A 288,358-nucleotide genomic window follows, 5' to 3' on the forward strand; every position below is an offset into this window, starting at 1 on the left:
GACACAGATCACGTTCCGTCAGAGAAACAAACACAACTAGGAAACTGCTTCACCTGGTGACTGTCTTGGACTGAAGCGCCGACATCCACATCACCTTCCACAAAGGGATCTTTGGAGAAGGACTGCAAAACACACACACACACACACATAGTTTTCAAATTCAAATAAGCTTGAAAAAATATATAGTTATATATATATTCTAATTCTGCAAAAGACCAGTGGAAATACCCTTGCCTCCATCAGAGGAGGACCACTCATCTAAACTTTCAATCAGTCAAGTTACTGATCCAGTTTGACTGTAAGAGTCCTGTTTTATTTCCTAACAATGATGTCGAAACATGACTACAACTTGATTGCTCTTCATGAAGCCTGCGATGAAGACATGATTGAGGAGATTGAAGTGGACCAGGCTAAGACTATTGAGGACAAGGCCATGGATAGAAGAAGAAGAAGAAGATAGGGTAAATTGAGACCACACACTGATAAAAAAATAAAAAACCTTGCGGGTCAGAGAGAGGAAGGCAAGAGGAGATATGATCCAGATGAGGCGTTAGCGCTTTCCTTCTGGATTAGAGTGATACTTGAGTATCTGCTCATTTCCCTCGAGGGTTTAAAATCTGCCTTCTCTTCTCTTCCTAATTCCCCTGTAACCACCTTCTCTCCACCTGAACGAGGGTAGGTTTCTTCAGGTCGCTTCTTGACTGGGGCTCCTGTGCATTGCATTTACCAGTATGTGTGTTCCCTGTACCTCGAAAAGGGAACGTCTCAGGTCACTTATGTAGGGAACGAGACACTGCATCCCCGGTTACATAAGTAGCCTGAGACTTTATTTCTGTACTTCCAGACAAACTAAAGTAGAAACTTTGTCTTTGCAACTGGATGAAATACAATAATTGTTACAATAAATGTTTTCTTTATAGTTCTTTTTTTTTACATTTATATATAGCTTATATTAATTTTATTAAAAAAAAAACAAACAAAAAAAAAAAACATAGGAATTGCCAGAGCAAAGATGAAAATAAGACGTATGCAGATTAAACCTCCATTGAGGTATCCTGTGTATTTTAATTCCTGTATGTTTTAATAATGGGTCTTTGTTGGTTTATTGATATGCAATGCGATATTTTAGTCTATATTTCTCATAAACATGCAAACACAGAATAAATTACCTTTGACGGTCGTCGTGGCACAGGAGGCTTGAACTTCTGCAGCTTCTGTCAAAATAAATCAGTCAAAATACAAAACACGTCAACCACAAACAGCAATGTTCGACCTGCTCTCACCGGTGTGCAGTCCACATCTTCTGCTTTCTTCTCTCCCCACGCCACCAGATCCTCATGTTTGGACGAGGACGGTAAATCATCCTAGTATGAGAATTAAATGAGTTTAAATGTTGCTTGTCTGATTATTAAACTGATTATTGAAGTACAGTCGCTCTAAACAAACCTTATAGTCTGGAGAGAGTTTAGCTGAAGCTTCAGCAGATTTCACCTGAAGATGTAAATGAACATCATCATCAGTAATAAATGAAGCTATAATACATTACAGCGGGCTTGACAATATAATAAATCATTATCCCATCAGCCAATAATTATACAGTTCAGGTCTCTTGTGTGTAATGTTATTAACAATCATTTATCTGGAAGCATTGCTAAAAGTGTTCAATGAAAATATAAACTGCTTCTTATTATAATGATTTAAAAATTGTGTCCATAATTGGGAAATTAGCTGCCTTTTGTCTTAGGGTTAAACAAACATATTGATATAGATGTTTAAAGTTATGCATTTATCAGATGCTTTTATCCAAAGTGACTTATTACAGTATGTGTATTCCCTGGGAATCGAACCCACAACCTTTTGCACTGCTAACGCAACGCTTTACCTAGTAAAATAGGCCTTTGCAGGATCAATTCTGTAATTAAATTTAATTAATATTTATAAAATATTATATATTGTTTATATTGCAATGTATAAATTACAAATTTCTACATTATATATTTATAAATTATTATAAATTATTAAACTATTACATAATACTTATGTTATTCATTTGTAATTTAGTTAAAAATCAAACTTTTTTCGTTCATTATATAATTTTAAAAGTATTTAAATTATTTTATTATTTGAAAAGTGTATATATATATATATATATATATATATATATATATATATATATATATATATATATATATATTAAACTATTAACTAAAAACTATTATAACTATTAACTAAAAACAAAACTACTATACAATATTATTATGTTTTTATTTTTTTATAAAAAAATATATTTATGTAAAATATAAAAAGATGTTTAAATAGAATTAAAATACAAACTTTTATTGGCTGTAACGGTAAGGTTTTACCTTCGATCCTCTGCGGTGTGTGATAATCTTGGGTCTTGACTTCTTCTGTTGAGAGAGAGAGAGATAAACATCTGAAACACTGAAACAATCACTGAAACAACCAGGATTCAGGAATAAAGCGCTTCATACAGGTTTGTGCTCGGCAGCTCCGTTCTGATCTTCTTCTTCTGGAGTGAAGAACTCGTCTTTGCCATCAATGGGCTTCAACACAATACAGAAAGAATGAATATGATCTGGAATCAAACACTGAAGCTGATCCTCTTTTATTATCTGAGATGAGATGAGATGAGATTCACCTTTGAGCCTCGATTCAGTGAGCTTGTGTTCGTCTCGGAGATCTTCAGTTCATCTCCAGTTATATCCTGAATCAGAGATACTGAGATTCAGCTCTGTCATTTCTTCACATCACACTCTTATGAAGCTTATCTTCGGGGAAACGTGACTTTGTGTCGCACAGTTCAGAACTTTAACTTTCTCACAGTTTATTTCTAGACATTCTAAATTTATTTAAAGTCACATTTCTGAATTAATTTTATTGCAAATCTGAGTTTATTTCTCACAATTCTGACTTTTCACTTTCAATTCTGAGGAAAAATTTCTGAGATGTGAGAAATGTTTAATTTGTAAGATTTAAAGTTGCTGTTTTCTTTCTTTCTTTCTTTCTTTCTTTCTTTCTTTCTTTCTTTCTTTCTTTCCTTTTGTCTTTCCTTCTTTCTGTCTGTCTTTCTTTCTTTCTTTCTTTCTTTCTTTCCTGCTGTCTGTCTTTCTTTCTTTCCTTTTGTCTTTCCTTCTTTCTGTCTGTCTTTCTTTCTTTCTTTCTTTCTTTCTTTCTTTCTTTCTTTCTTTCCTGCTGTCTGTCTTTCTTTCTTTCCTTTTGTCTTTCCTTCTTTCTCTCTTTCCTTTTGTCTTTCTTTCTTTCTTTCTGTCTGTCTTTCTCTCTTTCTTTCTTTCTTTCTTTCTTGCCTTATGTCTTTCCTTCTTTTCTTCTGTCTTTCTTTCTTTCTTTCTTTCTCATTCTTTCTTTCTTTCTTTCTTACTTCTGTCTTTCCTTCTTTCCATATGTCTTTATCTTTCTTTCTTTCTTTCTTTCTGTCTTTTTCTTTCCTTCTGTCTGTCTATCTTTCTTTCTTTATTTTCTTCTCTTTCTTTCTTGCCTTCTGTCTTTCCTTCTTTCCTCTTTCTTTCTTTCTTTCTTTCTTTCTTTCTTTCTTTCTTTCTTTCTTGCCTTATGTCTTTCCTTCTTTTCTTCTGTCTTTCTTTCTTTCTTTCTTTCTCATTCTTTCTCTTTCTTTCTTTCTTACTTCTGTCTTTCATTCTTTCTTTCTTTCTTTCTTTCTTTCTGTCTTTTTCTTTTTTCTTTCTTTCTTTCTTTCTTTCTTTCTTTTCTTCTCTTTCTTTCTTTCCTTGTCTTTCCTTCTGTCTTGCCTTATGTCTTTCCTTTTTTTCTTCTGTCTTTCTTTCTTTCTTTCCTTTTTTCATTCTTTCTTTATATCCGTCTATCCTTCTTTCTTTCTCTCTCTCTTTCCTGGGCCGAGGTAAGCTTCTAGAAGTGTATATCTTATGATTGTGAGGTATTTATAGTCAGATATAAACGCTGTGAGTTAAAGGGTCACAGTTGTTCTGAAGCAGTATATGTTTCTGGAGACTGTGGTGTGTTTCAGTGTCAGAGGAATTGTTGTTAAACAGCTGAAGTCCTGATGGAAATCCCCAGTCCATGTTTAGTTCTGAGCCAGATGGACTTTACCTTCGAGCTCCTCCTGATCAGCAGCGAGTGTCTCAGTTTCCTTCCCAGAGTCTGAAGATCAACAGAGACACAATCACAGATGAAGAAGAACAAACACGTCAAACTCTCTCAGAGTTCAGACTCACGCTGTACCTGCTTCCCGTTCCTCTTCACCGTCCCATCAGCTCCTCCATCAGACGCGTCTGGAATCTGCCGGAGTGATTGTGAGGATTGTGAGAGAGATCTTAATAACGTGAGAGATGCTTGCTCATGTCTTCAGGACAATGCTGTGTGTTTGATAATGTTATTTCTGTTATTTTTGTTATTTGTATGGAGGATGAGAACTCCAAAAACAATACATTAAATATGCAACTAAATAAATGTGTGTATAAATAACCATAATCTTGTTTAAATACATATATAAATAAACGTGACTAAATTAGCCAAATAAATTAAATAAACTGATGGGCAAATGGAAATGATTAAGGAAATGCTCTTTTGGTTTAATTCCTCATTTATTTCTGAATGTAGTTTCTCATTTATTTTTCCTCTGCACAACATGCTAATGAGATTGTGTCAACCCCGGACTTGATCGTGTCATAGCTGGGGGCGTGTCTTTCCCTTTGACAGGAAATGCATTTAAATCCAGGTTAACCTATGTAAAGTCACTTTTTCGGGGCAGAGCAAGATACCGTATTGCCTGTGCACTATCTGTGGCTTTACAGACGACTCAACGGACATTTTTTGCAGGTCTCGTCCTCCATAGTTTTGGGTCTCCATGGGGGAAGTGTTTAGTATTATTTATATACTATTATAGTTTTTATAAAATATTTTATATATTACATTTTATTTTTATATTTTCAGTTTTTAACCACCAGTTTTCAAATTTACATTATGTAAACTATTAAATCAATTAACTGATCACTTATTTATTAGTAGTACTATTGTTAGTATTTAATTTTTTTTATTATTACTCAAATTATTTTTTATTTTATTTTATTTATTTTTATTTTCTATTTGTATTTTTTTTATTTTATTTTATTGCAGTTATTAACTAAAACCTTTTTTTTTTCATTACTTGACTTAAAATAAACATTAACTGAAACAAAATAGATTATTAAAATGTGTACTTAACCAGGTAAAACTAAATAAACAAAAATTAAAACTCAATAAAACTATAGAATAATACAACTACAATTATTTAGACTAATACAAATAATTGCAAATAAATGCAAACAAATAATTAAAATACCAACAGTTGAACTACAATTAAAAATAAAACAGAAAATTAACAAATAAAAAAATAATTCAAAAATAATCTAATATTTATCTAAAATATACATAATACCAAAATAAAAACCATTGAAGTTCTGGTTTGTGTTCATTTCCAGAATGTAAACAGCTTGAAGTCTGATAAGTCTTGACTTCACGTTGTTTGTAAGCAGCATGTTGCTCTGAATAAGCTCTTCATCTACTGTTTTAACTGTTTTCTCTTCTGTGTTCAGACAGAGCCGTGACTCACCTTCACAGAGTCTCTCCGAAGCCTGATCTTCCCCGTCTGAAACACAGAAAGTGTGAGTGTTTGTGCACCGTCCGCTCTACATGTGTGAGATCAGCAGAACTTACAGGTTTCTGCTCTGAAGAGTGTTCAGGCCAGTCCTCCACACACCTTTCCTGAAAATCATGTTTGAAGAATGTGTTACCATGTGAAGAAATATGAATCCGCATCAGGGTGTTTCTGATACTACAGGAATTCTGTTTACCTTTTTTTTTTTTTTTACTTTTTTTTCCCCTACATAAAAGTCAAATTAAAAAGCATCCTGGAGACTTTTCATCATGCTTGCAGAAATGCCTCTTATTTACAGAAAGTATGAAAAATGTCTAAAAAAAAATATAGGGTGATGATATTCCACAAACATTTTTCACATATATATATATAAGCCACGCAGCTGGAGAAAGACAGGGCCTGACTGGAAACACACACCTGACCGATGAGAAGAACGTCCTCAAACACCTGCAGATCTCTCTCGGTCTCAGCCGACGTCATCTGATCATAACAACACATAACTGAGCTAACATTTCACACACATTACATACACATTATACACACATAGATATAGACTTCGATATCAACACACATACAGCACGTGAAGCATCCCAGATTACATTTACTCTAGATTCAAATGTGCAAAAAAACTATTTTCAGTGATGTAAATAAATAGAAGACACGTGATTTCATCGAGGATTGTTAAAAGTGGGTATTTCATGTCAGAAATGTTTGACCAGTGAATTTCCATGATTTGATGTGATTACTAAACAAAGGTGTTTTTTTTTCGAAAGGCTGCTTTACCAACACCGATGTCTGATTTGACTATTTAACCAAACTAACCAAAAGCACACCGCATGAGTTTTAAAAGCAGACCAGATGATTGAATAACATCAGGAAAACAATCATCGGAATAATGTGCAATGACCGACTGTGCACAATAAGACCAGAAAAGTGTTAATACTCAAATCATATTATAAATAAATACATGTGTGTGTATATTAAATCTGATTTAATAAATATATATGTTTTACTTGCCCTTCATGTCCCCTGTATTTCTGTACTACAGCTTTAAGTTTATACCATGTATAGCAATATCAAATACTAAAATCAACCAGAAAATGTTAAAGAAAGACAAAAAATGTACATAGTTTTTTTTTTTTTTTTTTGTAGAATGAAAAAATGAATGACAGAATGAACGCATCTTGATCCGATCTGAACTCCAGCAGAAGAATGAGTCGTGGCACAGAAGTGAATATTATCATCAGATAGCATCAGCTAGAGTTAACTCTCTCTCACCGAAGGACGGTCCAGGAAATGACAGGCCTGAAAGGGAAACTGAAGGAGCCTACAGTACCTGAGAGAGAGCAGGAGGCTGGGGGGGGATCTTCGGGGCTTTACTGCGAGGGGCAGCTTTGGGCGGGAGCCTCCTGAACATCTACAACACCAGAGGTCACAGTTAGTTTAGCCGAAACGATCTGAGGAGCACACATTTCCTTACTACAAAATATAATTAAAACTATAATAGCTAAATACATATACAACTACTTCCAAATATTAATACAATTATAGGGTCATTTAAGGATAATGTGGCAATTTTCTCCAGCCAATAGCAAAAAGGTCCAAATTTACCTGAATTCACATTTACTTAAATAACACTTACAATGATATGAGTATAAATTATAATTTAGTTTATTTTCTGGAGAATATATATGTTCAAATCCATCAAATACAGACTAAAATCGTGTGGTCCTCATAAGAAAGATGTTCTCACCAGGTCTCCGTTTGAGACGTTTGTGAACGGTGTTGTCTCTTGAACGCCTCCACTGAGCAAAGCATCATGGGACATGCCACTGTCTTGTTTTGCATCTTGACGGGTGAACAGCTGATGATACTGGCTCTTGTGTTTGGACGGAGCTTGATTCTGAGGGTCAAACAGAGGATCATACGTCTCGACGTCGGAGACTTTGGTTCCTGAGGTGGACGTCCTGAAAACATCTTCAGACGCTGGGCTTCTGTTAGAAACGAACGGAGAGGTGGAGAGCCAAGGAGTCTGGAAGAAACCGTTCGTTTCAGAGGATGTTTCTTGGAAAGCGTTGACGGGACCGGATGGTGAAGCTGGGGAGGGCGTGGCTTGGGATTTCTTCTGTCTGGATAGGATGAATTCCAGGAGAGGATCCCTCTGATTGGACGAAGAGCAGGATTCTGTGTTCTGATTGGCTGAGATGCTGTGTGTCACATCAGGGTCTGCTTTCTCTTTAAAAGGCTGGAAAATGTCTGTGTCTTCAGCCCAAATGTCTGATGTAGATGTGGTCTGGAACCCATTGGGTGTGCTGTCACTATAAAAATCAGCTGGAGGAAACAAAACCCAGTCTGGAGCTGGGAAGGGGTCGTCTAGAAACTCAGGCATCTGATGAATGCCGTTACTTCTGGTTAAACTCTTTACGTCTGGCCACACATGGTTTTCTCTGATTGTGTTACTAGCATCTCGATGATCTCCATTCACTGGACTCTGAGAATCAGAGAATCAAAGTATTTTACCGTATGCAAGAAAACAGATCCATCTAAAATCTTGAAAAATGAAAATATGATGATTTACTGCTCAAGAAACATCTCTGATTTCTGATGTTGAACACATATAAATAGGCTCTACGCTGTATATGTTAGTGTCTCTGTGTGTGTGTGTGTGTGTGTGTGTGTGTGATTGAATATTATGCATATTCAACTTAAGAAGTAAAAATGTTTATTTTAGCTGTGTGTGAAATGAACTGGCCGGACTTTGATTTTCACGAAGAGAGAAGTTAATTATTAAATTAATAATAATAAATAAAATAAAATAAAAAACACAATCCAGATCAGAATCTCACCTCCATAATCAGACCTGAGACACCAAACAGCGAATCACCATCCTGTGAAAAACACAGCACAATTTATAATATCCAGAACATTAACAAATAAAAAGGTACAGTTACTGAGACAGATTATATTGCACTTCAGCTATTTGCATCTTTGAAAAAAAAAATTAATTGTTAATGTGAATAACATTCATAATAAAATCAAATAAATAATAATAATAAACAAATAAAATATTGCAAATATCAATGCAATCAATCAGCTGGGGAAGTGTGGTAATATCTATATAAGTTGAATAGTTTGTACTCTATTCAGCTGGTAGTGTTGTTGTGTCTCTCCTCTGGTGTTTATCCTTTAATCACGAAGAGTTGCAAAAGCAGTTATATTTCAGCAATGTTAGCATGACGACGCACAGAAAGGCACAACACGTGACGTCAGTGATGACGTACACAAGCCTTCTGTACTTGTGTACTAGTCACCATAGATAACGTGGAGATACATTAAACTATAATAGCCTATACATTAGGCCTGCATTGAAGACAATCGAGCAAATTAAACGAATGAGATGAATTTCACTCAGATTTATTAAGCAACATCAGCGCTCATGAGACGTTTCCCACGCCGTCAGCATCTGCAACAGTTTCAGATAGCGAGCTTCTGTGTGTGTTTGTAAACTCGACGTCCGCTGTAGAAATATTGATTTTTGTAAAGAAACGCGCGCGGTTATGTTTTAAGCTCGATATTTAATTAATTCTGCCTGTTTGAAGCATGTAATAAAACAAACTTACCATGTATGCTGTGAGGTTTCCAGAGAGTCTTTCTGGAAACTTGTGGAAGAAGTGAACCTCTCGCCAAACTTGTTATAAGAAGACGAGCACGCGCAGCAGGTGAGTTTGCGTCTAGCTCGCGCCTCCTTCAGCTTTCACCTGAGTGAAACTATGTTGACCTACCTGTCCTGTCTCAGGTATGTCATATGTCACAGCCCTGTCAACCTACAGACTCAGATGAACCCGGGCAGAACAGAAACACGAGCGGACCGGATGAAGCAGTTCAGTTCTTACAATAATAATAACACGCGACGCGACGCGATGCGCTCGCGAGCTTCAGAACCACTGCGAACACTTCAGGATCGCGCGGGGATTTAAGTCACCAGCATACAAATGAAGTATAATTAAGAATAGGCCTACTCTTCTTCTTTATTATCAGAATCGTTATCCGGAAATCTGAGATCTCAGATTCAGGAATAAACACGTTGCCAACCCAGATCATCTTCTGAGGCTTTCTAAATGCATTCTTGAGCCACACATCTGAAAGTTATCCAATGTCATCTGATCTCAGCATTCATTCACTTGTAATCCAGATCTGGTTATGGTTAAAAACTGGTGTCTAGTTCGCATTGATATTCACCTGTCTTTTAACCTACATACTTCAGACACTTTCTCTGTGTAATCAGAAGAGGGCAGTTAACAAACACTTTCTACTGGAAAATCAACTCTTAGATCAATGCTGATGATGTTATCATGGCCGTTTAGCTGGAAGATCAGCTAAATAAATCAACAACAACAACATGTATTGATTTGCAGATATTTTAATGTTGAACACAACTCATTCTCATTCTACCTTGTTAACGATTTCACTTATAAAGTAACCAAGATTGGTTTCCACAACCAGAAAGGAATCATGCAGTTCATTTATTTTTGTCTCAGTTTAATGTGAATCAAGTATTTCTTAAAGTGCATGTTTGTCAGGTTTACACTAAATTGCATGGACAAAGGGAGAAAGAAATACATCTCAGTATAAGCGAAAGACATTAAACCTACGTTATACTACAGGGTTATTATGATAGTAATATTATAAGATATTTAAACCATGCCGTGTTTGAATGATTGCTCATGCTTCGTGTGTGTTTCTCTGCTGCTGGAAGATCTGTCCATCAGGCTGGACTCTCCACGTTACGCTGGACCCAGACATCTGCTGATCTGAGAGGATCTGGTTCATCTGGAGAGCAGATTTCAGCTGGGATTAGTGAGCCAGATCAATCCACAGACAGTAAAGGTGCATCTCACCTGCTTCTTTATGGCCTCCATCACCGCAGATTCATTCAGAGATCCAGAAGATGTCACTGCAAACCTCACAGTCTGTGTTTTCATCCGTTTTGCTTACAGAAACACAAACATGCACATATTTAAAAGAGAAAAAAATGCAAGGACAGCATCTGACTCCGTTATATAATTTGTGTTATCACATCTTAAAGGACTGAAGCAGAAATGAAACTCACTGCAGAAGAAAGGTAAGGTATGTGAGCATCCATAGTCCCCAATCAATCCAGTCTCATTGACAAACCCGCACTTTTCATTGCCACTGGCATTATCCGGCTGTCCGTCGGCCCATTTCACAGACAGCCAGATCACTTTGCTCTGGTCCGACCACAGCCACAGGTTCTTGGACAAGCCGATCCAGGCCTCATACTTATAGTAGACGTATTTAAGCTGAAGTTTCAGGGCGTTGTTATCGCTGGAGTCACTGATGAAGGCCAGGTCTTTGTACTTGCTGCTGCAGTATCGCTGAGCATCACTCCAGCTCAGACTGTTATGGTTAAAAATAAATTTCTCTGCAATGCTATTTCCTGTAAAGATTTGTGTTTTAGTCAGAATTGGGGAAAAAAATGCAGTTTGAATGCAATGCAACTCATTTTATAGAAAAGTATCCGCCAAATGCATGAATGCAAAGATGTTTACAAATGCAAATCTTACCTTGGTAGCAAAAAAAAGGTTTTTGTTCGTCACAAGAAGCAACATGCCATTCCCCGGAGTTTCTGATCAGGCCACACATCCTCTGAGTCCTGGAGCTGGTGTCTTCCCCGGACGCCCAGTTACTGTATGCTAGGGTTTGATCCTGGTAAGACCAGCGCCAATCAAACAGACCATCATACAGCCCCATCCAGGCCTTGTTTTGGAAATTCCCGGCGGCTGCGACCTCCTGTATCTTATATCTGTCCTCATCGCTCTGAATCGTGGCCAGGTCCACGTGATACTGCTTGCAGTACGATTGGGCTTCGGTCCAAGTCTTCGCTTCTTGGATGAGAATGAAGTAGCACGAGGTCTTTGAGAAAAGGCCTATCGACAGCACAGCGTTCACATAAACAGCGGAAGAAAAACACAAGAATCACTTCTAGTTTCATTTTGTTTCCATCCTGTCACATTTCTGATGTGTTTTTATATGTACATATAAAATATACATGTGAAGCAAACTCACCCAGTAAAAAAAGTAAGTGAAATGTTTTCGGGATCATCTCTATTGCTCACAGCTTTGTTCACTGAAATACATAAAAATATAATCATTGAAAAATAGTAGTTTTTTTTTTTTTGGTTGGTTGGTTGGAATAGAAAAAAAATAAACATATTAATATGTCCTTTAATATGACTCAAAAGTGTAAAATGATGAAAACTTTCAGTGCACTAAAATGAAAAGTCTCAAATTAAACTCTTATGAAAAAAGACATCAGGAATGCAATTGAATGACAAGAACTGAATGTTAAGAACACACATTATAAGATTATATTGTAAAGATGACTTTTTGCAATCATGTCAGTTTTCAATCATAGGTTACATGAAAACAAACAAAAACGTTAAGTGACAAACGAGCAAGAGAGACACATACAACACGATCTCCATCACAGCAGATCATCAGAACAGTTTTTATTCTTCAGATCCGCTGTGTTCCTGATATAAATGTTGGTTACCTTTGCTGGAAATCTGGTCCGGAGCAGTAGTTCAGTGTGGAGACAGAGAGACTGATTTCCATTCTGACTTTACTGCGACATGAGGGTCTTTATTTAAATGGCAGAGCATGAAAATCACCAGTAACTGAACTCTGCCATAGGAAAATCCAGCATTTTTACATACTTATGAAAATTGCATTTTCCTGCTGTTTTCTTAACAAACATCACTCATAACAGAATGAAATCCTATCGCAGAGGCACGATAATTTCTGGGACCTTGTCACAAATCCATTGTTTTTGACATTTTTTATTATCTTGGCTACAAAAAAAAAAAAAAAAAAAAACGCTTGTTTGAAACCGTGTTACTAGCACTTACTGTGTTTATTTGCCTTGGAAAAAAAAAAGTGGTATGAATGACTATAGTGTGATTAATTGCATCCAAAATTAAAGTTTTTCTTTATATGATATGTGTGTGTGCTGTGTATATTTATTGTGTTTATTTATAAATACACATATATAAAGAGTATATTTAGAAAATATTTATATTCATGTAATATATATGTATATATATTTAATACATAAACATAACATACATACACACACACACACACATAAAAATAAAATTGCAAGTGATAAATTGTTTGACCGCACTACTATTTTTCCCTTAATAACTGCTAGTAAATTTCACAAATATTACAAAGAAGTAGCAAGTAACACAGTTAATTAAATGTTGTGTCAAGCGCACATGTAAACATACGAATAAGCATGGGCATAAACACATAAAACATAAAAAAGGTATCTGAACATACAACCTATACATCTACAACATGTAATCTATTTAAACAAACCTATATAAACCTACATAGCTAACCTTAACGTGATACATACATACTGAGCATAAAACTTGAGATTTACAGTGGACAAATAGTGCTGAGGTACAGAATATACAGAGTACAACAGAGACATTCAGGACAAAAACTTGTACAGTTCAGTAAAATCCACCACTGTCCTGTTTTGTGCAAATAAATTATTCAACATTCCATCACTTTGATAAGAAAAACTTATTTTCCTGGTTAATATTGACAGGACTTCTTTTAAGAAACAACTTTATTCCCAGGTCGTTTGTTGTTGTTGTTATTATTATTATTTGTATTTTTCAATTTCTGTTTTGTTCCTCATGAAATTCTTGACCTTTGCAATTACTGTGTAATTTTTAAATGATGTCACTACAGGGACAGCAAACATAATAGCTAATAATTGGTCAAATACAAATGTATTATGCATATTTAATGTCACCATCTGAATGATTTACTGGTTATTTTCATGCTCTGCGATGCTATTTGAATAAAGAGCAAAAGTCCAAATGGAAATCAGGCTCTTTGTGTCCGTACTGAAACATTTTGCATCTTGAGAACAACACAAAGATTTGCATGAAGGGTGATAAGGCACTTCATCTGTGGAAAGGACATGAACCTTGGTAAGGAAGGAAGGTCAAATGTGGTTCAATAAAATATATTAACAATAAAACAACAGTAAATATATAAAGTTACATAGACATCATTGTAAGGGTTGCAATTGTATCACAAACAAACTGTTCAAGGGAAATGATTCATCAGTGAGTTAAGATCTGCACACAACAATCCACATCACATGACCTCAAGAATGCAATAGTAATGATATTACATCCATCAAGATCACACTTTTACACTTCACCTTGACAGCTCCTCTCAAATGATCGAAGTCTGAGGGCACTGTAAGAATCAGGGATATTCTTTTATTCACTACTGGTAAAATGGCATTTATAAAACCAAACAGATATTTAATTGAAGTTCTAAATTACAAATCGTTTGTCCAAATGTCTTGATTTGAAATTAAGCAAGTGAAAATATACTTCTTACACTATCTGTAAGCAGAATACCAGCATCAATTTCTACCATTGCTACCATCATATACCTCTCATTCGGATATACTCACCTGCATCACTTCCCCGTCTGCTTATATACCTATTTTAACAAATTCACTATCAACTAACCTTCTGTTCCCCAGTCTGTGTGTTAAAGAAGATCAGACCTAAACCCACAAAGATGACAGCGGCTGAGGACAGGCTGTGGGCATTGCGGCAGAGTGGTCGGATGTTGGAGGGGTATGTGGAGGAATTCCTCGAGCTTCCCAACTGGGTGAGCTGGCATGACTCTGCTCTGTTGGGGCTGGATGATGAGACTTTCCGCTGCGATCTCCCAGCGTGTTATTTTTCCATGATCGAGCTGATTGATCTCGCCTTGATTTAAATGATTATGATTTCGAAGTCTCCTCATCCAGCCCCCTCAGAAGCACGCTGTGTCTCCCTAACTCACCCCTCGCTGGGAACCCCCACATACCTCACCAATGACCTGCTGAACACTTGCCGAAACCAGGGAGTCACCGAAGTGTCCAAAGTTCCTCCATGTCATGTCAACCCTCAGTGGCTCACCCAAGTCTGCCCCCGTCCATGGATAACTCCAGTTTGTCAGCCATTTATATGGCAAGCCAAATTTACATTAACGTGGCAAGCCTTCCAGTACCAAAGTGCCCTCCAGTGCAAGCACCCCATAAGTGCATCCCTGTTCCTGGTGGGCCCAGGGCAGGCTCCAGTTCCCCAGTTAGGAAATGAGAGGGTGGATGATGAACTGCCTCTCCTCCTCCCTCCAACGCCTCGGCTGGTCCCATCAAGTCCTCCTTCATCTCCTGTTCCCGTGTTATGCCCAGAAGAAGCTCCTGAATCTCCTGAGTCTCCGCTGGTTTCGCCCAGCAGTAAAGATCTTCATGAACTCTAGACAGTAATGGTGGCAATCTGAATAAAAATCCGGCATCCTAGTTTTCCTCATCTACTTTGTACTTTGTGATCAACAAACAAGGTCTGCACGATAAATTGCATGCGATTGTCATGCTCTATATTACATTCATTACAAGAATCATGTTCAATTATGAATGTGAAATTGCATAGCTTGTCAATGTTTTTATTAATACCATTTATGCTATTGTTAATACAGCACATAAAACTAGTTAACTAAATTAATATAGCATGGCAAAGACGAATTCACTTTTGGAAATTGAATTTAAGGGAAATATCATTTTGGAATTTGTGTGGTCTAATGTGATGTTGTTTGTGTTCTTGTTCATGATGAAATGTTGTTTCTTTGCTGTAATTAATTTTTAACATTAACAAGATAACACATTATATTAATTTTGGATGCAATGACCGATGAATGTATTTTTAGTCAAGTCAAGTCAAGTCACCTTTATTTATATAGCGCTTTAAACAAAATACATTGGGTCAAAGCAACTGAACAACATTCATTAGGAAAACAGCGTGGCAATAATGCAGAATGACAGCTAAAGGGAGTTCATCATTGAATTCAGTGATGTCATCTCTGTTCAGTTTAAATAGTGTCTGTGTATTTATTTGCAATCAAGTCAATGATATCGCTGTAGATGAAGTGACCCCAACTAAGCAAGCCAGAGGCGACAGCGGCAAGGAACCGAGACTCCATCGGTGACAGAATGGAGAAAAAAACCTTGGGAGAAACCAGGCTCAGTTGGGGGGCCAGTTCTCCTCTGACCAGACGAAACCAGTAGTTCAATTCCAGGCTGCAGCAAAGTCAGATTGTGCAGAAGAATCATCTGTTTCCTGTGGTCTTGTCCTGGTGCTCCTCTGAGACAAGGTCTTTACAGGGGATCTGTATCTGGGCTCTAGTTGTCCTGGTCTCCGCTGTCTTTCAGGGCAGTAGAGGTCCTTTCTAGGTGCTGATCCACCATCTGGTCTGGATACGTACTGGATCCGGGTGACTGCAGTGACCCTCTGATCTGGATACAGACTGGATCTGGTGGCTACGGTGACCTCGGAACAAGAGAGAAACAGACAAATATTAGCGTAGATGCCATTCTTCTAATGATGTAGCAAGTACATCAGGTGTTATGTGAAGTGTTTCCGGTTCCGGTTTACCTAATTAAGCGAGCCTAAAAATCCTTTAACGGATTTGGATATTATAAACATATTAGTATGTTTTAGTCCAGTGCCTGTATATAAGATTAGTATTGACCAAGTTCAAAGGCTGTCATATGTGAATCAACTTGCTATGTTGTGTATTTTCATCAGTTTCAATATGAAAAATAACTTTCATATGGATCCGATGGACTTATTGCATTTTGAGAAAAAAAAAAATAATAATAATAATACAACTTTATAATAAAACTTTGAAAATCAAAACTGGATTAAATTTTTTTATGTTATTGTAACTTATTGCTACGTGACAGTTTGACAACCAAACTCTTCATTCAAATATATATATGTGTGTGTGTGTGTGTGTGTGGTGTGTGTGTCTGAGTGTGTGAGTCTGAGTGTGTGTTGTTGTTGTTGTTTTTGCCAAAATTACTTGTCTGGCATCATTTTTAAGGAATTAAAAACTGTAAGAGAACTTAGAACCAATAAACTCCACAAAGTCTAATAAAACATGGAAAACATTTCACTCTCACATTCACCAGATGGAGCTATAAAGCAAGGGATGGATGGATTATGAGCCAGACAAGTCATCATCATCATCATCATTATTATTATTATTATTATTAAATTAACAGATATTCTATTCATAAAATAGTGATATATTTACTGACAAAAGAGTTTATAAAGTTTTTCCAGAATTTGCTAGTAAATTTCAGGAAACATTGCATTAAATATTCAATTCTGAAGTAAAAATCATGTTCTTGTTAAATATGCTACAACAACCTTTGCTTTTTTATAACTTCAATTATTATTATTTATTTTTTTTTTAATTGTCATTGCTGTTCAGTATTTCGCTGCAGGCAAACACTTAGGCTACACATGCAAACTTGTTTCCTCCTGAATATTCTAGTCTGGCTACTCTAACCTGTGTCATACCTCCACTGATGACACATCTGGAATTTATGAAAGAATCTATTGTAACCAGTTTTGTTGTTGTTCTTCTTCTAAATATAGTCTTGAATTAGACATACTTAACTTCCTGGAGTGTGTAACCATGTTTCTCCAAAACAGTGAGGTTGCATATTTTAAAACATCCATGGTCAGATTTCAGATAAAAATCAGACAAAAAAGTTGAATTTGGAACATATAAAATAAAATGTAAGTCTTTTGAGCAAAGCAGTTTTAGGCAATGCATGCCTCGCATGTGAATTTAGATCATACTGTAAATGCTGAGTTATACACTTATTTTTTCAAGCATACATCTAGCCTTTTCTTTTAATGTAGAGAAACATGATTGTGCACCTTTAATTATTACAAAGACCAGATATCAGAGATGAGTTTATTTCCATGTGAGCGCAGAGAGTGTTTACTGTAACTCTCCGAGATAACTGGATGTCACTCGTCCAGTCACATTTTTCAGCTCCCAGTTAGAAAGACATGTTGACAGCTTTGTAAAGCCATCATTCAACCTCATTCATATTTTTGCACATATGGGTATGTTCTTGTAGTGAAACAGAAACTTAATGCAGTGCGAATTTACCAACAGCCATAAAAATTATATTAAAAAAAATAATATCCAGCATGACCACCACAGATGAATGTTTAATTATCATAAAGATGATCAGAGGTGAAGAAAAGATCATTATTCACCCTTATGTTGCTCCAAATTTCTGTGAAACAAACTTAAGTTTTTGTCAAGAAATTTTGCATAGGTGCTATTTTTCACTCCAAACTATGCAAAAACCTGGTGACACTTGTGTCCACGCGCAGTATTCAAAACAATCAAGATAAAAACATGAGAAGATCAACCAATCAGAGCATTTTTGTGCTTGAGTGTACTTTGTTGTTTATGATGGAAGAATTCAGTCAGCAAGCGCACTATGAACATAAAAACTCAGGTGTCTCAGCGATGACTCATCTGAACGCCTCTGACTGGACATTGCATTCATAAACTCAACAGACTCGTGTGTGATTGGATATAATGCAAAACACTGTAAAAAATGCAGAAAAAGAATCATGGTGCAACACTGAGCAGATCTAAATTTATTGCTACAGTCAACACTTTTCTTTTTAATTTCATCTTATTCGCGACTGCTGTAATGGATTTAGTTTAACTGTATGGCAGACTTTTTGTCCACTTGTGTTGCCATAGTTTCTAAAAGGGAGACTAATAGCATGGAAATTACATCATTGATAGGCGACAATGAACCGGGGAGAGCCATTATTTAAAATGGGAATTTCTCTGGATTTACAAATAATTGGGAACTTTTCAGATAACATAAGTACACAACTGCATGGAATATATAACACAGTGCAATTTTATTTGTATTTATATTTATTTTAACTTTCATATTGTGCCTTTAATGTTCTCTGTGAATATCATCATTCAAAGCATTTTTTGTCTTCAATAATTCGGCTAGACTTTAGCTGGATGCTTTTGTCCAAATTAGGGACTGCTTGGGGCATCCTGAGTTCTATTTCTTCTGTGATGCATATTTGGATTTTCTGCACGAGGCTGCCCTCAGGTGTCCAGAATGAATGAAACAGGCTTCATATGTGTATGTAGCACTAAATAATGGCCAATCCATAAAAATAACACTTTTCTCTAAATAAATTTGAAGTAGACATATAATAAACAATGTTTTTATACAGTATAAATAAGTGTACACAAGTTTTAACAAAAGTGTACTGTTTTTACTCCTTTACGTTAAGTAGCATTCTGTTCGGTGTTTCTATCTCTAAGTATGATGGCGTTTTCGACCCTTCCATCTCTATGGATTATTTCTGTATTGGATGTTATTAAACTACATTAATTCAACCATTGTACCTTCCTTGAGACAGCCATGACAGGTCTAAAGTAAAAATGAATAATTTTGTTTTAATGCAACAAAAAATCTTTCATTTGCAAGCATAAAAAAACACATGCACACATAAACATGTTTATCCTATCATTTTATTGAAAGCCCACTTGACAGTTTTGCTTGTTAAACGAACCAGTATTTCTTTTAAAGCTGACATTTCATCCAGAAACTCAACGCAGAGACTGATGTGTAAGAATAGGTTTACCTTTGTTTAATAGCTAAATTGCATCTCTATTTATTATGTATTTATTTTTTTGGACAGCTAATACTTCTAATAAATTCTACTCTTCTGCTGTTACGCTTCAAAAAAATAATACATAATACATAATTTTACAATTTCAAAATATCATGAATTATTTTGCTGTAAACAGAAAGGTGAATTTCTTCTGTGAGGTGAAAAAACATTTAACCCAGTGATCACCATGAATTCCAGGTAAGCTGAAATCAGTATTCTTTAGGAGGTAAAATAAATGATAAGTAAATACAAATGTAGTTAAAAATAGGTGTGTAACAATTTCCGGTGCCATCTGATGGACGGAATGCAGTGTGAAACCTTCTGTAACCGATCCATCATGCAGTGTGTGAACACAGCAGCGACTGAATGCTGGCCAAGATAGTCATTCTGTAGATGTTACCCTTTAACTTCTACCAGCTTACATTGAGTACCATTATGGATTTTACTTTATTATTATTATTGTTACTAGCTGAACATTTTTTTTCAAATAGATATCACATTTGTTTGGGGTTTTTTGTTTGCTTTGTTTTGTTTTTCCTGTAGAATTTACTTCACCAAATATTTTTTTTAGGGCACTATGTGAATGAAGTTTATTGAAAAATGCTTTACTCCAGAATAAAACAACTTGACTGAATTCATCTCAGTCTGTATTCATCTATTCAACATTCATCATTTTTTTTTAAATAAAAGTAGAGAAACATAATTGTGCAGCTTTAAAGAACAAAGGTCAGATATCAAAGATGAGTTTGTTTCCTTATAAGCACAGAGCGTGTTTACTGTATCTCACAGAGATAGTTTGAGGTCACTCATCCAGTTGCATTTTTCAGCTTCCATCTACAAAGAAATCATGCAACTGCTGTGTTTTGGTTATACAACTTTTTTACTTCAGCAGTCCAGAAAATCAGAAAGTCATAGATTAACAAACAGATTTGTTATATACAAAACATATAACTTCACATTAAAAAAAAAAAAAAGTACACTCATGGTAATTAAAGGTTTTTATTTATTTATTTTTCTGTAAACAGACTGTAGAGTGTACACAGAGCGAACACATTTAGTCCAGTGATCACCATGAGTGTTCAGTTAGTTGAAATTCATGTGCTTTCTCCGAAGCTGGATGAAATGAGGAGAAACGCTGAAGCTGAAGAAGTCAAAAAGTTGTTATGAAAAAACTTTTCCTGACTGGGAAATAACTGAATCTAACAGAGTGAGCAAAGAAAGCAGAAGCCTGCTGCTTACAATTACTGTCTACACAGATGTTCCTACAAAACTTTAGATTTCACTTCATACTTTTCTAACATAGGTATAATATACTTATACTTTCATAACGGCTTATATTTTTCATTAAAACTGACATTTAACAACAACAACAAAAAATAATAATAAAAAAGGCAGAGTTGTGATTTGTCATATTTAATTTCATTATACCCAGAGTGAAGATAATCAGACTATTATGTGGAAATATTGCCTAAATCACATGCATTTTAAAAATGAAAATGAAAAGAGGGTTGCAGCCTATTTAAATATAAAAATATATAATAGTCATGGTTTTAGCAAATATCCACTTACCAAAATCATGACAACATATATTTTTGCTATAAAAATAATTTCTAACATAGTATGACCACTTAAACTGTGCTGGGAAGTGGCATGCATTATAAATGGCATCCCCATTTGCAGGAGAAAGACAATCTTGGGCATATAGATATGGTGACCCAGAAAGAAGGGGACGATATAAGAGGGAAACAAAAAAATACAATTTTAAGGAAATGTATCCCTTCAAATGTGTCAAAGTCTTCAACCCCATCACCCCTTGTCACATTAATATGTAAATAAGAAAATTATGATAAATGTTACAATTGTTAACATTAAATTGCTATGAAAGACACATGAGCAGCAGGCAGATGTTTTTTTTTATAACAAGTTTTGTGTAAAATCCTTTTTAAACCAATATAATTTTATCTGTTACAGGGTTGAAAAAAAAAAAGGTATTTAATGAAGTGGGGAAATATGATTTTTGGAGGTTTGATATAATGTTGTAGGGTAGCCTATTTTAGAAAATTAATCATATGTAGTTAAAAAAAAAAAAAAAAAAAAAAAAAAAATATATATATATATATATATATATATATATATATATATATATATATATATATATACAGGTTGAAATGTCATTGAATCCCAGGAATGACCCAATTACATTTCCTGAACTATTTTATTATTATTATTATTATTATTATTATTATTATTATTATTTCAGTTATAAATATGTTTAAATGAAAATGAAAAGAGGCTCTGGTGTTTGAGACTTTATTTAATAACTGGTGTTATTAACCTTATTGTAAATATACTGTGCATACAGTGAGGATAACTGGAAAGGATGACGAAGTACTTACAAAGTAAGTCCCAACTTTACGTTCTTTTATTGAGTATTTTATGTGTGCATGTGAAAATCCACAGTTTCTGAAGCACAGAGGGAATATTATATAAAAGTTTTCCTCTTCAGGTGATGAATGTTCATTGTCTTATAATGAAGAAAAGACTAATTGTTGAATTACTACTAGTTAGTACTGTAGCCACTTACTGTCTGGTTTCACAGATTTAACAAAATTAGACAAATAAACCAGCCTGCATATTATTTTTAATCACGTGACAGACTGAACTGGTTTTACTGGAAAAACAGAGCAGGAAAGAGGTTTCTATGATAGTTGTGACATTTCAGATATGAGTCAAAAACTCTGCTGTGAGAACTCACAACAACATGGTCTCAGATGGGGTAAGTAGCCTAAGCTATTAATGCATGCCCTCTCACAAACAAAATTTTCAATAAATAGTTCAGGAACACATTTTAAAACAGGCTAAATATACTTTCATTTATGTGAAAATATTTTTCTTTCTTTCTTTCTTTCTTTCTTTCTTTCTTTCTTTCTTTCTATGGCTTATGCAAGCTAGTTGAGTAGAAGTTGAATTGATATTTATGTGGATTTTTATTTTTTTTTAATTTTATTTATTATTTGTAAATTGTGAATTTAAATAAAAATATCACTATACAGGCTGCAAAACTAGCTTTACTAGTAGATAAATATTTTTTCAGAATTTTGCGAAAATAAAAAATAAAGACACAAGACATTGTGAGAAGTGTGTTTTATATATTTATTTATTTATTTATTTTTTTTTAGGTTTGGAACAACATAAGTGAAAGTAAATGAAATCATGATTTGCATTTAAGGATAGACTAACATTTTAACCCCAGCAACAATGGATTTATCCAGAAACCGCTGTCAGCGCAGCAGCAGCATGAGCGACGGTCCTAAAACACAGTGAGAGAATGTTCTAATGGATTATTTGAATAATAATACAAAAAATGGTTGTATTAAAGGGGTAGTTCACTTTCAAATTAAATTTTGATATGTTTTAGCTTACCTCAAGGGCATCCAAGATGTAGGTGTCTTTTTCTCTGCAGTATTTTCCATTTTGATATTTTTAGGTCAAACTGTTCTTGTCTGTGAGTCATATAATGCAGGTCTATGGTCACCACCTCAAAGAGCATGCACAGAGAAAACTAAATTAAACAATTCCCCATCGTAAGTACACATTGATGATCTAAGACACGAAACGAGCGGTTTGTGTGAGAAAATGAACAGTATTTATATTATTTTTACCTCTTATACGCAACCACGTCCAACTGATCTGAGGGCGCGCGCGTTTCCTAGTGTTTGACGTGTGCGCGTGTTCTTGCTTAGTCTGCGCAATCGGCAGAAAGCACAGGAAGTGATCTCTCATGCGTGTACGTCACTCATTGTTGACACAGAGATTTCGGAAGTGTTACATTTCACTGTGAAGATCTGCACACATTTAGACATGAAGGAAATCGCAATGGAAGAGGATTTCGATATATCAACAGACAACGTTGAATTTTTTTCACAACCATATTTCTTTGAACCAGAATACACAGATCAAGAACTCAGGAGCGATGGAGGAAGCATCCGTTGCAGCAGCACGTCTTCAAGCCTCAGAGAGACAGAGATCTCTTCAAAATTATTGGTGTTTTAGTAGCAAGTGTTGTGAGATGCCAACCGAAGTGGAGAGCATATGTTGTCACGAATAGAACATAGCAATGCCACAACTACAAGACGTCGACGAGGACATTGACAGTATGGCATCACATACCTGCCAGACTGAAGATCATGAGTTTTCACCGCTGTTGAGCCGCAGCATTTAGTGTTTAGTTTGCCAAGGCCAAATGTCCCAATGGCACGTTGTCTATTGAGTGAGTAATGTGTTGTATTTTTATTAGTATCGCAACGATATGGCTTGCGCAGTCTAAGCCAGAACACACGCACACGTCACACACCAGGAAGCACGCGTGACCTCAGATCACTTGGACGTTTTCTCACACAAACCTCTCGTTTCCTATCTTAGGCCACCAATGTGTACTTATGATTAGGGATGCACCGGTAGACCGGCCATAAATGGTAGCCGGACGTTTTTTGCTTAAAATATGCGATCTGCAATCGGCCGGTTTTTGGTCTTTTTTCAGCCAATTTTTCAGAAAGTGCGCCCATGTGCACATACCACACTGTAATCGTTTGCTATGTCATTAGTGTAGAAGTATTTTGAAATCTGTGTGCAGGACACGGGAAGCCTTTTAGCGCTGGAAGAGCAGAGCTACAAGTCTGAAGCACAGATAGCAGGAAGTGATCAGCCGTTGGTGTACTGGCGCACAAATAAGAGCCCCTTTACTTCGCGCACTAAAGCTGCGCGTCACGAGCATATACAGTACCAGTCCGCGCACTGAACATGAGTACACCATGAAGAGATGTTCAGATCAACTTCTCACGTGTTGGATGAGAAACGAAACGGACTAAACTGTGACAAAACTGATTTATTTTTTTGTATTAGACCTTTGTTTTTATTTAAAACCAAATTCAAAAACTAAAATACTGAATGCTAATTAAGAAACATCTTATTGAATGTGTATTGATTGTGTTGTTTGGACTATAGAACTATGCAGTTATTGCCTTTAATTTCACATGGTTACAGTTAATCTTTTAATTTAAGGCCAGTTCTATGTAGTTTCAACCCAATTCAAAAACAAAAGCTGAATGCTGATGTCTGTACCATCTATGTTTGTATTGAATATACGCTATTCACTGTGCAGTTACTGCTGTTGATTTCAGATGGTTACGGTTATTGTTTTCAATAGCCAAAAGCCAGTTTGGGCTATTAAATACCAAATACACATCTTGTTTATGCATACTTTCCTTCTTTCTTGTTTGTTGCTTAAAGATAAAAAATAATAATAATAATAATAATAAAAATTGGAAATCGGTATCGGAATCGGCCTGTTTGCTTGTAAAAAAAAAAAAAAAAATCGGTATTGGAATCGGCCATGAAATATCATGATCGTGCATTCCTACTTATGATGGGGAATTGTTTAATTTGGACTTCTCTGTGCATGCTCTTTGAGGTGGTGACCATAGACCTGCATTATATGAGTGACATACAAGAACAGTTTGACCTAAAAATATCAAAATGGAATCTACTGTGGAAAAAAAAGACACCTACGTCTTGAAAGCCCTTGAGGTAAGATAAAACATACCAACATTTCATTTGAAAGTGAACTATCCCTTTAAGGCTGGTCTGGCTGGAGGTATATGTTGAACTTGGACATACTGATTATATTCGTGAGGACTTTTTGGATTAAAACAATGTTTCTAGTAATTGGAATTCAATGTTTTTGCTCAAAATTAATGTAATGTTTACATTTTAAATCATTACAAAATGGTTGTTGGGTATTTAGAGTTAATTTCTTTTTCACAAACACTTTTTGACTCTATTTTAAATTTACAGAAAGCCTAAGCTGCCACAACGCAGATTTTCTCTGCTTCAGAGAGGTTCTCCAAAGCGATTTCGTCTACACACAGAGAGGAAAGTTCTTGATGAAAATGGAAAAGTCAGAAAATGGACTTATAGGAAAAGAGATCCCAGCAAACCAAACAAAATCATTCTGTTGGTGGGAGAGACCGGCGTTGGCAAGACCACCGTCATCAACACTATGATCAACTACTTACTGAATGTGAAGTTTGAGGATCAAATATGGTATGAAATCACAGAAGAAGCACCCAGAGATCAATCAGAATCACAAACCTCAGAAATCACTGTGTATGAGGTCTTTCCTGTTAAGAGTACCATGTCTCTCACCATCATTGATACTCCAGGCTACGGAGACACTAGAGGACTGGACAAAGATCTGGAGGTTGCTGAGAATTTAGCCACTCTGTTTCAGAGTAATGATGGAGTTCATGAAGTTGATGCCATCTGTTTCGTGACTCAAGCATCCAAGAATCGTCTCTCAGACAGACAGCATTACATCATTAGTTCAATTCTGTCTTTGTTCGGAAAAGACATTGTGGACAATATTGTGTTTTTAATCACACACTCTGATGGTTTGCCACCAAAAAATGCCATCAGCGCCATTAAAAAAGCTAAAATCCCCTGCAGAAAAGATAAAAATGGTGATCCTGTTTATTTCTCATTCAACAACCGGCAGGCTGAAGAGCGTCACACCAATGAACGTCACGTTCGTGCTCAAAGAGATGCCTGGGAAGACAGTGTAGACGGCATGAAGGATTTCCTTCAGACTCTGAATGAAATGAACAGGAGAAGTTTAGAGCAGACATCAGACGTCCTTACCGAGCGCATTAGATTTGAAGCATCCATCAGCAACTTACAGCTACGAGTTCAAGAGAAAGAGCAGAAAAAGGCTGAAAAAATTCAGATTCAGGAGGCAGTGATGGATAACAAGACAAAGGTTGAGCAAAGTATAAACTTTAGTTTTAAAGTAAACAAGACAGAAAAAATGAAGGTTCCGATTGAGAGCAAGTCATGGAAGCACAGGAAGGCTACGACCTGCACTGTCTGTGAGGAAAACTGTCATGAGTTTGACTGCTGGTGGAGTTCAAATCCCAGTAAATGTGAAGTCATGAAAAACGGGTTCTGCACCGTGTGCTCAGGGAAGTGTCACCACAGCAAACACGTCAAGGAAAATAAGAAATACGTCATCAGAAACTCCAGCATGCAGTTTGAATTTGATTCCATAAAAAAGGAATATGAAACATCCAAAGAACAAACCAAAACATATTTACTACTAATGCAACACCTTGAGAAAGATCTCAAAGAGATTGAAACCCATAAGTCAGTTCTTTTGTGCGAAGCTTACAAGACCATCAAGCATCTGTCTCAGATCGCATTAAAACCAGACTCTGCCTTCACTCTTCAGCATCTGGACTTCTTCATCCCCAGAGCGAGGGAGGCTGGGAAAGAAAACTGGGCCCGAGAGCTGGAGGAGATGAGGAGAAAAGCTGAAGCTGAAGAAGTGAATAAAGATGCTCTGAGTTATCTTAAAGCTGGTTTGACAAAACTTTTTCTGACTGCAAAATGATTGATTCCAGACCTTCTATAAACTAAAGTTGCTTTTTAGTCTCTAGGTTACACAAACCATTTGTTGATGGTTAACTAAAAAAATTACAATTGTATAATAAATGTAAAAATGTCTACTATGAAACTGCACCATAAAATTTTGAAACCTGATATGTTGTACTATTACCTAAATGAGTATTATGTTTAATGTTGTTGGATACTGTTACACACCTATGACAATAAAATAAAATATTAGTAATTTTCCTGTTTATGCTCTCAAACTGCAAACTGACATGAACAACTACAGAAATACGACAGACTGTGAGGATGCTTAACGAAGTAACAGAGGAACCCAAGGCATGATCCTGTTTTCAGGTAGCAGCAGTATAATCAATGTAATTACTTTAAACTAATTAAATGACACAGACAGACTACAGTTTTGCCAAATGCCTTACTGATTAATCATTCAAATGAGTTGCTTAAATGAAAAGATAAGATAAGAGCAAAACATCAATCGAATCTGTAAAATGTCTACCTTTTTTGGATACAGACATAATAACAATAAAACTTTGTGCATTTATAAAATAAAGAGAACAAACAAGGTGTGCTGTCTGCAGCCTTTGTCTGCGCTGAACTTCATTTAGACACACGTCATTAAAATGAACTGTAACTCCGTGAATACTCAACGGAGAGACATGAGCGATATCTATAGATACCTTGACATGTCTACTTTTAAACTGCTGAAAACAAATATTCTGTGATCAAGTAATCTATATGAAAACAATGCGATGTCTGTTTTTCACATTTCCTTTCATTATCTTCTAATGTGACCCACGCCCCCGTGCTGAACGCTAATGTTTCTAATGTTTCACTGAAGCGCGGCTAGAATACGCCACACAACAGAAGACAACGCAGAGAGACTGTTCAAGTTTTTATTTTACTGTTTGCTTCACAATGAGAAGAATAAGACATAATTCAACCAAAAAGATGTGTTGTGTATTACCTCAGGATTTGAGATTTGGATTTCCTCAGAAAAAAAGAATGAAGCACTTTATTCAACAGAGATCATAAACATGAGTCTCTTTTTATTTATTTATATACTTGTACTAGTTTTCACGTAACATGTAAACATTAGACTTTTCCCAAAGACTTTTTCCAAACTATAATTCCTGACTAAATGTATAATCAAGTGAAACATTATGAAGTTTCAATAACAATATACAATACTATATCATTCAAAAGCTTGATGTAAATAATATAAATATAACAAACAAATGTTAATGTAACAAATGTAACAAACAATGCTGTTCTCTCAATTTATCCCCCCCAAAAACCTGAAAAAAAAAATATTCTCAGCTCTTTTCAATATTATTAATAATAATACTAATAATAATCTTTTTATATATATATATATATATATATATATATATATATATATATATATATATATATATATATATATAAAATCAGATTGTTAAAAGGATTTCTGAAGGATTGTGTGACTGGAGTAATGATGCAAAAAAAAAAAAAAAAAAAAAAAAAAAATCAGTTTGAAAGTCAGCTTTGATTGTTCCTAATAAACTGTTTAACTGCACTCGCAAGTGGATATTAAATTGTGTTGTGGGATAATTAAATATATTCTAAATAAACTACAAACCTAAAATTATATAGATTTATTTGGTTCTCACATTCTTTCTTGTAACTCCTCCCTCTCAGTGACACAGCTGACTGAGAGGCTCATTATGCAGCTCATTATGCAGGCCTTTGTCTTCTCAGGTGTAAATCACAATGATATTCATGATAGTTGACGCCTACTCGCATATGACTTTTACCAACAAAAAAAAAAGTGTCTTGGGAAATTTAAATCAATATATTGCTTTCTGTAAGTGAGTAAATCATCTTACTTTCTGTAAGATGATTTTCACAATTTAGAAAGAAAAATTCTAGGCTCCAAGTTCCAGTTCTCAAAAGTCCCAGGAACAATTGTTCTGTATGCATTTTATTGCCTTATGCAAGTGATTTAACATTTTTAGTTTTTCACTAACCATGCATTTTTTTTTTTTTTTCTAAAAAATGCTCACATATTATTATAGCCCAGTATGTGCTGATAACAGTGAGATTAGACTTTACCCATTTTGATATTCATAAGAAACTGAAAAAAAGCACGAATGTCAGGGCATGACAAAATTCTCTAGGCCCCAAAATACCCTTAGACTCCAGAGGGTTAATTCTGGGGCCACACCCTTCCCTCAGTGAATCCTGTGGTTGTTGAAGTGCAGAAAGACAATTATTTAAACATTTTATTTTTCTTGTATGGTGCTGTTTGTTCATTGAGTTATAATGAAGAAAAGCTTAATCACTAAAGGCAACTGAGTACTAACTTTATTATTTCAAAGATAAGCTAGATAAGCATCCCACTCATATTCCTTGTAATCATGTGACAGACTAAACTGGTATTACTTGAAAAAAAAAACACAACACAGAGTAGGAAAGATGTTTCTATTATTATTCTCTTCCTTGAGATGTTTCACAGATATCTTCCGTGAGAACTCCGCGATGATATGGTCTTGAATGGTACTGTATAATTAACATAGCTACATTCTCACTCAGAAACGTAAATACACAAATTAAAGGGTTCTTATGATTATTTTGTGTATTTTGTGTAATAGAATATAAAAAAAAAACACATTATTGTTCAAAAACTGTACATTATTGTAGGTCCTCTATGCCCCGCCTCTCTCAAACGAGTAGTTTTAGATAAAGTCCCTCCTTCTGACAAGCACAGTCTGCTCTGATTGGCCAAATTGCCTATCCATGTTTCTATACCCATTTTGTGCATTCACAATGTTTAAAAATGAAACCCCAGGGCATTGTGATAGGCCAAATCCCCAAGCACTTGTTGAAAAATGTAACTCCCCTTACCAAAATCGTGAGCTTCATCTTTCAGAATAAATCTTCATCTTTTAAAATAAAGTCCTTAGTTTTACCATCAGTTCAAGCCCGAATGGTGAACAGAGTGGCATGACAGACAGAGTGATGAAGCTCGTATGTGTTTACAGAACACACGGAGAGTTAAGACAGCTGACTCCACTGTGACCGTCTCTCTCGCTTTCACTCTCTTTCGCTTTCATTCTCTCTCTCTCTCTCTCTCTCTCTCTCACACACACGACTCGCAAAAATCTGCATTTGAAAAGTCAATAGCAAAAATATTTAACTAATAACAAAACATTTAAAGAAGCTGATTCAGAAGCACCAGACTTTTGTGGAAAAGTCAGAATAACCTGCTCTCCTTGGTTCATGAAACAGTCGTCCATAAAATGCATTCCTGTTCTGTCGTAAGTAATCTTAAAGACTCCTATATGCATCTGCATTTGGAAACCCAAATAAAGAGTGTTTTGATTTCTCCTAGATACACACACATCTCATGAATGCTTCAACACTAACTGTGTTACTGAAACCACACCTTCTTTCTTGGCATGAACATTTTTGCGGCATTACTCATATATTTCCACATAGTGACGTAGACATATGGGGGCGTGTTTAAACAAGGTGTTTACATCACAGTGGTAAGTTTCACTGAAGGAAATATATGTTTTTCTTAATGAAAACTAAGATCTCTACCTTGTCAGGTTTGAGCCTGTTTCTGTTCTCATCAAGGGTGTTTGCAACAGGACTAAAAAGTCTCTCACCGTCCACAGAGCTGCAGGGGGCATCAACTTTATAATACCTCCAGAACGCAGACATACTTGCACTCTTTGCTTCAAGCTGCTTCCGTGTTCTACTTTGCTGGCATTTAACCAATAGTGTTTCTGCAACAAAGTGATGTATTGCCACACGCGTTGCTGTTTCTGTGTGTCAGAAGGGTCCAACTCTGTGCCACTGCATAACTACTGAGGTGTTAAAAATATATATATATTTATATGAGTCCTGATCGGGAAGTTATGTCAGATTCCGATCGAGTCTGAAACCATGTGATCGGATCTGGACATCCCTATTTGAAACTTTACAGATCTTCATTGTGCACCAAGAACTGGTAACAATTTTGAAATTGCATCATATGACCCCTTTAATAAATAAAACTCTAAAAAAGTTCATTTCCACTACAGAGTCTACTAAGTTATTTATTACATATTACATTATACATAAAAGGTGATTCTGCTCGACAGACAAAATCAGCAACAATATATATATGATTTTTTGTTTTTTTGACTCATTGAAGAACCCAGAACTCACTTGTAACACAGATTAAATCTTGCTACTAAATTAATCCTAAACATTTAGGCAATGTGTAAACAATTACACACACACACACACACACACAATGTCTACGAGGAAAGAAGATTTATGCACAAAACAAAACAAAATTATAAATGCAACACTTTTGTTTTCCCTATGAAGGTAAAATAATGGCAATTAGATTTGCATATGCAGGGTAGGAGTTTAAAAAAAAGCTCAGAGAAATGGAGCTAATTGGTTAACAGATGTTCGGGAGCACGGACAATTCCTCCAATTCCTCCAAATCACTGTTTTAATCAAGCATTTGGTGATTGGTTGCCAAATGCTAATTAGATTTAATCTTTTATAGTAGTTGAAATCAATATTTATTATTGCAGTGCATGTATTTGTGTGTACCTTTTGCATGGGACCCAAAACCCAGGATTGGTGCAAACTAACCTGAAACTTACCTGGCTAGCCAGCTAATCTAGCTTCATGGTACAGGCCCCAGGACCGACGTTCACCACCCCTGATCTACTGCATCACCTTTAAAGTGATTTGAATATTCACCTGAAGCCATTTACATCAGTCAAATTGGTGACCCAACACATCACTAAACTGATTAAACATTTAAAAATAAACTTCTTTACATTCTGTGACTTTGTTAAAGATTGTTGAGCATGAGGAAATGTCAAACAACCAGTTAATGTTGCATCTGTGTAATTTGACACTTTTGTTTGCTTATTTAGTTCTTAACGCCAATCCAGCATCTACGGCTATATTCATGACAAGTCTTCAGACACACTTCCATGAACATTTATTTTATTTATTTTATTTGTTCTGCACGGATATCACATGGATACAGTACAAGGAGGGGAACGAAACCCAATTGGGTTTATAGAGAGTTCCACTCCACTTGCATGAATAAACAGAAAAAGGCACAGAATGTCAGATTTCAGAATGTCAGATTTCAGAATGTCCCATTAACTGCATGTCTATTGTCAGAAACCGAAGCACCTGTTATAAACCCTCGCTGACTCAGACTGCAGTGGCTGTTGTCTCACAACAAGAAGGTCCCTGGTTCATCCCCCAGCAAGGACAGGAGGCCTTTCTGTGTGGAGTTTGCATGTTCAGTCTGAGAGCTACAGCCCTGCAGAGTTTTGCTTCAACCCTAATCAAACACACCTGAACAAGCTCATCAATGTCTGAAGGGTAATTAGATAGCTACAGGCAAGTAAAAAAAATCTCCTGCCAACATTCGCTGAAATAAAATGTGTAGAAATAATTTTCACTCAGAAATTGGTTGTACATCTTATAATTAACTATAAAATAGGACACTGAATTTAATTTATCTAAAAAAAAAAGAAAGAAAAAAACACACAACAAGTACACCTTTTTTGCATAGGCAAAAAAGGCCTAGTCAAATGAACTGCACAACCAAGCTCATAGGAGACAAGAAAAATGCTGAAAGATCTAAGGATCCTCAGATGCAGCCTGTGTGTGTTTTGCTTAAGTGAAAAACAATACATTTGTGTTGTGTTTTACTGTCTTTCTTTCAGTTTCGTTTATTTATTTATTCTGCAAAATACACTTTACTGTTTAGCTCTAACCCTAATCAAACACACCTATGCCAACTAGTGTCTTCAAGATCATCAGCTGAAATCACAGCTGGGTGAGTTTAATCAAAGCTGGAAATAAGAGTGATATCACCGTCTGCAGGCTAGTTCAGAGATCTCGGGGGAAGAGTGATCTTCGTCAATGAATACTTTAGCACATCAAAATATATTTTCAGCAGAGGTCAAAGTATTTTTTTTTTCTTTTTTTTAATGTTAATTCATATTACTTTTATATTTGTAAATGTAATATGTAGTCCATTTTAGATTGTTAAATTAGCTGTATTAACCTGAATTAGATGTTTTCTATTTTGTATTTAATAAATCCATTGATTTAAAATCCCTTTTGCATACTGTACATTTTTTGACAATACAGACATTAGTGATGTGTTGACTACATCAGTTTCAGATGTATAATACATGTTGGTGTTTTTTTCCCCCCAAAATCTTAAATTATAGTAACTGAAACATATTCATAGTGAAACAGATTTATTGTTTTTGACTAATAGTACAGGCCCTGTGCTGGCAGCCCGCGGGGGGCCTTTGGCTAGCCCTAAATTGCCCTGTAAAGGGCCACCACAGGCTTGTTTGCAAGGTAAGATAGTGGGTCAAATTATATAACAATTACGGATTGTTAACAAGATGAAATAATTAACTGACAACATCTGGAAAGGCATATTTAAGATCAGTAAGCAGAAGCAGTTAATAAAACTTGCTTAATAGTTGGTAAATATAAATAGTGCTCTCATTTTAATCTAATGGCAACAGAAAATCTGTAGGGTATTATTTATTTATTTAGTTTTTAAATATATTTGTCAATCAAAACAGAAGGCTAAATTAAGTGCTGTGAAGGTCAAGAAAAAGTTGTTGGTTAATCAGTTGAAAAGAGGACCTCTAAAAGTTTGTTTTTTCATGGTCAAAGTAAGGGATGAAGTAGTGGAATAGTTAAGAATTTTGGAAGGGTTTTATTGTTTTTACTGAAACTCATCTTGTTTGCAGGTTTAGATGGAATATCGACACTAACTTCACTGTTAAATTATTATGATAACTGCTAAAGATGGAGCATGAGCAGAGAGTGCTAGCCTTAAAGCCAATGTGAGTTAATTACAGTCTAAAACCTCCAACAAAACTGAGTAACTATATTAATATTTTATATAAGTATTTATAATAATATCTGTTATTAATTCTGGAGTGATTTTTCAGGTTGAAGTTTGATGACATGAAACTAGTAATTTTTAAGAGATTTCTAGGACACCAATGGTTTTTAGTAATTGACATTGCTAATGGACTTCTATCAATGCTACTAACTGTTTTGGGGGTTTAACAATGTAAGCGCTATTTCACCAGAAGATTTTGATTGAAGACCTTATTGGCGTATTAGCTGTTGTGAGATGCTAGGACACATCATTTCCAGATAGGCAATGTCCGACACTAGTGATTCTGATGGCAAATACACTTACATGGTCAGGTATGTCAGGAAATCTGTGGACTTCATTGGATTAACATAGTACCATCAATGACAACGTCATTTGAGACTGACATAATTTTTTGGCCAAAATAAACAGTTTATCCTTAAGAGGTTTGAGCCTTATCATAGTGGGAAGAGTTTGCATCAACAGCATGGGCAAATGAAACTTCAGAGAACTTCAGAGAGAGACGGATCTTCAAACTCAAGATGGTTCTTCTGGAAGAACAGAACAGGCTACGGAGACACTTCATGGATAGAGGCGTCCTCAGCTACAAAAGAGTTATCAGTCATTTTATATTGCTGACATGAGACAAGCTGTATTATTATTGAATTCTATATATCTTCAGAGCAGAGAGACATGACTGGAAAAATACCAAGACACTAACTGTTTTGAATTTTGTGCTTTCATTTTTAACATACAGGGGTGTTTTTAAGTCATTTATTTCTCATAGATATATAATTGTCATGCTCAAAAGTCTGGTCAAGTCATGTGATCAGTATTCAATGATTTATCCATGGCTAGGATAAAAAAATTAAATCTTCTGCTCTTCACTGGATTTTTCTCTCAGTCAGCTTCTTCTCTGATAGAAGACTGTTAATACAGTTTTTGGTACAAGACGGGGTTGATGGGGTTAATTTTCTGGCATGAAGGCGTGATCTAACAATGGTAAGCAGACATGTGTAAGCAAGTGAGATTTGTGGCAGATTAATGTACAGGTAGGTGAAGTTTGAAAATTGAAAAGCCCAAGATGCCTGGCACAGATGCAGTCATAGGCTGTTTCCTCACATGTTCATGCTCTTCTAAGTAAACAATTTGGGAACATTTCCATATCCAGTTTTTGGAACATTTTTTAAGCAAATGATTTAAACAAAACATGCTGTGAATAAGAAAAAACAAATGGTTTTCTTAGAAGTGAACACCAGTAGTACAAATGCAAATTGCATAGAGTGGCAAAGATGCTATAGGAGCTAATGTGAATATTCACATTTTAAAGATAGCTTTGCATCTTCTAGAGACAGATCCTCTCATCATGTCGGAAGAGATGGTGTAGGTGTGCTTTCAGGGAGATTTGACAGGTGTCCTTCATGCATAAAAGAACAAAAGGCAAATGTTTATTGAAATTGAGAAGTCTATAGGATGGGATAGAAAAGACACATTTAAAAAGAGCAAGGGAAACACAAAAGATGAAACAACGTAATATCCCATATAAAGGTTGGGAAAACATATAAACCACTTCTGTGGCGCCATTATTATTATACAATTTTTTTTTTTTTTTTTTTTTTTGGAACTTTATTTTTGTGTGTGTAAACAAATATATTTTCCAGCTCCAGAAAGAGAGAAAAGTGGGTGGAGAACTAATCATGTGACTCTGACGTTACTTGAACTACTATATTTCTACCAGAAGCAACATTATTCACACCTCCAACTCCTCAAAAAAAAAAAAAAAAAAACAGACCGAATCACAAATCGCCTGAAATGAACATGAGAGTTTTCTACAAGAGTCTGTTGTTTTTACTGGGTGAGTAACACATACAATTGTTATCATATTTTAGTGACCTACCGTCCGTTTTCAGCTTCTTCTTTCAGAAACATTTAAGAAAAACAGAAGAATCTATTGTTTATAATTTACATTATCTAAACACCCTTAAAGAAAATAATTTTACTGGAGAAGCTAAATTATATAAGACGCATACATGAATTTAGAGATTATACTCAAATTTACCTAAATAGAAATATTTGTAAAGAATAAATCAAACAAAGTATAGGTTTATGCTAATAAAACAAAAAACAAACAAACAAAAATTTGAATTGCTAAATACTGAGCACCATTCTGTGATTGTCATTTCAAGGGTTTTTCTCAGTTCAGACGAAGACAGAAATAGAAGGTGAGATTTTGTGAGATTTTTCTTTTTTTGTGTGAGTATACATAATTGTAATAAACAGTTGTAATTGTACATAAGGTTCTCTCTTGAATGTATTACAGTGAATGTAGCAGCATGGGGAAAAGCCGATCAGTCGACAACATATGAAAACTGTGATGCTCAAAGAGCACTGGATGGGATAAACTACACTTTTACTCATACAGAAGAAAAGAGTAACCCGTGGTGGAAGCTGGACCTGACGAAGACGTACAGTGTGAACAGAGTGACCATCACTAACAGACTCGACTGCTGTAGTTACAGGATAGATGGGGCAGAGATTCGGGTTGGAAACGAATCTTCAGATCTTAACAGGAACCCAATGTGAGTGTTTCTGATATACAGTAGTCTGTGTGTGCCTCATATACTGACTATTTGCAGGTGTTTTGACTTCTGTATGTTACCAGTGGTGTTTGCAGTCCAGTGAGTAAGTCAGTGAAGGATTTGTCTTATTGATTCTAACTGGTCGCTCTCATCTTTTTTTCATTTAGATGACTCATACAACTCATTTGTTCCTGAATCAGACTAGGCTTGTGTGTTTATTCCTTAACAGAAAGAGATCATAAATATAATAATAGCAGTAAAAATAATAAAAAATAGTGTAAAACATCTGTTACATAAGCTGGGGGAAGTATCCAGTTGTAAAATATGCATTGTATTGTAAAAGAAAGAGTTATTTATATTAAACACATTTAGGGATATGAGAATAAAATACAAGTGAAAAGTTATACTTCTAATGAGGAACAATCACATGAAGTCACTCTTTCTTCTTCATCTTTCTCCAGATGTGCTGTAGTTTCTACTATTCCAGCAGGAGCTACCTACAGCTACTCGTGTGGTGGGATGGAGGGACGTTACGTTATTGTGGATATTCCTGGAACTTCAAAGATTCTTACTCTCTGTGAAGTGGGAGTCTATGCAATTGGTGCGGTTGGTGCATTGAAGAACTAAATTTTAATATTAGAAACAGTTTTAGTTAGATGCCAGATAATTATATTAGCCCATATTGTAAGATATTATTCTGGATAATAATTTTTTTTAAATAGATAATGGTTTTCCCATGATTCTGAAAACAAAATATTAGACAACCATCTCTTCCTCTGGATCACCGGCAGCGCAAAATTAGCTTTAAATATTCTAATCCAAAATGTGATTCACTGTCATTTAAAAGGTTTATGACAGCAGAATTGTCATTTAGGAATAAGATCACATGTATTTTAATCAAGATCGCAATCTTTTAAAGATTAACCATACATACATAAGAGCCTATAGCTTATGTATAGTTTTAGCCTATCATAGACTATTTGCACCAGAGCTCAAAGTTAACTCGGCCTTGACTGATAATGTTCTTTGATAAGGTTCTTTGTTCTCTTTCTGTAAAATGAAATAGCTATTATTCGTAACTTATAACGTTTTTTTTTTATTATTATTATTAAATTCATATTAAATGCAAAGACAGTCATATTAAAAATATTTTATGACGTGACACCCACATCTGGTACTTAACTAACAAATATTTGAGAATCAATATATTTCATTATATAGATTACACGGCTGGAAATATTTTGAATAAAATAAACTAAATAAAAAATAAATGAATAAAACCAATTAGCCTACATCAGTTTAAGTGCTGCGGATATTGTAGACTTGATGCATGTTATGTTTCTATTGTTTGCATTTAGCATTTGCCTTTCCCTTTTATGCATTTTCACCCTTGTGTGTACTTTTAGGTCCATTTTCCGAAGAAGACTCTTGTGAAGATGAAACTTAAGTTTGAGTCTGTCTGAACCTCCAGCTCCAGTCACCGGTGAGAGAGGGAAACATACAGAAATCTGAAATCAAATCACATTGATTCCAGTTTTAAAAGATCTGCTCATTTCCGCTTCAGTCTGTTTTGGTGGAAGAGGGATTTCTGACGTGAAGAAAGAGATGATGATGGTGATGGGGGAACCTAAATTCTCTTCAGATCAGCTTTGATGTTCTTAATTTAAATGCTGGAATTTTCTCAATTCCTCAATGTTGATCACAATAAAGCTGTATGTAATGATTGAAACGACTGATTTCTGATCCAATTTCCAGTTTATACGTGGCAAACTAAACACAACGTGCAAAACAAAAACTCATGATCTTCAGTCAGGCAGGTGTGTGATGCCATACTGTCAATGTCCTCGTCTTGTAGTTGTGGCATTGCTATGTTCTATTCGTGACAACATATGCTCTCCACTACGGTTGGCATCTCACAACACTTGCTACTAAAACACCACCAATTTTGAAGAGATCTCTGTCTCTCTGAGGCTTGAAGACGTGCTGCTGCAGCGGATGCTTCCTCCATCGCTCCTGAGTACTTGATCTGTGTATTCTGGTTCAAATAAATATGGTTGTGAAAAAATTCAATGTTGTCTGTTGATATATCGAGATTCTCTTTGATTGTGAATTCCTGTATGTCTAAATATGTTTAGATCTTCACAGTGAAATGCAACACTTTCGAAATCTGTATAAACAATGAGTGACGAACACGCATGAGAGATCACTTCCTGTGCTTTCTGTCGCTTGCGCAAACTAAGCCAGAACACGCGCACACGTCAAACACTAGGAAGCGCGCGCGCCCTCAGATCACTTGGACGTGGTTGCGTATAAGAGGTAAAAATAATATAAATACTGTTCGTTTTCTCACACAAACCGCTCGTTTCGTGTCTTAGACCATCAATGTGTACTTATGATGGGGAATTGTTTAATTTGGACTTCTCTGTGCATGCTCTTTGAGGTGGTGACCATAGACCTGCATTATATGACTGACAGACAAGAATGGTTTGACGTAAAAATGTATGCACTATGTTTGCAATCAGTGTATCGCTTAATTTTGTCCTGTTTTTATTTTTCACATTCTCATGGACTGCAGAAAGATCACATTTGCCCTCATCATGCAAAGGCAGGATGTTAAGCTTGGTTCATATCTTTCTCCCATACATAAGTTCATGATGACACACCTGTAGTAGCATGAATAGTTGCCCGGTACACCTGAAGCCACTCTGTGACAGCTCTGTTCCATGGTTGTGAGTGCAGAATTGCTGTCTGGATGCAGAGCGCAGTCTCGTGGGTGCCCCCCGGCCTGCGAGGGGCGATGGGGGTATGTGGTGAGTGGGGTTAATATTTCATTTTGACCCAACTTTAGTCATCTTCTCCATATTTATTCTATATTGATTAAATTCTTCTCTGAACTCTTCTCAAAGATTATTCTCAGTGTAGTGATACTGGTGCTCAGGTGCCTGGTGAGGTTGAGGATCAGTGTTTTGATATTGCCCACCTTTGTGATGATGACGTCCAGCCATCATGGAGAATGCTTAATTTGTCAGAGAAATTAGCTGTAAGTCTAAAAAAAAGAAAAGAAAAAAAAAACCTTTTCTGTAAATCTAATTATTTGTGAATGTATTAAATCTGAGATCATAAATGGATGAAACATACTTCTATTAAATATGTGTTTGCTGTGTTAACATATTGTTGGGTCATCCATTCATTGTTTGTAATTGTATAATTCATTATTTGTATTTAATTTTCTTCTTATTTTTTTCTTCTTATTTACTTTTCCAGATAATTGATTATTGTATTTAATTTTATCTATTTTTTTTTTTTCTAAAATGAGTATGCCAGACCTGGTATGCTTGTTGTATGTCATTGAACTTGTACATGACAAATAAAATCTTGCATCTTGAATTCATAGATATTTAAAATTAGGATAAAATAATAATTTGACACTGTAGATATCAAATGCTTCAGTGCAAAATAAATCATATAAATAATTACTGTGTTTAATTGCTATGGTGTGAAATTCTAGAGAAGAGATTTACAGCCACTCAAATCACTTGGGACAAGAGCAAATTCTTTACAAATATTTTAGTTTTAAAAACATCACCAATTAATATATATTTTTTATAATTCAAAGTTATTTTTGTTTGTTTTAGTTTTTGCTGCGATACAGTATTGATGCCACTCATAACATGCCACTCATAGTATAAGTAGCCTTAACTGCACATGTGAAAAGAAACAAAAAATAAATAAGTAGCACGCATATTGTTGAAAAGTTTCAGAAAGAGTCACCATACTGTATGTAGTGCTGCAAATGGGGAAAGTATAAAGCAAAACTTTTTTTTGTTTTTGTCAGTGTACCATTGAAGAAAAACTCCAGTAAATCCTGCGATATACAGTTATTCATTTTAAAACTAAATTATTTTAAATTTACAATATATTACTGGTTAGTATAGTAATATAGTAGATATTCTCTCTGGCTCTCAACGAAGGCGGTCGCATTTTCTCTCCCTCTCCTCTACTTTGCTCCTCTTGCCTCGTATACTCTGAGAGACTCTTTCACTGCTCTCCAACTAAAAATCATGGATTTGATAACTGGTCTCTCAAAGCAATTGACACCATCTTTTGGGTTCAGGGGAACCTGACTACCCTGTCGGAACGTTCGCAGGTGACTACATGATGGACACGTGTTGACTCTGTCTGGGACCTGAACAAGGCTATCTCCATGGCAACTTGCTCTGACGCTATCACAATCTGCGGACAATCTGCTGAGGCACCTAGATTGAATCGCAACTCTCCAGGCCTACAAATACACAAACTCTAATACACACAAAGATACAGATATGCATTCATCCCCAACCTCCCCCCATCCCTCGCCTTCGACGCTTTGTACCGCTAGTCTGTCAAGCTGTCAAGCTGCTTGGAGAGCAGACGTCAAGATGCATACAGCTTACTAGAGCTGGGTGATACTGAAGGGGCGTTCGTGGAGTTCCTGCAGTAGAATATATCAAGTTTGATCCTCGTGTTGTGGGTGTACTCGGTGGTTAGAGGGTGGTAAAGATGAATGTGTTTGCTCTTTCTTTCCTCATTGTAGTTTTTTGTACCCGTTATATCTTTTTGGGTTAATTCAATTGGTAAATAAAACACCATATTTACGTAAAACCAGTTTCTTCAACCCAAAGTGTTTTTTTCTTTTTTTTAATTTTTTTTTTTTTATTATTGTTCCCAACCTTCTATGGACTCTTCACTTGAGGTTCGTAACAATTTGGGGGCTCGTGCGGGATCTGGTTTTCCAAACACTTTGGGTTGCATGGAACAAAGTTGTAAGTAGTTGTCGTTGGTGTTGCAATAGTTTTGTGATGGGGTTTCACTGTCCAGTCTTTCCAGAGAAGAACCTTTCCCCAGCTAGTTAGAAGTGTCTAGCTAGGTTGTCCTGCAGTCTTTCCATTGGGCACTTGGCTGTTATTTTTCCTTTATTATATTCAGGATGAATCCTGTGTGGGGTAGAGATCCCTGTCGGGAGGAGGTTTTTGGGGCTCTGGCCACAGAAGTTTGCCTTTAAAGTTGCCTCGAGCCTGGCAAGTCCCAGAAGACAGATTAGGCTAAATTTTGGGTAGGCAGGTCCTGTGGGTGGGTTATTCTTTTGTGAAAGCTGGTTTACTCTTTTACTAAATAAAAACACACTTGAACCGGAATTTGAATGTTATCACTTAAATGATTGTATTTACTTGAATTTTGAATTTTTTTGCAAAGGAGCTTGTGGGAAAGACAGTCTCGGTTTATTGTGGTAATTGGTATACTCTGATAAAAAGAGATTTGATTAAGTGTTACTGGATTAAATTGTTGTGGAAATGACTGTGTTAGGAGAATTATAAGCCTTTTGTAAACTTTGAACAGTAGTTTGTTTTGGGTTTTCTTTTTCTTTTTTTCTGGTGCCCATAATTGCCTCAAAAACCAACACATTTCAGAATTTCCTTTTATTTTACTCAACATTTTATACTGCTCACATAATTACATACTCATTACCAATATGGCCACAACTCCTCCTTCACATTTGTCTGTGGAAATTGAGCCCCCCACCCAGACATAGCAGCTCCAGTTTGGCCACCTGTGCAACCAAGACCAGTTCCTCCACCTCATGTTCCCACTTATCACTTCACGCCCACTCAGTTCCTCATCCCAGGTCTCATGTGCATTTTGCCCCTGCCCCTCCACATGGCACCACTTCATTCCAGCCAGATCCTATGAAACTCTGCACCTTCACTGAAACTTCACCACCTTCCTCAGTGTCACAGCAGTGCCTGCCAGGCCACCTTGCCACTCCTGAAAAGGAAATTAATCAGCTTACTGCTCATGTACAAATGAACTGGGATTATTTGTTTGATTGCTTGAAGCAACATGATCAAGCAGTGAACAATCTTTCCCAAGAAGTCACAAAACATTGTATGATACTTTACTTGTAACTCTGACTGCAATAATATAATCTAATCACCAGCAATTGTTGAACACGATAGCTGCACATAAACAGGATGAAGAAGGGAGCACAGATCAATTAATTAAAGCTATTAATGGTGACAAAAGAACTCCAGAAAAGTGTAGGTACAGTAATTTCAGAAGTTCGTTTTATGGTGGAACAAGTTCAGCTGGAACTGCAGAAGGACACACAAAAAAAAACAACTCCTGAAAGGACTGTGAACAGCTTTCCAAAGAGATTAATCATTGTAGCACTCAGTTGTATGCCCTAAGCCAAGATTCCAAATATCTGCAACTGGAAATTAGTAATCATTTCAAACCACCTGATAAAATAGTGTCAGACCAACCAAGACATGCCCCATTACCATCTCACCACACCGTACCATCTTCATCTCCACCTTCACTGGCTGCACCCATATCGCACCATATACCTGCTGTCAAAAGTGATCATTTGAAGTTAACTTTTCCAATGTTCGGAAGGCCCTCAGATGACTCTGACCCAACGTTATACTTAACACGCTGTCAGTTAAGTAATCAATAACACAGCATAAATATTGCTGACTTACCTCTATCCACTGACGGTTAATCAGCATTCGGTTTGCTCTGTCTGCCATACTATCACAATTTCCCATCTAATGAAGAGATCCATACCGGGGATTTTTTCAGATCTGCCACAATTTGCCGGCCCTATTATCACTACTACCCCGCCTAACACGACTGCCGAGCTCCAAGCGTTATCACGACAGCTGCTCTTCTTGATCAGCCACACGTTGGCCAATAGACCATGCAAGGCCCCGAGCTCGCCTCGTTAGACACCACCATTGTCCCACTCAAGACCCAGCTCTCCTCAAGCACTGGATCGCAGCAGCAGGCATTCAACAAGCCCGAGTCGCACCCCAGATCTCACTGCAGCAAAGCCTCATTCGCTTCCTAACATGGCTCAGCCTTCCACCGCGGCTTTTCCAGCCACATCACAGTTTGAGGCCACCTCCACTAGCGAAGCAGACTGTGGGTTGCAAATCAATACATTGTCAGGTGAATATGCTAAATGCAGGTTTCACGGTAATATTTCGTTAAACAACATCATGAGGTAATTCTGTTTGATGACGATGCCATTTTTAACCACGAAGCCAAGGCATTTTTTTCCAGAGTCGTCATCCACACTGTATTGTCTTACATTTGCCTTACTGTACATGTTTAAACCTCACCGAGCATGCACGCAAAGTAAATATCTTTAGAATCTGCGTGAAAGTTGAATAGCAAATAACTGCAAATTAACATTACTGCTATAAACATATCTATCGATACAATGTTTTACAAGACTAAACATGTTTCATTGTTTTCAAAGCCTCTGTTTCCACAGTCCATACTACAATGTGAAAACAGCATTCCTATTTATCCACTCTGGAGAGCGTGTAAAAAGGCTAAATGGCCAAAATGAGAGGAAGATATGCTTTTCCAACAAGAACATATTAATGTGGCAAGGCTTGAGGAATCGTCAAATCAGCCAACCAATTGCTAAGCCGGCAACACAGTAGGCTACCCAGGCATTTTTAGCTTGTCCCGTCAAATGTTACTAACCTTTCTATGTTCCCACAGCCAACAAATACAGCAGCCGAAGCAAACACGAAGCTGCTTCTACTTCTAACAATTTCCCGTAGATACCAGTATTTCCATCCTGTTACTCCTAATCCCCTTTTTACTTTTCAGCGTCCTCCAGCTCCCGTAGCAGACATTAGCATAAGGCTGCCTCTGCTAGCAGTGCAGGCTGCATAGGTTCTTCAAGACATCACATACCCCTTTTCTTATAACTCCCGCCACTACCACAGCCTGCAGCCCCACAGTCTAACCCCAGTTCGAAGCTGCCTCCGATGCCCGCCATTCACCCTCTCTTTCCCCCTCTTTCTTACACTTCCGGAGCCGTCTCAAGCATGGGCATCCCTCTGCAAGCGTTGAGCATGTCTCCGCAGGCGTCTCAAGCAGCTATTTTTCCTCCTCCTCTCATGCTCCTCTTTACTTCTCTATGTTCTGTCACACCCTAACCATCCTTTCGAACACCACCCACTGTAGCCAGCAACATCAGGGCACAGATTTTGACAGAAGGCAGAGGGCTCCAAGACCTATTAGCGATCAGACCGATTAGATACCAAAGAAGCTCACCGAACCCTCATCAGCCAACCCCTTTAATGAGTAAACCCCAGTAGCCGCTCTTGCAGGAGCATTTTCTGTCCTTCCCTACTGCCACAACAGTTCTCAATACTGCAGAAGCCTCTATTAAAAAAAAAAAAAAAAAAAAAACGCTTTACACTATTCTCCAATCAGTTTCACGTAGTCACGAACCACTATTCATTGACGAATCAGCAGCCCCAAAAGGCCTCTCCAAGCAGCAGATCCATACTCTTGGAAGATGGTCTTCAGAAGCATACCAAAGCTATTTCAAAACTAACCAGTTCCACATAAAGAAAGCCCACCAAACCCTCATCGGCCACCAAAATATATATATAAAAAATCCTTTAGATCTGCGAGACATACCCATCCGTTACTGCAAGCATTAAGTTCCCGCCGAACACCGGCGAGAGCTTTGCAACGAAACAACCATAACTTTCCCCTCTGATGGTCGGAGAGACTAACCCATCTGGTGTCGCAAGTATTAAACTCCCACCTGATGTTGGCGAGAGCCTCCCGGCTAGAAAACCTTACCTTTTCTATTCTGTGGTCAATGAGGCTTTCCTCTTCGATGCCAGGAGCTCAAGCTCCCATCAGATGTTGATGAGAGCTTCCTGGCTAGATAACCTTACCTTTTTAATTCTGCGGCCAGCAAAGCTTACTCGTTCATTGCCAGGAGCTCGAGTTCACTTCAGACGTAAGTGAGAGCCGCCCAGTTACTCAACATTGCTGTTATGTCTTACGCCCGGAAATGTTTACCCATTCATTGCATGGAGTTGGAGCTCCCATCGGATTTAGGTGGGAGCCTCTTGGCGAGACAACCTTATCTTTTCCATCTTTCGAATGCCAGCGAGGCTTACCCGTTCCATATTCCAGTGATTGGTGGGAAGTTGCTCAATCTTCCATTAGTACCTGGAGCGAGTTTGAATCTGATTTACTCTCAGCAAACCCCAAGTCTGAAACATTCCCTTCCAATGCCTCTAGGAAATTAGTTTCCATACCTCAACAGTTAGTTGTTCTCATTAATATTGGAGCCTGGAAGGAAAGGCTATTGTCGATATAGGAGCAAGTTATTCCCTCCTTCATGAGAGCCTGTGGAAGGAGCTAAATCCCCATGACCACTTCCATCCCTGGTCCCTTGGTCCTCTTTTTATGGCCAATGGTGAGGCCGAAGTACCTTTAGGATGGACAAATACCCAGATCATACTTCATGACCAAGTCTTCACTGTACGAGTTGTAATTCTCACCTTCAAAGCCCTGGCTTATTCTGTAGTCTTAGGCTTTGACTTCCATCTTTTCCACAGGCCAGGTCAAGCTAGTGTTCAAGTTGTAAGACCTTCACAGCCAAAAAGAAGACAATGGAACGAAAATTGAAATATGATCCTTTTGTTGTTCAGTTCTATTCCTCCACCAAAATGTCCAATAGTATCGCCCGATATAATGGACGATTAAACCCTGATAGCTGCTGCAGTATAAAATGCCTACCTATCATCAGAAAGAAAACAGCAGTTAATGCACCTTATCACATCAAATCCCAAGGTTTGTACTCACCAGCATGGAAGGACTACTGTTCTTCAGCACTGTCTTTACACCACTCATCCTGTTCCCATTAAACAACGGGCCTATCGCTAGACACCTGAAAAACAAGCTGTTGTGAAAGAACAGTTAAAGGAAATGTTGGAAAGGGGCACAATGGAACCTTCACGTTCTGCCTGGGCCTCACCTGTTGTGTTGGTTCACAAAAAAGATGGAAGCTTGAGATTTTGCGTAGGTTACCAAAAAGTTAATGCCATCACAGAGAGAGATGCCTATCCATTGCCATCACATCACTAAAATCTTGGAGTCCCCCTCAGGTGCTGCAATATTTTCCACCATAGATTTAAATAGTGGCTACTGGCAGGATTTCTACGGACCCAGAGAGCAAGTCTAGAACTGACTTCTTCACTTCCTCAGGCCTGCATGAATTTAATGTTATGCCTTTTGGGTTAAAAATGGTCCAGCCACATTCCAGAGGCTAATGGGACTGTCCTGGGAAAGTTACGAGGAAAGATCTGCTTTTTATATATTAACGTGTGAGTGGACACCTCAGTGTCAACAAGCTTTCAAGCAGTTAAAAGCATGTCTGACCTCACTTCCCATCCTGGGCCATCCTGATCTTAAATTCCCATTTGTGAAATACACAGATGCCAGCGATACTGGACTGGGAACAGTCTTAACTCAGCGAAAAGAACCAGGCCAGGAAGAGGTTATTGCTTACACTAGTCGAGCTTTAAACAAAGCTGAACCCATTATTCCACTACTGAAAAGGAATGCCTTGGCGTGGTTTGGGCTTTAGAAAGGTGGCAACACTATCTCAAACCAAAATGATTCACCTTTGTCACAGACCATTCAGCACTGCAGTGGGTGTTGAATTCTACCAGGCCAATTAGCCGTTTGGGCTTTTTGTCTGCAAAAGTTTGACTTTGTGGTTGAATACTGAAAGGGAAAACTCAATGAAGAACCAGATGCTTTACCACGAATTCACTCCATTCCTGGATGCCATGTAAACTCCTCTCAAAAGGAGGAACCTGGACTTCCAGTTTCAGCAATATACATCTGGGAAGAACAACATAAAGATCCAGAAATTTCCAAGCTTATTCAGTCTCTAGAAGAAAAAGATTATTCTGTGCAAGACCAATATAAAATCCTCGAAAAACAAACTGTATCAACGAACTCATCTCGCAAATGGACAAGTTCACTATAGAATCTATGTTCTTGTTACCCTTATCCCAAACATTCTACAACATCACCATGCACATCCGTTAAGCGGTCACCTAGGAATTTTCAAAACTCACCTTCTGGACATCCATGTCGATATCTGTGAAACAATATGTGAAAAGGTTCATGAAATGTCAAACCTTAAAAAATGAGAATCACAAACATGCTGGGAAAATGCAACAGACCACCACCACTCCTTCAAACGAGATGTTGGTAGTGGATATCATGGGTCCACTGCCTTGTAGCTCTCACAGATATGAATACCTACTAGTGTTTGTAGATTGTTATTCTCGATGGGTTGAATTATTCCCCTTGCGTAAAACTACTACTCATTCTGTCTCACCGAGGTACGCAGTTCATCTCAGCTGTCTTTCAAGACTTCTATGCTAAATCGAAAGTAACACAGAAAATGACCATCCCCAGACAAACCTAACAGAATGGGTAAACCAAACATTAAAACCAATGAGTTCAGTGTATGTGGGGGACAATCACAAAAAGTGGGACAAATACTTAGCTGAGCTACAGTTTGCCACCAACCCAGCAATACAAGAAACCATTGGCATGAGCCTCACTTGAGCCTCACTTAGGAAGAAAAATACAGGGGCCAATGGATAAATTGCTGCATGGACAGAATCTGTCTCCTACTGCTCCATCAAATGCTGTCACAGAACATCTATCCAATTTGCAAGCCAGAGCCAAAGAATGCAGGAAGAAAGCCTCAATAAGACAGCTCCGTACACTCTAAAAAACGCTGGGTTGTTTTTTCAACCCAACTGCTGGGTTGAGGCCGTTGGATAGGACTTTGGGATGTTTTAACCCAAGTTTGGGTTGAAAATAAGTCTCTTTTTAACCCAGCGAGGCTGGGTTGAGGACGCGGACGTGAAGGAGAGCACGCACGTCACGTCAAAATCGTACGTCTCCAGTGCGAGCAGCCGCCATTTTCTCAGCGTGATAGAAGCGAGAAGCGAGTGAAAGACTATGGTAAGTAAATATTCAAAATGTAAAGTTATCTTTTATTGTTTACCCGGTTGTATGAAAGGCGGAAACAAAGGAGCTTAACGTTATATATATATATATATATATATATATATATATATATATATATATATATATATATATATATATATATATATAAAAACGGACGCGGTTTTCGCCTCAGACACGGAGGTCTTAACTGCCTCATGTAATGTTACTGAACGGAGGATGTACTTTTAATATAACGTCTGTGAATGTATTTTGTCATATTTACATAAGATTTTACATTATCTGTTCTCTTTGAGGCGTTAACAGACGGTTATGGTCACGGTTACGCTCATGTGAATTTGTCTTTTTTTTCGCGGTTAAACTGAATGTATGTTTGTCTCCTAAAGGAAACGGCATTGTGTAGTAAAGACTAGCATAATTATTTTGAGGCTGTTGAAGTGTTAACTGTTAAAAGTATGTTTTACATGTAATATTTCAGACTTGTCGAGCTTGTGTCTTCATTGTCCTCGCGCTGAGAGTTAAAGACACAGAAGCTGTTTGTGTGAGGAGTCACAGACCTGTGTGAGGATGAGGAGGATGTGTTCTTCTGAAGAGAGGGACAGACAGTTTAAGGAGAGTAAACTTCAGAATAACATCAAGTTATCTTTATTTTTACTAAGACTAAAATAATGTTGTTGTTTTTTTTTAGATGTTGAAATCCAGAGACAAGATAACTTCATTCTTTTGAGACTGATGTAAGTTAAGTTATTATTACTTTTTTTTTTTTTTTTAGAAAATTAATGTTTCTGTTGTGTCCTGCCTGTTAACTTCACATTTTGATGCAAAAACAGTGTGATTATATATATATATATATATATATATATATATATATATATATATATATATATATATATATATATATATATATACATACAGACAGATATATTTATATGTATGTATATGTATGTATATGTTAATATTTTATTGAAACCATTGATGTCCCTCTTTGCAGAACTCAAACTAACTGGAGTTAAGGACACACAAGTCTGCTTGTGTGTGGAGGAGGTTTTCTCAGCTTCTTCTGAAAAGAGGGAAAGATCGTTTAAGGCAAGTAAACTTCATAATTTCATGTTATCAGTTGTTGTTGTGTTTTACTAAGAGTAAAATAATGTTTGTTTTTTGTTTTTGTAGATGTTAAAAGCAAGAGACATGGGAGAACATCATTCCTTTGAGATTTTATGTAAGTTATTTTTAGAAAATAAATGTTTCTGTTGTCTCCTGCCAGTTTACTTCACATTTTGATGCAACAACAGTGTGATTACGTGCTCATTTCATTAAAACCATTGATGTCTGTGTTTTTTATTGCAGAAATCAAACCAACTTTGGAGTTGTCTGATTTGGAGAGTCATTATTCTTGGTCTTAACTCTTAGAGGTAAAGTTCACACAAAAAATCGTTTACTTGCCCTCAAGTCATTCCAAACCTATAAGACTTTTGTCTGTCTTTACAACATAAATTAATATATTTTTAGTTTTCTCATAATATGTGTTAATCCATTTATAGTTTAGATAATCAGTATTTTCAAGCTTCATAAATATAGAGTTATTGTAGAAGTAAATTCTGATATTTATATATGAATACATCTTAAATTATATGATAGCAAACATGTATGTTCAAAATAAAATACTGGTCTCCCAGACCAGCAATGGAGGACACAAAAAGAGAATATTAAATATATTCATATGTTTTCCAAAAATGAGCAGAGTTTGTATGAGTCTGGAAAAACATTGTGAGAGTAAATTATGAACATTTTAATTATTTGGTGAACTAACAGCCCTCCATGTACATGAATATTGTGAGGTATGTGAATGTCATGTCTGTTTTAAAGAAGCTTTCTGAAAGCAATATTTATTCAAACAATATCGCCTGTCCTCACACTAGTGCTGCCATTATAGCCTCCTGGAGCGCTGTGGTGGACTGAGACATTAAACAACCTCACAAGTGTTGAAACTTTAAAACAGATTATTTACCTATCCTTACGGATGTGAATACACCTCTACCTGAAAATGGATAGTTTAATTAAATGTTTAATTTTTTCATATGTGTTTCTCTTAGGCCACTGATGAAGAACAGGCGGTGACTGGGATGAATCCTGGTCAGAGAGGATAATCTTCTTTCCCCTAAACTGATGCAGTGGTGGTTTTAAAGGAGGACGCTGCCCTGGATGATGTAGAAGATGTCACATGCTGTGCTGATGGGGTTTCTTCATGATTACATCAGTTATGCTAAAGAGATCATGAAAATTGACCGTGATGCATGATCTGTATTCATGGACTATGAAACAAACTGTAAGTGTATAATTTGTTAAAAAAAAAAAAAAAGTTAAATGCTTTTTCTGTGTTGTTTAGTAGAAGAGTTTACACTCTGTCATTCATACACCTGCTCACATTCTTTCACTCTCACACACACACACACACACACACACACACACACACACACACACATGCGTCTGTTAAATGTTATAATATCAAAGTTAATGTGATTTATTTGTGTACTGTCATGCCAGAATAGTTGGAAAAAAACCTAACTAATTGTAAATTTATTGTATGTGTTTTCGTATATTTTTATACAATATATACAATTGAACAAAGTCCAATTTGATCTTAAGTTATATTCATCAAATGTTCAATGCTTTATGAACTCTGTAGCTGTTAATGCCATCCTTTTCTGCATTTCTTCTAACATGTTACTTTTTGATGTTTCTCTTGTTTTTAATAAATATTTTCCTTTTGGTAATTATTATTTGTGTGTAAAAGTGATATTTAAAATGAACAACATTTGTAGGTTTAATGCCTAGCTCAATTTGGGTTAATTTGAACGTAGAAATGCATTGTTTCCCCATATGGCTGCACTCTGCGAGTTTATTTTCTGCCAGCAGGAGGCGCTAAGAGAGGTAGGTTTCTCCGGTAACGGCTGCAGAGCGGTGCTGAGCTCACAAACGCTGCCTTATCAAGCACATGCAAAATGATATCGAACATTTTCTAAATACAGTAGTTTTCCTTCTGAAATACAGTGATAAAAAACACCCGCTCTGGTTTTTGAAACCCTTCAATATAGTCATTTTAAACCATAAAAAAGGCAACCCAGCAGGCTGGGTTAAATATGATAACCCAACTGGTTGGGTTAAAACAACCCAGCGCTGGGTTCGTCCCTTTTTGACCCAGCGCTGGGTTGTCAAAATAACCCAAATTGGGTTGTTTTCAACCCAGCAGTTTTTAGAGTGTAGCTACAACAAATTCAATGGATAAATTGCTGAATGGACAAAATCTGTCTCCTACTTCTCCATCAAATGCTGTCACAGAACATCTATCCAATTTGCAAGCCAGAGTCAAAGAATGCAGGAAGAAAGCCTCAATAATACAGCTCCGTATCTACAACAAATTCCGCAGAGATGCCTCCTATAAAGAGAAAGATTGTTTATGGATGAGAAATTTTCCACAGTGCACTTCACCATTTTAGTGCTAAACTTGCCAAAAAAAATTGAAATTACCCTATTGAATATTCACACAACTAGGATCACTAAATTATCATGTGGCATTAGAAACCACTTATGAGGATGTACGTACAGTTCATGTGTGCAACCTGAAGCCATGCTTTCCCACTACTGAGGAATTAGTCCACCTGGAAAGGAAACCTTCCAAGAGCCCTCTGACAAAGATGAGGAGTTTCTTGGTTTCTAACAGGAGCATTCTTCTTAATAACCTAAGGTTGTGTTCTCTAGAGGGGGAGAGTGTGGTGGAACAAGAAAGCCAAAACATGATGTATCCTGTTGATCTACTCCGCAAAGGAATGGGAACGGCAGTGTAATTTAACAGGAAGTGCGGTAATTTGCATTTGAGGAGTAGTAGGAAAGGGAAAAAAATGGGAGAGAGAGTGATTTTGGGAAGGAAGGAGGATGACTGTGATTGCACATATCTGTGGTATAAGACGCAGGGTTATCAGAGAGTGCACATTTTTGTATGGTGCTGGGCGATCGATTTAGTGTTGTGAAGACCGATCTCTCCAAACTAAAGATAACAGTACAGAGTGTGTTCAGATTTGGGAACTAAAGTGAGTGTTGCCCAAATACCTTCCTTCGTAGCCTCCAATTTGTCTTTCAAAGCTGAGTAGTGGCTCGTCTGTATGGCTGACTAGCTGGCTTTGTCTGCACACACACACAACACTTGCTATCACCACTTTCACCACACACCTGGGGTCACTTAATCTACAGCGATATCATTGACTTGATTGCAAATAAATGCACAGACATTATTTAAACTGAACAGAGATGACATCACTGAATTAAATGATGAACTGCCTTCAACTATCATTTTACATTATTGACACATTGTTTTCCTAATGAATGTTGTTCAGTTGCTTTGACGCAATGTATTTTGTACAAAGCGCTATAAAAAATAAAGGTGACTTGACTTGACATGACACCTTCGGTGTCCTTTGGTGTGTGAGTGTATATATATATATATATATATATATACACATATACACTCACACACACACAATATATATATATATATATATATATATATATATATATATATATATATATATATATATATATATAATATTGTTAAATCAAATTGTTCAATTTCATAGTTCATATATAGTTCATGGATGGTGTTAGTCTGTACAAAACACCTAAACTTCAGGTTATTTTTGATTCTTGTTCAAAGCCTCAGGTTTTTTTTTTTTTTTTTTCTGTTAAAAGCAAACCTCTGCTACATGATTACAATGTCACGTTTCATGTTGCTCCCCACCCATTGGACATAGAAAGAGTTGAAAAATTCTATGAATGCAAATAACTTAATGATTGACGTTTTATGTCAAGAAAATGACAAAAATTATCTCGAGGCCTTTGCCTTTCTAAAACAACCTCTTAACATGCAAAGATTGCCAATGGACTCAGATTATTTTTGTTTCAATTTCACAGCACGTTAAAACATTACACTTCTACTTGAAATAGACATACTGTGTATCATCAGAAAGATTAAAAACAATAGCTTCGATATTTGACCCCTGTTATAATAACCTGTATTGACTAGAATTTATTTTCTTTTTTTTTTTCAGTAATGCAAAATTAAATTAAAACAATAAAGTATGATAATTTGAACAGAAAAACAACACATTCATATCAAGTCACATAACTTCACTGAACCAAAGGATTTTGAACAATTCAGTTGCTTTCAGCCCACATTTTAAAAATGTTTCCAGAGAATCTCAGTGCTGCTCTTCTGTTGCAGCTCATTCAATCAGACTTAAAACAGCATTGATTTTTAATAAAATATGAAATGACCAAAAAAAATGAAATAATGTAAAGTAATAACATACAGTAGCAAGACATGTTAAAACATTCAGGAAAATTAAAATGAAAAATAGAAACAATCAACCTGTGATACTGTTTCAAAATGAATGTGTCATGGTTTAAATATTTGTATTTAAAATATAAATCTTTGTAATTGTAATGTTTGGTTCATAGATGGTGTTACTGACAAGCCGGTAAAAAACCTACACTTAAACTTAAACAGGTTATTCTTGATTCTTGTTCAAAGCCTCAGGTTATTTTCTGTTTAACTTTGAAATCCAGGATGAGACTTCTACACACAATCCACCCCAACCCTACCTGTTTCAGCTGCATATATGCCCATTGAAAATGAATGCACTTTAGTACAATGCAAATACATTAACGGACTAGAGATTTGATGACTAGTTGCCTATAAGTATTGTTATGGTGCAAAAAGTCAAACTTCAGAGGCATGTCATCAATAACCTTTAATGGAATGTAAATGTAAATCCAAGCTTAGCTGCAGGAATCATTAACATTAAAGAACATTACAAATATTTAAAATAAATCCATAGCTTTCACCTTGGATGCTCTCATGCTAAAGTTCAGTACTGTGCATTAGTATTTTCTCCCCAAAAAAGGGTTTTAAGCCAGTTATTTATATCTTTTGCTGTAGTGTGTCAGTAGGAAATATCAGTTTGCCATTAATAATAATCTAGTGTGTTTTTGAATGCACAAGCAGTCCAACAACGGCAAAATCAATGTTTGGAAATGTAAACTGATATTTCATACCGACACACTACAGCAAAATATATAAATATATGGCCAAACACCATTCTTTCAGTTAAAATACTAACGTGCCCAAGACTTTTGCTCAGTAGTGTATGTATAAAGTACATATGATTAAATTAAATATATTTAAATAAGTGTAATTAAAGTAGGTGTTCGTTCATATGTGTTAAGGGCTAGATTTACGATGTGATGAGCGGTGATAAGCGAAAACTTTACAGTAGATGAGAAAGCGGGAATACACAGCGGGAAGCCTGCCCTATTTGCAACAATTAAAAAAATGGGTCAGTTTTGTGTTATGTTTCTTTTCATTTCTTTATCAAGTTAATTTAGAAATGTTTCGAGTATTTAAAAAAAATGATGATTAACGTTAAACAGCCAAGCCGACAGCGAGTAGCCTAAAACACATTTAATTAATTAAGCCTCTCAAATTAACGCTAATACTTTACTTGGCTACAATAAAATCCATATATAAAACACTTCAAGCATATCACACAGAAAGTTAGTTTAATAAATGTTTATTTATTAAACCACAGTGAGTAAAATAAAATAAAATAAAAAATTTATATACTGAGGCAGGCTCGCAACAGCGCTCGCAAATGAAATGAGAAATAGCCTACAATCTAAAAATTAAGTTAATTAAAAACAAACTTGCAGGTTATCTTACCTCAAAAATGCACCACAGAACATGTCCATTCTTTTTTCCATTAGTTTCTAACAGTTCAACGAAAATAAAGTCCAGTCAAATGAAAAGTTCGAACAGTCTCTTACAGAGCATCGTGGAGAAAAAGAATAGCCTCCAGATTGGAAGGTTTTAACCCAGTCCTCCTCTCTTCTATCACTCTTCCCGCTGCGCTGAAGACATGTTCGCTGCTGCTGCTGACGGGACACTAAACACAGAGCGAGTCTTGACAGTTGCGGTAGCAGGGTCTCGTGCTGTTTACATTTACTTTACTTTAGAGGCCTATAATAGCTACTACTACAATAAGTGGATATAAGTGAAGTATAGTCGTGGGTCGCGCTGACAGAAAAGTGTGCGTGTGCGCGTGAAATTTTCATGTCAGTATGTCAGTTTAATTATAACGGGTTGAATTATCAGATTATGAAAGTTATGAGGTTATGAAATGTCTTTCTATGTTTGTTTTTCTATCGTCGACGTCAACTTCTCATTTTTTTTATTTAATGTCTAAAAATATAAATAGAAGGATAACCCAAAAAAGGCCAGAGGCCCGGCCTGCATGTGAGCTATAACGTGAAAATTGGTCCGAAGTCCGGCCCTAGGGGTATACATAAGTCGGGGCCCGTCGGGCTCGGGCTGAAATGTAGGGCTTTACCTTTTAGGTCTATTGTGGCTCAGGTCTTGGTTTATTTTATTAAATATTTGTTTTCCTAAAATGGTGCATGGTTTTAATTGATGTAATATTGTGAAAGTCTACACTCTCATCAACACAATATACATTCATTATCAATCTACTGTTGTCAGACTCATTGTTTTGTGTGTTTTGCTTCTCATGTGACTTCCTGTTTCCATATTTGGTCCTTTTCTGTCCTTGTTTAGTTAATTGTTTATTCTGCTTACCTGTGTTTGTAATTATCCCTTTGTATTTAGTTTCTTCCTGTTCTGTTGTCTATTTGTCCAGTCTACTCGTTACGTTGATGTGTTTCCAGTTTTGATGTACCCTGTTACATAAATTAAAGACTGTTTTCGTATATACCCATCCAAGACACTAGGCTGCATCCCTTTCCCTGTGTTTTTGTTAATGTTTTTGGTCGTCTTTCATTCTCCCTTTTGTTCTCCAAATGTTATTAAAATTAAATTACATTTATGAATTTAGCAATCCAAAGCAACTTACAGGAATCGAACCCCCAACCCTGTCGCAATGCTCTACCACTTGAGCTCCAGACACACTATGAGGACCACCCTGTTGTCAAGGTTGAGGACCTTACGTTATGAGGACCACCCTGCTGTCAAGTGCACTAGGAATTAAGAAGTCAAGTTTGCCAGCCAGCCGTGGCTCACTCCAACCCACCAGCCGCACCATAGACAAGCCTGCTGGCTGCTTCTGAGTCAAGCCTGCCAACCCCAAAGCTCCAATGCAGTGTTGGTTCCAGCCCCAGAGCTAGCTCCAGTGATGGCTACTGTTCCCAATTATAGCCCACAAAGGGGTCCTGATCCCCGGTTGAGTCCTAATTTCATCTTGTTTTGGGGGAAAAAGTACATTAAATTGTCAGTCCCAAAATAAAAGGTTCCATCTAGACTTCAACTGGTCATAGATGCACAAGCAAACATTTGGTATGTCTGATGTTACCATTGACGTGGAGGCATTTATTGGGATTGTACAAAGACATGTACTGCCATCAAGATGACGTCTTTCACAGGAAGTCCATAGTTATTAGATCAAGACAAGGCCAAGTCGCATTCTGCATGTGCTACAGCACATTTGCTATTGAAAATATTGCCCATCATGAAAGGGAGAAGCTGGCAATGGTTACTATGGACTGTTGAGCAGCTGAAGTCTTGTATGAAGTGTGACTGGGCTAACATTTTGCTTGCAATACTTATAACAAAAAAATCATCCTTAATGCCCAGATGATTAAAATGTGCATTTAATAGGAAAGGTGATTTGAGACCATGGTAAACATGCCTCTGTCCCAACGTTTTTGAAGTGAGTTATAGCCATCACTATCAAAATTAATTTGTATTTACAAAATAAAATGAAGTGAAAACATTGGACATTTCATTTGTCTCCACTTGTTGAGTTTCACATTATACAATGAGTTGCATTTTATTGTCAGAGCAGCAATGTGAAGATCTCAGGAAACATTTTAAAAATGTAAAATGACAGGACAGACACCTAAAAGCCGTCCAGGTGTAACTTAAAATGACATTCTTTTTTTTTTCTTCTTCTTCTTCTTTCAGGTTTTGGATGTTTGAGGGTGTGTCTTTTCAAAAGTATATAAGATGGGTTTTTCCATGTAAAAACAACTTCACAAGATTCAGAGTGAGGAAATAAGAGGTATGAGTTAACTGTGTGTATTTTATTTTTTATTTTATTTTTTTGTTACACTTTATTACGATAGTCCACTTTAGACATTCTACTTACTATAAGTAACTTTGTAACTACATGTCAACTTTGTAACTACATGTCAACGACATATCAACTAAATCTCAGAAATTTGCAACTGCATGTCTACTAACTCTCAGAGTAGACTGTTAGGGTAGGTTTAGGCTTAGTATAAGTTGACAACAAGTTGACAAAGAAAGTGTTAGAAATATTAAGCAGACAGTCTACTGATACTCTACTAACTGCCAGTTGACATGTAGTTGCAAAGTTACTTACTGCTAGTAGAATGTCTAAAGTGGACTATATGAAGATATGTGCTTTTAGTGTTTCTACAGAAAAATAATAATAACAGTACAAAGTTGCAAAAAAAAAAAAAAAAAACTTTAAATGATTAAATTATTAAATTAAATGGTGACATGTTCTTAAAGCTAAAATATTGTAATTTTTGTAAAGAATTTGATCTGATTTTTCTCTTCTCTAGAAGTTCACCATAGCACTTAACCACAGTTATTAATTATATGATTTATTTTGCAGTGTAGCATTTGATATTTACAGTCTCAAATTATTATTTTATCCTAATTTTAAATACCTATGAATAAATGACAGAACAATATGTTAATAATAATAAAATAATAATAATAATAGTATCTGTAAAACTAGTTATTTGTGAATGTGTTAAATCTTCTATTAAATATGTATTTGCTGCGTTAACTTATCTATATATGTACATGTACTTACAGCTAACTTCTCAGACAAATTAAGCATTATTCCCCATGATGGCTAACCATCAAAATTACAAGGCTGGGCAATTTCACTACACTGAGCATCAACCTCGCCAGGCACCTGGGCAACGGTATCACAACAATGAGCATCAACCTCGCCGGGTACCTGGGCAACAATATCACAACACTGAGACTCAACCTCGCCACGCACCTGGGCAACGGTATCACAATACTGATCCTCAACCTCGCCATGCACCTGGGCAACGGTATCACAACACTGATCCTCGACCTCGCCGTGCACCTGGGCAACGGTATCACAACACTGATCCTCAACCTCGCCAGGCACCTGGGCACCAGTATTACTACACTGAGAATAATCTCGGAGAAGAGCTCGCAGAAGAGCTCGGAAAAGAACTTGTAAACCAGCTGGGAGAAGAGCTCAGTGAAGAATATAATGAATATACCAGCAACAACAGCGAGGAAGAGGACAGCAACGATTATTATGATGAAGATTACTAAAGTTGGGTCAAAATGAAATCTTAACGGTTGCACTGATCACCACAAACCCCTGAGCTAAGCAAAGTGTATCTAACAAACTACTATTCAAACAGCTGAGGCATTGTTCTCCTCAAGGTGAAGATCAACATACACCTCACAATGAAGGACAATCAAATGGAACACATCAAATAAATCACTGTAGATTGGGATGCAACTGCTTGAATTTCATGTAATCTTGATATGAAATCAAATAAAATGTAACAAAATCAAAGTTTCATATGATATTTCAGATTCTGTATATATATATTATTAACTAATAACTTATAAGAGACTTATAACTGAATTAATAACACATTACTAAAACGTTAACTTATTACTTATTAATCATTTATGAAAGTATTGTCATGTTTTGTAAATTATTACTTCATCATTAACTATTGATTTATAAATAACTTATAACAGAATGTTATTATAAAGTGTTACCCCATCTTCTAATTCACATAAAACATCATTCAAATCCCAAAAGTTATTTTAAAAGTATAAAGACCTCCAACTACATTACAGTATGTGAACGTCTCAGGTTACGAATGTAACCATTGTTCCCTAAGGATGGAATGAGACACTGCATCCTCTAGGGGTCGCTATGGAGAGCACCTTGACGTGACCAGAGTCTGAATTATTCATTGAAAAAAACACCAACGAGTTGGCCGGTTGAAGCCTCTGACATCACTACCAGTGTGACTGTTAACAGGCACCAGGAGAACACATCATTCACTTCTTCGTCTGAAGCTTGCACTCGAAGCATGGCAGGGAGCTAGAGCTAGTCTCCTTCCCTACTCTGGGAACCATGGTTACATTCGTAACCTGAGACATTCCCTTTCAAGGGAACTTCAAACTCCGTCCTCTAGGGGTTGCTATGGGGAACAGTATACCCATGCCGCCATGCTGAGGGGAGTCCAGGCCAGAATCATGGCAGGACAAAGTACCGACTCTACCATTTCCGTGGTAGTTGCCCCAAGGACGTTTAGACGGCTGTCTGTGACAGTACCCCTTACGGCCAAAGGCCTAAGCTACATACCCAACTCAATTGTTATGGCCTCTGCCCAGGTGAGAGTTGAAGGCTTGGAATCAAGAAAGATTCCTTTAAAGGGATATGGCTAAGAACCTAGGATTTTATACTAAGTCTTGCCTGTCACACAGGGGCTACCGCTCGCTTTTGCATAAGCTTGCTGAAGGAGCTGTCTCAACAGATCTCTAGTAGCAACACCCTGTTTAGAAAAGTATCTGAGGATACATAGGTGGAGTGGCGCCCCAGACGGATGGGGCTTTTACCAACTCAAGAAAGGGTACGAAGCAACTGCACGAAGCCCTCACCATATAGGATTTTAGAAAGAATGCAAAATGCTAGTGTGCAAACTTACTCCAGTGTGGATTTCAGAAAGTGTGCAAAGACTTCACATGCACACTTACCATAGCATTTCAAATACTGTTCTAAGGAGGGGCTCTCGTGGCACTCTGATAGAGAAGCTCATAGATGGAATGGAGCATCTCAAAACAGTTTGTTTGAGAGTCATCGACTCGATCTTTGGAAATAATGCTGAAGGGCTCTGGGGGAAAAAAACAGAGAACTCAGTCTCATATGAAGACTCCGAATTCAGAGAAGCGCACTCATAGGCGATACTTCTTGGAAAAGGGGAGTGCTGTTAAACTACCATGAGAATAGCCCAAATAAACCCTCATGTTGAGGGAAGCGATGCTTGAAGTCTATAAACAAATTCACACTGGCTGAATGGAGCCCAAGGAACCAAGGTCTAATCATCTCAAGAATTGGAACGTGGCGGAGCGCGTAACCCTTACCGGATAGGATTCATAAAGTGTGCAGAGTCTTGCGTGCACACTTACCACTTACATGGGTTTTAGAACATGCGCAAAATGTTCACGTGCACATTAACCATGCGCAGAGGCACTGAACCGCATGGGAGAGGCAAGCTCAATATTTACAAACCTCTGCCGAGGGGAACATCACCCAAGGCAGCATATACAATAAGACTTCTGTAACTGCCACCTCCACTTCCCGCTGGATGCAACAGCAAAACTAAGTGGCCAGGAGACCCCTTAGGGTGAACTGGCCAGACATCCATAAAATTCCCTGCAGTGCAGTGCCAGGCCAGATGATCAAGGAGGCTCCCGCAGATCTCAACTGCCTAATACCGGAACATGAAGCTGGATGGCTGGTGCTGACAGGTGTTTAGTAAACACCTTAACTGAGCACTGCAAAGGAAACTCAGTGTTTATTAGTAAAAACATAACCACCAGAAATTTTATACACATAAGTATATACAGAAAGGGTTATCATACTCACCCACCCTCCTGCGCAACCAGCCAAAAACATTATAGCTCCAGCATAGGAGACTGTTATGTGAGGGGTTTCCACCTAACCTCGATCAGGTGGAGAGCTGGTGGTTACAGGGGAATTAGGAAGGGGAAGATAAAATCAAAAGTTAAAAATACCTAAAAGGAAGGTGCTTACCTCCTTGTGACCCACAATTCCTCTTATGCCTGCCCACAGGAGGAGCGTGAGTCGCGACACTATCCTTCTGTGTCCATCTTTGATCCTCAGATTAAGACAGACTAGGACCCCTATGTTGTTCGGGCTCAGATCTGGAACTTCGTGGAACGAAGGATCTGAAAGCAGTGGAGCATGCCTTCCTGAACTTCTCAGTCATTGTCTCAACAGAAATACCGAGAAGTTCAGAAGGTGAAACCTGAGCATCAAGAAGACAGCCTTTTCTTTCTTCCCGATGTCTTTCAGGTTCATTCACAGATGTCTTTCCGCTACCACCATGGTTGCCATATTCCTGTATATTGTAGATTATGTATAGGCCAAAGGGTTTTTCAGGGAAGTTGGACAATAATTAAGACTCTATGTTTAATAGGAATAAGGGATGATTTATGAAACATCTGTAGTGTATTTATAGTTAATGATGACACATTCACAAATTCAGTTTGTAGTAAACAGAACATGAACACGAGTAGAGCAGCTGATGATACTGAACTGCAGTGTGCCGGTTAGAGCGGTTCTCGTTCTCGAGTCAAGAACTGGTTGCATTAGTTTTCTTATCAAACTTGTCTTTAACAAATGTGTACATCAAAAAAAAAAAAAAAGAAAAAAAAAACAGTACATCAAATTTTTACATTTTATGTATGTACATTGGATGAATGTCTTGTAACTTAACAAAATTTTTTATAAAAATAGAGAGTTTGAAGAACTCAACTGGTAAAAAGACATGTTAACACTCTGAAAGACAATGGTATCAATTACAGCAATGCTGGTTAGCCTCTCTCTCACCCTCGACCTTGTTTTCATTGTGAAAGATGCTAAAAAGATACATGAATTTAATCAGCAGAGAAGAGCTAGGAGACTAAATCAACAGTCAAATCTAGGGGTGTAACGATTCACTCATATTAATAATGCATTTATTACAAACCCTGACGATGCTATGCATCGGTCTTGAAACATGATTATTGAATCATGGAGACTTAGAAAAGTGCTTGGGCCTCACATTTCTCCTTCACGTACTCCACGGTTTACCCTCTGTGACTGTCACCTGATTTGTGATCTCTCCTTAGGACTCTTGGCCAGTAATGCTAAAGTGAAGTAGTTTTACTTCTCTGTAGTTTTTCAGCCGCTCTCAAAAATGTACAGGTGCATCTCAATAAATTAGAATGTCATGAAAAAGTTCAGTTATTTCAGTATTTCGACTCAAATTGTGAAATTCATGTTTTAAATTCAATGCACACAGTCTGAAGTAGTTCAGGTCTTTGGTTATTTTAATTGTGATACGTTTGGCTCTCATTTAACAAATACTCTCAACAAATTAGAATAGGATGACATGCCAATCAGCTAATCAACCCCTGAAAAAGGTTTCCTGAGCCTTCAAAATGGTCTCTCAGTTTGGTTCACTAGGCTACACAATCATGGGGAAGACTGCTGATCTGACAGTTCTCCAGAAGACAATCATTGACACCCTTCACAAAAAGGGAAGCCACAAACATTCATTGCCAAATAAGCTGTTGTTCACAGAGTGCTGTATCCAAGCATGTTAACAGAAAGTTGAGTTGAAGGAAAAGTGTGGAAGAAAAAGATGCACAACCAACAGAGAGAACCACAGCCTTATGAGGATTGTCAAGCAAAATCAAGACAAGAATTTGAGTGAACTTCACAAGGAATGGACTGAGGCTGGGGTAAGACATCAAGAGCACCACACACAAACGTGTCAAAGAGATTTGCTGAACCACAGACAACGTCAGAGGCGTCTTACCTGGGCTACGAAGAAGAAGAACTGGACTGTTGCCCAATGATCCAAAGTCCTCTTTCAGATGAGTCCAAGTTTACCAAATATAATTTGGAAACCAAGGTCATAGAGTCTGAAAGAAGGTTGAAGAAGCTAATAGCCAAAGTTTATTGAAGTCCAGTTTCCACAGCCTGACTACAGTCAAACTACTCTGTTCACCATTGATGTGTGCACTGGTCAATGTTTATATGTAAATAAAAGCCTAAATCCAATCTGTTCCTCAAAAATCATCAAGTCTCTTCAAAATCTGGACTTAACTGTTTGATTCATATAGAGTTGTTTTACAATGTTTTTCATGATATTTCTAAAGCATCAACGTAGTAGTTATTTTTCAAATTATTTAAATTTACATTTTACTCATTTTGTACTGATACTTGCCTCACAGCTGAGGACGCAGACTTAATAAGTATGATCAATGATTTAATAAGTATGATCAATGCAACTTACAATTATATGATTTCTCAAAAAAATTTGCTATCCCTGTGACTAGCACTGCATGACAGTTACTCTATCATCTTTGTGATCTGAATGTTAAAGACACATTTGCTGAGTTTCAGAGTTTGTCTAATAAAATGAATGACATATATATGACTTAAAGATAGCGAAGACATTCTTTTAAAAACAGAGACCAAAAGATAGGTAGATCACACAGAACATGAATTTCAATTTGTTTGTATTGTGATATTTTTGTGAACATTAGACTAGACATATTAGATAGTTGTGCAGCTAAAATATTTACATTCATGTGTTACTGATGCAAGGCACATTATTAAAAAAATAAAAATAAAATAAAAAAAAACAGACAGAGAAAGAAACAATAGAAAAGGAAAAAAATCGATGTGTTTTAAGTAAAGCTTTCAAAAGCGAGAATATTAAGCTTTAGGATACGGATGTATATTACTCAAATATAAAGCACTAATATAAAACAGCACAGACAACAACTATTCATCTGTGCAGGGGATGGTGTTGTTCAATCATGTTATTCAACAGGTGCAATACACCACCGTGGTGCTTCAGGGTAAGCATTCATGTCCAATAATTCAACAGTATTATTTTATGTACTTCAAACTTATACATAAATTATACACAAGCACTGTTGCTTTGAAATCTATTTGCAGAAGGTTAAATACAGCTGGCTATTTAAGCTATTTATGCTCTCTGTTGTGTATAAATGGCTGAACACAGTGTCTACTCCAGATGCAAGTGCTAATGCTGTCTACACTGGATGTGGTGCGGCATGACACGACAAATCCCAGACAGTAAAGTGCTGCCACGTTCTATTTATGACATGCTGACACAAAGTTCAAATGATTTTTAATAGTTGCTTTGTTTCGTCAAGTGTAAGACACACTTTAGCTGTTGCAGCACAACAACTGTCATGTCCAGTGTAGGCAAGGTGTTATACATTTTTGATTCGGTTATGCAAGCATAAAACTCAATGTTGAGCAAACGCCACATTGTTTATGTAGTCATTATCATTTAAAACTAAATCAATTAATTGCATAAAAAATAAAAAAAAAATAAAAATGTAACGTTATATAAAAGGCTAAAAGCATTGCACGCATAGCCCCATGAACTAATCTAAGCCATTAATTTCATGTTGAGTAGCTGAAACATTTAATAAACATTAATTGTCAAAACTCAACTTTAAATCTCTTCGTCTTCAAGATTAACACTTAAAATCCATTCTCAGAGCTTTTGTTCTACTAGGATAGAAGGGCAAGAGTAGTATGCTACCTACCATCTGTTATGTCTGAAAATTCTGTAACGGCCGCAGTGATTTCGACCAATCAGAGTCTTTTTATGGAGGGCCGAGAGTGCCACTTAAAAATAAAATGGAGAATCAATTGATTGATTTAATAATTCAAACATAAATAAAACGGTTTGAGTAAACAGATATCCTTAAGTTGTTAACTCAAACGGTTTGAGGAAACCGATTGCCTTAAACCGTTTAAATTGAAAAAACTAACAGTTATGAGTAATCTGAACTTAATTCAGTTGAGTTCACTGAAAGCAGATATACATTGCAATTAAGTGATTAAGTGATTAACTGAGTGATAATTGAGCTTTAGTGATGAACACCTGCTGTTAACAAACAGAATTAATGAAGAAAAGAGAGAAAGGAACTACAGCTGACTTCAGACACAGCCTCACTCAAACCTGACAAGTTATGTTAACTCAAACCGTTTGAGGAAACCGATTGCCTTAAACCGTTTAAGTTGAAAAAACTAACAGTTATTGAGTAATCTGAACTTAATTCAGGTGAGTTCACTGAAAGAAGATGTACATTGTAATTAAGTAATTAAGTGATTAACTAAGTGATAATTGTGAATTAGTGTTAAAATTAATTAGAATTAATTATCAATCAGCACTTAGTTAATCACTTAATTACTTGAATGCAAATTTTTAAAACTTACATGGCTTAAATCAAGGCAATCTGTTTACTCAAACAGTTTGAGTTAAGTTAACTTGTCGGGTTTTACAGTGTATATAAATAAACCACTTTTTAAATGTACAAATTAATAGACATAGTTAAAGATGTTTATTTAATTTGAGCTTTTAATTATAGTTTAATAAAACAATCAATTTAAAAAAATAATAATGTATAAATAGAGAAATTTAAAACTTTATTTAATTCATCTTTCAAACCATGGATTAATGAAAAATAAAATAAAAATGTGCATTCATAATTTTCATAAAATTCATAAAAAGCACACTTTAAAAATGCATTTGCCAATTGCTTTTATTTGTCATTTTGCCCAATTCTTTTCTTTATCCATTTGTCAGTCGAGTAAAAAACGCCATTGGACAGTACACATGTGGGAGCAACTTTCACCTCGATTTGAAGAGCCAACCCCTATGTAACATGCACTGTCATTGGACAGTGAGAAGAGTTTTACATCATTACGACACACAATGTAAGGAGAAACTGAACATGTTTGGAGAGGAATTGTGGATGATTTGTTAGCATTAGCTGATTTCTGCTAGATAAAATTATCTTCATAGTTATCAGGGGCTGGCATAAAATGTGTCCATTATGTACCCCAGGACTGTCATTTGTCTGCATTTATCATGAAGTTTATTGATAAAGTCAGTTTGTTTTGTTTTCTTTAGAGACCGTCTGCAAATTTACCTAAAAGTACAAAACAAAGTTCAATAATTAATTCAAATCAATGTTTGCACTGCAGGGCTATAGTAAAAACAATGTAAATTAGGGATGGGCGAATAAATCCTGAATTATCGATAATCAAATAAAAATATCGATACTAAGGTGTTATTATTTACCAGTGAATTTAAACATCATTTCCAAGCATTAGCCTATACTGTATATAAAACAGCTTGTGAGTAGTCATGATTCACATAATGTTATTTACTTCAGAGAAATCAACAATCGGCCAAAGTTGAGTTAAGTGAGTTGGAGTCCATAACGTTTGGTGTTGGGGGCATACAACTTGCTACACCACTGCTTGTGTTGGAAATACTGTATGCCCTACACCCTAAACCTACCCAATAGTGTTAACAAATGCAAAACTCATATAAAAACACATTTGTTGATGCAACCGTGCTATTTGAACTACTTTATATGGAGATTTGAACTGCTTTGTCGAGCCGTAAATACACAGGATATGAATTGGAGCTCCTCACCTCTAAAGTACGTCTCTGTACTCTGTGAGCAACCAAACAAACCTACCATCTATGAAAAACCATAGATATAAAGCTGGATATGTGTGATGCAAACATTCAAAAGCATCAGTTTTCAAATCTAAAATCAAATTTTCAAATCATATTAAAATTGTTTTGAAGTCGTAACTTAATATCCTTCAAATAATTGTGTGAAAATTACAGTTTATTATTCCAAAATCTGTAAATTTGTGTGCAAAGGATTAAAAGGTGTTAGAGTTTTATTGCCTCTACTGTTCACTTCATTTGGAAACTGCAGTAATATGTACTTATTGGTAAATATTTTGCATCTCGCTAAAAAGTGCCCCAGGTACGTTTTTGTCATCAGACTAAGTACAAAAAGAAAAAAAAAAAAAAAAACAGCACACAATGTTACTGAATGCTAATTACAGGCAAATATCAACATTAGGCTTTTGCACAGTGTACATGATGATAGAGATGGAAGGGATGAGAGACAATGTGTCACATGATGTACATTTAAATGAGTTGTCCTCCATAAAATGTACAAATCTCAAGCACATCATCCAAAGAAGATACAGATGCCTTCAACAATGAAGCAATTCAAGTTCCAGTGGATCTTGCTGGGTAAAGTACATTTTGCATACACACATTGCTTTTGTGGATTTGATAGTCATCACATCTAGAAGACACAAAACCCAATCTTAAACTTACCCGATAGTGTTAACAAATGCAAAACTGATATAAAATACATTTGGTGATGCAACCGTTCTATTTGAACTTCCATATATGCAGATTTTTACTGCTTTGTCAAAACATAGTTACACGAGTTTTAAACTGGAGCTCCTCGTCTGTAAAGTACGTCTCTGTACTCTGTGGTATACTGAACAAACCTACCGTCTATGAAAACCCATAGATATGAAGCTGGACATGTGTGATGCTAACGTTCAAAAGCATCCGTTTTCAAATCTCCCTTAATATTAATATTGTTTTGAAGTCATAACAAAATATTCTTCAAGTAATTGTGTGAAAATTACACTTTATTAATCTAAACTCTGTAAATTTATTTATGTAAAATGAATGAAAGGTGTCTGAGTTCTACTGCCTCTAGTGTTCTTTTATTATATATATATATATATATATATATATATATATATATATATATATATATATATATATATATATATATATATATATAATACCATTCAGAAGTCTGAGGTTAGTAAGATACTCTTGAAATATTATTTTATATTTAACAAGCCTGCATGTAGTTGATAGTGTAATTAATAAGACATAAAACCAAGAGTGCAATTAACAATTTTAAAGAAAATCTTAATAAACAAAACTGGAAGGAAGTTTATGTTGAAGATGTAGATGAAGCCTATGATAAATTTATATCTAAATTAATAACATCTTATGACAAAAACTGTCCCTTAGTAAAGAAAATGGGGAAACAGAAATTTGCTGAAAAACCGTGGTTAACAAAGGGAATCCAAAAATCATGCAGACGGGAAAATACATTATATAAGCTTTTTATAAAAAAAAAAAAAGAACAAAAGAAGCTGAGCAAGCATATCAGGTATATAAAAACAAATTGACTAATATCATTAGAAACATTAAGAGAGAGTATTATAATAGATCATTGAATAATAATAGGAATAACATAACAAAAACATGGAAAATATTAAATGAAATAGTAAGACATAATGTTGAAAGGACAAGTTGCCCAACCTACTTTATGACAAAGAATAATATAATTATAAGTAATAAGGAACAAATTGCTAATGAATTTAATTATTTTTTGTCAATGTTGGTGCCAGTCTGGCAGGGGAGATTGAAGAAACTTAAAGTAACAGTATAACGGAAAGAGAGAAGGGTAATGTAAATCAGAAATCAATGTTTATAAGAGCAACAAATGGACATAATTGATATTGTTAAATCATTTAAAAATAAGAAGTCAACTGACTGGAACGATATGCATGTCTAGGGTCAAACATATTATTGAGTGTGTTGAGAAACCCATGGTACATATATGCAACTTGTCCCCACAAAAAGGTTTATTTCCTAAAAAAATTAAAATTGCTAAAGTTATACCCACATATAAAACTGGAGATATAAATACTTTTTCAAATCATAGGCCTGTTTCTTTGCTTTCACAGTTTTCAAAAATATTGGAAAAGTTATTTTATACAAGACTAAATGGTTTTGTTTTAAAATACAATATTTTAAGCAATCAACAATATGGGTTTAGAATTAACAGAACAACCTCACATGCATTGATATAATTTGTGGAGAAAATATCTAATGCAACAGAAAATAAAAAATATAAAGTAGGGGTATTTTTAGATCTTAAAAAAGCATTTGACACTGTTAACCATGATATCCTACTAGAGAAACTGAAAAAATATGGTGTAAGAGGAGTAGCTCATTCTTGGATAAGTAGTTATTTAGAAAAAAGGTATCAATATGTCCAAATAGATAATTGCAAGTCACAATTGTTGTAGGTGACATGTGGGGTTCCCCAAGGCTCTGTGCTGGGCCCATTGCTTTTTCTGTTATACATCAACAACAATGTGAGGTTTCTAAAGTATTAAAACTGATATTATTTGCTGATGATACAAACTTGTTTTGTTCTGGTGACAATCTGAAACTGGAATTCTGGATACAATGGAAAAAGAAATGGTCCTGCTAAAAATGGTTTGATTTGAATAAACTAACATTAAATATAAGTAATATAAACAAATAAACAAAATGTATTGTGTTTGGTAATCATTTATCGATCCAACAAACTCCCTATTCATTGACCTAAAGTTCCTAAAGTTTAAATAATTAGTAGAACTAAAAACATTACAAATTATGTACAAAGCAAGTAATCATCAATTGCCAGAAAGTATCCAAGGGTTGAGAAAGAGAATGTCAACATGACTTAAGGGGAACTTGTATGTTTTAAAAGACCAATGCAAAATACCATTGCATTTCAGTTAAGGGTGTAATTCTATGGAATAGCTGTCAAGATTATGCATTGCTTGGCAAAAAATAATGTTATTGTAGTCCAGATGTACTAGTTTGTCAACAGTATATTGATGTTTTTTTTGTTTGTTTTTTTATTAAAAGATGAGATGTTTTAAAAAGGGTAGGCATTATAAGCAAGAGCTTCAGCCTACACCTGTTCAGACTGATGTAAATATGTTGTTGTACATTAGCTCAATTGTGTTGAACCTAAGTTGTCTGTCTGAAATAAACTAAACTAAACTAAAACTAAACTAACTAATCAAAAATACAGTGAAAAATATATTTTAAAATAGCTGGTTTTATGTGAATACATTATAAAATGTAATTCATGGCTGTGATCATTACTCCAGTCTTCAGTCACGTGATCCTTCAGAAATTATCCTAAAATGATGATTATCTTAGATTAGATTATTTAATGCATGGTTTTTCTCTGTTTTTTTTTAACATCTACTTTATTTATCAAAGTTCATGTTAAACAGGAGCTCTTTTCTGTATGTAAATGACTTGTCGGTCTTTGTGTCTTTGGTTTGATATGGATTCCATGGAAACATCCTCATCTGATTATATTAAAAAAAAAAAACTTAAAAAAATGTTTAAAGGATATAGCAAGAGTAGGAACAACAAAATCATTATAGTGAGAGTATTAATAAGGGCCAAGAACCCCCCAGGACATCAAACACATATTTACATTACATTTACATGTAATCATTCAGCTGATGCTTTTATCCAAAGCGACTTACAAATGAGGACAATAGAAGAAATCAAAAACAACAAAAGAGCAAGAATGCATGTAGTGGGAGGAATATTTATTTGAACCCCTGCTGATTTTGTAAGTTTGTCTACTTAAAAAGAACCAAAGGGTCTGCAATATTTATGGTAGGTTTATTTTCACGTATAGAGACAGAATACAAACCAAAAATAAATAAAAACATCATATAAAGGTTAGAAATTGATTTGCATTTCATTGAGTGAAATAATTATTTGATCCCAAAGCAAATGGGGATGACTTAGTACTTGGTGCAGAAAATCTTGTTGGCAAGCACAGAGGTAAGACGTTTTTTTGTAGTTGGTCAACAAGTTTGGTATTTTGTTCCACTCCTCTTTGCAGATCTTCTCTAAATCTTTAGGGTTTCTTGGCTGTCGTTTGGAAACTGGAAGTTTGAGCTCCCTCCACAGATTTTCTATAGGATTGAGGTCTGGAGACAGCTAAGACACTCCATGACATTAATTTGCTTCTTCTCGAGCTTCTTCACTCTTTGGTTGCCTTGAGGGTATGTTTTGGGTCATTGTCATGCTGACAATGAAAAGACCCATCCATGACCCAACCTGTAGGAGCCAGAATTCTTGCTTGTAAGGAAACAAATACTTATTTCACTCACTAAAAAGCGTGAATGTGAATTTCTGTATTTATTGGTTGATATTCTGTGTCTTTCCGTTATAATAAACTTATCATAAAAATTACAGACCCTTCATTTCTTTGCAAGTGGGCACACTTAAGAAAAAATAAATAAAAAAATAAAAAAATAAATTATATATATATATATATATATATATATATATATATATATATATATATATATATATATATATATATATATATACACTAGAGGCAGTAAAATCAGACATCGTTCATGCCTTTTACATACATTTACATAGTTTAGATTAGTAAAGTGTAATTTTCGCACAATAACTTGAAGAATATTGTGTTATGACTTCAAATCAATATTAATATTAAGGGAGATTTGAAAACTGATGCTTACATGTCCAGCTTCATATCTATGGGTTTTCATAGACGGTAGGTTTGTTCAGTAGACCACAGAGTACAGAGACAAACTTTAGAGACGAGGAGCTCCAGTTTAAAACTCGTGTAACTATGTTTCGACAAAGCAGTAAAAATCTGCATATATGGAAGTTCAAATAGAACGGTTGCATCACCAAATGTGTTTTATATTAGTTTCACATTTGTTAACACTATCGGATAGGTTTAAGATTGGGTTTGGTGTCTTCTAGATGTGATGACTATCAAATCCACAAAAGCAATATATTCTGTCAGGTCACAGACTCTGAACCTCAGATGGTTGTGACACAGGAAATACTGAAATTAAGATTTTAAATATTCTAAACCTAAAAAAACTTATCAAAGCCTGTCTGACATTCTCTTAGAAAAATTAACCATGGTTTTACTACAGATAAAACCACAAATCCATGGTTACTATAGTTAAACTATGGTAACCACAAATTAACCATTGTTTTGCTAAATTAACCATAGTTTAACCATGGTATTTGTAGTAAATCTGTAGTTATACAAATGGTAGTCAACATGCCAGAAAAACATGTGTTACTACAGTTTTACTATAATAAAACCATGGTTATTTTTCATAAGGGTTGATGTACTCAACAGAGGTGGAATGTGGCAAGGGGGTCCTTTAGAGTGAAAGCTGCCCCTGAAAGTGGGGACACAGCAATGAAACCTTATGAAACACTGAAAAACTACTTTTCTTTGATATATTTTGATAAACACAATCACTTTTTCATCATTTTAAATATATGTAATGTAGTGTAGTTTTATATGTAGTGAAAAGCCAATAATTGTCATAGATTTTGTTTTGTGCCATGTCTTAAGAATCAGTGTGTTGTCACCTCTTCCCAATCTCTCTTCCTCCCCACCTCCACCCCATCTTACAGGTGCTTTTTAATAAATTAGAATGTCATGGAAATGTTAATTTATTTGAGTAATTCAACTCAAATTGTGAAACTCATGTATTAAACAAATTTAATGCACACAGTCTGAAGTAGTTTAAGTCTTTGGTTCTTTTAATTGTGATGATTTTGGCTCACATTTAACAAAATCCCACCAATTCATCTCAGCAAATTAGAATACATCATAAGACCAATAAAACATTTTAAGTGAATTGTTGGCCTTCTGGAAAGTATGTTAATTTACTGTACATGTGCTCAATACTTGGTAGGGGCTCCTTTTGCTTTAATTTCTTCCTAAATTCAGCATGGCATGGAGGAGATCAGTTTGTGGCACTGCTGAGGTGGTCTGGAAGCCCAGATTTCTTTGACAGTGGCCTTCAGCTCATCTGCATTGTTTGGTCTCTTGTTTCTCATTTTCCTCTTGACAATAGCCGATAGATTATCTCTGGGGTTCAGATCTGGTGAGTTTGTTGGCCAGTCAAGCACACCAACACCATGGTCATTTAACCAACTTTTGGTGCTTTTGTCAGTGTGGGCAGGTGCCAAATCCTGCTGGAAAATGAAATCAGCATCTTCAAAAAGCTGGTCAGCAGAAGGAAGCATGAAGTGCTCCAGAATGTATTGGTAGAAGCACGTGTATGTGGATTTGAGTTGTGGAGGAGAATTTGTGGTTAGTTTAAAAAAAATAATAATAATAATAATAATAACCAAAACGTGAGCAAGTATAGGATATAGTTTTGGACAGAAATGGACATTTCCGGGTTTTCCAAGACGCAGGTTTTCAGTGTTGGGCAAGCTACTTGGAGCTAAGCTACCAGTTACTCTACAGTAAATGAAGCTTCACTACACTGAAGCTACCACCCTGTGAAATGTAGCAAGCTAAGCTACATCAACAGTAGCTTGCTATATCCAAGCTACTTTTAAAATTAAATTTTTATGTTGAACACATTATATTACAAGTCAATGCTATCTCAGTGCTCAAATCTGTCAGTCAAACAGATAGGCAGGTGTAATTGTTTAGTTTAATAGCTTTTTGTGTTCCTTATCAATTTGGCAACAAAAAAACAATCAAAATACATACCATACCATTAACAATGTGCGCACAAGAAAGTGTATGCACTTGTTGCATGGGCAAGCTTAATATAGTGTAGGCCTTTGCAGAACAAAATGCAAGACCTCCAAACAGTACAAAAAAATGGCCAGGCTGGACCCTGATCATTTTTACAAGCAGCATCTGAAAACATATTTTTTCTGTTATCTCGGTCAGTGTCATGTACTTGTCGAGGTACGGCCACGGCGACTCACTCCTCAGGATAAACTGTTCTCCGACATTATCCTTTGCCATCATTTCATCAAATAATTTTTTGCGTGACTGGCCAAGGAGTGGTACCATCCGGAGCAGAAGGTGGCGGTAATGCATCATAAAGATGGTTGGTTGCTATCCACCGTAAACACGAACAAGATGAAGTAGCGCTGTCACGTCACTACTGATCCAGGATCAGCGATCTTAGCAGTTTTATCGCTCTTTGTCAGACATGTGGTTTTGTTGTGTGGGACGTCACCGCGGCACCATTTTTAAGGTATCGCTATTGACTGAAACAACCACGATTAAAAGAATAAAAGTAAATAATAGAATAAATAACTAATATAACTACTTAGATAACTATCTAGATAATAAGTAAATATAACCCGCAAACCTGGAGAAGCAAAAGAAGATTGAGAAAAGGCTGTACCGAGATAAATTCAATAAAGATGACAGGGACCGTTATATGGAGAAATTGTCATCCATTCATAACATAGATCCATATGAGCTGACTGCATTAAGTTGGAGTGCTGCCCCCTCATTGCGCCCTTCATCCTCATACTTAGACATTGTAAATTATATTGTTTATGGTATAGTGTTGTCAAAAGACCCGGTACTTCGGTACCAAGTCGGTACTAAAAAATGTAAATGTGATGGTACCAGGTTTCTTTAAGTACCGGTAGTACCGAGGTCCCGTTCAAACCCGGTTCAGCGCTATGATTTCCGCGAAGCAGAAAACGAGGACGGAACCTCAAAATCCAGTCATGAAAATGAAACTTACATTTTAATATGGACAGTCATGGAATTTGTCAAAGTTAGCATTAATTAATCAAATCAAATCTCCATATGGACCAGTATCTGTAAATGTTAAGCCGCAAAAGTTGTTTGAAATATGAATCCGTGTTCTGCGCGTCTCCGTGTGAATGAATGGCAGAGACGTGCGGGTTTGTTTACTACATAGACTGGAGCGCATGACGCTTGCATTAATTTCAGCATCTGAGCTTCGTGACCCGTTCTGTCATGAGACTACATATGCAGCCTATCACACAACAAGAACGTACCATTTTACCACATTTAAGACCAACACAATCCTCCCAATTGAACACACTAGCATTGATACCTTACAAATGGCGGCTATACCCATAATGCATTTTGTGTTCCACGAGTGTGACGTCACCTGACAATGAGCGATTTGTCGATTTGAGTTTGAGCTTCAGAAATGCTTGCAAAAATGTAGCTTGTGTGGAAGCTACCGCACTACTTGGTAAAAAAAGAGCTTCGCTACTGAAAAGCTATTTGATTCAGAAAGCAGCGAAGCTACGACCAAGCTACTTAGAAATGTAGTTAAACTGGTAGCTTCGCTACTTGTAGCGACGCTACTGCCCAACACTGCCAGTTTTCCCTTGATTTCCAGTTCATGAGGACAGTTTCTTGGCAGTAATTAGCACTAAAAGATGTAATTGACTGAATTCTGAGTTTCCCGAATTTTTCAATTAGGGTGTGATGCCAAATGGTGTGACCAAATGTGCCTGGATTATTTTGTGTGCAATGTGAACAGGTTTCTGAAGTAAATCCCATTTTAACTTGAGTTTCATTTCGAACAGTCAGCTCACTGTAGATTTTTAATGTGTCAGCAGTTTCCCCTGACACAAATCACTTGTCTCCACAGGGGTTTTGTGGATTGAGGTTATGACGAATGGACAAGAAGGTAAGAATTCTTTAGTTCATTGACACATTTGTTCTGTTTTGTCTGCTTGAACTGGTATACTTGGAAAATTTTGCCCTTCTGTAAAATTCTGTTGCAGTTTGAGGTCTAATTTTCTTTTCTAAATTTATTTATTTACTGGCAATTTTGCTCCAGAAAAACTGATATTTCAGAATAACTCCATTCATTCATTTATTCAAATCTCATAAAGTGCATTGTGCATCCATTTTCTTTATTTTTGTGACCTTGTCATGGTTCTTCTGGTGAAACAACAGACTTGATGCATTCTACCCTAGATTATTTAATAGTCCTGTGCAAAATCTAACACTTAATGACAATAAAAAGATGGTAATTCTTACTGGCCTTTATCTTTGAACCATTTTCCAGAGAACGCAGCACTATGGGCCAAAACTACTCAGTCGTCGGTTTATTCATCAGGTAGACCGGAATTGGCTCTTGATGGAGAGTTAAGCACCTTTTCCCACACTAACACTGAGACCGACCCATGGTGGAGAGTGGATCTACTAAAGGTGTACAGAGTGAACCGGGTCATGATCACTAATAGACCAGATTTTGGTGAGAGGATTGATGGAGCGGTGATTCGTATCGGGAACTTTCTTGACATTTACAGCAACGCCATGTAAGAGGATTTCTTTGAGAGTCTTGGTTAATATGCAGATGAACAGAAGTTTATAACAGATCATCTTTCTGTCTGTAGATGTGCTGTAATTTCTACTCTTAAGGACGGTGCTACAGACACTTTCTCGTGTGGTGGGATGGTGGGACGTTATATGATTGTTCATATTCCTGGAGATGAAAAGATTCTTAGTCTTAGTGAAGTTGGCGTTTATGGGTATTTGGCAGGTAATTCATTGTTGAAGAGCACTTTTGAACAGCGAAACGGTGAAACTTTGCAACTTTTTTTTTTTCTTTTACATAAATTTAATTAGGAAATCTGGCAGTGGATGGAGCCACTACACAGTCATCAACATTTGCCGGCTGGTTTGCTGAAAAGGCCATTGACAGTAATCGAGGTCTCCAGCAGACTACGTCATGCTCATCAACACTTGCTGAGACTAACCCGTGGTGGAGGCTGGATCTGCGTGATGTCTACAAAATTAGTGAAGTGGTCATCACTAACAGAAAAGACTGCTGCGCAGAACAAATAAATGGAGCAGAGATTCGCATCGGGCACTCTTTGGAGAACAACGGCAACAAAAATCCCATGTGAGAGCATTAAATTTGAATGAACAGATTAAATCAGATACCACAGTATTTTATATATTCTCTCTCTCTCTCTAGATGTGCTGTTATTCCAGCTATTCCAGCAGGTGAGTCCTACAACTACTCATGCGGTGGAATGGAGGGACGTTACGTGAACCTAATCATTCCTGGAGACGTGAAGACCCTCACTCTGTGTGAGGTGGAGGTCTATGGAGGTTTGACAATGTCACATGTTTTTGTCAACAAAACAGTGAGGAGCATTAATATATTTTTAATGAGCAAGCAATCTCTACTAATTCATATTATATGTATATCTGTTTAGTTCTTGTTTTTTTAACAAGATCATTTGTAAAGATGCAGTTTAACTCCAGAATTGATTTAGCTGACCCTACGGCGAGAGAAAATGTTCTTAAACAGGTAAGAGAAAGACAAATATTGAACTGACATGATTGCTGTTATTAATTAGCCGCATCTGGTTTCTCTCTTTTGAAAAACAGACCTCATAGCCCTGAAGTTGAGATGCACTTGAAATTCAATGAAAACCTTAAATGGCTTTATGCACTTTTTAGGTTTGTTGTGCATTTGGGGATGTACATGAAACCTTCGTCCCGACTTTTCAACAAAAATCAATGTTATTTCATAAAATTCACCACATAATTATTAATAAGTTGATATTGCCCCAGAACTACTTCTTGAGGAATATAATGACTGAAACATGAAGGTTTGAGTGTGTTGTTACATTGTTATTTTCAGTTGGGATCTGCTCTGGCTGATAGAGGATTGACAAACGTGACTCTACGTTGGTCTCAGACCCCTAAACAGGTGATCCAGAAGGTGAACGCTGGTAAAAGTGAGTCTGTTCTCAAAACTCTACAATAAGGCATGAAATAAGCTGCATAAAATGATTATATATTTGTTATGAGATGTAATCAGCAAATATTTTATTTACAGGTCACTGTGGCAGTGGAAAATAACATACTGGAAATCTAAACTTTCTTTATTTCATTAAATGTACTTTTGTTAAAGATTCTAAATGCATTGCCTGAAATTTCTCTATAAGTATGTTTAACAATTAAAATATTATTTAATTCATTTCTGCTCAGTTTCCTGTTGGTGATCATTCACATATTTAAGAATGATAATGCATCTTGTGTAATTGTGTACTGTAAACAAATAGAGATGGATAGTAATAAATATAATTCAAATAATTATAGATATAATGTAGAGCTAGTACAATTTACAAGCTAGCATTTAAAACTATATTCTTCTCCATTGAACTCTTAGTCTAAATCTACTAAAATAAATATCAGATTGATATTACAGGGAATAATGAAGATTTACATCTTGACTTAGTATAGCTTAGCTAATCAGAATTACTGACTCCCAGTTGTGACATAGATACATTGTGCTCTTGATATATTTTATCAGCTTGCTTTTGTTTTATTTATTATTGTTGTATTTTTTATTGTATTTCTTTGCCAATTTTATTTCCTGTCTTGTAGTAGCATAACAAAAACAGCTAAGAAAACTGGTAATGTTCCAGTTAGTAAAAATAAATAAAATTGAATTGTAACCATTGTTGTGTTTTGCGAGGTGTTTTTGAAGTCTGTGTGTGACTTAAGCATGGTTAATTTCAAGATATTGCTTCAAATGAGGAAAGGAATGGACGTATGGCGTATGGACATATAGTGTCCCATACTCTGAATTATGCCTTGCTTAAGGGTCTCTATAGTCGTGGTATTGAAGGTGGAAGAGAGTGCTGGTCATTCACTTCACCCACCTACAGTGGTACCAATACTTTTGGTTACAAGTCCATTAGGCCATGACTGCTTCTATTTATTACTTCTCTTCCCTTGTAACCAAATACCTGTGAGGTTCAGACTAAACATTTTATAAAAATTAAACATACATTTATGAAGTCAGTTTATGTGATGTTACCTCAAATTTTTCAGTTATATTTACAATTCAACATTCAGGATGACTTTGGGAAATGAGTGAATTACTCAGGCTTAAACTTTTGTCTGGCATTAAGCTTAAGCCCTGTCTGTGAAACAACAACTTGGATTTTAGAGTGTGGTTAAAGCTGAATACAAAGGAAAAATGAAAATAATGAGTAAAAAACAGCAATTCTATAGATGTAACCTACATTATTCTAAATGAAGCTTGAATGGAAATGTGAAACCAATTCAGTCAAAATTATGGATGAGGTTTATTTAGCGCAGTCTTATGATTTGAAATGATCTGTCGCAGTCTTTTGAGTGGAACTGTCTCATAATTTAGACCACAGTAGGCTCGTAAGAAAAAAAGGTGGATAGGAAAATAAGTGTGTAAGGTGTAATGTGCAAATAAGAAGTTTTCAGACATAAACACATTTGTTTTGCTTAAATTAGGTTTATGGATAAATCATTAAATTAATACTAATCGTTATTTTTTTTTAATGTTTTTGAGAACTTGAGAATGTACTGACAGTTTGGTGGCTTCTGCTGGTAATATGAGAAATCATTCTTGAAATCCTCTCGGGTTACTTGACTGTAACCCTGTTCCCTGAAAAAGTGGGAACGAGATGCTGCGCTCAATAGCGCTAATGGGAGAACTTTCTTTGTTCGGCCGGTTGTGAAGCATGTGTGGCCATAAGAAAAAAACATCTTTAGAGTCAGAAGCCTGGCAGGCGCTGATTCTAATGGTTCGAAAGGGGTGCCAGCCAGCCCCTCGAGCACTACGGCTAAATCCCCTGAAGGGGCCGTAGCTCTAGTGGGTGCCTCAACCTCTGAGCCCCATGAATGAAGCGGGCGACTAGAGGGTGTTTCACTAACTCCACGTGGTCTTATGCTGGTACCCTCATTACCTGGAAGGCAGTTTTAATTGATGTAACCCATTCCTTAATGCTTATTTCACCTGATTTTGCAGGGCAGCCACTGAATTCTAGAGGTTTTCTGTCTCGTGGTAAATATAGGACAGATGGAGTTGTTTGGTGCTCAATGGCTGTTCTTGCTAGTGACAAGGCTTCCCTTTGTTCAGACCCGGCATTCTCGAGTGGTCCTGCCTGTTTGGCAAACCTTATACAATATGACCACTGCTTTCTAGTCATGTACTCTTTTGGAAGGCCAAACAAAGGATCACTTCAACAAAACATAGCGACTACACAGCATGGCAACTGCGGCAACAGAGAGAATAAATGTTACGCCTTCTTTCTTTGCTTGAACATTTGGGCAGTTTTATGGAAATCTTCCCACGTAGTGATGTAGAGATGTGGGGGCGTGTTAGAAGGAGCTATTTTAGGGGGAGGGGGGGTGGTTGACCCTTAACTTTTATAAAGAATATGTCTTTGGATTTGAAACTTTAGGCTTTGCAACTTTACAAATCTTCTTTATGCAGAGCTTGTAACACTACAAAGAAAAAGGAAAAAACAGAAATTGCCTCATATGACCACTTTAAAAAAGTTTAGTCAAATAATTTTAGAGTAAACTGCCCAACTGTTGACGCTACTTATATTTATATATAATTTTATACTTAAATGAATTGTAATTGTTAATAATATATTTTTTATAATGGCAAAGCTTAGAATTTAAAACATTCCTCAGAGATTTTGTTCCAGAGCGACTGACATGATAGCATCACTCAGTTGCTGCAGATTTGTCGGCTGCATATCCATGATTGGAATCTCCCATTCCACCACATCCCAAAGTTGCTCTATTGGATTGAGATCTGGTGACTGTGGAGGCAATTTGAGTAAAGTGAACTCATTGTTATGTTCAAGAAACCAGTCTGAGATGATTTGAGCTTTGGGACATGGTGCATTATCCTGCTGGAAGTAGCCATCAGAAGATGAGCACAATGTAGTCATAAAGGGATGGACATTGTTAACAGCAATACTCAGGTAGGCTGTGGCATTTAACGAGACAACAAAAGGAGATGTGAACAATAGACAAGATACTGTGAGTACAATGTTAAACACACAAGCTACAGAGATTCACTATAGCACAACTACAGCATGACACACAGGACAAAGTTTTGAAGCGTCTAGCTTCTTGAGTGGTATCTTCTCTCTACTTTTAAGCCCCGGGGGCACCGATCAGATTAGAGGGCTGGTCAGTCATGTCTCAAGATCATAACTAAGGGAGTGGCGTGGGACAATATGATGTGTCTATGAAAGTGTCTGTACATTCACTTTATTCATGCATTTTTGATTTTTAGATATGTTGGTCAAAGCCTCATTATTATTGATTATGTTGAAGCATTGTATGTAGAAGATTTTTATTGATCAATATGTGAATTAATCAAGAATAATCAATGTGAATATAGCCATTTATGTATCAAGTTATTCTAAAATTATAATAATGTATTTGCCTGTGTGTGTAGAGGCCTGTATGTGCAGAAATACATTTTATGCTGCAATTGCACATCCTGTTTTGACATTAGACACACACACACATATATATATTATTTATTTATTTATTTATTTATTTATATATGAATGATGGGGTCTCTTCCTATGTAATTGGAGACCTCTTGTCCATTTCCTGAAAGCAGATTCTCTGCAGAGTGTCTCCGCTCTATTGTCTCTGATAATAAAGTCTACCTTCTGGCATTAAAACCTCAAGTTCCCTATCAAAAGCTACTCTCGATGCTGCGCTCAATAGCGCTAATGGGAGAACATTCTTTGTTCAGCAGGTTGTAAAGTATGTGTGTCAAACACGCCAAGAATTGGCTTAAATAACCTCGGCAGGTGACGTCACTGATAACGTGCACCTGCAGGTTATAAATAGACGAGAAACGTAAACATCCTCAGGTTACCCCTTTGTCTGAAGACACGTCCGGACACGTCAACAGCGCGGCATTGAGGTGCAGCATCTCGTTCCCACTTTTTCAGGGAACAGGGTTACAGTCAAGTAACCCGAGACGTTCCCTATCAAAAGCTACTCTCGATGCTGTGCTCAATAGCGCTAATGGGAACGAGAATACCAACACCGCCGCACTGTAAGTGTCTGGACCCCCAAGTTTGTGTTGTGTGTGCACACAAACATCGAAGAGGTCTCAGACGTGACTCTGGGATGTGGACTCAAGGGCATGCGAGCCCAGAGTAGCATCATCATCCAAACTATAGAATCTGACAAATGTGTGCGGAAAGGACCTACCTGCCACATTACACACTTGCTGCAAGGGCGCACCTCTTGCTCAAGCCATTGAAGATGCAACCCAACTGGTTGAATGGGCACTGTGATGAGTGGGGCGGGGCCGAGAGACAAGGGAACAGGAGCGAGGCCGGTGGTGTGATTGGGAAATGAGCGACACCTTCTCAACCCACCAGTCTCCAGTCCCACGGAGGAGAGGGAGGGATATAAAACCGGAGCGACGACAGTGACGGACGAGATTCAAGATTCAAGATTCAAGATTTTTATTCGTCACATTTAAAATTATATAGCAGTGGTTTTCAACCTGTGGTCCGCAGTGGTATTGCAGGTGGGCCGGCAATTATTTTCTGTTCATTTCCAGTCCATTCTAGGGCTGTGCGATTAAAAGAAATCGTCATAAATTCACGTTTTGAGCGTGCGTTATTTCTAAATTGCTTTATGGCATGATTTTCCACTGCCCTGACCTCCCGTAGTATGCTATCCAGACTGGGCATATGCTTAACACCATGTCTGTTCTAGAGGCGTTACAACTGTTTGATAAAGCTCCAATTGGAAATATGTTTCAAATTAATCCTGAATGCATTTATGACTGTAAAAGCATATCGGTGTGTCACAATCGCAAAATTGATCAAAGAAATCGCAATAGTTTTTTTTTTTTTCTTTTCTAAGTTATTAACCCAACAATAGCAGGGGTCAGTTAATTTTTTTGAAGTGGGCCGCGCAGTGGGCCGCAACCGAAGTGGTTGTGTGGGCCGTGAGCTGAAAAAGGTTAGGAACCACTGATATATAGCATATATAACCAGCAGTGAAATGTGAGTCAGGTCCGCTCCATGGACAGTGCAATTATTAAAGAAAAAAACACAGATGAAAATATACATAAATATAGCTATGTAAGAATGAAATAATAGTAGACAATAAAAATATAAGAATAAAATATAAAAAGATGTATATTGTAGAATTAAATATAGAACGCAAAATAATGTGCATAAATGTAAACTGTAGTCTTAAATATTAAGATGTACAGGGATGTACAATGTGCATATATGCATTTTACTGTAGTCTTAAATATTAAGATACACAGGAATGTACAAGAAGCAAATGTGCAAACAGGGTGACACTGTCAGTGTGTCTATGTGAGGTAGTGAATAAAGTAAAAAAAATAATAAAGTGAACATTAAGTGGAGGCCTGAGGATGTTATGAGGCTGGTTTAGAGTTTAGAAGCCTGATGGCCTGGGGGAAGAAACTCCTCCTGAGTCTCTCGGTTTTTGCCATCAGGCTACGGTAGCGCGTACCAGATGGCAGCAAAGTGAAAATATGGTTACTGGGGTGGATGTCCTTAATGATTTTAGCAGCTCTACTTCTGCAGCATTTGAGGTAGATGTCCTGCAGAGAGGGGAGAGCAGACCCTGAAATGCGCTCAGCTAAGCGCACAACTCTCTGCAGGGCTTTGCAGTCTTGACTGGAGCTGTTCCCATACCACACTGAGATGTAATGAGTCAACACACTTTCTATAGCCCCAGAATAGATAGTTCTCAGGATTGCTGGTGAGACCCTGAATTTCCTCAGCTGTCACAGATGGTACACTTTGCCTGGCTTTATTAGCTTGTGTTTGAATGTGAGTAGTCCAAGTCAGGTCCTCGGAGATGTTTACACCAAGGTACTTGAAGCTGCTCACCTCTCCACAGGGGTCCCGCTGATCATGTGTGTAGAGAGAGTAGAGCATGGGACTCAGGACACAGGCCTGCGGGGCTCCTACGTTCAGGGTGATGGATCTGGAGGTGTACTGGCCTAGTTTCCTAGTTGAGAGAGGACCAGGCCTGGGTTTTAGTTGTGTTTGGTTTTTATTTGTGCGCGACAGTTGTCTGCGAGGGGCTGTTGCGCTGTTTTGTGTTTATTTTTGTAATTAAAGTTTCTATTTGATTGGCCACCGGTTCCCGCCTCCTTCTTCCTGTGATCATGGAACTTTAATTTGTTACAGTGGTGCTGAAACCCGGGAGAAGGAGGGACGCGCTGCTGAAGATCCCTCTCCGCTGTGGTGAATCCGCGGTGCCATCGAGTGTGCCGCCACGGACGCTCGAGGCGGTGGGCTGGAGTGAGTTGCCGGGGACAGGTGAGCTCACTGCCGGCCGCCCGTGATGTGGAGGGGCGGCTGCTGTCCGTGAGGGAGTGGAGGAGTCGGCGCCGACTCCCGTCTCTCGTCTCTGTCACTCCTCCTTCCATCTTCTTTTCTCTCTCGTCTGTTCTACCCCCAGGTTCCCGCAAGTCCCCGTGAGTGGTACCCCCCGGAGGGGAGTAGAGTGCAGTCTCGGGAGTACCCCCCGGCCTGCGAGGGTAGATGGGGGTATGTGACGAGTGGGGCGGGGCTGAGAGACGTGGGAACAGGAGCGAGGCCAGTGGAGTGATTGGGAAATGAGCGACATCTGCTCGACCCACCGGTCTCAAGTCCCACGGAGGAGATGGAGGGATGTAAAACCTGAGTGACGACACTGACGGATGAGAGAGGACCAGGCCTGGGTTTTAGTTGTGTTTGGTTTTTATTTTATGCGCAACAGTCGTTCACGAGGGGCTGTTGCACTGTTTTGTGTTTCTATTTGATTGTCCGCCAGTTCCTGGCTCCTTCTTCTTCTCTGGCGATGTTTGACCACGCGCCTCGTAGGCTAGGGCAATAACAACCCTCACCCAATGAGAAACTGTTTGCCTGGTGGCAGGCGCACCCCTGACTGCAGCCTACACGGCATATGAAAAGCTGCTCTGACTTACGCCACTGGCTAGTGCGGTGGAAGTAAACCTGAAGAGCACATACTGGACACAGTAAGTGAAGTCTTTTCTGCTCCGGTGTTGAAAATGGCAGAGGACAGAAGTCTTTGGAAATGAGTAGGATGGACCTCCAATCTATAGAACCTGACAAATGTGTGCAGAGAGGACCAACCTGCCGGCAGCAGCCCCTTCCAGAAATTAAAAGTGTCCAACTGGTCCATTTCCCTTCGAGGTACCGGGTCATCCAGACCGATGTTGAAAATGTCTTTTAGGGTCGCATCATTGTATCCCATACCATCCGCCAGGGTCCAGAACACATGTGCCATAGCACCCACCTCATTCCCCTCTTGGCGGAGGGTGGTTAATTTTATGTATCTTGCCCTTCGCTCCACCATACTGGCTGGGGAGCGGGTATGAAGTCCCACACTGCTGGATCTCGACATGATGGAGTCCTGTTGCGATCAGAACCCAGAGAAACACAGGAGACGAGAGATCCAAATGCAGTGTGGTATTTAATGGGTAATCCAAGTCAGAATCCAACAAGCAGGGGTCAAAACTATAAATCCATCCAATCAATAGACAAACAGGGGAGGAACAGGAACTGGAACAGGAAACTCGGAAGACGAGGAAACTGGGTGACGGAATGAAAGGACTCCATGAAAACAAACAGGAAAAGACTGGTTAATATAGGCAGTGTAATGACTATCAAGTGAAGACAAATGAGTGCAATTAACAGGAGTGCAATTACTATGATGAAGGGACAGGATTAGGGATGGGCGAATAAATCCTGAATTATCGATAATCAAATAAAAATATTGATACTAATGTGTTATTATTTACCAGTGAATTTAAATGTAATTTCCAAGCATTAGCCTATACTGTAAATAAAACAGCTTGTGAGTAGTCATGATTCACATAATGTTATTTACTTCAGAGAAATCAACAATGGGCCAAAGTTGAGTTAAGTGAGTTGGAGTCCATAACGTTTGGTGTTGGGGGCATACAACTTGCTACACCACTGCTTGTGTTGGAAATGCTGTATGCCCTACACCTGTATAAACCTACCCAATAGTGTTAACAAATGCAAAACTCATATAAAAACACATTTGTTGATGCAACCGTGCTATTTGAACTACTTTATATGGAGATTTGAACTGCTTTGTCGAGCCGTAAATACACAGGATATGAATTGGAGCTCCTCACCTCTAAAGTACGTCTCTGTACTCTGTGAGCTACCAAACAAACCTACCATCTATGAAAAACCATAGATATAAAGCTGGATATGTGTGATGCAAACATTCAAAAGCATCAGTTTTCAAATCTAAAATCAAATTTTCAAATCATATTAAAATTGTTTTGAAGTCGTAACATAATATCCTTTCTAGTAATTGTGTGAAAATTACAGTTTATTAATCGAAAAACCTTTAATTTGTGTGCAAAGGAATAAAAGGTGTTAGAGTTTTATTGCCTCTAGTGTTCACTTCCTTTGGAAAATGCAATAATATGTACTTATATATTTTACATCTCGCTAAAAAGTGCCCCAGGTACGTTTTTGCCATCAGACCAAGTACAAAAAAAAAAAAAAAAAAACCGGCACACAATGTTACTGCATGCTAATTACAGGCAAATATCAGCATTAGGCTTTTGCACAGTGTACATGATGATATAGATGGAAGGGAGGAGAGACAATGTGTCACATGATGTACATTTAAATGAGTTGTCCTCCATAAAATGTACACATCTCAAGCACATCATCCAAAGAAGATACAGACAATACAGACAACAATGAAGCAATTTAAGTTCCAGTGGATCTTGCTGGGTAAAGTACATTTTGCATACACACATTGCTTTTGTGGATTGATACTCATCACATCTAGAAGACACCAAACCCAATCTTAAACCTATCCGATATTGTTAACAAATGCGAAACTGACACAAAACACATTCACATATATATATATATATATATATATATATATATATATATATATATATATATATATATATATATATATATATATATATGTATTATACCATTCAGAAGTCTGAGGTTAGTAAGAAATTTCATACTCTTAAAATATTATTTTTCTTTTTTAACAAGCCTGCATGTAATTGATCAAAAATACAATGAAAAATATATTTTAAAATAGCTGTTTTTATGTGAATACATTATAAAATGTAATTCATGGCTGTGATCATTACTCCAGTCTTCAGTCCCGTGATCCTTCAGATATGATCCTAAAATTATGATTATCTTACATTAGATTATTTAATGCATGATTTAATGTGTGATGAATAAAAGTATCAAGTTGTTAAAAATATTAATCTTTAGAACAGTAAGAGGTTGTGTAGGTCAGGAATGTTCCTGTCTCTGGCATAGTTTGTGTCTGTGTATTTTTACATCTACTTTATTTATCTAAGTTCATGTTAAACAGGTGATCTTTTCTGTATGTAAATGGCTTCTCTGTCTTTGTGTCTTTGGTCTGATATGGATTCCACAGAAATATTTCCTCATCTGATCATAAAAAAATTAATAAAAAATTAAAAAAAAAAAGGATATAAGAACAGTAGGAACAACAAAATCACTAAAATGAAAGTATTAATAAGGGCCAAGAACCCCCCAGGACATCAAACACATATTTACATTACATTTACATGTAATCATTCAGCAGATGCTTTTATCCAAAGCGACTTACAAATGAGGACAATAGAAGAAATCAAAAACAACAAAAGAGCAAGAATGCATGCAGTGGGGGAAATATTTATTTGATCCCATGCTGATTTTGTAAGTTTGTCCACTTAAAAAGAAACGAAGGGTCTGTAATATTTATGGTAGGTTTATTTTCATGTATAGAGACAGAATACAAACCAAAAATAAATAAAAACATTATATAAAGGTTAGAAATTGATTTGCAATTACACAATTACACAATGCAACACAATACAATTACACAATGCGATTTTTGCTGTCGTACGAGTTCGCATGCAATTTTTTTTCAATCCTGTGGAAATCGCGTATGCTCATATGGTCGCGGCTCGTATCATTTGCGATGAATTACGAGCCAAGCATAGTGGCTACGAGCACTTCCTGACCTCCCGATCATTTTTAAACATGTCTAAAAAGTTATCGGTTTGAATTTGTGACATTGGTGCGGTTGAACGAACCGATTTGTTGATTTATCTGAAGTTGACCAATCACGAATTAGGAAAACCACAGAAGAAGAAAGACGAAGACGGCAGCGCCACGGTGAATGTGGACTATTGACCAGGAGGAAAAACTCGCTGAACTCTGACAGGAACAGCGAGTGCCGTATGATGTTTCTAGCAACGTGTACCATGCTTTTTAGTTCACTCTCTCTCTCTCTCTCTCTTTAACACACACACACACATATGTAGTTTACGGGGACTCTCCATAGACGTAACGGTGTTCTATACTGTATATCCCCATACACTACCTCTATCCATCACGGAAAATGCATGTTAAAAATTTCTATTAAATACCGTATAGTATTTTTTAAAGCCATTTGGTTTACGAGGGCACAGGAATTCTCCTCACAAACCATGTTTACATTGTAATACCTATTTCAGATATTTATAAACAAACACACACAGACGGTGACCAAACGTCCCGTTTTCCTATTGCTGAAAAATAACCTGTACGTGTAGGAAACAGTCACGGCTCGTATCAGAATGATCACCTGTATGACATCAAAGTACCGCGAGAGCGATTCGAATGCATTGGATATGTGTGCTCTCTTATCGCTCTCGTGGTACTTTAATGTCATACAGTGATCCATCTGTGTGTCGAACGCGTTTATCAACTTCGTGCAATTGCTTCTGAGATTTGCGGGTTGTAAAATCAAGTCGTATATCATCTCGTCCGTACGATTTTCAGATAAACTCACTCGTGCCGTGTGCATGGACATACGATCTTCCGACCATCCGAATTCACACCGTGTACGCCCGCCTTAAGTATTTGATCCTCAACCACATGGGGATGACTTAGTACTTGGTGCAGAAAATCTTGTTGGCAAGCACAGAGGTAAGACGTTTTTTTGTAGTTGGTCAACAAGTTTGCACGCATCTCAGGAGGGATTTTGATCCACTCCTCTTTGCAGATCTTTTCTAAATCGTTAGGGTTTCTTGGCTGTCGTTTGGAAACTGGAAGTTTGAGCTCCCTCCACAGATTTTCTATAGGATTGAGGTCTGGAGACAGCTAAGACACTCCATGACATTAATTTGCTTCTTTTCGAGCTTCTTCACTCTTTGGTTGCCTTGACGGTATGTTTTGGGTCATTGTCATGCTGACAATGAAAAGACCCATCCATGACCCAACCTGTAGGAGCCAGAATTCTTGCTTGTAAGGAAACAAATACTTATTTCACTCACTAAAAAGCGTGAATGTGAATTTCTGTATTTTTTGGTTGACATTCTGTGTCTCTCCGTTATAATAAACGTACCATAAAATTACAAGTGGGCAAACTTAACAAAACAAATATAATATATAAAATAATATATATATATATATATAGGCAGTGAAACTCAGACACTTTCATTCCTTTTACATATATTTACAGAGTTTAGATTAGTAATGTGTAATTTTCGCACAATTACTTGAAGAATATTTTATGACTTCAAAAAAATATAAATTTTAAGGGAGATTTGAAAACGGATGCTTTTGAACGTTAGCATCACACATGTCCAGCCTTATATCTATGGGTTTTCATAGACGGTAGGTTTGTTCAGTAGACCACAGAGTACAGAGATGTACTTGAGAGACGAGGAGCTCCAGTTTAAAACTTGTGTAACTATGTTTCGACAAAGCAGTAAAAATCTGCATATATGGAAGTTCAAATAGAACAGTTGCTTCACCAAATGTGTTTTATATCAGTTTCGCATTTGTTAACTGTAATGATAAAATCTCCATACTCATCGGGAAGAAGGAGGCGGGAACCGGCGCACAATCAAAAATGAAACTTTAATAATCACAAATAAACACAAAACAGCGAACCAGCCCCTCACGGACGACTGGTGCGCATAAATAAAAACTAAAACATAAAATATGGCCCAGGCCTGGTCCTCTCTCGTCCTTCACGGTCGTTGCTCCAGTTTTATATCCTTCCATCTCCTACGTGGGACTCGAGAACGGTGGTGGGTCGCAGGTGTAGCTCATCTCCAATCACTACACCTGGCCTCTCTCCTTGTTCCCACGTCTCTCGGCCCCGCCCCACTCGTCACATTAACACTATCGGGTAAGTTTAAGATTGGGTTTGGTGTCTTCTAGATGTGATGACTATCAATCCACAAAATCAATATATGCTGTCAGGTCACAGACTTTCAACCTCAGATGGTGTTGACACAATGGTTGTGACACAGGAAATACTGACATTAAGATTTTAAATATTCTAAACCTAAAAAAACTTATCAGACCCTGTCTGACATTCTCTTAGAAAAATTAACCATGGTTTTATTACAGATAAAACCAAAAATCCATGGTTACTATAGTTAGACCATGGTAACCACAAATTAACCATGGTTTTGCTAAATTAACCATAGTTTAACAATGGTATTTGTAGTAAAATTGTAGTTATACAAATGGTAGTCAACATGCCAAAAAAGCATGCGTTACTATAATAAAACCATGGTTATTTTTCATAAGGGTTGATGTACTCAACAGAGGTGGAATGTGGCAAGGGAGTCCTTTAGAGTGAAAGCTGCCCCTGATATTCACCAATTTTTTTTTATTTTTTTTTATTTATATTTTTTTCAATGAACGTCTTGACAGTGTTGACAAAAAGTGGGGACACAGTTATGAAACCTTATGAAACACCAACAAAAACTTTGCTTTTATATATTTTGATAAAAACAAGCACTTTTTCACCATTTAAAAACTTTTTGTGTAGTGTAGTTTTAGATGTAGTGAAAAGACAATAATTGTCATAGATTTGATTTAAACTGAATTAGATCATTAATCCCCTATAGTATTTACATTTTTAAACCTTTTATTGCTGGATATGTTTTGAATAAATTAGAATGTCGTGGAAATGTAAATTTATTTCAGTCATTCAACTCAATTTGTGAAACTCGTGTATTAAATAAATTTAGTGCACACAGTCTGAAGTAGTTTAAGTCTTTGGTTCTTTTAATTGTGATGATTTTGGCTCATGTTTAACAAAAACCCACCAATTCATCTCAGCAAATTAGAATACATCATAAGACCAATAAAACATTTTAAGTGAATTGTTGGCCTTCTGGAAAGTATGTTCATTTACTGTACATGTTAATTACTGCCTCAATTCAACGTGGCATGGAGGTGATCCGTTTGTGGCACTGCTGAGGTGCTCTGGAAGATCAGGTTTCTTTGACAGTGGCCTTCAGCTCATCTGCATTGTTTGGTCTCTTGTTTCTCATCTTCTTCTTGACAATAGCCCATAGATTCTCTCTGGGGTTCAGGTCTGGTGAGTTTGATGGCCAGTCAAGCACACCAACACCATGGTCATTTAACCAACTTTTGGTGCTTTTGTCAGTGTGGGCAGGTGCCAAATCCTGCTGGAAAATGAAATCAGCATCTTCAAAAAGCTGGTCAACTTTCAACTTGATTTCCAGTTCATGAGGACAGTTTTCTTGGCAGTAATTAGCACTAAAAGATGTAATTGACTGAATTCTGAGTTTCCCGAAATTTTCAGTTAGGGTGCGATGCCAAAAGGTGTGACCAAATGTGCCTGGATTATTTTGTGTGCAAAGTGAACAGGTTTCTGAAGTAAATCCCATTTTAACTTGAGTTTCATTTCGAACAGTCAGCTCACTGTAGATTTTTAATGTGTCAGCAGTTTGCCCTGACACAAATCACTCGTCTCCACAGGGGTTTTGTGGATTGAGGTTATGACGAACGGACAAGAAGGTAAGAATTCTTTAGTTTATTAACACATTTGTTCTGTTTCGTATGCTTGAACTTGCACATTGAAAATTTAGCTGTAAAATTCTGTTGCATTTTTATTTATTTTTTTGCTTTCATTGTTTAATTTGTTTAGTTATGTATTTACTAACAAATATTTTGATCCTGAAAAACTGATATTTCAGAATAACTACATTCATTCATTCATTCATTCAAACCTCATAAGGTGCATTGTGCATCCATTTTTTTTTCTTTTTCTGACCTTGTCATGGTTCTTCTGGTGAAACAACAGACTTGAAGCATCCTACCCTAGATGATTTAATAGTCTCTTTCACTCAAATGTTCATTACAATAGAAAAGAGATGTCTGATGATTACATGTGGGTGAAGGACTGTGGTGAAATCCAGTTCATGCAACTTAAAAAAATAAATAAATAAATGATGCTCACTGTTGGATCATTCTTCATTGTAAATATCTGGCATTTGATTACGACCCTTAATGTTCTGTCCCAGTGGTTGACATGTTGCTGATGATAAGTAATGAAGATGAAATTGGTATTCTGTGCAAAATCTAACATTTAATGACCATAAAAAGATGGTGATTCTTATCGGCCTTTATCTTTGAAACATTTTCCAGAGAACGCAGCACTATGGGGCAAAACTACTCAGTCATCAGTTTATTCATTAAGTAGACCTGAACTGGCTCTTGATGGACTGTTAAGCACCTTTTCCCACACTAAAACTGAGACCGACCCATGGTGGAGAGTGGATCTACTGAAGGTGTACAGAGTGAACCGGGTCATGATCACTAATAGACCGAGCTATGGTTTCAGGATTAACGGAGCGGTGATTCGTATCGGGAACTTCCTTGACATTTACAGCAACGCCATGTGAGGATATTTATTTGAGAGTCTTGGTTAATATGCAGATGAACAGAAGTTTATAACAGATCACCTTTCTGTCTGTAGATGTGCTGTAATTTCTACTCTTAAGAACGGTGCTACAGACACTTTCTCGTGTGGTGGGATGGTGGGACGTTATATGATTGTTCATATTCCTGGAAATGAAAAGATTCTTAGTCTTAGTGAAGTTGGCGTTTATGGGTATTTGGAAGGTAATTCATTGTTGAAGAGCACTTTTCAACAGTGAAATGGTGAAACTTTGCAACTTTTTTTTTTCTTTTACATTAATTTAATTAGGAAATCTGGCAGTGGATGGAGCCACTACACAGTCATCAACATTTACCGGCTGGTTTGCTGAAAAGGCCATTGACAGTAATCGAGGTCTCCAGCAGACTACGTCATGCTCATCAACACTTGCTGAGACTAACCCGTGGTGGAGGCTGGATCTGCGTGATGTCTACAAAATTAGTGAAGTGGTCATCACTAACAGAAAAGACTGCTGCGCAGAACAAATAAATGGAGCGGAGATTCGCATCGGGAACTCTTTGGAGAACAACGGCAACAAAAATCCCATGTGAGAGCATTAAGTTTGAATGAACAGATTAAATCAGATACCACAGTATTTTATATATTCTCTGTCTCTCTCTAGATGTGCTGTTATTCCAGCTATTCCAGCAGGTGAGTCCTACAACTACTCATGCGGTGGGATGGAGGGACGTTACGTGAACCTAATCATTCCTGGAGACGTGAAGACCCTCACTCTGTGTGAGGTGGAGGTCTATGGAGGTTTGACAATGTCACATGTTTTTGTCAACAAAATAGTGAGGAGCATTAATATGTTTTTAATGAGCAAGCAACCTCTACTAATTCATATTATATGTATATTTGTTTAGTTTTAACAAGATCATTTGTAAAGATGCAGTTTAACTCCAGAGTTGATTTAGCTGACCCTACGGCGAGAGAAAATGTTCTTAAACAGGTAAGAGAAAGACAAACATTCAACTGACATGATTTCTGTTATTAATTAGCCGCATCTGGTTTCTCTCTTGTGAAAAACAGACCTCATAGCCCTGAAGTTGAGATGCACTTGAAATTCAATGAAAACCTTAAATGGCTTTATGCACGTTTTAGGTTTGTTGTGCATTTGGGGATGTACATGAAACCTTCGTCCCGACTTTTCAGTGAACAAAAATCAATGTTATTTCATAAAATTCACCACATAATTATTAATAAGTCGATATTGCCCCAGAACTACTTCTTGAGGAATATAATGACTGAAACATGAAGGTTTGAGTGTGTTGTTACATTGTTATTTTCAGTTGGGATCTGCTCTGGCTGATAGAGGATTGACAAACGTGACTCTACGTTGGTCTCAGACCCCTAAACAGGTGATCCAGAAGGTGAACGCTGGTAAAAGTGAGTCTGTTCTCAAAACTCTACAATAAGGCATGAAATAAGCTGCATAAAATGATTATATATTTGTTATGAGATGTAATCAGCAAATATTTTATTTACAGGTCACTGTGGCAGTGGAAAATAACATACTGGAAATCAAAACTTTCTTTATTTCGCTAAATGTACTTTTTTTTTAAGATTCTAAATGCATTTCTTGAATTTCTTTATGAGTATGTATGCTTAACAATTAAAATATTATTTATTTCATTTCTGCTTAGTTTCCTGTTGGTGATCATTCACATATTTAAGAATTATAATGTATCTTGTGTAACTGTGTATTGTAAACAAATAGAGATGGATAGTAATAAATGTATTTCAAATAATTATATATATAATGTAGAGCTAGTACAATTTACAAGCTAGCATTTAAAACACTATTCTTCTCCATTGAACTCTTAGCCTAAATCTACTAAAATAAATATCAGATTGATATTACAGGGAATAATGAAGATCTACATCTTGACTTAGTATAGCTTAGCTAATCAGAATTACTGACTCCCAGTTGTGACATAGATACATTGTGCTCTTGATATATTTTATCAGCTTGCTTTTGTTTTATTTATTATTGTTGTATTTTTTATTGTATTTCTTTGCCAATTTTATTTCCTGTCTTGTAGTAGCACAACAAAAAATAGCAAAGAAAACTGGTAATGTTCCAGTTAGTAAAAATAAATAAAATTGAATTGTAACCATTGTTGTTTTTTGCAAGGTGTTTTTGAAGTCTGTGTGTGACTTAAGCATGGTTAATTTCAAGATATTGCTTCAAATGAGGAAAGGAAAGGACGTATGGCTAAGTATAGTGTCCCATACTCTGAATAATGCCTTGCTTAAGGGTCTCTATAGTCGTGGTATTGAAGGTGGAAGAGAGTGCTGGTCATTCACTTCACCCACCTACAGTGGTACCAATACTTTTGGTTACAAGTCCATTAGGCCATGACTGCTTCTATTTATTACTTCTCTTCCCTTGCAACCAAATACCTGTGAGGTTCAGACTAAACATTTTATAAAAATTAAACATACATTTATGAAGTCAGTTTATGTGATGTTACCTCAAATTTTTCAGTTATATTTACAATTCAACATTCAGGATGACTTTGGGAAATGAGTGAATTACTCAGGCTTAAACTTTTGTCTGGCATTAAGCTTAAGCCCTGTCTGTGAAACAACAACTTGGATTTTAGAGTGTGGTTAAAGCTGAATACAAAGGAAAAATGAAAATAATGAGTAAAAAACAGCAATTCTATAGACGTAACCTACGTTATACTAAATAAAGCATGAATGAAAATGTGCAACCAATTCAGTCAAAATTATGGATGAGGTTTATTTAGCGCAGTCTTATGATTTGAAATGATCTGTCGCAGTCTTTTGAGTGGAACTGTCTCATAATTTAGACCACAGTAGGCTCGTAAGAAAAAAAGGTGGATAGGAAAATAAGTGTGTAAGGTGTAATGGGCATATAAGAAGTTTTCAGACATAAACACATTTGTTTTGCTTAAATTAGGTTTATGGATAAATCATTAATCATTAAAATAATACTAATCTTTTTTTTTTTTTTTTTTTTTTTTGAGAACTTGAGAATGTTCTGACAGTGTGGTGGCTTCTGCAGGTAATATGAGAAATCATTCTTGAAATCGTCTCGGGTTACTTGACTGAAACCCTGTTCCCTGAAAAAGTGGGAACGAGATGCTGCGCTCAATAGTGCTAATGGGAGAACATTCTTTGTTCGGCCGGTTGTGAAGCATGTGTGTCAAACACATGTTTGTGGCACCCATGGCATATGAAAAGCTCCTCTGACTTATGCCACTGGCTAGTGCGGTGGACGTAAGTCTGAAGAGCACGTACTGGATACAGTAAGGAACATTCGGAAGATAATTAGGGTGAGGATGCAAAATAGCTTTGACTCGCCTAGGGGCAAAATCAAAACATGGCAAGCCAAACTAGCAGGCATGTAAGTTCTGAGAGTACTAGGGCATGTGCCTGAGGACAATCTCTCTTGCAGGAACTCCAGTACTGAAACAATTTGGCAGTGAGCTGGGTCTGCATGGTGTGTCATGCACAAGCCCTCAAAAACACTCCATATGAGGGCATACGTTCTTCTAGTGGAAGGAATCCTAGCACTTAGAATAGTCTCTATTACTGTGGCTGGAAGGCCAGCATCTCTAGTTGGTCCCCCTCAGGGGTCAGACGTGAAGGTTCCAGAGCTCAGGCCGGGGATGAAGAACTGTCCCCAATGCCTGAGAGAAGATCTCTCCTGACTGGAATCGCTCATGGCGAGCCAACGAGGAGGGATATTAGATCTGAGAACCAAACTCCGGTCGGCCAATGGGGCGCTATCAGTAAGAGGCGAGACCCCTGTCGACGGACCTTGGCCAGGACTCCCGGGAGCAGAGCAATTGGAGGAAAGGTGTAAAGACGCAGTCTGGGCCACGCATGGGCCATAGCGTCCAGACCCAGGGGAGCTGGATGCGTCAGAGAGATGTAGAGGAGACATTGTGCCATCTCCTGTGAAGCACAGAGGTCCACTTCTGCTACTTGAAATCTTTCCCAGATTTGACTGACTACATAGGGGTGGAGTTTCCATTTCCCATGTTTCACAGCTTGTCTGGACAGCAAGTCTGCTCCCACATTCATATGCCCAGGAATGTAAATCGCCCTGAGGGACAGGAACTTGTCCTGTGCCCAAAGCAGAACCTGGTGCGCTAACTCGTTCGAGCGGCGCAACTGCAGTCCACCCTGGCGATTCATGTAAGAGACTACAGATGTGTTGTCCACCCGCATTAGGACATGGTAGCCTCTCAGATGCTGGAGGAAGTATTTCAGGGCCAGAAATACAGTCTACAGGACCCAAAGTCAGAAACCTGGGTCTGAACCACATAGATAGGGTACGAAGCCCCTGGCGCATAACCCTTATTTGCCACTGGGGATTGGCCCTTGGATGAAATCCCCTGGCTCTGAGCCACAACTGAAACGATATCATGTGCAGGAGGCCAAAAGGTATCACCGTGGATGCAGCTGCCATGAGACCTAAAACCTTCTGAAAGTGATGAACAGTGACTTTCTAGCGTAGCTTGATGTTCTTTAGGGTGTTTAGAATGGATTTTGAAGCATGCAGGAGACAGCTGTGCCTGCATTGTGATCAAATCCCATACCACACCCAAATACGTTGTCCTCTGAGCCGGAGAGAGAACGCTTTTCTTGGTGTTGAGTCTCAACCCCAGAGATTTGAGATGAGCTAGGACAACATACTGATGTCGAAGCGCAAGCTCTTGAGACTGGGTCAGATTCAGCCAGTCATTTATATACATTTTAAATGTGGATGCCCTGGAGTCGTAGAGGAGCCAGAGCTGCATCCATGAATTCCATGTAAGTGCGGGATAACAAAGCTAGGCCAAATGGAAGAACCTGACACTGGTAAGCTTCACCCCCGAAAGCGAACCTCAGGAACCTCCTGAGTTGTGGCAATATTTCAAAATGAAAATGCACGTCCATTAGATCTATGATTGGATGCAGCCCCCGTCTTTCTTGGGAATCAAGAAATACCGACTGTAATAGCCTGACTCTCTGTCTGGCAGGGGAACACATTCTATGGCCCCTTCGACCAGCAGATTCTGTGGTTCCTGTGTCAACATATATGCACGTGGCGGTTTCACAGAGGTGGAGACCACACTGCAGAAATGCAGAAGACGATGTGCAAACTGAATCCTGTTGTCTTTCACTACAGTTCTTTCGACTCAAGGGGAGATATTTGGCAGTAGCTTCCATGCTGCCAGCTTCTCCAAAAGGTGCACTAATTGTGACACTTTGTTTGTTTGGGGGGGTTAAGATGTCTGGTGTCCTGAAACATGCCAGGAAGCAACAGAGCATGTATCATTTCACTGGAGGCCACTGCCCCCCAAAACACCGGTGGTGGCGGAGGTTGTTCAGTGATCCCCCAAGGGTGCCAGGGAGGAGCCCTACACTTCTGATGGAATTTTCCAGGGCCCTCCCTGATGGGACAAACCCTTTGTCCTGGGCACAGCTTAAGGCCCTTGCTTTGGTCGTGATGACCGTAATTAAGTCCAGCTCCATCTGCGGCTACCAAGTGTTACAAGGGGGGCGCACAACCTGCCACACTCTCTCTTTGAACCTCCTACCCCAGAGGAGCTTGATCGGGTCGGGACTGTTTATTTTTTTTATTTTTTGACAGCCCCGACATTTGAGCACAGTGAGTGAGAAACATATTTAAAGTCTCCTCCTAGCACTCAAGATTTTTTTGAATCAGCCTGATACACCTGCAGAACCTATGGTGTGCAGGGCAGCACTAGTCTGACCCACAGCATGAAATGTGTTCCATCCAAGTGTAGATGCTGCTACAGTACGTGACTTGGCAGGGAACAATTGCTGTCTTTTCGTATATATTTTTATTTTTATGTTTTTTATTCTTCATCATCATCATCATCATCATTTTCATCATCATTTATTTATATTTTTATTGAAATGATGTTGCTCCAATAGGGGAGAGATAGCAGCTAGCGTCTCTCACCTATGAAATCATAATGTACAAAATCTAATTTTAAGGCTTTAATCTGGTCGCTGCATGGGTCACCACCTAGTAACTCCTCATGTGTTTATAATCGCGAGAGGAGCGCTAGTAGAGAGCACTCTCAATGTCCATTTCAACAGAAGCTAGAGCTACAGCAGCCTCTGCCCAATCCGAAGAAGTGCCTGTGCACACTTTGGAGGTGGGTGCGAGAACCATCCGATATTCTAGATCAGAGCGCGATCTTAATGAGCGGGAAGCAGCTCGTTCCTCGTGAGAGCAATGAGCCTAGCTCGGATAGGAAGTGAACCGCGGTGTTTACAACTGCCACTCTAGAATGTGAAAGCAGCCTTTTTTTTTCAGACAATAAACATGCGATTTCTCTTCAGAGATCGGCCATGGAGAGCGAGGCACGCACCTCTTATAGACCCTTTTACAGTTGGTAAACAATGTGACGTATTTGTGTGGGCGGGGCTTAGCTGAAGGCAGAAAGATTCCCCTCAACACTTGAACAAATGGTAGCTAGCGAGTTTTCTTAGCTTACACAATCACTCATTGGATGGACGATCTGACAGGATTACCTCCGATTGAGTGGCCTGACATCTATACTTACCTGATAGAGAAACCGAGCGTGTATAGTAAAGAGAAAATGAGGGCGTATAAATCCTTAGATTAAATAAGTGACATTACAGTAAAATTATTATTAAGATGTAATTAGTTTCTAGAAATAAAAATTCTGAAGACTGCAAATTAATTATAAACTTTCTGTATTTATTCTTTCTTACCATGTTCTTAAATTCCGGTCACAATTAATCACAACAATGTATATAAAATGTTCTCCGTCGATTCTGGCAACCATCAACACAACAAGACGACATTTTAAGCTCCTTGATTAGACGACCCTGTGTTGGTTTGTATTAGCCGCCTCCAGTTTTCCGTTTGTTTTGCCTCCAGTTAGTGCCGTGACGTACCTCTGACGTCCGCGCAAAAGGGGTCTATACAATCAGCAAGAATAGTTAGAGCTTTCTTTTTCCTTTTTTTTAAACTCTCAACATACTTCCTTTTAAGCTAATACTTTCATCAGCATGGCACACACAATGCGGTCTCTGAAGACAAAGAAACCTGAGGATGTTTACGTTTCACGTCTACTTATAACCTGCAGGTGCATGTAATCAGTGACGTCACCTGTCGAGGTTATTTAAGCCAATTCTTGGCGTGTTTGACACACATATTTCACAACCTGCTGAACAAAGAATGTTCTCCCATTAGCGCTATTGAGCGCAGCATCGAGAGTAGCTTTTGATAGGGAACTTGAGGTTTTAATGCCAGAAGGTAGGCTTTATTATCGGAGACAATAGAGCGGAGACACTCTCCAGAGAATATGCTTTCAGGAAATGGACAAGAGGTCTCCAATTACGTAGGAAGAGACCCCATCATTCATATATATATATATATATATATATATATATATATATATATATATATATATATAATGTCAAAACAGGATGTGCAATTGCAGCATAAAATGTATTTCTGCACATTCCATTCTAATACAGGCCACTACACACACAGGCAAATACATTATTATAATTTTAGAATAACTTGATACATAAATGGCTATATTCACATTGATTATTCTTGATTAATTCACAGCTTGATCAATAAAAATCTGCTTCAACATAATCAATAATAATGAGGCTTTGACCAACATATCTAAAAATCAAAAATGCATGAATAAAATGAATGTACAGACACCTGCATGACTCTAGGTGGCACTATAATACAGTATGAGTTGATATGTCCTTGCTTTGTATTTATGTCTCTTTAGTTCTTTCCCCGAGTCTCTCTTGTTTTTACTTTTACTTTCATAGACGCGTCATATTGTCCCACGCCACTCACTTAGTTATGATCTCGAGACATCACTGACCAGCCCTCTAATCTGATCAGTGACCGTGACCCCGTGGCTTAAAAGTAGAGAGAAGATACCACTCAAGAAGCTAGACGCTTCAAAACTTTGTCCTGTGTGTCATGCTGTCGTTGTGCTATAGTGAATCTCTGTAGCTTGTGTGTTTAACATTGTACGCACAGTATTTTGACTATTGTTCACATCTCCTTTCGTTGTCTTGTTAAATGCCACAGCCTACCTGAGTATTGCTGTTAACAATGTCCATCCCTTTATGACTACATTGTGCTCATCTTCTGATGGCTACTTCCAGCAGGATAATGCACCATGTCCCAAAGCTCAAATCATCTCAGACTGGTTTCTTGAACATAACAATGAGTTCACTTTACTCAAATCGCCTCCACAATCACGAGATCTCAATCCAATAGAGCAACTTTGGGATGTGGTGGAATGGGAGATTCCCATCATGGATATGCAGCCGACAAATCTGCAGCAAATGAGTGATGCTATCATGCAATCTGGAACAAAATCTCTGAGGAATGTTTTAAATACTAAGCTTTGCCATTATAAAAATATATTATAAACAATTACAATTCATTTAAGTATAAAATTATATATAAATATAAGTAGCGTCAAAAGTTGGGCAGTTTACTCTAAAATTATTTGACTGTAAACTTCTTTAAAGTGGTCATATGAGGCAATTTCTGTTTTTTTCCTTTTCTTTGTAGTGTTACAAGCTCTTGTTGCATAAAGAATATTTATAAAGTTGCAAAGCCTAAAGTCTCAAATCCAAAGACATATTACACGCCCCCACATCTCTACATCACTACGTGGGAAGATTTCCATAAAACTGCTCAAATGTTCAAGCAAAGAAAGAAGGTGCAACATTTATTCTCTCTGTTGCCGCAGTTGCCATGCTGTGTAGTCGCTATGTTTTGTTGAAGTGATCCTTTGTTTGGCCTTCCAAAAGAGTTCCATAAAGTTCCTGATAGATCTGATGGCCGGCTACTTCCAGGAAGCTGTGAGCGAGCGTAATCATGAAAAGACAGCAGTCACTACCCTGTTTGGACTGTTTGAGTGGTCGCGAAAGACTTTCAGACTGTGCAACGTGCCAGCCACCTTCCAGCACCTTATGGGGTAGTCCTCAGGAATTTGGCCTTTGAAGTTCTCTTGATATATATGGATGATATTGTGTTTCCAGAAACTTTAAGAGCCACTGTAAAAGACTAGAACTTGTGTTTGACCGACTGAAACACCATGGCCTAAAGCTGAAACCAACCAAATGCTTTCTCTTCAGGTCTGAGGTGAAATTCTTGGATCATGTGATTTCCTCTGAAGGAATCAAAGTCGACAGTGAAAAGGTTAGTGCCTTGGATGCTTGGCCTGTCCTTACAGTTTTTTACAATCACTTTGTTACTATTTTCAGAACTTTGATGTCATTTTTCACAACTCTAGACACAAAACTCACAACCAATGATCAAAATGCACATTTTTCAAAACTCTAACCCTTTTCTCAATTGCTTGGATACAATACACATAAAACTTAGATCATTTGTTCATTCAACAAAAATCACCTGTTCAATATGACACAACTTAACATCAAAGTGCTACTATTTCAAAAGGAAATTCACACATTACATTTCAATGAGTGTCTATACATTTCTTTACAATGATCTAACTATCAATTGATACAACTGCTCAAAATGATAAGTAACTGTTGCATTACTCTTAATGCAGAGTTGTATGGAAACAGACAAACAATCTTCCATGTTTACTGTAAATCATGAACGTTTCAAGATAAAGAGATTCATTGTCACCAAATAGCGCGGAGCATGAACCAATTAGACTACAATATAATGGATATAGCCTAATATTTTATCATAATGCTTCATCAGACACTGTGACTATGGCCCCAAATACTGTACCACCTTTTCAGACCATTTACAGTATTGACAGTACTGCACTGTATAGATGCAGGCCCTTGTAATTGCTTGTCCAATTCTGCCAACTCGTTACTGATGACTGAGTGCGCATTGTGGAATGAGTAAATAGTGAAGAGTTGATTGGGATCCAATTGCAAGAGTATAGTGATACGTAACATGGAGCCAGCAGGTGATCCAGGTCACAATGGAGTTCAAGCAGTGGTGGGAGGAAGACAAGGAAGACGTGTTGGTCAAAGCAATGGCAGAGGACAGGCACCACTTCTGAGAGGTGGCCGTGGGCCTCGTTTGAGAGGTGTGGGGGAACGTGGTAGAGGACAAGGCCACGGACCAAGACAGCGGCAGCAACAGCCTGCAGTGACATCACAGCAGACCAGTGTCAGGCCTGGATTCACCATGCCCGAAGGTTTTTTCCAAGATGTTTGGTTAATGAAAACATCCATTGTGATGTAGATTAGAACCTGTGGCCAAATCCACAACACAGAGTTGATGACAATGTAGAAATACAGTAATCACTCCTGTTTTGTTTCTTACAGTACAAGCAAGCAAGTTGAGGAACACTGCATTTGATGTTTTACAGTACTGTCTTTTCTTTTCTATTTCATAGCTACATAATTACAATATTTTTGCTTTGATTCAAATAAACCTATGGTGTGATTGTACTGTAGTGTTTTGCATCAATATATCACAAACTTTGTTCAATGATTCCACTGTCTGTAGTATTCTCTTTACCACTGCAGTACTTTTACAGAGATATATTTACTGTACATGTAGTACCATAATGAAACCTGTATCACCTATTTTGTTCTACAATATTTAATGATTGTACGAACAATGAATCTTTGAAACTATCGGTTGCTTGTGTGTGGGTGATCTATAGTTATGTTTCATTGGTATTTCACTGTAAATTTGTGTTTTGAACCAATGATTGTGCAATTTCTTTAAAGATGTGAATGTGCAAGGCAATGTTTTGAACATTAGACAGCCTGTGTTACAAGTGATAACCGTTTTGCGTTTTGTGTCTAGAGTTTTGAAAAATGACATCAAGGTTCTGAAAATAGTAGCAAAGTGATTGTAAAAAAACTGTAAGAGTGTGAAGGAAGTGAGACAATTGATTGGATTCATGAGTTATTACCGACAGTTCGTTCCAAAGTTCACTCAAATAGCAAAACCATTGCATGTGGTATTGGGCAAAAAAGACAAAAGGAAAGCCTCTGAATTGTTCAAGTGGAGTAGCGAATGCCAGACTACATTTGATAGATTTAAACAATGCCTGATGTCCTTGCTTACCCTGAATTTGGCCTTCCATTTTTTTTTTCACAAAGGATGGGAGTCACCATGGCCTTGGTATTGAGCCAAAAGCAAGGGGGAGCAGAGCGTCTCATCACGTTTGCTAGCCGAGGCCTGAGAGCGTCAGAGAGAAATTACAAATATATTAAGTAGGCTGAAACAGAAAAATTCAAAGAGTACAATTGCAAAGGATGTCTTTCCAAGAATCAGAGCTCCAATGACATGCAGCAATGTCACCACTTCTTTAGAGGTTCTGGCAATGGACTGTACTCAACTGGAGATGTGTTCAGGAGGATACGAAAACGTGCTGGTTTTGACTGACTTGTTCACACAATTTACAGTTGCTGTCCCAACCAAGATTCAAACAGCAAATACCACCGCAAAAGCCCTTATCAAGCATTGGTTCCTCTACTATGGTTGTCCAGATTGTCTGCTCTCAGGTCAGGCAAGATGTTTCGAATCACATATGGTCAAGGACCTCTGTAGACTGTACAGTGTCAGGAAGAACCGTACAAGTCCCTACCATCCTCAAGGAAACTCTCAATGCGAGAGGTTCAACTTTACAACGCATGATAGGCTGAGAACATTGACACATGGGAAGAAGAAAGACTGGAAAACTCACTTGCCAGAGCTAGTGTTGGCATACAAAAATCACGTTCACTCATCCACTGGCTATTCTCCTTTTTATTTGATGTTCAGGAGGGATGCTCACCTCCCATTAGCTGCCCTGGGTGTAATGGATTTGGAAGAGAGTGATGCAGACAACTTGGATGATTGGGTGAAGAGTCACCACAGCCAACTAAAAATTGTCATTGAGGTGCAAATGCAGTAAATCAAGAGATGTCAAAGAGACAAAAGAGGGTGCATGACCACAAGTCTGCTGGAGTGCCTGTGAGGCCTGGTGACCATGTGTTGTTATGCAATCACAAACATAGGGGCAGAAATAAGATTGAAGACAAGTAGGAACACACACCCTAGATTGTAGTAAAGCAAAAACATTGAGGCATACCTGTATTCACTGTCAAACCTGAATAGGGGTTCCATCCAGAGAAGTACATAGAGATCAGCTTCGTCACTGCACATTCCTCTGTCATCATCTACTACACCACTGAATAACACTAATAAAGGAGATAATTAAATCTGATTAAGTGTTAAAGTATATCTCAAGAGTTTTACTGTTGAACTGTAGAAGGGGCATCTCACTTGAGGTACTGGGGTGGTGGGAATGTGAATTGGTATTGTTATGTTGCCTCACATATACACTTCAACCTGTCACTGAATTAATACAAGTATTTTCAAACTTAACTGTAGCCACACTATCTGGTCCCCTCAGTATATTATATGACACAAAGCACTGAGGTGGGGGACTAAGATCCTGTCCTCATTATGTCCTCCGAGGTAACATTAATTCCCCTACTAAGTGGACCCTACATACAGGCCACAGAAACATTCGTTCCAGGAAGCTGACATGACAACTTATTCAAAGTATCAGACAAATGTAAATTTGACAAATATTTTACATATTATTTTTGCTTTATTATCATGTCAGAGGAAATATAAAAAATAGTCAATAGACAAGAATACTGTCTGTAGATAAATTTATTTGAGCTGATGTCCTGTCTTGTGTTTATCATGGATTTGAGATAACCAGATCTACAAAGAGTTTCCTAAAACAAGCATATATCATGTCAGTAAATTATACAATCTAAGGAATATATATATAATAGTGTTAAGAGCACACTATATTTTGATTATTAAAATACAGAAGTAAAACTGACTTTTAAAACAATCAGCAGATTCTCTCAGAATTTACTAAATAATGTAATCAAATATCAAAGGGCAAATAGTAAATCAGAAAAATAATGAAGTATCAGAACTGTGAATGCAAGTAAACAAAAACATTCATGTGTTCTTCACTCTTTTTTTATGCAGATGAAGTTGAGTTTGTGAGTCTCAGGAAGGCTGATCCAGCGGTGATCTCCTCCAGACTGAACTGCTCCTTTTCTCTTCTCAAGTTTGCAGTTTTCCGGTTTCGTTCCGTTCCCCGGAGCCCAGTTCTGATAGCACACGATCTCTCCACTCACCCAGAGCCACATGTTCATGATGCAGTAGTTGTGTAAACCCAACCACACCTCCGCAGTAGACGCACGTTTAACCACGTTCATCACACGACGCTGCATCTCTTCTGAATGAACCGAGACCAGATCCACATGATTCTGTCTGCAGTATCTCAGAGCTTCAGACCACGTCACACTCTCTCGGATCACAATCAGTTTATCTGGAAACCAAACCAAGCACAAGCAGAAACTAGAGAGAGACTGATCAAAAACAACATGCAGAACAAACACTGGGGATGAATTTGTCATGTCAGACATGTAGAGTGAACTTTAAGAGATCTGGAGGTGATGATGGAGTGTGTGTGTTTAGTGAAGATCTACTCACCTTCATAACACACGAAAGAAAATGGTGTGCTGCAAGGGACGTCATGCCATTGTCCCTGAGCGTTCAGTTCAACAGCTGTACAGTTTTCACCACCTCCATTGTTATCAGGTTGACCAGACTTCCAGTCTCTGAATGAAGAGTCACTCTGATCTGACCACTGCCATGAGTCTCTGAACAGACCGACCCACACATATAATCCAGATGAGTTATTATCACTGATGAACTGCTGAACCTGTTGATTCTCGTTCTGGTTCCTCACACTGATCAGATCAGTGTGATTCTGTCTGCAGTAACTCTGAGCATCTCTCCAATTCATTGTCTGATTGATAAAGACGAGTCCTGTGTTTGCTTTAAGAAAAACAGATGAGAAAATGTTAATGAATCAGTTTGTTAATTATTTGTATGTTGCTTTATGGTTTGGATGTGAACAGGAGCAGCGGGGGAGACTTGTACTGTTTCTACAGAAGATAATATATTTAATATTCACAGTATATTCAAGATATACAATGGTCTGCATTATTGGGAGTAACGCCGCTCTGACAACCACTAAACACAAGACGGCGTCAGCGATAATGGCGTTCTCCAATTGGAAGTACCGGGAATTAAAGGCAAGAATGTTTCTGTAAAATGCACGGTATGACCAGGAAAAAAGATTTTATCCACATCTGCCTCAAGCAACTCAAATCTTATGAACCACCTCACATCAACACATGCTAACATGTTACTGTAATGAATATTTAATGCTTTGTACACACCAGATGCGACTTGCTCAAATAAATCTAGTTTTAAAAGTATTTCATGCGAGAATGTAGTTGTTTTGAACTCAAATATGCAGTTTATTTATAAAGACAGCGTCTATTTAAGAATGTGTTTTGCTTTTTTTCGGAAGTTGTCTATTCGCATCTTTGCATTGACTTAACATTAAAATCACTCGCGACAAACGCTCTATTTGCGTCTGGTGTGAACGCACCATTATGAGTTGGATAGTGTTCTGTTTATTGTGCAGTATAGGCCTTATATACAGTTACAGAGATTTGCACTAATGGCCAGGTTTCCCTTTGTTTCTTTTTACCCAAGTTTAAATTTGTCTTAATTTTGCAGTTGATTTTATTTTCAATATTTATTTTTTATATGTTTTATTTCTATGCATATCATATGGCAGGCTGCAATCTATTGAGTTCAAATAATACACAATTTTCTAAAATACTTAGTGTTTTTATTCTTCAATCTGTTAATATAAACATCTTATATATTAAAGATGTTATAAAGTGAAAGTGACGTGACATTCAGCCAAGTATGGTGACCCATACTGCATTTAACCCATCCGAATGCACACACACCCGGAGCACTGGGCAGCCATTTATGCTGCGGCGCCCGGGGAGCAGTTGGGGGTTCGGTGCCTTGCTCAAGGGCACCTAAGTCATGGTATTGAAGGTGGAGAGAGAACTGTACATGCACACCCCCCACCCACAATTCCTGCCGGCCCGGGACTCGAACTCACAACCTTTTGATTGGGAGTCCAACCCTCTAACCATTAGGCCACGACTTCCTATATGACATAATAGCATTATGGAACATAAAAAATAGCGTGTGGTGTATCTATAAAAGGACTCACTGTTGTTGCAGAGGAAAGGTTGGGTTGTGCTACATGCCCAATCATGCCATTGTCCGTTTAACATCACAGCACAATAACTGCTGCCGTCTGGTTGTCCAGTAGCCCAGTTCAGATAGAGCACAGGTTCACCTGAAGACCAGTGCCATTCATCACGACTCGCCCTCTTCAGCCCAATCAAGACAAACTTAACACTTCTGTAATTCACACTCTTCTTCAGTTCGTTCGTGTCGTTCATGTTGTCAGCGGTGGCCAGATCTGTGTATTTCTCTCTGCAGTATCTCTGAGCTTCAGTCCAGGTCTTTCTCTCATTTATAAAGTGATACTGACGCTGAACACATTCAGATACGGAGCAGAGAGCTGTGAAAGAGAGACGCTGCTTTAATGCTTTTCATAACAGGATCAAACCTAATGAAACTAGAAATCATGAATAAAACCACAAACACACTCACCAATGAGAAGAAGAATGAAATACAGAGTCTGTTCCATTTCTGAGGAAGAACGAATAAGAAAGTAAAACATGATGTAAAAATGTACGAATCAGCTTGCATTTTTTCAGATAATATTTACGTTGCAAAGTGTAATTCTAGTTAAAGAATGAACTTATGAGTTATTCTTACTTTAGAGGTGGTGTGTTTCTGTCCTGAGTCTGATGGTTGGAACTATGTGATTATCTGAACTGCTCTCAACATTCATTCAACAGGCCACATCATTTGTTTATTACTCTAAAACGAAAGTTTTAAAAAATGTCTTCCTTGTTTATGCATGCCCACGTTTTTCTATGCATTAGTCATTTTTGCTGTCATTTGTTGAACCCGTTTTAACATTAGTTAAAATAGGAGGAAATTTTGTGAACTTTTATTTAAATACAGAAACATAAAATCATTGAAAATGTGAAATTCTAAATTCTGAAATATGCAATTTAATGAGTTTAAATGGATAGTTCAACCAAAAAAGAGAATGATGTCATCTTCTGTGCCCTCTTGTGTCGCTCCAAGCTTGTATGACTTCGTTTATTCTGCAGAACACAAAGGCAACATTCTGAAGAATGTTTCAGGTTCACTTTACTTCCATAGTTTTTCTTGTCCATACTATGGAAGTCAGCGAAGGTTTGAGAGTGTGTTGTTGTGCCATTAGCCAGTCAGTGGTGAAATGAAGTGAAATGATTCAAAGAGATAATTGATCTCGATAATAAAGAGTAAAAGATGCATAACTGACGTTACAAAGATACGTACTGTAGTACGGTGCCTTCATTTGGGTATTTCCTGATTTGTGAATTTTTTTTTTTACATGTTACTTCCTCTATATTTGTGTATTTATCCACATATCTCACTGTTGACCATCACTGATGCATTAATTATCTGGCCAAAGAGTAGGAAACATCCTGTGCTGATATTCCCCTCATTTGCTTTTTCATGCCAGTCAGTCAGTATCAGTAAAACACTTTGTACAATATTCACACCACTAATGTATGTATGATCACATTCCTTCAATAAAAATGATGCTAAATCCATTAATTACCTGTCCAAGCACCGAAGAGATGTGACGTTCATTGTGAAGCTGGGGTTAGCTGTTACATACTGTCACAAGTGACACGATTCTACCAATACACACCACACAAGGGAGAAAAACATATATTTGGGTGATAAAATGATAACGAAGACAATGGTTTCTACTGCTGTTGTTCTAATGTTATCATATAATAGAAACAACTTGAACCATCAGTGTATGATTCAAACTCACTTCGACATGAGAAAAAAGTACATATGAAAATAAGACTCAAATAATGGTGTCATTTTGATCCCTTTAATTATGTTTTTCCAGTTGTTCAGTTTTACACAGAGAAATTAGCCACACAATTAATTCTGATTGCATTCTGTTACTCATGACATTTTATTATTATTGTTATTAATTACATTATTTCCTTTTGTAGTGCTAACGCTAAAAAAGTTACACAAGAACTAGCACACTGAAGTCTAACCCATGAGGACACTGAGACGCAAATCTACTTCACAGAATGTTTCATTGAGGAGAGTTAAAAAAAGGAAAAAAAAAAACAATGTACACACATTTACATTCACACCATCCCAACACACGCCACATCCTGGTCCATTCATTTCCCCATAACAAAAAAAAAAAGAAAAGAAAAATGTATTTGTAATATTTGTATTTTTGGTAAAGGTTTCCAATATTTCAACAATGATCTCAACATAAACTTTCCATTGAAAAGAAATAAGAAAAACACCATGTTTCCCACTTACACAACCCATTAAAACCAACGCTCTGTCATGAACAACTTCACAAAAAAATAAATAATAAATTCCAATAAATGTGATTTGAGAATCTCTACGAACACTGGGCGAACTCTCCAATTAACACTGATTAGTCTATTCTGAATTACCGTGGTTTTCAGGGCAGTGTTTTGCTAAAAGTGATTGTTACAATGCATTTACAGTTGTGAGGTTTTGGTCTATGTCGTTATTGGCAAGTATTAGCAATCGTGTAAAAAAAAAAAAAAAAACATGCAGTGATTGCGGTATTCTTTTGTGCACTTCATATAGATTATTCTATATGTTTAACATTTAAACACTGCAGCTATGCTAACCTGCTAGCCTCAATGACTTGCCAATTGGAAGAGCTCTTGGAACTAATGTGTTAATAACATGGCTAAACCCTGTTGGCAGTGAAGGGGCTGGTTAATCAGCAAAGTCAATCTGACACGGATGCATTCTTCTGAACAAACTCACATGTGTTCTCTTATTGTGATTTAAAGTTAAAGCACTTCTCTCACGCTCAGGCATGTCCACACGTACTGTTTTACTCTGTGTACAAGTCACTATGGTTCAGCATTAGATCACACCATGGCTTTATGTACACTTCAAACCAGAGCCAAAGCTCTCAAGTTACGTTAAATCAAGGAACGGCCCATTCAGAACGACAAACATCACCATGAGTCCACCTCAACGTTTCCAACCAAAACTTATTAGCGGACTAATAGGATACAGCAAAGTACTGTGGCCGTACCATGGTACAGTGATTGCATGGTAAGACTAAAGGTCTTCTACTACAGTCCTAGGTGGTTACCATATTTATACTGAAGCCTAACATGCTATTGTACTTCAAAGTGCTTCAAAAACTACCATGGTACATGTCCACAAATCTAAGATACACATCCAAAAACTCACAACGCACTATCATGCCAATTCGTCAGTATTTTATGTTTTGGTTAATTGGTGGCTAATTTATGTGAATTTGTACAATCTGCCTACTTTAGAGGCAGTTAAGAGGTGGACTTGTATGCTTACTTCTATTTGGTAAATTGTATATGTATGCATTAATCATATTGTACAGATTCATATGAAATCAACTGTATAACCTTCTTGATTTGTGCTTCTGATCTTACTATAAGTGATTCATCAATGCATGTTAGTCTTCATAGTCTTTCATCAAACTCGCTCAAACAACTTTCCTTTTCGTCTTCCGGCCTCGATTTCTTTTATTCCCAATCACCATCATATAGATCCCTTTTCACCAATTTTAATCTTCGTCCAATGTTTATGTCCGGTTTCTATGAAAATACATCACATTGCAGGTAGAAATGTGCACCTCAATGTCAATGACTCCAAAACAACGATTCCTGTGACTTTCTGATTGTTCTTTCCTATTTAAGACCATACTCTCTAACCGAAATAAAAATGAACGTAAAACAAAAGAAGAAGAAGAAAAACTATAGACTGATGTGGTCAAGAAAATTCTACCATGCATTTCAGAACAAGCAATGACCCCAATGGCCCCAAAGACAACAACAACAAAAAAATATATATATAATTACAGTATTTTTCTTTTTCGCTTTTATGTGTATAGATTTTCGTTAAGGGTAAATGGAAGACATGAGGTGGCTGTCATCTACAGAGACGAGTATTTCGGCCTAAAACTATCTCCACCGTCTCCGACAATACTGCACCCCTCTCACAGCAGCAGGATTGTGTAACAGAAAAAGATAATACAGAATACCAAAAAATCATGGAAAGACACACATTTGAGCTTATATACTCTTTTCTCTATTATTTTGTTTAGAAATTCAACATGTAATTAAGAGAAACATTTTTTTTTTTTCAGTGACACTCGTCGTTATTAATATTAATAATCAACAATATTCATATTAGAAGTATAACTATTGGTTAACACTACATTTGGGTCTCACTAAAGGCCCTGCCCATGTCACAGAGTTAAAGGGCTCTATCTTCTGTCTAATGGGTCGGAGAAGGAAGGGAGAGAGTCGTCATCATCCGTCCGTCCGTCGTCATTCACGAAACTCACGTTCCTCCACCCAGAGAACCGAAGCTCTTCATCTGTCCATCTCTCTCCCCCGCTCCGGCGCTCCTCAGCACGACACCTCCATGGTTTGGGACGGGCTCGGGGGGAGCTGTCCGCCCTGTTCGCTCTGGGACAGCGTGCGGGATCGGGAGCGCGAGCCCTCCATGGAGTAGGTGGAGGAGAGGGAGGTGGTGCGCGAGCGCGAGAGACGCGTCATGCAGGACGACGCCACTGAAAGAGAAGAAGAGACGTCAGAGAACAAACAGAAGAAGAAGCCGAAGAACAAGCAATAAACAAACAAATAAATAGGCCTAAATTAAAAAAAAAAAAAAAATTAAATGTGAGACGCAAACTGAGAATTCCATCAAAAAGCCAAAATTCCAAAATGTAAATTCCAAATCTTTTTGTTTTTTAAAACGTAACAGTTTAAATACAAATATGACACTTCTGTCAGCATTTTTTTTTTTTTTTTTTTACAAAATGTTACCACTTGCTCTGGTTAAAAATACACCAAACATTTGGACTTTTCAGGCGTGCCAGATGTGGGCCGGATCTGGGCCAGCACTATGTTGCTGTTCTGGGAATGGGTTAAAGATTTTGTTCACTGATAATGAGAAGCTAAACATTAAACTGTGTTATTACTACACTTCAAAAGTTTGGGGTCGGCAAGATGTTTGTTGAAGAAGACTCTTCTGCTCACCAAGGCTGCATTTATTTGATCAGAAATATAGTGAAATATGATAATTTCAAAACCCTGCTTGTTGTTTGAATATACTGTAAAAGTGATGCTGAGCTGTATTTTCATCATCATTCCTCCAGTCTTCAGTGTCACACGATCTTCAGAAATCATTCTGATATGTAGTTATCAGTGCTGAAATGAGTTTGTTACTTTTGTATAAACCATCAGTCGTTATTTTAGGATTCTTTGATGAAACTTCGAAACAACAGCATTGATTTGAAACAGAAATCTTCCGTAACATAATATCTTCACTTTTGATAAATTCAATGCATCCTTATTCTGAATAAACATACTAACTTCTTTCAAAATAAATCTTACTGACCCCAAACTTTTAAAAGATAGCAAGCAGGGGTTGGTTTACATTAAAACCTAAATTTTGTGATATTTCTCAGGTCACTTACTGTATCCCATGCCTTGAATGAAGTATTTAAAGGCTTCTGTCAGTTTGCTGGGCTGTGGAGACACACATTTGATTTGGACTCCAAACAGATTTCATCTGAATGAATGAACTGTGATGAGAAATAAAGGTGTGACTCACCTGAGTCAGCTGTGGCATCCCGCCAGCATCAGCCATCTGAATTAAACAATAGAGAAATCATTTATAAATTCACTCGCTTTTCTGGGACAAACTGCTCTTATTTTCTAAAAATATAATCATTTCAAGATTAATAAATTAACAAGTTATTCAAATTAAATGACCTATTAAATGCTCTTCTTAATGAAATCTAATCAAAGTACATGTCAGTCATGAAACAGGTGAAGTTTGAACCTTGAGAAATGAGGTGGTAGTTGGATCTAGTTTGCTGTTGCACTCCACCTGTTGGACAGAAACAGACGAGCAGTGAGATGAATCGAGGATCTCTGTGGAGAAGCCTTGTCCTCTTTAAGACTGACTGACATAAAGACTTACCGCAGCTTCTTCATATGGAGCCTGATCCCCGACCACCAGCATCACAGGACATCTGAAAGACACAGACACGTGAGGAGACGCCGAAACAGAGGCGTCTGAAAGAGACAACGGCTTTATTTGTCATCATTCCTACTTGAACGTGTTATTCCTCTCGATGCTCAGATCTCTGCGACTGTAAGACAGAAGGAAAAACATTAAAGACTGATTATAAAGTGTGCTTCTTTCATTGTGTGTGAATATGCTTTCTGACATAATGCATCACATCTTAACTGCGTGGAGTTGATTGTTATGGATGGATCACTGTTTAATGCAAATGAAACAGTCAGAAGCATGCAGTGATGTGTGTGTTAAACTGCTAAATCACTGTTTCCCTGGTGCATGTGTGTGATTTACCCCAGGTAGCTCTTCCAGAAGAGTTCGATGTTGATGAGGTTGGGCGCTTTTGAGATTCTCTCTCTGTGAGTCTGAAGGAGCTCTGTGTTTGCCGACAGCTCTTCCTGAAAGCATATACACACACACACACACAACGAATCAGTATTTAAGCTTTTACACACCATCTTCTTTATAATGGATGACATTATTACAGCGTTCTCTGGGATACTTGATCCTGATTGGTCTTACTTCTTCAGTTGATTAATCACAGTACGTTAAGACAATTGTTTTGTTTACAAGTTTTCTAAAAGGTTATGTTTACATATGCAAATCAGTCTAATTATATATGCACTACTTTGCATACACACTGAATTTAGTCTGGTTCAATTGACTTATTTCCTGTTGTGGACAATGACATAAAAACATAAAAGTAAAGATTATTTTTTATTAATATCTGTCTATCAACTAGTCTGAAAGAATATATGTTATGGAAGTACCCAAAATGTCAAAACGGAGCATGAGAAAACAATGTTTGACAGAATGTTTTTTGGCCTGTGGTGTCTTGTCTTATTTAGCCGCATTATAAGCATGATAATATACAGTCAGTCATTGATTATCAGAAACTCAATCTACATCAGGTTGATCAGAAGCCCTCTGATACATATTTATGTCTAACAGAGACAAACACACACTCGGTCTAATCTAATGTCTGTGTTGTAGAATCACACACACACACCTGGCTGAAGAGGTGAGTCAGGATTTGGTCTGGGAGGGAAGACGTCAGATTGGAGAGCTGCAGAAGAAACACAAGCTGTTGAAGTCATTTTGGGGAACATATCGCCTGTGATTATTCATCAGACTGACTTCATGTTCATCTGACAGACCTTGTGTGCGGCCCAGTCCATCCAGCCTCGTGCGTTTGTGTCCACGTTGATCAGAACGAGTCCTTCCACGGCGTCAGGGTTACTCAGCTGTGAGCGAGAGAGAAGGGCGGATGTAATTCAGTGTTCAGTGAATATTTAAAGAATTTGAATGAGTCACAGGCATTTTTCTGTTCAAAACACAGGCAAAATTATGCATCCTTAATTTTTGGTCAAAATAAGGCAGCAATGCAGGTTCCCTTCTTGAATAAGGTGAAATTCTAATGCAATGTGATAAGCATAATTAAATTATAATTTTGTTCAATTTTAGAGTTTTTCAGTACTCTTTCAGTCAGTCAAGTTCAACATTACATCAGCAGTGACTGACGAATTGTTCATCTGAGCAAAAATCAAACTGCGGTCATGCTGCTTTTCAGCACTTTAATTAAAATAGCAAATTCTAAAAGATACGGCATTTTTTAAAGATGGCCTTGCACCCGTGTGTTTCTGGATGTAGTTGCTTTATAGCTTTGTCTGATGGTCATGATTACTGCATCTCATGACTGGGCTTTGAGCACGCTGGTGTGGTGTTCATGGATGACACATGTCCTCACTGCAGGGACATGATTATCGCGATGTTGTGGTCGAGACTCCTCTTAAACAAATGAGGGGGAGTCCCATTTGCTATGCACTGACCTAGTACCTCTGCCTCAAAGCAGTAGTAGACTACTTTGATATATGGTCAGGGCGACAGGACTTCCCCAACAAGTGCACCTCTGTGGGCCCTGCACTTCTCCAGCACATCACAGCCAGTAGTGTTCCACAATGAGGCTGCTGAGACCCAAAAGTGGGGCCTAGCATCTCATTCGAAGCACTGGCGGATGACAGGATGCCCATCACTGCATCGGGGTATGAGCTAGGCGGGGTAATCCACGTCTCCCATCCAAGGCCTGTAAGTTGTCATCTGCTCTAACAGCTAAGGTTTACAGAGCTACTGGACAGGCCGCCTCCACCCTGCACACCATGGCCCTCCTGTGAGTCTACCAGGCCAAGGCATTAAAGCAGCTGCACATGGGTATTTCTGAATCAAGTGTTATGCAGGAGCTGCATACTGCGATGGACCTTGTATTACAGGCAACGAATGCCACTGAACAGTCCCTTGTTCAAACAATGTCCACATTGTTGGTCAAGGAACACCACCTATGGCTTAACCTGGCGACGAGTATTGCTTCGGATCCCACCAGTCGATATGAAGGTGGGGTTTTACGGCCCTTATTTTATTGTATCCAAGAAAAGTGGTGAGTTAAGACCAATCCTGGAGCTGCACGCTCTGAACCAGGCCCTTCACAAGCTTCCGTTCAGGATTTTAACACAGGAACACATTTTTCAATGCATTCATCCCCACGATTGGTTTGCAGCGATCGATCTGAAGGACACATGCCACTTTGTGGTCAAGGGGTGAGCATATCAGTACAAGATCCTCCCCTTCGGGCCGTCCCTGTCACCTTCTGTCTTCACCAAAGTCATGGAGGCAGCCCTCATTACATTGGGGGAAAGAGGCATTCGCATTTTCCACTACCTTGATGACCAGCTCACGTTGACTCAGTCTCGAAGGCAGATGTGCGAACACAGGGACATGGTGCTAAGTCACCTTAGTCTTCTGGGTGTTTCGGGTCAACTGGGACAAGAGCAAACTCCCTCATGTACAGAGGATCTCTTTTCTTGGTATGAAGATGGATCAATCTGACAGCACGCCTCTCAGTCGAGCATGCCCAGTTGATGCTGAACTGCCTGGACTCATTCTAGGTTTTTTTTTTTTTTTACCTTTGTTCCCTGAAGGAGGGAATGGAGACATTAAGACAGCAGTGACTGAATAATTGGAATCTCACCAGAAAGCCTAATCACCTTTGAGTGTTAACATAATGAGCCAATGAATGTTTGCGTCGCACACACCGCCCGCACCTTTTGTATTTGTACTGTATATAGACTATACCATAAAACAGAATAATTACCATATTCAGAAGAGGTGGAATTTATATGGTACTCCAGGAGTCCTTTTTTTTGGGGGGGGGGGGGGGGGGGTTATATCTGTTAATCAATAATGACATGTAAATATAACACATGCATGAATTAGATGTGTAACTCACAGTGAACTTGGACAGTATGTAAGCGCCGGCTCCAACTCCAACACCGATAACTGTGCGGAAACTAAACAAAAAGAAAATAATCAGTCATAATGAACTGAAACATATGAAGATCAGAGCTGTTGTCAAGTATATGTGTTGTTTGCAGGGGTCTGTTTCCTAAAACAAGTTTAGCAAATAAGCCAGGCTTTTTTCAGTTAGTCTTACTTATTTGTAATGACATCAACTGACAGTACGTCAGACTAACTGAAATAAAGATTTGAAGATTGAAACATGCAGTAATTTATTTTAACTCACTTAAAATACTGAAGGACAGTGGGAAGCATCTCAGAGACCTGATCCATAGATGCATACTGATATCTATCAAAAAAAAAAAGAAAAAAAGAAGCATTTTAGGACCGTTAACACGACCAACACAATACACAGCAGTCTGTGTACATGTGGAAGCATAAAAATATGTTTTTGAGTCATGATCTTCATCAAACATGGACATGATAAAACCACGAACACCTTCTGAAGATGCTTCGAAGGTGTCAAATGCTATTTGATGCATCCATTTTTTCACACTTTTTTTTATAACACCCACACAAAGTCTTTTTTTATAACACGCACACATGCACACATGCACATATACATATATACACATATACAGTATTGTTCAAAATAATAGCAGTACAATGTGACTAACCAGAATAATCAAGGTTTTTAGTATATTTTTTATTGCTACGTGGCAAACAAGTTACCAGTAGGTTCAGTAGATTGTCAGAAAACAAACAAGACCCAGCATTCATGATATGCACGCTCTTAAGGCTGTGCAATTGGGCAATTAGTTGAAAGGGGTGTGTTCAAAAAAATAGCAGTGTCTACCTTTGACTGTACAAACTCAAAACTATTTTGTACAAAAAAATTTTTTTCTGGGATTTAGCAATCCTGTGAATCACTAAACTAATATTTAGTTGTATGACCACAGTTTTTTAAAACTGCTTGACATCTGTGTGGCATGGAGTCAACCAACTTGTGGCACCTCTCAGCTGTTATTCCACTCCATGATTCTTTAACAACATTCCACAATTCATGCACATTTCTTGGATTTGCTTCAGAAACAGCATTTTTGATATCACCCCACAAGTTCTCAATTGGATTAAGGTCTGGAGATTGGGCTGGCCACTCCATAACATTAATTTTGTTGGTTTGGAACCAAGACTTTGCCCGTTTACTAGTGTGTTTTGGGTCATTGTCTTGTTGAAACAACCATTTCAAGGGCATGTCCTCTTCAGCATAGGGCAACATGACCTCTTCAAGTATTTTAACATATGCAAACTGATCCATGATCCCTGGTATGCGATAAATAGGCCCAACACCATAGTAGGAGAAACATGCCCATATCATGATGCTTGCACCTCCATGCTTCACTGTCTTCACTGTGTACTGTGGCTTGAATTCAGAGTTTGGGGGTCGTCTCACAAACTGCCTGTGGCCCTTGGACCCAAAAAGAACAATTTTACTCTCATCAGTCCACAAAATGTTCCTCCATTTCTCTTTAGGCCAGTTGATGTGTTCTTTGGCAAATTGTAACCTCTTCTTCACATGCCTTTTTTTTAACAGAGGGACTTTGCGGGGGATTCTTGAAAATAGATTAGCTTCACACAGACGTCTTCTAACTGTAACAGTACTTACAGGTAACTCCAGACTGTCTTTGATCATCCTGGAGGTGATCATTGGCTGAGCCTTTGCCATTCTGGTTATTCTTCTATCCATTTTGATGGTTGTCTTCCGTTTTCTTCCATGTCTCTCTGGTTTTGCTCTCCATTTTAAGGCATTGGAGATCATTTTAGCTGAACAGCCTATCATTTTTTGCACCTCTTTATAGGTTTTCCCCTCTCTAATCAACTTTTTAATCAAAGTACGCTGTTCTTCTGAACAATGTCTTGAACGACCCATTTTCCTCAGCTTTCAAATGCATGTTCAACAAGTGTTGGCTTCATCCTTAAATAGGGGCCACCTGATTCACACCTGTCTTCACAAAATTGATGACCTCAGTGATTGAATGCCACACTGCTATTTTTTTGAACACACCCCTTTCAACTAATTCAACTAATTGCCCAATTGCACAGCCTGAAGAGCGTGCATATCATGAATGCTGGGTCTCATTTGTTTTCTGAGAATCTACTGAACCTACTGGTAACTTGTTTGCCACGTAGCAATAAAAAAATATACGAAAAACCTTGATTATTCTGGTTAGTCACATTGTACTGCTATTATTTTGAACAATACTGTATATATATATATATATATATATATATATATATATATATATATATATATATATATATATATATATATATATATATTAAATATTATCCTGCACATACCCGGCAGGATAAATGGCTGCGCCGTCCTCTTGTCCTGGAGCGTCCACGTGGACCACAGTGAAGTTCTTCACGATCTCCTGCATCTCCTCAAACTTAAACAGTGTGGAGAAGCAGCTCTTACCTGAAAGAGACAACCAAATTTCATTTAAATGTGGCTTGCTAACCACCATGGGGAGTCGTGACATAATGGATAGAGAGTCGGACTTGTGGCCTGAACGTTTAAGGTCCGTAAGTCACTGTAGGTGGGGAGAGAGAATATCAAGCGCTTGAGGTGACTGAGGTGAGACCCTTGAGCAAGGCACAGAACCCCCAACTGGTCACTGGGTGCAGCAGCTTTGGCTGCCCACTGCTCCGGGTGTTCATGGTGTGTGTGCGCGCATGTGTGTGTTCACTACTAACTGCTCTGTGTGTGTGTGTGCAACCTTAAAATATTGCTTATTACTTATAAAGCCCTGAATGGTTTAGCACCTCAGTATTTGAATGAGCTCCTTTTACATTATAATCCTCTACGTCCGCTACGTTCTCAAAACTCAGGCAATTTGATAATACCTAGAATATCAAAATCAACTGCGGGCGGCAGGTCCTTTTCCTATTTGGCGCCTAAACTCTGGAATAACCTACCTAACATTGTTCGGGAGGCAGACACTGTCACGGTAGGAAATCCAGTGTTTCCTCCGTGTCATGTTTTGTGGTTGTTTTTGTACTTACGTTGTCTCCATGTGCTCGTTTAGTTGATTGTGGTCACCTGGGTGTTGATTGTCTCGCTCCAGCTGATCCTCATCACCCCTCAGCTACATATACTCACCTCGCTCTCTGTCTGTTGTCAGATCCTCACTCATGTTGCAGTCTCCCTGTTGGATTACCGTCTCCCGTGTTAGTGTTCTGGATTGTGTTCGTGTTGTCGTCTTCGTGTGAGTGTTCCGGTCACTTCCTGGTTTCATCCATTGACCGTCCACACCGTCACCACCGACTTCACCATCCAGCACTTCTCACGCCACTGTAGACCTTCCGTCATCATTGCCCACATCCTGGACTGTGCCTTCATCTTTCAGTTTCGCTGTATTTTCTACCATCAATAAACTACCATTCTAATTACCTGCAATTGCTTCCTCCTCTCTTACGAGCCGTCACAGTAGGATCTGACCATCATGGAAGCAGCAGGCAATCGCTCCCCATCTCATCTAGAGGACATTCTGCAGAGAGTCGGCGATCGTATGGAGCGCCAAGACAAGGCGATAGATGAGATGAGTCGAGCCTTCCAAGCAATGGTGACGAAGGTGTCCGAGCTCGCTCTCCAGGCTCAACAGCAACAACAACCGCCACCCGCTGCGCCTCCCACGCCACCCACACCGCCGATCGTCTCCGGAGGGATTTCCCAGCCCGAACCACGCCTCCCCATTCCTGAGAAATATGCGGGTGAGCCATACTTTTGTCGATCATTTCTGTCACATTGTTCTCTACACTTCGCCTTACAGCCCCGCACGTTCACCACCGAGGAGATGAAGGTGGCTTTCGTCTTGTCCCTACTGACGGGGAGGGCTGCCCTCTGGGGAACGGCGGTGTGGGAGAACCAGGACAGCTGCTGTGCATCGTTCCACACCCTTTCGGTGGAGATGAGACGAGTCTTCGACCGCTCCGTCGCCGGGAGGGAGGCGGCTAGACTTCTCACGGATCTACGCCAGGAAGAGAGGTCCGTATCCGACTATGCCATCGAGTTCCGCACCCTGGCGGCGGAGTGTAAGTGGAACGAAGAGGCGCAGTGGGATCACTTCCTGCATGGGTTGGCTGACCGCATCCAACAGGAGATCCGCGCCGCTGAACTCCCCACTTCTCTCAATGGTCTTATTGACTTCACCATCAGGATAGACAACCGACTCGACCAAGCCGACAGACGGAGGGGGAGAGTTGTTCTCGCGACCAGACCGGAGGCTCAGCGTCAGCGCTCAGAAGTTGCGGTCAGCCCACCTGGAGATTCTGAACCCATGCAGGTGGGGCGAGCTCGGCTCTCCCGGGAGGAGAGGATCAGGCGGAGATCCCTGGGACTGTGTTTATACTGTGGCAGCCAAGAACATCACATCCAGCGCTGTCCGGTAAAAGACCAAGCCCGATAGTAAAACCGAGGCTACTATCGGGTGGGATCTCTGCCAAGAAGACCTCATCTACATCGACACTCCTTCCGGTGAGTCTACGGTGGTCTACCCACGCACTTAATCTTCACGCTTTGGTGGATTCTGGGGCCGAGGGCAGTTTCATGGACTGCAAATTTGCCAGGAAGCTCAACATTCCTCTCACCTCCCTCAAACACCCCATTGCCCCTTTTGCACTCAACGGACACAAACTGCCGATCATCACACAGACCACTCTACCGGTTTCGCTCATCACAGCTGGCAACCATACGGAAGAGATGTCATTCTTCATCACGGACTCACCTCTATCCCCCATTGTTCTCGGTCACACCTGGCTCCAGAAACACAACCCAAGGATCGATTGGCTTCTCGGATCTGTGGTTAGCTGGAGCGAGGAATGTCATTTGTCTTGTCTTTTGTCTGCTGGCGTTAATGTTTCTGAGTCTGTGTTTCAGGGGGAGGCAGTGGATTTGGCTAACGTGCCCGCGGAGTACCACGACCTGAGGGAGGTGTTCAGTAAGTCTCGGGCTGATTCTCTTCCTCCTCATCGTCCCTATGACTGTGCGATAGAGTTATTGCCAGGTACTTCTCCGCCTAAGGGCAAGTTATATTCCTTGTCTATTCCAGTTCTCTAGAAACGGGGTTCATCCGCCCTTCTTCTTCTCCAGCGGGGGCGGGGTTCTTTTTTGTGGAAAAGAAGGACGGATCCTTGCGACCTTGCATTGACTACTGAGGGTTGAACAAAATAACGGTAAAGAATACCTATCCTTTACCGCTTATGTCTTCAGCTTTTGAGAGGTTGCAGGGAGCGTCTGTTTTCACTAAATTGGACTTACGTAATGCTTATCATTTGGTCCGCATCAGGGAGGGGGATGAGTGGAAGACTGCTTTTAACACCCCTAGAGGCCATTTTGAGTATTGCGTCATGCCCTTCGGGCTAACCAACTCGCCGGCAGTCTTTCAAGCACTCGTTAATGACGTGTTACGAGACATGGTCGATCTATTTATATATGTTTACCTGGATGACATATTGATTTTTTCTTCGTCTCTCCAGGAACACGTGCAACACGTACGACGAGTGCTTCTGCGGTTGCTAGAGAATGGGTTGTTTGTCAAGGCGGAGAAATGCGTTTTTCATGCACAGTCTGTTTCTTTTCTAGGACACATCATTTCGACTGAGGGTGTTCGCATGGACCCTGATAAGGTTAAGGCTGTGGCAGATTGGCCATCCCCAGAGTCTCGCAAGGCCCTGCAGAGATTTCTGGGGTTCGCCAATTTTTACCGGCGTTTCATTCGCAATTTCAGCCAACTAGCCGCGCCTCTGACCACTTTGACCTCCCCTAGATTGACGTTCAGGTGGTCAGACGCAGCCGAGGCTGCGTTTACCAAACTGAAGAGCTGCTTTGTTTCGGCTCCCATTCTCATCACCCCTGATCGCTCACGTCAATTCATAGTGGAGGTCGACGCGTCAGAGGTGGGGGTAGGAGCAGTGTTGTCCCAGCGCGCATCCTCAGACGAAAAGGTTCATCCTTGTGCGTATTATTCTCACCGTTTATCCCCTGCGGAGGTTAATTATGACATTGGTAATCGAGAGTTGTTGGCAGTCAAACTTGCACTGGAAGAATGGTGTCACTGGCTTGAAGGGTCGGGTGTACCCTTCATTGTATGGACGGACCATAAGAATCTCGAATACATTAGAACCGCCAAAAGACTTAACTCCAGGCAGGCTCGGTGGGCATTATTTTTCGGTCGTTTCGATTTTACACTTTCTTACCGGCCGGGTTCCAAAAACATCAAACCCGATGCTTTATCCCGTCTTTTTGAGCGTTCCGATCGTACTGCTACTCCCGAGCCCATTTAACCGGGGACCATCATTATCTCCGCGCTCAGATGGGAGGTCGAATCGAAGGTTTTGACTGCCTTAGAAGGGGTAACGCCCCCGGCTCGTTGCCCACCGAACCGATTGTTTGTGCCGGAGGGGTTACGGTCAGACGTTCTCCAGTGGGGTCATTGTTCCAGTGTTGCTTGTCACCCAGGGGTTAGTAGAACTAGGTTTCTAGTCATGCAACGATTTTGGTGGCCTGGTATGGCTCGTGACGTCCACGACTTCGTCTTGGCTTGTTCGGTTTGCGCTATTGGGAAGACTTCCAATCGACCTCCAGAGGGGTTACTCTTACCGCTGTCTGTCCCTTCGAGACCCTGGTCCCACATCTCGCTAGATTTCATTACCGCCCTCCCGCCCTCTAAGGGCAATACGATGATTTTAACCGTAGTGGACCGGTTCTCGAAGACGACTCATTTCATTCCCTTGCCCAAATTGCCATCAGCCAAGGAAACAGCGGTAGCTGTCATTGACCACGTCTTCCGTATACATGGCCTTCCGACAGACGTGGTTTCTGACAGGGGTCCCCAATTTGTGTCCAGATTTTGGCGAGAATTCTGTAAATTGTTAGGAGCGACTGTTAGTCTTTCGTCCGGGTTCCATCCCCAGAGCAATGGTCAAACCGAGCGAGCCAATCAGGATGTCGAAAGGGTTTTGCGATGTTTGGCTTCCAATAATCCTTCGTCCGGGTGTCAGCAACTCTCAATTTTGGAGTACGCACACAATTCTTTGCCAGTGTCATCTACGGGCATGTCTCCATTTAAGTGTAGTTTAGGGTACCAACCACCTAATTTTGTCAGTACGGAATCCGAGGTTTCGGTCCCCTCCGCACACGCACTAGTCCAGAGGTGTCACCGCACCTGGACCAGAGCTCGCAGAGCTCTGCTCCAGGCTAGGTCGCGCACCAAGGCTAAGGCCGATCGCCACCGGTCGAAGCCTCCCCGTTACGTCGTCGGTCAAAGAGTGTGGCTTTCTACCCAGAATATTCCTATGCGTTCCGTTTCTAACAAACTTGCTCCCAAATTTATTGGCCCGTTTTCTATTACCAAAATTATTAATCCGGTAACCGTGCGTCTTAGCCTTCCTCCGGCGTACAGGAGGATTCATCCCGTGTTCCATGTGTCCAAAATTAAATCGGTGATTTCTTCCCGTCTTAATCCGCCTGCCCCGGTTCCCCCCCCGCCTCGTCTCGTTAATGGGGAAACCACCTATTCGGTTAATCGTATTCTGGACTCTAGACGGAGGGGACGCGGATTTCAGTACTTGGTGGATTGGGAGGGTTACGGTCCGGAGGAGAGAAGCTGGGTTCCTGCTCGGGACATATTGGATCACCACCTTATAGATGATTACAATCTACAGGTAAAGCAGGCTGGGAACGTCAGGTGACGTCCTAGGGGAGAGGGTACTGTCACGGTAGGAAATCCAGTGTTTCCTCCGTGTCATGTTTTGTGGTTGTTTTTGTACTTACGTTGTCTCCATGTGCTCGTTTAGTTGATTGTGGTCACCTGGGTGTTGATTGTCTCGCTCCAGCTGATCCTCATCACCCCTCAGCTACATATACTCACCTCGCTCTCTGTCTGTTTTCAGATCCTCACTCATGTTGCAGTCTCCCTGTTGGATTACCGTCTCCCGTGTTAGTGTTCTGGATTGTGTTCGTGTTGTCGTCTTCGTGTGAGTGTTCCGGTCACTTCCTGGTTTCATCCATTGAGCGTCCACACCGTCACCACCGACTTCACCATCCAGCACTTCTCACGCCACTGTAGACCTTCCGTCATCATTGCCCACATCCTGGACTGTGCCTTCATCTTTCAGTTTCGCTGTATTTTCTACCATCAATAAACTACCATTCTAATTACCTGCAATTGCTTCCTCCTCTCTTACGAGCCGTCACAGACACACTCTTGCAGTTTAAATCTAGATTAAAGACCCATCTCTTTAACCTGGCATACACATAACATACTAATATGCTTTTAATATCCAAATCCGTTAAAGGATTTTTAGGCTGCATTAATTAGGTAAACCGGAACCGGGAACACTTCCCGTAACACCGTACTTTCTACATCATTAGAAGAATGGCATCTACGCTAATATTAGTCTGTTTCTCTCTTGTTCCGAGGTCACCGTAGCCACCAGATCCAGTCTGTGTCCAGATCAGAGGGGTCACTGCAGTCACCCGGATCCAGTACGTATCCAGACCAGATGGTGGATTGTCACCTAGAAAGGACCTCTACATCCCTGAAAGACAGCGGAGACCAGGACAACTAGAGCCCAGATACAGATCCCCTGTAAAGACCTTGTCTCAGAGGAGCACCAGGACAAGACCACAGGAAACAGATGATTCTTCTGCACAATCTGACTTTGCTGCAGTCTGGAATTGAACTACTGGTTTCGTCTGGCCAGAGGAGAACTGGCCCCCCAACTGAGCCTGGTTTCTCCCAAGGTTTTTTTCTCCATTCTGTCACCGATGGAGTTTCGGTTCCTTGCCGCTGTCGCCTCTGGCTTGCTTAGTTGGGGTCACTTCATCTACAGCGATATCATTGACTTGATTGGAAATAAATGCACAGACACTATTTAAACTGAACAGAGATGACATCACTGAATTCAATGATGAACTGCCTTTAACTGTCATTCTGCATTATTGACACACTGTTTTCCTAATGAATGTTGTTCAGTGCTTTGACGCAATGTATTTTGTTTAAAGCGCTATATAAATAAAGGTGATTGATTGATTGATCGATTGATTGAATGGGTTAAATGCAGAGCACCAATTCTAAGTATGGGACACCACACATCACATCCTTTCCTTTTCTCCTTTGAATTTGAGAAGTTATGACAAGCAATAAGAACTACTTTTTTAATTTAGGCAATTGTTAAGCTAGGATACAAGAAAACATAAAAAAAATAAAAATAAATCTCACACACACACACACACACGCACACCCACACACACATAAACACACATCACTGCTTCAAATCATTCTTTTGAGTCAATTCTTTGCAATTCATATTTTGAACTGATCACAAACTGGTCTGAATCCAATTTTCAAACTGAACCACACTACATCAATGTAAGCCGTTCTCCATTCACATTGTGTCCTGATTCTCTGCTTATTAAATTATTTTGGAGATTTCAGTGTAGACGAAGGCTTCTATTAATCATGATGTTGCACAACTTGCATCTGATGATTTTAAAAATAAAGAAACCTCTAGCTAATAAAACAGTTGGCGTCTCATGGATTTATTTTGGTACTCGTGCACTTTGACTGGTTAAACACACTCATCAAGTGTGAACCAAAATGGACTGAGTGTGAAGAGCTCATCTTGTTTAGTGTGATGTGCACAACTGCTTTTAAACCACCTATATTATTATTAGATTAGAACATTTATATTGCAAGAAAGGCGTTAGTGGGGCGTTAGTGGGACATTTCCAAGAAACAGATCGTATTTTCACACCTGCCTCATTTAATGCAATCAACCCAATAAATAGCCCAGCGAGCATCTCAGACGTGACTTTCTGAACAGCTGAGACGCTACGAGACTTTTACAGAATCTCAAGAACAGCAGTGAAAGGTAAAATGTTCTGTTTTCTTTGTAATTGTGGTTTGTAACTTATAAAGCAGTTTACTTATTTGTTTTTTCATTTAATAATAATCCTAGTGTTAAAATTAAGACGGTGTGTGAACTTGAGTGGAACTGACTTCATACATCCATTGAAAATCACCAAAAAACAACGGATTCAAAGACACTGAGACTTAAAACATGAGGAAGAAACATGAAGATCCTGCAACAACTGAGAATCAATCTAATGAGTCACATTCAGATTTAGTCCAAATTAGCTTTGGGGCAACTGTATGTAATTAAATGAAATTATGCTAAATTGAAAATGTATTCATTTATATATCAATTCCATGAAAATTAATGTGTTGCTTTTATTTGTTTTACACACATGCTTATGCACTTGCTCTTTCAAGTATTTAAAGTTTAACACAGTGGATGGCATTAAAAAGTTATTTCATGGAAAGAAAATACTCACAGTACTTCAAACTTATAACAGTCAAAGACAAGAATATGAAAGCAAAATATGCTGAGCTGTTAGTGCCTGGGATCACTCAAGTTTTATTTTACAACCAACTGGTCAGTCAGTCTTTCAGATTGCCTAAATAGTCCACAATTGTGAAAAATTGTACTTTATACAGTAACGCCTCTAACACAACTCACTTTCAGTTTTTGGTGTTAGTCTTACTAATTATTTGCTTACTCTTCCTGCTCTTTTCTCCTGTTTGTCTCAGGATGAGATCTGCAGTTCCTTTCTCACTCCTCTTCTTTCTGGCTCTCAGCGCTGGAGCGAATCACCAGAACAATGACCGATATGCTGAATTCAAGAAAAAACACATTCTCCCGGCTGATTTTCAAACAGATAGTGAAGCTGCTTGGTGGAACCACCTAGTGAACAATTGTCTCTGTGGTAGAACTGAAGTGCAGTCCTTTATCAAGGACACTGAAGAAAAGATTAAAAAAATCTGTGATGGCGCTGGTAAAAAAACAAAGGATAACTATGTCAAAAGTACAAAGCTTTTCCAAGTGTACAAAATTGAAAGCAAAAATGAAACATCAGACATGTCTTGGAAGTGCATCATTGAAAAATGTCATACAGCCAAATATTATGTAATTGTTCAATGTGAGGACAAACTACCTGTGCACTATCATGATCAACACGCTGAAAACAAACATAAAGACATTTGCTATTTTACAACGATTTAATTTCATAATGGTGTTTGTGAAAGACTAAATGATGACTGAAATGTTGTTTTAACCATTCATTGAATGTTATGTTTAAATGATATCATTCCAAAAAGCTTTTTTTCTTAAAAAAAAAAAAAAAAAACGGCAAATTTATAGCTCGAATAAAATGTAAGTCATTTCAAATAAAATATGCAAAATTCAAAAATGCATCTCCTTTTGTGAAATCCACTGCCTCAAAGTTTTCACAGAAAAACAGAAACTTTTGGAAACATGAAGACATTTATATACGATTACGACAATATATGGTTTTTCAAGTCATCTCCAGCAGGTGATAAATAAACTATATGAATAATACAGTGCTGATTGACATGGCATTTATCACAGTATAGAAACGATTCTGCCTTATTATGTGATAAATAGTGTTTGCAGGATATAAACAAATCATTTTTATTTTTTATCATCCAGCAGATATAGATTTCTAAGCCAAAGAAAAATTTAAGTTAAGAAGACTTGAACAGTAAGCTTGTTAATGTCGTTTACAGAAGTCCCTTCTGTTCACCAAGTACAGCAAAACAGTAGCATTTAGAATTGTTTTACTAGCCCATTTAAAATAGTTTTCTGTTTGAATATATTTCAAAATGTAATTTATTGAACATCCTGGATCTTTTTTTTTTTTTTTTGCTAATCTTTATTCATTTTTTTTTTACCTGTGTGCAATGCAGACGTGTGTATGGTCAGACATTCTTCACTTCTATTGCCTTCTACAACTGCTTGATGTTTGCCATTCTTTTATTTATTGTTTTATTTACACCAGAATTAAAAAAAATAAAAATAAAAACACTATTCCGCTTACTAATAACTGGTCTGTGATGAGATCAGACTGTAGCTGTAATATATTCTACATTTACATAAAAAGGATACATTGTTTTTTAAAATGTTTTGATGTCAAGTGTTGATGAACAAGTGTTCCTGTGCTCATCTAGGCTGGGTTTATTAAATTAAAAATACAATAAAAAAAAAAAAATTGTGAAATATTATTACTATTAAAAATAAATAAAAAATGTGTGAATCTCTGTTAAAATATAATGTATTTCTGTGATGCACAGCTGTATTTTCAGCATCATTCCTCCAGTCTTCAGTGTCACATGATCTTCAGAAATCAGAATAATATGATGATTTGCTATTTAAATAATGTTGCTTAATATTAATCTAACATTAATGTTTGGTACAGAAGTTTGGTAAGATTTGTTTAAAATAAGAAATTAATACTTCTACTCTTGCAAGGACGCAATAAACTGACAAGTGACATTAATGATAAAGTGACATTTCCAATGATATTGAAAATATTTATATTCTTTATTTCTTAACATCACTTATTTTTATTCAAATAAGTTAGGCATTGTTGAACAAAGGGAACATTATATTTAGGGCATCAAAAATAATAATCAGTTCCAAAAGTCATCTATTTTTATCAACTTTCTATAAGTTTCCCTGAAATCTTTGTTTGATGGTTTGAAGAAATGACTGCCATTTATTGCTGTTTTCATTTAGGATGTTTGTGCGAGTGTTATTAAGAGAACAACACATTTTTTTGCGTGTGTGTGTATGTGTGACTCACTGTCCATCCCCACATCATGGAAGGTCAGTATGGCAGGTCTGCGTGTGTTTCCAGCGCCGTGGACCGTCACATGCAGCACACCGTGAGGCGTCTCCACACTGTATTCCTGCACAAACACAGAAACAGGTCAGAGTTCAGCACAATCACACTCATGCATGCACAGCTCCAGATGATGATGATCTAAAGTATGAATCATGTCTGTCTCACCTGGCCGTGATCCAGAAGTATTCGGGCCGCCATCTCTGCGTCCTGCATCAGAACAATCACAATCTCAATATCAGAACATCTCTGTTTACTACAGGGACAACACAACACCTCAAGCTGAGCTCAGAGAAACAGTTTGTAGTTTACTGAACCCTCAATGATTGTGCTCGTTGACAAAACCAGCAGCAATGTGTTATTAAACATCTCCAGAGGTCCTTAGAGTTTAATGACTTTTTATTTCATTTTTATTTTTATTTTTTAGCACTTCACATTTAAACTTAATGAAAATGCAATATGTTAAATAAAGTGTGTAAAAATGTGTCTTTTATTCAAGAAATATATATATATATATATATATATATATATATATATATATATATATATATATATATATATATATATATATTATGAATTAAAACTAACAAAAAGGAAAGTAAATGATAAATTATATAATAAAAATATATAATATAAGTATAAAATCAATCATGTAAATGCAGGCTGTCTGGTTGCCAAATAACGTTGAAATTTATATATATGTATATATTTGAGTATGTTGAAGTTCTATGAATGTGCAGCCGGTGGCAGCACACATCGGTTAATGACAGATACATTCATGGGGTGTGTGTGTTTATTTGTTTATGCTACATTGTGAGGACAAAATGTTCCCCCAAGGGTAGTAAAACCTGACATTTGTGACACCGTGGGACAAACAAATTATTAAAAATAGTAAAAGATGTTTATCTGAAAGTGTAACGATGCAAACAGGTTCTCTGTAAGGGGTAGGGTTAGGGTTTGGGATGGGGGATAGAAAATATCATTTGGTCATTATAAAAGTAATAGAAGTCTATGAAATGTTCCAACAGTTCACAGAAACAAGTGAAACAAACGTGTGTGTGTGTGTGTGTGTGTGTGTGTGTGTGTGTGTGTGTGTGTGTGTGTGTGAGTGTGTGTATGTGTGAGAGAGAGAGTATGTGTGTGTGTCAGTGTGTGTGTGTGTGTGTGTATCTGTGCTTGTGTGTGTGTGTGTGTGTGTGTGTGTGTGTGTGTGGTGACCTTCACAGTGTCTGATTGACCCGGCAGTAAAGGCTTCTCCTCTGTGATGGAGATCTCCTGCATTTCAGTCGTCATGATGATCTGAAACAGAAGAACACATCGTAAACATCCGAACAATGAGACTCCGTCGGGCTTTACTCTTCTTAATCAGACATTTACAGCAGGAACAAACTGACAAAGAGAGAGAGAGAGAGAGAGAAAGAGAGAGAGATGACTTTAATAAAGTCTTCTGCAGAAAAAAAACACTAACAAAACTATGTTCTGACAACATTTGTTTAAGTGAGTGTCAAGTGTGAAAACAATTAATAGACTCAATCCTTAATGAATCGTTAAAGATTCGTTTCACAGTGTGTTGTGAGTATGAATCATCCTAATGACTCACTGAATCACTTGGAGCTTCTTCAACAAACCACATGAAATCAACAACTAAAGCAAACTGTAGATTATTAGCTATATTTCATTGCGATACGTCTCAACCACACGTCAACCGTGACATTTAGTTTTTAATTAAACTTAATCTGGACGAGAAGAAACACAGAGAGAGCGTCTGAACAAACATGTAAAGAGAGTAACCCTAAAACACAAGAGAACTGTGATTATACTGTATCTTAATACAATTAATAAAACAAATACACCATAAACTTCTTTACAGTCTTTGTACACGAACTGATTAGAGAGAAATTAATTACTCTCCAAAAATATAAGAGGAAAAAAAAAATCAAAACACACTTTTTTCTTATATCTATCTATTATTTGATTCAATGTAACCCTAAAGTATAAAAGCCGCACCAATGCAGTGATTTGTTCTTCTACACAAATTTTAAACCTGATATTGTAGACTCATATAAACCTGGATATCGCACTGCATGCAGGTGATTTATGGCAATTTAATAATACGGAGGTTTTTTAGTGAGTTATTACTTTGAATTAATCGAGTGACTCACTGAATCATTTGGAACGACTCCTTTGAACCACATGAAGTAATAACGCAAACTCAAGACTTGTGGCTAATGTAAAGCTGAACATCTGTTCCTCACAGAAACATACAAATACTCCTGAACGAGGCTCGCCAGCGACAAACACAACACATTCACCGAGCGTGAGAAGTGTGACGGACTGAAGGTGTCCGAGGAGGACGATCCATTAGACCATGAGAAGACATGTGTTACAGTGATTTTACCACAGTAACAGGGTTAAAGCTGCAAAGTGATGTTTCTAGTGTCACTAAATGTGACTGCAAAAACAGTGACCCGAAAATGACTTTACAACTACTACATATATGGTTTAAAATATGTTTTATTATGACAATAAAACATTTTTAAAAATAACACAAAGAATATGCAAAGAAAGTGTACTTAATTCTTGCAGACTGCTTTCATGATTGTTTCTTCATACTTAAGGACACTTTTAAAAGAATACAAATTAAAAGCTTTACATTGAAGCACACGTTAAAACAATTTTAAACTACTTGCAGACAATATAATGTGAATGAGATAAAAAGTTACTTAAGTTTTTGCGACAAATTAATTATTATTATAATTTATTTTTTTATTTTAAAGTCAATTTTAAATTGTACTTTAGACTCTACTTGCAGACAATAAAATAAAAATGTTACTTATATTGACTTGGTTTTTCATATTGTTTTTTAAAACACTTAAGTACACTTTTAAATAATTTGCATTCAGTCAAAATAAAAGTTAAACTTTAAAGTACATTTGAAATTGTCCACTGAGAAAAAAGATCTACTAATGATCTTGCAGTCATTGTAGTATTAACCAAATAGATTACGTAAGTGTGCTTAAATAACATTTATTACTGTATTTAAACACACTTTTAAATAATTAAAAATCAAAGGTTTTAAATAAAAGTATATTTTAAATATCATATATATTTAAAACTATTTACAGGTGATAAAATGTTTCTTAAGTGAACTTAGACTTTTTTCATGACTATGTTTCTTAAGTACAATTTAAAATAAAGGAAATATCTTACATTATGTTAAATCATTATGTTTTAATCTTTCATCATGCATTGACAAAATATTAACTGTATTTTCAAATGTATTAACTTTATCACCTAATAATTTTTTTTTTTAAAGATTTTTAAAAGTTTTTAAAATGACATTTAAACTACAACAGGTTTATTAATTATATCCAAAAAAAAAACAAAAAAACATTTCATTTAGTTAGCAATAAGTCTATATTTTAAAGTATATTACTTTTTCTGATATAGTAGAAAATATAGTAGTAAATATAGTTGAGTCCGTGTTTTCAGGCAGTATTTATTGATCAGCTCTGGGCCGCTGCCGCAGATGAATGACGTGTCATAAACGAGTCGAGAGGTCATCAGTCATGTGAGCCGTTAACATCCAGCTCTCTTCATCTCCTCGTCATCCTCTCGTCTGCGTCTCTCGTTGCTCTCAGAACGAGTCTCTCAGACGTCAGAGCACACAATAACAGCTAAACCGACGAGGAACAACCACAGAACAACAAACACAGAGGATGAAAGGGAAATAAATGACAGGAAATGTGTGAGAAAAAAAAAAAAGCGTAGGAGGAGTGAGATGAATCTCACAGAAACCTGTCCAGAACATGTCTAGGTCACGTCTAGAGACAAAACCAAAAGGAAAAACATAATACAATTATAATAAGTTTAAAATATAAATATATTTGAAGTATTTAAATGAGCTTAATAAAATGTTTTGATCAAAGAAAATTAAGTCTATTTTAGGAGGGTTTGGAAAAGGGTGTGCTTCTTTAAAGCAAGGCATGATTATTAAAACATTAAACAATAGCGTTAATAAAACATTATTAAACAAAAAAATAAGCAGCATATGAATCTCATAAAAAAATCAATGTCACCTTTACTGACAAAATAAAAATATTTGAAAATAATAAAATTGATCATTTATCAATGAAATTGTAAACATTTAAATTAATAAAAAATATTTTGCTTCAAGAAAATGGATTGTATTTTTAGCAAAGTTTGCACATCGTTAAAGCATGTCAAGAAATGATTTCAACAGTATTAAAGAAAAATAGACAGTGCTAGAGGATTGAGATGAATCTCAAAAAAACCATATTGAGAACATATTTAAATTAATCAAATAAAATATCTGCTTTAAATACTTTTTTTTAAGTCTGTTATTGCACTGAGAATATTGGAGAGAGAGAAGAAGAAAAAAAGCCAGAAATAAGGTATTCAGATAAACAATAATTCAGCTATAATTTGGATGCATAATGGTTTAGTTAATCTTTTTTTTATATATATTAAATATTGTATATTTTATTATTTTAAATAAATTTTCATATATTTATGCTAAATATAAATTTCCTACTTTTGTATAGTTTTCTTGTTGTTGTTTTTGTTGTTGGAGGTTTGTTTTTTATGTTTTATTTTTTTATATAATTCCCCCTTGAGGCCGTTAAAATGAACTCCATAAACATACACACTGTTGAAAATCCAAGCCACAAGGTCTCATGACTCCAATCAGCAGAGATGAAAACAGCACAAACACAGCGCAGTTTGTGTCTGAAGAGACGGATGGAGTTGATTCAGAGCGAGAACGAGAAGTGAAAGCAGGCCACGAGTCTATCGACGGACTCTAATGGATGAATGATGTGAGTCAACGGATCGATACCAGCCTCCAGACGCTCAGATATGACACACAGTCTATTCTGACTCCAGAGCAAACCAGACATGCTAAGACAAGATGATATTAATATTACATGCAATATGCTAATATAATGTGTAATTGAATATGTAGATATATCCCTACATATCAAAGTGCATGAAGAACAGGCATGAATCTGCACAAACAGCAGTGAACAGTGAGTTCATTTACTCTGCGTTGAGCAACACATCTGAATCTGACAAAGATTTCTCTGTTACAGACCCCTATGAGACCCAAGTGACGTGACTGAGTTAAACCATATTAAACAACACTGATGAGGAAAACTGTGCCAGGAACAAACATAAATAAGCCTCTCAATCCACACTAGATCCGCTGTTTAGACAGAAATGTTGCGTAATCACACTAAACATGACTCTGCAGCATTCACAGATGTTATAGTTGTGAATATGAGTTGAATGAAAATCAATGTTTATTTGTGCATGCAATCTGTGTAAACCAACCTTGTTATGACTGAAACTGATCAAATGTTTGGTCTTTTTTTATAATATATACTTTTATTCAGCAAGGATGCATTACATTCATCAAAAGTGACGGTAAAGACATTCATAATGTTACAAAAATATTTCCCTTTCAAATAAATGTTGTTCTTTTGAACCTTTTATTCATCATTCGTCTATACAAATCACATCAACCCCTAACTTTGGAAAGGTTGTATAACTCACTGCATCAAAGCTAGAGTTTAGAAAAGTGCTAAACATTTTCGAAACACTTTGTCATGTTTGAGGAATAACACAGAGAGAGAGAAAGAAAGGTAGATGCAGAGATGCTAGCGGATACACAATCACTGGCCTGTCTCTGTCTCAATGCCTGCTGGTGCCAGTCTTCAGAAACAGCTCCGCTGGCAAACACACTGCTGTTTTCATGTCTTCCTCTCTGTTTTGGTGCCAGCACATCCCTCCTTCACTCCTGCACAACAATAAATGCAGGAATGCCAGAGGAAAGCACGACGCTCCTGAGACCTGCGCCGGTTCCTTCCCAGAGGAAAGTGTTATCGCTCTTTCATCGCTCATGAGCAGAAGAAAACATATCTGCCAACAGAGTCCGAACACCCAGCACAAATCAAAGAGAAAAGAAGTTGATTTTTCTGAACCTATTGGCAGATATTTCTGCTTGATTTAATTACAATCTCATTCCAGTTTCTCAGAAAACAAGATGTTTTATCTGGGATCGTTTTGAATCTTGTGTATGAAAGCCAATTTCTGCCGTATACTAATATCATGTTTTGATAAATCATAATTATGGGATATAAAAAGTCATAATTATGAGATAAATGGGCAAAAATTTGACATGCTAAATCATAACAGAGATAAAAATGTTTTATGCCTATTTAGGCTTTTTATCTCATAATTATGGCATTTTATTTAATAACAAATTTTTGTCATAAAATGGCATACATTCACATTTTTATGAGACAATGGGAGTTATTGTCAATTTAGATTGTTTTTTTTATCTTTTTATCTCATAAAATTTTTGTAATTATGACATTTTATCTCATAATGACTTGATTGACATATTTCTGAATTGTTTACATAATAATGACTTGTGTAATAATTGACTGTCATAGTTTTGTGCACATTATTTATTTCTTTATTGTGCAGTTTAGATCTTCAGATACTTGAAAACAAGACAGAAATACTGAGGATGGAAATGACTCTTTAGTGAGAAGGTTTGATGAAATCATTGCAGTAATATACCAATACTAACTGTGCTGCTTGACTAACAAACACTAACAAGTCAACAGATGACATCCAGTGCAGTAAACAGAGCTAAAGAAGATGCCGTGCCGTGACTACACTGATGAGGTGATGAGTTGTGAGGTTTCTGTGGGTCCAGATGAGACGAGCTGACTGATACCGAGCATTTCAATCAAAGCTGAGGACAGGAGGCTGGAAGAGTCGACCCAAACAACTGAGGATGCTGTGTGCTTCTGTGTGTCCAGAACTAATATTTACAGGATTACACTGATATCAGCAGAGTGTGTATCATTTTACACTGATTACATGCATAATCACAGAGAGAAATGAGAATTACCAGAGCTTACTATCAGCTCACACAATTTCACCCTTGATTTTACAAAAGCTCAAATGTTTTTTTTTCTTTCAAAGAATTTAAAGCTTTTATTATTATTATTATTATTATTATTATTATTATTATTATTATTATTATTATTATTATTATTATTATTATTCTGTTTATCCAGTTTGCACCGTAAAAGTGTTCATGCACAATAAATCATTCTTTTATATCGAACTATCTATCATTTTTGTACTGAGAAGCAAAATAACAGGATATTAAGCAAAGAAAAGAAAAATTAATTAATGCTTAAAAAAAAAAAAACTAAGATCTGCCAATGGGGTCTGGAAAATAAACACACTTCAAAGGGTTAAACAAGCTTACTTGAATCAGAAACTTCCTCTGGAAACTCCTTCTCAACTAAATACATGTTGATTGAAGAATGTTTCCATATTTTACTGAAAAACACTACAATACTGCGGAAGTAGTACCAAAGGTCTCTCTCTAGAAATCTGCAGGTGGAGTTTCAGTCTGGTTGTAGGGCACAACATGTTTAGAGCTGTATTTTTAGGCGTTGTGATAAAGGACACTGGGATATGTTGTGACCGCAGTATTCTCGGCCCAGCAGTTGTATATCAGTGTGGATTACTTTCCTCCAGATGTCAGGCCACACGACTGCAGAGCACCAACACAACCCTCAAGCAATGTTTGGAAAATATACAGAAACATTACGACAGAGATTGACAATCACATCTCCATGTTATCGTACTGTCAATCGAGAAATCATTTCATTGAATATCATATGTAAAGAGAGGTCAAATCTAGAGTTTAACGTGGTGTACAGCCAATCAATAAACCAATCAACCAATCAATCAATCGAAATAGTGCATGTTTGTGTGGGTTTACTCTGCTTTAGGGAAGAAATGCTGAAAAAAATAGTTAATAGTATAGTACCTCCTCAAAGGTAAAGTTAAAGTTAAATAAAATAATACAAATTATATATATATATTTAAAAGAGTAAACATTGTTATATAATACATTTTTATGTTAATTATTATTATTAGTATCATTTTTAAATAGGCTTGAACTTAAACAATTGCAATGCACACACACATATTGCAATTGTTTATGGTTGATGTGCCTAACTGGATGGTGAATTTGTGATGAAACGATGGGTTTGCTGGAATCACAAGCAGTTCTGTCTTGGCAAGGTTGAGTTGAAGGTGATGGTCCATCATCCAGGAAGAAATGTCTGTTAGACAAGCTGAGATGTGTGCATATCTTAAAATAATGTCCAATAATGATAGGGATTTGATGCCGGAGGTGGGGAAATATGTTTTTCAGGAAGTTTAATGTGTCATTAATGCTGTGGGATGTTCAGAAAAGTAATATTTTTTAAGGTAGACAAGCTCAAAACAAAGAAGTATGCTCATACTATAACTCTGAATGAGTTATCAAGAGATAGTCTCCAGACTGTAAACACATTTTCATCATCTCTCTGCTGCTGAGACTCAATAATTGAAAGTGGTTCCACTGCTGTCACTTTAAAAACCTGCTCGTTTTAGTGATGCACTGCCAAAAGATGAAAAGCTCAAATGTTCAAACCAGCGCTGACTAAACTGAACCTCTGCAAGAGCCGTGAGACACTGACACACAGCACAGCTCCACCAGATGAGTTTAAACCCTCATCACCTACACCAGCATCAGTGTGAAACGCTCTGATCTCAAGAAAAACATTATTTACTTCAGATACTATAACTTATGAATTTGAAGAATCGAGCACACACAACGGAGCACCTGTGTTGACTGTTATACTTAATGGCTCACTAACACACACACACACACACACACACACTGGTAACAAAAACACATCCTGAAATGAGAAAGTATTAATAACACGTAATCTCCTCCCATCAGCTGCAACTCGCAGTGTGTGTGTGTGTGTGTGTGTGTGAGTGTGTGTGTGTGTTTATCCGTTTGCTCTTGACTTCAAAGTTTGGATGACAAAGAAGAGAGAATGAGCCGCAGGAGCCTCCATGGAGATGAGGAAAGATGCCAGAGCGCTCAGTGTTGTGTTGCTGCTCCTTCACTCGTGTGTTTCCCACAGAGATGAGCAGCCACACCTCTGATGGATTCACTACAGCAACTATCTATCTATCTATCTATCTATCTATGGAACAGGTTGTGTTATTATTGACGCAATGCACCTAAAAGCTGTCGAAGACAACAGAAGAGCACATTGTCTCACATGCACACAGTAGACGTGCGTAGCATACAACAGTTACAGTGACTCGGGGAGATGTCTGTGCAGATCACACACACTGCAGGTCACACACACTCCCGACAGGTCACACACACTCCCGACTGGGTCAGAGGTGTGCTTGAATCCCCAGTCAGAAAGGCAAGGAAAACAATAACAAACTCTACAGAGCCTCTAGAGACATTAGTGGTGGGAGAAAAGCTCGATGCATCGAGATTCGTTATCTAACGATCCAGAATCGATTCTCAAAAATTCAGAATCGATTCTGTGTTCAATTCAAATGCGAGCGCTGTCAAGACTCACTTGACCAAACAAAAAAGACGGTGATGGACTACCGTTCATATGCTGGTGAATTAGCTTCGTTTAAGATAAAATGGACAAACTACGACCTGCACCATCTCATTTAAAATCGGATGTGTGGCAACATTTTGGATTTTCTGAAGACACAGAAGATAAAAGCCATACTGTGTGCAAAGTCTGTAGCGCCAAATTCAAATATTTCGGCAACACGACTAACATGAAGAAACATATTACGCGGTTCCACTTCCACTCTTCCAATCACGAACACTCCCGGTTACATTCAAAGGACCCTGGATCAAGTAGCAAAGCTTCCACCGAATTCTGAAAAGGCAAAACGAATTACCCGATCAGTGGCGGGTTTTATTGCCAAAGATCTGCGCCCGTACTCCGTTGTGGAAAACCAAGGATTTCGCACGATGTTACAGGTACTTGAGCCACGATACACTTTGCCCTCACGTCGTTATTTTAGTGAGACGCCTGTCCCCGCACTCTACAGTGAGTGTAAAGATCACATCTTAGAATCCCTAATTTTCCCTGTCACACAAATTGAGAACTGTTTATTCTTAATGATTGTTCATTGCAATTGTATGTCTTACCATTCATTCAGAGTTTGTTAATCCTGAAAATAACTTTGTTAATAAATTAAAAGTATTGAAAAAGAAATATTTATTATATTAATATTTTTAAACACTTTACAATAATTATATGGCTTGAGTTGAGGTTTATCATACAGATTAAAAGTGTGAATCCCATCTCTTTCGTTTAGTTTGTGTTTTTCGAATAATGATCAAACAATACCCAACGATTTTCTAATATTATTTTTGCTTGGAATGCCCATTCCTACTTTCTTTCTTTCTTTCTTTCTTTCTTTCTTTCTTTCTATCCATCCATTCCTTTGTATCAAGCGTGTCTTTTTCTCCAGCAGTATGAAGAAATCTCACTCTTGGTGAATCTCAGCAGACTGAATTTCATCAAATGACTTGCTGATTCATTACGGCTCAGCATGTCCTTGTGATTTTTCAGCAAAGCACAAAGACTCAAATTAAACTTTCGAGGTGATTAAGCGTCCGGGCACAGCTGAAGCGCATCATTAAAGAGCCACATCACTGAAAGACAAGATGTTCTCTTCCCTAAACCGGAACGACCTTCACGCTGGAGGCTCGTCACCATTTGGACACGACACAGAAACACTCCAGATCTTATGATGCAGATATAATCTATGAGCACCGCCTTGAGGATGTGACATCACTGAAACGCCTCCAACTCCTTCGCTTATGTAAACCCTTCAGTTTACCCACAATTCTCCACTGCTTCAGTGTTTCATAACGTAAGTCCACAAGACGCAAGACAAAACAAGAAAGTCTTTTCAGGCAAATGCTGCATCAAAATGATTTATGTAATTGCTTTCATTGCAAAACACATAAGAACAACTCTATAGCCAAAAGCAACATGTGGGCGGAGCCAAATCACCATAAAACTGTCGTTATTAAGTCAGTAATTGAAGACTGGTTACAACAAGCCATGACAACTAATTTACATAATATATCTCATATAGGGCTGGGTTATTTATAAATATGCATTTACATACACACACGCATAATTTACACAGACTGACATTTAATCTTTTTATTGATATGCACAGTGCTTGAAGTGCTGGTGTGTGTACCACCCCATTCTGAGCATTGGATATGAGCCGAAACTTTCTAAATTTATATATTTTTATGTTCCTTAAGTTTATATCAGAGATGCTAGGGATGGTGGGAAAGCTAGCTTGCTATTGCTAGCCTTCCGAAATCAGCTACCATACATTTATCAAACGTATAGACACCAGTCACAAGACAAGGACGGATCACACAACCAGTCTAATTAGGAAAATTAAAAGAACATTACAATGACTGTGATATTTACAATGATTGTCAATTGTACGTCAACAACAATATTTCAAATATATCATGACTATCCTGTAATAAACAGTCCAAATCTCAAATACCAAAACATTTAATCCCACTCAAGATACTGCTCTTACAAATCCACCTACAGGCCAGTATTTCTCCTCTTCCTTCAGATGCATGAGCTAAAGAGGGCAGAGCGAGGTGAGTGAGTGAATGAATGGGAGAGAAACCCACAGAGAGCAAAACTATCTGGAGCTGAAGGGTTGGAGGATGCGTGGGAACAGAGAGAGCGTTGTAACTCCAGGAGCTGATCCACAAACACTCTTCATCTGTCTGATTCACCCAAACTCTTCTCCTCACTCTCACTGCAGTGATACCTTTGAATAGTACACCTTCGGGGTTTCGCTGTTACACTCTTACACACATATTCAATGTTTGTGTGCATACCACACGATGGATGGAGGGATGGATGGATGGAGGGATGGGTGGATGGAGGGATGGATGGACGGAGGGATGGATGGATGGATGGATGGAGGGATGGATGGACGGAGGGATGGATGAATGGAGGGATGGAGGAATGGATGGATGGATGGATGGATGGATGGATGGATGGATGGATGGAGGGATGGATGGATGGATGGAGGAATGGATGGATGGAGGAATAGATGGATTGAGGGATGGATGAATGGAGGGATGGAGGGATGGATGGGATAGATAGATAGATAGATAGATAGATAGATAGATAGATAGATAGATAGATAGATAGATAGATAGATAGATAGATAGATAGATAGATAGATAGATAGATAGATAGATAGATATAATCTAAAAGTCTGTCTGGACCAATCAAATTAGAGCACTACAAAACAACTAAACTGTTGTGAGTCAGGCCCGGTTCTACAGGGGTGCTAAATTCCCTCAAATGAATTCAATAGCACCCTCAGTTAAAGCCGTAATAATGACATTTCATTGGAAATTTAGCAAACTATCCTGTGCGTTATGGTTTGCACTCTGGGCATCAGTTTCTATTTCAACATGTTTGTGCAGAGTTAAAGGGGGGGTGAAATGCTGGTTTTCACTCAATCACCTGTTAATCTTGAGTACCTATAGAGTAGAACTGCATCCTTCATAACTCCAAAAAGTATTTAGTTTTATTATATTCATAAGAGAAAGATAGTCTGTACCGATTTTTCCCGGAAAAACACGACCGGCTGGAGGCATGACATGTGGGCGGAGCTAAAGAATCACGAGCGGAAACTGAACGAGAGCAGCAGCAGCAACGACTCGCTCCGAGCGGGGCTCGAACCCGGGTCTCCGGCATGGGAGGTGGACACACTAACAAGAAGGCAGAGATATTTGAAGCAGTTTTACTCACCGCCTGCGGTTCCAACACTCGATCGTGACCCTTTTTCGTTGGGATTGCATTATCCTTAAGAAATAAACGATACGCAAATCCGTCGTCAAACTGGGCCTTGTTTGTAAAACAAGCATCTTCGAAATGCAGGGAACAAACACAAACACTTGCACAACTTCGTTGATGCTCTATAAAAATAAACTCCATCCACTGGTCCCTTAATGCTGTTTTTTTTTTTTTTTTTGGTAATCTGTGCAGGGTTGTCTTGCCCTGGCAACCAAAAACACACTTCTTTTGTGACATTTGGCGACGCTCTCGCTCTGATCAGTGAAGTCTGTTGTGCTCTCAGTGCTCTGCTATACGGGAGCACGCGCTCTTCCGGCAGAAGTGCCTCAGGACCCATATAAGGAAATTCCGCTCCATCTAACGTCACACAGAGCCATACTCGAAAAAAACTTTCCGAAACTTGTGACAAACCGGAAGGAGTACAAAAATAGGGAACAAAAATACTCCTTCAAAAGTACAACTTAATTTTTTAAACTTTGTCCATGTTTAGCATGGGAATCCAACACTTTAACAGTGTAAAAAACTCAGTATGCATGAAATAGCATTTCAACCCAAATCCCCCCCCCCCCAAAAAAAAAAAAAAAATTATATACAGTCTTGTTCAAAATAATAGCAGTACAATGTGACTAACCAGAATAATCAAGGTTTTTAGTATATTTTTTATTGCTACGTGGCAAACAAGTTACCAGTAGGTTCAGTAGATTCTCAGAAAACAAATGATACCCAGCATTCATGATATGCACGCTCTTAAGTCTGTGCAATTGGGCAATTAGTTGAATTAGTTGAAAGGGGTGTGTTCAAAAAAATAGCAGTGTGGCATTCAATCACTGAGGTCATCAATTTTGTGAAGAAACAGGTGTGAATCAGGTGGCCCCTATTTAAGGATGAAGCCAACACTTGTTGAACATGCATTTGAAAGCTGAGGAAAATGGGTCGTTCAAGACATTGTTCAGAAGAACAGCGTACTTTGATTAAAAAGTTGATTAGAGAGGGGAAAACCTATAAAGAGGTGCAAAAAATGATAGGCTGTTCAGCTAAAATGATCTCCAATGCCTTAAAATGGAGAGCAAAACCAGAGAGACGTGGAAGAAAACGGAAGACAACCATCAAAATGGATAGAAGAATAACCAGAATGGCAAAGGCTCAGCCAATGATCACCTCCAGGATGATCAAAGACAGTCTGGAGTTACCTGTAAGTACTGTGACAGTTAGAAGACGTCTGTGTGAAGCTAATCTATTTTCAAGAATCCCCCGCAAAGTCCCTCTGTTAAAAAAAAGGCATGTGCAAAAGAGGTTACAAATTTGCCAAAGAACACATCAACTGGCCTAAAGAGAAATGGAGGAACATTTTGTGGACTGATGAGAGTAAACTTGTTCTTTTTGGGTCCAAGGGCCACAGGCAGTTTGTGAGATGACCCCCAAACTCTGAATTCAAGCCACAGTACACAGTGAAGACAGTGAAGCATGGAGGTGCAAGCATCATGATATGGGCATGTTTCTCCTACTATGGTGTTGGGCCTATTTATCGCATACCAGGGATCATGGATCAGTTTGCATATGTTAAAATACTTGAAGAGGTCATGTTGCCCTATGCTGAAGAGGACATGCCCTTGAAATGGTTGTTTCAACAAGACAATGACCCAAAACACACTAGTAAACGGGCAAAGTCTCGGTTCCAAACCAACAAAATTAATGTTATGGAGTGGCCAGCCCAATCTCCAGACCTTAATCCAATTGAGAACTTGTGGGGTGATATCAAAAATGCTGTTTCTGAAGCAAAACCAAGAAATGTGAATGAATTGTGGAATGTTGTTAAAGAATCATGGAGTGGAATAACAGCTGAGAGGTGCCACAAGTTGGTTGACTCCATGCCACACAGATGTCAAGCAGTTTTAAAAAACTGTGGTCATACAACTAAATATTAGTTTAGTGATTCACAGGATTGCTAAATCCCAGAAAAAAAAATGTTTGTACAAAATAGTTTTGAGTTTGTACAGTCAAAGGTAGACACTGCTATTTTTTTGAACACACCCCTTTCAACTAATTGCCCAATTGCACAGCCTTAAGAGCGTGCATATCATGAATGCTGGGTCTCATTTGTTTTCTGAGAATCTACTGAACCTACTGGTAACTTGTTTGCCACGTAGCAATAAAAAATATACTAAAAACCTTGATTATTCTGGTTAGTCACATTGTACTGCTATTATTTTGAACAAGACTGTATATATATATATATATATATATATATATATATATATATATATATATATATATATATATATATATTTTTTTTTTTTTTTTTTTTTTTTTTTTTTTCTTTTTTTTTGCAAAACTTCTATTCTTCTTTCAAGTATTTGTGGCCCTGTTTTGGCTCCATTCACCTCACTTTGACATTGACACACATCTTCCAGTCACGGCGTGTAAGTGAGCAGAGCTCTGCAGAAGCCCACGGCTGGAGACAGCGCTTTGCATTTAACATTCAACTTCACATCAACCAAATGCAACACGTACATATGTCTCCTGCGCAAGATCTGCAAAATCCACGAACAAAGACCATCATCATTCAAACCTCTAGTATTCTGGAATCTGGCTGGTGTTAACGTTTGCGCGCTCACATCCAATAAATCCACCAAAAAACTCTTGGAGAAATGTGCATTCATGACTCATATCAAGCTGGATTTAATGCTGCTTTATGTTTACAGGTTTCCAGCCGCTGGAACACATTAGGCTCACGTCTCGAGTGTTGTTTAAAACGGATACTTACTACTGCTATGGTCTAAGAATATCTACGTTTTATTTCATTGTGCAAAACAAACTGCAGTTATAGGCAATACAATGCTGCATGCATTAAAAACAGTAATGCGACACATAGGCAAGTGTAACTTATTATTGCATGCATATAGGCTGTTATAACGCCTTGCACTTACCTCTTATGCAAAATAACTATGATGTCGGCGTGCCCAATTTCCCTAAATTGCAGAAATGAGCAAAAGTCGCCAATCCTTTGTCCGTGAAATAGTCTATCAATGTGTTTGTTACAGTCTTGATCCTGGGACGCTCCCAGTGCTCTTGAGCTCGCACTTTCTGTCCAGCAGTGTTTGTTATTTTCTTTCCCTCTTTTCCTCTCTGTCTGTATTACCCCGCTGTTGTCCTTTCTGGAGCCACAGAAAAAAATCGTACAAAATATGGAGCCATCAATCAAATAAGTCGACTTGAGTTATAGATGGGGGAGCGCAACATTAACCATGGTGCTCCAATCGCTCGTGCTGAGGTGTTTTCAGATCAGCTGTGTGGCGCATGTGTTAAGTTATCTATTACTGCCAGAAATCCATCAATATATCGATAAACAGACGCTAAAAGTCGACGAAATCCCGCTCTTATAACATCGACTCCCCCTGTTTTCAGCAATGGTTCGCTCCCGTTGTTGAATCGCCCGGTGGAACAAAACGCGTTCGCATTCCAAGCCTCTGGTTACAGCTGCGCCACAGTCTTGAGCAAGAGCTCCGTGTGATTCGACCGAGTCAGAAGACAATAATACACTAATCTCTCGTTTCTCGCAGAAATACACAGGATATGTAAAATGGGGTCGACGAGTGATTTGTAGAAACGAGTGGAGAAGTGGAGGCTCCTCATCACGAGCTCGCCTCAGGCACCAGATCCTGATGGAGACTGTATTCATACAGGATAATTAAAACCTCTGTACAAGGACACTTCATCACAACCGTTACTCTGACAGATAACTAAATAAATCACCATGTGGTAGCCTATTTCTATTAAGAAAAAAACTGAAAACATCAGTATGTCTAGCAGGCTTTTAACAAGTATTATCAGTAGATTTCTATCAAACATATTCTATGGGTGTAAAAGTATCTCAAAACATTGCAGTTTCACAAGTGCTTAATTCAAACATAGAGACCGAATATAGAGTTTGACAAACTGAAACTGTAATTCTGGCAGAGATGTTGTTTATTAAAGATCTGCACCAAGAAATAAACTGAGTTGTGTTACTAGCCTCCGTTTGACAATGGCTGGATCAATGAGAACAGTTATAAACTCGATTTGTGTGATGAAATCACATATTGCGTTAATCTACACTGAACCTAGTGTTTTACAGATACCAGGTGTAATAACAAAGCAGATTTCATCACTCACTCACTAAATTTATATTTCTTCTCAGATTGCACAGAATCTTAATGTAGTCAAATCATGGTAAATCTGTAGCCCAGGCAAAGTCTCCCAAAAGCACTAAGCCACGTGTAAAGCTCAGTTCAGTGGGTTCAGTCAGCCCAGGAGCATGTTGGGAAATATTCAGGGTCTCTCAGCCCCCTTAACACAACTATATGGGACGTTCAGATCTCTGTTGCACAACGTGAAGCTTTACAGAAGATAACAGTTAGCTGACCACAGGATTTCTGCTGAAAAACAACATCTGCCAGCCACCATGTGTCTTTTCTCCACGACTTACAAGAGTCTGTGGACCCGTGCTAAACCTGATAACAGAAACCAGCTGTTCTTCAACACACTTGAACATATCAATGAGATTAACTCGACGTTAATGGCTGCTGGTGCACATTTCGAGTCGACATGAAGCCCTTTTTATTTCAATAATGTGACGTCTGCGCTCTGCTGGAGCAGTGGTGATCGACAGATGAGCTCTTTTGTAGGAGTGAAAAGAATCAAAAGAGTCTGAAATAATGCAGGAATGAAGTGAGACGGGTTTATGAAAGCACAGCTGAAGCTCTGACGTGAACATTAATCAGCAAACGTGAAGATCAGCTTTAATGATCTCAGCTTTAGAAGGATGATCACCATCCTTTTGAAATCAGTGGAGCTTTTAAAGGCAGTGTTTGACACCTTGAAATAGATGATTCAACTAAAAACACATTTCAGGGACCAGTTTTTATCCTTTGGGTCCTTTTATCCTTTATTATTTTGTCCTTATCAGCTGCTTTTATGATGTTTAACAGCTAATTACCCTCCTCCATCCCCAGCTCCACCTCTCGCTCAGGATACGACTGTCTGTTTCTCCTCTGAATCAGACTTGATTTCATGCCGACCTCGTTCTTTTTTGGGACTCGTTTTAAATCTTATAAGCTGCTTTTTGCCTCATGTTAACAAGTCTGGAGTTAATGAGACAGAAAGTGGCTTTGTGATGTAGTGTATGACACAATCCTGCAGATTGTTTACAGTGTGCCACTATTTCAGTCACACACAGCGTCTGCTGAATTAAGTGCCCTATAGAAAGCCGAAAACAATGTGACCCGTCGCCAAAGACCACAGCGAACCCCGGCTAAAATTACACACAACAAACGCAGGAGCGCACAAATGCAAACACACACCGCAGGAGCTGGAAAACACTTCTCAGTTTCAAGGCTTTGTGTTTGAGGCCCAGCGGTCAGACGTTTGGCTCGAGCTTTATTTTGATTCTGGTAAGGATTTCTCTCTGTGAGGTGATGTTTCCAGAGCACGGGGGTATTTTAGGTCACGGGCCGTGCTGGAAAAGCTGATTTAGACTAAATGTGCTGGATAAATGATCGTTAAAGGGAAAGTAATGTAAGTGAGTGATGGCAGAATTGTGTTGTTAGTGGTCACATCTTTTTGGCACAAGTACAGCAATCTTACTTGCAACAAGTATCTCTGACTGCACAGTTGCATTCACATTCAGTAAAGCTCTCTGTCATGTACATTAGCAGCAAGTGTGTGTGTGTGTGTGTGTGTGTGTGTGTGTGTGTGTGTGTGTGTGTGTGTGTGTGTGTGTGTGAGCAGCTCCAGAGCTCTGGAAAAGGCAAGCCTGGTTTCCTGCTCCTCTCTCTCGTCTGATTGGCTGAGGGTGATTTCTCAGGAGGTGACATCATCACACTAGTGGCTGACCTACATTAGTGTGACATCAGACTCTCTCACACACACACACACACACAGTTAGTCAGCAGCGTTTGCTCATTAAAGCGTAGCAGAATCTCCTGAAACAGGACAGATTGTCTTCAGACTTCAGCCCTGCCGTCTCTAATCACATGAGATTGAAAAAATCTCTCCAGATGCTCACACACACACACACACACACACATCAGCAGACAAAGCACTACATGATCAGCTTCAGCAGCACAGAAAATGACAGAGAAATCAAAAAATATCTATTTAATAACCAGCTATTACTGCTGAATAACCAGAGGATGTATGTGATCTTATGTGGGATTTACAATACACACAACAGAACAACTTCTGAAATGTGCTTGTTTTATCTTTTAAAGGAGCACTTCTATCAATGTAAACTGACTTTTAGTAATATAAGCTGGTCAAAACACTTCAATTACATGAACTATAGTTTGATCGTTCACTCGAGGATGCCACTTCAAGTATTTTTAATCGTCTTCTGTTATCAGAGTAATCAGAATGATTTCAGATCGACTGTTGAACATCATTAATCACATCCATAGTCTTCACTGATGTGTATGCGGGTTCTTTCCCTCCAAACTGATGTCACTTCCTGCGAGATGATGTCATACAGCAATGTAAATATTCTGAATGTACGTTGGTCAGTGTATAGTCATTCATAGTTTCAACACTGTGATGAAACTGCAGTGAAGTGAAGGTTATGGATGGAGTCTGTGGAGGACAGGTGCAGCACAGATCAGATTCATCTCACACTCTTTTCTTCCTCTTCCTCTCGTTCTCAGATCCAGTTTCTGTTTCTCACATCTTCTGTTCTCTCTCACAAAACACACTCGTGATTTACACACATTTACACCCTTCAGATGAAACACAGCTCCTATCTGTGTCTCTGGGAGTCTCATATTTAAATAAGAAGAATTAAAATAAGCTAGCAATAGTAAAATATATACATTCAAATAAATATCCGTAGTGCAAGCAGAGTAGATCAATAATATTAACTAATTAAACAACAGCAATACAAAATTATATTTTAATTTATAATTGTATATGTTAAAAATAAAACAATATAGCAATTATAAAATATTGAATAAAACAAATGATCAACAGTGCAAATAAAGTAAACCAGTAAAAGCAGAAAATGTAAATAGTGTAAACCAGGAATATTTCCAGAAATACAATAACAATATGGCAAAATTATATTTCAATAAAATGTACTACATTTAATTTAATTTAATTGAGCAAATGGAGTAACACCATAATAGTAACAAAGTTCAATAAAATGTGAACGGAGTAAACTATTAGTTGAAGAAGTAAGAACACAAATACAACAAAATAAATATAGATAGTGTAGACAGAGTAAAACCATTAATATTGACAAAAATAACAGTAATACAACATGATATCTCAATAAAATATACATTTAATTTAATTTAGAGCAAAGTAGAGTAAACCGCTTGTATTAATAATAAATCATTGATAAAATAACACTGATGATGAGTAAAATATCAAGAATCCAAACATTTCAATCAAATATAAAACAGTATTATATTCAAATCTAAATGAACAAAGATGCAGATAACAGCAAAACTGCTAAATATTATTGATTTTTTTATAATTAATGAGAAATTTAATTTAAAATAGAAAGAAGAGTTATGAGAGAGATGTAAGGAGATGTATATGTCTCATAGTGTGAGGTGTAAACACTAGTGTGCTGCAGTCAGCAGTTTTCCTAGTGCACTATTTGTGTCTTGTTCTCTAAAGCGTCTCACGTCGCTCTCGGCTCGCTTTGTTCGCTCTCATTTCCATTCTAACAAGTCACCCTTAGACCAACAGCAGCACAACGCAGCCTGCAGAGGGTCAAACACACACTGATACACACAATACACACTGAGAAGTCACGCTTCCACTGAACACACACACAAAACTCACACACTCGGTCAGGAACAAACACAGTCTCTTCTCAAAGAAACACACAGGTATTTCAACACACACACACACACACACACACACACACACACTGTAGACGAGCCAGATTCACCACAGCAAACTCATAAGTCAGCTTGTGGCCCAAACATGCTGAAGGATCTCCCATGATGCACCAGTGTTTGAGCATCTTTCACCAGGCTGTGTGTGTGTTCCTGTCGTCTTTCTGGTTTACTGAGTCCATTATGTCTGTTTGCCTGTCATCGTGAAGAGTCATGTCACATCACACATGTACGAGTGTGTGTGTGTGTGTGTTTGCCTGACCTCGAGATGGAGTGTGATTGCAGAAAGTTGTGTAACTCTCCGTATGGAGAAGTGTGCGGTTGTGTATCTGACCTATGCTCATTTCAGCGAGTGAATGTGCAGGTGTGTGTGTGTGTGTGTGTGTTGACCAGTTGCAGTTATTTAGGATGGATGGATGAAAAGGTACACAGAAAGACATATAGATGGTGAATGTTAATAGGTTTCCCCACAGCAGAAAAGAAAATGGAGTGATGGATGTCAAAGTAAAAATGACAGGATCATAAAACAAAGAAGAAGATGATGGAGGAAGGAGAAAGAGCAGAGCTGAAGAAACAGAGAGGCTGATGAGAGAGAGAGAGATGACAGATCGCCTGAATGCATGAGTGTGTGTGTGTGTGTGTGTGTTCACTGCACTGGAATGATTGTGAGCAGTGAGGCATTAGACGTGCAGCACTGTCACACACACACACACACTTCATTAATGAATATTGGTGTGCGGCTGGCGTGCTGTTCTGCCATCTGTGGCATGCTTGTGCAGTAATCGTTGTCTTCATCTTCACTTCATCGGTCCTCGTTCACTCGCTGTGTTTGAAACCGAGCAGATGTGTGTCACAAATTCAATTCATTTGATTGTTCCTGCATCTGTCCGCCTCCAAAGCTCCAGAATAATGGCACCGAGTCATTTCATTTGTATGAAATAATCCCCCTTTAATTAAATTGAACAGAGTTTATTTCATACGAGTCTGTTTCACGTTGCTCAGGTTCCTGAGATCTGTCTGATAGACCGAAGGTCACAGAAGAACATGCAATCATTCTGTCCTCGGTTAAAAAAACTTCTGATGAAATAAAGTAAAACCAGGAGACAAATCAACTAATGAAACAGAACAATGTATACAGCAGGGCTGAGCGATATGGCTACAAATATCACAAAAGGCTATTTTATTTCCTATTATATAATACTGATATTTATCGCGATGTTAGTTTCTGAATCCTGTCATAATTTCTTCAAGTTAAACCAGGCTTTATATTAACAGGTTGTCATCCAAGTCTTCCAGTTTCAGAGTTTATTCAACAGTAGTTTTTATTTTTTAATTCCCCTCAAAGGAAACTGCGTAAAACTGGTGAAGCATCTCTGGAGATGAAGTGCATGTCCTCATATCGAGACACAGAAACCTCAACCTCTAAATCATTCAATTACACTCCCAGGGCCTAAACAGAAAATGTTTTGAGCAGTTTAGGTTGTGTTTTAACAAGTCCTCTAATTTTGCAGCAACAGACAGATCGAGAGACGAATGCAGAAGATGAATCTGAAAGGCCAAAAAAATTATACATCACACATCATCAATAAACATTCAACAGCATGCAACATTCAGAGAGTTCTCAAGAAAATAAAAATAAAAAAAGAAAAGATGAGACTCGTTGGAGAAGCTAAACTGAAACACTTCCAAACATTTGCTACAGGCCTAAAAATAATGAGATTTCATTGTGGATGACAGCAACACAAATTTACAGCAGATATCTCTATTGAAATATAACAACCCTAAAAACATCAGTGACAGACAGCGGTGATACAAGCACCATTCAGAAACTGATTGAATGCAGTGCAGCGACTGTTGAACGACTCCAATTAATCAGGGTTTCTGTTAATTAGTTTATTGAAGTGAAGGAAATCGTTTTGCAGAAAGGCATTTGATGAGACCGTCTCAACTTGTAAGGATGCAAGCATAATTAAACACTTCACGGCTACTCTTTGGAAAATAAAAAGCATTGAAGTAGTTCATCATCATATAGCAGTTGTTCCAGATTCTTACAGTAAGAGCCAACGTGTCATGAACATTTGTAGTTTTATTGAAACTTATAACACAGACCAAACAGAAGACAAACAAAACAAATAGAAACAAAATGGCTACAAACACACGTAGTATTTACCAGAAGCAAACTCAGCTCTTAGTGTCACTGCACACAGATACAAACACACGGGTAAAATCACGTTAACTGTACAATCCAAACTTATTCTCACACACTCAGTGCCCACATACAGAATATAAAACAGTTCAATCAAACAAACAGTATTTCTGTGAGGTTAAATAACAGAACGGGGCCACACTGCCACCCACTGGTCAGGATGAGTAACTTTACATTTATTCCCAAAACAAGTCCTAGAAGAGCATTGCTGTGGCTGAACCAGCGCACAAATAAGAACAATTGGGTTCAGTTTGTTAGGGTTTGGGGACTTTAGTCTGCCAAGAGCTTTGGGAAACAATCTGAGACTCTTATGAGAGTCTAGTATGTGTAGGAGTAGACGGCGACAACAAGCGTTTAAGATCAGAAATCTGCACAGAAGGGTCTCACAACCAGAAGAATCATGGAAAGCATTGGTGAAGACAGACGTATTTGAGCGCGTCTGTGCAATTTCAATCTGCACAGGCCGGTTTAAAGAGTGAATGACCTCAAGAACATAGCAGAACGTTCCCGAATTCCATCCACCATTATCGCCACCGTAAGTCATGCAACGGACTAAGACTTTAAAAACACCAGAGAAGAACAACCTGAACCTGCCAGAAGTGGGAAAGGAATGGCTTGACAATCCAATGTGTTTATATTGGCAGCGTATGGTTGGTGCAAACCAATTAGCAAGGTTGAACGTACAAGTTAGTGTCTCTTTAAGAGCTCTAATGTCCAAATTTGATGCATTCTGATTGGCTCATCAACGTGTCAATCACTAAACCACACGGTAAACCTACATTAGTCGTTCAGGATGGTAATTATCATTGACAAATACTGAGCTAGCCTTAGGGGTTGAAAAGTTATGAAACTGGTTACTTATTTTTGCTTTAACCTTCATCTAAGCACAACCTATAACTGATAGTTTGGTCAAATCCGATAGCCGTGTAGCACGTGGTTCATCCTCCAAATTTCCAAACACAATCGAGCTGTTGGGTTGCCAATCTTTAAAACGGCTTGTCAGCAAACTTGTTCAATGTCACACCAATGAAGGAGATTTATTTCAATGCGATCTAAAGTATTTTCTCAATCCAAAGCATTCAACCGTTTTAAATTCAAGAAATACACAATCTCATGGAAAGCTGGCTCGAGTCAGGGGTTTACACGGCTTCTCTAAAAAGTGTCATTTTCATGATCCACAGAGTCTTAGTTATTGCTCTGGACTTCTAAAATAAAACTAAGTGTGCGTTGAAGGTCAGAGGATCTACTCTACATCTCACGGTGAGCATGCATGCGTGTCTGTGTCTGCAGTGTTTAAGAATGGTCTCCGTTGGCGCTGTCCCCATCGTCCTCTCCTTCCTCCTGCTCACCTTCCTCTTCTTCATCATCATCATCCTCCCTTCCTCGACTCTTGATCTGCACAAACCAGAAGTGACGGGTGAATACGAGCGAGTGGATGCATGATTTCTGACTGTGTTGTATGTCTTTCACTCACCTCCTCTTCCTCCAGCAGGTCTCCATCGTCCTCATAGTCGTTCATTTCTGAGTTCTCGCGCTCTTTCTTGCTGCTGGAGTGCTGTGGTGACACTTCATCTGGTTTAGAGCTCTTCACCTCTGTGCAGAAATGTGAGGAGAGACTGATTAGAAATGACTAGTTTTACTGGTTTTGTGCGGTTGTAGGGTCTGTGTGGCATGTACCTGATTTCTTGCTGTGGTCTCTCTCCATGCGCTCCAGGCTCTCCAGCAGATAGTCCACTTTGTGTTTAATCTGAGTCAGCTCCTTCTTAATGGTCTGTAGATCATCAACTCTCACTGCACACAAACAGGAATATAATCTGTGCTTGCTAAACATCTCAGACATTGAGGTGCTTATTAGTCCAGATGTACACTACAGTTCAAAAGTTTGCTGTTAAGATAGTGTCATTTGTGAAAGAAGTCTCTTTCACAAAAACGAAGATGTATGAAATGGAGAAAAACTGCTCCTCACTGGTGCGGGACGTGCGCTGGCTGCTCTTAGAGGAGAAGCTGCTCTTGGTCCTGCGGCTGCCACCGCTCACGCTCACTCGCGCTCGTTTGGAGGGAATCACCGGCCGTGAGAGCGGAGGAGGAGGAGGAGGGGGGACGCGAGACGGGTACGAGTACATCCTGAAAACACACGCTCAGATTAAACCACACCATCCTGGAATCGTGCAATCCCAGTTCAGACAGACATTAAAAGCCTTTAATGAATAATGATAGAAAAAGCTCTTTGCACAGCGTTTGATCAGTGATCTCACCTGTCATAGTAATCTCTCTGAAAGTCATAGTCCAGATCAAATGAAGGACTGTTGGAGGAGAAAGCAATTAAAGAATGAACAGGGGGAAAAATACTTACACACTTTTTTTTTACATATATGTACATTGAATACAAACCTGTACATATCTCCTGCAGAGCGCTTAGTAGTGTTTGGCCGATGGGGTTTTGGCTCCCCAGCCAGATTTATATCTGAAAAAGCAGAAAGATTGAACACACATGAAGAAAAAAGAACGTCACTTAGTATTCACGGAATTGGATGAAAGCATCTTGAAAATGAATAATAAAAAAATGGTGCTGATGCACAAGCCTGTATCTTAAGTCATCCTAAAACTAACAGAATATTTCTTAGAGGACCAATCACCCTCGAGCAACTGAAGGTTAACAATCCCTACAAATAATGCTGTATTTACCAGTTTGGGGCACAAGATTGCAATACGACTGGATTTTCTTTGAGCTTCAACTTTTGAATTCAGACCATGTCCAATTAAAGATATTCAGCAGAAATGTCCTGATCTCAATTTCCCTCTCCACTATCCATATCAGGATAAATAACTTTTTTGTTCTTTTTTTCATTTTGCATAAAATAAATGACTGAGATTTAAGATCATGACTTTTTTGCACTGTGCGTATGTTTATTACGTAATATAATAATTGCATAAATGAAAGCATAAACGGTCATAAAAATTGTGACGTTACAAAAACAAATCTTGATTTAAGCAAAAAGTAATTCCTTATTCTTTAGAATTTTGGTGGAAACAAATTCTTGACAGGTTATGTGAGATTAACCAAGACCATCACATATACAAAAACAGTTCTCTCATTACCATGAAATGGAAGAAAGTATAAAAGTCTCGCCTTCTTAATAAAATGGCCAATCACCCATTGGGTAAGTCACTTCAACTGCCATTATAATCTTACTACAGAAACAGACCTATGCTTGGGATTACGAATGCACAAATTCGGTGCCAATTTGAAATACGCCATTTAAATATTCAGTCTGGTCAGCAGATTTTAGTATTTCCCCATCCAAGTAGAACGAGTTGGTGTTGCATGTTTGGAAGCATTGCAAGTATGGACGCCAAGTGTGTTGACTTTTAAACAAATCGAAACAACCTTGGAAAACGAAGGTAAGAAATGAATCTACATAGACCTGCATCAACGAGATCTTCGCAGTGGAGATCACACTACTTACCGAGCACCTGTCCGACGATCATCCGCCCATCTTCACCAGCGACTGCGGCTCTGGCGTTCCTCTCGTTGGCGTACTGGACGAAGGCGAAGCCTTTGTGCACAGAGCAACCCACGATCTTCCCGTACTTACTGAAGATGGCCTCCACATCAGCCTTGGTCACCAGCATGGTGTTGAGGTTCCCGATGAAGACCCGGGAGTTCAGCGAACGCGGATCGGTCTTGTTGGTGACGTTGCTGGCCATCAGGCTGCTGGTGGTTGGGGAATGTCTGGGTGAAAAGAGAGGAATAGAGGGGTGCAGAAGATCGACAGAGACAGGAAGAACAAATGAGAAATTAGCGCCGATTACTAGATCACTGGCCTCCATAACTACGTTTCCATCCAAAGTTGCTAATTGAACCTAAAATGGAGCATCACGTGAACCATTTGCAAATTAAGCAGTTTCCTTTCCATATGTTCAAGAGATCAGAGATCTTCACTTCACGGTAAACTGCTCAAATATATCCATAATAAAAATGGACGCTGGTGCACATGCAACTGATGGAATGTAATTATCGTCGCCATGTAATGTGCGGGAATGCAAAGGTTTGAAACAGTTTTAGGATGTAAATACACCAAATTATTTTGATGACAGACTTTGCACAGCCATTTCAGAATCACTATACATTTTAGATGGTGTGTAATGTGATTGGTCCACTGGTAATTACGGTTATCCAATCCTGTGATTGGTTTTAATTGTGCATCAAGGGATTTGTCTGGTAAATGCATTTCTTTTGGAGGCCATGCGCACAACTTCTAATAGTGTATTTTAAGATTTTGCATGCATGTGACGTTAAGCAATATCTGAATTTGCATAAAAAAATACATGGATGGAAACAGCTAGTGAGACCAGATTCATTCTTGAAATCTAAAATCAACGTATTTGCAACCCGTTTTTCTTTCAAAATAGCATTTACTGATGAATTACTTGCAATAAGACTAATATGAAAGTAAATGGGGTCATTTTTGGTTTCACGTGGACTTTCTCGGTTTAAAAAGGGAACCACATGAAGTTTACAGCCCTGATCAATACTTAAACATTTCCAATTGCTCCACTACTATGAACATTACCAAGAACAATGCTTGTGAAGAGCAAACATGAAGATATACAGTTTCTAACAATCAAACTAAAATAGTTAACATTAATTTCATAAGTTATATCAACTCATATGTTTAAAGTAAGAGCCACAGCAGTCATATGAAGCTTCCCTGTGCTATAATGTGCATCGCTACACATTTAAAATCAAGAGATTCCCTCTATGAACTAGACAGGTGTGTATGTGGTAGTCTTGGGCAGTTTGTTGGTCAAATGCCCCACAGGGGACGGCGTTCGTATCTGTATAAACCAATACTGAGCGGGTAATGTGGGAATGTATGACCTGCTGAGACATCACACATGCAAACTAAAATGTGAAAGTGAAACTAAACGCCTGCTGCATTTAAGATTAAATAAAGAGGCCTTATAGTATTGGTTTATGGGTTTGACAGAGTCAAATGGGAAGAAATGCACTGAACGGTGAACTTACTGAGGGAAATGTATGTTTGTGTGTGTGTGGATCACGGTCTGTGCTTACTACACGTTTAAAAGGTAAACTGGTATGTTTGAGCTGGTGTTTTGGGGCACTTTTGGGACACTTAGCAACCTGACCTCCACATGACGTGCACATTGAGATATTTAAGTGTTCTGAGGGGGATGTTGGGGGTTGAATAGTCAGAACTCACTCCATTCTGTCTGTATTTCAGGTCGAGTCGTCTGTCTGCCTGATTCTGTTGGAGAGAAGAGGGTTGTTATTGGACACCGTTGAGCTGCTGCTCAGCAGTGCATTGTGGGTGAAGGTCGTACTGCGTGGGTGGGTGATGTAACCCACCGCACCAATCTCAACACTTTCCCAAGGACAAACAAGCAGTCTAGTGTTTGGATGCTGCCACCCAGTGGTTGGTGCACATTAAATCCACACAAATAACCCAAGTGAAAAAAAGAGCAGCCATGTCACTGTAATGTTAGATAAACCCGCTCAATGTCACATGATCCCTATATTTCCTTTCAAAGAGTCAAAAAGAGTGATGTTTCCCAGTCACGTGAGACAAGCATATCCTGCGCTAATGGAAAAGAAAAAAAAATTCACAATGCCACCAACAGATTAAAAAGGTCTATCAAACGATGCCGTCGGCAAAGCTTAAGATGCACCATTAAGTCTGCATCATAGCTGAACAAAAAGATGAATATCTGTAGGAAATTATCACTTTATAGGGATCAAAGAGGGTGAAACGGTCACTGTGGACCAATTACAGAGTGAGTCAGAGGTGAAATTAAAATCTCCCCAGGCACTATTATAGACAGCAGAACAATAAACATGCATTTAAGGAAAATTAGGCCCTGTATGTATCTATAACGTCATAAATATAACAATAGCAGCTACCTTTGCTTCAAATTATAACAACTTATAACTACATCAATATTTCAGCTGTACAGAATTATTCTATAAATCAAGACCAAATTATGATGCAGTTAGCATTGTTTTCACCACTGCCAGTAGAATGTGGGTGGTCTAGAACACAATAATGCCATTTAATGGGAAAACATAAGTTTTAATATGAAATTTAGATGTTTATTCTTGCTAACAACAAATTTCACATGGCAAGATGAAGATTTGTTTGCACTCATCCAGAAGGACAGAAAAGGGGTTTAAATGACAAAGTAAAAAAAGAAAAGAAAAAATAGTGGTAGTCAACATTTAAAGTGGATCAAATAAAGTTAAACATTTTGGTTTTCTGGTTTTAGGAGAACTTATAAAAGGTTTTGATCCATTTTAAATGATGACTAGTGTAGTAGATCTAAAATTATTATTGCCTTTTATATTACAATACCATTAATTCCCAAAATAATGCTAGAACTCAGTGTTTAGCAAAATGTGAGGTCTCTGTGAATGTTACGCATCTGAAGCGTGTGGTTTAGTGTTCTGCTGACCCGTTTGCTCAAACTTCTTTAGACAATTAACGTGTTTCTAATTGTAAAGCAAATCAAATCCACAAGACGACTAATAAAGTTGATCTGTTACTCTACAGCAGTTTTAAAGGTGACAGAAGTAGGTGGTAAAGGCTACACAGCAAATGGGAGGCTAATCTGAATAACACACTTTTCAGGAAGATTGGAGCGGAAGTGGAGAACAAAAGAAAACCCAACTTACGGATTGATGTGGCTCAAAAATGCTGCCTCAAAAACAAAAAAAGCAAAATGAATGAAATCAGAAATTAACATCTTTAGCTCCCTAAAGCAGGGAAAGTTTTTTTTTTGTTGTTTTTTTGTTAACAATCGAGATCTTTAGGGTTGGAAGACCTGAAATCTCCATGATAGGACTAATGTTTCTAAAGACAGATTTGGTGTAAAATATGGACTTGGGAATAGGAGTGTGACTAAAGAGCTGAATGTGTGTGTTGAATGCAAAGGTATTAATATCAGCAATGTGGGGTTCAGTCTCGACCAGGGTTTCCCAAAGTGTGGCCGGCGTATTTTGAGACAAATCAAATTCACACACCAAGAAAGGACACTGCAATGCAAAGACACTGGATCACTCCCATGTTATTAAACCCTGTTCATACTACAGATGTAGTGATGTTGCATTCTACTGCTTTGTAGATTAAAATGGGAATTAATGTCCAGTCTTACTGTACATACTTGCTTATGGCGTAAAAGTCAATAACAAAATGTACATATTAATTTATATACCCCCCCCCCCCTGCATTCTATATTGAAAGTAGTGGATAAGTTGGTTAGATACTCAATATCTTAATTTACTATAGTTGAAATATAACCCTGATGTGTGCCTAGTGAGGAACGGGATTTGGTGCATTTCAAATAGCAGATACTAATTTAGTGAAGACAAAACAATATTTGTATTTTCTATATCAAGCACAGAAAGACAAAGCAAATTTAAACCACTTTCTAATGTGAAATTGCATTGGAAATACTGTTCAAGACACATTAGCGATGTTTGTTTGGGAGGAGGGGGCATTATCATCATTCTCAATTCTTCGAGACATTACGAAACAACTAGAAGAGCTTCATAGGCTAACTTCTGGATTACATACACATAGGATATTAATCTGAACAGGTAGAGCATGGGGGCAATTGAGTTAAGGCAGTAATTTTGTCTTTGGCCCACTGGGCCTTCTTCAGACATTTATTTAATATTAATGCAACCAGTTCAATTCAACAATCTTGATGTACTTTTAATGGAAAGATTCCCATTTACATGATTTTGGGTGCACATTTTAATTGTTACATGGTCCATGCATTGATCTGAATTATTGCATGAGACAGAAAACGTGTTTTTTTTTTTTTTTTCAGTCCATTAAAAGTGCCGAGACAGAATTCAAAGCCTGCAAAAATCAATGGACACGATTCCGACTGGAACGACCCTCGAAAATAAGAGCAAAAATAACCCGAATAATGGTAAACTCAGTCCAAATGTCTACAACCGAATAAAAACAGTCTACTCGTGTTGGGAAAAACAGTCTTTCATGTTAAAAATGGCCTTAAAACGCGTTTATATTCTGAATCCTGAACATGGAGGGAAAAACGAGCCCATCTTGAAAACACAACCACCGGTCCATAAGAGACATTTCCTCCACATTAACTCCAAAAATCAAACAAACCAGCTGCTCTAGCAGTATTAGTCCTGCAAAAATGGGGTGAAAAATAACTCCTACTTTCAAAAATAAAATAAAAATCGTGCGGTCCTCTCAAAGCATACATGTTTTTCACTGCTCTACAACGGCATCACAAAATGTACGCCACCAAAGCCCAGCAGAAAACGACCAGAAAAATGCATTAAAAGTAAAAAATAAAAACACAAAAAATTCTCCAAAGATAGTTCAACGTCAGTCAAAAAAAGTGACAAAAATCTCTCGAAACAAAATACTCACCGGGAGTTTAAGACTAAAAATGATTAAAATTCGGTGCTGTACTGTTTTGTGGATACAGTCCGTACCAGCGCGTGCAGCAGACACCGACCAACAGACGAGGCACGAAATGGCGTCGCGCAAATACGCACTGGAAACAAGCCCCGCCCCACACTCTACATCCTCGAATATCATTGGCTACATCACAGCGCGCTGGGGAACAGCACGGCATTGATTGGTGGATTTACGCGTCAATCTCCTATACGTGGTTCTTCTTTAAAATAAAGAGTTCGTTTGATTGGTGGATTAAAGCACCAGAAGAAGAAGAAGAAGATTGGTGGATTAAAGATTTGGTTAAAGCAGTCCTCCTCCTTCAGAGAGTAAATGCCTTAAACCGAAATTAAAGGTCTGTACAAAACCATTGTAGTAACTACATTGTATAAAAAAGTATTTACTACATTAATACATGGTAAATTGCCAATTAAGGTAAACAAATTTTGCTATGTAGGCTAGTAAAAATATCTGTAAAAAAAACAAAAAAACACTAGGAGATAACATTTTTATATAACTGTTGTTATTAGCTATGGTGCTTTGAGATTTTACCGTTTACCGCCATGCTTCTAAAAACATCAAAAAATATAAACTAAACTAAACTAAGAAGGTTACTGAAAATATATTTGAAATTGTTTATTTCATGCGAATCACAATATTATCAATAAACATAATTTATTTGAAATTCTAAATCACTACAGGAAATTATGGCAAGAAGAATGCTAAACTGTTGACAGTTTATTGTAGTTTATACAACGGTACCGTTAATGTTATATATAAAACACAAAGTAAGCAAGTCAAGCATTGGGATGTGGTCACAATATATGGGGTAAGTTGTCACACTGGAAACTTAAACGTTTTTCTCAGCAAACATTAAGGATTGAAATAATGAAACAAAACAATTAATGAACAGCAACGATATAACATGCAAAATCTCTGCTTTTGACTCAAAACCCAAAAGTTACCAATATTTGTGACAGCTGCTAACTTACCAATAATTCTTAAAAAAAAAAAAAGAAAGAAAAAAAAAAAATTATTTCAAGTTTTTCTTCCATAATCAAAGTTAACAAGCTAACGTGTCAACAATGAGCTACACTCTTTGCTGAGATAAGGACTGGAGATCACCACTTCAGCTTTCGGGAGGGACAACCTGCAACAAATCAATCATTGATATTTGAGAATATTTTCCAATTTTATTTGAACACAACCAAATGATGTACAGTAGTAACATTTAGAAGAGACTACCTTTCTTGTCGCTCGTCTTGCTGCGTTGTCGTGGAAGAGTGAAGTCAAGGTGGAAAGACGACGTCGACGGTGTTTCAGGAGTCTTCAAAACCTCTTCCAGTTTCACCTGCTCCTGATTCTCCTGCGGCGAAAGAAAGCAACCCAGCATTACATCTACCTTCTTAATTAAAATGGTCAAATTTGGTGAAAATGGGATGTAAATGGTAGGCTACATCTGGTTCTCTTTGCTTTCTCCAAAATATGAACACTTTTCAGTTTAGAACTTGTACATTTGGTGGATAAAGGATTATTTAAAAAGCCAACCCAATGCCTAAACCTCTACCTTACTAACAATTAATAAGTTGGGGCATTATTGAGGCAAAACTCCTAGTTAATTTGGTTTATAGTGAGAATTGGACCTTAAAAGAAAGTGTGACCAAATGTGCATTCACTTTTAAATAAATGAAGCTAGGGTGTAAATAAAAAGAGTTTGTGAGCAGTGGCTGTGACGTACGTGAGCTGGGCTCTGTTGGAGTCTGGGTCTGAGTTTCGGTGTGTTTTGGCTGTTCTTCTTCTCCTTCTCTCTCTCCCTCTGTTGAAGCACAGCACTGCGAGTGGCTCTGTACTCCAGAGCGAAGTCACTGACGGTCTTACAAAACACCTCCGCACTCGTTTCTCTCACCATGCTGCGCGAATAACCCAAGAACAGCAGGAACGAGTGGAATCTGAACGCAAGGAAAAAGAAAACAAACTGAGCACATTTCATGACCTTTGATATGTAAAGTGTTACACTTATTGGTAACTGCAAGTGTGGTCAGATGAAATAGTATTAAATAAATTAACTATAACCACTCAATTATTTTGAGGAACTTGATTCAATGCTGAAACTGCTTGATTTAACCTGTTGATGACTCTGCGGTGAACGGCTCGGAGCACCTTCAGTCTCTCCTCACAGTCCTTCAGAAACTGTGTGAGCCTCTGATGGAGCGCCGCCTCTTCTCCACCTTCCTCTTTCCTTCCTCCACCTTTCTTCTTCTTCCCATCCTTCTCAAGTAGTCGGAGTTGATCCCAGGATGCTTTGCAAAGCGATTCGAGCTGCGAGACATTCGTCTGCACTTGTGTGTAGTCACACTAGCCGCCAGCGAGTGAATGTTTATCAGAGACAGGAAGAGACGGATAAAGACAAGACAAGTTCAAAATAAAAGCATGATACAGATTAACCGGACATCATCCCAAACATCTGGACGTCTGACGCGGAGACTACCTGTTTTTCTGAGAGTGTTGTATTTTTTCATGTGGGTTTTGCACAAAGTACTAAACACATAGCCTCATACCTTGCTGGCTTTAGTGACCGCAGTGATGTCGGAGTAGAGATCAGAGGATTGTGGGTAAAGCTGGAGCAGTAACACACAAACGTGATGAAGCAGAGGCTGGCGGCCGTGTGTGTCTCTCACCTGAGAGAGCTTGCCCAGGTAACTCAACTCAAAGCCCTTGGCCTGTGAAGACACACACCATCATGCATCACATGGGACGTGTGTGTGTGTGACCGCACACATCTTCACACACTCATCCTCACCTTACAGCCGTTCAGAAAGTTACCGACGGCCAGCACAGTCGCAAGTATGCAGCGAAACGTCTGATTGGCCGCCAGCTGCTCCATGGCAAGCTTCAGGTGGAAGAGCGGCTCAGCGATTTCCTGTTGGGATGCGAAGGAAGAGCTCATTACAAACACTTCTAATGACCAGACATGACAGAAAACAGCAGCTCAGATCATTCGCCATCAGTTCATTGCTTTATCTTAGTTCATTATTTTTTTTTTTTTATAATATGAATTAAAACCAGTTTTCCAGCACAGATTTGACTCATACAGTTGAGTTCATGAAAATATGGTGGTGATTTTTTTGTTAATTTGTATAATGTGATTTTAATGGAAAACCCTGTCAGTAAAAGATGTGCATGAATGAGATCATACGAATTCATGAAAAAATTAACCACAATAAAAAATAAAAATATGTATATATATATATATATATAATAGTGTTGGATTTTCTTTGAAACGATTATCTAACAATTACATTTTTAAAATGTAAAATTAATTTAATTAATTATTATAACGTGATTTTATTGGAAAACCCAACTGTGAGTAAAAGATGAGTACACATGAGATACGAGTTCATACCAATTTGCCACAATAAAAAAAAAAAATAAAATAAAATAAAAAAATAGTGCTGGTTTTACTTTGAAATTATTATCTATATTATTATCTACTGATATAGTATTTTCTTGTAAAACTTACTTTGAAAAAGAGTATGAATTGCAAAAACATAAATTAGGTTTGCAAAGAGAGTGTTTTGGATAGTTTTTTTTTTTTTTTTTTTGGAACTGGAACAATGATAGCAAACACACCCTTTGACCCTTTGATGTTTACATGACAACAATGTACCAAAAACTGATTTTTGAAAGGTTTCGCAGATGACAATGTTGTCAAAACAATCCCTGATCTAATTTCTGTACATTTTCATGTTACGTTTAAAAAAAAGTTATGAGAATAATGTTATGTTTGGTATGATCATGCGATATAACAACGATATATCTATAGAATAGCACCAAAGTGTATTATTATATTGTTGCGAGGAAATCAGTTTCAGCATTGCTGAGAGCTTGCACTGATAAAAGCAATGTAAGTCCTCACTCTCTCCAGTGTGTCGTGGTCCAGAGAGAAGGCCCAGAGCTGCAGTCTGACGCTCAGATGAGGAACGCTGCCCAGGATCAGGAGACACTGCTCTGCGGGGCCCAGAGGAGAGCGCGGGGCCCGAGCCTTCGCCTCCTTGATCAGATTCAGCTCCTCTTCAGTGGGAACCAGCATCTGTAACCTCTGGACACAGTAACGTCAGTCAACACTCACTGCTGCTGTCACATGTGTTAGTGAAGGGTTGCAGACTGCACAGCTCACCTGGAGGTCTTCTCTGTCCAGTACGGTGTTGTCCATGCTGTGTATGGCAGGAGGAAGCAGGTGAGCCGGAGGAAGACTGCTCAGCGCGATAGTGATGATGTTACTGCGCTTCACACACAGAACACACACACACGGCTGCTTCTGCACAGAGAGAGAGAGATGGAGACATTCATCTGTCAGAGCTGCTTGTTTCCTGCTTTATAAAGTATACTGGTTTATAAAAGTCCATTTCAGACACGTACAGTCCATTTTATTTAATTTGTTTTACTTTAAATGTCATAATCGTGACATAAGCAGCAGTTCTGACGTTAAAGTCGAAATTATGTCATACTTAATCAAAATTATGAGAAGTCATAATTTCTCATAATTCACTTTTCCTGTCATAATTATGGCCAGGACTCTATGGGAGTATAGATGTTATGTCAAATTGGACTATCCTGGTAAAACAAAGGAGACTCCACGAATCAATAAAGTACAATTTTGACTTTTGATGTCATAATTATGATTTTGTCATGATTTCGAGTTCTAAAGTCGTAGTCAGAGATGGACAGTAGTGAAGTATCTGTATCTGAGTGTTTTTCTTTGGAAAACTTTACTTCACTTCATTCCAAAGCATAATGTCATACTTTTTACTGCACTTCATTTCATAAATTAAAGTTGTTGTCGTTGTTTTACTTTTAATACTTAAGAACGCAAAAATATGTAGTACTTTCTTGAGTTACTTTTACTCGAGTACAAGTAAGAAAGTAATATATTTCCAATGCCATTAAGTAGCCTATTAAATGATATTTAATATGAAACGCAGTGCAGTAAAAAAGTACAATGTTATGATCTGAATTAAAGTTTTCTAAAGAAAAACACTCAAACACTTCACCTCTGCTCATAGTTCTGACTTTTCATCTCCTAATCACAACTATGTCATAATTTTGACTTTTAAATTCATCATTTTTACTTTTTTATCATGACTTTTCATCTTGTATTTCATAATTTAGACTTTTAAAATCTTAACTATTAAAGTAATTTTTTTGCTTTTCTATTTCATAATTATGATTTTGTCATAGCTTTGAATGTTTTTGTCTAATAATCCCAACTTTTAAAGTCATAAGTATAACTTGCCAAAGCACGAGTTCTATTTTTGGGGTTTTTGTACCATTGTGTTGTCAGCAACAGTTCTGATCATTGATGAAAATCATGATTCTCTGATGTACGTAATCTTTACTGACACATAAGGAGGAAACAGGAATATTTTATTGGGATGTTCATGTGGTCCATTGAAGCCTCACCTGTCGTGCCCCCATCAGACTGCAGAGGGCGCTGCTGCTGGTGCGCTTGCTCTCAAACAGGTATTCCAGTCTGTTGGTGTCCAGCTGAACTGGTTCCAGACCGGCCCAGATGGACTGGAGCCCGAAGCGGCCCACTCTCGGCAGAGACGGCAGACTCAGCAGCGCGCTCCAGTGGAGCCTCAGAGTACGACAACCTGAAGGAGACTCGCTCGCTGCAGAGAGGGGCGGGGCTAACGGGGGAGGGGGCGGGGCGAGGGGTGTGGCTGCAGTCTGATTGACCGATGTTTGGGAGGAGTCTTCATCAGTGCTGTCCAGCTCCAGATCCTCATCATCCCACAGGTCGGAGAAGTCGAGGGCGTTGAGGCGGAGCAGAGGGGCGTGTTTTACAAGAGAGGACCAGGAGGAGTCGAGAAGAGAAGATTCGGCTTCTTTCATTGGATATTCTTGGAGATTTACTCTTGAGGCACTTGAGGAAAGTAAATGCATGTGCAAAAAGATGCTTGCGTGGTGAACCTTGCTCTTTCTCTTCTCCAAATAAACACAGTGAGTTTAACAGAAATGGTTTACCTCAATAAAAACGATCAGTGTCCACTCGCAGTTGCATCATGAAGAACATGCAACTCCTCCACCGCTTTGCTGTAGCACGATTTCCAGAAAGTGACCAAAAAGCATGCATTCACAGGACCATCAAGAGCGTGCAGAAGAATACGGTGGTGTTTCTAATGGTGCCGCTCCTCTGAGAATCTCCTCTGCAGCTTCAGGTGTAAGATTGAGCTGAACTTCTTCAGCGTCTGTGTGATGATGGCTCACACCGAAGAGCTTGTCTACGTGTGAAGAGCACCAGAGGATGTCAGATGTGCTCGGTTGAGGTTTGCATCCTTCAGAGCCGATCATGCAGTGCTTCAGAAGCTGTCCAGTGAATGAAGTCCTTCTGTGAGAGAGACGTGACTCTCGGTCTGCGTCCCAGACGTTATGAGGGGTCTTCTAGACAGAAAAGAGTGTGTGTGTTTGGGTGTTTATTAAAAGGGTGCGCCCTTTCCCTTCATTTCCTTATCCCCTGTTTATATCACTGCTTATGTCCACACAGCTCCACTATCTCTCTGTCTCCACCCTTGCGCTCTCTTTCAGTCTCTCCCGTGCTTTCCCAGGTTATAACGGCATCCCTCTGTATTCCCTTGAGAGTCAGATCACACTGGGACTGGGATTGCATATGGTTTTTGATCATACAGTCTAAGTTGTTGAAGCACGATGCTCAAGGATCGAAACAATCCTCTTAGTATTAAAGTTCAGTTTAATGATGCTTTAAATCATGTGCATGTTCATCTGCTGGACCGTAAACTGCTGGAAGTGTCCCACAGATGCACACTGGAAGTTGCGTGCTATCTGCTTTTCCTAAAAGTCAACTAAATGAACTAAAAGCACTGAAGAGCTGAACTCAAGCAGCTTTAGGAACTGAACCTGGTTGTGCCGAACTAATGCATAGCACTTTTCCAGTTCTGCTCTTGTAAACACACCCAGAAGTCTTTGCAGTTTGATTTCATGCTATTTTTGAGACAACATGGCTCTTTTATGTATTTGTTTGTGCAGTAGATTCAGTGACTTTCCAACAACCATTTGGACTGACGTAGTGAAAATAAAGATCTTTTATCTGCAACCTGAAATATAATGAAAGCTAAACTGAAACATAAAAAACGACAATAACAAAATCACCAAAACTAATAAATGAAAACCAAACATATAAAATATGAGCTGATTCAAAATATGAATAAACACTGTAACAGTTGATAAATAATAATAATATAAACGAGCGGAGGGGATTTCTTGTGTTAATCGCTGGGCTGTTAGACTAATAACGTCTCATGAGGATCTGTCTCCAGAAGCTGTTTGTGTTTGTTTGTAACACACTGATTGCTATCACAGGCTGGATGTTGTCCATAATAGTGTTTAATGACGTTTAATTAGCTCGAGAGGGAAATCCCAGACTTCTGTCAGACGGGAATGACCTCTGATTAGAATCAGCCAGACGCTGTTCATTATGAAGGACTTCAAACCAGTCAACTAGTTTTAAACATGGGTCTCTCTCTCTCTCTTTCTTTTTAAAATAATCATAATTCCTATTTTCAGTGAGGCTATTTAATATTCATTAGACTCCTGTTGATTCTTACATGATTCCTGGTTGATCCCAATAGGATAAGTTACAAATTATGACACAAATCCAATATTCAATAGTCAATATTCTCAATTCCTGGGTAAAAATAATGGAAAATATTACCTAAATGTTTGTTATTGCATTTTTCTCAGTGAGCTCAACACCTTCTAAAATAGATTTAGGGTTTGTCACAGATGGAGAATCATAACAAATATGACGCTTGACAGGCTGACGAAGTGTTAACTTCCCTAAACTTATGTGGAAACTGTAAATAGACATGAATTGTTCGTAAGTAAGTCTAAATGAAGGAGGTGGGAGGAGAGAAGCTGTGAGTAACAAATATTCCAAGAGAGAAGAGCTTCTGGATGAAATCTGGATAATTTGAGGGGGCTTTTAGAAATATTATAATGCATGTTAATGCTGCTCTGAACCGTTTTTATGCTTTAATTATTCAATGCCACAAGAACAAGAGGAATTATACATATGATCGAATTATCATTAGGTGTCAGAGAGAGAGAGAGAGAGAGATAATGTTTGAGAGATTTAGATTTAATTTAAAGTAATTCATTAAATGTGAAAAACTTGGACTACATTGAGACCACTTCTTCTTACATATGTTTATTTTGCTAGGGAAATTCCATCTGTGCTCTTAACCATTCAAATTTATGTTTTCTGTATAAAACAAAGGACATCAAATATACAAAATTGTATCATACACTCCATTTTTCTGTTCAAAATTCAAAATCCTTCAGACATGATCTTAAATAATAATAATAAAAAAAAAAACAGAATGGCCTATATGAAATATTAAGCTTAAATCTTTCCCAAAGATGGTTAGGAGGACACATTCTTTGACGTATCTTGTTAGACGGATCTGAGCCTTGTATTTCCAGTGATGGAGCTGAAGATGTCATCCTCCAGGCTACATTCGATTGGTCCTTCGAAACGCCATACGTCTCGCCGCGGGAGCGCGCACGCCCTGGAAGGTTATCTATGGCAGGCGCGCTCCCGCGGACTGCACCGTTATGATTCTAGGAGCGAGCGACACCGAAACTATGCCAAGCGTTCCCGGGACACCGAGCTCCTCCGCCTTCAACGATCCGTCCTGATTTCTGAATACATTACTGAAAACAAAGTCTACGAACGAACAGTCAGATGATATCTCTGGAAGCAAAATATTGAGATGATGTTTTATCTTCCAGACAAGGTAAGTCGCGAGAGCGCGCTTTAAGAAGTTCGCAAACGGCCGCGCTCGTCGCGTGCTCACTCCACGCGCAACTCTGAGTTTGTTGATCGTTTCGCGTGTTTAAAAAGACTTTAAATGACTGACAGCAACCCAATGTTTCAGCTATGAAGCGGACATGTTGCGAAATATAATGTAAAGTATTCGCGAAATAAAAATGCGTGCGAAATATCTGCGCGCTTCGAGCGAACAAAATACGTGCGACTCTATTACGCAATGAGCGCGCGGGGCAGATGCGCGTGGGACTGAGCCGAGATCAGCGCTTGCTTTCCTTGTAATATATATATATATATATATAATTGGAAAGGAATTGTACAAATAAAAGTATTGAAAAGTTGCGCACCTTTTTTTTTACATGCCATATTTTTGTACCGTGCTTGTATCACTGTCAATTGCAGTTTCTGGAGTGAATCACGCATTTATTTGTACACACACACACACACACACACACACATACACTTTGAAGCGATGCAACCATTTTTTACTTGTCACGTCATCACTGTCAGTGCAGCGCTTCACAATTGTTATTTTAATGTCCATTTTATAAGTCTGACAGACAATAAAGCTCAACTTGCACTTTATTGTCGTTTGATCATGGTTTCCCGCTGGCTCTGCATGTGTAGGTCTTTATTCTTCCCTCTCCTGGTGTAGGTGTGAGGTGTGAGTGAGTCAGGGAGAGATGGAGGTGATCAGAAGAACACACTCGGACTCTAACGGTCTGTTCTCGGACCATGACTGTCAGGTATGAAGCTGTGATTGAAGCTATGAGTGTCATTACTGGAGCTGCACATGTTCTCCTCTCTCTGCAGGACACGGGGGCTTGTGGACGGACCACTGGAGTGTGTTTGTGTGAACATCAGCTCCCACAGGACGTGAGTCTGCATGGTGCAGATATGTATGATAGTATTCAACATTTGGGATCAGTAAAGAAATGAATACTGTATAGGTATTTTTAATGTTACTAAAGATTTCTATTGTAAATAAATACCGTTTTTTTTTTTTTTTTTTTTTTTTTTTTTACTTTTGTACAATACTGAAATAATAAAAAATATAATAATAATAAAATGTTGAGCAGCAAATCATCACATCTGGATGATTTCTGAAGGATCATGTGATTGGAGTCATGATGCTGAAAAACATAGTTTTGAACACAGAAATAAATTGCTTTTTATTATATTCACATATTAAATTATTATTTAAAAATACTGTATTTTTCATTAAATAAATTCAGTTTATACAGTGTCTTTTATTTCAAGTGATGACAAATGATGACAATATAATCAATCAAAATGAACAAAAGATCAATTATATAAATAAAAATATGCAGACTTATACACACAATAAAAACAAAACAAGTAGAACAGAAAAATAGTGGAGAAAGCTAGTGACTGTAAACTTTTAAAATATTTAAAATGTATATAATAATAAACAGTAATGATAAAAAAAAAGAATGAATACCTAAGATTTTGGACTCTATCAGTCCTTTTATATAAATGTATGGGATTTTCACCATTTCATCATCTGGTTTGTCTTTGCCTGAGCAAGATCTACACATGGATCACAGTACAGGGATTAGTTTGTGAATCCATCTCTCTGTCATCATCAGGACTCCAGTGTGAAGTGTGTTCAGTGCGGTAACAGAGCCATGATCACCAGATACTCAGAGGGTTACGGCACAGAGGTGAGTGTGTGTGTGTCTGTGTGTGTGTGTGTGTGTGTGTGTGTGTGTTCATACGTGTGACTCATGTTTCAGGAGGAGTGTGTCCAGCCTCATCTTCAGGGAGACAGCGATGCAGACGCAGACATCGAGGACACGGACAGCAGGTGTGTGACTGACACACACACACACACACACACTCACGCACAACACCGCGTCCACTTCTTCAGCTTCTTTCTGCTTTGTGATTCGTTCAGGCTCCAGATTGTGGGCTCCCTCCAACGAATCAGCTCCCGGAAGAGAAAGCGTCAGCGAATCACACGGCAGGACACAACAGAGAGCGAAGACGATGGTGGGCGGAGCCACAGGACGCACCGCTGGAGTCTACGACTCAGTCCTCATCGCACACATAACAGGACCATCCTGGAGGTGAATCCTGTCGCCTCATGGCATCTGACCAGACAAACTAATATTATATATAGTGTAAAGGGCACATGTCTAGTTAAACCAGTGTTTTGAACCGCATTATGGAAGCAGACAGATTTCAGTATTGACTGGATTCCTCTGTGTTTGATGGTGTCTGTCTTGAAGGAGAGTGTTTCTCAGGTGCGTCCGCTGGTAATCTGTCGCTGTGCTGCTCGAGAGACCGTCCCGGACCACAAACCCCACGGTGGACGATGGCTCCTGACACTGTTCCCCGTTCCTCTTTCTCTCTCTGTGTCCTGTTATCTGCTCATCGTCCCTCTCTCCGTGTCCATTATCATCGTTCTCGTGTCTGTCCTCCTGCCGCTCACAGATACTTGACATTGCCTTGAGCATCACTGCTTAACCCTCTTCACAGTGTAGATCGATTCATTTCTTTTAGTTGTGTCTATGTTTACTGTGAAAGACCCTTTTATACAGTGTCATCTATAGAAACCACATGAAGAAAAAAGCTTTGGTAAATCATTATGAGATAAAAAGTCGAAATTGTGACACATCATGTCATAAGGAGATAAAAACACATAATTGTGACACACTGAGTCATAATTATGAGATAAAATCAGAAGTGTGACACCAAGTCATAATTATATAAAACGCCAAAAATATGACATACTTATAAACTATAACTTATTACATACATAATTTATAGTTTTGAGATAAAAAACAAAATGTCAAACACAGAGTCTATCATGAGATACAAAATGTCAAATAATGACAAAAATCACATCATACCAAGTCATTATGAGATAAAGAGTCACAATTATAATTGTTCACATTTATGAGATAATATATAAAACAATTAAATTATGAGATAAATATAAAAAATTATCATAATCAAGAAATATTTAAAATAATGACAAAAATCATGACAAACTAAATCATTTTGAGATAAAAGTCAAAATTATGATATAATAGGTCACATGTACAGTATGAGATAAGTCAAACCTATGACAAAAATCTTAAATCATAAAATAAGCCTTTATTTCTTTTAAAATAATAGCTTAGTATGGCATATTTATAACTTTTTATGTCATAATTATGACATTATCTTATATGGTGTAAATGGGCTCCTGTAGCTGTTGGACACCAAAGACATTTGAAAGCACAAGGTGATCAGGAGTGTAAAACTGCACTGATACTGTATTTATGTGAGGGAATACTGTGTCAAAAAGATGTTTCCACATTTAACTGTGTTTAACAAAGATATATATATATATATATATATATATATATATATATATATATGAACTAAGGCCTCTCTTCACAAGGACAAATGACTGCAGTTGTGTTCAGTTACATTTCACATTGAAATGATGTCATTGGCTGTTCATAACAAAGGCACGAGAGTTCAGTTTGATTGGCTTAGCTGCTAAGCTAGTTAAACACACTATAGGCTTATATTTTTGTAAAATAGGAAATATTTAAATAATTATGTACTTGTTTCTTTGAAATGTGGAGCAGTTTCTCCCTTACAGAAGAGTGACAGAGTAAGAGTTGCAGTTTCAAACTCACTCAAGCAAGGAACGTATTCCCAAATTGATATTTAAGTATATTATTGAAGTATAATTAAGTATTGTAACACCCCTGCTCGTGCTACTTGAAACATTGTTGTTTTATGATTAATCAGATTTCAATATAAATGCATTTCTCTCTGCAGTTTTTAAAGTCAACATGAAATGCATTCTCAATCTGTTTTACTCCTCAAAGCAGGACTTGATCTCATTCATCAGAGTTTGATGTGAGGAGTTTAGTGCATCTGAAGAGGTTTTTTGACCTGGAGCGTGGAAGGTCATGTTCACCCTCATCTGCTATTATTGCTATGACCTTTAGTTCATTGTGAAGTCATTTAATGCTGGTTAAAGATTTCAGAAAGCAGTTGAATAACTCTTCGACAGCCTTGATGTCAAGTGTAAAAGAAAGTCATTTCAGGGATGAAGAAAATTCAATGAAAGATTAAAAGCATGGACAATAAGACGAGGAACATGAGGAAAGTGTCTTTTATGTTGATTGAACATCAGTAAGAACAGCTCAGAACCACATCATCATGAAGTGAATTGCTCCTCGTGTCTGTTGAACCTCTACACTATCATCAGAAGTAGAGCTGTTATCTAAGTCTCTATGCTGTGTGTGTGTGTGTGTGTGTGTGTGTGTGTGTGTGTGTGGGAGAGAAGCACATCAGGGCCAAAGGCCCACTGTCACATGTGGGCTGAATCTATGCAGGCATCAATCTTCTTACAAACTCTTTTTGGTGTAAATAATCTCGTGAGAGTTTTCTTTGCTCTTGCTTGCGTCTTTAATCTGTTCCTGTCTCTTCATCGTGTCGCTCATGATCTGTTCTCTGTGGAAAGGGCTGTTGTTTGTCTCACACTGGCTCACTGTAAAGACCACTGCAGTATTTCAGTCAGTGACTCATTTGAACCGTCTCCAGATGCAATATTCACTGACAGACGCACAAGTGTGACTCAGGTCAGATGAGTGCAGACAAAGCTTTCCTGTAATCCATCATCATTAGTTCATTAGCCGAGTGTGAACAATCACAATTTACCCAATTTATCAGCTGCATGTTTATGAGTGATTTTAACATTCTGCGTCTGTTCCTCGTTCCAGCCTATTTTAGATTTCACATTTCTTCATATTTGCTTAATGCTTCTCTTCCTTTTTATTTGATGTATTTTTCCCCCGGTGAAAATTATATTGTAAAAGGAGACTGTAAAGTTGTAAACTGAATTAAAATTAAAAAATTAAAATTATAGTTTGACAAAAACGTCTGTGTCTCATTGTCTTTAAAAAAACAAACAAAAAAACAATTATTTAATAATTTTGCATGTCATAGTTCAACATAAAACTGAAATAAACAAGAAATTATATCTTGCTTATGAGAAAACGAAACTGACATTTTTTGCATTGTCATTAAAATAATATATAGCAAATAATTAGTATTTTAAAATCTTATATAAATGTTTATTTATATAATATTTATTTACGTATTGGTTGATTTCATCACATAGTCACAGTCATTATGAGCTTGATGAATCAAAATAATAATAATAATAATAAAAAATAATACTAATAAATAATTAAATAAATTAATTAATCCTCTAAATACTTATAAATTTCTTCAATGGATGCCATTTAACCATCTAGGTGAAGTTAAAGTGTGCTTCCAATATTCAAATACTTTTTGCATTAATTAGTCCTGCATTGATAGAGTCTTTGCATGAGCATGTTCTCTCTGTCTCTCTCTCTGTGGCCTCTTGGCATCTCCGGCAGGTTTCCAGTCCAAGGCCACCAGTGACAGACAGACTCCTCTGTTTGTAGCTCTTAAAGCGCCGCAGTTTTCCATCTGCTGTCTCGCGCATTCACGCTTCCCAAAATGGACAGACAAAAGACACAGAGAAGGCTACTGTACACATGAGCTGGACTATATTTGCATGTAGAAGATCATAGACACGCTATATTATAACAGTTTAATTACTTTAACTTCCTTATATGATCTCAAAATGACAATGTTTGTGAATATTCAAACAGTAGCTAACAGAACTGACAACAAATTGAAAAAGAACCAGATCATTTTGTCAAGTCACCTTACTGTATATAGTGTTTTTAACTATACAGATTGTGTCAAAGCAACTGTACGTCATTAATTAGGAAAATAATTGTGTGTCATTAATGCAGATGTACTATAATTAACACTTCTGTTTTCAGAACTTAGCAGTAAGATAATAACAGAACTTAGCAGTAAGATAATAACTTGTTATCAAGTTTTTTTTTATTTTTTTTTTCTATATCTACAATGCTTTCTTTTAGTTTTTCAAATTGGTATGTTTTGCCGGGCCGCAGAGAGCTGAGGATCATCAGCATAACAGTGAAAGCTAACACCATGTTTCCTGATGATATCTCCCAAGGGTAACATATAAAGCATGAAGAGTAGCGGCCCTAGTACTGAGCCTTGAGGTACACTCAAAAAAATGTACTTTCACCTTTGCTAATTTTACTTAATCCGTTCATGTTATGATTACTTAAAAAAATTTATTTTACAATGTGAACTTGATTTAATCTAGTTCATTCAACAAAAAAGTGTGTATTGTCAGCTTTACTTAAAAATTATTTGTTCAGCCAACATAACATTTTTGCTTAAAGGTAACATATTAGTGAAACCAACACAGACTTGCATCTCATTGGCTGAGGATTTCTGCAGTGTATTATGGGTAATTGTTATTCTGTCACCCTCTTGGAGAAGTGTAGCACCATTAGATAGGTAGATGAGTAATACACTTTATAGCAATTAAGTTGTTCTAATAAATTTTAGAACAAAACAAACAAAGAAACAAACAGTTTGAAATGTTGCTTTGTAATTTAAATATGTTTGTGATATTCTTGATAAGCTGTAATTATACAAAGGTTTGAATGAAAAGTAATTTCAATCAGCTGCTCATGATCCTAATGCAAGGGGATGGCATTCCTAAAATGGCATTATTCAAATTTTATGTCATCATTATTTAACATTTTCAGGTACAATTAACTCATTTGTTGTTTGTTGACTCTATTAAGGGTTGTTAAGTTTACTTAAACTTATTTTGTAAAATGAACTTAATTAATTAAAACATTGTCCAAAACATTGCAGATTAGTTGGGCTGACACTATTAAATTAAGCTTTGCCCAACCATAGTAAATAAGTTGAATCAACCTTAATAAATTAAGTTGACCCAATGTAAGTACATTAAATTGGAGTAACAGAATTGCATAATGCTGAAATAAAGCAAATTAATCATGTGGAAATCCTTTCCATGATTTTTTTATGTTCGTTCAAAGAGTTATTTTTTTGAGTGTACTCCATACTGCACTTGTGATCGATTTGATACATCTTCATTCACTGCTACAAATTGATGGTGGTCAGATAAGTACAATTTAATAAAACATTCTATTGCACTTCCACTGATGTCAACAAAGTGTTCAAGTCTATGCAAAAGAATGTTGTGGTCAATTGTGTCAAACGCAGCACTAAGATCCAATAAAACTAATAGAGAGATACACCCACGATCAGATGATAAGAGCAGATCATTTGTAACTCTAAGAAGAGCAGTCTCAGTACTATGATACGGTCTAAATCCTGACTGGAAATCCTCACATATACCATTTTTCTCTAAGAAGGAACATAATTGTGAGGATACCACCTTTTTTAGTATCTTGGACAGAAAAGGGAGATTCGAGATCACGATCTTTGGGGTCAAGTTGAGGTTTTTTTATGAGAGGCTTAATAACAGCCAGTTTGAAGGTTTTGGGGACCTATGACTTCTGGAAGCACCTCTTTTAAGAGCTTAGATGGTATAGGGTCTAACATACATGTTGTAAGTTTAGATGATTTAACAAGTTTATACAATTCTTCCTCTCCTATAGTAGAGAATGAGTGGAACTGTTCCTCAGGGGGTCTATAGTGCACTGTCTGATGTGATACTGTAGCTGACGGCTGAATGGTTGCAATTTTATCTCTAATAGTATCGATTTTAGAAGTAAAGTAGTTCATAAAGTCATTACTGCTGTGATATTGGGAAATGTCAACACTTGTTGAGGCTTTATTTTTCGTTAATTTAGCAACTGTATTGAATAAATACGTTTTCTTTTTCTCCTAATTCTTCTAAACATTTCGTCATAGACAAAACAAATTACAAAAGCATACTGCAACAACAATTGTCAAGTCTGTAAATTGCTTGTCTCTCTGGGCTCCTTGACCCAAATAACATTCCCAGGCTGTGGAGGAGAAACATGATTCTCCTGACACGATCAGAATCTAATGCCTCAAGGCATCACATGCTCCCATCACCCGCTCCAGAGTTTCTTATGGCCCAGAACTGAGCCAGAGATGGAGTCAAGGGCAGGACCATAAAGAAGTCACGCTTTTAAAATTATCCCAGCACAGTTTTGAGTTTGTGGAAAGGTTACTGGTTCAGGACCAGTGCTAAAGGTCACTTCTTTCAATATGTTTTGTGTGTTGTGTGACTGAGTGCTGTGGATTTCAGCACAATGAAGCAAACGTAACATTTAAGTTGGATTAGGTGCTTTTATGTTTGGAAGACATGTTCTCAGAGCTGACAAAAAATGGTTTTCACAGCCTAGCTTACTCTGTTGAGTAACCAAACCAATTGAAACTGTTGCTGAAAAATAAGAAACATAATTTTGAAAAGGAATGGCAGACCAACATTTTTTTGGACAATTAAATTTTATGGAATTAGACCAGAAATATATATATCAGAAGATATCAGAAGTTGAGAACAAAAGGATTGTAAAACATCAGATTAACAGATAAAGCACATCCTCAAATTATTATTGAAACAATTTGATTTCATACACACAGACAAGTCATACAAACAGAGAGTTGTGCAATAAATAAATTGTTTATTTATTTAGCACCAGTCACTCGAATGGATATAGCACGACTGGATTATAGTCAGCAGGTCATTCTTAGATGACTTGAGATGTGATCTTATTGAATGCTTGAGGTAAAAATAGTGTTATGTTTTGTGTGACCTCATGAGACACTGATCTATTTCGCATACCAGACTACAGTACAAGATCAAGATCAAAACAAGTTGGGAAACAGATGTGATAGAACCTGCCCTGGTTTTTGAACACAAGGTAGTTTCTGTCAGGAGAGTAAACTGAAGTAACAATGGCAATAAATCAGCAGTGTCTTCAGAAAGAGTGGAGAAGATCGGGGAGATCAAGAGAGGATGAAAATTCAAGCTGTGACACTGGAAGGATAGATGTGAGTGAAGAGGAGTGTGAAGAGAATCCAGGGGAGCAAGATGAGTGGACAGAAAAAGAGGATCCAAAGGAGCAGCAAGTAAATGCATGGGGAAGTGAGAAGACTGTTGATGATGATGAAGGATGTAGTGTTGGTTTTCCTTTTATGGCGGCAAACAGTGACAGTTTTTTAGCAATGTGTAATGATAAAGTCAGCGAAGAAAAGGATGTCAATAAATATGACAACAACAACACTGATGCAGTATCCAGTAATAGTTGTTCTGTTTCTGATAACTTAGTGAATGTTTTTACAATTGATGCCGGTGATGATGCTGATAAACATGATGATAAAGCATATAGTGTTAGTTTTCCTGCTGCGTCTGCAAACAGTGATGGTTTCATTGATGCATGCACAAATAATGAAAAGGCTGGAAATGAAGATGCTGATAAATATGAGGCCAAAAATACTGATGAAACATATAGTAAAAGTCCACCTGTTGCATCTGCAAACAGTGACAGGTTTGTCAAATCAACTATAAGTAATGATAAAACCATTTATGAAGAGGATAACAATGAACATGACAACAATGAATTTATTATAAGTTATTCTGTTATGCCTGAAAATGGTTATTGTTTAATAGCTGCATGCACAAATAATGATAAAGAGGATGTGGATAAAAAAGATGACAAAAATAACAATGAAGAACAAAGTAATAGTTCACCTGTTATGTCCATAATCAGTGAAGGTTTAGTTACTTCACTTACAAATAATGATGAAGTCAATGGGGACAATAGTGGATATAATAAACATGTTGACATTAATGGCAATAAAGAATATATTAGGAGTTTACCTGTTACTTCTGCAAATGGTGACAGTTTTAATGCTATATGTGCACAAAATTATAAAAGCACTGATAAAGATTATGATAAATACGACAAAGACAATGAAAATGACTCTTTTGCTACTGCCTCCTTCAGTACCGGTGACATTGGTGGTTCTGAAAAAAGACTTAACATTTGGAGGTTTAAAATTTAGAGATGAAGAGCAGCACATGACGGACTCCAGCTCAGAACAAGAACTGATAAATCAAAAGCTGGAGGAGGAGGATGAAGAAGAAGATGATCATGAATATGATGGAAGTAGCAGTTTTGAAGATTCTGAAGATGAGGATTGTGGCATGTATCCCAAGAAGCTATACTCTGATCCGGCGTACCCAGGAGCAGTCTTCCAGGCTCTTGAGAACATGATGTTGTACTCGGTCCTCACTGACTTGACCCTCTTCACAGAGGATGGATACCAATTCCAGGTTCATTCCTTTGTCTTGGCTGCGGTCAGTAACCTTATACAGACAAGAGTCAGACAGAAACCCAAACAAGAGCAATATATCTCATTGTATATGGGTCCCAGGGTTCATGGTTTAGGGTTGGCAGCAGTGGTGGAGTTCGCCTATACAGGGAACATCGGCATGCTGAACAAAGGCAATATAGAATGGGTTTGGTCTGCAGCTGTCAGCCTGGAAGCTCCGAGAATTCTAGAACTCTGCAAAGAGGAGGAAGAGAGAGAGGAGGACGAGGCAAGAGGAAAGAAAGTGGACAGAAAAGAGATTTCTGCTGAGGAACATTTAAAGATTAGTCTACAACAAATCAGACAGATGTGGACACAGAGAATGGGATGTGACGTGGAGCTTGAAGCGGAAGGAAGAGTGTTTCATGGTAAGAGATTAGGAAATATGGCAAAAGATTGAGCTTCCTATGCATCAAGTTAAACTTTTATACTCTAGCTTTAGTATTAATTTAGTGCCCTCTGTGTTTGAAAAACTTGTTTATGTGCTGTATGTATGTATTGTAAGTTTTATGTATGTCCCACCTTTATAAAGCTCACAGAGCACTCCTGGCTGCCAGCAGTGACTACTTTAGAGGCATGTTTACCAGCGGGATGAAGGAAAGCCAACAGGAATTGGTGTCACTTCTGTTAGTCGGGGCCACCAAGTTTGAAGCCCTCCTGCACTACACCTACAGCGGGGCTCTTGCTCTCGGATGGGGCTGTGTGTTTGATCTCACCTGTACATCTCTGCAATTCCAGTTCCAGACTGCCTTTTCACTGTGCCTTAGCTTCCTGCAACAAGAAATAGATGCTTATAGCTGCCTAGACATAGCATCTTTCGCAGAGGCCTATGGGATGGCGGACTTACTTGCACTGGCCGATGACTTTGTCTTGAGGCACTTTCAAGATGTGTCCATCACTCCAAAGTTCAAAGATCTATCTGTGGAGAAACTAAAGAAGTACCTTCGAAGTGATTCTCTCTGTGTTCCCTCGGAGTTGCCCGTGTTCAAAGCAGTCATGTGTTGGATTGAAGCCTCTCCCAGAAAACGGCTCAAACTTGCCAGGGAGCTGATGGGAACCATTCAGTTTCCCCTCATGACCTTTAAGGAGTTCAAAGAAGTTAAGTCCATAACATCTTTGCCAAGAATTGGTGCCAAAAGACTATACAATTCTCTCCTTGAGGAGTTCTGTTCCAATTCTTCAGATGCTCAGTCAAATTTCAGGGCCTATATGCCTAAAGAGACTCTAGTCTTGGTTGGGGGTGAGAGGATCACTGATAATTTTGACAAACGTAGACTGTGTAGGGATATTTGGTTTAGCAATTCCTTGCAGAACCACGTTGGATTGGTGAAGAAAATAGAGTGGAGAATGCTGGGAACTTTACCTGAGAAACCAAGGTTCAGTCATGGAGTGGGGGTAATGAGGGGCAAGCTTTACGTAGTTGGTGGACGGCATTATTACGGCAAAGCTGATACCATGAATTGTACCTACAGGTAAGATCTAACATGAGGACTCATCTACTGAATCTGATCTTGTCCAGGTTTGTGCTCTCACACTGTGGACCTCCTTTTCAATCTTTCAACTAGATACGATCCCAACCAAAACTTTTGGCAAAGGTTGGCCGATATGCATGAGACAAGAGGCAGCTTCACTCTAGTGGTCCTGAATGGCAAAATATATGCAATTGGTGGAGAGAGGGACTCAGAAGCCAATATGGAGAGTGTGGAGGTTTACTGCCCCAACACAGATTCTTGGAGGTTAGTACAGTAAACGAGTAGCACAAGGAATACATTTGCAATTTCAGGAAGAATGTAAAAATGCATTCATGATCCTAGATCAACGCCAGCTGTTCTTCCTGGAACTATGTTCTAAAACGTAATCACAGGCCTAACACTACCCACAAGTCTGAATGTTGTTTAAGAACCAAACCCTAAATCCAACTCTTAACTTAAACTTTATTTGTTTATGGACCTTTGTCAGATTAGGCAAATGAAAGTCATGTTGTAAGGGACAGATACAAGACAGTAAAGTCCATTCAGTGGGTTGTATGCCTTATCTAATTTTCAAAGCACATTTTCAAGAGTTGTGTCACCAGGAATTGTTCTGATAAGATATATTGTATTGTGTAAGCTCAACAACTGGAAAATGTGTTGAGCTGAAAACTGGAAAGTAAAAACATTAGCCATTGGACAGACTGTGTGTCTATCATTCTTGACATGAAGTTGTCATAGGCATTTACTCTAATAAAGGTCCAGAGGAATGTTGCTGCAGAACAAACAATGTTGATACAATGTAGAGTTGATATCCTACTTGACAACGTCATTTAACCTCACAGAACATAAAGCAAATAAGTGTTGTCATATGTACTGACAGAGTATGTCTCATGAGCATTTAGAGTGCCGTTGAGTGGATTATTGTAAAAATAAAATCCCCATAATCATCGGGAAGAAGGAGACGGGAACCGGCACACAATCCAAATGAAACTTTAATATTTCAAAATAAACAAAAAACACCCTCACGGACGACTGATGCGCGCAAATAAAAAGCAAAACATAAACAACAGCCCAGGCCTGGTCCTCTCTCGTCCTTCACTGTCTTCGCTCCAGTTTTATATCCTTCCATCTCCTACGTGGGACTCGAGACCGGCGGTGGGGCGCAGGTGTCGCCGATTTCCCAATCATTTGCCGGCCTCACTCCTTGTTCCCACGTCCCTCGGCCCCGCCCCACTTGCCACAATTATTAAACACCTCTGATTGGCCATTGTTTTCATGTGCCATTGTGCTTTTTGGTTAGTTATGTTTGCAAGCATGGCTGCTGGTTTTAGCTGGGTAAAGCTGGTCCTTGGCTGGTTACCAGCTTAAAGCAGCTTCAACCAGCAGCCATGCTTCAAAACTCATCAGCTGAAGAACAATGCTCAAAAAGCTCACGGGAAATGCTGGTATCATGACATTTTTTACATTTCTGTTCCAAATGGTACAGAAGTCGGTACTTTTAACAACACTTTTGCAAATGCACTGTGCAAGTCAAACTGTTCCCAATACGTACTGAGAACCATTCTAAGTGAATGATGTTGTCCTTCATTTAATGGCTGTCTTTTTAATTTTTTCCTACTTCAGTTTTGTCCACCCATTAGACCACGCTCTATGCTGTCACGCGGCCAGTGTGTGGAACGGCACGATCTTCCTGTCAGGAGGCTTCAACAGTCAGTACCAATGCCTGTCGTCTATGACCCTTTACCATCCAGAACGAGGATCCACTTCCCTGGCTGAAATGACACATGAGAGAGCTCTGCACTGCATGGAGACCCTAGGTGACCGTTTGTATGTGGCTGGAGGGGTTTCATGTGAAACTGATGGCCATCTGGTAGATCAATTAGCCTGTGAGGTCTATGACCCTGTGGCCAACTCCTGGAGTGCCATTATGCCATTCCCAGTGCCACATGTTGGGTCAGCATCAGCGGTCTTAGAGGGGAAGGTCTACATAATCGGAGGTTACTGCCAGGAAGACTACAATGATACCAAAACAGTGCACCGCTTTGATCCTACAACAGAACGCTGGGAGAACATGAGCGTGACACCGGGCCCGAACACACACATAGCGGCCTGTGTGCTGCCACTACCAGCACATCTAAGAAAATAAGAAAAAAATAAATTATCTGTGTATTATCTATGTATTATCTCCACCTCATTTAAAATATAAATATAAATATATATATTTATTTATATACCGGGCTTTTCAACAAAAACACATTGAAATCTGACACTTATGAACATGCATTGGCTCATTGGATCAATCAATTGGCTTTCAATTTTGTTGATCACTTAGTTGGTTAAATTAATACAGCAATCTCTGAAGCTTTATGCCAAATTTTGTTTTTTTGCCAAATTATTTGTATTTAAATTGGAGATTGCTCCTTGAATTAAATTCAACAATCTTTTTTTTTCTGCCATTCATTCATTGGTATTCAGTTTCTAGTTTTTTTAAATTTAAGATTAAACTTACTTTCTCTGTGTCACGAATACAGTAATCTCAACCAAGCTTAGTTTTTTTATTTAACACAGAATATGTAACTAGTGTTTTATGTGCATGGATTTACATAACTGTTCTTTGACATCACATTTGTTAGGTTACCATCGTTAAGTTTGCCATCTAGTAACATACACAATTGAAAATAACAATAAAAAAGTCTATGATAAGTCCCCATTTGGACATCAATGTAATGTGTCTGAATGAAAATGTATGTTCCACAGAAGAGTAAAGTAGGACTCTTGTTTTTGTCTGTATATCTGAAATAGTGACCTTTAATTACATGGATGCATGATTAATGCAACAAAGAAACATAATCTATGTTTTCAGGACATTTAAACAGTTCTTTTTGACATTTTATGAAATGATTCACACATGCAAACTATACTGAAGTAGAGTCGAGTGGGTAAAGCAGGTATCCTGTGAAAGTGGAATAGTTGTACCGTGGATCCACAAAGATCCAGGTTCTGACCCACAGCCTCATGTGAACCTCCTCGCCAACATCCAGCTCCATCACGGCTCCATTCGACATTTGGTCATTGCGCTCCCCAGAATTATATTCATATGACGACACGAATCGTGCCGTGCCTTTAAAGATGCTCAGACCCATATCATGGGAGGAAAACGCGGAGCCTGAGTACCTGAAGTAATACACACCTTTAACAGGTGCTTTAAACACTCCTGCAAAAGACACACAAGCAAAGATCTCAATACTACAAATTAAACCATGTTTAAAATTGAATCAAATTATGATTTTTTTCAAATCATAAGAACCTGTGACAGGGTCATATGCATTGCCAATGTTGGTTAGGACTTTATCAAAGATGAGCTTGGTCTCTGAACTGAAAGGCCCTCGGTTTGTATCCTCTGTACTTGACATGGATGCAGTGAATGCCACTTTAGGACTCTCTGTGAAGGGAGAAAAAAATAAGCAGTAAATAAATCTAGAAAATGCTACGCAAAATTCTTAAGTGGTCGCAAAATATTGCTTTGTAGTTTCTGTGGTTACGAACTCAAGTTCAAAGTTCAATCATGCACATTACTGTGAAACAAAGCAGAGAATGTACCTTTAATCTGTTTCTGCAGATCCTGAATCAAGCTTTTCTGCTCTGCGAGTTCATTTTTAGCAGTGTTCAGATCCACTGTCAGCACGTCAACTGTAGCTTTAAGCTCCTTGAGCTCAGAGTAGATGTTCACCACGGGAGTCATGATATCCTCATCCTGTGCCACGCAGGAACTTAAGATGGAGATGAAGAAAAGCTGAAATAAAGCCATGACGGATTCTCTTGTGCTGAAGAGAAGAGTGACGGTCTACAGTCACTGTGCTTCTTATCTTTATAGAGCTGCTCTTGGTTAATAATTAAGCATTTTGAGTTTTTAGATCGAAAAAACACACAAACAAGTACCCAAATTTGAATAACAGATAAGAAAAGATTCTAGAATTGCACAAGATAATGTCCATGAGTCATCTGTTGGCTACAAACTACTCAAATGATGTAAGTCTTATGTTTAAATCCAGTGAAATCCATTTTTCACTTGATATACGATTTAAATGTGATACAGCAGTTATCATGTGATGAAATATTTAGTTACAAGTCCTTTCTTAAAAGTGTCAGATGTCCTCATAATAGACACAGAGACAAAATTTATAATGTGCTCTGAGCTCACAGTGTAAGCTACAGATGTGTGTCGTGTTGAATCTGTAATGCACAAACAAATTAAGAAGACTTCATACGTAAGTGTCATTATACGTTGTTATTTTTAAAACAAAATGATATTGAAGACACATAGTTTGGCACTTGTGGATACTTCTGAAAACAAACACATAGACAACACATACAGCAACACAGGATAGCCATGCTATGGATCTATGAACAGAAGTAAACAAAGTTAACATACTGGTGCACAGGGCTATCAGCTAACACCCGGCACCCTTATTTTTAAAGAAAATGCTGTAGGCCTATTAAAAACAGTAACAGCATTTAATCCTGCTGACACTGAGAGCAACATTTTTGCAGTTTTAGTAAAAAAAAAAATGACGACATGGGGAATGGAGAGAAACTAATGAGATGAAGATTTTTCTCCAAACAGACAAATCAGATGATTCTCTGAAGAATTAAAGGTATGTTGTTGTACTTCTAAGAGCCACTAGGTGTCAGCCAGTTCGATCTGTCTTTGCATTGCTTTTACATTTTCCCAATGAACATGCAGGGAGTTAATTACACTAATAGATGTATTGTATTTGAAGATTTGTGTTGATGTCTTTGTCTCCTCCGACAGCACACAGGCCGTCTCCACTCACCACGGGTGTAAAGTTACACCTCTGTTCATGGAGATCCGCCAGCCTTTTCCACAGGTCTAAAAATAAATAAAAAACAACTACAGACATACGGAGACACTAATAAAATATCAAATTACTAAAACGTTACCTAAAACTACAATTAATTCAAAACACTAGTCAACACTCTAATCTGATATTAAAATAACATCAGCAAATCAAAGATTATTTTCAGTCATAACCAGATAGTAAACCTTATAAACAATGTGTGAATGTACCATGTGGATAATAAATAACTGTTCTTCACTTTTAAACTACTGTTGTCTCTTCTAAAGCTCTATAAAACTCAGTAAATCCAAGCTGTTGATAAAATGGGGGTTTGGGGTTTGTCATTTTCATCTGTTCAGATCATTCAAATTCAAATAATGCACGGAATGGAATGGAATTCAAAGGTTTGTGTAACTGACATTTTTATTCTACATGTGTTTCACTTTTAAACATTGTTTTAGATTTCAAATTTGAATAATGAATGTAGAGTAATTAAAACGTTTGTGAAGGCTTTTTGTCTTCTCTTTTATTTAGCTAGTGATATCTTTTTGTACAGCTTGATCAAATTCAAGACTAAATGGAGGGAAAATGGTATTTAAAACAAAAAATATATATTTAAAAACATTCAAATGTTAAATAATGGATGCAACAGAAAAGAGTTTCAAAGCAACCAGATTTCAATAATGTTTGTGTGGAAACAATGTAATGGAATTAAAAGGTTTGTGAAGTCAAGGAAGGAAATTTGGTCATCCCTTTTTTTTCTGTTTATATTCAAATTTCAAATGTTAAAATAATTCATATTGTCATTCTCTGTTTGCAGCACTCACTCTTGTTGGTGCTCCTTTCTTATACACACATTATATATATACACACACACACATTATATATATACAAACAAAATATTGAAGAAACAGCAGTTAATTAGGGGATTATTAAACAATAAACAATAATAAGAGCACATTTAAAGGTTTCTCTCAGTACATATACCGTACCTTCCCAAGTGAAAGCAGGTGCTGTACATTTGTGCTGTTCTCTGATGTTTTGTGTAGGTGTCCTTCTTTATTTCTTAACTCTGTATTCATGTTTTACTTTTATATATGGGCCAGTTCATTCACAGTTAACAAATTACCCAATATCACTGTTTGCAGATACTGTCGGTTGTGTCATTTCACATTTTACAGAAAAACAGAGCAGTTCTTGGGCTTCTTATGATTATGAAATACACATTAAGCTCTGAGAGAGATGTATTTGTTTCACTGATCTAACTGAGAGTATCGCATAGATAACAAATCAAATAACATCAGTTCTTCTTAAACATTAAGTTCACACAAACTGCATGTATAATTATGAAAGAATGCTAATAAATATTATAAATAATGATGTTATAAACTACATGTGATGAAAACATAAAAATAAAAGAGATTTAGCTATATTTAGAAGAACCGTATTGCTCAGAATCTAATTTAAGGCACAGAAACAGGTTTTCATCAGGACTTTCAGAAAACAACATAATACCAGTAACCCACAAAGCTGACGTGTACTTTTCAGAAAGCTGGTTCTTATTTAGTACAGTCACAGTGTTTCTGTTTGGGGTTACATTTAGGAGGAACATGCTATTGAAAAATACAACAGAATCAAACACAAACAGAAGTTTGACCGAAGTGAACCGCTGCTGTACACCAACGAGCATGCGAAAAGTCATTTTATTTATTCAAGTAACATTAAAATTATCATAAAATTAAGAAAAAATCATCATGCATCAACCCGATCTGTTTGCATCAAGACAGATGATGAGCATTAACCGTGTTTGCACAAATGTCTGTATGCTTGTTAATAGTGTCCAGCAGTAATAAGTTACCAAACACTCGTTTCAGGAAACGTTCTGTGCATGCAGCACATCAATCCTTGGTTGTACTTTCTTTGTTCTTGTTAACAGAGAAGACGCTTTGAACCCAAGGTCACTTACACAAGAGTTCTGAGTAATGTACACACGCTTGACAAGCCCACCCAAATGAGCTGTGTGCTCCAATATTATAATAATAACAACTTTTACTGTTCATAAAAAAAGCACTTTTTATGGCACACGATTCCTTGAAACAGTTTGTGTTCTTTCGGCCCATTCTGATTGTTGACTCAAGTGCTCTTTGAAATCTAAATTCTAGGAATGGAACTGATTGGCTGATGTATAAATTACATATCCTTTGGCCATCCATATTTTGCCCTCATGAAAAGCACGATGGTTCCAGTAAACGAGACCGGCATGCCCACATTCTGATTGGCTAGCTGAAGATGTGGGCGTGTTTACTAAATACTGCTGTATAGATAGTTGGAACAATCGTGATGAAGCAGGTTGATGTTCTCAAAGAAAACATATGTCAACAAAACATTTCATGTTACTACTCACAACACATGAATGGGAACACTAAACGAAAGTAGCAGATATTAGACAATGTGCTGGTACTGCTGGTTCAAATCACTGCTCTTCACATGAAAACAACGAGGCTGTTTTGCATTATTTCAGTATGAGAAAAATAAGAACGTTATGGAACTGATCTCAGCACAGTTTCATAACGTCCATTATCTCACTGTTACGTTTTACGTGTTGTCATAATGAGCAATATCATCTTTGATGTACAGTTTCAATTCAGTTTAGTTTCAATATATATATATATATATATATATATATATATATATATATATATATATATATATATATATATATATAATGCAGTGCAAACAGGTTTTATAGAGGGAAATGTAAGTGATTTAAAAAACTCCCTTCAGTGTTTCTATTTTCTTTTCTTTTTTTTCTTTTTTTTTGAGGAGGAAGAAACTATTGTTAACATATTAACATTAAGCATGTATAACGCTGGGCAAAATGAAATTAAATACATGTAGTCATGTTTTTATTTTTATTTTTATATGTTAATAATTATTCTTAGGCAGTGACTTTAAAAGGCAGATTGAGACTTTTTGGTCGGGGAAGTCTAAACATCGGAGAAGTTTTCCTAAGGTGTTTCTGCCACGTAGAGTTTAAGAAGAAAACGTAATATCTCAGATTGTACGCAGGTTCACCAGGATACCAAAGTCTACCCAGATTTACCTATCTACAAATGACTACAGCCCCATTGACTCCCTCTGCCAATGCATTGATGAAATTAATAGTTGGATGTGCCAGAACTTTCTTCAGTTAAACAAGGAAAAAACTGAAGTCATTGCATTTGGAAACAAAGATGAAGTGTTCAAGGTGAATGCATACTTTGACTCTAGGGGTCAAACAACTAAAAATCAAGTCAGGAATCTTGGTGTGATTCTGGAGACAGACCTTAGTTTCAGTAGTCATGTCAAAGCAGTAACTAAATCAGCATACTATCATTTAAAAAACATTGCAATAATTAGATGTTTTGTTTCCAGCCAAGACTTGGAGAAACTTGTTCATGCCTTTATCACCAGCAGGGTGGACTATTGTAATGGGCTCCTCACTGGCCTTCCCAAAAAGACCATTAGACAGCTGCAGCTCATCCAGAACACTGCTGCCAGGATTCTGACCAGAACCAGAAAATCTGAGCAGATCACACCAGTCCTCAGGTCCTTACACTGGCTTCCAGTTACATTTAGGATTGATTTTAAAGTACTTTTACTCGTATATAAGTCACTAAATGACCTAGGACTGAAATATATTGCAGATATGTTCACTGAATATAAACCTAACAGAGCACTCAGATCATTAGGATCAAGTCAGTTAGAAATACCAAGGGTTCACACAAAACAAGGGGAGTCCTCCTTTAGTTACTATGCTGCCCGCAGTTGGAATCAGCTTCCAGAAGAGATCAGATGTGCTAAAACACTAGTCACATTTAAATCTAGACTTAAAACCCATCTGTATAGCTGTGCATTTATTGAATGAGCACTGTGCAATGTCCAAACCAATTTCACTGTATTTTAAGTAAAATCATTTTCTATTTCTTACCGTTTTTAAATTCATTTTAAATAAGTCCATTTTAAATAATTTCCAAAGTTTTAAAATTGCTTGTTTTTATTTTTGTTTTATTATTTCTTCATGACTATTTTATTTTATTTTATGTTAAGCACTTTTAAATTACTATTGTGTAAGAAATGTGCTATATAAATAAACTTGCCTTGCCTTACCATCAGAAGTCTTAATATAAACTCAGACATTTCTTATCAAGTGATAAGAATAAGTATGCTCTTCACATTCATTATATAGCTCTAAACTCTTCAACCAGGGGTCCACAGCGTTACTGCAGGGGGTCAGCCAACATAAAAACAAAACTAAAAAAGTCAAAACATTGGTAAAAACAAACAAACAAACAAAACATCAAAATCAATTATAAATATAAGCACCCTGAAACTAAATCAAGAACCCCCCCAAATGATAATATAATATAATATTATCTGTAAAACAGTTTTAGCAAATGTTCCGCTGTTATTTCAAGACTCTGCTCCGGTGAACATGAAATGTATCTTTTTACAGCGTGTTTCTGCAGCGGTGAGAAATGTATCCACTCACTCACATTTGTGTTGATCTCTAGAACGCAATGACCAATCAGATGAGTTTAAGTTAGCATTGAGTCACCACTCGAAACTCCAGAGGGTTTCATGCTTCCAAGAGTGCAGATGGCCAGTTACATGCTGCAAAGTTGTGGAAATGACATCCGCCAATAAATGCATGATTCACTCCCGAAACTGTAATTGACAGTGATACTAGCACGGGACAAAAATATGGCATGTCAACACAGATGTGCAATATGTCAATACAGACTTCTTTTTTTACAATTACTTTCCAGTTATGTATATATATATATATATATATATGTTAGGAAAAAAAAGACTTATTCTAAACAATTTTAAATGTCTCACTGTACATTGCTGTTCTTGTACATGGAACCGGTGCTTATGTATTACATTTTAACTTCACTAGAGAACCCTCAGTTTAAGTGACTTGATTTGATTCTGAACTTGAATGAATCTAAAAATAAATTGTGAAGTTTTTGTAAACTTGAAGCTCAAGTTCAAGTATATGTTTCATTTGTCCACTTACAGTAAGGTTAAAATGTGAATTTTCTTAATCATAACATGGTTAGTTTCTATTAATATCAAAGTTTATATGCTTAATATGTCACTCTGTTTGACACATTTTGCATTGGGGGTCCCTGCTCCATGTCCTTGTCCTGAAAAACTTTTCAGACCCCTGTCTTACCGGATGACAATCATCGAATGATTTGAGACATCTTGATGTCATTTCAGTCAAAGTTGGTGATATATGGAAGGAGCAAGTGTCTTATTTGAATGGAATTTTTGTCTAGGAGAATACATTAAAAACTAACTTATTCATGTCTTTTCTTTTGGACACACTTCTCTGATACAGCCAGATAAACTTTAAGCTTGCTTAAGGCTTATCCAGCTATCCAAATCAGTCATGTACGGTCATGCAAGTTTTTTTTTAGACTAGTGATAATAATTTGTAACAATGTAGTTTGTGATGCTCACTTTGAATGAAAGATATCCCAAATTAACATGTCTGAACTGTTGGAAAACAAACTCTATATTTGACAGATGTGACATGTTGAGAAACCAGTCTGTTGATGTTTCTGAAGAAGACTTCAAGCGGACACAATACAAAGAACTGCCAGTCATGGTTTTGGAGCAATTTTGTTTGTGTATGTCTAATAATGGGTGTGTGTAAGTAGGCTCAGTTAAGGTATAAAAGAAAACGCAACTCATTTTCTGACAGAAGAAGGTCTGTTCATCTACACTCCGTAGATGTGTCGGATCCGTGGATTCGTTGGATCAATCTGTGTCCTCCACTGAAACTGAAACAGGAAAGGTCGATTTCTTGTAGTTTAAAGTCCTAGAAAGTCCACAATGTCCAACTTTATTGAACGCATTAGGAACCGAATCCCGGGTCTGCGCCGTCCGGAAAACAATGGCCCACCTCAAGGAGTCGTTACCGTGGATATGGGGGAGATTGATTATGGGAAGGAGAAGGATATGAAAAAAGTGTCATTCTTCAATCCACTCGATCCCGTGCCAAAATATGACTTCTATGCCAAAGATACTTGGGCTGGACGTATAAAAAAAACCAGACCATCACTGGATGTTCTGCGCAAACCAGTAAGTAAACTCCACAAGTGGTCATTTGAAAGAAGTTGCATGTCTAAGTAAGCTTCTTAACACAAGTGTTTAATACGCACAAAGATTGCATTTATATGGTTTTGATTTTGTCGTTGATTCTCTGGATGTTGCTGTCAACAGCCGGAGCCTGATGATCTTCCTCCACCACCAGAGGAAGATGGACGGCCCAAAGTCAAGCTTGTTCGCTTTGGATGGGTTCTGGGAGTCATGGTGAGAAATCAACAATCATTTATGTGACTTATTAACATTTCTAGTTGTTTCTCCAATATGTTAAATGGTGAGCTACAGTAATGCTACAGTAAAGTCTGCGATAAGATTTCCAAGAAAACTGCCAGATGTCTTTCTCAGTGAACAAACATTACAGACTTATTGAGTGGGAATGTCATGTACATGTATATTTCCCACAAAATTGTCATTATCATAATACATTTTTAGTTTTTTCTTAAAAATCAATCTCGTTTTTGGGCCGTACAATAGAATACAGTAAAATACCATATCACTTAGTCACTTTGGATAAAAGCGTCTGCTAAATGACTGAATGTAAATACAATATCATTCTTTGTTTTACATAGTCATCAGTACAGTAAAAAATACTGCAAAAAAAGTGCTTAACAGGGATAGATTCAATTTAAGTTTATTTGTATTGTGCTTTTTACGATACAAATCATTGCAAAGCCACTTTACAGAAATAACGTTTCTACAGTATTTAGTGGTAGCGTATCAGTGGTTACTGTCACTTTATGTACATACGGCAGAAATGTACTGAAAAATCAATTAAAGATGTAGTCAAACAGAGGATGAAAACTATTAACAGCATTTATTTTATGTTGCAATCGAAGTTATAGCAAAATTTGGTAGTGTTGTGTATTGTTCCAGGGTTAGCATCATCTGAGGTCCTCTGAGGGATTTTAATCATCTCTTGCGTAGCTAATTAGGATACATGTTTCAGTTGTGGCATGAAATCATTCTTAGTTAGCCATTATTATACATATCAGTATACCTTCCAAATATGTGTCTCTGCATTAATTGTAATTTATTACAATCATATTTAATGAAAAGCATTATATGATATAATCAAAGATTGTACCTAAAATTTATTTTATTATTATTATTATTATTATTAACCGAAAAAAATTTGCTTGGAATGGAATGCCTTTTTCCTCTATTTTAAATGTGCAGTGAAATACGAACTTGGCTTGTTCTTTAAGGAATATTAAGGAAATACGTCCATGCACCACTCATGCTTTTGCTATGACTGGGTTTCAGATTCGCGCTATGTTGAACATCTGGGGAGTCATTATGTACCTGAGACTGCCGTGGATCACGTCTCAAGCCGGACTCAGTGAGTCAGTCCTCCAGCTGGTTTAATTCAGTTCAAGACACTTCATTAAATCAACTAACAGTGAAATATTTCCACCTTCTGAGAATTAAAAGTATCAAGGCCTAATCTAAAGAAATCTGACATGCCATTCTTTCATTTCTACTTGCAGTTCTGACCTACGTCATCATCTTCATGTCCATCGTCGTTACAACAATCACAGCAACGTCTGTGTCAGCTATCTCCACCAATGGGAAGATCTACTCTGGTGAGTTTAACTAATTATTCACCTTAAAAACTGCAACAAATTTTAAGTAAATAAGACATTTAGCTTCATGTTGGTAATTTTTCTTAAACACATTTAGTGAAGTGTATCATTTCAACAAGCAAAGCCAATTTGTTAAGTTAAACCAGCACTGGGAGGTTCATCTGTGATCTTTCCTCCAGGTGGCACGTACTTCATGATCTCTCGGAGTCTGGGTCCGGAGCTCGGAGCACCCATCGGTTTGCTCTTTGCGTTCGCCAACGCTATCGCCTGTGCGCTCCACACCGTGGGGTTTGCAGAGACCGTCAGAGATCTTCTCAAAGTGAGACATGAACACATTGTTGGGCTTGTGGGAAATTCAGAAAGCAAAACACACACACAACAACACTACACTTTTAAAACACGAAATCCAATAAAATAGTTACATCATTTGACAGCATGATGATGGAGATTAAGAGTGACTCCTCATTCTTTATAAATTTGATTTGGTTGCTTGAACAAGTATATACAAAGATCAGGTGTGTTCTCAGACTTTTTAATGCAAAGTTTCTAAGAAGAACACAAAAGTACTGAAATACAATTTACATGTCCCTTCAGGGGCGCCAATATTTTTGGTCATTTTTCCCAAAAAGCAAAGACCAAAGTTAAAGGGGTTAAGAACTGCCTTTGTTTTTGTTTGTTCTGTTCTTGCGTGGTCTATTTATAATGTCATCAAGGTTTTTACATAAAGAAAAACATAATAATTTAGATGTAATAGGCTATTTTCTGTCCTGTTTTAACCCCCCCGCCCTCATCAGAACGCTCTGCTTGAATAAGCGTGGATGATTGTAGACACAGAAGAAAACGACCACTGCTATGATTGGCTAATATTATGTCTAAGAGCATACATTCAACAAAGATGGAAACTGCTGTGATTTAGATTGAAAATTCTTAAGATTTATCAAGCAAAATATAAAACATAGACCTGCTTTCGTCCCTCTCTTTAATTACACTACATGAGCAAATTTGGGGGCGGGGCTAAACAGGCAGTGATGTAGACAGGCATTGATCTTCTGTGGAGGCGGAGCTTATCAACACTATTACATCATAGATCAGAACATTCATTTGATCAGAATGCCTTCAGTATAAGCTGTTTTTGACCAATGAGAAACTGTTGAGCTCTGAAACTTACCAGATGTTTTATAAGACAATGACCTCTTATATGTCAAAAGATCAAGGGAATTTTGGTTTCTCAGTTCATGATCCATTTAAATGTGGAAAAATAAATAAAAGTAAATTATAGTAACTACAGTTGAGCTCCAAGTGAACTGACGACAAAATCTTCTCAGGACTTTAAATCTCAGATGGTGGACGATGTCAATGATGTGAGGATCATTGGGGCAGTTACTGTCGTTGTTCTCCTCTGCATTACATTTGCTGGAATGGCTTGGGAGGCGAAGGTATGTTCCTCTTTTCCTGCTTTCGCAAATTTCCCAATATTGCTTCTTTTAACACAACTGTTTGCTTGGTTTTCACTCCACCACAGGCTCAGATCCTGTTCTTCATCGCCATCATGCTGTCCTTAATTAATTATTTTGTGGGTACAGTCATTCCTACCAACACAGAAAAGGAGTCTGTGGGATTTTTCGGATACCGTGGTGAGTACACGGGATCCTGATCTAATAAGACTATGAGTGCACATATTTGAGTGATTCTATAATTGGTGAAACATTTAGCATTGCAGAAGGTTAGGATTTTTTATTATTATTATTATTATTACTGAAAACATATTTTAATTTTAACAATTCAATGCTTGCCAAACACAAGTTACTTCCTTTTTTTTTTCTATTTATGAAAAAAGAAAAAAGCAGATGGCTTTATGGTATTGTTTGTCAACTCTGTTACAGACAAATTGGCCAATGTGTAGAAAAAACAATAAATCATAACAGGAAAAATTATTCTTGTTTTATTAGACAATCATTCCATCACTTGAAACTGAGATAATATTTCACCTATGCGTACCTTGAAAATTAAATAAAAATACCCATGTCTGCACATAACTGTCTATAAACAATATCCAGTTTAAAAAAAAGAAACATTATTAAAATATTATAAGGGTGGAAATTAAATCAGTAATGCTTATTCAATTTTAAACAGCTATTTGTTTGTGTTTGTGTGAAAATATTTCATAAACAGAGCTTACTCTTTAAGTAAAAGAGTTGTAAAGTAACAGAATTGTCCAATGGACTCTCAGTTCTGTTACTGCAATGTCAGCCTGGTTACTCTAGCTTGGTAACAGAGTTTGACGGTAACAGAATTGACAATTTTCTTATTTTTTTTTTGCCAAAAACTCCACTTGCTAGCATAAATGCTAAGAGCACATGGCACTACTGAAATTATGATTACAACAGGTTTAAATAACACAAAGTGTGTTCAATGAAAAAAAAAATGTTTTCCTTTTAAAACTGTGGTAATATATAATGTTACATTAATGGTAAATTACTCTTTAGGGCTTTTATAAATAAAATGAATTAAGTATTTCCAAAAGAAAAGTACAATACATTATTTTGATTATAGAGTTATACATGATGGAAAAAATGCACTGTCTAATTCAGACAACAAGAAATCATGATTTTTCAGCTATTTAAGACACTTTTTGCACCCCCCCCCCCACCTTGTAATTCATAACAATGAGTAACACAGTATTAAAATAATGAGAAATATAACCATATAAAAAAAAAAAACAACAACAACAACTTCGGACACTAAATGTACCTGCAGCGATATAATCACTCATATGTGATCTGATTTAGATATAGATTAGAAACAGTAATGAGGGCTTGGGGAAGGAGCAGCAAAACCCACAGTTTTCTTCTTCCAGGTGACATTTTCGTGGAGAATCTGCTGCCTTCTTACCGAGGCCCAAATGGATATTTCTTCAGGTTGTTCGCCATCTTCTTTCCAGCCGCCACAGGAATTCTGTCTGGAGTCAACATCTGTGGAGATCTCAAGGTTATTTTATTTTTTGCAGATGAAGCATTTAAAGAATGTAATTCAAAGCGACTTTAAAGCTCTAAGCGATGTGGGTATTTGCATGTTATTCCAGGATCCGACTGGTGGGATTCCTAAAGGGACCCTGCTGGCCATACTCTGGACCACCTTGAGCTATTTACTGATCTCAATCACATGTGGTGAGACTAGACATTCTGTTGTATTGTGTTGCATTAGAAACACTTATGAAATTAAAGAAAATATGTCTTGTTCGGCGAAAGGCTCCCCAAAGCAATTTCCTCTCTTCTCTCTCAGCTGCAACTGTTGTAAGAGATGCTTCTGGGAATGTGAACGATAGTTTAGCCCTGAACAATTTCACCACCCAGTGCAGTGGCCTGGGCTGTAAATTAGGCTGGAATTTTGACCGGTGTGAACAGAACCGCACATGTAGCCATGGACTGGCAAACAACTTGAGGGTGAGTTTATCGGCCCTGTTGATTAATCAATGAAACTCTCCTTGTGTTTCATCAGTTTCACTCAGGACATTGGAATGCATCGATAATTACTGCATTTTAACTTTGCGAGTAATATTTAATTGAAAGCCATATAACCACATCTCTTTAATTAAATAAACAATATGCATGCATTCACTCTTAATTTTATACCCAAACAATGTTATTTTAGTAAAACTTATATATTATAGCTTTTATTAATATTTTAAATTAGTTCTTGTCTGCCCATTTTTTTTTTATTGTAATAATTGTTACTTGATTTATATCTCAAAGCACAGACCAAAGTGAAAATAAGAATCTTTTACTGTGTGCTTTTTACGTAAATTTGGTGAACACTTATGACTGTGAAGCGATGTTGATGTATATGTGGATGGATATAAGGGATGATGATAGAAGAATGATTTCTGTTTTTCCTCCAGATTCTTACCACTGTTTCAGGATGGGGGATTTTGATCACCATTGGTGTCTTTGCTGCCACCTTGTCATCGGCGCTGGGTTTCCTGGTGTCTGCTCCCAAAATTTTCCAGGTAGGCATTTCAGAGTTTTATTTTTATTTTATTATTGTTCATCCAACATGCAGTGAAATATAACAGGTTATACAAATATAGAGTTTTTTTGTTACAGTGTTTGTGTAAGGATAACATCTACCCCTATATCGGCTTCTTCGGAAAAGGCTACGGGAAAAAACAACGAACCTCTACGAGGCTACTGTCTCATGTTTAGCATCGCTATGGCTTTCATCCTCATCGGTGAGTCCTGGATCTCCTCCAGATCAGAGGATCAGAAGTGTCTCTCTCTGAGGACACTTTAATGTTTGGTCTTATGTTGATGTTTTCAGGTGACCTGAACACAATTGCTCCTCTGATCTCCAACTTCTTCCTCTGCTCTTACGGCCTCATCAACTTCAGCACCTTCCATGCATCGATCACCCAATCACCCGGTGAGAACCTGATTATCAACATCATCCTCGTCACATTGTGCTAATGATAGATATCTAAAGATAGTGCAAGCATAATTATTAGGCAAATTTATATTCTGATCATAATTATGCACATCTGAATGTAAGGTGTTTATACAAAATGTGGTTTGGATTTGTTAAAAAGTGCTTCGAAAAACAATGATAAAATATCGACCTGCTTATGAATCCTAAATTATGCATGCACTGTAATTTGATTAGTAATAAATGGATGCGTATAAAGTTCTAAAAGTCTTCATTGAGGGTTTGACAATTGGGTATAAAATATGCTTTAGTCCATTTATGTCATGGCTTCCTCATACCTAATCTATGGGCACTCAAATAAACAAAGTAACTACAATTGAAAGGGTTACACTTTATTTTAAGCTGTCCCTGTAAGTGTAATTATACATTGAAGTACTCAGTAATAATAATTAACTACATGTACTGTACTTACTACATGGTTAGGGTTAGGATAAGGGTTTGGTTTAGGGTGATTGCATGTATAATTATGCATAATGTATTTGTTATTCTAATAGTAAGTTTCTGAAAGGCTCAAGTTTCTGAAAAGGGGACAAAAAATAGGCTTGCTATAATGTAATAGATGCAGCCTTATTATTGATTAATATAATGTATGATGTCCTAAGAAGGATAGGAAAGAAGACAGGAAGCAATCAGTTGTTGAGGGGGTGAATTAAAATAAGTAATAGCTGTTTTCTCTTGCAGGTTGGAGGCCGGAGTATCATTTATATTCTCCATGGACATCTCTGTTTGGGTCAATCTTGTCTTTTGTCCTCATGTTTCTGTTCACATGGTGGGCCGCTCTCGTCACTTTCTGTATCATGCTTTTCCTCCTTGGCTACGTTAGTTATACAAAACCTAGTGAGTGTCACGCTTTAGCAGTTCAGCAAAATTCAGCATTTTTAATGATCTATTTCAGTACCAAAATAAATAAACACCCTTGTCTGACACCCTTGTTTTCCATCTTGTCTGATCGCGTGTCCAGAGATAAACTGGGGGTCGTCTTATCAGGCAGGTTTCTACAACATGGCTTTGTCCTTCTCGATGGCTCTGACTGGTGTTGAAGACCACGTCAAAAACTTCAGGTAAAGATTATCAGCAAACTGACCTTTTCAGCTCACGATATACAGCAGCCGCTCACATATAAACACTTTCTCTTAGGCCTCAGTGTCTCGTTCTGACCGGTCCTCCTAACAATCGTCCCGCTCTCGTGGACTTTGTGGCTACTTTCACCAAAAACACCAGCCTGATGATCTGTGGGAACATTATCATGGTATATGACATTCATCTTATACAGATAAACGGACAGTTAATGCATCCTTGCTACATTAAATCATTTATTTCAAAACTTGAGATGGTGTTTTCTTGCTCTCTCTCTCTCAGGAGGATGAGAAGTCCAGTTTCCCGCAGCACAGCACTGATATGTTGGTGGACTGGCTCAATCAGAGGAAAGTTCGTTCTTTCTACACGTCCTTCAATGCTGACAGTCTGAAAGAGGGCGCGCATAATCTCATGCAGGTACCACCATCGCTAGCTTCAGATCTGCTAGCTTTCTTCTTGTCATCTTGTTCTTCTCACAGAGTCTTTGCTCTTCTTCTCAATGGTCTGTCTAGGCTTCAGGTCTCGGTAAACTGAGGCCCAACACTCTGGTTTTAGGATACAAGATGAACTGGCAGGAATGTAAACTGGAGAGCTTACAGGACTATGTCAACACCATCAGGTGAGCTGCTGTCTCCGTTCACATTTATCAGAATCAGAATCAGAAAGAGCTTTATTGCCAAGTGTTTTTACACACAAATTTGTCTTGGTGTAAGGAGCTTCAAGTGCAGAAGATACAGAGATACAAATAATTTAAGGAAATGAAAAGAAAGAAATTTAGCACTATTAATAAATAGAATAGACAATACATGAATGCAATACTAGTTATGTGGAAATACAAATATAAAGAAAATAGAATTATAAACATCGATGTGCAAATGTGCTATTTTACCGATAATCATTTTTTGAGTAGTTCGGTTTAATAGAAAAAATAAAGATGGCGCAGGATGATGGGTCTTAACATGACTGCAGTTCAACGACTTGGTAGAAACTGATTGGTTCATGTTGCATATGCAGCCAATAAGCTTCCTGCTTTACATTTAAATGGCTGGTTAACATCCACTTGCAGAGCTCTTTCAGAGTTTCTCTGAAACCCTCCACCTTCCCCAGCTCCACCTGTGTAGATCTGCTACGGGTTATTTTATAGCAGCATGTTTTAAATACTCACTGCACCGTATCTCCGCTAGCATTGGCAGTCACAAATTCATGTAGCAGCAATAATCTACAACGACTGAAATAACAAACATTAACAGCAGGGTAGCAGACCTATTCCACCAAGACCAAATACATCAAAACTGTCATTTCCATTAACATGCTAAAATATTCTGAGAGTTTGCATGATAGAAAATGATACTTATTAGATTAACACTTTTGAGAAGTTATGTATGCAAGTAGTCCTGAGATGTTGTATATTGTTCAGGTGAAATATGGAATGTTTTTTTTTGGTTGCACTCTTTTCTTTGTATTTTGATAAATGTTTTTCTTACAGCAATGCATTCGACTCCAGCTACGGCATTGCGATTCTGAGAATGATGGATGGATTGGATATAACAGATAATTTGCATAGTGCAGGTGTGTGCTTTATACAGTATGATGCCCAGAAAATTGATTGACATTAGAGTCATTAAACCAAGTCTTATATGGGTTTGTTTTTTTGTTGAAGTCGAATCATCTGCAATTGACAATCCGGCATTCGACGCAGAGGAAGCCCAATACGAAAAGGATGAGAGCGACCGGAATTCAGGTGAATCATGCATCTGATGTCTTATTTATTGTGCACTTTTACTTCTTTGACACTGTTAGTGAAGTGATGTGACAATGTTAGTGATTTTTGGGATACCAAATTAAAAACCCTGAATGGATACGCCAACAGAAAAAAGCTTTATTAGTTACCCTCAAAACGGTAATGCAATTTTCTAAAGAAGTTGGAAGAATAAAAATCATTTAAATATTTAATCAGGCAGAATTAATTTATTATAATCAGCAAAGCTGCACATGGAATGTGAACTGTACATAGAATTATTTTTCCAATCAAGCTTCATTTGGTTCGATTTGACCATGGACCTCAAAAACTCCTTTTTTGAAACTTTTCCTTTTTCATTCCCCATCCAGATATTTCTGATGATGGCTCGGACGAGCAGGTCAGATCGGTGTTTCAGACGAAACAAGGCAGGAAGAGCATCGACATCTACTGGATCTCTGATGATGGGGGTGAGAATTATATTTAAACTCCTTGCACCCATTGGTTCTTAATGGTCTGGGCTGGGACTGGTTTTGATATCTCTAAAAATGTCTCACCGTGAAGCATCATTGCTCTCTTTCAGGTCTGACTCTTTTAGTGCCTTATTTGTTGACCAGAAGAAACCGCTGGAAAAAGACCAAACTCAGAGTGTTTATCTTAGGAGACCCCGAGAGCGTAAAGGAAGACCGTAAAGAGTGAGTTGATCATCGTCATCATCATTTTTGTAACTATTTTGTTGTTTTGATCTGCAGACAAGTCAGCGTGTTTCTCATTTCAGCATGAAGATGCTGCTTAAGAGATTCCGGCTAGAGATCGAGGACGTCGTCATAATAACAGATGTGGATAAACCTCCTCTAGCAAAAAAGTAAGAAATGGGCACAAACATGCTCATGAACATGAATAAAAAAAATAAATAAAAAAACATACATGTTGTTGTGCTGCGTTCAAGTCCTCCTGGGAAGTTCGTACTTACAAGTTGAAAAGTTATAATTACAATGTTGAGTGCGTTCAAGTTTAGTCGTAAGAAGATGGCAGTGTACTTTCTTCAAATTAATTACAATAAAAAACAAAAGGGTTTGTTAACTCTGCTTATAGAAAATGAAAAGCAAATAATTTGCATCAGGTGTTTTTTTTTTTTGCATTTTTAATTGTTTAAAATTATTTATGAAGCCACTTTAATCTGTATCGCCTAAAAAATTTAGCAATTATTATACTGCAATCCTGTCTATCAATTTTAACTAAAAAACAATTATTGTCAACAACAGACGTTGCATCCATCGATTCATTGATTCTGTCATGTTCCTCATTGACACGCCCCAAACTCGGAAACTCTGAGCATAAAGAAAATTCAGAGTTTCCCACTCGTAGTTATGACTTTGTGTGCGTTTAACTCGTAAATATGATGCATCCGATATGACTTGAACGTACCGTTAGTAACTGTAGTGCTTTTCTTCCTCTCTGTTCCTGTAGTTTGCAGCGGTACGAGGAATCCATCGCCCCCTTCAGGCTGAGTGAAGAACAGGCCATAGGAGACGTACAGGAGCTCAAGAGACTGAGTCCATGGAAAGTGTCTGACAAAGACCTGGAGGCCATAAAACCAAAGGTGTGTGTGTGTTTGCAAGGATGGGGGGTTTTGAACAAATGCAATGCATCAGTTAAACAGAATGACCCTGTATTCATGCTCAGATCGAGAGGACGCTGCGACTAAACGAGATCATCAAGAAGAACTCTGTCAACGCGGCTCTGGTTGCAATGTGAGTACTTAGACTAGCTGACTTGAAAGTGTTTCAAAGTGAGTTCAATTGAGTGACATCACAAAAACTGATCATCATTTTCAACATGTTCAGGCCTTTGAGAGCATGCTTAACCAATACGAGTACTTTGGTAACCCAGAGAGATGGATGGCCATCTTTACTAACCAATTAGCACCCGATACTAGTTCTAAACAAAATAAGTTAGGAAATGAATAAAATAAAATCAGACAAACAGCAAAGACAAAAGAAAACATACAAGAATGCTTGAGCATTTAAACAGAAGCCTTTAGATAAAAGGGCCTCGAGGTTAATAAAAAATTCAGTCAAGTGTGTCCAAACATTTGGATGGTAGATAATGTGTGTGTGTGTGTGTGTGTGCTTCAGTTCTCTTCCAGTCCCTGATGTCACCTGTCCTAGTTCTCTCTATATGGCCTGGCTGGACGCTCTGAGCTACGGTATCCACTGTCCTGCCCTGCTCATACGAGGAAACCAGGAGAACTGCATGACCTTCTATTGCCAGTAAATCACTCGCATTAATGTGCCTGATCATCCTTAAACATATTTATTACTGCATATTACTTGCAATTTAAGGATGCTGAACCTTGTTGTACTGAAATAAGCTGCTTAATCCTCTCGAGCATTGACTGTATTACTACGAATGCATATTTATCTCACATGCTTGTATCTTTGAGGATGATACAGGTCAAACAGATTCGGTAGAAAATATAGAATAGAGATACAGTAGAAACGCAGTAGAGTAAGGCTGATGGAGGGAAGTGGTTTTTCTGCTCTCAGGATCAGGGTAGAACTTTCATGCAGTTTGAGTCAACAAATGTGTTATATTATGTGTAATATTATTACGTTATTATTATGAATCGCAAGTATGCTTTCTATCTGCTTATGAATGTGAAAAATAAAAATTAGCATCATATCTCTAAAGACTTAATATATGAATTTTGCTTCTCAGTGGCCTCAAAAGTGTTTAGGGTTAAGGAAAGGACATGTGGAGATGTATGGTGTCCCATACCTTGAAACTGTGCTCTGCATTTAAGCCATCCAAGTGCTCACAAATAAAAGTGAGTAGTGAAAAAACACAACCAGGGCAGTGGACAGCCAATACTGCAGGGTCCGAAAAAAGGAAAGGTTTCATGTGATTTTTAGCAAATGGTGGTGGTTCACCGTCCATCATTGGAACCAGGACCAGATATTTGCACATAGGTATTCTAGCCCTGTGACCTATGGTCACACTCCTAAGGGCCACAATTACAATAATAAGAAATAAATTGCTTTTTATTCTATGGGTTACCTACAATAACCAAAGAACAAAAACCAAAAAGACATTCAGCAAGCAATTAACAAATATTAGGGTGGCAAACTATTGTCATGTTTTTCCAATGAAATGAAGTTTTAACTAATCACTTTTCTCTCCCAATATCTCATACACAAATGCACACACATACAGTAGAGACTCACAGACTTCAAATGAGATTTGGAGGTGGTACAGAGGTGGTAACATTGCTATTTTTTAAGTTGATAAACTTGCATATTTGCTACTAATGGCTTTAGAGAACACTGTAATGAATTTCATAAACATTAATGTTCAATGCTTTTCACTTCTGCACAAAAATCCCCTCCTAAATGTTATTTTTAGTATAAAAATAAAATATTAAAAATGAATGCATGGCTTATGTGATCAAAAATTCAAAAGAAAGTTTCAGGACCCCCTCAGCTGTGTCATCTCATTTAAGAAGAGAGGTGTGAAAGTTATTTAGTTTGATATCCAGTATTTATTTTGGGTGTTTGGAAATTAATCCATCTCAAAAACACATAAAAAGTCCAACATAGATCTTCAGGAGAGAACAATAAATCCCAGAAGAGTGTATCTCTTTTCCTCCAAAACAACTAAACAGAAATATCTTTATCTTATCTTTTGTTTTTATCCTCCAAACCTTCTCTCAATAGTCAGACTCATTCCATCTCCATACACACAGTTCTTTCTCTTTAACTGAAGGGGCTGGAGTGGCTCTCAGTAACCAGTATCACCTGTTTGCACTAATGAACTCAACCCTCCTCAATCAGCTCATTAGATTGTTTTGTATATTAATTGTTTGCAAAAGTAATAACACAAATTGTAAAACATAACAAACTACTGATTTAGCAATACAGTAATGAATGCATAATATTTAACACATAATATGTGTATGTCAGCGTGTCTCAATTTTGACCTCTTGTCCTTCAAATACAGTTGAACCCTGGTCTGAATATGCTGTATGTCTGACATGACAGTGTGTTCAAAACTTTCAAAGCCTTAGTGTTTCCTGCTTCTCAGATCTGACAAATGCACTCCAGTAATTTCACGTCTCCTCTTTTGGAAGAGATCTCAACAATGTTTGGACAATTATTGACTCATATATCAAATGTGATGGACAATTATTGACCCATTTAGGGTTGTATCTCCCCTACTATAGAATTTCAGGAGAAACATCTGAGGCAAAGTTGATGATCTGTGAAAGAGTAGTGCCTGAGCTGAAGTCTTTCCATGGTCATTGTCAGTTGATGTATTAAAAAATATCTCATTTATGTATTTTTCTTTCCTGTATGCTTTACGGTGTGTGAGCAGGTTTGATATGTTGCATGCTGCTCTGATAACAGCTGGAAAAACTTTAAACTTGCTTCAAGGCATGGAAAATCCCAGATTTATCACAAGTTTCCAGACCTATACAACCAACATGTGTTCATGAAAAACAACCAGAGCTTCCTTTCCCAAAAGCATAGTAAGCTTAACCTTACCAAAAATAGTATACTTCAAGTTTATTTTATTAAGTACACTTTATGCAGCAAGTATACAAATATTAGTGTTCTAGTATTATACTTGTAAGTGTATTGTTTCAATACTCCTTGGGACTAACATGGCCCACTTTCTAGTATATAAAAGTATACTATTAAGTATAACAGTTGCAAACTTTGAGAACACAACTAGTTCACCTCTATGTTTGTAGTTTGTGCTGCAATTATACTAAAAGTGAACTTGAACTAGATATACTGACAGTTTACTAATTAAATACTTTGTACACTTTGAAGTGTAGTCTCTGTAAACTACTAGTTTAGTAGTTTTATACTGCACGTATTCTCATAAGTTTTCTTTAAGTGAACTTTACATCATACTTTATGTATACTGCTATGTCTCTATTTACGTTTTCATTTGTATATATTTTGTTGTATGAATATCTGAACATACAAAACATGCAAAGAAAGAAAACAGCATCATGGATCATGGAGTTTCATAAAAATAAAGAAATAACATTTAGAACAAAAAGCTGAACAAAGACTATGAATTTGAACCATGATAATCAAAATGTAGTTGGAGTTGATCAACACCCCAAAGCTTGACCTCTTCATCGGTACACATTTTATTCCATAACGTTGCAGTTTTGATGCTGTTTAATTTTAGATGATCGTGTTAGATTACGTGTTAGTATCATAGCATGTATAAAAACATGGACGTTGTGTCCGTGACATCACCCATAGATTTTTCAAAGAGTGTTTATGAAGCCAAATGTAGGCAGAGAAGCTGCCGCCATCTTTGCTGGGCGTCAAATAATCGAAAATGGGCAAAAAGGTGGGAGCTTTTTGCTGAGACCACGCCCAATGAGCTCGACGGAGGTGACGGCAGCAACAATACACCTGTCACTCAAGTGGCCACGCCCTTAATTATTCAAAACTTGAAGGCTTAATATAATTTAAATGGATTAGAGTTACATAAAAACAAAAGAAAAACACTTCCCTCACAGTCATGAATGGCAAAATTAGCTACATAGAGCAAAATCTTTTTTTGAACCAAGCTGTAAACATTTTTTTTTTTTTGCTGTAAAGTTGGCCATTTTAACATGGGGAGTCTATGGGACTGACTCCCTTTTGCAACCAGCCTTTTGACGAATTACAGTTTAAGTCACTTCCATATGGGCTTCATGAGAGAGAGAGAGAGTTTGCCTCTTGGTTACTATCTGTTGTTTCTTTTGCATCTTCACTTGTGTTTTTTTGGAAATTCTGTACAGAAGATGTGTACTAGCACCCTCTACTGCATAACAATGAGAACACAGATTCTAGGAGCACAAGTATAGTTCAAATATATTTAGACTTTTTGTTAGTATAAGTCATGTATACTTAAATGTCATTTTAAGTATATTTCTGAGGAGGACATAAAGCCCATTTCCTAGTAGATGAAAAGTAAACTAAAAGCATACTTTTCTATTTTTAGTCTACAAGAAGTATACTAATAGCACACTTGAATAAACTTATTTTTTTTCGTAAGAGTAAGTACACTGTAGAACTATTGAAACCAATGGAGCTTCAATCAACTTAGGCTTACATTATTTATTTGGAAAAGCAGCCCAGATCTCAGAGCCTCAGAGTCTGTCCACTCATCGTCAACATGATCTGTAATAATGTCAGTAATAATGGTGGCTTTGGGCAAATGAGATCTGTTCTTCAGATCTCCAAACTCCAGTATTTGTTTTTCTTTGCTTTCTTGTAATGTTGACTAGTTTGATATTAATCTCTTTCTCTCTTTTTTGTACATGACTAAGAGCTTTAGCTTTTGGCAGACTAAGTCTCTGTTTGACAGATCTATGTGAAACCAGTTTAATGATGTTTCCAAACAAGATTTCAAAGATAGCATGAGAACACCTTACAAATAACCTCCAATCATGGTTCTGCAACAATGTCTGTGTCTGTATAATGATGTATTTGTGGGTGTATGTGAGCATGCTCACATAAGGTATAAAAGAAAATGCATCTCATTTCCTGATAGCAGAGGAAGGCCAGGTCAAGTCCACACAGCTCGCTGGAATATGCTGTGATTGTCCGATGTGTTTTCTGTGGATCTGAGGGATTAAAACACTAAGGGAAAGAAATTCACAGGCAAAAGTCCCCCAGAATCCACCATGGCCAGATATGTTGCTCGGATCAGAAACTTCATCCCAGGAGCTCGGCATGCGGACAGCAACATCTCGTCTCAAGGAGTTACAGTGGATATGGCGGAGGTTGATTACGGGAAGGACAAGATAAAAATGTCATTCTACAATCCGCTGGACCCTGTGCCAAAACATGACTTTTATGCCAAAGACACTTGGTCGGGACGTATAAAGAACACCAGACCGTCACTGGATGTTCTGCGCAAACCAGTAAGTAAAACTTCAGACGTGGTCATTTGTTAAGTTTGTGAGTCTAATTAATATTGTACGCGTTGATTATTGATTGTTGATTCTCTGGATGTTGCTGTCAACAGCCGGACCCTGATGATCTTCCTCCACCACCAGAGGAAGATGGACGGCCCAAAGTCAAGCTTGTTCGCTTTGGATGGGTTCTGGGAGTCATGGTGAGAAAGAAGCATTGATAAATTTTTATTTGATGTTATCCACATTTAATTTACTTAAGAATACTTCATAATAAAAATCTGTATATATTTGATTGAATTATTTAATCAGAGTTTAGTTTGGTGTTTTCATTTCAGATCCGTTGTATGTTGAACATCTGGGGGGTGATTATGTACCTGAGACTGCCGTGGATCACATCTCAAGCTGGAATCAGTGAGTCAGTCCTCCAGCTGTTTTTTTTTTTTTTTTAATTCAGCTCAAATCTGTTCATTCTCAAACAACGTTTCTCAGCCAATTTTCTTTAGGCCATATCTACATCTACATCTACATATCTATCTTAAATTCTGCATGTTTGCTTGCAGTTCTGACCTACGTCATTATCTTCATGTCTATCACCATCACTACAATCACAGCGACCTCAGTGTCTGCGATCTCTACCAACGGGAAGGTTTACTCTGGTGAGAGAAATTAATCATTCACCACAAAAACATGTTTTATTGGATTTCATGTTGGGATGACAAAAAAAGTTATAACAAAAAATCTCTTTCCTCCAGGTGGCACGTACTTCATGATCTCTCGGAGTCTGGGCCCGGAGCTCGGAGCACCCATCGGTTTGCTCTTTGCGTTCGCCAACGCTCTCGCCTGTTCGCTCAACACAGTGGGGTTCGCCGAGACCGTCAGAGATGTGCTTAAAGTGAGACACGCTCACAAATAAATGTATTTATTGTAAGGTTGTGGGAATTTCAGAGAGCTGCTCGAAGGGGGCTCTAATGGTTGTATTTGTCTGTTTTAGAAAGAACAGTTGTTTATATCTCACTCACAATCGTTTTCTCTATTTTCAGGACAATAGCGCTCAGATGGTGGACGATGTCAATGATGTGAGGATCATTGGGACGATTACTGTCATCATCCTCCTCTGTATCACATTTGCTGGCATGGCTTGGGAGGCAAAGGTAATGTCCTTTGCTTTGGTTTTTGCTCATTTCTCAGTACTGTCTCTTTTGACAGCATCGCTGCCATTGCTCTTCTTGGTTTTCACTCCTCCACAGGCTCAGATCCTGTTCTTCATCGCACTCTTGCTCTCCTTAGTTAATTATTTTGTGGGGACATTCATTCCCCCCGGCACCGAGAAGCAGGCCATGGGATTTTTTGGCTACCGCGGTGAGTACACAAGAACATGATCGAATGCAAACTTCTAATGCATCCAATAAAATCCTGTTTATAAGTTACGGAGTCAATATTAACAATCACTTAACCAACTAATACTATCACTTACCTTTTCTTGTCTATCATATTCTTGAAAAAAAATAATAATAATAAAACCTGGCTAGGTGTTCTGTACTAGACTAACTGAGGCTTGTCATGGCACTTGTATACTGTTGTTTTTCTCTTGTTGGTCTGATTGCTTCTATTGTTCTCATTTGTAAGTCGCTTTGGTAAGAGTCTGCTAAATGATTAAATGTAAATATAAAATGTTTTCCTGCTACAACAAACCAAACTAATATGGAAGACCAGTTCATCCATAAGAAAGAAACAAAAACACAGACCCCGATACATTATAATTATGACATAAGTGAAAATAAGGACAATATATATTTTTTTATAATAGTATGTGAGGTTTTTCTAGGCCAATTTACTAATTGAATTTCAAACTGACTTGTGTCACAATTCATAATTTATCCCATAATTAACTTGGTCTAAACTAAATGACTTAGTCTTTTTATCTTAATTGCCATTTTGCCATATTTTTTTTAATTTTTGAAAATATTTTATATAAATCTCAATTAATTTCTACTTTATCTCACAATTTTGACTTTTTATCTAATAAATAATTATATATAATGATTATAAATAAGCATGTTGTATTTCTTAATTATTCCTTAGTATGACTTTTATAGATCATAATTGACTTAATATGTAATAATTTAGACTTGTTTCTCCCATAATCGACTTTATCTTGATTATGATTAGGTATGTCATAAAATCTACATTTTATCTCACAATTTTGATGTTTTATTCCATAATTATGACTTACATCACCAAGTGATGGTGGTTCACCAGCTAGAGTATTTGGTGAAGCAACAGACAAAGCTAACCAGCTTTTATTTTCCCAGCTGACATTTTCGTGGAGAATCTGCTGCCTTCCTTCCGAGGCAAAGATGGATCTTTCTTCAGGATGTTTGCCATCTTCTTCCCTTCTGCCACAGGAATTCTATCTGGAGTCAACATCTGTGGAGATCTCAAGGTTTTCATTCAGTTTTTGTGCTTCAGTCGATGTGTCTTTGAAATGTTATAGAAATGACGTGTATGTCTGTTTTATTCCAGGATCCATCGGGTGGGATTCCTAAAGGGACCCTGCTGGCCATATTCTGGACCACCTTGAGCTATTTACTGATCTCAATCACAGTTGGTGAGATTAGACATCAGTGGTCAACTGATATGATTGATCGATTGAAGGATTGATTTTTTATGGCCAGTTCTATTGATATATTAGAGTGCGACTGAAATAATATCCCACTTTTTAAAAAATAATAGTGCATTACATAATTAGAATCAGATAAAACATAAACTGGTTAGTATCCAGCTAGCAATTTTTGGTTCCCAAAACATTTTTGGGAATGTTAGATTTAGTTAAAAAATAAATAATATTTCTTCAAAAAAACAACCAATTGGGAATTCAATGGGAATGTTAGGTGGCACGTAAGTATTGGCCACTATTCTGACACCATCAGCCAAACAGATTAGCGACCAAAGCTGATAATTAAACTATAAAGAACAATACTGTTATAAGACATATTTCTTTTACAATGAAATGGTAATTTTATTAATGAACCCCTCAGTAAGACACTTCCCTTTCTTCTCCCTCAGCTGCAACTGTTGTAAGAGATGCTTCTGGTAGTCTGAACGATAGTTTAGCGCTCAATACTTCGATCCACTGCAGTGGTTTCGGCTGTAAATTAGGCTGGAATTTTGACCAGTGTGAGCAGAACAACACATGCAGCTTTGGACTGGCAAACCATTTCCAGGTGAGTGCATCAGTTAACAAAAACACGATTTGTATATTTGGTGAGTTCTGACTGCTGGAAAGTGGAGTAGATTTTACATTCATATCAATGCATTCGGCATAATCTTGATTATTTATTACTTACCCAGTATTTTAAATAATGGAAGATGGATGATCGATATTATGGCTTTTGTCTCCAGATTCTTGCCATAGTTTCAGGAACTGGGCATTTGATCACCATCGGGATCTTTGCTGCCACCTTGTCATCAGCGCTGGGTTTCCTGGTGTCTGCTCCCAAAATTTTCCAGGTAGAGCGTGTGGCTGTTCTGAGGATAGCGTTTTTTATTCAACAAATGACTGTAACATTTTATGTGTATTTTGTTGTTGTTATTGTCACAGTGTTTGTGTAAGGATAACATCTACCCCTATATCGGCTTCTTCGGAAAAGGTTACGGGAAAAACAACGAACCTCTACGAGGCTACATACTCATGTTCATCATCGCTTTGGCTTTCATCCTCATCGGTGAGTCCTGGATCTCCTCCAGATCAGAGGATCAGAAGTGTCTCTCTCTGAGGACGCTTTAATGTTTGGTCTCATGTTGATGTTTTCAGGTGACCTGAACACAATCGCTCCTCTGATCTCCAACTTCTTCCTCTGCTCTTACGGCCTCATCAACTTCAGCACCTTTCATGCGTCGATCACTCAATCACCAGGTGAGAACCTGATTATCAGCATCCTCATCAACAGTTTTGCACTGTGTAAACAACAAACTGGATAAATGGACAAATATGTAATAAACAAACATAAATAAATAAATGTGAAATAGTTGTCGTGTCTCGTAGGTTGGCGGCCACAGTATCATTACTTTTCTCCATGGACGTCTCTGTTTGCTGCGGTCTTGTCTTTTGTCCTCATGTTTCTGTTCACCTGGTGGGCCGCTCTCATCACTTTTGCTATCGTGCTCTGCCTCTTAGGCTACGTCACCTATAAAAAACCTCGTGAGTAAATGATGTAGATTAGAACTAATACTTTCCAATTATAATATGCATCTGAGGTTCATAAATATTGTTATTGCTGCACCAAAAAAGTCTGTTTTCCATTAGCATGATATGTGAACACAAGTAACTGTTGTTTGATCGTGTGTCCAGGGGTGAACTGGGGCACATCTTATCAGGCGGGTTTCTACAACATGGCTTTGTCCTTCTCGATGGCTCTGACTGGTGTTGAAGACCATGTCAAAAACTTCAGGTTAAGATTATCAGCAAACTGTCCTTTTCAGCTCATGATACACCAGCGGCTCACATATAAACACTTTCTCTTAGGCCTCAGTGTCTCGTCCTGACCGGTCCTCCTAACAATCGTCCCGCTCTCGTGGACTTTGTGGGGACTTTCACCAAAAACATCAGCCTGATGATCTGTGGGAACATTATCATGGTATATGACATTCATCTTATACAGATAAACGGACAGTTAATGCATCCTTGCTACATTAAATCATTTATTTCAAAACTTGAGATGGTGTTTTCTTGCTCTCTTTCTCTCAGGAGGATGAGAAGTCCAGTTTCCCGCAGCACAGCACTGATATGTTGGTGGACTGGCTCAATCAGAGGAAAGTTCGTTCTTTCTACACGTCCTTCACCGCTGACAGTCTGAAAGAGGGCGCACACAATCTCATGCAGGTACCACCATCGCTAGCTTCAGATCTGCTCGCTTTCTTCCTGTCATCTTGTTCTTCTCACACAGTCTTTGCTCTTCTTATCAATGGTCTGTCTAGGCTTCAGGTCTCGGTAAACTGAGGCCCAACACTCTGGTTTTAGGATACAAGATGAACTGGCAGGAATGTAAACCGGAGAGCTTACAGGACTACATCAACACCGTCAGGTGAGCTACTGTCTCCGTTTACATTAATCAGTGAATATGTTACATTTTGATGTTAGTATTTTGACGTTGTATGATGCTCTTCGTTAAGCGATGCATTCGACTCCAGCTACGGCATCGCAATTCTGAGAATGATGGATGGATTGGACGTAATGGCTGATTTTCACAGGGCAGGTGTGTTTTATGCCATATGATGGATTGAAATTTGCTCAGCATTGCATTTTCAGCAATAAAATCAACAGGTTTGTTGTGTTTGAAGGCAGATCATTTGCTATCGATAACCAAGCATTCGACGCAGATGAAGTCCCACAATGTGAAAAAGACGAGACTGACCAGAATTCAGGTGAAACACACAGAAACTGTATTTTCTGTGCACATGAATTTCATTTGACATTAAATCATCATATGTGAATAGAAATTTAAATAATAAAATGGTATGTTCAGCATTTCAAGCCCTGATGTGATCAGTCAGCCAATCAGAACGATTCCATTATATTAACAAAGCTGTGTCGTTTCACTCGAGCTTCATTAGAAGAGATGATCTGACAATGGGCTAAATAAAGCTCCTTTATTGTCTCCTCATCCAGATATTTCTGATGATGGCTCGGATGAGCAGGTCAGATCGGTGTTTCAGACGAAACAAGGCAGGAAGAGTATCGACATCTACTGGATCTCTGATGATGGAGGTGAGACACAGCTGCTTCAATATGCTTAAAAAGATCGTAATTTCCATATTAGTTTTCTCCTTGTCAAATGCTATTGCTCTCTTTCAGGTCTGACTCTTTTAGTGCCGTATTTGCTGACCAGAAGGAACCGCTGGAAAAAGAGCAAACTCAGAGTGTTTATCTTAGGAGGCAGAGAAACCATGGAGGAAGACCGCAAAGAGTGAGTTGATCGACATTTTTGTAACTACATTTCTAGTTTTCTAATGCATTTCCAATGTTTGTCTTTGCAGCATGAAGATGCTGTTAAAGAGATTCCGGCTGGAGATTGAGGACATTGTCGTGATAACAGATGTGGATATACCTCCTCTAGCGAAAAAGTGAGAAACATGTGCAAACATCCTCATACAGTAGATACTTTTATTGTAAAATGCATCTTTAAAGTAACTGTTGTGCTTTTCTTCCTCTCTGTTCCTGTAGTTTGCAGCGGTACGAGGAATCCATCGCCCCCTTCAGGCTGAGTGAAGAACAGGCCATAGGAGACGTACAGGAGCTCAAGAGACTGAGTCCATGGAAAGTGTCTGACAAAGACCTGGAGGCCATAAAACCAAAGGTGTGTGTTTGGAAGCATGTGGCGTTTTGATTCTTAATAAAACTTCTCAGTGTTAAAGCAATAATGCAAAATAGACAACAGTTTGTTATTGTGAAGCTGCTTTGATATGATGTGTGAACTAACAAATACATTCAACTTGAGTCTGATCATCAGTCCCCCTATTAAACTCTCTTTTGTTTTCAGGTGGAGAGGACAGTGAGACTAAACGAGATCATCAAGAAGAACTCAATTCACGCTGCTCTGGTTGTAATGTGAGTACAGATCATGGTTATTGCTGTTAATTAAAACCATTAAAAACGTTACTTAAAAAAAAAAATAATAATAAAGTGTTGGTGCAAGGTTGGGGGTTCGATTCCTAGGGAACACATGATAGGTAAAAATTGTTAACCTGAATGCACTGTAAGTCGCTTGGGATAAAAGCGTCTGCTAAATGCATATTTGTGGCATATTTTTGAAGAAGAACACATTAAAGCATCTTAAAAATAACATGAGTACTTTAGTCAACAGGAAAGCTGAACTAAATAAAACAGTAAATTCTTAAAAAGGTCAAGTGAAAACATTTGAGTTGTTTTGTACAGTATTGTTCAAAATAATAGCAGTACAATGTGACTAACCAGAATAATCAAGGTTTTTCGTATATTTTTTTATTGCTACGTGGCAAACAAGTTACCAGTAGGTTCAGTAGATTCTCAGAAAACAAATGAGACCCAGCATTCATGATATGCACGCTCTTAAGGCTGTGCAATTGGGCAATTAGTTGAATTAGTTGAAAGGGGTGTGTTCAAAAAAATAGCAGTGTGGCATTCAATCACTGAGGTCATCAATTTTGTGAAGAAACAGGTGTGAATCAGGTGGCCCCTATTTAAGGATGAAGCCAACACTTGTTGAACATGCATTTGAAAGCTGAGGAAAATGGGTCGTTCAAGACATTGTTCAGAAGAACAGCGTACTTTGATTAAAAAGTTGATTAGAGAGGGGAAAACCTATAAAGAGGTGCAAAAAATGATAGGCCGTTCAGCTAAAATGATCTCCAATGCCTTAAAATGGAGAGCAAAACCAGAGAGACGTGGAAGAAAACGGAAGACAACCATCAAAATGGATAGAAGAATAACCAGAATGGCAAAGGCTCAGCCAATGATCACCTCCAGGATGATCAAAGACAGTCTGGAGTTACCTGTAAGTACTGTGACAGTTAGAAGACGTCTGTGTGAAGCTAATCTATTTTCAAGAATCCCCCGCAAAGTCCCTCTGTTAAAAAAAAGGCATGTGCAGAAGAGGTTACAAGTTGCCAAAAAACACATCAACTGGCCTAAAGAGAAATGGAGGAACATTTTGTGGACTGATGAGAGTAAAATGGTTCTTTTTGGGTCCAAGGGCCACAGGCAGTTTGTGAGACGACCCCCAAACTCTGAATTCAAGCCACAGTACACAGTGAAGACAGTGAAGCATGGAGGTGCAAGCATCATGATATGGGCATGTTTCTCCTACTATGGTGTTGGGCCTATTTATCGCATACCAGGGATCATGGATCAGTTTGCATATGTTAAAATACTTGAAGAGGACATGCCCTTGAAATGGTTGTTTCAACAAGACAATGACCCAAAACACACTAGTAAACGGGCAAAGTCTTGGTTCCAAACCAACAAAATTAATGTTATGGAGTGGCCAGCCCAATCTCCAGACCTTAATCCAATTGAGAACTTGTGGGGTGATATCAAAAATGCTGTTTCTGAAGCAAAACCAAGAAATGTGAATGAATTGTGGAATGTTGTTAAAGAATCATGGAGTGGAATAACAGCTGAGAGGTGCCACAAGTTGGTTGACTCCATGCCACACAGATGTCAAGCAGTTTTAAAAAACTGTGGTCATACAACTAAATATTAGTTTAGTGATTCACAGGATTGCTAAATCCCAGAAAAAAAAAAATGTTTGTACAAAATAGTTTTGAGTTTGTACAGTCAAAGGTAGACACTGCTATTTTTTTGAACACACCCCTTTCAACTAATTGCCCAATTGCACAGCCTTAAGAGCGTGCATATCATGAATGCTGTTTTCTGACAATCTACTGAACCTACTGGTAACTTGTTTGCCACGTAGCAATAAAAAATATACTAAAAACCTTGATTATTCTGGTTAGTCACATTGTACTGCTATTATTTTGAACAATACTGTATGTTCGAAGTTTGCATGTAAGAACAAACATTGTCATTTTTTTTTTACTGATTTCAATCATTTAAGCAAACGAGTGACTGATAGTGTGTGTGTGTGTGTGTGTGTGTGTGTGTGTGTGTGTGTGTGTGTGTGTGTGTGTGTGTGTGTATGTGTGTGTGACAAGTCTGTTCATTATAATACATGTCTATGTGCTTCAGTTCTCTTCCAGTCCCTGATGTCACCTGTCCTAGTTCTCTCTATATGGCCTGGCTGGACGCTCTGAGCTACGGTATCCACTGTCCTGCCCTGCTCATACGAGGAAACCAGGAGAACGTCATGACCTTCTACTGTCAGTAAATGTGACTGTTCATCAGTAATCACATCTGCATGGAGAGCTCAGCTGCTGTCAGTTCCAGTCATGTAAAGTGGTTGAATATATTGGTCTGAAATGAGCTGTTTAATTCTCTTGTTCAGTGACTGTGGCTGTATGCTTATTTCACATGTTCTTATGTCTGTTTAATCTATCTTTAATGATGCAGGTTAATGATTCAGCTAGAAAAGATTGAATAGAAATGGGAAAGCACTTTGTCTCTGAGCACTCTCGTCATTTGAGGGTAGAAGTTAAATGCAATTTAATGCAACAAGAGAATTATTATATTATAAAAATTAAACTTATTTGTTCATGCTTTGCAAAATTACATTTCATTGACCAAAACATTATAACCAATAATTAGGTATATTACATTTTGACTGAATAGAAATACTAATTATTATGAATTGCATGCATGTTTTGATCTGCTTTTCAATCTGAAAAATACAATTTAGCACAACAACGGACCTCTCAGCTTTCTTTGTCTCATTATACCAAGTATAAAAACGTTACAAAAGTTATTCAATCCCATGAAAAGAAACAATTAAGTATCACAACATATATATTTCAGCTTAAATAAACAGACTTCATTGTTTGCATATTTCTCTATGCAGGTGTACCTTCACAATGCTCAAGCATATTTAAAACTCATTAACATAAAAAACTTCCTGCAACTTTCTTATCACCTTACAAGACTATAACAGACATGAGTCTACCACAACACAACAAACATTATGTAAAGCAACACAGCCTGGGCAGATCGCAGGAAAAATAACTAATAGATATATCCATACTTTTCCAGTTGATGATTGCTTTAAAGGTCCTGTTTTTCATGCTTTTTTTGAAGCTTTGATTGTGTTTACAGTGTGCAATATAACATGTGTTCATGTTGCGCGTGTAAAAAAACATAGTATTTTTCACACTATTCACCTATCTGTATACCGCTGTTTTCAATGTCATAAAAATAGACTGATGACTTCCTCGTTTCATAAAGTCCTTCCTTCAGAAATATGTAACAATTTTTGATTGTGCCAACGGTCCTGTGTTGTGATTCGACAGCAACTGAGCGCAGGCTGTCCTCCTGGAAAACAATTGGGCTAGTTTTAAGAAGCAAGTGTGCAGGAGCATATTCTGGAGATGTACTTATAATCACAGGAGCGTTTTACTAATGAGATGCGCATGAAAATCGCATTTGTTTTTTTTTTTTTGCACAGCCCTAACATCTAGTTAACAAAGCTAAACAGCGTTGCCCTCTGTATAATAAGTTACAGAAACTGTTAAACGCAGCAACTTAATTAATAAAATACAATTACCGGTTGTGGTCCATAAACAACGCCTTCTCCAGACAAAGAGGGAACTGCTCCATCTTTCAGGAAAAATCTTTGTACGAATCCGGCATTAAACTGATTGAGATTGAGGAACTTGTCCTCAGCAAGCTGTCCTCAGCAAAATGTGCTGCACATAGTTTAACATGTTGATTATAATTTTCGGGAACCGAGTTAAACATGAATTGGAACCATTAATCTCAAAGTACAGCGTCCCTGGGAAGCCCAAACAAAGATGATTGGACTCCGAGATGAAAATAACAGCGTTTCGACGACATGGCGACAAACACAAACGCAGCTCTTTCTCTTCTCCGTTGGAGCGCAGCAAGACCACGCCCCCCTGTTTGTGTATTCATGTGGGTGGAGGTTAGTGAAAAAAACTGTTTTAATGACGTCATTACTGCAGGAACTAGAGGGATGTAGTCTAAACGGGTCATTTTTCGTAAGCGAATTCTGTTCAATAAAATATCTCCCTTGGCATTGAACTTCGAGCTTTATAATTTTACAGATATTATTTATTTAAAAAAAATTAAGGAATAAAAGGTTCTGTAAAATCAGATGAATGATATCTCTGTAAAATCCTTCAGAATGTAAGCAAGAATAAAACTAGCAAGAAAATAGCCTTTACAGATATGAATAACAATTAAAATTTGCACACAGTTTAAAGTGCAATAATAAAAACCAAACCCTTCTATTAAAGGTGTCATATGATGCAATTAAAATTTTTCCTTTGGTGCATAAAGAAGATCTGTAAATGTGCAAAGACTAAAGTCTCAAATCCAAAGATATATTCTTTATCAAAGTGAAGACTGCCACGCCTCCCCTAAAACACCTCTTTCAAACATGCCCCACATGTCTACATCATTATGTGGATATATTTGCATAATGCCACCTGAATGTTCACACAAAGAAAAAAGGCGTGGCTTCAGTAACACCGTTAGTGTTGAAGCAGTCATGTCAGGGAGATGGTGTGTGTACCTAGACAATGCAAAAGCACTTTATTTGACCTTCTAAAAGTAGATGCATTTAGGAATCTTTAAGATTACTTACAACAGAACACCAATGCATGTTATGGATGACTGTATTGTGAAACTAGGAGAGGAGGTTATTCTGACTTTGCTACGACAATCAGGAGCTTCTGAATCCTCTACTGTAAGTATGTTTTGATATTAGTGTAAGTATTTGCTACTGAATGTTCAAATGCATAGTTTTGAAAGGGTCACACAGTGGCGTCAGCTGTCTTAATGGTCCATGGCTTGTGTACTGCTAACACATAGGATCTTCATCACTGTGTCTGTTCGGGCCTGAACTGATGGTAAAACTAAGGACATTATTAACTGTCTTTACATTTATTTTGAAAGATGAAGCTACATTACGTTACATTTCCAACCAGTGCTTGTGGTGTTCGGCCAATCGCAATGCCCTGGGTCAGTTGGCCAATCAGAGCAGACTGTGCTTGTTAGAAGGAGGGACTTTGTAGAAAATTCTTTGTAGAGGTTCTACAATAATGTACAGTATTTGAAAAATAATGTGTTGTTGAACATTAAAGCATCTCAACAAATTATGTTACAATGAAAAAAGTGTGTCTGTCGTTTGCTTCTCCCACCACACTGGTGGAGAATGCAGGCAAGGCGGAGCCTAGACAACACAGTTGGGAAACACCTGGTGATGTCACACCCTCTCACTCGCAAAAGTTTGTGAAAACCCAGACGGGGATGGAGGAACGACGGAGACGGCCTCTCATGTTGGAGTTAGATCGATCAGGATAATAAATCAAATGCTCAGCACTTGGAAGTGTGAACTCACAAAGACTGAATTATACTTGCTAAAATACTACTGTAATGGACAATGTCAACCAGTTGTTGATGATTCTTTTCCAGAATTGACTCTATTTCCTGACTTTAAAGACTGCACTGGTCAACTGTTAAGAGTCCAGAGAGACTCTCAGAAATGAATTTGATGACATGGGAGGAAAATCTATATGTAAAATGTTTGTTAATATTGTAAATAAAGGCAAACTAAATGGTCAGGCTGACACTCCTTGGAGTGTCTTTCTTTTTTTCTGATCATCTGCACTTTTTATCCTCAGAACGGAGAGAGTTCAAGCTTGTGATTGCCAGATGGCAATACTAAGTAAAAACTTTGACTTGGGGTGGGGGAGGGGTTAAACTCTTGACATCTGAGGGTCACAAGCTCCAAAACTTCCTGCCAATGCATGACAAGGCAAATGTTAGTTAAATATTGCAGATGATTGCTTAATCGAAAGAAGCAGAAATTATATAGTCTGTGTGTCCTTGTGCAGATTTGATCCTGCTCAGGGCAGGTTTTCCTGACGTGTCCAGACCCAGGGAATACTTCTTCACTGCTGTGTGTCACAGAGGGAAGATGTTTGTTCTGTGCGGAAACTGTGATGATGTGAACTGTCTGGACTCAGTGGAGTGTTAGGGGTCATTCACATATCGCATCTTTTGCACACTCAAGTTCATTATTTCCAATGTAAGCGCGGTATGCACGCTCATAATGGAAGCGACACAGTCGCGATGCACACACTCCTTTATTCCAGGTGCAACCGCACCACATCGAGTGAAAAACATCTCAACTTTTCAGAATGCCACGAGCGCCCCTCGGGTCATGTGACAACTAACCAAACAGCTTCATCCTTTCCTGTAACAACGTTGAAAGCTCAGCCAAGAGCTGGTCAATCCATTTGACCAATAAATCCATTTATCCATTGCTGAAATTTCCGCATCTTCATGGAGAGAGCAGGTCATGGTGCCTCAGGAGCGCAACTACCCGAGCACTTTGGAAAGAAGGAGGAAGTGACGCGCCTAGCATTTTCCACGCATTTTTAGGCACGACATGTGAACGTTCCATTATACACCTGAGGACAACCCCTGGAGGTAAAGACTGTCTATTGCTGTCCACTACATAGTCTATACACATGCTCACAGCGCATACCATTACAGAAAAAAATACAGGAGTTTCGTTGAATATAAAGAAGATGTGTTTTCCAAATGAGGGATCCAAAAAGTTTTTTGTAGTTATAAATGCATGAATTTGATTGAATAAATCAGTGCTTTTCAACCATGTTCCTGGATCTGCCCTAACGTTGGATGTTTTGACAACACAGTCTCACCCCTATTCATCACATACTGCCATTTCACATACTGTCCCCGGGGCTAAATTATGAAAGACCTTAGTATCAGTAAGATCTGATGATATTGGTTCTGCTTTCGGTACTGGAGGGGAAAAAATGTATGTAGGCTACTATGTATTTTTGCTTTATAATGTTATCATGCACATTTTATCTCACCAAATGTTTCAAATGTGCGATCATATTAAGACGTTTGTCTGTGAGATCTACGAGATCTCTCATGCGTGGCCCGGAGGCTGTCTTTCAGTCACACACACACACACACAACAAAGAGCGCGGCGCATGCACCGACATAACAGTATGAAAACTCCCGCTTAATAATAAAGAGTGACGATGACGAAGAGATTTGCTTAATAATGTTATCATGCACATTTTATCTCACCAAATGTTTCAAATGTGCGATCATATTAAGACGTTTGTCTGTGAGATCTACGAGATCTCTCATGCGTGGCCCGGAGGCTGTCTGTCAGTCACACACACACACAACAAGAACGAGTGTGGTGCACACACACGCATAAGGGGCAATTCACATATCATATCTATTGGAGTGGAGTGGAGCACCGACGATTACTTGCTGCCGCACTTTTGCATAACAGATATCCTCAGCTACATTGTTTGTTTTATGAGCGCCTACACTTCAGAACAGTTCTGAAGCTACAAGTCATTGGAGTCTCATGTGCAGTTCACAAATGGATGGGTTCAGGAGTTGCAGATCATAAAACCGGCGAACAGTATACGTTACAGTAATCTGGACAACGGTAAGCTGCGCTACACCTTGCTGCTAGTTTGGTAAATGTTAGTGCTAACAACCGTTCACACATGTAATTACTTTTAAGAAAAGTGTAGTTAGAAGCTGTCAACCCTCCCGTTTTTATCCAGGATTCTCACGTATTTGAGCTCTTTTCCCGCTGTCTTCCCGTTTGAGTATTTTCCTGTAAAATATCCTGTTAGCCCCTCCATCTGTCTCTGTACTGTTGTCCTGTTGCTACCCCTTGCCCTTCCAGCAAAGCATGTTTTCAAAGCATCGTTTGCTTACTTGAGTGCAACCTTAAGGCCAATTTATATATTATTATTATATATTATATTATTTTTTTTATATTTCTGGGTGATGTTGGGCTTTTTAGATAGCATGGTTGTTGTGAGAGCACGATTTCACGCCAATCTGCAACTAAAGTCACGTTAGACCTAGCTTCACAAATCGCTTAACGTTAGTTAATGCAGCAGTTTTGTAGTACAACTTTTTGCTGTCAGCAAAGGGATAGCAACAAAAAGATGAATGTTGAAATTTCCCGTATTTTGGATGAGTATCCCAAGAAATTTCCCTTATTTTCAATGTTAACTTAAGCTATATAAATTAATATTCAGATGTTATGGTCTCGGTGGTCGCGCCTCCAAGCAGGAAAGCGGTGTAAAGTCCATTCTCATTTATCCATTCTCATTTAGTTTTCCCCATGGAGATTATGTGTTGCGCTATTACACCCCACAATACAGAAACGGTTTACCATGGTTGAAATAGATTTTTAATTAATCAAATTAAGACAGACGGATGAGAGGGAGTATGTCTAAACACTGCGCAGCAGTCCGAGTAGCAGTAAAGGAGGCTGTGACGTGGCGGCCACGCCAAGTAATGGCGTCACGACGCCCAAGCCCTCAAATGTAGGCGCGCGGTATGCGCGCTCATAATGGAAGCGATGCGATCGCGACGCGCACGCGGTGTGAAGCGCTCGTTTTTCCTGGGTGCGTCTGCACCGCATAGAGTTAAAAACATCTCAACTTTTCAGAATGCAGAAAGCGCACCGCAGGTCATGTAACTTCCTCATCTTTTCCGTAACAACTTCACAAGCCAAGATGAAGGAACAGCTGATAGTCGTATGTGGATTTTTAAATTACTTTAGTAGCAGAGCTACTGCAAGCAGTTTTTAATGCTGCAAATCCATTTATCCATTACTGAAATTTCCGCGTCTTCATTGGAGAGAGCAAGTCATGGTTGCTTAGCAATGGCAGACTCCTCAGGAGCGCGAGTGCCCAAGGGCTTTGTGGGAGAAAAAAAATCAGAAAGCGGAGTGCCTAGCGTTTTCCACGCGTTTTAAGACACGATATGTGAACGGCCCTTTACAGTACCAAAACTCCTGCTTAATACAAAGAGTGACTATGGCGGAGACAGCAAAACGTTCCAAAGTGTGGTTATTCTTCACTAGAGTTGATGCAGACAACGCTGGTTGTCATAAGTGCAACAACATTTTTGCATGTAAGGGCGGAAACACAAGCAATCTGTCAAAGCATCTTTCAAAAGTGCATTATGTGCAGACAGAGAAATGCAAAGTTTTCGACTGCCTAACACAACACAAAGTACCAATAAGAATACCGTTAAAGTACCAGACCGTTAAGCAGTATCGGTAAGAGTAGTAATACCATTAAAACCTTAATGATACCCATCCCTAGTAACACCCCTCATTTCCCAAATTGGTCTGAGAGAGCTCTGAGAGACCCGCGGCCAGTCGCCGCTATATCTCCAGCCCCAGACTGTTGCCAAAGATACCTTTTTTCAAGTTATCTGCTGATATTTCTGTTTTGTTTTTTATCGCCCTCTCTGCGGGTTGCTCATTTGCCTTATTCTCTCAGAAGAACATTTAAGTTTTCATTAAAGTCTCTATTTTCTGTTGAACCGCATTTGGGTCCTCACTTACCTCTGTAACATTAATAATTTAATTAGATTTCATAAATAGGAAGAACAAAAAATAAAAAGACTAGAAAACTAGAATTTATTGTAAATCAACAGTTTTGATCTATTTGCAAACAATTTTTATGTTTTATTTTGAAAGAGTCACACTCTTTAGCATGTCGAAAACTGCTTCATAATGTTGGTTCTCTCACATTGTGAACAAATAAATAATGTTAACCTATATTTTTCATTTAAAATGGCATAATTCCCCAACAATGTTACATTAAATATACCCAGCTAAATCAGTCCTGATATTGATACTGTCATTCTAACAGCTGTCTGAATATTTTTTTGTTGATTGTAATCCATTTCATACCATTCTATCAAAGTTATCTGACATTATCAAGATGACTCAAGAACAAGTCAATCTTTCGTTCATTATCTGGCTCGGTGTTCATCTTCAGTTCTCTCTTCACAGCAGTTCAGTCAGAGTACTGTTTGAGTACATGAATTACTCCGGAACATTGGTTTGTTTGAACTTAGAGGGAGTGTCAGTGTTGCCCCCTTGGACAATAACAACGACAGCTTTTCTTTTCTAGTAGATTTATTTGCCCCGGTTGTTTTTCTCTTTTGTTTTCTGTGACAGATTCTGGGGCTGAAAGTTTTAACATGAACAAAAGGTGTTAACTCTCCTTCTTCTTTCGCCTTCTTTTCCCACTACTCTTTTCTTCTCACAGCGCCCACAACAGTATACATAATTTCTGAAACTTTCAACATTTATCCTCTACATTATATTAGTAACAAATATCTACAATAAACACAGACATGAAACAAATTAAATAATTATCTAAATTTCAATCACTGAAAGAAGGGTCACAAGTCAGTTCTAACATGTACGTGTTCTTAGAATGAACACAAAACAACAAACTTTGATGTTTATGGAAACTCACAACATAAGAAACAGAAAAAGTATTCTTGCAGATCCGAAGTCTGCACTGTGCGTCTGTTTGCCTCTAAATGTTATGGTTTTTCCCCATTTTTCTGTCTTTATCCCCATCAAATGTTACTATCGATATAGCCGTAGTCATATTCGCTCAGTTGTAGATTAGGGATATTATACAGTCTTATTATGCCACTTTATCTTCACTCAGACCATCTTCAGAATCAGTGAGCGCTTGTTCGCTAGAGCCGGCCAGAGCGCTGCATACTAAGTAGCCACGCTTCCCTCGGAGGGCGGGGGCAATAACAAAAGAAACAAAAGCCGGCTTATCCAGTATGGAAATACAGACAGACAATGAAACGCCCCTACTGCATGCTAGAATCTCCGACAAACAAGCTGATTTCAACCTCAAAATCTACGCTTTTAAATATACCAATACTGCTATCTCAAACACAGAGAGGCTTCTTTGTGATATAAACCAATTTTGAAAAAAAAAAAAAAAAAAACGCCTCTTTCTCATTTTGCTCGAAAGTTGTGCTGCCGACTTGTGTCACTGGTTTCCATGACGGGTCACCTTTTCGGAACCCGTCTCACCCGTAAAGCCCTCTGCATCACAGGTGATCCCACCCACCCATCTCACAGCTTCTTCAGTCTGCTTCCATCAGGGAGGAGACTGCGCAGTCTCCAGGCCAGGACAAACAGACTGAAGGACAGCTTCATCCACCAGGCTGTCAGGAAACTGAACTCGTTCCCGAACTTGCCCCCCATCCCTCTTCTGCCCCAGGCACCACTGATCTATGAAACCACTTTGCACTCTATCTGCCATGTGCCTTGTACTGCTTTATTTTACTTTATTTTTAATTTAATTTGATGTCTTTTTTTTTTTACATTCCCTTATTGTATAGTTGTAACTACATTTTATATTTGATCTAGAGTTTTAGGCTCTACTGTTAGTGTAATCTGTATGCAGCGGGGTCTGAGAGTAATATAATTTCGATTCTCTGTATGTATGTACTGTAAATGTGGAAGAATTGACAATAAAGCAGACTTGACTTGACTTGACTGATTAGCTAATCTAAATGCAACTGTTTAAGAGATCTTTCAACTAGTTTCCTGCTCTTGGAACTCATATGTAAATACATTTACACAATATGGACCCTTTGTGCTATATTATGTAGCTTCTGCTGTTAAAAATGGCTTGAGTTTATGTGAACATGAATTTTAGTATTAAATAGGAACTGGTATCTGGTTTAGAGCCCTGCACGGGCCTCAAATCTTGGCCCGAGCCCGGCCCTGGCCCGAGACGCTCAGGCCCTAGCCTGACCCGTGTCCGACAGCTCATCAGAATTATCAGCCCAAGTCCAGCCCGAGCCCGTGTTTTTATTTATTTATTTTATTACACAGCGGAAGCCTGCCCTATTTGCAGCAATTAAAAAATCGGTCAGTTATGTGTTATGTTTCTTTTCATTTCTTTCTTCATTTCTTTATCAAGTTAGTTTAGAAAAATGTTTGAAGCATTTTTAAAATGACGATTAGCGTTAAACAGCCGAGCCGACAGCAAGTAGCCTAAAACATATTTAATCAATTAAGCCTCTGCTAATACTTTACTTGGCTACAATAAAATCCATAGATATAAAACACTTCAAGCATATCACACATACAGTTAGTTTAATAAATGTTTATTTATTTAAAAATATAAATAGAAGGATAACCCAAAAAGGTCCGAGGCCCGGCCCGAGGGGCATAAATAAGTCGGGCTGAAATGCAGGGCTTTAATCTGGTTTGACCCCTTGTCTGGTCAAATCATTGCAGGCCTGGATGTCCTCATATACATGTTAATAAAAACAAAAAGAAAGAAAAACGAGAAAAAAATTAAAGGGAATAAGGAAAATGAGAGACAAATGCAAGCATTATTTGTAACACCAGTGAATGAAAAGTACTGTTATATAAGTTTAAATTATATGAAGAGAGCAATAGTACACTGATATACTCTGTGTATCTGATTTCCATAAACTGTCCACACAGAGATGCGTTTAGCTGTCCAAGGCCAAGTCATGGTTTCGTGTAGACTGATATTTCTTGAGATGAGGGAAAAAAAAAAGATCGGATAGGGAAAGCTCTGGCTTTGTGTGGATGTAGCCCTAAGAGTTGTTGTCACGATTGGTAAACCGTGATCTCTGGGTTTTGCACTTTGTGGGTGAAGTCTGTGTGTTACGCGTCAGCACTGATTCGTTTGTGGGCGTCTCCGTTAATTGTCATCAGCAACAGCTGTAACTCATTACTTATCCCTATATATTGGCTTGTCTAGCGTCTTGTGTTTGTGAGAGCGTTGTTTCATGTTTGTAACCTATGCCTTGCTTTCTTGTGTGTTTCTGCGTTGGATATCCGTGTCTCCCCGGAACCCCGTCCACTCTACGCAACCCACCACCAAGCAACACCACTTACCTTCAGCTCGCTTCCCCGCAGTTCCTGTGTCTCCCTCTCCTGCTGCCAACTCACCTCCGCCTTCCGGATTCGTCATTCCTCACCAACATCTTGGACTGTTTATTCCTCCCAGCGTTATTTGTGTCTCAGTTTTGTATTGTCTCATTGTTTTCATTAAATCTCATTAATCTCGCATTTCTTTCCTGCCACTCCCAGTCGTTACAGTTGTGTGTTGCTGTTGTCTTTTATTTGTATGTGTCATTACATTATGTGCAAAACACTTATAACAGATACTAATGGTGATACAGAATATGTTCAAAGTTTGTGAAAATATTGTTTAGTTTGGGATGCAGAAACATGCTGTTGGTCACTGACAGTATCATAGCTGAAAGAAAATGGAAAACAGAAATGCAAATGTTGAGGTGGACAGAACAGACACCACTCTCTAACACATTCAAATGAACACTCTTCCAGAGAATTGCACATACAAACACCAACACATAAAAGAAAAAAAAAAAAAAAAAAAAAGGAAAATCGTGAATGTGGAAGATTTTTTTTTAAGAGTAGCCTAATAAACAAATAATGTGACGCTGAGTGAGTGACGAGAGTAGATACAATCATCACATCGTTTAAGAAACATCAGACTCAGGACGGAAACACACAACCTGTAAAGTAAGAATAACTTTTAAGCTCATTTGTAATTGTCACTGAAATTGTTTTACACCAAAATGAATTAGTGTATATTTAACATCTGAGTTTTTCGATATCTTTTATCTTCAGAAATGGGCCAGACTCTGTATTTCATTCTTCTTCTCATTGGTGAGTGTGTTTGTGGTTTTATTCATGATTTCTAGTTTCATTAGGTTTGATCCTGTTATGAAAAGCATTAAAGCAGCGTCTCTCTTTCACAGCTCTCTGCTCCGTATCTGAATGTGTTCAGCGTCAGTATCACTTTATAAATGAGAACAAGACCTGGACTGAAGCTCAGAGATACTGCAGAGAGAAATACACAGATCTGGCCACCGCTGACAACATGAACGACACGAACGAGCTGAAGAAGAGTGTGAATGATGGAAGTGTTCAGAAAATCTGGATTGGGCTGCAGAAGACGGGTCGTGATGAATGGAAGTGGTCTTCAGGTGAACCTGCGCTCTATCTGAACTGGGGAGATAAACAACCAGAAGGCAGAGATTATTGTGCTATGATGACAAAGGGAAAATTTGAGGATTTGCCATGTAGTAATACCAAACATTTTATCTGCAACAACAGTGAGTATAGATACTTAAAATCACAACAACACTTCATTTATAGATGTACATTTAAAGATTTTATTATAATTTATTGTAATTTTCATTAATTTCTAATGAACTAATTTACTGTCCAAGTAAATGTTTCTGGGACGGGTCAACATTTTATCTGCAGTGTAACAATGTCATCTGTTTGATAATTCTCTCATCCGACTCTTTGTGTCTGAATCCAGTGTTATAGAGAGACATATAAGAGCTCTATAATAATCATGATGTTCCCAGATGTTACTTTATGTTAAATATGTTTCATCTTTAAAATAATCCTGAATATATTGTGAATATTCAATATATCACTAGCATTAGAAGCAGCTCAAGCTGAATGACATGTTTCTGATCTTTCCATCGCTGCTTCTGTTCAGATACAAACCACAAAGCAACATACAAATAATTAAAAACTGATTAATTAATATTTTCTCATGTGTTTTTCTTAAAGCAGACACAGAACTTGTCTTAGTCAATCAGGCGATGAACTGGAGAGCCGCTCAGAGTTACTGCAGACAGAATCACATTGATCTGGTCAGTGTGAGGAACCAGAACGAGAATCAACAGGTTGAACGGTTCATTACTGATAATCATTCATCTGAATCATGGATCTGGATCGGTCTGTTCAGAGTCAGAGACTCATGGCAGTGGTCAGATCAGAGTGACTCTTCATTCAGAGACTGGGACACTGGTGAACCTGATAATAGTGGAGGTCATGAAAACTGTGCAGCTCTTAATGCTCAGAGAAAATGGTTTGACGTCTCTTGCACCAATCGATATCCTTTTGTGTGTTATGAAGGTGAGTAGATCTTCACTAAACACACACACTCCATCATCACCTCCAGATCTCTTAAAGTTCACAGGTCTGACATGACAAATTCATCCCCAGTGTTTGTTCTGCATGTTGTTTTTGATCAGTCTCTCTCTAGTTTCTGCTTGTGCTTGGTTTATCTGCAGATCCTGAACTGATTGTGATCCGAGAGAATGTGACGTGGTCTGAAGCTCTGAGATACTGCAGACAGCATCATGTGGATCTGGTCTCGGTTCATTCAGAAGAGATGCAGCGTCGTGTGATGAACGTGGTTAAACGTGCGTCGTCTGCGGAGGTGTGGTTGGGTTTACGTCACTCTCACATTTTGGGCATCTGGTACTGGGTGAGTGGAGATACCGTGTGCTATCAGAACTGGGCTCCAGGGAACGGCACATCAGAGGAGGACTGTGAACACACAGTGAGATCTGGAGCAGTTCAGTCTGGAGGAGATCAGCGCTGGATCAGCCTTCCTGAGACTCACAAACTCAACTTCATTTGCAGCAGATATTCAGAGTGAGAGGAAACACAGAACTTTATATAAAATAAGAAAAGCTTGTGTGTTTATTACCTTTAACTACATTTTCATTCACCACTTTGTAAAGGAATAATTTGAATAATATTTGTCTCAACAGGCAGTCGCATCTAAGGGTTAAAAATACAGAAACGTTCTGCTCACTCAGCGTGTGTGTGTGTGTGTGTCATTTACTAACTTCATTGAGTTTTGTGATAGTCAAAGAACATCATAGACTCTCAATTAGATATACATGTATACTAGTTTCTATTCTATCGTGATATAAATAATATAACTGAAGTGTGTGATATTAGATTTTTTTAGTGTTTTAAAGATCTGTGTATGTTACCGCAACTACTTCTCTCTCTTACACTGAGTTTCATGTATCAAGATTAGAAATGACTTGTTGAATATGAATCAGTGAGCACCAACATTGTATGCTAAATTAACTAATGTTTATTCTTTGAGCAGTGAAGGTTGGGTATAAAATCTCTAGAAGTATTTTGCACAAAATATTAAAGAATGTGTCAAAAACATCAGCTCAAATAAACTCCTGTACAACCAGCAATCTAATCTCCTTCTTTGACTGTTTCCCAACACCAGAATTATAATATCCAACTTGGTTTCAATCATAATTCATTAATATGTTTGATTGGAATGGTGACTCCATTGCAGGGCAAAATAATTACATAAAATTAGCACTGTTAAAAAAATGAGAAATTAACTGTTGACTAATTATTGCTAATTAGATCAAATTAATAAACAGTTTAACCAAACTTATTTTACCTGGAATAAATACAATTCTGACATTTTTGTGTGTAAAGTCTGTCAGAAATATCTCTGCTGTGTACCTGATGGCAGCTGTCACACACAGTTGCTAGGCGACAGGAGCAGTGGGCGGGAACAGCTGGTGATACAATCAGGACATCTTCATAGACCATAATCTCATTTAATAACGGCCACTTTCAACTTTGTGGACTTTGAAGGATGCAGCCTCTGAATTGGGACGCAGTTACACTGTAATATTCCTGTTTTTGCAATAAAACCGATAAATTAGACTGAATGAAATGTAAATATATACAATAATACTCACTGTTTATCTCAATGTTTCACATCAGAGATGCAAATTGTCAAGCCTGAATGTCTAAACGTGGTGTGGATGTAAACAAATGAATGAGGATTTCTTTATATGCAAACGTAAGCATCTTTTATCTGAGATCTAAGCCTCTGGACCATGCCTGCAAAATTAGCAGAAAGAACTATATTCCAAACACTGTGGGCACAAGCTACTCTCCTCAAGACTTCAGGGACACCAAAGTGCACGTTTACAAACCCAAAGGAAACAGACAGATGTGTGACAACCAACAAGGAATTTCAGGAAAAATCCTTGCAAGAATCCTCCTGAACGTCTCACTGTGCACTTAGAGCAGGGTTTACTCACTAAGAGTCAGTGTGACTTCAGGAGACAACGAGGAACAGTAAACATGATATCTGCTGCCTAACAACCTCAAGAGAAGTGCCAGGAACAAACTGTTGACCTTAACACTGCAATCATAGACTCAACCAAGGCATTCAATACCGTAAGTTGTGAGGGGCTTTTGAAGATCATGAGTAAATTTGGTTGCCCTGAAAGATTCATTTGCATAACATGCCAATTCCACACCGGCATTGTGTGCTTGATGATAGAGATCTAGCTTTCACGGTTACAAATGGAGAGAAGCAAAGCTGTGTTTTGCCCCCACACTGTTCAGCATGATGTTTCCTGCAATGCTGACAGATAAGTAGATAAGATCAAAGTCCATGTGGCCAGACTATGTCTTTATCCTAACATTACGTCATGTTTGCTGATGACTCCGCCCTGAAAACTGTGGTGATGTACCAGCCTGCACTGATCTGGAATTTCATATGCTTCTGTGTCAATCATTCTGGCTGCCGAGGGAATTTACAGCGGTAATAATCACAGCTGTTTACTTTCCTCCTCAAGCTAACACAGACCAGGCACTCAGTTGTGACATGTTCCGGGCAGCGTCTGATGACGACATAGAGGTGTACTCAGAAACTGTAACGTGTTTCATCAGGAAGTGTGTAGAAGATGTAGTGCCGACAAAAACAATCCGCATCTACCCAACCAAAAATCGTGGATCAATAGTGATGTTCGAGCAGCCTTGTCAGCCCGGACATCCGCTTATCAATCCGGGAACGCTGGTGATCGCAAACAAGCCAGTTACGATTTAAGGAAATTCATCAAAGCCGCAAAAAGAAAATATGACAACAAAGTTGAAGAAGAATTCAAAAGCAATGATGCAAGAAGCATATGGCAGGGCATCAATAACATCACAGACTTTAAAGGGAATAAACCAGCTTCTGTGAACACCGCCGCCTCTCTACCGGATGAGCTAAATAACTTTTATGCTCGTTTCGAGACTGACAGCACCGTCCACACAGAGAGTGTTCCCACGGCTGCTGCAGAAGATGTTAGTGCACTCGCCGTCTCTGTCGAGGATGAAACCCGATCCTTCCGACGGGTAAATATCCGTAAGGCTGCGGGTCCCGATGGCATCCTAGGCCGTGTGCAAAGAGCATGCACATTCCAACTAGCCGGTGTTTTCATAGACATTTTCAACCTCTCCCTCTGTCTGTCTGTGGTTCCCTCGCGCTTCAAAAAACATTCTCACTCCCACCTCGTCAGATATTTACACTTCGTCAGGACCCCTTGGCGTCACTTTCTGACACACAGGGCACACCTTTAGGTCATTTTTATGTGCAGGTTCTCCATTAGTTTAGATAAAAATCCTTTGCATCAATATTCTGACGTGAAAGGCACTGGGAATTTTATTGTCATGACTAACTTGGGTAATATATATTGTGTAATAATATTGCCATCAATGCATGTTTAGATGTAAATTTTCATGTAAATAGTCTCAACTGTTTTATTTACTGTTTTATTTACTTCTCTCACTCATTCGCTGCTAGCCCTCACATATCAACAAAAAAAACGGCGGGCCCCCAAATCACCAAAGCCTGTGGGCCCTGCTCCTATGAGAAATCTCCGACCGGTGCCACAACGTCTGCTGAAGGTGTACCAAAACAACTGATAGCAGCTCTTAGTGATATGTGTCAGGTCCCTATATGTGTACAGTGTGCCTGTAGCTTTCTCTATTTCAGTTGTATCACGTGATAGAAAGTCTAAGGCCTTCTCAAGCTGAAGGGCAAACTCATCTAATCTGCGGCCTATTATGCATCAAACTAAGATTGACCTAAAGACACAAAGCACTGCCATCAAGTTAGCACTTTTAAACACTCGCTCACTAAAAATAAATCATTTCTAATCAATGACTTTATAACCACAAACAATCTGGATTTTTTTTTTTTTTTAATAAAACATGGCTAGAAGACAGCTGCAGTGCAACAATCCTAAATGAAGCAGCCCCTCCTAACTTCACTCACATGAGTGTCTGCAGGACTGTTAGGAGAGGTGGGGGTGTAGCTGCTCTATTTAAAGATGTCTATCAATGCAAGCAAGTGTCATTTGGTTAGTACTTGTCTTTTGAATATCTAGGGATTGTGCTGAAAGGTGCTCCACGCATTCTGTTTATTATTATTTACAGGCCTCCAAAATACTCTCTCTAACCATTGTTGAAGAGGTCACAGAAAAGTTATCAATAGTTTCCTCAGAGTTGGATTTTAATATTCACATAGATAATGCAGAAAACAAAACTAGAAAAGAAATGATAACGGTTCTAAACACTTTTGACCTGATTCAGCATGTGCATGGACCCACACACAAAGGTGGACACACTCTGGATCTAATCATCAGTAGGGGTCTAAACATTTCATCCATTGTTATTATCAGACAGCTAATGCAATGAGTTTGCTTCCTTCTTTTCTGAGAAGATCATCAATATCAGGAAGGCGATTAGCACATCCTCAAGTAATGCAGAGGTCAGACTGATTCGGCTACAATATCAAAAAGATACTATGTCTATTTTTGAAATAATTGTTAGCAAAATTCTGGAAGACATAGTGCAGCACCTAAAATCATCAACCTGCTGTCTTGATACACTTCCCACATCTGTTTTCAAAAGTATGCTTAACTATATAGAGGTAGATCTTTTAGAAGTGGTGAATGCCTCACTTCTTTCTGGGACGTTTCCAAACTCCCTAAAAACTGCAGTTGTAAAGCCCCTCCTGAAAAAGAGCAATCTTGATAACACCATTTTAAGGAATTTTATACCAATATCTAATCTTCCTTTTTATAGGCAAAATTATAGAAAAGGTAGTTTTTAATCAGCTGAACAAATACTTAAACTCAAATGGATACCTGGACAATTTTCAATCTGGTTTCCGACCGCATCACAGCACAGAGACAGCACTCATTAAGATAATAAATGATATTCGCTTAAATTGTGACTCTGGCAAAATATCGGTGCTGGTATTGCTAGATCTCAGTGCTGCGTTTGACACTGTCGATCATAACATACTACTAGAGAGACTGGAAAACTGGGTCGGGCTTTCTGGGATGGTACTCAAATGGTTCAGATCATACTGAATAGAGGCTATTATGTGAGTCTAGGAGAGCATAAGTCTAAATGGATGTCCATGACATGTTGAGTCCCTCAAGGCTCAATTCAAAGCATGTATATGCTTCCACTAAGTCAAATAATGAGGAAGAACCAAATTGCCTATCACAGCTATGCTGATGATACCCAGATTTACCTAGCCTTATCTCCAAATCAATACAGTCCCATTGAATACCTCTGCCAATGCATTGATGAAATTAATAGTTGGATGTGCCAAGTTATGGCATTTGGAAACAAACATGAAGTTCTCAAAGTGAATGCATACCTTTACTCTAGGGGTCAAACAACTAAAAATCAAGTTATGGTATTTTTTTTTTTTTTTTACCAGGCAGTAATTGAGAGTTTAATCAGATATTGACTGTATCACAGTATGGTTTGGGAACCTATCTGTGCAATCGAGATCAAAGCTGATACGAATGATACATACTGCTTGGAAAATTATAGGAGTGAATGAATGGACACCACTGCAAACTATGTACGAACATGCCACTGTAAGACACGCTGAGAGGATTGTTTGTGATTTTTCCCATGTTTTGAATACAGAGTATGAGTTGTTGCCTTCGGGCAGGAGGTTCAGGGTTCCTCGCTGCAGATTAAATAGATTTAAAAACTAAAAGCAGTGTCTGTGAAGTTGTTAAATAGAGGAAGTATGGAGCTGTAATTTTATGAATTAATATTTTGTGTATTTTGAGAATTGTATTTGTCTAATGTGTCTATTGTATGGTTGCAGCATGGGTGATGGCCCAAGACAAATTTCCCTACTGGGGACAATAAAAGTTTACCTTACCTTACCTTAATTCAGGAATCTTGGTGTGATTCTGGAGACAGACCTTAGTTTCAGTAGTCATGTCAAAGCAGTAACTAAATCAGCATACTATCATTTAAAAAACATTGCAAGAATTAGATGTTCGTTTCCAGTCAAGACTTGGAGAAACTTGTTCATGCCTTCATCACCAGCAGGGTGGACTATTGTAATGGGCTCCTCACTGGCCTTCCCAAAAAGACCATTAGACATCTGCAGCTCATCCAGAACGCTGCTGCCAGGATTCTGACTAGAACCAGAAAATCTGAGCATATCACACCAGTCCTCAGGTCCTTACACTGGCTTCCAGTTACATTTAGGATTGATTTTAAAGTACTTTTACTCGTATATAAGTCACTAAATGACCTAGGACCGAAATATATTGCAGATATGTTCACTGAATATAAACCTAACAGAGCACTCAGATCACTAGGATCAAGTCAGTTAGAAATACCAAGGGTTCACACAAAATAAGGGGAGTCCTCCTTTAGTTACTATGCCGCCTGTAGTTGGAATCAGCTTCCAGAAGAGATCAGATGTGCTAAAACACTAGTCACATTTAAATCTAGACTCAAAACTCATCTGTTTAGCTGTGCATTTATTGAATGAACAATTAAATTCATTTTAAATGTTTTAACCATTTAAAAAAAAAAATTAAATGGCTTGTTTTATTTTTGTTATACATTTTCTTCATGATTATTTTCTTTTCTTTTATGTAAAGCCCTTTGAATTACCATTGTGTACGAAATGTGCTATATAAATAAACTTGCCTTGCCTTGCCTTACGTCAGTTTTTGCAAATACCTGCGACTGTATTTTTATTTTCTGTCATATTTTATATTGTTCAGAAGTTATAGGTTTAGGGTAAAGCTGAGGTTGTATTCCAGTCAAAGTATAAATTTATATAAAAATATTATAATTAATTTTAAATGCATGCAAACCATTAAACTAAGACAAACAACTGGAAAGAATTGAGGACCCTGCATGTCAAAAAGTGATGCTTAAAGGATACCCCTGAGCATTGAAAATGATGCTAAAGGGATATCTTGAGCGCCAAATAGCGATGCTTAAGGATCCTGACCAAGTGTCAGTGAGTTAGAACTGATAATGTGTTGCTTAAGCAGGTTCTACAGTAAACATTTGTTTATTATACAGTAATAGTGTTTTGTAAACTACAGAAGTTAGTTATAGAGTTGTTTTAGGATGATTTTTTTTTATTTTTTATTTTGATTTATTTTTTATCTGTAGTTGTTTAAGTCTGTCAGAAACGTCTCTGCTGTGGCAGCTGTCACACTGTTGCTTGGCAACAGGAGGATGCAGGAACAGCTGGTGATGCAAACAGGAAGTAGACAGCCTCATTTAACAACATTAAGTTCAATCTTTGTGGACTTTGAGGCACTGGACCTTTGAATTGAAATTTGAATTTACAGTGTCATTTATCTGCAATAAAACAAACTAATGAATAAGACTGAATGACATGTAATCAAATGTGACTAAAATAATACGCTCATTGTTTATGCTTCTGTTTCACGTCAGAGATGTAAATACTGTCCATCCTGAACATCTAAATGTGCTGTGGACATAAACAAACGAATGAGGATGTGTTAACATGCAAACATATTCATGTTTCATAAACAAGAAAAAAATACAATAAACTGCAGGAGTAGGAAACGAAACTATTAGAATTTTCACAAAGAGTTGAAATCTAAATCTTTGGATTCCATTCAATCACAGTCTAGTATCTAGATTGAGTATCTAGACAGAGAACATCAGACACATTTCTTCTGAAACAGAAACATATGATGGTATTTTATTTTGGGTGATGAGAGTCTTTTCTAACATTATAAATGGACCTCAGGGTTATAAACACACAATATGAGCAGATTAATGGAGTCTGGTCTCTGTTGCTCATGTCTGCTGTGTCTCATCTTCACCAGCAGAGGCCTCGGCTCTGAAGAGGAAAAAGAACGGGAAGAATCTCTCTTTCTCTCTTTCCTCTTCATCTTGTCTTTTTTATTATTATTTCTAAAACTCTTCTCACAATAATCACAAGTATTCTATCTTCTCACACAATCATGCCTCAAACTGAGGTTTTAAGTGTTAAAATTGTAATTAAATAATGTTTATAAGTATGTAATTCTGTTAAATAACATTCATTTTCATATTGACTGATACAGACTGACGTAAGTCAGATGTAAGTATGGAAATTAATGGAAAGAGATATACACAAATAAAGAGGAAGTGAATATGAAATAGGGTTTTTAGACTAGTAAACAAATAATGTGACGCTAAATGAGTGAAGAGAGCAGATCTAATAATCATTACACAGTTTGAGGCTGAGGACAGAAACATCAGACTCAGGACAGAAACACAACCTCTAAAGTAAGAATAACTCATAAGTTCATTCTTTAACTAGAATTAGATTTTGAGAGGTTAATATTATTTGATTTGGTGTGAATCTTGTTATGCTGCTAAGATGTTATTTAAAAAAAAAAAAAATCATGAGGTTTTATTCTAAGATGAAAATGAGTGTATTTGAGTTTTTTAATGCATTTCTTCCTCAGAAATGGCCCAAACTCTGTATTTCATTCTTCTTCTCATTGGTGAGTGTGTTTGTGGTTTTATTCATGATTTCTAGTTTCATTAGGTTTGATCCTGTTATGAAAAGCATTAAAGCAGCGTCTCTCTTTCACAGCTCTCTGCTCCGTATCTGAATGTGTTCAGCGTCAGTATCACTTTATAAATGAGGAGAAGACCTGGACTGAAGCTCAGAGATACTGCAGAGAGAATTACACAGATCTGGCCACCGCTGAAAACATGAACGACATGAACGAGCTGAAGAAGAGTGTGAATGATTCAAGTGTTCAGAATTTCTGGATTGGGCTGCAGAAGACGGGTCGTGATGAATGGCACTGGTCTTCAGGTGAACCTGCGCTCTATCTGAACTGGCATACTGGAATACCAAATCTTGGTGCAGAAGAATGCGTTATGATCTCAGGTGGACAATGGTATGCTTTGGGATGTAATCTGTACCTAAATTGTATTTGCAATTCCTCCAATAACAGTAAGTGCATCTCCCTACAATGGCAACAAACATTAATGTATAAACATTAAGGAGAGAGAGAGATGTGAAAATCTGCGATTGGAGCATAACTTTATTTGTATTTTTTTTGTTTAGGCAAGTGTTTCTTAATCATAATTCATTCATAATTTATTTATACATTTATTTATAATTAATGATTATTTAATTTATAAATGTATAAATGGGCATGTCTAGCGTAGTAAATCAACATAACCCTTTATTCAAGTATTATTAAAACTGTGTTAAATATTTTATAACACACACATACATAACACACACATACAGTATATATATATATGGTTTTGTATTTTGAAAAATATAAAATAATAATATAATTGTAATGGTTTAATCAAACATGTAGGGTCATTAATAACTAAAAGCACCTCCGGTCATCAGTTTTGGACACTACTGAATGGAATTCTGACTCTTCTTGATGTTTACGAACAAAACTCTTATTTAGTTCTTGTCTCATCGATGTAATTTTATTGTGTTCACTTTTAGCCATATTACAATATTTTGTTTTTGAGATTTGTATTGTCAGAAATTAGTATTTTTTAAGTAGAGGTTTCAAAAAAAAAAAAAACTTATGATCACTAGCTTCAGAGTCTGTGATAAACACCTGAACACTGTGAGCTGTGAGATACATTCAGCTTTCAGGATCTCAACACAAAATCAGTCTTTAAATGATGTGTTTCTGATGATAACCATGAAGCATCTTAAGAATAATGAACAAACTGATTGATGAATCTGTTTTTATCTGTTTTTCTTAAAACAGACACAGAACTTGTCTTTGTCAATCAGGCGATGAAATGGAGAGCCGCTCAGAGTTACTGCAGACAGAATCACATTGATCTGGTCAGTGTGAGGAACCAGAACGAGAATCAACAGATTCAGGAGTTCATTAGTGACAGAAATTTATCAGGATCACAGATCTGGATCGGTCTGTTCAGAGACTCATGGCAGTGGTCAGATCAGAGTAACTCTTCATTCAGAGACTGGGACACTCGTGAACCTGATAATAATGGAGGAAATGAAAACTGTGCAGCTCTTAATTTTCAGAGAAAATGGTTCGACGTCTCTTGCACCAATCAATATCCTTTTGTGTGTTATGAAGGTGAGTAGATCTTCACTAAACACACACACTCCATCATCACCTCCAGATCTCTTAAAGTTCACTCTACATGTCTGACATGACAAATTCATCCTCAGTGTTTGTTCTGCATGTTGTTTTTGATCAGTCTCTCTCTAGTTTCTGCTTGTGCTTGGTTTTATCTGCAGATCCTGAACTGATTGTGATCAGAGAGAATGTGACGTGGTCTGAAGCTCTGAGATACTGCAGACAGAATCATGTGGATCTGGTCTCGGTTCATTCAGAAGAGATGCAGCGTCGTGTGATGAACGTGGTTAAACGTGCGTCGTCTGCGGAGGTGTGGTTGGGTTTACGTCACTCCTGTATTTTGGGCATCTGGTTCTGGGTGAGTGAAGATACCGTGTGCTATCAGAACTGGGCTCCAGGGAACGGCACATCAGAGGAGGACTGTGAACACACAGTGAGATCTGGAGCAGTTCAGTCTGGAGGAGATCAGCGCTGGATCAGTCTTCCTGAGACTCACAAACTCAACTTCATCTGCACAACTTAAGACGATTAAAGAACATGTGAATGCCTGTATGTTTAATTCCTTTATCTTACTCTTTCCAGGTCTGAAGGTTAAATACATGTGTACTATTTTTCTACAGATAATGTTACATACATAGTTCATGCAATCTTTCAGTAATATATTACTGAGCTGTGAAGTGTAGATGGTCTGTATTTCTCCAGGTGGATGAATCAGTGTAGGTGGTGTTTGGTTAAGGACTTAGAGTTAGAACTGCTGTTTTTAATGTGTTTGCTTTTACAAACTCTTTCGAAATGTACTTTTGTGTTTTATTCAGTAACTGCAGAATTTTGAGACATTCATCTGCCAGTTTAATTTTATTAGGGGCCCATAAGCATATTTATCATATTTATATCATTAGATCAATTTTTGTATTGTTTTCTTTTAGCTTAATAATGAGAAAATGTGCTCTAATCAAAGTAAAAATAAATTAATCAATGTGACGGAAGTGGAAGTATATATATATATATATATATATATATATATATATATATATATATATATATATATATATATATATTTTTTTTTTTTTTTTTTTTATTATTATTTTTCTATGATGGTGTGGCTACTTCTCTCTTATGTTTAAATATTTTATGTATTATACATGTACATTAACTTTAGTAAACACTTTTTGCCTGAGATTGTGTGAGCTCTGTGTTTCTCAGCAGAATTATTTCAGTGTTATTGTTAGAAAGGAAGAGGTGAAGGTAGGGTATACAATATCTTGTGTTTGGCTCCATGAACTCAGGATCAAAGCTTGATCTGACAGCTGATGATCACTAATGATGATAACTAATATATAATAAATAATAATGATGACTAAATAGTTCATGGTTAAGTTCATATATCTGTTTCAGGGTTTGACAGAGAAACACTTTGTTATCCATTGACATCATGAGCGGCCAGCAACAGAAAACACAAATGAGGAGATATAAGATAAAGTCAACATTTAACCACAGACCAGGATGTCAATATCTTGTTGTTGAATAATCCTTGAATACTGGCAGCTTTCACATAACTCTAATAGCATTTTCTGTACTCTAAACATTCAGACATTCATGCATTGTAAGGAGGGTGTGAAAGACTTACCTAGTTGTCTAATCTTATTCACTTCAACACAAATACAGTGCACTGAAAACAAACACCAGATGATTTCTATGTATGGCACCATTTCGGTCACTTTTGTAATCAAGCCTATGGAAGGATATTCCGGACATTTTTAAAAGGAATTGTAGATTGTACTTTTCAACTGTTTTCCATATGTGGACACAAAATTGTGACATAATCCAAACGCAAATTTAAAATAAAAAAGCAAAGTCCATTTGCAACTTTATTTCCCATATCTTATGAGTTATATTTAAATAACAATATTAATTACCAATAGGGCTGCACAATATTGAAAAAAAAAAAAAAAAACGGACATTGCAATATATAGTCTGTGATATATTTTGTGATGTGTATAAATATGGGAAAATTACTCTTGAATCCATAGCTGCCAGAACAATTACCAGAGACACACTACTGCAACACTGTATTCACTGTAATCAGTGAGTAAAATTTGAGAAATGTAAATAACATCAAGTAAAAAAACACATCAAGAAGAACAACATAGTGAAATAAAGCAAGTGAGGTTATCAACCTGGTACAACAAATAAATATTTAATTCTAAGAACAATTGCCTTGAATGTGCAGCAAAATACAACTTGCAAAAAAGTAGATCTGTATTTGAAAATCAACTCATCCTCATGACTAGGGCACCCAGTGGGATGGGTCCTCACTAGGGCTGGGACAACGCGTCGAGGTCATCGATGACGTCGACGCAGAAAAAACGTTGATGCAAAATATGCGCGTCGATTCGTCGACCTGTTTTTATCACTCTAAAAAACGTTTGCAAAACGTTTACCTTATGTGCGCTGAATATACGCGATGGCCGGATCAACATTCTGTCCAACGTTATATAACCAATCCAGGGGTTTTCCTGCATTTATCTTTTTTTTTTTTGGCGGCTGTCAAAGCCTTATTTGATCGGTGAGTGATGTAGAATAGAATGACAGGGCGCGTACGAGAGAGAGCCCCGGCTGCGCGCGCACTAATAGTCTTCAAACAACACGAGCGCTTCTTGCTCTCTCTCTCCCTTGTGCATATTAATCAAAATCATTAAACACTATAGAAAAAGGGCGAAACAACAAAGTTTCATGCGCGCTCGCGCACTCACAGTCTGCAAACTACACGAGTCTTGCTCTCTCTCTCTCTCTCTCCCTCGTGCATATTAACCAAAATCATTAGACACCATAGAAATAGGACGGAACGCCTAAGTTTCACGTGGAGCATTCAGAGATTTTTTTTTTATCCATGACAGGCTGTTGGCTCCCACTATAATTTTTTTTTTTGGGGGGGGGGGGGGCACTCTCTGTATTAGCTTAAAGCCCTCAAGTTTACATTGGTTACTGTATTCTTTCAATTGCTCTAAACAAGTATTTTGGGTGACCTTTTTTATTGAATGCTAGACATCAAGTTGTTGATATTTTCATCTGAAAGAATTTTTTTCAGTAAGCTAGGCCCTAGGTGTTCAGTAAGCTTGTTTCAGTAAGCTGTGTGTTTTCAAGGCTTCAAGGTTTTATTGAATGCTATCTCTATACAAGTGCAAAGTAATGCATTCTTAGTCAGTCTTTTATTTAGTAATTTTAAGAGCAATAAACATATATTGCAATGTTAAGGAATTCATGTTTTTTTCATTCAGATATGTAAATCAACATGTATAAATTGTTAGTAGTCAATTAATGGGGAGATAATCGAAATAGAATCGGTCTGGAAAAATTAATCGTTAGATTAATCGATGCATCGAAAAAAATAATCGCTAGATTAATCGTTTAAAAAATAATCATTTATCCCAGCCCTAGTCCTCACAAATTTTGTGTTTCTAAACAAAATATGGCTTGAAGACAGCTGCAATGTAACAGTCCTCAATGAAGCAGCCCCTCCTAACTTCACTTACATGAGTGTCTGCAGGACTGTTAGGAGAGGTGGGGGTGTAGCTGCACTATTTAAAGATGTCTATCAATGCAAGCAAGTGTCATTTGGTCAGTACTTGTCTTTCGAATATCTAGGGATTGTGCTGAAAGGTGCCCCATGCATTCTCTTTATTATTATTTAAAGGCCTCCAAAATACTCTCCAGCCTTTGTTGAAGAGGTCACAGAAATGTTATAATAATTTCCTCAGAGTTTGACTGTTTTGCAATTGCAGGGGAATTTAATATTCACAGATAATGCAGAAAACAAAACTACAAAAGAAATGATAATGGTTCTAAACACCTTTGACCTGATTCAGCATGTGCATGGACCCACACACAAAGGTGGACACACTCTGGATCTAATCATCAGTAGAGGTCTAAACATTTCATCCATTGTTACTAAGGACGTAGCACTATCTGATCACTTCTGTATTTTCTTTGATATATTGATCTCTACTACCACTGAATCTAGATCGGTCTCTGTCAGAAGGAAATGCATAAACGAGAACACAAGTGTACTATTTATGGAGGCTATATCTTTAACACCAAGCATTTCTGCAGACTCTGTTGATATTCTCCTTGATTCCTGCAACTCAAAAGTTAAGAATGTTATTGATGATATTGCTCCAATAATAGTCAGTAAGAAAACAAACAGACAGAAATCAGTTTGGAGAAGATCAACAGCAGTTCAGACTATGAAAAGACAATGCAGAAAAGCCGAGCGGATGTGGAGGAAGACGAAACTTGAAATTCACTATAGCATCTATAAAGAGAGCCTTCATGCTTTTAATGTGAAACTAGCCACAGCTAGAGAGAACTTCTTCTCAGACCTTATAAACAGTAACTTAAATAACACTCGTACTCTTTTTGCCACTGTTGAGAGACTGACAAACCCCCCAAGTCAGATTCCCAGTGAAATGCTCTCAGACAGCAAAATGCAATGAGTTTGCTTCTTTCTTTTCCGAGAAGATCATAAATATCAGGAAGGCGATTAGCACATCCTCAAGTAATGCAGAGGTCAAACAGATTTGGCCACAATATCAAAAAGATACTATTTCTATTTTTGAAACAATTGATAGCAAAATTCTGGAAGACATAGTGCAGCAACTAAAATCATCAACCTGTTGTCTTGACACACTTCCCACATCTTTTTTCAAAAGTGTGCTTAACTGCTTAGAAGCAGATCTCTTAGAAGTGGTGAATGCCTCACTTCTTTCTGGGACATTTCCAAACTCCCTAAAAACTGCAGTTGTAAAGCCCCTCCTGAAAAAGAGCAATCTTGATAACACAATTTTGAGCAATTTTTTTGAGCAATCTAATCTTCTTTTTATAGGCAAAATTATAGAAAAGGTAGTTTTTAATCAGATAAACAAATACTTAAACTCAAATGGATACCTGGACAATTTTCAATCTGGTTTTCGACTGCATCACAGCACAGAGACAGCACTCATTAAGATAATAAATGATATTCGCTTAAATTGTGACTCTGGCAAAATATCGGTGCTGGTATTGCTAGATCTCAGTGCTGCGTTTGACACTGTCGATCATAACATAATACTAGAGAGACTGGAAAACTGGGTCGGGCTTTCTGTGATGGTACTCAAATGGTTCAGATCATACTGAATAGAGGCTATTATGTGAGTCTAGGAGAGCATAAGTCTAAATGGATGTCCATGACATGTGGAGTCCCACAAGGCTCAATTCTTGAACCGCTCTTGTTAAGCCTGTATATGCTTCCACTAAGTCAAATAATGAGAAAGAACCAAATTGCCCATCACAGCTATGCTGATGATACCCAGATTTACATAGCCTTATCTCCAAATGACTACAGCCCCATTGACTCCCTCTGCCAATGCATTGATGAAATTAATAGTTGGATGTGCCAGAACTTTCTTCAGTTAAAAAAGGAAAAAACTGAATTCAATGCATTTGGAAACAAAGATGAAGTGTTCAAGGTGAATGCATACCTTAACTCTAGGGGTCAAACAACAAAAAAATCAAGTCAGGAATCTTGGTGTGATTCTGGAGACAGACCTTAGTTTCAGTAGTCATGTCAAAGCAGTTACTAAATCAGCATACTATCATTTAAAAAACATTGCAAGAATTAGATGTTATAATTAAGCCTTCCCAAAAAGACCATTAGACAGCTGCAGCTCATCCAGAACACTGCTGCCAGGATTCTGACTAGAACCAGAAAATCTGAGCATATCACACCAGTCCTCAGGTCCTTACACTGGCTTCCAGTTACATTTAGGATTGATTTTAAAGTACTTTTACTTGTATATAAGTCACTAAATGACCTAGGACCGAAATATATTACAGATATGTTCACTGAATATAAACATAACAGAGCAATCAGATCACTAGGATCAAGTCAGTTAGAAATACCAAGGGTTCACACAAAACAAGGGGAGTCCTCCTTTAGTTACTATGCCGCCCGCAGTTGGAATCAGCTTCCAGAAGAGATCAGATGTGCTAAAACACTAGTCACATTTAAATCTAGACTCAAAACCCATCTGTTTAGCTGTGCATTTATTGAATGAGCACTGTGCAATGTCCGAACTGATTGCACTATATTGTCACTATTTTTATTTTATTTCATGTAAAATCATTTTCTAAATTTTTAAATTCAGTTTAAATAAGTAAATTTTTTAATAATTGTAAAAGTTATAAAATTGCTTGTTTTATTCTTGTTATTATTATTTTTTCATTATTATTTTACTTTCTTTTATGTAAAGCACTTTGAATTACCATTGTGAACGAAATGTGCTATATAAATAAACTTGCCTGGCCTTGCCATGTCTGTAGGTCCGGTGCAGAGGTTGTGGAGCATGCAGGATGACATGATCAGCATGACCACCACATCCAGCCTGGTGTTTTGCAGATCTCTCATTCTCCTCCACTTGCATTTGATCCTGCCAAAAGATTACAGTACATGAAGTCAGCTCACACACCAGGAAACAGGAGATAGGCTCTGCATTATGGGCAGTTACTTACCTGCCAAAAGCTTGTTCCACCACAACATGTCCTTTGCAGATCTGTGTGTTCCCCTGCTGATCCTGGGTAGTCAGGGCACCATTGTCTCACTTTGGTGTGATAATAAATGGGTATGTGCGACTTATGTAGGCACTGTCGCCGAGTAGCATTTACCTTAAGATAAAAGGACAGATTCCCAGGGTGGGAAATGTACATTTTTTCAGAGCAGCTAGAACATTTGGAAAAATTGGGCTTCTGGCTGTATTGTGAACAGTTTTGATAGAAAGGTGGGCAAACTGATACACCAATTCCAGGACTAATTAAAGTTGCAAGCAGCGATGAATGGGGCCCTCGCACCCGGGCTCACTGGCAGAGAGTGGCTTTAGTAAAATGTGAACGGTGAGAAATATGCATTTAAAGTCATAAATATAAATGGAATATATCAAAGTATATTCCATATATGCAGGGCCCCGCTGAAGGTTGTACCAGTGGGCCCTGATTGAAATTGTTTAATTTGTATGTTCGTTCATTTTTATTTATTTGTGCTATTTACACAATGTTTACGTTTTTTTTTTTTTTTTTTTAGTTTGTAGGTTTCCAGGTACATAAACCGAATAATTAAATGTAAAATAGCACTGGATAGTCTTCAATGTAAAATTGAATATACAATCAAACCAAAATGTATTCAGACACCTTTAACATTTCTCACATTATCACAGTTTATTTGCTATTGCTTCTAAAATGGTTATAAAATATGACAAGAACTTATAGTTAAACTGTGTCAGAAGAAATTTGTCTTGATAATGTCATAACTTTGATAGAAATGTATTTAATGGATTACAATCAACCAAAACTACATACAACTGTTATTATTACAATATTTATACAACTATCAATACTTTGTTGACCAATTAACAAGCAATGCTTCATTTTGTTCAGACTGTGGTGTGAAAGGTTGCATTAGCAGTTCAGAAAAAAAAAAAAAATACATAAGCAATGCATGGTGCTTTATAAGGTGCTGAATAATATTTGGTCCCAATTTTATATATATATATAGAGAGATAAAATATGTATATCTATCTATTTCACTAGTAGTTCACTGTTTGAAGATTCAAGAGCAGTGAGTGATTTTTCTTTCATTTTCTTGGATTAACATTACAGCAGCTAGTAGCTAAATTAGGCGCGGTCACTTTAAGAGATGATGAACGCATCCAATTTATTTATTTTTTCCTCAACTGTTTACTTTCACTTAAGAAATAACTGACAAATAACTGAAAAAACAGTTTTTCGAGCATACTCGTGGACGAGTCAGTCTTTTGTTCGTTATCTGGCTCGGTGTTCATCTTCAATTCTCTCTTCACAGCAGTTCAGTCAGTGTACTGTTTGAGTAAATGAATTATTCCGGGATATTGGTTTGTTTGAACTCAGAGGGAGTGTCAGCCACATTAAAAAAGTTAACAGCATAAGTCATTTGTGGATTAATGCGTATTAGAGATGCAAACCGTTTAAAATGAGTCATTTCGATTTGGTGAACTGTTTCAAGAAGATCCGGATACATCAAATGATTCGCTCGAGAGAACCAGATATGACAAACTGCTTTGTTTTGAACTCTCTCTCACCACAGACACGGAAGAGAAGACAATGCTGAATAAAGTCGTAGTTTTTGCTATTTTTGGACCGAAATGTATTTTCGATGCTTCAATAAATTCTAACTGACCCTCTGATGTCACATGGACTACTTTGATGATGTTTTTCTTACCTTTCTGGACATGGACAGTAGACCGTACACACAGCTTCAATGGAGGGACTGAGAGCTCTCGGACTAAATCTAAAATATCTTAAACTGTGTTCCGAAGATAAGCGGAGGTCTCACAGGTTTGGAACGACATGAGGGTGAGTCATAAATGACATAATTTACATTTTTCGGAGAACCAACCCTTTAAGCTCGGCTGCTGTATGTTTTTGGGATAAATGGCCTGATTGGAACGGTGACTGTATTGCAGGAAATAAATAATTAAATCAAATTAGCACTGTTTAAAAAATTAGAAATAAACTGTTCACTAATTGATGCTAATTAGATAAAATTAATAAAGTTTAACCAAACAAATTTTACCTGGAAGAAATACAATACTGACACTTTTTTAAGTAAAAGTCTGTCAGAAATATCTCTACTGTGTACCTGATGGCAGCTGTCACACACAGTTGCTAGGCGACAGGAGTGGTGGGCGGGAACAGCTGGTGATACAATCAGGACATCTTCATAGACCATAATCTCATTTAACAACAGTCACTTTCAACTTTGTGGACTTTGAAGGATGCAGTCTCTGAATTGGGACGCAGTTACACTGTAATATTCCTGTTTTTGCAATAAAACCGATAAATTAGACTGAATGAAATGTAAATAAATACAATAACACTTACTGTTTATCCCAATGTTTCACATCAGAGATGCAAATATTGTCCAGCCTGAATGTCTAAACGTGGTGTGGATGTAAACTAATGAATGAGGATGTGTTTATATGCAAACATAAGTATCTTTTATCTGAGATCTAAGCCTCTGGACCATGCCTGCAAAATTAGCAGAAAGAACTATATTCCAAACACTGTGGACACAAGCTACTCTACTAAAGACTTCAAGGATGTCACCAAAGTGCACCTTTACAAACACAAAGGAAACAGACAGATGTATGATAATCACCAAAGTATCTCAGGAAAAACCCTCACTGTGCACTTAGAGCAGGGTTTACTCCCCGAGAGTCAGTGTGACTTCAGGAGACAACGAGGAACAGTAAACATGATATCTGCTGCCCAACAACCTCAAGAGAAGTGCCAGGAACAAACTGTTGACCTTAACACTGCAATCATAGACTCAACCAAGGCATTCAGTACCGTAAGTTGTGAGGGGCTTTTGAAGATCATGAGTAAGTTTGGTTGCCCTGAAAGATTAATTTGCATAACATTTCAATTCCACACCGGCATTGTGTGCTTGATGATAGAGATCTAGCAAAGCTGTGTTTTTGCCCCCACACTGTTCAGCATGAAGTAGATAAGATCAAGGTCCATGTGGCCAGACTATGTCTTTATCCTAACATTACGTCATATTTGCTGATGACTCCGCTCTGAATAAGTGAAGTGCTTGTGACATGCAGGACCCCCCGGAACTGTTCTTCACTGCATGCAACAACTTTGGCTCGACTATTAGCATACTGAAAACTGTGGTGATGTACCAGCCTACACTACTGGAACTACACTACACTACCAGCCTACGATCTGGAATTTCATATGCTTCTGTGTCGATCATTCTGGCTGCCGAGGGAATTTACAGCGGTCATAATCTGTTTACATTTCTCCTCAAGCCAACACAGACCAGGCACTCAATGAACTGTATTGGGATATAAGTGAGCAATAAAACCATGTACCCAGATGTGGCATTTATTGTTACAGGGGACTTAAACAAAGCCAAGTTAAAAATAATATCTCCAAAATATTTTTAACACATCACCATCAACACGCGTGGTGATTGTGTACTGGACCACTGTTACTCTCCTTTCCGGACCCCTACAAATCTCTCCCCCGCCCACCTTTCGGCAAATCATGTCACTCTTCCATTCTGCTGCTGCCTGCTTATAGGCAGAAACTGAAACGGAAGCACCCGCCCTCAGGACCATTCAGTGATGATCGGACCAATCAGACACTATACTACAGGACTGTTTTGATCAGGTGGACTGGGACATGTTCCGGACAGCGTCTGATGATGATATAGAAGAGTATTCAGAAACTGTAACGTGTTTCATCAGGAAGTGTGTTGAAGATGAGGTGCAGACAAAAACAATACGCATCTACCCAACCAGAAACCGTGGATTAATAGCGATGTTCAAGCAGCCTTGTCAGCACAGACATCCTCTTATCAATCCATGAACGCTGATGATCGCAAACAAGCCAGTTACGATTTAAGGAAATCCATCAAAGCCGCAAAAAGTCAATAAAAAAAAAACAAAGTTGAAGAACAATTCAACACCAACGATGCAAGAAGCATGTGACAGGGCATCAACAACGTTACAGACTTTAAAGGGAATGAATCAGCTTCTGTGAACACCGCCGCCTCTCTAACGGATGAGCTAAATAACTTTTATGCTCGTTTCGAGACTGACAGCACTGTCCACACAGAGAGTGTTCCCACGGCTGCTGCAGAAGATGTGAGTGCACTCTCTGTCTCTGTCACGGATGTAACCCGATCCTTCCGACGGGTAAATATCTGTAAGGCTGCGGGTCCCGATGGCATCCCAGGCCGTGTGCTCAGAGCATGCACAGTCCATCTAGCTGATGTTTTCACAGACATTTTCAACCTCTCCCTCTGTCTGTCTGTGGTTCCCTCGTGCTTCAGAAAACATTCTCACTCTTAGCTCGTCACATATTGACGCTTCGTCAGGACCCATTGGCGTCACTTTCTGACACACAGGGTACACCTTTAGGTCATTTTTTATGTGCAGGTTCTCCATTAGTTTAGATAAAAATCCTTGGCATCAATATGCCGACGTGAAAGGCACTGGGAATGTTATTATCATGACTAACTTTCGTAATATATATTGTGTAATAATATTGCCATCATTGCATATATGTTGAAGTGTAATTTTTCATGTAAATAGTCTCAACAGTTTTATTTACGTCAGTATTTGCAAATACCTGTGACTGTATTTTTATTTTCCTGTCGTATTTTATATTGTTCAGAAGTTATGGGTTTAGGGTAAAGCTGGGGTTGTATTTCAATCAAAGTATATATTTGTTAGTGGTGGGCATAGATTATTATTTTTTTAATCTACATTAATCTCACTGTGATCTTGAAATTAATCTAGATTAAAATGGCTCATTCGAATTCTGCCGAAGGCATTCAGTATATGTGTGTTACCCAAATAAAATTGACAAACAGTAATTCTTTTGAGAAGGGGTTTATCAAGCTAGGTGGTGCATTAGAAAAGGGGCTCATCTCCTGTTTCCAAAATGCATCACAAAGTGCTTGAAAAAGCTGTAAACTAATTCCACATTGCACAAGGTGCAAACAACCTTACGCCTGTTTCACACCAATGTTTAAGTTTTTTTTTTTTCAAGTTTGTAGGTGTCAAGGTAAAGAAACTAAAATAATTAAATGTAAAAAAGCACTGGATAGTCTTCAATGTAAAAATGAAATATACAATCAAACCTGCATTTATTCCAACCCATTCTCACTCCAAAGGCGTCAAAAACCGAAGCATGGTCAAGCGCCCCTAGCGTCACTTTTATGACGCCAAATGTGCCTCTCGGCGTCGAATATTGAAGCACTACGACCTTCATTGCTTTCAATGGGAAACTTTTGGCGTCAGAATTCGACACGAGGACATGAGATGTTTATCGCTATGAAATCACATTCAAGAAGTCTCATTCAGCACACATCGCGATACTTGCTATCAGTTCCACAGTTTGGGTGAGTAGTCGTAAATACGCTCTTTTAATGCCTTTTATAAAATGTATTCTGTCTTATTTATTAATCAGATTAGTGCCATATGTTTAATCGCTGTATTATATCGGTCATCCGCGGCTGTCTTTGAGTTTCATTGCGTTTAAATAAATGAACACAGCTGCTAATTAGTCTGATTAAACTCTATCTGTCACCTGACGTGCCATAGACCTTCGATCCGTTTTATATTATTATTAATTTCAGGATCAATGATGTAAGTTGTATTTGTAGTAAAATCATGGTAATCACGAAACTTACAATAGTAATAAATGAAATGTGAAGTTAAAACAGTAAACTGGACATTAGTAACTGTAACTGTAGTTTTACTATGGTATATTAATAATCAATACAACAATACAATAATCACCAAACCAGCTATGTTTGTATCACTGTAATGTTAGTGTTTTTATGTGCTTTTATATGACAGATATCACAGTAATCATATGTTCTGTAGCATGCTTTTAATACCTTTTAATGTAAATCCAAAAAAAAAAAAAATCAAATTAAAAATAAATAATAAAACATGCATTTTTCCATCTTGCAGTTCTTTCATATCAGTTTATATATATATATATATATATATATATATATATATATATATATATTCAGTTTATATATATATATATATATATATATATATATATATATATATATATATATATATATATATATATATTATATCTAAATATTTTGCTCACAGATCATTATTAACATTCTGTATATAATTCAATTGTATTTACTCTCCCCTTTTTATTATTTTTATTTTTAGCTGAAAAGACGTAAAGGCAGTCAGCCCAGTGGTGTTTCTGGAGAGGGATTCCTTCAGAAATGGAGAAGACAGAAAGCTGCGGAGGCAGATATTTGCAGCAGTAAGTCTGTGATAGTTTGTCCCTTTTATCAAACATTCCTGCTGTTATAATTTGTACAGCATTTGTTGTTTCTTAAACTGTTGCACTGTCTACTTTCCTGTATTTTGCCTAGTGTTCAAGTGAGCATGATGACCACAAGTGTGTGTGGAACTTTTCATGACCTGATGACTGTGTTTCCCAATCCTGATCCTGGAGAACCCCAGCACTGCACGGTTTTGGTGTCTCTCTTATCTGCCTTGGAGTCTTCACTGATGAGCTGATGAGTTGAATCAGGTGTGTTTGATCAGGGAGACATCTCAAATGTGCAGTGTTGGGCTTCTCCAGGACCAGGATTGGGAGCCACTGCCTTATGGGACACTTATGTGTTTACAGAGATTTTTAATAACTAATTATCAATATTTCACATACTGTACATTGGACAGCTTTCCATGACCTCTTGTGAGATCTCGGCAAAAAGTCTGACGATTTATTCCAAAACATGATGCATGATGGGATACACTAAGCTTTGTATAGCGCTCCGGAGCAGTATTGGAGAGGTTTAGTGTGTGTTAAGGACGCTGTGCTTTGGCATTATTAAGACCGGGGACAGTCTCGTTCACACACTGTCATGTACACACACTCTCAAGTGGCCAAGACTGCAAGTGTGGGTATCTGGACAGGGTCAAAGTCTTAAAAATGATCCCTAAACACATCACAGTCTTAATAATCCAGTTTAACACTTGTATGATATTGTACAAGCCCCAGGACGGTCTCATCTGACACTATCATAGAATTCATATGAATATAGCTTCCTATTAATTACTTGCTTTCAATAATGGATGCATTTAACATTTAATTATACAGCATCTTTGCAGAGGTGTAATGTACAAGTTGCACGTAATTAATAATATTTCCTTCTTTCTGTCTTACAGGATTTTTTGCAGATAATCCTAATGCTGTTCTTCTTTTTCAGGTCTAAAATATCAAGCTCAACAGCTCACTCAAGAGCCAACCCTCACAAACCTTCCTAAAAACTAAGAGCTATTACTGAGTCTCAGCGAATCTTGCCATGATCAGCTCTTCCCAGGTACATTAGTTTAGAATATTTTTGAATCAACATTTACTCCTCAAATGCTCTGGTCTGAATCTTACTTTAAATTAACTTAATTATGTTTAATGAGCAATATTAATTGTACACAGAGTAAGTAGAGATTATCTTGTTTCACAGAAGAGAAGGAAGACCAAGGAAATGATTTGCTCAGGATGAGAAATGAAGACGGCCATCTTGTGCTCAAACAAACAGAAGTCCTCTGGTATGTGTGTGTTGAAGCAATGCTGTGTTATACAACATTTTATGATGATCTCTCACAGAACTGGTCATGTCAGCCTTGATTTCTTTTTTTACTATTACAATTACAGCATGTTAGCAAAGTGTGACTGGACATTTTTAGTATTATGTTTTTAAAAACACACCACCTGTTTTAAGAGTAGACAAGTATCATGAAATTGGTTTAGTTGATATAAACACCAATGTACATTATTTCATTGTTTTCTAAATGTTATGTTATAAATTGTGAATTGATAGTTGATTGGTTTGAAGCCAGGCCTTACACTGCACAGACTAAAACACATTTGTGAGAGAAGTCAGGAACTTTGGAGAAAGATTCTAGAGGGAAAAAACACATTTACTGCAACAATAGATGAATTCTAGAGTCTCTGAGAACTACACATGCTAATGCAGTCTCATGAGCAAGACCTTTGCCTCTGTAACTTTTTCTTAATTCTTTAATTTTTATTGCAGTATTTTAATTTGTACAGATGATCTCATCAGCCAAATGAGGGGTTTTGACCAAGTGATGCTCTTGAAAGGAGTGAAAGAAGAGGATGTGGTAAATTCTCTTCAGAGAAAAAGCTTCTCAAAAGATCTTAAAACAGCTTGAAGAATGGTAAGTGTACAGTACTACAAGGGTCATAGTTGCTCACCCTGCTAAAATCACACAGAACATAAGCTGAGCTCTCTGTCCATTAAACAACTTCATCTGGATTGCTTGTTTCACTTTGACCAGTTCTGAGGACTGAGAGATCCTCTGGCTGAGAGAAGCTACACCACATCAGTGCTGGATATCAGCCACAAACTGTTTCCAGACACAAGAGAAGAAGAACACGATGGGGAGATGAAACCAGTTTAGATGTGATGATGGGAATCATTATTTTCTGGAACAGTATCTCATGTCTTATATGTATTACATGATCTGTATCACAGTTGACTGGATGGGACTGTGTGACTTTTAAAGACATTTCATCACTCATCTGTGTGAACTGATTTATATATGAGGTTAATGTATCTTTGATGATAATTATTTTCATTGAATCTTATTTGTCTTGATGCTACTTTATCATCTTTATAGTCTATGCTTCAATAAAATGAAAATGGTGAATATTGTGTTCTGAAGATTCTTGGTAAATACATAATTTTACTAGGTAGGCTGATATGTGTTTATTTTAGACTTGGAAAAACAACATATTAATTATTGGTATTACTTTTTTATTTAAGACATAAACATTTTTGTTCGGATTAATAACATCTGGGACATCAGTACACCAGAAAGTAATTTTTTTATATTTTAGTAACAAATATGCACATTTTTTAGTGAAATAAAGGGAGTTACGGGATTAATTATTCTGCATTACAAGATGGTGCCATGGGCTTTATTGTTACAAACACCTGAGGGATAACTGAGAATGTAGCAGGAATGATCAACGTGGATCTTGTACTGCATTAAAACCAAGAGCACACACATTACTGATGTCCAGCACCTGAGGAGCAAGATACGGGGGTGAGGAGGACATTTTTACACTGATTTTTGCTAAATAGTTATATATATATATATATATATATATATATATATATATATATATATATATATATATATATTAATATTCTTAGCACTGCATGAATTTGTCCTTGTGTAATAGTGAAGTATCACAATGTGTATACATTGTCCTTGATTACTGCTTTACAGGTGGGGAATAGATAAAGGCAAGTTGTTGCAGGTTCATCCATTATATTTCTTGCCATTTACTTTGAAAATCAAATAAATAATCTATTATTTTCATTATTAAATCATTTCTTTCTAATTTTTCAATGTTTCATCAGATGGCCTCACAATGTCCTGTCAAAAGGTATAATAGCAATGATGTAAGAATTAGAAAACAGAGGACTGTGAAAACTGTCAGATATAAATGTGACTCAGCTCAGTTTGTTGTCCATGATGAGGAGAATACATATATGTAGGTTTTACTGCCCTTCTACCCCCAGGGGCCCAGTAGCACCCCCCGGAAGAGCCCAAAACTGTACTTTTCAAATGGCTGTAAATCAGAGTCCAATTAACATATCAAAGAGAAAATGGGCAGGATTATTACTTATGCTATGCTGATAAAATAATGTTGAGCTCAGTTTTCAGAAATAAATGGAAAGCTGAAATAACGGCATTTTAAATATTGCTCACTGTAAAATACCACATTTCAGCCTGCCTCTCAAATATATCATAGAGGTTTGCACAATAAACATATTTAGATATCCAGTTTTCCTTAAAATAAATAATTTATTTCGTTTCGTTAATAAAAAGTTTTAAACTACATTACCCACAAGCCTCCGTCGTTCTATCTATGCAAAGGCAACACTAGGGGGCTGTTTTTTGTAGTTCATTGAAGTTATGCTTAGGGTTAGGATTAGGATCTCGCTAAAGATGTCATTTTTGTCAAGATAGCAACACTTCATTGTTGACTTAATATATTACTAATGTGATGATAGCAGCAAAACATACTCTTTAACATGATGCGCTGTTTAATATGGGTTAAAAGATAGTCCAACCACAGACTGTCCTGAAAATTCATAGCCAATGACATCAAAGCTGAGCAGCAGCGTCACACTTCCTTATCCATGTATGACCGACGTCTTTCGTTTTTCGGCTGAAAGGATAGATTCGGTTAACAATAGTTTAAGCTTGCTACTTATTAGATTCTGTTTTATTAACGTCTTCACCTTCCTCCGTTGTTCAGCTTGACAAACATTGGGCAATATTGATGTGCACATGCCCAGCAGTCGCAGTTGTATCCAACAGACAGATTCCTCTATAATAAATATGACACATTTTTAAGATTTGTATTTTTTTTTTTTTTGACCAAAGACAAATATATTTACTAATCAAATGACGTGCTTCTAAAATTTAAATTGTATATTACATTGTGTTTTAAAGTTAAAATTGTTCACATTTGTGTTTCTGTGATTTACCATTCTCTACCATTTGAACTCTAGGAATAAAAACTGAAATTATAAATGAATGAATGAACAAATAAATACATAAAGCATAATAAACATGCATATTTTTGTAAGGATCTTCCATTATTTATTTATATGACAAACTCATTTAAAGACAACATGCCCAAATTACTACACTGCATCCTCTGTCACCAAGCTCGTTTTTGCCACCATAAAGAATAAAAAGGCAGTTATGTTGTAAACATTAACTATTTTCAGTATGCAAATGAAAATGCTTTTATTAAAAAACAAAACAGTAAATAAAGTATGTCTTTCAGAGAACACTGGAAAAAGTGTTGTGACCAAAATGTTATACAACACAATGTAAATGTTTCAAACTCACAAAAAAACACCATGAAGACATGCATGTCAAGTGTGCAATATATTTTTAATATGGAGCGCTATTTTTAACTATTGTTTTCATCACTGGTTCTGTAAAGTATTCATTATGAGCTTATAATTAAAATAAAAGTTACATCTTCTGCAAAAATCAAACCACTGCAAAGTCTAATCACTGATCCAGGGACCATTTCTGTGTGTGCGGGGGATAAAGAGTTAACGAGGTGAGTCCTTGTGCATGATGGAGCTACAGCGTTATCCTCAAACAATCCTGTAAGACAGAAAGGAAGGAAATATTAAATTACATTCAACTTATACATTACACTGTGTTTTGTTTAGACCATAAAAGCAGCCTCTGCAAAGATGCTGTATAATTAAATGTTAAATGCATCCATTATTGAAAGCAAGTAATTAATAGGAAGCTATATTCATATGAATTCTATGATAGTGTCAGATGAGACCGTCCTGGGGCTTGTACAATATCATACAAGTGTTAAACTGGATTATTAAGACTGTGATGTGTTTAGGGATCATTTTTAAGACTTTGACCCTGTCCAGATACCCACACTTGCAGTCTTGGCCACTTGAGAGTGTGTGTACATGACAGTGTGTGAACGAGACTGTCCCCGGTCTTAATAATGCCAAAGCACAGCGTCCTTAACACACACTAAACCTCTCCAATACTGCTCCGGAGCGCTATACAAAGCTTAGTGTATCCCATCATGCATCATGTTTTGGAATAAATCGTCAGACTTTTTGCCGAGATCTCACAAGAGGTCATGGGAAGCTGTCCAATGTACAGTATGTGAAATATTGATAATTAGTTATTAAAAATCTCTGTAAACACATAAGTGTCCCATAAGGCAGTGGCTCCCAATCCTGGTCCTGGAGAAGCCCAACACTGCACATTTGAGATGTCTCCCTGATCAAACACACCTGATTCAACTCATCAGCTCATCAGTGAAGACTCCAAGGCAGATAAGAGAGACACCAAAACCGTGCAGTGCTGGGGTTCTCCAGGATCAGGATTGGGAAACACAGTCATCAGGTCATGAAAAGTTCCACACACACTTGTGGTCATCATGCTCACTTGAACACTAGGCCAAATACAGGAAAGACGTCAAATAAGTAATCAAGTGGTCAAGTGCAAAGATGGCAAGTGTGGGTATTTGGACAGTGCAACAGTTTAAGAAACAACAAATGCTGTACAAATTATAACAGCAGGAGTGTTTGATAAAAGGGACAAACTATCACAGACTTACTGCTGCATATATCTGCCTCCGCAGCTTTCTGTCTTCTCCATTTCTGAAGGAATCCCTCTCCAGAAACACCACTGGGCTGACTGCCTTTACGTCTTTTCAGCTAAAAATAAAAATAAAATAATAAAAAGGGGAGAGTAAATAAAATTGAATTATATAAAGAATGTTAATAATGATCTGTGAGCAAAATATTTAGATATAATAAATATATATATAAATATAAACTGATATGAATGAACTGCAAAATGGAAAAATACATGTTTTATTATTTATTTTTAATTTTTTTTTTTTTTTTTGGATTTACATTAAAAGGTATTAAAAGCATGCTACAGAACATATGATTACTGTGATATCTTTCATATAAAAGCACATAAAAACACTAACATTACAGTGATACAAACATAGCTGGTTTGGTGATTATTGTATTGTTGTATTGATTATTAATATACCATAGTAAAACTACAGTTACAGTTACTAATGTCCAGTTTACTGTTTTAACTTCACATTTCATTTATTACTATTGTAAGTGTCGTGATTACCATGATTTTACTACAAATACAACTTACATCATTGATCCTGAAATTAATAATAATATAAAACGGATCGAAGGTCTATGGCACGTCAGGTGACAGATAGAGTTTAATCAGACTAATTAGCAGCTGTGTTCATTTATTTAAACGCAATGAAACTCAAAGACAGCCGCGGATGACCGATATAATACAGCCATTAAACATATGGCACTAATCTGATTAATAAATAAGACAGAATACATTTTATAAAAGGCATTAAAAGAGCGTATTTACGACTACTCACCCAAACTGTGGAACTGATAGCAAGTATCGCGATGTTTGCTGAATGAGACTTCTTGAATGTGATTTCATAGCGATAAACATCTCATGTCCTCGTGTCGAATTCTGACGCCAAAAGTTTCCCATTGAAAGCAATGAAGGTCGTAGTGCTTCGATATTCGACGCCGAGAGGCACATTTGGCGTCATAAAAGTGACGCTAGGGGCGCTTGACCATGCTTCGGTTTTTGACGCCTTTGGAGTGAGAATGGGTTGTTTATTCAGACACCTTCAACATTTCTCACATTATTACAGTTTTGCTATATATATCAAAAATTATGTCTGAATAATATTTGGTTTGATTGTTAAAACTACAAAGTAATTCAGTCAAGAGTTATTTTCCTTCTTTTTCTTGGATTAACATTACAGCAGCCAGCAGCTAAATTAGGCGCGGTCACTTTAAGAGAAGATGAACGCATCCAATATAATACACATCCCATTTTTCCTCAACTGTTTACTTTCACTTAAGAAATAACTGACAGTTTTTTCGAGCATAATTTCCAAGGTGGATATTTTGACATATTTTGTATGTATTTGTTGGCACAAGAGCAAAAATAAGCAAATTCGACCCAACTTTGAGAATAGATTAACGGCGATATTTTTTTTATCACCCGATAAGAGTCTCGCGTTAATGCAGCACGTTAACGCCGATAACGGCCCACCACTAATATTTATATAAAATTATTATTATTAATTTTAAATACATGCAAACCATTAAACTAAGACAAACAACTGGAAAGAATTGAGGACCCTGCATGTCAAAAAGTGATGCTACCCCTGAGCATTGAAAATGATGCTAAAGGGATATCTTGAGCGCCAAATAGTGATGCTAAAGGATCCTGACCAAGTGTCAGTGAGTTAGGAGTGATAATGTGTTGCTTAAGCAGGTTCTACAGTAAACATTTGTTTATATACAGTAATAGTGTTTTGTAAACTACAGAAGTTTGTTACAATGTAACTGTTTTTATTTATTTATTTATAGTTGTTTAAGTCTGTCAGAAACGTCTCTGCTGTGGCAGCTGTCACACTGTTGCTTGGCAACAGGAGGATGCAGGAACAGCTGGTGATGCAAACAGGAAGTAGACAGCCTCATTTAACAACATTAAGTTCAATCTTTGTGGACTTTGAGGGACTGGACCTTTGAATTGAGACACATTTACAGTCTAACTTTTCTGCAATAAATCTAACAAAGTAACAAGACTGACTGACATGTAATCAAATGTGACTAAAATAATAACACTCATTGTTTATGCGTCTGTTTCACGTCAGAGATGGAAATACTGTCCATCCTGAACATCTAAATGTGCTGTGGACATAAACAAATGAATGAGGATGTGTTAACATGCAAACATATTCATGTTTCATAAACAGAAAAACTAAAAACAAAAAAAAACAAAAAAAAAAACAATAAACTGCAGGAGTAGGAAACGAAACTATTAGAATTTTCACAAAGAGTTGAAATCAAAATCTTTGCATTCCATTCAATCACAGTCTAGTATCTAGATTGAGTATCTAGACAGAGAACATCAGACACATTTCTCCTGAAACAGAAGCAGATGATGGTATTTTATTCTGGATGATGAGAGTCTTTTCTAACATTATAAATGGACCTCAGGGTTATAAATACACAATATGAGCAGAATAATGGAGACTGGTCTCTGTTGCTCATGTCTGCTGTGTCTCATCTTCACCAGCAGAGGCCTCGGCTCTGAAGAGGAAAAAGAAGGGCAAGAATCTCTCTTTCCTCTTCATCTTGTCTTTTTATTATTATTTCTAAAACTCTTCTCACAATAATCACAAGTATTCTATCATCTCACACAATCATGCCTCAAACTGAGGTTTTAAGTGTTAAAATTGTAATTAAATAATGTTTATAAGTATGTAATTCTGTTAAATAACATTCATTTTCATATTGACTGATACAGACTGACGTAAGTCAGATGTAAGTATGGAAATTAATGGAAAGAGATATACACAAATAAAGAGGAAGTGAATATGAAATAGGGTTTTTAGACTAGTAAACAAATAATGTGACGCTAAATGAGTGACGAGAGCAGATATAATAATCATTACACAGTTTGAAGCTGAGGACAGAAACATCAGACTCAGGACAGAAACACAACCTCTAAAGTAAGAAACCTCATGAGTTCATTCTTTAACTAGAATTAGACTTTGAGAGGTTAATATTATCTGACTTGTTGTGAATCCTGTTTTCACAATAAGTTTTTTGTTTTTTTTTCATAATGTTTTACTCTAAGATGAAAATGAGTGTATTTGAGTTTTTTAATGCATTTCTTCCTCAGAAATGGGCCAGACTCTGTATTTCATTCTTCTTCTCATTGGTGAGTGTGTTTGTGGTTTTATTCATGATTTCTAGTTTCATTAGGTTTGATCCTGTTATGAAAAGCATTAAAGCAGCGTCTCTCTTTCACAGCTCTCTGCTCCGTATCTGAATGTGTTCAGCGTCAGTATCACTTTATAAATGAGAAGAAGACCTGGACTGAAGCTCAGAGATACTGCAGAGAGAAATACACAGATCTGGCCACCGCTGACAACATGAACGACACGAACGAGCTGAAGAAGAGTGTGAATGATGGAAGTGTTCAGAATATCTGGATTGGGCTGCAGAAGACAGGTCGTGATGAATGGCACTGGTCTTCAGGTGAACCTGCGCTCTATCTGAACTGGCATACTGGAATACCAAATCTTGGTGCAGAAGAATGTGTTAGGATCTCAGGTGGACAATGGTATGCTTTTTGGTGTAGCACGCTCCTAACTTTTATTTGCAATTCCTCCAATAACAGTAAGTGCATCTCCCTACAAAGGCAACACACATTAATGTATAAAAAGAAGCACAGAGTTTTTGACCCTGCTCCTGGACTCCACTGCCCTGTGAAGTTTCTATCCAACCTGCTTCAGCTTGTGATTATCAGCTGATCCTGAAGAGCTTGATTTGCTGGTTCTGGTGTGTTTGATTAGGGTTGGAGTGAAACTCTGCAGGACTGTGACTCTCCAGAACAGATGTTGTCCACTGCTGTACACCGTTCTGACACAATACTAATCGCTTCTACATTTTAATGTGGTCATACATATAAACAAGCTGAAGTCAGTTTCTGTAGAGACAAACTAATGTCAGCCTGGAGAGAGAGAGAGAGAGAGAGAGAGAGAGAGAGAGAGAGAGAGAGAGAGAGAGAGAGAGAGAGATAAATCCATTGAACACATATTTGTGTGCTAGTTGTTAGAGAGTTTGACTCCTAACTCTAGGGTTGTGGGTTCGAATATTGGGCTGGCAATACCACGACTGAGGTCCCCTTGAGCAAAGGCATCGAATCCCCAACTGTTCCCCGGGCGCCGCAGCATAAATGGCTGCCCACTGCTCCGGGTGTGTGTTCACAGTGTGTGTGTGTGTGTGTTCACTGCTGCGTGTGTGCACTTTTGATGGGTTAAATGCAGAGCACGAATTCTGAGTATGGGTCATCATACTTGGCTGAATGTCACGTCACGTCATATTGATTTTTTTGTCACTTGGGAAAAATGTGAAAATCTGCGATTGGAGCATAACTTTATTTGTATTTATTTTTCAGCAATATTTATAAATGATACATTCAAAAATGTCAAACAATTGTTTTGGCAAGTGTTTCTTAATCATAATTCATAATTTAATTATGCATTTATTTATAATGAATAATTATTTAATTAATAAATTTAGTAGCATATAGTAGTTGTCATGGGGATGTCTGGTGTAGGAAATAAACATAACCCTTTATTCAAGTATTATTAAAACTGTGTTAAATATTTAATAACTCACACACATACAGTATATATATATATATATATATATATATATATATATATATATATATATATATATATATATATATATAAATTGTTTTATATTTATAAAATAATAATATAATTTTAATGGTTTAATCAAACATGTAGGGTCATTAATAACTAATAACATCTCCGGTCATACGTTTTGGACACTACTGAATGGAATTCTGCCTTTTCTTGATGTTTACGAACAAAAATCTTATTTAGTTCAAAATCTCATCGATGTAATTTTATTGTGTTCACTTTTAGCCATATTACAATATTTTGTTTTGGAGATTTTTATTGTCAGAAATGAGTATTTTTGAAGTAGATGTTTCAAAACAAATACAAATTTGTGATCATTTGCTTCAGAGTCTGTGATAAACACCTGAACACCGTGAGCTGTGAGATACATTCAGCTTTCAGTATCTCAACACAAAATCAGTCTTTAAATGATGTGTTTCTGATGATAACCATGAAGCATCTTAAGAATAATGAACAAACTGTTTGATGAATCTGTTTTCATCTGTTTTTCTTAAAGCAGACACAGAACTTGTCTTTGTCAATCAGGCGATGAACTGGAGAGCCGCTCAGAGTTACTGCAGACAGAATCACATTGATCTGGTCAGTGTGAGGAACCAGAACGAGAATCAACAGGTTCAGCAGTTCATTAGTGTCAGAAATTTATCTGGATCACAGATCTGGATCGGTCTGTTCAGAGGCTCATGGCAGTGGTCAGATCAGAGTGACTCTTCATTCAGAGACTGGGACACTGGTGAACCTGATAATAATGGAGGAAATGAAAACTGTACAGCTCTTAATGCTCAGAGAAAATGGTTTGACGTCTCTTGCACCAATCAATATCCTTTTGTGTGTTATGAAGGTGAGTAGATCTTCACTAAACACACACACACTCCATCATCACCTCCAGATCTCTTAAAGTTCACTCTACATGTCTGACATGACAAATTCATCCCCAGTGTTTGTTCTGCATGTTGTTTTTGATCAGTCTCTCTCTAGTTTCTGCTTGTGCTTGGTTTGGTTTCCAGATAAACTGATTGTGATCCGAGAGAATGTGACGTGGACTGAAGCTCTGAGATACTGCAGACAGAATCATGTGGATCTGGTCTCGGTTCATTCAGAAGAGATGCAGCGTCGTGTGATGAACGTGGTTAAACGTGCGTCTACTGCGGAGGTGTGGTTGGGTTTACGTCACTCCTGCACTGTGGGCATCTGGTTCTGGGTGAGTGGAGATACTGTGTGCTATCAGAACTGGGCTCCAGGGAACGGCACATCAGAGGAGGACTGTGAACACACAGTGAGATCTGGAGCAGTTCAGTCTGGAGGAGATCAGCGCTGGATCAGTCTTCCTGAGACTCACAAACTCAACTTCATCTGCACAACTTAGAAAGAGTAAAGAACATGTGAATGCCTGCATGTTTATTTCCATTATCTTCCTGTTTCCAGTTGTTAAGGTTAAATACATGTGTACGTTTTTTTTTTTTTTTTCTTTTTTTTTTTACAGATTATGTTAGATGAATAGTTCATTCAATCTTTCATTAACATATTATTGTGCTGTGAAGTGTAGATGGTCTGTATTTCTCCAGGTGGATAAATCAGTGTGATTCCTGTAGGTGGTATTTGGTTAAGGGCTTAGAGTAACAACTGCTGTTTTTAATGTTTCAAAATGTACTTTTGTGTTATTCAGTAACGGCATAATTTCTATCTGTCACTTTAATTTTGTGAGGGGTCAATAAGGGTATCATATTTATATAATAAGAAGAGTATAATATTAGTAAAATTATGTATTTTTTATGTTTTAAAAAATTTTGTATCATGATGTGGCTGCTTCTCTCTTATGCTTAAAGATTTTATGTATTATAAATATGAAGCAACTTTAGAAAATACTTTTTGACTGAGCGTGTCTGTGTGTCTCAGTAGAATGAATTTAGGTTCATTCTTAGTAATGAAGAGGTGAAGGTAGGGTATAAAATGTTTTAATGCTTGCTTGAGTGCTTATGGGTGTTTGTCTGGGCTATAACTGAATGCTTACAGAAATAAAACCATTGTGTCACGGTTCATAGATCTGTGTGTTCATTCTACATGTCTGTTTTCTCGTTATATGTCTGATTGATTCAGCATTGCTCCAGCAATCTTTGGGCTGATGAGCTAATCAGCATGGCTGCACCTGATGCAGGTTCTGTCCTGTCTTTATCTGTCTTGTGGTTGTTACTGCATGTTGTCAGATCGTTGTTCATATTTATCAATGCTGGTCTGGCTCTTAGTCCTCAGATCACTCTTCTTGCTCTCAGCCAAGGAGATCGCCCAGTGTGCTTCCACGCCTGTTTCTAGGAGAATTCACCAGCTCACCTGTTCACCAGCTCACCTGCTCTATTTTCTTGTTCCCAGGAGATCAGTAATTTATGGATTATTCTATTGAGTTTCGCCGATTGGCGGCGGAATGCAACTGGAACCAAGAAGCGCAGTGGGACATGTTTAGGCATGGATTTGCCGACCGGATCATTAAGGAGATTTACACCCTGGAATTACCCACTTCACTCGACGGATTGATCGATCTGGCCATCCGAGTGGACACCAGACTACATCAGCGTGACCAGTTTGCAGCCATGGCGGAGAAGACGACCGATCACCGATTCGATCCAGAAACCATGCAGGTGGGCAGGGCTCACCTTTCTCGAGAGGAGAAGGACAGGCGTAGGAACCTGGGGCTGTGCCTATACTGTGGTGCTGCAGGTCACATCGCTACACAGTGCCCGGTAAAAACCAGAGCCCGTCAGTAAGGAGGCTACTGATGGGCGGAGTCACCACTCAGAAGTCCTCCTCCACGGTAACTCTGCTCTTGGTTCAAATACGGAGGGGCAGAGACATGTTCTCTTGTAAAGCACTGGTGGATTCTGGCGCAGAAGGTAATTTTTTGGATTGTGGGACAGCATCTAAGCTGGTTATTCGTGCAGTTCCACTTAGTCCACCTATCTCAGTCAGTGCCCTCTGTGCTCATGCGCTTCCACCCATCACTCATGCCACTGAGTCGGTGAGTCTTATCACTTCGGGCAACTACACTGAGACCATTTATTTTTATTTGACTGATTCCCCTTTGGCTCCTGTGGTTTTGGGTCACAAAACCCCAATATAAACTGGCAACTAAGCACAGTCTCATCCTGGAGTGAATATTGTCATGCATCATGTTTGTTGTCTGCTTGCTCTTCTGTGTCTTGTTCTGTGTTGCAGGATGAACATGTGGATCTGTAAACGTGCCCACGGAGTATCTTGACCTGAAGGGAGTGTTCAGTAAGTCCCGGGCTGCTTCTCTTCCTCCGCATCGTCCTTAAGATTGTGCAATAGATTTATTGTCAGGTACTTCTCTGCCTAAAGGCAGGTTATACTCACTTTCCGTACCGGAGAGGGAGGCCATGGAGAAATATATTTCTGATTCTCTTGCAGCCAAGGCCATCCGTCCTTCTGCTTCTTCCGCAGGTGCGGGATATTTTTTTTTTTTGTGGAAAAGAAAGATTGTTCTCTGCGTCCTTGTATTGACTATCGAGGGTTGAATAGTATCATGGTAAAGAATACCTATCCTTTGCCGTTGATGTCTTCAGCCTTTGAGAGTCTGCAGGGTGCTTCTTTTTTAACAAAACTGGATCTTCGCAATGCCTATCATTTGGTTCACATAAGAAAGGGGGATGAATGGAAGACCGCTTTTAATACCTCCAGGGGGCATTTTAAGTATATTGTTATGCCGTTTGGGCTCTCTAATGCTCCTGCGGTCTTCCAGGCACTAGTCAATGATGTGCTGAGAGACATGGTTGATCAGTTCATATATGTCTACCTGGATGACATTTTGATATTTTCTCATTCTCTCCAGGAACATGTTGAGCAAGTCAGGGTAGTGCTTCAGAGGCTGCTAGAGAATGGGCTTTTTGTCATATCATATCATATCATCCGAGGGATGTGGTAGATTGGCCAACCCCAGATTCCCACAAGGCCCTGCAAAGGTTTCTGTGCTTTGCCAATTCTTACAGGTTTTTTATTCGCAATTACAGCCAGCTAGTTGCCCCTTTGACTGCCTTGACCTCCGCCAAGATGACGTTCAGGTGGTCTAGCGTGGCTGAAGCTGCATTCTGCAAATTAAAGAGTTGCTTTGTTTCAGCTCGCATTCTGGTGGCCCCTGACACCTTCCGTCAGTTTGTGGTGGAGATCGATGCGTCAGAGGTGGGGGCTGGTGCGGTTCTTTCCCAGCATTCTTCCACGGATGGTAATGTTCACCCTTGCGCATATTATTCTCATCGTTTTTCTCCAGCCGAATGTAATTATGACATTGGTAATAGAGAGTTGCTGGCAGTTAAGCTCGCTTTGGAAGAATGGCGTCATTGGTTGGAGGGTTCAGAGGAACCTTTTATAGTCTGGACTGACTATTAGAACCTTGAATACATCAGTTATGCTAAAAGGTTAAATTCTAGGCAAGCTTGGTGGGCCTTATTTTTCAGTCGTTTTCGTTTTTCAATTTCTTATCATCCAGGTTCTAAGAACGTTAAACCTGATGCCTTGTCCCGTATTTTTGATTTATCTGAACACCCATTGTCTCCCGAGTCTATAATGCCACATGACATCGTGGTATTTGGTATGACTTGGGAGATTGACTCGAAGGTCTGTAAGGCCTTAGAAGGGGTACACCTCCGCCTGGATGCCCACCGAGTAGTTTATTTGTGCCAGAAGAATAATGGTCTGAGGAATCCATTGGGGCCATTGTTCCAAAGTAGCTTGTCATCCAGGGGTAAATTGTACAGTATTTCTTGTCAAACAGCGGTTCTGGTGGCACTCTATGGCCCGGCATATACGTCATTTTGTTTTGGCTTCCTCTGTCTGTGCCACTTCTAAGGTTTCCAATCAACCCCCTACTGGACTCCTTCAGCTGCTGTCGGTTGCTTCGAGACCCTGGTCCCACATTTTGCTAGATTTTGTTTCAGGACTCCCGCCATCGCAGGGTAACATGGTAGTTTTGACCGTGGTGGACCGGTTCTCGAAGGCAACTCATTTTGTTCCTCTGCCCAAATTACCCTCAGCCAGAGAAACAGCGGTTGCTGTCATTGATCACATCTTTCATATTCATGGTAGACGTGGTCTCTGACAGGGGGCCTCAGTTTGTTTCCAAATTTTGGAAAGAATTTTGTTGTTTGCTTGGAGTCAGCAACTCTCATGGGTGGAGTTCTTTACCAGTGTCATCCATGGGCCTATCTCCATTTGAGTGTAGCATATGTTACCAGCCACCTATCTTTCAGAGTATGGAATCCGAAGTCGCGGTCCCCTCTGCTCACGCCTTTGTCCAGAGGTGCCACCGCAGCTGGAGGAGGGCTAGATAAGGTTGGTCAAAAAGTGTGGCTTTCATCTAAAGATATTCCTCTCCGTTCTGTCTGTAAGAAGCTTGCTCCCAAATTTATCGGCCCGTTTACTGTCACCAAGATTATTAGTCCAGTGGCAGTCCGCCTCAAACTTCCTCCTGCGTACAGGAGAATTCATCCCGTCTTGAAATTATGTCTCCAAATTAAAGCCCATTTTTCATGCCCCCATTAATCCGCCTGTCCCAGTTCCCCCACCGCCACGACTCGTACATGGGGAACTCACTTATTCGGTAAAACGTATTCTGGACTTGAGGTGGAGTGGACGTGGATTTCAGTACCTGGTGGACTGGGAGGGTTACGGTCTGGAGGAGAGGAGTTGGGTTCCCGCCAGGGACATATTGGATCATTCGCTTATCGATGATTACAATCGCCTGGTAGGTTCCTCTGGAAGTGCCAGGAGGCGCTCCTAGGAGGAGGGGTGCTGTCATGGTTCATAGATCTGTGTGTTCATTCTGTATGTCTGTTTTCTCGTTATCTGTCTGATTGCTAATTCAGCATTGCTCCGGCAATCATTGGGCTGATGAGCTAATCAGCATGGCTGCACCTGATGCAGGTTTTTTCCTGTCTTTATTTGTCTTGTGGTTGTTACTGCATGTTGTCAGATCGTTGTTTCGTAGTTGTCGATGCTGGTCTTGCTCTCAGTCCTCAGATCACTCTTCTTGCTCTCAGCCAAGGAGATCGCCCAGTGTGCTTCCACACCTGTTCCTAGGATAATTTTCTGAGTTGGTTTGGGTCAGTGCCTCATAGTCTCCGTGTTACAGAGACAGCTCACCAGCTCACCTGCTCTATTTTCTTGTTCCCTGCTGTCTTGCGTTGTGGCAAATAAACTGTTATACTTGCAATTGGATTCTGTTCTTTTATGTGACACATTGAATACTGCCAAGCTTTTTACCCCCAACTTTATTTTTCTTTTTCAGCCTTGCTCCCCATCAGAATAAAAGTCCTCAAAACAACATGGGGCACTTCTAACACAAAAGTAAAATTGTTTAATTTTTAAGTCTTACAATATCTTGTGTTTTGCTCCTTGAACTCGGGATCAAAGCTTAAACTGTGAAATAGTTTGGAGCAAAATAATTAAAGAGGCATCATCTCAGCTTGCAGGAAACTTTACTTAAACAATAAATTTTAATGACAAACAAATCACATTGAAAGCATAACAGCCGTAGATCCAAGACACAGACTGCCGCTCTGGCTGAACCCACTTCCTGCTCACTTGCGCCACTGCTCATGGGTAATTTACTTTGTTTGAATATATTGTAAAGGCTATCAACAAACGATCACAAACATTAACACAATTATTATCATTTAACCTTGGTTATAACTAACAACTCATAAATTGCAACCCCCCCCCACCCCCACCCCGATGGACCATAGTTGATCACTACTCATTAATTTCCAAAGGATACAGTAACTGTGCTGGTCTGCTCAACACCGTTCGAGGTGAAGTGGGCACGTAACATGCGTGTATTAATACATCTCTCCTCTCCAATGAGGATGACATCTCCCACATTCAGTTCCTCGGCTCATTTGTTTACACATTGGTGAGCAGACCTTAAATTCATTAAGTAGTCCTAGCGCCAATAAGTCGAAATTTCATTTAGCAGGCTCTGACTGTAATCTCTTTATCAAGGTTTCTCGACTCTGAGCAGCTGGCTGAGTGTTACATGGCACGGGTTTTGGTGGTAAAGATGTAAGTAGGTTAATGACCAGAAAATTAGCAGGTGTCAGTGGCTGAGGTTCATTCAATTCATCGTGAACATAAGTGAGGGGTCTTGAGTTTAACACAGACACTGCTTCAGTTAAGATGATGGTTAACTCTTCAAAATTAAATGAGACTTTACCCAAGATCCTCTTAAGGCATGACTTTGTTGACCTTACAAGACGTTACCAGAAATTGCCCCACCAAGCTGCTCTCTCGGCTATGTACTTCAATGTTATCCCCCTTTCAGCAAAGAAAATTCTGAGCTCAGGCTATTTGATTGACTTCCATAGCTCCTTCAGATCTCGATCTGCTTGTTTGGTCAAAGGTCTTCGCATTATCTAAGTATATGACTTTACAATGTCCCCTCCTGGCTATGAACCACTTTAGCACTAAATGGAAGTTCCCTGTGCTTTGACTTGAGACTAGTTCCAAATGAATGGCCCTAGTGACAGCGCAAGTGAAAATTGCTATGTATGCTTTACTCGTACCATTACTGGTCTTTACCATGAGTGGCCCAGCAAAATCCACACCAGTATTTTCAAAAGGAGGAGATTCAATGACTCTATCCCTCGGTAAAGGGGCAGTAGCCTGCCGCGCTAGCTTGGCTTTAAAAACCTCTTGCAGATGAACACCTTCCGACTATCTGCTCAACAAGCGGTCTACCCTTTTAAATCCAAAATCTGTCTCTGATTTGCATGAGTGTACAGTATTGTTCAAAATAATAGCAGTACAATGTGACTAACCAGAATAATCAAGGTTTTTCGTATATTTTTTTATTGCTACGTGGCAAACAAGTTACCAGTAGGTTCAGTAGATTCTCAGAAAACAAATGAGACCCAGCATTCATGATATGCACGCTCTTAAGGCTGTGCAATTGGGCAATTAGTTGAATTAGTTGAAAGGGGTGTGTTCAAAAAAATAGCAGTGTGGCATTCAATCACTGAGGTCATCAATTTTGTGAAGAAACAGGTGTGAATCAGGTGGCCCCTATTTAAGGATGAAGCCAAAACTTGTTGAACATGCATTTGAAAGCTGAGGAAAATGGGTCGTTCAAGACATTGTTCAGAAGAACAGCATACTTTGATTAAAAAGTTGATTAGAGAGGAAAACCTATAAAGAGGTGCAAAAAATGATAGGCTGTTCAGCTAAAATGATCTCCAATGCCTTAAAATGGAGAGCAAAACCAGAGAGACGTGGAAGAAAATGGAAGACAACCATCAAAATGGATAGAAGAATAACCAGAATGGCAAAGGCTCAGCCAATGATCACCTCCAGGATGATCAAAGACAGTCTGGAGTTACCTGTAAGTACTGTGACAGTTAGAAGACGTCTGTGTGAAGCTAATCTATTTTCAAGAATCCCCCACAAAGTCCCTCTGTTAAAAAAAAGGCATGTGCAGAAGAGGTTACAATTTGCCAAAGAACACATCAACTGGCCTAAAGAGAAATGGAGGAACATTTTGTGGACTGATGAGAGTAAAATTGTTCTTTTTGGGTCCAAGGGCCACAGGCAGTTTGTGAGACGACCCCCAAACTCTGAATTCAAGCCACAGTACACAGTGAAGACAGTGAAGCATGGAGGTGCAAGCATCATGATATGGGCATGTTTCTCCTACTATGGTGTTGGGCCTATTTATCGCATACCAGGGATCATGGATCAGTTTGCATATGTTAAAATACTTGAAGAGGTCATGTTGCCCTATGCTGAAGAGGACATGCCCTTGAAATGGTTGTTTCAACAAGACAATGACCCAAAACACACTAGTAAACGGGCAAAGTCTTGGTTCCAAACCAACAAAATTAATGTTATGGAGTGGCCAGCCCAATCTCCAGACCTTAATCCAATTGAGAACTTGTGGGGTGATATCAAAAATGCTGTTTCTGAAGCAAAACCAAGAAATGTGAATGAATTGTGGAATGTTGTTAAAGAATCATGGAGTGGAATAACAGCTGAGAGGTGCCACAAGTTGGTTGACTCCATGCCACACAGATGTCAAGCAATTTTAAAAAACTGTGGTCATACAACTAAATATTAGTTTAGTGATTCACATGATTGCTAAATCCCAGAAAAAAAAAATGTTTGTACAAAATAGTTTTGAGTTTGTACAGTCAAAGGTAGACACTGCTATTTTTTTGAACACACCCCTTTCAACTAATTGCCCAATTGCACAGCCTTAAGAGCGTGCATATCATGAATGCTGGGTCTTGTTTGTTTTCTGACAATCTACTGAACCTACTGGTAACTTGTTTGCCACGTAGCAATAAAAAATATACTAAAAACCTTGATTATTCTGGTTAGTCACATTGTACTGCTATTATTTTGAACAATACTGTATATCTTGTACCAGAGTGCAAACCCTTCTGATACCTGTGTTTATCAGGTAATATCCATGGGTGCTGCTCTCTAAAGGTGAGATCAGATTGCTGGAGTCTTTCTCAATCAATCAATCAATCACCTTTATTTATATAGTGCTTTAAACAAAATACATTGCGTCAAAGCACTGAACAACATTCATTTGGAAAACAGTGTGTCAATAATGCAAAATGATAGTTAAAGGCAGTTCATCATTGAATTCAGTGATGTCATCTCTGTTCAGTTTAAATAGTGTCTGTGCATTTATTTGCAATCAAGTCAATGATATCGCTGTAGATGAAGTGACCCCAACTAAGCAAACCAGAGGCGACAGCGGCAAGGAACCAAAACTCCATCGGTGACGGAATGGAGAAAAAAACCTTGGGAGAAACCAGGCTCAGTTGGGGGGCCAGTTCTCCTCTGACCAGACGAAACCAGTAGTTCAATTCCAGGCTGCAGCAAAGTCAGATTGTGCAGAAGAATCATCTGTTTCCTGTGGTCTTGTCCTGGTGGTCCTCTAAGACAAGGTATTTACAGGGGATCTGTATCTGGGGCTCTAGTTGTCCTGGTCTCCGCTGTCTTTCAGGGCAGTAGAGGTCCTTTCTAGGTGCTGATCCACCATCATGTCTGGATACGTACTGGATCCAGATGACTGCAGTGACCCTCTGATCTGGATACAGACTGGATCTGGTGGCCACGGTGACCTCGGAATAAGAGAGAAACAGACTAATATTAGCGTAGATGCCATTCTTCTAATGATTTAGAAGGTACGTAGGGTGTTATGTGAAGTGTTACCGGTTCTGGTTTACCTTCTTAATGCAGCCTTTAACGGATTTGGATATTAAAAGCATATTAGTATGTTATGTGTATGCCAGGTTAAAGAGATGGGTCTTTAATCTATATTTAAACTGCAAGAGTGTGTCTGCCTCCCGAACAATGTTAGGTAGGTTATTCCAGAGTTTAGGCGCCAAATAGGAAAAGGATCTGCCGCCCACGGTTGATTTTGATTTTCTAGGTATTATCAAACTGCCTGAGTTTTGAGAACGTAGCGGACGTAGAGAAGTATAATGTAAAAGGAGCTCATTCAAATACTGAGGTGCTAAACCATTCAGGGCTTTATAAGTAATAAGCAATATTTTAAAATCTATACGATGTTTTATAGGGAGCCAGTGCAGCGATGGCAGGACCGGGCTAATATGATCATACTTCCTGGTTTTAGTAAGAACTCTTGCTGCTTACCACAATGGATTATCAATCAAACTGTCAACAGATTGTCCTCTTAAAAGAAGGTTGGCTGGATTGTGCCTTCCGTCACAGTGTGACCACAACTCTGATTTAGTGAGGCTTTGAATCTCAGTTTCTCAGTTTGCCACAAAAGGCTTCCATTTCTGTGCTGAACTGTGGATCCAACTCAAGACTATCATTGAGTCTGTACAAATGCTGTGCTGGTTTTCTCCAATCTTAAGAGCTGTTAACAGATTATGGCCTAGCCTGGCACCTATCAAGGCTCCCATCAACTCCAGTCAAGTCAGCGTCATTTTCTTCAGAGGCGCAACTCTGGACTTTGAGGATACCAGAGCTGAGATCATTTCTTCAGTCTCTGTCTTGCCATGCAGATATCCAACTGTACAGTAAGCTCTTTCACTCGCATCGCAAAAAAACATGGAGTCTGACAGCTTCGCCTTGCTGATGCGTCAAGATGTGATACCATCTAGGTATGGCCAAATCATGTAACTGTGGCAACTCTCACACCACTTCTTCCATTTGTGGGCTAAATCTGGGGGCAGTTCCTCATACCACTTGAGATCTCGCTCCCATATTTCCTGGAACAGGCATTTTGCACGGATGGTATAGGGTGTTATGAAACCTATTGGATCAAAGATACAGTATTGTTCAAAATAATAGCAGTACAATGTGACTAACCAGAATAATCAAGGTTTTTCGTATATTTTTTTATTGCTACGTGGCAAACAAGTTACCAGTAGGTTCAGTAGATTCTCAGAAAACAAATGAGACCCAGCATTCATGATATGCACGCTCTTAAGGCTGTGCAATTGGGCAATTAGTTGAATTAGTTGAAAGGGGTGTGTTCAAAAAAATAGCAGTGTGGCATTCAATCACTGAGGTCATCAATTTTGTGAAGAAACAGGTGTGAATCAGGTGGCCCCTATTTAAGGATGAAGCCAACACTTGTTGAACATGCATTTGAAAGCTGAGGAAAATGGGTCGTTCAAGACATTGTTCAGAAGAACAGCGTACTTTGATTAAAAAGTTGATTAGAGAGGAAAACCTATAAAGAGGTGCAAAAAATGATAGGCTGTTCAGCTAAAATGATCTCCAATGCCTTAAAATGGAGAGCAAAACCAGAGAGACGTGGAAGAAAACGGAAGACAACCATCAAAATGGATAGAAGAATAACCAGAATGGCAAAGGCTCAGCCAATGATCACCTCCAGGATGATCAAAGACAGTCTGGAGTTACCTGTAAGTACTGTGACCGTTAGAAGACGTCTGTGTGAAGCTAATCTATTTTCAAGAATCCCCCGCAAAGTCCCTCTGTTAAAAAAAAGTCATGTGCAGAAGAGGTTACAATTTGCCAAAGAACACATCAACTGGCCTAAAGAGAAATGGAGGAACATTTTGTGGACTGATGAGAGTAAAATTTTTATTTTTGGGTCCAAGGGCCACAGGCAGTTTGTGAGACGACCCCCAAACTCTGAGTTCAAGCCACAGTACACAGTGAAGACAGTGAAGCATGGAGGTGCAAGCATCATGATATGGGCATGTTTCTCCTACTATGGTGTTGGGCCTATTTATTGCATACCAGGGATCATGGATCAGTTTGCATGTGTTAAAATACTTGAAGAGGTCAATCAATCAATCAATCAATCAATCAATCACCTTTATTTATATAGTGCTTTAAACAAAATACATTGCGCCAAAGCACTGAACAACATTCATTTGGAAAACAGTGTCTCAATAATGCAAAATGATAGTTAAAGGCAGTTCATCATTGAATTCAGTTATGTCATCTCTGTTCAGTTGAAATAGTGTCTGTTTTAATTTGCAATCAAGTCAATGATATCGCTGTAGATGAAGTGACCCCAACTAAGCAAGCCAGAGGCGACAGCGGCAAGGAACCGAAACTCCATCGGTGACAGAATGGAGAAAAAAACCTTGGGAGAAACCAGGCTCAGTTGGGGGGCCAGTTCTCCTCTGACCAGACGGAACCAGTAGTTCAATTCCAGGCTGCAGCAAAGTCAGATTGTGCAGAAGAATCATCTGTTTCCTGTGGTCTTGTCCTGGTGCTCCTCTGAGACAAGGTCTTTACAGGCGATCTGTATCTGGGGCTCTAGTTGTCCTGGTCTCCACTGTCTTTCAGGGCAGTAGAGGTCCTTTCTAGGTGCTGATCCACCATCTGGTCTGGATACGTACTGGATCCGGGTGACTGCAGTGACCCTCTGATCTGGACACAGACTGGATCTGGTGGCCACGGTGACCTCGGAACAAGAGAGAAACAGACAAATATTAGCGTAGATGCCATTCTTCTAATGATGTAGAAAGTACGGTGTTATGTGAAGTGTTCCGGTTCCAGTTTACCTAATTAATGCAGCCTAAAAATCCTTTAACGGATTTGGATATTAAAAGCATATTAGTATGTTATGTGTATGCCAGGTTAAAGAGATGGGTCTTTAATCTAGATTTAAACTGCAAGAGTGTGTCTGCCTCCCGAACAATGTTAGGTAGGTTATTCCAGAGTTTAGGCGCCAAATAGGAAAAGGATCTGCCGCCCGCAGTTGATTTTGATATTCTAGGTATTATCAAATTGCCTGAGTTTTGAGAACGTAGCGGACGTAGAGGAGTATAATGTAAAAGGAGCTCATTCAAATACTGAGGTGCTAAACCATTCAGGGCTTTATAAGTAATAAGCAATATTTTAAAATCTATACGATGTTTGATAGGGAGCCAGTGCAGTGTGGACAGGACCGGGCTAATATGGTCATACTTCCTGGTTCTAGTAAGAACTCTTGCTGCTGCATTTTGGACTAGCTGTAGTTTGTTTACCAAGCGTGCAGAACAACCACCCAATAAAGCATTACAATAGTCTAACCTTGAAGTCATAAATGCATGGATTAACATTTCTGCATTTGACATTGAGAGCATAGGCCGTAATTTAGATATATTTTTGAGATGGAAAAATGCAGTTTTACAAATGCTAGAAACGTGGCTTTCTAAGGAAAGATTGCGATCAAGTAACACACCTAGGTTCCTAACTGATGACGAAGAATTGACAGAGCAACCATCAAGTCTTAGACAGTGTTCTAGGTTATTACAAGTAGAGTTTTTAGGCCCTATGATTAACACCTCTGTTTTTTCTGAATTTAGCAGTAAGAAATTACTCGTCATCCAATTTTTTATATCGACTATGCATTCCATTAGTTTTTCAAATTGGTGTGTTTCACCGGGCTGCGAGGAAATATAGAGCTGCGTATCATCAGCATAACAGTGAAAGCTAACACCATGTTTCCTGATGATATCTCCCAAGGGTAACATATAAAGCGTGAAGAGTAGCGGCCCTAGAACTGAGCCTTGAGGTACTCCATACTGCACTTGTGATCGATATGATACATCTTCATTCACTGCTACGAACTGATGGCGGTCATATAAGTACGATTTAAACCATGCTAATGCACTTCCACTGATGCCAACAAAGTGTTCAAGTCTATGCAAAAGAATGTTGTGGTCAATTGTGTCAAAAGCAGCACTAAGATCCAATAAAACTAATAGAGAGATACACCCACGATCAGATGATAAGAGCAGATCATTTGTAACTCTAAGGAGAGCAGTTTCAGTACTATGATACGGTCTAAATCCTGACTGGAAATCCTCACATATACCATTTTTCTCTAAGAAGGAATATAATTGTGAGGATACCACCTTTTCTAGTATCTTGGACAGAAAAGGGAGATTCGAGATTGGTCTATAATTAACTAGTTCTCTGGGGTCAAGTTGTGGCTTTTTTATGAGAGGCTTAATAACAGCCAGTTTGAAGGTTTTGGGGACATATCCTAATGACAATGAGGAATTAATAATAGTCAGAAGAGGACCTATGACTTCTGGAAGCACCTCTTTTAAGAGCTTAGATGGTATAGGGTCTAACATACATGTTGTAAGTTTAGATGATTTAACAAGTTTATACAATTCTTCCTCTCCTATAGTAGAGAATGAGTGGAACTGTTCCTCAGGGGGTCTATAGTGCACTGTCTGATGCGAAACTGTAGCTGACGGCTGAATGGTTGCAATTTTATCTCTAATAGTATCGATTTTAGAAGTAAAGTAGTTCATAAAGTCATTACTGCTGTGATGTTGGGAAATGTCAACACTTGTTGAGGCTTTATTTTTCGTTAATTTAGCCACTGTATTGAATAAATACCTGGGGTTATGTTTGTTTTCTTTTAAAAGAGAAGAAAAGTAATCAGATCTAGCAGTTTTTAATGCTTTTCTGTAGGATATGCTACTTTCCCGCCAAGCAATACGAAATACCTCTAGTTTTGTTTTCCTCCAGCTGCGCTCCATTTTTCGGGCTGCTCTCTTTAGGGTGCGAGTATGCTCATTATACCATGGTGTCAAACTGTTTTCCTTAACCTTTCTTAAGCGTAATGGAGCAACTGTATTTAAAGTGCTAGAAAAGAGAGAGTCCATAGTTTCTGTTACATCATCAAGTTGTTCTGAGGTTTTGGATATGCTAAGGAATTCGGATACATCAGGAAGATAACTTAAAAAGCAGTCTTTTGTGTTAGAAGTGATGGTTCTTCGATACTTGTAACAAGAAGTAGAATTTACAATTTTGGCTATATGAAGTTTACACAGAACTAAATAATGATCTGAGATATCATCACTTGGCTGAATAATTTCAACACTATCAACATCAATTCCATGTGACAGTATTAAATCTAGAGTATGATTTCGACAATGAGTAGGTCCTGAAACATGTTGTCTAACACCAATAGAGTTCAGAATGTCTATAAATGCTGATCCCAATACATCTTTTTCATTATCGACATGGATATTAAAATCACCAACTATTAAGACTTTATCTGCAGCCAGAACTAACTCGGATGTAAAATCACCAAACTCTTTAATAAAGTCTGTATGGTGCCCTGGTGGCCTGTATACAGTAGCCAGTACAAACATAACAGGGGATTTATCATTAACATTGGTTTCTCTGGATAATGTTATATGAAGCACCATTACTTCAAACGAGTTATACTTGAAGCCTGCCCTCTGAGAAATCCTGAAAACGTTATTATAAATTGAAGCAACTCCTCCCCCTTTGCCTTTTAGACGCGGCTCGTGTTTATAACAATAATCTTGGGGGGTGGACTCATTTAAAATAATGTAATCATCAGGTTTTAGCCAGGTTTCTGTCAAGCAGAGCACATCTATATTATGATCAGTTATCATATTATTTACAAAAGTGTTTTCGTAGAAATGGATCTGATATTCAATAAGCCAATCTTTATCATTTGTTTATCCATATTGCATTTGTTTTTTATTTGTTGAACCTCAATTAAATTGTTAACCTTAACTTGGTTTGGACGTTTTTTGTATTTTCTAGTTCGTGGAACAGACACAGTCTCTATAGTGTGATATCTAGGTGAAAGAGTCTCTATGTGCTGAGAATTAACTGACCTCTGTGACGGGAGGCAGCTAGCAGACGGTCGGTTTAGCCAGTCTGTCTGCTTCCTGACCTGGGCCCCAGTTAGTCAAGTATAAACACTAAGACTATTTGCCATATTTCTAGACAGAAGAGTGGCGCCACCCCAGGAGGGATGAAGACCATCTCTTTTAAACAGGTCAGGTCTGCCCCAAAAGCTCGTCCAATTGTCTATATAACCTATGTTATTCTGTGGGCACCACTTAGACATCCAGCCATTGAGTGATGACAATCTGCTATGCATCTCATCACCACGGTAAGCAGGGAGGGGACCAGAGCATATTACAGTGTCTGACATCGTGCTTGCAAGTTCACACACCTCTTTAAAGTTATTTTTAGTGATCTCCGACTGGCGAAGTCTAACATCATTAGCGCCGGCATGAATAACAATCTTACTGTATTTACGTTTAGCATTAGCCAGCACTTTTAAATTTGCCAAGATGTCAGGCGCTCTGGCTCCCGGTAAACATTTGACTATGGTGGCTGGTGTCTCTATATTCACGTTCCGTACAATAGAATCGCCAATAACTAGAGCACTTTCATCAGGTTTCTCAGTGGGTGCATCACTGAGTGGGGAGAACCTGTTTAATGTTTTGATCGGAACAGAAGAGCGGTGTTTTGACCCACGACTACGCTGCCTCACCGTCACCCAGTTGCCCTGCTGCAGGGGCTCTGCTGGAACCGGACAATGTACAGGAGTCCCTGAGCTAGATGCATCCAAAGCCATATCTAGAGCCCTAACATTCTTACTGTCCTCAATTAAAGTTTGGATGCGTGTCTCTAATTCTGAAATCTTCTCTGTCAGCCTAACTGTTTCCCTGCATTTATCACATGTGAATCCCTCATCAGCGACAGAGATAGATAAACTGTACATGTGGCAAGAGGTGCAAATAACAATTGTAGGAGAAGCCATTACTCACCGTGCTTGATGAAATATTCTTACTGCGGTTGTTTGATGAACTTGTGGAAAACTGCAGCGTGGGAGAGGAGAGGAGAAAAGAAACGCTAATGACAAGCTAACGAGTGCTAACGCTTTGCAGGTGTGCTGCAGTCACGGAAGAGTGAACGATCAAAGTTAATCTGATAAGATTGATCGGTAATATCAGAAATATGGTGTGAATTAAGTTATATTTTACAATTAAAAAAACAAACAAACAGACAGTGATAGTGCCATAGGTCATGTTGCCCTATGCTGAAGAGGACATGCCCTTGAAATGGTTGTTTCAACAAGACAATGACCCAAAACACACTAGTAAACGGGCAAAGTCTTGGTTCCAAACCAACAAAATTAATGTTATGGAGTGGCCAGCCCAATCTCCAGACCTTAATCCAATTGAGAACTTGTGGGGTGATATCAAAAATGCTGTTTCTGAAGCAAAACCAAGAAATTTGAATGAATTGTGGAATGTTGTTAAAGAATCATGGAGTGGAATAACAGCTGAGAGGTGCCACAAGTTGGTTGACTCCATGCCACACAGATGTCAAGCAGTTTTAAAAAACTGTGGTCATACAACTAAATATTAGTTTAGTGATTCACAGGATTGCTAAATCCCAGAAAAAAAAAAAAATGTTTGTACAAAATAGTTTTGAGTTTGTACAGTCAAAGGTAGACACTGCTATTTTTTTGAACACACCCCTTTCAACTAATTGCCCAATTGCACAGCCTTAAGAGCGTGCATATCATGAATGCTGGGTCTTGTTTGTTTTCTGACAATCTACTGAACCTAATGGTAACTTGTTTGCCACGTAGCAATAAAAAATATGTTCTGTACTGTTTGATAGTATTTTGGGTGCTGTCATATCACTACACCATACAATTTGCAGAAAGAGAAAGCTGAAAATGTTTTGAGGTTAATGTGTTAATGTGTTACAAATAAATCAAGCATAAAGCTTGAAATATTGTTTTAACCTGGTGAAATGTAAATGACACAGCGCACGAGACTATATTTCTAAATCATACAAGGTCCCAAGAAAATACTAATCCTGTGTGAATAGGGCTTATGACAACTCCAGAAAGACAGAGAAAAAAAGAAAGGGGAGGATATTTTAATCTGAAATACTGCATTAAATGAAAAATAATTGTACACAATTCAATGGGTATTTTTTGTTGTTGTTGTTGTTGTTGTGGTTATGACTGGCACCACTTGGCGCCCGGTTGGGAAATGTCATGCCCCTAACCATAGCCGCCAAGTGGTGCCAGTCACAACACACACTGGTCAAACTAACCAATCACAGCACATCTCGTATTTCAGAAGGCGGGCTTTCAATTGATGCAGGAACTATTCCAGCCGTCCATGCCAGACTGAAGATTGAGGTGTTGTAATAATGTAAAAATATGTGAAAAACAATGTGTTTTCCGAACAACCTAGTATGAGAGTCTGTTCTAGTACACACACACAAATCAAGGACTTTGTAAAAGAGCATAAGCACCCCTTTAAATAAGTGGACCTGCTATACCAACAAGGTGCCAAAATATCACTCCCTAAACCTGTCCCTTTGAATTGGTCTGACTGAATATTTACTCTTTGTATCCATTTAAAAACAATTACATACAAATGAAAAAGGCAGTTCAACACTTGAATCCAGTGATGTCATCATCCATCTCAATTCAATTAAATAGTATCTGTGAAATAAAGTTGATGATATCACTGAAAATGAAGTGTCTCCAACTAAGCAAGCCAGAGGCGACAACAGCAAGGAACCAAAATTCCATCGGTGACAGAATGGAGAATAAACCTTGGGAGAAACCAGGCTCAGTCCTGGGCTAGTTCTCCTCTGACCAGATGAAACCACCCTTAGGAAAAATAAGTATACTTCAAGTGTATTTAATTAAGTGTACTTAAGTAAAGTTCAAGTATATTTTTAAGTATACTTTAAGTATAACAGTAGCAAACTTTGAGTACACAAAGTAGTTTACCTCTATGTTTGTAGTTTGTACTGCAATTATACTAAAATTGAACTTAAAGGTATACTGACAGTTCACTTATTAAATACTTTGTAGTTCGTATTAGTAGCTGGTGTCTCTTTTTTTTTTTTACTTGTGTTTTTTTCTTTTTTTTTTTCTGTGCAGAAGATGTGTTTTAGCGCCCTCTACCATATAATAATGAAAACACGGATTCTAGGAATAGCTCAAATATATTTAGAATTTTTGTTAGTATAAGTAAAGTATACTTAAATGCCATTTTAAGTATATTCATGAGGAGTACATAAGTGAAAGTTACATGACCTACAGCCAAGTATGGTGACCCATACTCAGAATTTGTGCTCTGCATTTAACACATCCGAAGTGCACACACACAGAGCAGTGAACACACACACACACTGTGAACACTCACCCAGAGCAGTGGGCAGCCATTTATGCTGCGGCGCCCGGGGAGCAGTTGGGGGTTCGGTGCCTTTGCTCAAGGGCACCTAAGTCGTGGTATTGAAGGTGGAGAGAGAGCTGTACATGCAATCCCCCACCTACAAGTCCTGCCGACCCAAGACTCGAACTCACAACCTTTCGATTATGAGTCCGACTCTCTAACCATTAGGCCATGACATCCCCAAAGCATACTTTCCTATTTTTAGTTTAAAAGAAGTATACTAATAGCATACTTGAATAAACTTATTTTTCGTAAAGGGCAGCAGTTCAATTCCAGGCTTCAGCAAAGTCACATTTGGCAAAGGACACAACTGGTTCCTGTGGTATTGTCCTGGTGGCTGTCTAGGAGGCAAGTTCTTGACTGTGGATCTGTCTCTGGAGCTCATCTAGTTGTCTTGGTCTTCCAACTGACACTCAGGGATGTGGAGGTCCTTTCTAGTTGCTGATCGACCATCTGGTCTGGATACGTACTGGATCCGGGTGACAGCAGTGGACCCTCTGATCTGGATACAGACTGGATTGGTGGCTACGGTGACCTCGGAATAAGAGAGAAACAGACTAATATTAGTGTAGATACCATTCTTCTAATGATGTAGCATGTACATAGGGTGTTATGGGAAGTGTTCCTGGTTCCGGTTTACATAGTTAATGCAGCCTAAAAATCTTTTAATGGATTTGAATATTAGAAAATGTGTTAATGTGTTATTTGTAAGCCTGGTTAAAGAGATGGGTCTTTAATGTAGATTTAAACTGCAAGAGTGTGTCTGCCTCACAAACAATGTTAGGTAGGTTATTCCAGACTTTGGTCGCTAAATAGTTCATGGTGTAAGGATCCAGCCATCTGCCCAAAAAAGTGAAACAGCCAAGAGTTTCCATGCAGGAGACGGAAAAATTTAACATAGTCACACATGTACGCAGTTATCCTAATTTTTAGACACACGGTCTAAAATTCATAGCAAAGCACTCAGGTGTTTTAAAGAATACACTTAACTAGCCAATGTGCACATGTAGTAGCAAAAACAACTAATACAGTGTGTTATATGGGCACAATGTGTTTTTAAAGGTTACATTTTTAAATCATACCTGACAGCAGAGAGACACACAGCAGCGAGAGTTCTGGTGCAGAGCTCTGTTTCACACACGGCATGGGGTTTTTCTGTTTACAGAATCCTCTCCACCCCGCAATATCTTTTCACTTTTACCAAAGCTGGAAACTCTAAAATCTAAAAGTGATATGGATGAAAGGTATTATTGTAAGTTGAGAAATAAAGTGACAAAGTTAAATAGATTAAAAAGAAAATATATTTTAGCCAAAAGATTAGTAACTCATCAAATAATAGTAAGCAATTGTGGAAAGTTATAAATGAAATAATGTGTAAAAAACCAAAATGTTATAATATGTATTTGGAAACAGCTGCAGAAATAATCACTAAACCTTTGGATATAGCAAATCATTTGAATGACTTTTTTATAAAGAAAACGGCAAATTTAAGATCTAGTATGATACCCTAAGGATTCACCTTGTAGTAATGTGAAGAACATTATGAGGAATAAATCTTGTTCATTGACATTTGGTACAGTTAAAGAGGAAATTGTTGAAAAGATGTTGCTCTCTCTCCCGGAGGAAAAAACTGCAGGTATAGATCACTTGGATGGCAAAATATTTAAAACTGTTCCTAATATCTTATGCAAGCCTATCAGTCACATTTTTAATAGATCTGTGATAAGTGGGGTGTTTCCGGAAATTTGGAAGCAGTCTAAAATTATACCTTTAGTGAAAGATGATAGATTAGGTCTCACTGAATCAAATTGTAGACCAATTAACATTCTACCAATATTGAGCAAAATATTTGAAAAGTTACTTTTTAATCAAATGATGCAGTACTTTGTATCAAATAATTTGCTCTCCAATTCACAGCATGCTTATAAGCCAGGACACTCCATTAACACTGCATTGGTACAAGACCAGTGGCTAACTTTTATGGATGACAAAAAGCTTGTGGGTGCTGTGCTGCTGGATTTCACAGCAGCTTTTGATGTTATTGACCATGACATTTTACTGTCTATGCTTAAGAGCTATGGGTTTTCACATCAGTCTGTGTCCTTGATATGCAGTTATCTCTCTGGTAGAAGTCAGCAGGTATTTTTCAACGGGAGCTTTTCTGATTGTAAACAGTTGTCATGTGGTATTCCTCAGGGCAGCTGTTTGGGTTCATTGTTGTTTTCTGTGTTTGTCAATGATTTGCCACATGCTGTTTCAAGAGCAGATGTTGTACTGTATGCAGATGATGCTACAATGTTTTATGCATCACCTACAATAACTGATATAAGTTGTACCTTGCAGAATGAACTTAATGCCATTACAAATTTGGTGAAACTTAATAAACTAGCTCTCATATATCTAAAACTAAATGTATAGTCTTTGGTACTAAACGTATGCTTGGCAAGCCTTGCAACTTAAATCTAATTATTGATACAACTGTGGTAGAGCAGGTGAGTCAGACTAAACTCTTTGGTGTAAAGCTGGATAGTCAGCTCTCTTGGGCTGATCAGATTGACCACATTCTGTCTAAAATGGCCAAAGGCATTGCTTTTTCCCGGAGATGTTCAGTATATTGTCCACCATTAGTTATGAAAACAGTTGTCCAATCTTTAGTTCTGTCACATCTGGGGTACTGCCCAGTAATTTGGTCCAGTGCTGCACAGGGACATCTGAAAAAATTTACAAATTGTTCAGAACAGAGCCGCAAGAGTAGCCCTTGGTTGCTCTTTCGCTCCAGTGTGGAAAAAATGCATACCTGTTTGGGCTGGCTAAAGGTGGAGGACAAACTTAATATAAGTCTTCTCTGTTATATGCACAATGCTCTATTTAAAAGCAATCCAAAATCTTTTGTAGTTAAATTGGTTTTTAGTGGGAATTGTCACGCACATGTTACGCGTCAGGTGAGCTCAGGTGTGTTAGTGGTTCCATCCGCAAGGTCCAATTGTATGACAAGAACAGTTTTAGTTAGATCGTCATCTGCATGGAATAAATTGGACTTAAGAACAAGGCATATATCCAACATATGTAATTTTTATTATTAAAAATTATTTTTAATAGCTTATTATTATTAATAGCATTACACCAGTTAATTTGTGACTGTTATAGGTACTGACATTTTCAAATGTTGTATGTGTGTGAATGTGTATATGTGGATAAATGTATACATGTGGTTATGTTATATGTAAGTTATATGTATGTTATATTTGTGTATTTTTAACTGTACATACGTTTCAGTAGGGCTGTAGTACTCGAGTCCGGTCTTGGACTCGACTCCGGACTCGAGACATTTTTCTGTCGTCTCGGACTTGTCTCGGACTCGTTGAATTTGCACTCGGACTTGTCTCGGACTTGGCCATTTGGACTCGCCAAGTCTTCTAGTTGGTCTCGACCGAGTCCAGCAAAAAAATAAAATAAAAAATTTCTCCTTCAATACAAAACCACATTTGCATGATGTCGCGACTGAAAACGTGTGGAAAACGCTAGGCGCGCCGCTCTCCTTATTTCCAAAGCACTCTGTAATCTGTGTTTGCGCGCCAGTGGCGTCTGCTGTTGCTGGGCAACCATGACCCGCTCTTCATGATAAACGCAGAAGTTTCAGCTAAGAATAAATGGATTTCTAGCACTAAACATCCCTTGTAGTAGCTCTACTAATAGATTCATTTAAAAAATGGCTATCCTTGTACAACTATGATCATCTGTTTTCTCCATCTTGCCTTGGCTTTCAGTATTGTTCCGGGAAAGGATGTGCATGACCAGTGGTGCACTTGCTGCGACCTGAAAAGTTTAGATGTTTCTAATTTAATTTTCTACCTGTTAGATTGTGTTTTATTTACGTCTACACCTAGATAGCCTTTTTTATCAATAAACGCATATTAATGTATAGCCTTATGCAACAATTACATATGTCAATTTTAAAAACTTTATATATGACATTACATATTACATTTTCATGTAACAGCTAGTATTTGTATCTGTAACAATCACAAAAATTTTTCCTATCTGCATTCGGATACAACATCGTACAGTTACTTGATAAGACTGTTATGACTTTTTATATATTTTTCGTAGTTATCACTGAACAAGTATGTCGTGTTAAACTGAAATAATTATTAATTTCTAAAATAATATTTATCATGCAAGCAAAGAGATGTCATGACAAACTTTTAGTGATCATTTGAACACGACTGAATCCATTCAATGCACACATTCTCATTACGCAGAACACTTTGAGCGAGTCTTAATGTTAATGAACTTCACTAAACAGATGTGTGTGTTCCGCGCAAACCAGCAAAAGGTAAAGACTTTTTCTGGTTTACCGAGTTTTAGCAAGGTCCCGCTAAAACTCGGTAAACTCGGTAAAAAAAAGCCTGTCTGCCTTACCGAGTGTTTTCCCATTGCCATAGTTTGCCTTATTGTGTATGATCTTTGCCTGGTTTCCTCGTCTCTGCCTTGGATTTGCCCACTGTCTTGTTTGGATTGGACTGCCTATCTGTGTATGATTCTCTGCCTTCTACGATTACGATTCTCTGCCTACTGTTTGGATTGTCTGCTGTGGATGTTATTAAACTGCACATGGATTCTAATGCCACCTCCGCGTCATTACATAATACTTTGCCTCCAAAGAATCCAGCAGAGTAACAGATCTACAGGCCGCATTGGCTTCTCAGAACAACGTTCTCATGGAGTACCGCAACCAACTGGCTAAAGCTCAAGTGGCTAACGACTATCTCACGCAGTATCTGCGATCGCTACCACCACCCAAGCCCATAAAGGTACATTTTGCTCTTCCTGATAAATTCAACGGTTCTGCAGAACAATGTAAAGGTTTCATTCGGCAAGTTGAGATCTTTTTCATGTATCAAGAGGAGAGCTTTAACTCTGATGAAAAGAAGTGTGCGTTCCTCATGTCATTGTTAACGGGCAAAGTGATCGAGTGGGCCGCAGCAGTTTGGGAAACTAACCGCATATTACAAACATCTTTTCAATATTTCATTAAACAACTCAGAGGTGTGTTTGAATACCCAGCAGGGGGCAATGATGTTTCCACTCACCAAATGCAACTCAATCAAGGCCGTAAATCGGCTGCCGACACGCTACCGCTTGACCGAGTTCAGAACGATTGCTGCTCAGAGTGGGTGGAACGACGTAGCACTTAAAGCCATGTTTCGTCACAGTCTAAGTTTGGAGCTACAGGCAGAGCTCGCTTGCAAAGGTGAGGACTATTCCTTTTCTGATTATGTCACGTTGGCTATCAGGATCGATAATCTCATCCGCACTCTACGCACTCAATCCAAGTCTATGAAAGTCATGCCTATCTCTCTAAATACACAGATGTCTGAATCAGGTCATATCAATGTAAATGCCAATTCTGAGCCCATGCAACTAGGAGTTACCAGGCTTTCATCAGAAGAGAGATCAAGAAGAGTCACCCATTAATTATGTTTCTACTGCGGTAGTGCAGCCCATCACAATGCAATGTGTCCACTCAAAGCCCGGAGGACTACACGGATAGCGGTCGGGTGAGTGATCCCAGGCGCAATATTAACAATCTCACTACCATGATCCAGTTGACTACTGAAAACAATTAATTTGAGTTCACAGCGCTGATTGACTCCGATTCAGCATTAAACATCATTCATC

General features: G+C 38.0%; 14 protein-coding genes, 1 long non-coding RNA gene and 1 pseudogene across 25 annotated transcripts in view; 10 read left to right on the forward strand and 6 right to left on the reverse strand.

The window, feature by feature from the left end:
* Positions 1–9,649, reverse strand: part of LOC113105412 (uncharacterized) — a 17,795-nt gene extending 8,146 nt beyond the window's left edge. The window contains exons 1-16 of one of the 2 annotated variants that reach the window (XM_026266465.1): positions 9,274–9,649; positions 8,500–8,541; positions 7,407–8,144; positions 6,990–7,070; positions 6,071–6,133; positions 5,713–5,760; positions 5,609–5,644; positions 4,240–4,296; positions 4,108–4,158; positions 2,660–2,725; positions 2,493–2,564; positions 2,364–2,408; positions 1,447–1,491; positions 1,284–1,364; positions 1,170–1,211; positions 54–122 (exon numbers count right to left, since the gene is read on the reverse strand). In XM_026266465.1, coding sequence (XP_026122250.1) covers positions 54–122; positions 1,170–1,211; positions 1,284–1,364; positions 1,447–1,491; positions 2,364–2,408; positions 2,493–2,564; positions 2,660–2,725; positions 4,108–4,158; positions 4,240–4,296; positions 5,609–5,644; positions 5,713–5,760; positions 6,071–6,133; positions 6,990–7,070; positions 7,407–8,144; positions 8,500–8,541; positions 9,274–9,276 — 1,539 coding nt within the window. In that variant the 5' untranslated portion in view covers positions 9,277–9,649. Of the gene's footprint in view, positions 1–53; positions 123–1,169; positions 1,215–1,283; positions 1,365–1,446; positions 1,492–2,363; positions 2,409–2,492; positions 2,565–2,659; positions 2,726–4,107; positions 4,159–4,239; positions 4,297–5,608; positions 5,645–5,712; positions 5,761–6,070; positions 6,134–6,989; positions 7,071–7,406; positions 8,145–8,499; positions 8,542–9,273 lie in introns of both variants that reach the window. The other variant, XM_026266464.1, reaches the window with a different exon arrangement.
* Positions 9,650–21,998: 12,349 nt separating this feature from the next.
* Positions 21,999–26,746, forward strand: LOC113105422 (uncharacterized). Its single transcript, XM_026266480.1, has 3 exons — positions 21,999–22,057; positions 22,461–22,601; positions 25,135–26,746. Exons 2-3 carry the CDS (start codon positions 22,540–22,542, stop codon positions 26,723–26,725), a joined length of 1,653 nt encoding a protein of 550 aa, XP_026122265.1. The 5' UTR covers positions 21,999–22,057; positions 22,461–22,539; the 3' UTR covers positions 26,726–26,746.
* Positions 26,747–35,432: 8,686 nt separating this feature from the next.
* Positions 35,433–37,985, forward strand: LOC113105475 (fucolectin-like). The gene is made up of 5 exons (XM_026266558.1): positions 35,433–35,519; positions 35,851–35,886; positions 35,985–36,243; positions 36,705–36,844; positions 37,650–37,985. The coding sequence occupies exons 1-5, from the start codon at positions 35,477–35,479 to the stop codon at positions 37,688–37,690; spliced, it is 519 nt and encodes a 172-aa protein (XP_026122343.1). The 5' UTR covers positions 35,433–35,476; the 3' UTR covers positions 37,691–37,985.
* A 66,858-nt stretch (positions 37,986–104,843) lies between these two features.
* Positions 104,844–107,564, reverse strand: LOC113105453 (macrophage mannose receptor 1-like). Its single transcript, XM_026266524.1, has 3 exons — positions 107,281–107,564; positions 105,666–106,013; positions 104,844–105,501 (listed from the first exon to the last, which is right to left on the reverse strand). Exons 1-3 carry the CDS (start codon positions 107,513–107,515, stop codon positions 105,137–105,139), a joined length of 948 nt encoding a protein of 315 aa, XP_026122309.1. The 5' UTR covers positions 107,516–107,564; the 3' UTR covers positions 104,844–105,136.
* A 1,500-nt stretch (positions 107,565–109,064) lies between these two features.
* LOC113105438 (protein NDRG2-like) lies at positions 109,065–145,679 on the reverse strand. Its single transcript, XM_026266505.1, has 16 exons — positions 145,124–145,679; positions 130,618–130,698; positions 129,568–129,609; positions 129,361–129,466; positions 118,992–119,112; positions 116,917–116,979; positions 116,623–116,683; positions 114,500–114,586; positions 114,352–114,408; positions 113,637–113,740; positions 113,377–113,415; positions 113,244–113,295; positions 113,103–113,150; positions 112,872–112,907; positions 112,735–112,786; positions 109,065–111,825 (listed from the first exon to the last, which is right to left on the reverse strand). The coding sequence occupies exons 2-16, from the start codon at positions 130,690–130,692 to the stop codon at positions 111,662–111,664; spliced, it is 1,107 nt and encodes a 368-aa protein (XP_026122290.1). The 5' UTR covers positions 130,693–130,698; positions 145,124–145,679; the 3' UTR covers positions 109,065–111,661.
* Positions 125,763–127,863, forward strand: LOC113105492 (uncharacterized). Its single transcript, XR_003292368.1, has 2 exons — positions 125,763–126,569; positions 127,289–127,863. It is a non-coding gene; the product is annotated as an uncharacterized LOC113105492 (long non-coding RNA).
* A 6,459-nt stretch (positions 145,680–152,138) lies between the features above and the next one.
* Positions 152,139–160,850, reverse strand: LOC113105457 (heterogeneous nuclear ribonucleoprotein C-like). 4 transcript variants are annotated; one of them, XM_026266528.1, is made up of 10 exons: positions 160,706–160,830; positions 158,968–158,989; positions 157,502–157,546; positions 155,744–156,009; positions 154,668–154,740; positions 154,532–154,579; positions 154,243–154,400; positions 153,954–154,067; positions 153,751–153,869; positions 152,139–153,671 (listed from the first exon to the last, which is right to left on the reverse strand). In XM_026266528.1, the coding sequence occupies exons 3-10, from the start codon at positions 157,504–157,506 to the stop codon at positions 153,570–153,572; spliced, it is 885 nt and encodes a 294-aa protein (XP_026122313.1). In that variant the 5' UTR covers positions 157,507–157,546; positions 158,968–158,989; positions 160,706–160,830; the 3' UTR covers positions 152,139–153,569. The 4 variants fall into 4 exon arrangements, with proteins under 4 accessions (XP_026122313.1, XP_026122314.1, XP_026122312.1 ...); XM_026266529.1 differs by having other exon boundaries at positions 158,968–158,993; positions 160,706–160,819; XM_026266527.1 differs by lacking the exon at positions 158,968–158,989 and having other exon boundaries at positions 160,706–160,850.
* A 534-nt stretch (positions 160,851–161,384) lies between these two features.
* On the reverse strand, positions 161,385–167,679 carry LOC113105420 (FH1/FH2 domain-containing protein 1). Its single transcript, XM_026266477.1, has 9 exons — positions 166,193–167,679; positions 164,910–165,050; positions 164,649–164,831; positions 163,533–163,652; positions 163,291–163,452; positions 162,858–163,087; positions 162,471–162,681; positions 161,978–162,098; positions 161,385–161,882 (listed from the first exon to the last, which is right to left on the reverse strand). The coding sequence occupies exons 1-9, from the start codon at positions 166,676–166,678 to the stop codon at positions 161,854–161,856; spliced, it is 1,683 nt and encodes a 560-aa protein (XP_026122262.1). The 5' UTR covers positions 166,679–167,679; the 3' UTR covers positions 161,385–161,853.
* A 1,480-nt stretch (positions 167,680–169,159) lies between these two features.
* On the forward strand, positions 169,160–172,935 carry LOC113105467 (uncharacterized). Of its 6 annotated transcripts, none has more exons than XM_026266546.1 (7): positions 169,164–169,548; positions 170,236–170,326; positions 170,394–170,456; positions 171,191–171,265; positions 171,338–171,408; positions 171,499–171,670; positions 171,833–172,935. In XM_026266546.1, the coding sequence occupies exons 2-7, from the start codon at positions 170,264–170,266 to the stop codon at positions 172,043–172,045; spliced, it is 657 nt and encodes a 218-aa protein (XP_026122331.1). In that variant the 5' UTR covers positions 169,164–169,548; positions 170,236–170,263; the 3' UTR covers positions 172,046–172,935. The 6 variants fall into 6 exon arrangements, with proteins under 6 accessions (XP_026122328.1, XP_026122329.1, XP_026122333.1 ...); XM_026266545.1 differs by having other exon boundaries at positions 169,166–169,548; positions 170,230–170,326; XM_026266543.1 differs by having other exon boundaries at positions 169,160–169,548; positions 170,230–170,456.
* A 5,294-nt stretch (positions 172,936–178,229) lies between these two features.
* Positions 178,230–183,457, forward strand: LOC113105414 (kelch-like protein 33). The gene is made up of 4 exons (XM_026266467.1): positions 178,230–180,178; positions 180,343–181,282; positions 181,376–181,546; positions 182,906–183,457. Exons 1-4 carry the CDS (start codon positions 179,236–179,238, stop codon positions 183,426–183,428), a joined length of 2,577 nt encoding a protein of 858 aa, XP_026122252.1. The 5' UTR covers positions 178,230–179,235; the 3' UTR covers positions 183,429–183,457.
* A 366-nt stretch (positions 183,458–183,823) lies between these two features.
* LOC113105470 (complement C1q-like protein 2) lies at positions 183,824–185,179 on the reverse strand. Its single transcript, XM_026266551.1, has 3 exons — positions 184,883–185,179; positions 184,590–184,724; positions 183,824–184,496 (listed from the first exon to the last, which is right to left on the reverse strand). Exons 1-3 carry the CDS (start codon positions 185,088–185,090, stop codon positions 184,198–184,200), a joined length of 642 nt encoding a protein of 213 aa, XP_026122336.1. The 5' UTR covers positions 185,091–185,179; the 3' UTR covers positions 183,824–184,197.
* A 6,723-nt stretch (positions 185,180–191,902) lies between these two features.
* Positions 191,903–203,674, forward strand: LOC113105478 (solute carrier family 12 member 3-like; annotated as a pseudogene).
* Positions 203,675–207,702: 4,028 nt separating this feature from the next.
* On the forward strand, positions 207,703–217,818 carry LOC113105477 (solute carrier family 12 member 3). The gene is made up of 26 exons (XM_026266560.1): positions 207,703–208,114; positions 208,219–208,308; positions 208,444–208,519; positions 208,669–208,764; positions 208,861–209,000; positions 209,149–209,259; positions 209,356–209,467; positions 210,421–210,551; positions 210,632–210,716; positions 211,175–211,332; positions 211,511–211,618; positions 211,710–211,833; positions 211,923–212,024; positions 212,154–212,309; positions 212,460–212,559; positions 212,634–212,745; positions 212,856–212,990; positions 213,086–213,192; positions 213,281–213,363; positions 213,449–213,532; positions 213,777–213,875; positions 213,963–214,074; positions 214,145–214,231; positions 214,332–214,464; positions 214,648–214,715; positions 216,834–217,818. The coding sequence occupies exons 1-26, from the start codon at positions 207,875–207,877 to the stop codon at positions 216,970–216,972; spliced, it is 2,988 nt and encodes a 995-aa protein (XP_026122345.1). The 5' UTR covers positions 207,703–207,874; the 3' UTR covers positions 216,973–217,818.
* Positions 217,819–228,134: 10,316 nt separating this feature from the next.
* Positions 228,135–230,770, forward strand: LOC113105480 (macrophage mannose receptor 1-like). Its single transcript, XM_026266564.1, has 4 exons — positions 228,135–228,309; positions 228,402–228,758; positions 229,231–229,578; positions 229,737–230,770. Exons 1-4 carry the CDS (start codon positions 228,273–228,275, stop codon positions 230,105–230,107), a joined length of 1,113 nt encoding a protein of 370 aa, XP_026122349.1. The 5' UTR covers positions 228,135–228,272; the 3' UTR covers positions 230,108–230,770.
* A 7,278-nt stretch (positions 230,771–238,048) lies between these two features.
* Positions 238,049–240,548, forward strand: LOC113105439 (C-type mannose receptor 2-like). Its single transcript, XM_026266506.1, has 4 exons — positions 238,049–238,085; positions 238,178–238,546; positions 239,340–239,678; positions 239,843–240,548. Exons 1-4 carry the CDS (start codon positions 238,049–238,051, stop codon positions 240,202–240,204), a joined length of 1,107 nt encoding a protein of 368 aa, XP_026122291.1. The 3' UTR covers positions 240,205–240,548.
* A 21,022-nt stretch (positions 240,549–261,570) lies between these two features.
* Positions 261,571–265,151, forward strand: LOC113105441 (C-type mannose receptor 2-like). Of its 2 annotated transcripts, none has more exons than XM_026266507.1 (4): positions 261,571–261,652; positions 261,745–262,113; positions 263,665–264,006; positions 264,173–265,151. In XM_026266507.1, the coding sequence occupies exons 1-4, from the start codon at positions 261,616–261,618 to the stop codon at positions 264,529–264,531; spliced, it is 1,107 nt and encodes a 368-aa protein (XP_026122292.1). In that variant the 5' UTR covers positions 261,571–261,615; the 3' UTR covers positions 264,532–265,151. The 2 variants fall into 2 exon arrangements, with proteins under 2 accessions (XP_026122292.1, XP_026122293.1); XM_026266508.1 differs by having other exon boundaries at positions 263,668–264,006.
* Positions 265,152–288,358: the final 23,207 nt, after the last annotated feature.

The sequence above is a fragment of the Carassius auratus genome, chromosome 7 (assembly GCF_003368295.1).
Source record: "Carassius auratus strain Wakin chromosome 7, ASM336829v1, whole genome shotgun sequence".
Lineage (NCBI taxonomy): Eukaryota > Metazoa > Chordata > Actinopteri > Cypriniformes > Cyprinidae > Carassius > Carassius auratus.

Bases quoted from the DNA above. Each gene is read 5' to 3' on its own strand.
- LOC113105438 (XM_026266505.1), bottom strand. From the start codon at position 130,692: ATGACGACTGAAATGCAGGAGATCTCCATCACAGAGGAGAAGCCTTTA. The intron at 113,741-114,351 runs GTGTGTGTGTGT...ATATGCTTTCAG, and splicing joins TGACTCACCTCTTCAGCCAG to GAAGAGCTGTCGGCAAACAC. The intron at 112,787-112,871 runs GTGAGTCACACC...GTGTCTCCACAG, and splicing joins GGATGCCACAGCTGACTCAG to CCCAGCAAACTGACAGAAGC.
- LOC113105441 (XM_026266507.1), top strand. From the start codon at position 261,616: ATGGGCCAGACTCTGTATTTCATTCTTCTTCTCATTG. The intron at 261,653-261,744 runs GTGAGTGTGTTT...TCTCTTTCACAG, and splicing joins TTTCATTCTTCTTCTCATTG to CTCTCTGCTCCGTATCTGAA. The intron at 262,114-263,664 runs GTAAGTGCATCT...TTTTTCTTAAAG, and splicing joins TTGCAATTCCTCCAATAACA to CAGACACAGAACTTGTCTTT.
- LOC113105475 (XM_026266558.1), top strand. From the start codon at position 35,477: ATGAACATGAGAGTTTTCTACAAGAGTCTGTTGTTTTTACTGG. The intron at 35,887-35,984 runs GTGAGATTTTGT...AATGTATTACAG, and splicing joins GACGAAGACAGAAATAGAAG to TGAATGTAGCAGCATGGGGA. The intron at 36,845-37,649 runs GTGCGGTTGGTG...GTGTACTTTTAG, and splicing joins AGTGGGAGTCTATGCAATTG to GTCCATTTTCCGAAGAAGAC.
- LOC113105480 (XM_026266564.1), top strand. From the start codon at position 228,273: ATGGGCCAGACTCTGTATTTCATTCTTCTTCTCATTG. The intron at 228,310-228,401 runs GTGAGTGTGTTT...TCTCTTTCACAG, and splicing joins TTTCATTCTTCTTCTCATTG to CTCTCTGCTCCGTATCTGAA. The intron at 229,579-229,736 runs GTGAGTAGATCT...GTTTATCTGCAG, and splicing joins TCCTTTTGTGTGTTATGAAG to ATCCTGAACTGATTGTGATC.
- LOC113105467 (XM_026266543.1), top strand. From the start codon at position 170,316: ATGACTGTCAGGTATGAAGCTGTGATTGAAGCTATGAGTGTCATTACT. The intron at 171,266-171,337 runs GTGAGTGTGTGT...CTCATGTTTCAG, and splicing joins CAGAGGGTTACGGCACAGAG to GAGGAGTGTGTCCAGCCTCA. The intron at 171,409-171,498 runs GTGTGTGACTGA...TGATTCGTTCAG, and splicing joins ATCGAGGACACGGACAGCAG to GCTCCAGATTGTGGGCTCCC.
- LOC113105457 (XM_026266527.1), bottom strand. The intron at 153,870-153,953 runs GTACATGCCACA...ATTTCTGCACAG, and splicing joins AGACCACAGCAAGAAATCAG to AGGTGAAGAGCTCTAAACCA. The intron at 153,672-153,750 runs GTGAGTGAAAGA...TGGTTTGTGCAG, and splicing joins ACCTGCTGGAGGAAGAGGAG to ATCAAGAGTCGAGGAAGGGA.
- LOC113105414 (XM_026266467.1), top strand. From the start codon at position 179,236: ATGATGAAGTCAATGGGGACAATAGTGGATATAATAAACATGTTGACA. The intron at 180,179-180,342 runs GTAAGAGATTAG...ACCTTTATAAAG, and splicing joins GGAAGGAAGAGTGTTTCATG to CTCACAGAGCACTCCTGGCT. The intron at 181,547-182,905 runs GTTAGTACAGTA...TTCCTACTTCAG, and splicing joins CCCAACACAGATTCTTGGAG to TTTTGTCCACCCATTAGACC.
- LOC113105439 (XM_026266506.1), top strand. From the start codon at position 238,049: ATGGCCCAAACTCTGTATTTCATTCTTCTTCTCATTG. The intron at 238,086-238,177 runs GTGAGTGTGTTT...TCTCTTTCACAG, and splicing joins TTTCATTCTTCTTCTCATTG to CTCTCTGCTCCGTATCTGAA. The intron at 238,547-239,339 runs GTAAGTGCATCT...TTCTTAAAACAG, and splicing joins TTGCAATTCCTCCAATAACA to ACACAGAACTTGTCTTTGTC.
- LOC113105453 (XM_026266524.1), bottom strand. From the start codon at position 107,515: ATGAACGACACGAACGAACTGAAGAAGAGTGTGAATTACAGAAGTGTT. The intron at 106,014-107,280 runs GTGAGTCCTTTT...TTTTTCTTAAAG, and splicing joins ACCTTTCCTCTGCAACAACA to CAAACACAGGACTCGTCTTT. The intron at 105,502-105,665 runs GTGAGTAGATCT...TTTGGTTTCCAG, and splicing joins TTCTTTCGTGTGTTATGAAG to ATAAACTGATTGTGATCCGA.
- LOC113105420 (XM_026266477.1), bottom strand. From the start codon at position 166,678: ATGCATTTACTTTCCTCAAGTGCCTCAAGAGTAAATCTCCAAGAATAT. The intron at 164,832-164,909 runs GTGAGCTGTGCA...TACTGTGTCCAG, and splicing joins TGGACAGAGAAGACCTCCAG to AGGTTACAGATGCTGGTTCC. The intron at 163,088-163,290 runs GTATGAGGCTAT...GCTGGCGGCTAG, and splicing joins CGGTCACTAAAGCCAGCAAG to TGTGACTACACACAAGTGCA.
- LOC113105477 (XM_026266560.1), top strand. From the start codon at position 207,875: ATGGCCAGATATGTTGCTCGGATCAGAAACTTCATCCCAGGAGCTCGG. The intron at 211,333-211,510 runs GTGAGTGCATCA...TTTTGTCTCCAG, and splicing joins GACTGGCAAACCATTTCCAG to ATTCTTGCCATAGTTTCAGG. The intron at 212,991-213,085 runs GTACCACCATCG...TGGTCTGTCTAG, and splicing joins GCGCACACAATCTCATGCAG to GCTTCAGGTCTCGGTAAACT.
- LOC113105422 (XM_026266480.1), top strand. From the start codon at position 22,540: ATGGATTTATCCAGAAACCGCTGTCAGCGCAGCAGCAGCATGAGCGAC. The intron at 22,602-25,134 runs GTGAGAGAATGT...TTAAATTTACAG, and splicing joins AGCGACGGTCCTAAAACACA to AAAGCCTAAGCTGCCACAAC.
- LOC113105470 (XM_026266551.1), bottom strand. From the start codon at position 185,090: ATGGCTTTATTTCAGCTTTTCTTCATCTCCATCTTAAGTTCCTGCGTG. The intron at 184,725-184,882 runs GTACATTCTCTG...CTCCCTTCACAG, and splicing joins TCTGCAGAAACAGATTAAAG to AGAGTCCTAAAGTGGCATTC. The intron at 184,497-184,589 runs GTTCTTATGATT...TGTCTTTTGCAG, and splicing joins TGCATATGACCCTGTCACAG to GAGTGTTTAAAGCACCTGTT.